This window comes from Chiloscyllium punctatum, chromosome 7 (genome assembly GCF_047496795.1).
Source record: "Chiloscyllium punctatum isolate Juve2018m chromosome 7, sChiPun1.3, whole genome shotgun sequence".
NCBI classification, from domain to species: Eukaryota; Metazoa; Chordata; class Chondrichthyes; order Orectolobiformes; family Hemiscylliidae; genus Chiloscyllium; species Chiloscyllium punctatum.
The window spans coordinates 50,690,225-50,929,708 of NC_092745.1; the positions used below are offsets into that span (position 1 = coordinate 50,690,225).

At 40.2% G+C, this 239,484-nt stretch overlaps 1 protein-coding gene across 7 annotated transcripts; it reads right to left on the reverse strand.

Moving 5' to 3' along the window:
- Positions 1-33,393: 33,393 nt before the first annotated feature.
- acbd6 (acyl-CoA binding domain containing 6) lies at positions 33,394-216,457 on the reverse strand. Of its 7 annotated transcripts, XM_072573524.1 has the most exons (10): positions 215,963-216,456; positions 209,262-209,326; positions 208,231-208,327; positions 171,303-171,382; positions 153,275-153,380; positions 152,956-153,077; positions 148,460-148,549; positions 105,274-105,296; positions 58,102-58,132; positions 33,552-33,661 (listed from the first exon to the last, which is right to left on the reverse strand). In XM_072573524.1, exons 1-9 carry the CDS (start codon positions 216,122-216,124, stop codon positions 58,125-58,127), a joined length of 753 nt encoding a protein of 250 aa, XP_072429625.1. In that variant the 5' UTR covers positions 216,125-216,456; the 3' UTR covers positions 33,552-33,661; positions 58,102-58,124. The 7 variants fall into 7 exon arrangements, with proteins under 7 accessions (XP_072429622.1, XP_072429626.1, XP_072429623.1 ...); XM_072573521.1 differs by lacking the exon at positions 105,274-105,296 and having other exon boundaries at positions 33,394-33,661; positions 215,963-216,451; XM_072573525.1 differs by lacking the exon at positions 152,956-153,077 and having other exon boundaries at positions 33,394-33,661; positions 215,963-216,448.
- Positions 216,458-239,484: the final 23,027 nt, after the last annotated feature.

The following is a 239,484-nucleotide window of genomic DNA, read 5'->3' on the forward strand; positions in this document are numbered from 1 at the left end:
TATCTAAAAGCCCCTTAAATGTCCCTATTGTATCTGCCTCCACTGTCTGTGCAAAAACTTGCCCCTCACATCTCCTTTGAACTTCCCTCCTCTTACCTTAAATGCTTGCCCTCTAGTATTAGACATTTCACCTCTAGGAAAAGATTCCTGACTCTATCTATGTCTCTCATAATTTTATAAACTTCTGTTAGATCTTCCCTCAGTTCCACCAGTTGGAAAAGCCATAAAACACTTCAACTTAGAACATAGAACACAGAAAAGTACAGCACAGAACAGGCCCTTCAGCCCGCATTGTTGTGCCGAGAATTATTCCTAAACTAAAATAAAATAACCTAACCTACACATACCTCAATTCACTGCTGTCAAAGTGCATGTCCTCTGACTCTTCAGTTCTATGAAGTTCCAAGGTCAACCCTTTGCAACCCAGAAATTGTCCAAGTACTTCCATCTCTTCCAGCTCTTTCAGCTTCTTTCATCCTGTTATTGTTATGGACTATGTGTTCCTATCAGCAGCACTCTCAGGACTGTTAAGTGAGAGCTTGTTTATTTTCTAATTGGCTGTGGTGGAGTTGGTGGTGATGGAAGGTGTTCAGGCTAATATGGTCCACATTTTTAAATTAATCAGATGTACAGAGGGATGGTAATCCTCTTTATTCATTCTAGGACGTGGTCATCACTGTGTAGACCAGTATTTACTGTCCATCTCTAAATGTTTTGCAGAAGGCAGAAACTGCCTTCTTGAACCATTGTAGTCCTTTGGGTGTAAAGGTTTCCAAAGTGCCGTCAAGGATGGAATGCAGTGAATTCCGGGAACCTTGTGACATTTGTAAAGTGTATTGTAAATTTACATTCAGCATTTAATGTTGGAAAGTTAAGCTACTGGAGCAAAGAAATCACTGTGTTTAGGAAGCAAAACTTGACCTTAGGAACTTCTAAATCAGATTTTGCATATCTGTTTTATATTTCAGAAAACAATAGTGTTAAAGGCCAGACCAAACCTCCTTAAAATATATTCAAAAGACTGCCTTAGACCCTAACTTTTCTTATTTTAAAGGCAAATGTGAGGTGTTGCATTCTGGATGCAATTCAATTGGTCAAACTACTGAACATTAAGTCAAACACACTATTCATACACTATAGTTAAATACAACAAAAGAAAGAAAAAATTGGAATAACTTAACTCCATTGGAAAACTCAACAGAATAACAGATTATTTAACTACTAAACAGTAACTGTTCCAGTATAGTAACATCCCATAAACACATTAGACAAAGCCAAATTCAAGAAAGTTGATTGTTTCATAGGCAATTCTCCATTCCAGGAGCAAAAACATCATGAGAAACTCATTGAGGGAGAGCAACAGGGAGACATGTACTACAGCTTCCCAACTCAGCAACTGCTGCTACTGCTGAAAATCTAAAACTAAACATCTTGGTCCTTTGGGAGCTTGCCCCCACCCATTCATGCTGCTTATATTGTTCCTGCTTTAAAAAAAACCCAAGGCCTCACAAGCTGTTTACTTTAAAGGCTTTCAATAAACCACACAGCACCTCTGACTTAAAACTTCTCTTCAAAATAATCAAGACAAAGTACACCTCTTAAAGTCATAGTTTTGTCACACCTCCCCCATTTAAAAAAAAAGGTGGCTTCATTTTTAAAACCTTTAGGTCTCACATTATTAGTACACTACAGTAGATATACATTACATTGACTCTAAGCATGTAACATTCACTACTACAGTCCATTTCAGTCTATTGTTTCCTGCTATTGAATGCCGCCATCTTCCTTCATCAAAGTCATGACCATGCATTAGCAATTACATTCCCTCCTGCTACAGGTATAATTTTCAAATTGAATGGCTGCAATAATAAACTTCACCTAAGCAGTCTTTTATTCTTAAACTTTTCCAAAACTTTAAGGGTATATGATCAGTACATACAAATGTCTCAGACTCATTACTGGTAATATAAATGTTGAAATGTTGAAATGTTGCAAAGTCAACACCAACCTGAAGGTACCCTTCTAGTCATAGAGTATTTCTTTTGATGATTAATTACATTTACAATTGACCTTTATTTTCAGAAGAACAATAGCTGTTCATTGGTCATTCTTTGTATTCACATGGAAATGGCTGTAGGTACGTGGTCAGGTGACCTCTAGGAGGATACAGAAGTATCAATACCTTTTCATGAGGATGGATAGAAACAAGAAATGTGGAAGTTAAATCTAGCCAGACTCTGCAGGGCTGGAACAGACAGTATTAATGCAGCCCAGCCATGGACAATCAAGTTCCTGCCTAAACCAGCCAGGACTTACAAGAATGTTGCCAGGGTTGGAGGATTTAAGCTATAGGGAGAGGCTGACCAGGCTGGGGCTGTTTTCCTTGGAACGTCGGAGGCTGAGGGGTAACCTTATAGAGGTTTACAAAATTATGAGGGGTATGGATAGGGTAAATAGGCAACGTCTTTTCCCTGGGGTCGTGGAGTCAAGAACTAGAGGGCATAGGTTTAGGGTGAGAGGGGAAAGATATAAAAGAGACCTAATGGGCAATGTTTTCACACAGAGGGCGGTACATGGATGGAATGAGCTGCCAGAGGAAGTGGTGGAGGCTGGTACAGTTGCAACATTTAAGAGGCATTTGGATGGGTATGTGAATAGGAAGGGTTTGGAGAGATATGGGCCGGGTGCTGGCAGGTGGGACTAGATTGGGTTGGAATATCTGGATGGCATGGACAGGTTGGACCGAAGGGTCTCTTTCCATGCTGTACATCTCTATGACTCTATGACTCTATGACTGGAACTGCTTGGACAGGTGCTTTTGGCCATATTGTTCCAGAACAGACCATTGTTAACATCTCCAGCGAAACGTCTTTGTTAGAAGAATGCTACCCAGACTAGATGGCACCCAGCTCAGTAGGAAGCCAGGTGTAGACAGTGTGATAAGGACAGACTTGACAGGTGAAAGTTCAGACCATGTTCTGCCACCTCCATGGATGGAAGGTATCACCTAATTGGATCTTCCTGACCCCTGCTTGGTGCTGATATTGGACATAGGCCGGAAGAATCTTTGAGAAGGGTGTGAAGAGAGGGATAAAAGGGGCGACCTGGAGTCCCAGCGGAGCTCTGCTTTTTGCACGTTCTGCAACAATGTCTCTAGTCAGCACCTTTGACTGACAACCGAGGTGCACAGCATCCCCAGCACTTTATACTTCATGGCGAGCACCATCAGACTGGCCAGACCCAGAAGACCATCACGGTGAGACGGCGCAAAGGCCTGAACCAGCTCCATACGACAGGGGAAGCCCAAATCAACCACTGCAGATCCTGAAATATTAACCAAGCCTCAAAGACCACAGAAAAGCCTGCCCCAGCCTTATTGAATGGGTATTACTATTCTTTTCAGATGAACAGTTCAAACACAGTTTTAGGAACCTGTTGATAGGGTGTAGCTAATCCTTGAAAGCATGTGTCAGAAATGGATAGCTATTGCACGTTCGAGACTGCTTGCTTAGTGATGTAAGACTGTTTCCTGAAGAGTTCTGATAAGATCTGATCAAGTTTGACAGATTCTATTTAAAATAAAAAAATAGAGTCTGGATAATGCTGTTTTTCCTCAATAAAGCATTCAATAAAGTTGTCTTGAACCATCCTCTGCATCTTGTCTTTGTTTTTCTTATTAGGTAACGTGTCTCAGTTAAAAGGGTGGCTGCAAACTGGTCAAGGCTAGACAGGGTACATTTATCACCTCTCATTTTACAACAGGTATCTCTGCTTCATCACACATGTGCCAGCATGTGCAATGTATATTACTTGTCACCCAATATCTATTCACCAAGCTTTCTTAGTGGTTTGAAGGAGCTTTGCACACCTCAATCGGATATGTATTTTTAAATTCATTCACAGGATGTGGGCTTTACTGGTCAGGCCAGAATTTGTTAACTGTCGTTATTGGCTCAGAGGGCAGTTAAATGTCAACCACATTGCTGTGGGTCTGAAGTCACATGTGGGCCCAACCAAGTAAGGACAGCAGTTTCCTTTCCAAAAGGACATTCGTGAACCAGATGGTTACTTCAACAATCGATAATGGATTCATGATCATCATTCAGCTCTTAATTTCAGACATTTATTGAATTCAAATTACTCCAGCTGCCATGGCAGGATTTGAACCCAAGTCCCCAGAACATTAGTTTTTAGATTAATAGTCAAGTGATAATACTAAGAGGCCGTCAGCTGCCTGTCTAGGGTTAGGGATAGATATCTGGGCAGAATTGTCACATGTGGAAAGCCCGCTGTCTTAGCAAATGTTTTGGACATCTCATCAACAAACTGTGGGCTGTTGTCGGAAGCACAACATCTGGAATACCATGAGTCGTGACCCTCTCCCATAGGATTCTCTTGGCCTTTTCTGTGGTCATTGATGTCAGCTTTTTAACCTCAAATCATTTTGAGCAATGATCGAACACAATGTGGTCAGCATGACCGTCATTGATACGCAGGTTCATGTCCAAATGGGTGTGGAATCTATCAGCAAACTCTAAAGGAATTGGGAGGGGCTGTTGCTCGTTATGGTGCATATATTAGAATTGAATACAAGCTGCACTGAATACAAGATCCCCAGGCACGAAACAGTCCCTTGAGCTCTTCTTCTTCACTTGGTAATGCTTTGGTGAATCCTCTGAAGAATGTTGTTCTCAATGAATGTTCCTCCTTGATTAGTGTTAATTGATTTCTTGCGGCTGGCCAAGATAACATGGTTGCCTCGAAACCCAAAAGCATGTACGTTAACCATGGATCTGGAAAACACATCAGCTGATATCTGCTACATGCCTTGAACATACTTATATCAAAATCTCATAAATCTGAGAAGGCATTTTTGCTCATGCTTTCTCACTTGGCAATGGTTTATGATTGGTCTCAATCAAGATTTTGAGGCCTGGAATGTGACACAAAATTTTCACAGGTCCACATAAGTGCCAAAGCCCCTTTCTCAATGATGGTGCATTGGGTTTTCTTATGTATTGGTGTCCTTGAAGTATAATTTTTGGTTTTCAGTATCCTTCTGGATGTTTCTGAAATGAACTGGACCAATATCTGTACCTCAGGCATCTGCAGCAATAATAATGGGATATGATGGCTTGTAATTGGCCAAGACACCAGTGGAGGTCAGCATGTCTTTAATCTTCTGAAAGGTCATGTGTTGCAGTACATACAAATCCCAAGATTATAATTTCCTTAAGAGAGTTCTCAAGACTTCTGTAACAAGCAAAAACGTAGACAATGTTTTTCCCAGACCCAGAATCACTGCAGATCATAGGAGTTCTTTGACCATCTTGGTTTCTGGGAATCAGTATATATTCCATTGTAAAGGTCATGCCTGTTTACCTCTGTGCTTTTTCATTGTGAACTGAAATGAGAAAACCAGTGATTTCAAAGATTTCTGCATTATTTTGAAAACAAGTCATTCGATACTCTTTGTGAACATTGTTTGCACAGCTATTGGTTGTAGCTAGCAGTTGCTGCTGATCTGGAGCCAAAAAGTTGTATACAAATCAAGCTTTAAATGGCAACAAATTGTAGATTGGTTTATAGATTGGTGACAAGTTACCAATGACAACGACCTTCTGCCTGTCAACAATTATCTGATTGGTTCTCATGTAGTTGAACAGTTTGGGGGCTATAAACAAGATACAGTGAAACTTTCATACCACAACCAGCTTAGGAGCTCTCTCTCTGATCCATGCAATAAGCCACTCTAAGCCTGACCTCAATGCGATCTCCTTTACACTGGGGAAACCAAATTCAGACAATTCAACAGACGTTACCAGATCTTAAAGTCCAGCTCCTTGAAGTAGATGACAACTTATCTGTTTATTCTTACCAGTCATGTTTCTCTTGATTAAATGATTTAACTTCTATAGCAGATTGTGTTAGGAAACAGTGATTTCTTTTTCAAAAAGTTCAACAATGTCAGAGTATGACCTCGATCCTCCATTTTCTCTTTCATTCACTGTTCTCACCCTGGCCCTGTCTTGTTTGAGTTTTGTTGGTTTTGCTGTCATCAGAGTGGATCCATTTTCTCCTTTTTTGCAGCTAATACTTACAACTATTTTACATCTTTGTCACTCCTCCATTTATAACCCATGAAATTTTAACATCAGTAATTGTGTAAAGGTGGGGTTTTAATTTGTAGAGTCACATGCTGATGCTTTCCTGTAGATAGAGCCTAATTCCTTGTAATAAACAGTAACAAAATTCTAAGAGGATAGTGATAAGCAGCAGTGTTTATCCTTTGCTGAAATAGCATGGTCTCAGGAATGTCAGCAAAGTAAACCCAAATGAGGCACTGGCTGTTTCAGCATGGTGGACCCAGTGTCAAGTTTGAGCCCAATTCGGTACCCAGCAGATTGCCACAGCTGCAATGCCAAGATCAGCCCAATGGGAACTCATAGAGATGTTGATATCAGTGGAGGCAAGATGGCGCTAAAAAATGGTGGCACAGTTCCAGCAGCAGAGGTGGGCTCCAGCACAAGGCTGGGCCTGGGTACCTGACAGCAGAGGCAGTGGCATTCCAGCTGCAGTGCTGTGCGGGGAATCGGGGAACTCGTGCGTTTGCAGACTAAGGGTGGACTTTGTGGCTCTTTTTTTTGGTGGCAAGGGCTCATGGTGGAGGCAGGAGAGTGATCTGGATGTTTCCTTTCAGAGTCATAGAGATGTATAGCAGGGAAACAGACCCTTCGGTCCAAACCATCTATGCCAACCAGATATCCTAACCTAATATAATCCCATTTGCCAGCTCTTGGTCCATATCCCTCTAAATGCTTCCTATTCATATACCCAGCCACATGCCTCTTAAATGCTGTAATTGTACCAACCTCCACCACTTCCTCTGGCAGCTCATTCCAAATACGCATCACTCTCTATGCGAAAAAGTTCCCCCTTAGGTCCTTTTAAATTTTTCCTCTCTCACCCTAAACCTATGTCCTCAAGTTCTGGACTCCTCCATCCCAGGGAAAAGACCTTGTCTACTTACCTATCCATGCCTCTCATTATTTTTTATAAACCTCTATGAGGTCACCCTTCAGCCTCTGACGCCCCAGAGAAAACAGCCCCAGTCTATTCAGCCTCTCCCTATAGCTCAAACCCTCCAACCCTGACAACATCCTTGAAGATATTTTCTGAACCCTTTCAAGTTTCACAACATCTTTCCGATAGGAAGGAGACCAGAATCACACTAAATCTTCCAACAGTTGCCTAACCAATGTCCTGTACAGCGACAACATAATCTCCCAACTCCTGTACTCAATGCTCTGACCAATAAAGGAAAGCATAGCAAATGCTTTCTTCACTATCCTATCTACCTGCGGCTCCACTTTCAAGGAGCTATGAACCTGCACTACAAGGTCTCTTTGTTCAGCAAAATTCCCTGGACCTTACCTTTAAGTGTATAAGTCCCGCTCTGATTTTCATTTCCAAAACACAGCACCTCACATTTATCTAAATTAAACTCCATCTGCCACTCCTCAGCCCATTGGCCCATCTGATTAATTTCTGATTGTAATCTGAGGTAACCTTCTTCGCTGTTCACTACACCTCCAATTTTGGTATCATCTGCAAACTTGCTAACTGTACTTTCTATGTTCACATCCAAATCATTTATAGAAATGACGAAAAGCAGTGGACCCTCCACCGATCTTTGTAGCACACCACTGGTCACAGGCCTCCAGACTGAAAAGCAACCCTCTATCACCACCAAAGGTCTTCTACCTTTGAGCCAGTTACGTATCCAATTTAGAACTTTAACTTTTATATCACTATTTTAAAACTACTTGAATTATGATTGCTGGTCCCAAAATGTTCCCCCACTGACACCTCAGTCACCTGCACTGCCTTATTTTCCAAGAGTTCTTTGGGCTGTTTCTTTTATTTCTGCTTCTGTTTTTAATCATTCCTGATTAAAAACTCCTGCATTCCTGTCCTCAAGTCCACATGACGATAAAATCTAAATCTTCCATCTGAAAATACACTCCTCAGATGGTAATTATCTTCATGCTGTGACCTCTTTTGCTATAATGAATGAATTGGTTGTTAAAGGTTTTATTGAATCTTTGTTGTTGTAAAATGTGAAACATTTCAAGATTCTGGTAGTTTAGATACTGTTTTCAACATAAAGTTTGATTTTCCTTTTCCCAAAATGACTTCTGAGATAATCCTTCTGCAGTGTGTCTGAAAGATTTGCCGTAGACTTGTAAGTAGAACTTTTTTGAAATAATGAATAAGATTCAATGATACTTTTGGCTTCAAAGATATCTGCCATTCAGCTTTTTTTGTGATGTTCAATGAATAAGATCAGTTAAAATGAATTTGCCCAAACTATCAAAATAATAAAACTTTACTAATTTCACTGTTAGGGCTCTGATACTTTTTTTTTTACTTATCTTAATCATTAAAATATTACAAAAAGAATTGAACAGCAGCCATCTTCGAAGCCAAAAAAAATCATTGAATCTTATTCAATACTTCGGTAAAGTTCTACTCACAAATCTATCACAAATCCAATTTGCAATAATGATTTTTTGTTTTGCCTTTTCAATTGATTTCCTTTAAATATGTACCTGAGGAATTATCTTAACTTGTTAATGTTAACTTTGTCATAGAGTAAATAGTTGAGAGATTTATAAAGTCAATGTTTGAAGTCTCAACTCTGCTCCTCAGCCAAATGTTTTAGGCGGAAAGGAAACTTGTTTTTCTCCTTTCTTTAAAGAACTAAGTTTGCATTGGGCATCCAGAAATCAGCTTCCTTTGGCTGTTGTATTCAGATATTTGCCTATTTTTGAGTGTGCTTTTTGAGTGCTGTCATGGCTTTTTTGAAGGCTTCCTTCCCCTACCATCAGTTATAGAGGCTTTTATCTAAACTGGCAACTATTCTGCTGGCTTCTCTACAGGGGACTTATCTTCAAAGATTTTTCCTTCTCAGTAGCTGTTCAGCTTTATGGTTTTCCTGGATGCTAGCTGGTCTTAAAGCTGTTAAACCATCTTGATTTGATCTGATTTCTTTTATTATTATTTCATTTACCGAAATACAGTGGAAAGTATTGTATTGCGTGCTAACCAGACAAATCATACCTTACATAAGTACATCAGGGTTATAGAACAGAATGAAAAATATAGCATTACAGCTGCAGAATAGGTGCAGAGTAAGATCAACTCTAATATATAAGGTCCATTTGTAAATCTGATAACATCGGGGAAGAAGCTGTTCTTTAATCTGTTAGTACATCTCTCAAACGTTTGTATCTTCTGCCCTCTTTTCCAGGTAATCTCAGTTCTGATCCTTGAACTTGACAACTGCACTTCTAGGTAGTCAATCCTGTAGCTGCCATCGTCTTCTCATGTGGTTTCATGCCACATTCTAACATTGCATTCAAGATAGACTGGCTGAGGAGATAAGTCAAGGATTGTTCCCAAGTGCAGCTTTCAAATTAACACTATATAATACTTTCATATTAAATATGGTTATACATGGTAATCATCAAGATAACTCACTTTGGCTAATAGTTACATTTGATAAGGATTATATTATATATTTCACTTGTTCATGTCCATGTATTTTCTATTTCTCTTCTAGAGAGTGTCACTCTCATGTATCTTTCAGAGTAATCCTTCTAGATTGTTTTAACTTCCACAAGACTGTGGTTCAGTGTTGTGCCATTCCATGAATCCATAACAAATTTCCACAAATTTGTTTCAGGGTCCAGAAGCTCTTACATGACAATTTCTACTTTCAGCTTCAATTGGAAAGCACACGTTTTGGCTTGATCATAGAAGGCAGAGAGTAGTTGCAGAGGGGTGGTTTTCTGACTGGAGATCTGTGACCAGTGGTGCCCCACAAGGATCAGTGCTGGGACCTCTGTTGTTTAAAATTACTTGGATGAAAATGTAGGTGGTCTGATTAGTAAGTTTGTAGGCGACACAAAATTTGGTGGAGTTGCAGATAGTGAGGAAGGTTATCATAGGATATGGAAGAGTTGGGCAATTGGCTGGAAAAATGGCAGATGGCATGTGAGGTGATGCATTTGGGAGGTCAAATGCAAGAGGAAAGTATACAGTAAATGGCAGAACCCTTAGAAGCATTGATGGATCTTAGGGTGCAAGTCCATAGCTCCCTAAAAGTGGCAACACAAGTGAATAAAGTGGTAAAGAAGACATACGGACTACCTGCCTTCATTGAACGGGCCATTGAGTATAAAAGTTGGCATGTCATATTGCAGCTGTATAAAACTTTAGTTAGGTCACATTTGGAGTATTGTGTACAGTTCTGGTCCCCACACTATAGGAAGGAGAGGGTCAGAGGCTGACAGGTGACTTGATTGAAGGATATGAAACTATGAGAGGCATGAATAAGGTTGATAATCAGTCTTTCTTCCCAGGGTGGAAGTGTCAAATACTCAGGGGCATAGGTTTCGAGTGAGAGGGGAAAAGTTTAAAGGATGTATATGAGACAAGTCTTTTACACAGTGGGTGTTAGGTGCATATATCATGCTGCCAGGGGAGGTGGTAGAAGCAGATATGATAGCAACATTTAAGAGACATACAGACAGACACATGAACAGGTAGAGAATAGAGGGATACAGAGATCACATGCCAGTAGGTATAATTAATGTAGAAAGGCACCATGGTTGGCACAGACATGGTGGACCAAAGGGCCTGTATATGTGCTGTACTGTACTATAGCCTCTGCTGTATTCTCAAACAGGAGACAGTGACATCTGCAGATGCTGGAGATCAGAGTTGAGAATGTGTTGCTGGAAAAGCCAAGCAGGTCAGGCAGCATCCAAGGAGCAGGAGAATCGACGTTTCAGGCTGAAGCCTTTCATCAGGAATCCTCATGCAATGGAAGTTTGTTGTTTGTGATTATACCCTGCAATGGAATTCTCATGATGAACCTCAGATGTCTTTGTTTGGAACAATTCCACAACTTCCACATGCTCTCTAAGCAAAATGGGTACCTTTCATTGACATGTAGATGCTGTGTCCCCCTGATTCCCATTATTGGCTGCCTATCTGACTCGCTGTCACTGGCTACAGATAGAAAGTTCACTGATGAAGTGTCACCACTCACCTATCTGAATATGTGAGCCACAGTTGACCCCAACATCAGGAGTTCCATTCATGTGACAAAATCCAAGTTTTAAGAATACCCAGAAACATAGAAAATAGAAACAAGAAGAGGATATTCAGCCTATCAAGCTTGCACCTCCATTCAACATGATCATGGGCTGATCCTCTATCTCAATGCTGTACTCCCATTTTCTCTCTGTATCTATGATACCTTCACCTCTAGAAATATATATATTTATTTCTTATATAAATTCCATAACTTGGCCTTCATAGCCTTCTGCAGTGGAGAATTGCACAACTCCACCACCCTCCTGAGTGAAGAAATTACTCGTCATCTCAGTCTGAAAAGGGTTAGCACACATCCTAAGACAAAGACTCCTTGTTCTGGACTACATGACTGGGTAAACATCTAGTCTGGTCAACCCTGTGAGAATTTTGATATGCTTCAATAAGATCCATCTCGTCTTCTGCACTCCAGTGAACACGTGCCCTATTGATCCACCCTCTCCTCATGTGATAAACCTACTATCCCAGGGATCAGTCTTGTGAACATCTGCTGCACTCCCTCTATGGCAAGTATATCCTTCCTGAAGTAAGGAGACCTAAACTGCACCGCATACTTTAGGTGTAGTCTCATGAAGACCCTGTGCAAATGCAGTAGGATTTCCTTCTGTACTCAAACCCTATTGCAATGTCGGTGAACATGCCATTTTCCATCCTGACTGCGCACTGCACCTGCAAACTTGCTTTGAATGACTCGGGTACAAGGATGCTCAGGTCCTTTTGTTCATCAACCTTTCCCAACTGTCATCATTTAAATAGTAATTCAGCATTCTGTTTTCCCTGGTAAAGTGGACAACTTCCTGCATATCCATTTTATACTTTATCTGCCATGTATTTGCCCCATCACTCAACTTATCTACATTGCCTTGAACCCTTTTTACATCCTCCTCATACCTCATAATCTCCATCAGTGAATTTGGAAATATTATGTTTCATTTTCTCATTCACAGTTTTGAAGTACATTGTGAATAACTGGGGCCCAAGCACTGATCCCTGTAGCATGCCATTTGTCACCAGCTTGGAAATCAAAGATGACCCGTTAATTCCTACTCTTTTGAGAGACTTTATCAAAAGCCTTCTGAAAATTCAGATACATCACATCCAGTGGTTCTCCTGCATCCATTCTACTAGTTCCATCCTCAGAAATTACAATATGTTTATCAGACATAATTGCCTTTTCATAAATCTGAACTCTTTGACACCAAAGCTGGGAAGATTTATCATAACTTAATGAGAAATCTCTGGCTGAAAGAGCTGTTCCTTTTTTGAGGTATTTTAGGTATTGGAGTTGATTTCCTCAAATTCCAGGTGCAGCAAATTACTGTTTGATATGCTGTGGTGTTGCTTTGGAACTTTGGAGAAAACAAAGTCAAAACAATGGCACTTTTAATAGGGAGAAGGACAGACAAAGGCAGCGCATGGTCAGTGAAGGAGAGAGAGAGAAAAAGAAAACTGACACAGCAGTGAATCTGCGCAGTTACTGTCTTTGCTGTTTGAATTCATGTATCTGTGAACATCAGTGTGTGTCTAGGAAATCTTACAAACAGCGACATTCACAACTGATCTTGGAAACACCTGTGTGGGAGAAGCTATTGGGAGGTTCTATTTTCTGCAAATTGGAAGGAGTAAAATTGGCCTTTAGTAAAGTGGTATGCTCATCTGGTTAGATGTGGGATTTATTGCTCCACAGTGGCTTGGTGGAACGGTGGCTCAGTGGTTAGCACTGCTGCCTCATAGTGCTAGGGACCTGGGTTCAATTCCTGCCTCGGGCAATTGTCTGAGTGGAGTTTGCACATTCTCCCCGTGTCTGCGTGGGTTTCCTCTGCGTGCTCCAGCTTCCTCCCACAGTCCAAAGACGTACTGGTTAGGTGGATTGACCATGCTAAATTGCCCATAGTGTTAGGTGCATGAGTCGGGGTAAATGTAGGGGAATGGGTCTGGGTGGGTTGCTCTTCGGAGGGTCGGTGTGGACCTGAAGGGCTAGTTTCCACACTGTAGGGAATCTAATCTTTAGAGAGAGTTTACATGTTTACATTATATCTGCAATAAATGTCTTTGGTTATGAATCCTATCACATTGAATGGATCGGTTGGAGCGACTGTTAGAGGCATTGAGAAATTTACAAGAGCAAAAGGGTGTGAGGGATGACAGTTATAGGAAGGGAGAAAATTTGCAAATACAGTCAGATTAACACTAAGAGAGGTAGGCAGGTAGTGCAGGAGTCTTCTGTGGCTATCCCCATTTCAAACAAGTTTGCTGCTTTGGAAAATGTAGGGGGTGATGGGCTCTCAAGGGAATGTATCAGGAACAGCCAAGTTTCTGTTACCAAGACAAGCTCTAATGTAATGAGGGGTACATCAGGTTCCAAGTGATTGATTCTGTTAGAGACTTTCTAGTCAGAGGCACAGACAGATGTTTCTGCAGCCAGCAATGAAAAATAAGAATGGTGTGTTGCCTTCCTGATGCCAGGATCAAGGATGTCTCTGAGAGGGTGCAGAATGTTCTCAAGGGGGAGAGGGACCAGAAGGAGCTCATTGTACACATTGGAAACAGTGATATAGGAAGGGAAAAGGATGAGATTGTGAAGAGAGAATATAGAAAGTTAGGCAGGAATTTAAAAAGGAGGACCTTGAGGTAATTAATATCTGGATTACTCCCAGTGCCACGAGTCAGTGAAGGTAGGAATAGGAAGATAGAGCAGATGAATGCATGGCTGAGGAGGTGGTGCATGGGAGAAGGATTCACATGTTTGGATCATTGCAACATCTTCTGGGGTAGGCGACCTATACAAGAAGGATGGATTGCACCTGAAATGGAAAGGGACTAATATACTGGCAGGGAAATTTGCTAGAGTTGCTCAGGAAGGTCAGGCGGTGGGACTCAGGGAGATAGTGAGGAAAGAAATCAATCTGAGACTGGTACAGTTGAGAAATGAAGTGAGTTAAACAGTCAGAGCAGGCAGGGACAAAGCAGAGAACAAGGTAGGACTGATAAATTAAACTGCATTTGTTTCAATGCAAGAGCTTAGGAACATGGGACTGGGATATCATAACAATTACAGAAATGTGGCTGAGGGATGGACAGGACTGGCAGCTTAATATTCCAGGATACAACTGCTATAGGAAGGATAGAAAGGGAGGCAAGACAGGAGGGAGAGTGGTGTTTGATCAGGGATAGTGTTACAGCTTTACTGAGGGAGGATATTCCTGGAAACACATCCACGGAAGTTATTTGGGTGGAACTGAGAAATAAGAAAGGGATAATAATTTTAATGAGATTTTATTATAGGCCCCTAATAATCAATGGGAAATTGAGAAACAAATTTGTAAGGAGATTTCAGTTATCTGCAAGAATAATAGGGTGGTTATGGTAAGGGATTTTAACTTACCAAACATAGACTGGGACTGCCATAGTGTTAAGGGTTTAGATGGAGAGGAATTTGTTAAGTGTGTACAAGAAAATTTTCGAATTCAGTATGTCAATGTACCCCCTAGAGCAGGTGCAAAACTTGACCTACTTTTGGGAAATAAGGCAGGGCAGGTGACTGAGTTGTCAGTGGGGGAGCACTTTTGGGCCAGTGACCATAATTCTATTAGTTTTAAAATAATGATGGAAAAGGATTGACCAGATCTAAAAGTTGAAGTTGGAAATTGGAGAAAGGCCAATTTTGACGGTATTAGGCAAGAACTTTCAAAAACTAATGGGGGGGTGGTGGGGGGGGGGGGGGGGGGGGGGGCACAGATGTTTGCAGGTAAAGGGATGGCTGGAAAATGGAAGCCTTCAGAAATGAGATAACAAGAGTCCAGAGAAAGTATATTCCTGTTAGGGTGAAAGGCAAGGCTGGTAGGTATAGGGTAGGTATAGACATTGAGGGTTTGGTTAAGAAAAAGAAGAAAGCACATGTCAGGTATAGACAGTAGAGATCAAGTGAATCCTTAGAAGAGCATAAAGGCAGTAGGAGTATACTTAAGAGGGAAATCAGGAGGGCAAAAAAGGAACATGAGATAGCTTTGGCAAATAGGGCTAGTGAGAATCCAAAGGGTTTTTACAAATACATTAGGGATAAAAGGGTAACTAGGGAGAGAATAGGGCTCCTCAAAGATCAGAGAGGCGACTTTTGTGTGGAGCCGAAGGAGATGGGGGAGAAACTGAATGAGTATTTTGCGTCAAGGTTTACTGTGGAAGATGTATAAAAATAGATGGTGACATCTTGAAAAATGTCTACATTGCGGAGTTGGGAGATCATGTTGTGGCTGTACAGGACATTGGTTAGTCCACTGTTGGAATATTGCGTGCAATTCTGGTCTCCTTCCTATCAGAAAGATGTTGTGCTATTGAAAGGGTTCAGAAAAGATTTACAAGGATGTTGTCAGGGTTGGAGGGTTTGAGCTATAGGGAGAAGCTGAACAGGCTGGGGCTGTTTCCCCTAGCGCATTGGAGGTTGAGGGGTGACCTTATAGAGGTTTATAAAATCATGAGTGGCATGGATAGGGTAAATGCACAACGTCTTTTCCCTGGGGTGGGGGAGTCCAGAACTAGAGGGCATAGGTTTAGGGTGAGAGGGGAAAGATATTAAAGGGATGTAAGGGGCAACGTTTTCATGCAGAGGGTGGTGCATATGTGGTACAAGCTGCCAGAGGAAGTGATGGAGGCTGGTACAATTGCAATATTTAAAAGGCATGTGGATGGGTATATGAATAGAAATGATTTAGAGGGATATGGGAAAGTACAGGCAACTGGGACTAGATTTGGTTAGGATATTTGGTTGTTATGGGTGATTTCAACTGAAGGGTCTGTTTCCGTGTTGTTCATCTCTGTGACTCTATGACTCTGTGACACTGTCATGTCCAACTGTAGTATTTGGGCCAATCGTAGACACGCGACTTTAGGAAGAATCTCAAGGTCTTGGAAACAACACTGGAGGAGATTTATTCAAACAGTAACAGAGATAAGGGACTACAGTAACGCGGAGAGTCTGAAGGAGCTGGCATTCTTTTCTGTTTGGAGGAAAGGATATTTCAGAAAGATTTGAGACAGGTATTCAAGTTCAAGAAGACTTCTTGACAGAGTAAATACAGACAAACTTAGATTAACAGTGGAAAAGTAAATACTTGCAGGGTTATGAAGAGCAGGGGAATCTGACCAGTTTGATGAACCTTTCAAAGAGCTAACTACAGTCATTTTCTATACTGCACGATGCTATTTATCTCCGAGCTATTGTCATTGCCTCATTGTGTGGATGCAATCCATGAGGTGGACAATGACTAGGAAGTTGTGTGTCCTGAGACACATTTCAACACAAGGGACAACTATGGGAGTGAGGACACATGTGGATCACAGGAAGAGAGCTATAGTGGGAGATATTCTAGCTCAGAAAAACAGCCTTTCTTGTAGTTGGAATTGTAACTACTGCATGGTGTGATTCCATCCTGGTATCAGGATGAAAGACGTCATGGAGTAGATAGAAAAGAATGGAAAACCACAATGAATAAGTCATAATTGTTGTTATAACAAATGCTTAACATAAAGTACACTTAAGAGTTTGTAGAGCAAGTTGAGGAGATGTACTCTTTGGGAAACACAATTGTTTCTTAGATTGGGTTATTCCAAATTCCAGTTGAGGAATTGCTCAATTTATTTCTGGGGATTGGTAGCAGAAGAATCGTGACACAATCATATTCTGGTGTTGGTTCATGAGCCATTTGATTTCTTACTTCCAATGACAGAAATAAGGGCATTGAATTATGTAGGTATGACAATGCAGAAATACACCATTTGTGTCAATGTTTAAATTGGGCACATTGCTTATTAGACAAACCTAGGAACAAGAATAAGCCATGAAGCCTGTTGAGCCTGCACTACCAGTGAATTAGATAATGACTGATCTGTATGTACCTGCGTTCTGATGAAGGGCTTTAGCCCGAAACGTCAATTTCCTGTTCCTCGGATGTTGCCTGATCTGCTGTGCTTTTCCACCACCACTCTAATCTTGACTCTAATCTCCAGCATCTGCAATACCCACCTCCGCCTTTATATCCTTCATGTCTAGGAAAAAGTCTAACAATCTCAATTTTGACATTTTCACTGAAATATGCTAAACAAGTTTTGGGAAGGATATGTTCCAAATTTCTAATATCTTTTGTGCAAAGTAGCGCCTCCTGAACATCACCCTTGAATAACCTAGACTGGCCTTCCTAATGCTCCAATAACACATATCTATCACAAATACAGAGGATCAGTTCCCCATGATATGAATCTGACAATTCAATATCCGATAACATAAATCCTCATGGCATTTCTGAACAAGATTGCCCAGGTAATGCTAATTAGTGATGAATTATAGTCAGTTGAGTGCTTGTAGCCTCAATGGCCAGAGGTCATCAAAAGGTCTTGTTATGGCAGGGTCAAGTAAGTCCTACCCTGCATTTAACCTGTGCTGCACTTGGCTCCAGAGGGCTTCTGCTGATACTGGAACTAAAAGTAGTTAGGGTAAGGGGGTCGGGGGGGGGTGGTAGAGGTGGTGCAAATCAATTTAGGAGAATGATTAGCCTTCATCTTGATTAATATAAAATAAAAGTGAAAATATATTATGTTTTGTGATCAAATTAAAGAGAATTGATATGTGGGAAACGAAGTGCATATTTGCCCTAGGTCACAATGTGATATAGGATTCATTTAAGAATTGCTGAGGCACTTAACTATCAAGTGATCTTCATTAAGTGACAAAACAGACGAAGAAAACTGTACAGGCAATGGCGAATGTTTGAAAAGTTACTATTCTTAAATTATGTCACAATGCAGTGTGACAAATTATAGGTTCCACCGTATTGATGACTAACATAATAAATCTAATGACTGCACAATCAAAAGACTAGCTTTAGCATTTTTTTTATTTGGCAATTATTTATTACACAGTTAATACATTGCCCTGGCAGAATTGATTGGCAAGATAGCAGGTGTAAAGTACTTTATGGCACCATTAGCAGACAGGAAATAGATTTTAAAAATGAAAAATTCCCTCATCAATCTGAAGTAAATGTACATCTTGACTCTAATTTAAAATTTGGAAACAATGCGTTTGCTGCACTTTGCAACAAACAATGCATTTTTGATCAGAACAGCATACAACATCCTGATTAACTGGGTCCAGGAAAGGTAATTTCATTCTCAGCCAAACGCAAGTTCTGGGAAATATAAATAAGCTGTTAAACTAACAGTGCGGGATTGTTTAAATGGAGTAGATGGAGACAGTATATTTCTACTAGTGAGGAAGAGCACCATTGGAGACCATCAATCTAAGATGGTTACCAAGGAATCAAATGTCTACCACAGGAAGATGTTAAGGTGAATGGCATTGCTGCATTTAAGAAGAAGCTAGATAAAGGCACAAGGGAAAAGGGAATGGAAGTTATGCTCAAGTACAGAAGGATGGGGAGAGTATCAAGGGTATCGGTTGAGCTGTTAATGATGGTGCATATTGATGCATAATGAAGACGGGATTCTATGTAATCAGGATCTACCTGATTTTTGTATCTGCTATGGTCTTCCAGAAGCCCCCCATGTATGCAGATTTATTAGTGAGATTCTATGCACCCCAGTCAGTAAAACTCTTATGTAAAAACTGTACAAATCCTATTATTACTTTGACTATTATCACCTACAATTGTCTTTAATGGTCCTATATCACTCTTAGCCATTTGCTAACTATTTAGATATTTTACTATTAACCTCTAAATTACTTTCCAGTCATAGTACTTTTTTCCAGATTATCTTTTGTAGTTCTCGGTGTATTTTGTTGTCTATTGTCTACAGCATGTGAATCTTTCTTTAAATAAGGACAACAAAAAGCTTGACACTGTACTCCAGTTGTCCCAAATCCTCACATGTGTGTGTAGCAAATCTTATTTATCTGTTTGGATGTACAGAAAAAAATGTCAAGTGTTGCATTATTGTAAGGCAAATCATGGCAGGACTTATACACATAATGGTGAGGCTCTGTGGAGTGTTGCTGAACAAAGACATCTTGGGGTGCTAGTTCAGAGTTCCTTGAAAGTGGAGTTGCACGTAGACAGGGTGGTGAAGAAGACATTTGGTATGCTTGCCTTCTTTGGTCAGTGCATTGAGTACAGAGTTGGGAAGTCATATTGCAGCTGTACAAGACATTGGTTTGGCCACTTTTGGAATACTGCATTCAATTCTGGTCTTCTTGGTATAGGAAAAATGTTGTTAAACTTGAAAGGGTTCAGAAAAGATTTACAGTAATGTTGCTGGGGTTGGAAAATTTGAGCTAGAGGGAGAAGCTGAATAGGCTGGGGCTATTTTCTCTGAAGTGTTGGAGGCTGAGGGGTGACTTTTTGAAGTTTATAAAATCATGAGGAGCACGGTTCGGATTCCAAAACTGGAGGGCATAAGCTTAAGGTGAGAGGGGAAAGATTTAAAAAGGACCTAAGGGGCAACTTTTCACGCAGAAGGTGGTGTGAGTTTGGAGTGAACTGCCAGTGGAAGTGGTGGATGCTGGTACAATTACAATATTTAAAAGACATCTAGATGGGTTTATGAATAGGAAGAGTTTAGAGGTGCATGGCCAAATACTGGCAAATGGGACTAGATTAATTTAGGATATCTAGTCAGCATGGACAAGTTGAATTGAAGGGTCTGTTTTCATGCTGTACAACTCTAAGACTACTGAAATAAAGACACATTTTGTTAAGCTTTTGACATGCATTCATCAGGGCAATTCACAATAAGAATCCCAGAGGAAAATCCAGGGCTGTTCCTGTGCTGTATTGTGTTGTATTATATCATAAGTCAACATTTGTGATGCATGAGCGTACAATACTGACTGGTAGAATCTGGTTAGTAGAAGCTTTGCCATGAAGAATGTACTCATTAATGCTGATTGACAGTTAACAGCCAGGCTTTGTTAGATTTTCAATGAGGCAGCTTGGCACTGATTGGTCAAGCTATTGCCCTGAGAAATGAACCAATGAATGGCTGAAACCTATTTTGTTGAGTTGGAACAGGTGCAGTGTATATACATGTTCTACCTTCAAAGAACAAGACATTGTGTATTAATATACAGCTTCCAGTGTATATACTTGGTTTTCAGTATAATTCCTTGCACATTCAGGATATCCTGTAACTATTGTTCAACTGCAGAATCATATGTAATGAAGGACATTGTGTTGTGAGTTTTGCAAGCAGAGACTGATTGAAAATGATTACTTACGTTGCTTGTTGTCAACAGCTGAAGGGACATACTGCTTATAAAATCTTTGGGACATGTGTTTCTTTTTTCTTTTTTCATTTATCTATTATTTGATATTATAGTTGGACTAAGGTAAGCTTAAGTCTAAAAATGGCAGGAGATCTCAGACTTGTGTTATACTCCTCTAGCTCAATGTTGAAGCTCAGGGATGTGGTGGATGTCCATGACTCCTTCACGTGCAGGAAGTGTGTCCAACTGCAGCTCTTGGTAGATTGCATGATGGCTCTGGAGCTGCGGATGGATACACTTTGGAGCATCCGCAATGCTGAGGAGGTCATGGAGAGCACGTTTAGCGAATTGGTCACACCACAGATTGGGATTGCTGAGTGAGACAGGAAATGGGTGATCAAGAGCCAGAGAAAGAGCAGGAAGGCAGTGCCAGTGTCCATTGTGGTCATCTCCCTCCAAAACCATTCTGGATTATGTTGGAGGAAATGGTTCACCAGGGGAAGGCAGCAGTAGCCAGATTCATTGCACCATGGCTGGCTCTGCTGTACAGAAGGGCAGGAAAAAGAGTGGAAGAGCGAAAGTCATAAGGGATTCAATTGTAAGGGGAATAGATAGGTGTTTCTGTGGTCAAAACTAGACTCCTGAATGGTATGTTGCTTTCGAGATCCGGCATGTCTCAGATTGTCCACAGAACATTCTGAAAAAGGAGGGTGAATAACCACTGTCATAGTGCATGTAGGCACCAATAATATAGGAAACGCACAGGATGAGGTCCGACAAGCAGAATTTAGGGAGTTAGGAGCCAAGTTAAAAAGTAGGACCTCACAGGAAGTTATTTAAAGATTGCTGCCAGTGCCACATACTAGTCAGAGTAGAAATGACAGTATAGGCAGGATGGATACATGGCTTGTGAGATGGTGCAGGAGGAAGGGGTTCAGATTTTTGGGACATTGGGACTGGTTCTAGGGCAGATAGGACTATTACAAATTAGATGGTCTACACCTGGGCTGGACTGGAACCAATGTCCTTGGGAGTGCTTTTGCTAATGCTGTTGGGGAGGGTTTAAACTAATGTGGCAGGGGGATGGGAGCCAAATGAGGAGGTTAGTGGACAGTAAGGAGGGAGTAATTAAAGCCTGTAAGGAACTAGATAATGAAGTCAGCATGACTAAGGGGAAGAGTAGGCAGGGAGCAGATGATGCATACAAAGGGATTGGTGGTCTGAGGTGCATTTGTTTTAATGTGAGAAATCTTATAGGTAAAGCAGATGAACTTAGAGCTTGGATTAGTACCTAGGAGTATGATGTTATTGCTATTACTGAGACTTGGTTGAGGAAAGGGCATGATTGGCAACTAAATACCCTGGGTGAAAGTGAGGACTGCATACACTGGAGGTTAGAGTCGAGAGTGCGGTGCTGGAAAAGCACAGCAGGTCAGGCAGCATCCGAGAAGAAGGAGAATGGATGTTTCGGGCAAAAGTCCTTCATCAGGAAGGGTTTTGCCTGAAACATCGATTCTCCTGTTCCTCAGATGCTGCCTGGCCTGCTGTGCCTTTCCAGCACCGCACTCTTAACTAAATATCCCAGGATATTGTTGCTTCAGGCAGGATAGAGGTAAATGGGGTGGAGGAGTTGCATTACTGGTCAGAGAGGACTGTGTTGAAAGGGGGCACTATGGAAGACTCGAGCAGTGAGGAAATATGGGCAAAGTTCAGAGAAAGGAATGCTGTGGTAACAATGTTGGGGCTGTACCATAGGCCTCTCAACAACGAGTGTGAGATAGAGGTACAAATATGTAAACAGATTATGGAAAGATGTAGGAGCAGCAGGGTGCTGGTGATTGGAGATTTTAATTTTCCCAACATTGACTGGGATTCACTTAGTGTTAGAGGTCTAGATGGAGCTAAATTAGTATGGGGCATCCAGGAGGGTTGTCTAGAGCAGTATGTAAATAGTCCAACTCGGGAAGTGGCCATACTGGACCTGGTGTTGGGGAATGAGCCCTGTCAGGTGATTGAAGTTTCAGTTGGGGATTACTTTGGGAATAGTGATCACAATTCCATAGGTTTTCGTCTACTCATGGACAAAGACAAGAGTGGTCCTACATGAAGAGTGCTAAATTGGGGGAAGGCCAACTATAGTAAAATTTGACAGGAGCTGCAGAATGTGGATTGGGAGCAGCTGTTTGACATGTTGGTAGACTTTTAAAGAGAATTTGATTAGTGTGCAGGACAGACATGTCCCTGTGAAAATGGGGGACAGAAATGGCAACATTAGGGAACCATGGATAACAGGTGAAATTGTGAGGCTAGCTAAGGGGAAAAGGAAGCATACATAACGTCTAGGCAACTGAAAACAGACAAAGCTTTGGAAGAATATTGGGAACATAGGACCAATCTGAAATGACAAATTAATAGGGCTAAAAGGGGTCATGAAATATCTTTAGCGAAGACGGTTAAGGAAAATCCCAAAGCCTTTTATTCATATGTAAGAAGCAAGAGGGTAACTAGAGAAAGGGTTGGCCCACTCAAGGACAAAGGAGGAATGTTATGCGTGGAGTCAGAGAAAATGGGTGGGATTCTTAATGAGTACTTTGCAACAGTATTCACTGAGGAGAGGGACATGACGGATATTAGATTCCAGCCTCGGATGACTGTCTGTGTGGAGTTTGCACATCCTCCCCGTGTCTGCATGGGTTTCCTCCGGGTGCTCCAGTTCCCTCCCACAGTCCAAAGATGTGCAGGTCAGGTGAATTGGCCGTGCTAAATTGCCCGTAGTGTTGGGTGCATCATTCAGAGGGAAATGGGACTGGATGGGTTTCTCTTCGGAGGGTCGGTGTGGACTTGTTGGGCCGAGAGGCCTGTTTCCACACTGTTGGGAATCTAATATAAAAAAAATCTTTGCAGGATCCTTGAAGGTGAGGTCCCTGAGGACTGGAGAATTGTTAATGTTGTCCTTTTGTTTAATAAGGGTAGCAAGGATAATCCAGGTAATTATAGACCAGTGAGCCTGACGTCATTGTTAGGGAAGCTGCTGGAGAAGATATTGAAGGATAGGATCTATTGCCACTTGGAAGAAAATGGGCTTATCAGTGTTGGGTTACATGGTTTTGTGCAGGGAAGGTCATGTCTTACAAATGTAATAGAATTCTTTGAGGAAGTTTTCAAGTTGATTGATGAGGGAAGGGCTGGAGATATCATATAAATGGACTTCAGTAAGGTTTTTGATAAGGTTCCCCATCGTAGTCTGATGGAGAATGTGAAGTCACGTGGGTGGTGGATGCCTGGAATGGATTGCCAGCAGAGGTGGTAGAGGCGGACACGATAGCATCATTTTAGATGTATCTAGACAGATACATGAACGGACAGGGAGCAAAGGGATTCAGATGCTTAGAAAATATGCGACATGATTAGATAGAGGACCTGGGTTGGCACATGCTTGGGGGGTTGAAGGGCCTGGTCCTGTGCTGTAATTTTCTTTGTCCTTTGTTCTATATACCTGGTGTCACACTGGCACTGAGATTCATTTAGCAAATAATGCTCACTTATGTGATAGACGGAGACTCTTTTTGACTAGATGTCAGTATCCTGTTAGTGACAGACACCACTCGTGTTGCTGCTGTTATGGTTGTGTAAAACAGTTATCTTCACCTCTTAATCATACTGTTGAGACACATTACACTTCCAGGATAATCCAAGATGGTTAGGCACTTTTTAGGATCAACAGAAACTGCCTTAGGACTTTTCATGGGTTTGCAAAATTAAAGTGAGAAATATCTGATCAGGATAGCCATTATCTTAAATGATGGCTTCTGAGGAAGGGTCACTTGACCTGAAATGTTAACTCTGATTTCTCTGTACTGATGCTGTCAGACCTTCTGAGCTTTTACAGCAATTTCTATTTTTGGCTTTCATGTGCCCTATTTCAGAATCAATTTTGTATGATGAACAAATGGTTCAGGCCCTACTTTTAAAGTTGCAGATAAGGCCAATGTTATAGCACAAGAAACAGTAGCAGTGAAAGTAGTTTTGTGGTAGACACCTTGGTCAATTTCCCATCTGGGTCTTCAAGGATCAGGAACTCATCTGACTTCCATTTCAAGCAAGAATTTGAGTGCAGGATTGAGCCTATTAAGACATGTCAGGGAATTATTTATTCTTGTACTTTATTCCCTGTAAGAAAGGCTAATACATGATTTGCTTCTCAAATTGCTTCCTGAAACTGCACCAACTTTCCATGATTCATTTGTACATCCATCTAAATTCCTTTAAATAGCAGCATTTCCCAGTTTCACATCATTTAACAAAATTTGTTTTCCATTTTTCTCGATCAAAGTTAAAATGTCACACATTTGCCATGTTCTTGCCAAACCATTTAACCTATTCTAACCTTGTGCTTTCCTCAGACTATTTTCCCATGTATCTTTGCATCATTGGCAGACTTCGATGAATTGCATTTGGTGTCTAGATCTAAATGTTACACCCAGCTCTGAAACAGTAAATGATCTCTCTCTTTTCACTTCTGACATTGGCTATACTAGAGTTTGAACTTTTAAAAGGGTGTGATTTCTCAATGTGCTATGTACCTGACCATGTGTAAAGTTTTAATCAGAAATAAGCCAGACAGATCTCGAGTTAACAAACACAGTGAGTTAGTTTTATTTAAACTTATTCAAGAAAGTATAAAACATCAAAAAGACAAAATCCATCCCAGATCCCTTCATATAGACTAGCATGCAAACCAGAAGCAGTTCTAGAGTGTGGGAGATGGAACTGGAAAAAATGATAAGTCCATAAGTAAAAGAATGATGTATTCCTTCAGTGTTCTTGAACTGCTAATGATGCTGCAGTCACTGCAATTTGTCTTTTCCATGGTACCTGAGGCTCCTTGCATTTTGAAGTTATCTCTTTGATGTAACAGAGATAAGATTTGAGCTTTAGAAAACTCTTGAGAAAGAATTATTGTTACTTTTCCATTCTGTGGGCTTTTTTCGAGTTACTCCCTTTTTTTAATAAACAGTGAGCATAGCTTTCCACAGAGGACGCTTTAGTCATGTGATGGTTGAGATTCAGATTTATGTAAAAGTGTCACTTGTACCTAGGTGTAGTGAAATATTTATAATGTCACCACATTCTGGCACCATCAAAATAAATTGTACAAATGATGAAATACTGAATAAATTAATATTAAATTGATATTTCTGAGACTGTAACAGCTTCTAAAGCTCATCTTTCCCTCTCTGTTGACTTCACACTCTCTGCTCCTCCAGTCACTGCTGTCCGATATCATCCCTGGGGTCTTGGCAATGTGTTCCATTTCTGCTGCCACTGGCACTGTCATTTCTGTGTCTGCTGCCTCTGAGCTGGAGGCGGTCACACTGTGTAGGTCCCGCACCTCCTCTGACATTGGACGTTCAACCATGAGGTCTGGCTCCGAGTCAACTGACTGGATCCTGGCTCATCTTCCGATGCAACCATCTGCGAGAGAGCGGGATGGAGATACACGAGGCCCTGGCCTCTCACAGGAGGACATCAGGAGGAGGCCCCAGGGCAACTAAAACGAAAAAGTTGAAGCCATGTGGATGTGGCTGGACCCACCAAATGAGCTCAAGAGCAGCCAAGACCCAAGCTCAGGAGTCAAATGCTGCAGTCCTTACCACCACCATCTTGTATTAATGGTTGGCTCTAGACTCACAATAGGGGTAATCCACATTGACAAATATGTTTGATCTCCCCTTGTCAATGTTATCAAGGTGCCACTGTATCAGACAGGGGAGTCCTCAGCACTTTTTGCCCGAATCGGGATCAGTGGATTTCCTGTGTAACTGGCAGTTTCCACATATGAGATAGCTGCTGCTTCTTTTCCTTATATTTCTCCCAGATGATTCAAACAATGGCAAATGTGAAATTCTACTGGGAAACCACCAGGCATGTTTCCTATTAGTCCATGTCTGAGGCATTTATAAAGTTGACCATTTGGGTAGGTCAGGTGACTTTTACATGCATTTGAAAACAGCATGTTCTGGCTCATTTAGAGAAATTTTCTTTCAAAGTAATTGCTCAGATATTAAATTAATCAATGATATTAATATTCCATGTATTACAACGTAATGGCATAATTGAGAATCAAACACTGATTCCTGCATTGTTCACACTCATTGGCAAGAAGAAAATAAGAAATAGGAGTAAGCCACTTGACCCTCAAACCTGACCCTCCATCATGGTTGATCTGATAATGGTCTTAATTCAATGTTCCTGCTTGTGCTCCAGTAACCCTTGATACCCTCGTCAATCAGAAATCTGTGTAACTCGGCCTTGAACATATTTAACGACCTAATCTCCACTGCTCACTGTGGAAGAGAATTCCAAAGTCTAGAGGACCCCCGAGAGGAAAATAAATTTTCATTACCATGAAATGGCAGACAATATTTTCAAACTGATTTCCCTTGTTCTAGGTTCCCCCTAGAAAGTAAAAGGTCTACTTGATTAAGCACCTTCAGAATCTTATTTCTTTTAATAAGATCATCAGTCATTCTTCTGAAGTGAAATTGGTATAGGCCTGATCTGCTTAATTTTTTTTCCATAAAACAACTCTTTTATCCCAGGAATTAGCCCACACAACCTTCTCTGAACTACTTCTTATGTAAGCATGTCCCCTGAGTTGGGGCATTTCCTTAGTTCAGCCAATAAAAACTGTCCTGAGATAAAGTAGCACAGATGATGGGATCTGAGCTTTTGGAAATGTATCTTAGAACGATTTCCAAAGGTGTGACTTGTCTCTTTAAAATAGTACCCTGGCTATCCAAATGAATCCACATAGTTCAGACTTGCTCCTACCAGATCTAGCCTATGCACTGTGCATTTCCAATACCCAAGTCTCCAAAATCATACAGCCGCTGACATCTGTGGGCAGTTGCCTCCACAAAAAATACAGGTATTATGTTCGGGGTAGGGCTCTGATTTTCCACCATATTGCATTTCTACCATGATGGAGCCAGTCCCTGTCATGGTCAAAGTCCAATGTTTGTGTTCTCTTTACAATCTATCCTTGTGCCACCTTTGAGAGGCGATCCTGTTAAAACATGTAAAACACTGAGGGGATTTTGATAAGGTGGATGCTGGAAGGACGTTTCCCTATTTGGGAGAGTCTAGAACTAAAGGATAGTATTTAAAGATGGAGGCGAGGGGCATTAATTTCTATCAGAATGTCTTGGGCCTGTGGAACGCTCTTGTATGGAGACTGGAGGTGGATTTATGATTATCTAAATATGCCACTATAGTCAATTCAATAATGGATTCAAGCACTTTCTCTATGATAGATGTTCGGCTCATGGGCCTAGCATTTTCACCTTTCTGTTTCATTTATTTCTTGAATAGAGGCATTATATTTACAGCTTTCCAATCCACTGGGATCTTTCCAGAATCCAGGGAATGTTGAAGATGCAACCAATTCACTACCTCCATAACCACTTCTTTTAAGACCCTGTGATGTAGGCTGTCAGGTCCAGCGATCTTGTGATTAAATATTCCTTCGATATTTCCACACATATAAAACCAGGCAGTGAGAATCATATATCTAGGTCACTCATAATTTTGTATATCCCAATTAAATCGACCCTCAACTAGCCTATCCAATCTTTCCTCAAAAGCTAAAATTATCCCAACCTGGCAGCATCCTTGCAAACCTCTGCTGTATGCTCTCTAAAGCAATCACATCCTTTGAGATATCCTCTAATGGTCTTCAATTTGACGATAACATATACTCAGGGTCGTAAGTTTCAGTCTGAGTCACAATGTGAGTGAACAGGTCAAATCTCAAGCTACTGATATTTGGGCACTTGGGGTAAGATGTCCCAGGAGGTGGTAGGATCTGGAGTGTTGGAGTTGCCTACATTACTTTCCTTCCCTGCTACCACTCTGCAGCATTAAAATGTGACTTGGAACTGCAGTTTGATAGATAAGTTGTCACCAGACTGGAATGTACTCCTCCCATTCATTAAGATTTTTTGCTTCTTGAAGAGCTTCAGATTGTCTTTGAAGCATCTTCCTTGTTTTCCCCTACAACATTGACCATTTGAGAGTTCGGAAATTGGGACCTGGTAGGGGACCCATTTGGATTCAGTGCTCAGTCAACTGAATTCAATTTTGTGGGTGTTTTGACTAGATCCTTGTAGAACTAGCTCCAAGAAACACACTAGAGTTTTGTCAACTGACCTTCCATTGAATCTGGAGTATGTGTAGAAATGTTGCTCTATGTGTCACTGATACACAATTCTAGGGTCTCACTACATTACAGTACCAGGTGATGGCAACTGCTCTATATGCTCGGACTTGTGGATTTGCATAGGCTTCAATTGTCAACCACTTGCTGCCATCGAGGTCAATTGATGCATCTGATCCTCCACAAGTCTCAGATCTCCACATTAATAGAGAAGTGTTGAGAGTGTGGTGCTAAAAAGGCACAGCAGGTCAGGCAGCATCCGAGCAGCAGGAGAATCGAGATTTTGACCATAAGCCCTTCATCAGGAATAATGAGCCTGTGCAGGATCAGTTGGTTCTGTAGGCAGGCACTGCGGAAGGAGATGTGGTTGTGGTAGCGTGACTGCTTCAGGATGTGGCTGAAGAGCTTCAGGGCAGAGATGACCTCGGGAGTGCAGTGAGAGAGAGAGACTCTCTGAGATCCTTGTAGAGAGAAGGAGAACTTCTTGAAGGTAGGCATCCTAGAAAGAGGCTTTGCAGTAGGGTTGAAATCAACTAGAAGAAAGTGAGGACTGCAGATGCTGGAGACCAGAGTCGAGGGTGTGGTGCTGGAAAAGTACAGCAGGTCTGGCAGCACCGAGGTGCAGGAGAATCAACATTTTGGGCATAAGCCTTTCATCAGGAATGACAGAGAAGTGGCTGACAAGGTACAGGCTATGCTCAACACATTCCAGAGTCTCTCCTTTCATGTAATGGGCAATATGAGTTTTGATTTGGCAACAGTAAAGAATGGGCAGAGATTCTCAACATGAGAAAGAAGTTGATCTCTGATGAGGTGAGTAGCTATTATCAAGTAGATTGTAAATAGTATGGGACTATCATTCAGCCTTGCCTGATCCCAGTCTGGATTTTGAAGATTTCTATTTCAGATCTCCCACTCAATGTTGCAGTCATGTCATCATGAAACAATTGCAGGCTTGTAGTGAAGTTTCTTGAACATCCAAATCCTTGGACGATTTCCTCAACCTCAAGAAGTAGATAATTCAGGAATTTCCCTGTGACAGACAAGAGAGACATACCATGATAGTATCCACAGCATGATTTGTTGCCCTTGTTGAAGAAAGTTGATGACTATTGAAATCCTTTGGTTGGAATTTGGAGGTGGAGGGGCGGAATTCTTTCTCCACCCAAAAACCCAGTCATGAACTTTGAACACTTTAAACATGCACGTGTGCAATGACTATTAGATCAAATCCATTTATTCTCATCTATAAATTCACCCCTTTTGTTGCAAATACTTCGCCTATTCAGATATAAGTACTTCAGTTTTAAATTTTGCTATTTTTCTCTGATGTCACATTCGTCACTAATGTCATGTCGCCTTTGCTAAGACACAGATTTAAGTAATTAGCAAATAAAAACAAAGTAGAGATGGACAGTCCTTTTCCATGTCATACTCTGCAATAGCCTCCTTCTTTGCCATTGGACTCTATTTTGGAAGTGATTACATTTCTTTAATAGGTCAGTAGTGACTGCCAATATCTAATACATATCACTGAGAAAGTATGATGCGATCCATGAGGACCTGTTGATCAGTTTGATAAAATGTGGTTCTCATTTAAATTTGACTTTCTTAAAGATGGGAACTGCAATAATAAGGCTGGTTCCATCCTCAAAGAAAGCCTATTCATCACAGTTGCAGTCATTACTTTAACAACTGGAATTCTCCTTGATAGTAGTTAACAGTTATTTCCATTTAATTTAGCACAGTAAGAACAAATTATACATTTTAATTGGTAATTTTACAAAAAAAGATTTGTTATAATTTCCCACATGCGTTTAGATTTATAGCAATTTAAATTTAATCTGAAATTGTTCATTTCAGTGCTAATTGAACACCAAATATGTCAGAAACTATTTATGCCTTACTGATAGGAGATTTCTTCAAACCTACAGATGCTAACCCTGATTGTATTAATGATTAAGCTTAACAAATTAATACTACGTGACAGTTTTGTAATTATTTCACAATCTCCATTCCAAAGTGCTCCGTCGTATAAAAGGGAATGAGAGAATTGTTGATTGATTTATTTTACATAAATGTCCTTGTCAACAGGGCAAGACAGTAGTAGCTGGCAATGCAATGTCCAGCGAACTCGTCTATCCAATCATAGCATCCAATTACATTTGAACTGATGCCAAGGTTTGCATGTCTACAACCATACTAGGATGACATGATAGTAGTTATACAGTCACTACTCCTGATGGACCAAAAGATGCATCCTTTCTGCTGGGAACAGGTTTTAAGAAAAACTAGGATTGAGAAGATAAGGATCAAAGTGTTAATCCTTATCAGATGTAGAGATTGTCCATATGCTAACTGTAATTGTGAAGGAACAAGAGGAAAACGTCAATTCTACCTCCTGTAAATCTCATGATCATTGCACTAAATGTTGTTTTATCCATTGATGGGATGTGTGCCTCGCAGGAAAGGCCAGAATGTAATGTTTGCCCCTAATTACCCTTTGCAAGGTGGTGGCTAGCTGTCTTCTTGACCTTTGTGGCCCAGCTGATGTAGATTCATCCACACTGTTGTTAGCAAACAAGTTTCAATATTTTTAACCTGTGACTTTGAAGGTGATTCAATATCAGTATGGAGTGTGGTTTAAAGGGGTACTGCAGGTGGTAGTGTTTCCATGCGTCTGCTACCTTTGTTCTTTCAGGTGGTAGAGGTCATGGGTTTGAAATGAGTTGTTGAAAGGAGAATTGCATAAGGTACACTCTGTTACCACTGTGCATTGGCAGTGAAAGGAGCAAATGTTTGAGGTGGATGGGCTACTGATCAAGCAGGCCAAGTAACACTTGAACTAGCCTTATTTGAAAAGAAATATTTGCTTAGATCAATCAGGTTATTGCACTGATTACCATGTTACCACTTCTGGGTAAAATTGCACAAAAACTTAATCTGTGCCGTTCATAAGCAACTTTATTGTTAACTTTGAGATTTGGGAATAGATTCTACTGACCATTGTTTTGTTGCAAGTATTACATGGATCACCTGTCACAGAAACTAAGTGGCTGGCTAGATTCCAAGCCGCAGGAAAGGATTCTTAAATCCGACAGCTTTTACATTTCAGCTCTGTATTTGGTTTTGTAATATCTCAGTAGTCATGAAATCGTCACCATTTTTCCTGGAAGGGGGGCAAAGAAAGTGAGAGAGAGGGAGCAATCAATGATAACCTTGCAATGTAATAAGACAATCTCAGATGATGCAGACAATATGCTTTAATTATGCTTTTTTCTCGATACCGGTACTAAATTCCAAGTGACCGTTCCCCAATGGTGCAGACAACAGGTTGAAAATGCAATTGTCTTAAGTTGCCACAAGTATGCTTACGGCTCCAAATCTGCCAAGGAGAAGCATTACTGCTTTGTAAAGATGGGCAGAATGTTAATAAAGCTGATAAACACCATGCAAGTTCCTTGCAGGTGGGTTTGAGTAGGGAGAAAGGTGAAACAATTGAAGTGAGAATAAAATACTGCAGATACTGGAGATCTGAAATAAATACAAAGTGACGGAGAAACTCAGCTAGTCTGGCAGAATTTGGAACAGAGTCTACATTTTAAGCCCAATGTGAGTCTCCTTCAGAAGTGAAGTTCCAAAGAAGAGTCAAACTGGATTCAAAACTGTTTCTCTCTCCACAATTGTTGTCAGATCAGAACTTCTCCAGCACTCTCTTTTTATTTCTGATTTACTAATATTGTTTGGATCTCATTAAACAGATAGGCCTCAAAAGGCATGGGAAATCACTGCATGCTTATAATAGCTTCACATTTTGTATAGGTAGCACAGCTGTCCATACCAAATCCTTTTTACGGTGGGAGTAACAGTAAAAAAGGATTATTACTTGAATGGTAAAAAGGTGCAGCCTGCTGCTTTGCAGAGGGATCCGGGTGTCCTTGTGCATGAATCACAGAGGGTTGGTCTGCAAGTACAACAAGTAATTAAGAAAGCAAATGGAATTTTGTCCTTCATTGCTAAAAAGATTCAGTTTAAAAGCAGGGAGGTTATATTGCAGCTGTACAGGGTGCTAGTGAGTATTATGTGCAACTTTGGTCTACTCACTTGAGAAAGGATGTACTGGCACTGGAGGGGGTGCAGAATAGGTTGGCTTATGAGGAGAGACTGAGTAGACTGGGATTATATTCATTGGAATTCAGAAGGATGAGGGTGGGATCTTATACCAACATATAAAATTATGAAGGGAATAGATAAGGTAGAAGTAGGGAGGATGTTTCCATTGGCAGGTGAAGCTAGGACAAGAGGGCATAGCCTCAAGATTAGAAGGAGCAGATTTAGGGCTGAGTTGAGTAGGAACTTCTTCACCCAGAGGGATTTAAAGCTATGGAATTCCTTGCCCAGTGAAGTAGTTGACACTATTTCAGTAAGCATTTTTAAAGCTAAGATGGATTTGTTTTGAACAATAAAGGGATTAAGGGATACAGTGAGAGCACGGGTAAGTGGAACTGAGTCCATGAAAAGGTCAGTCATGACCTTATTGAATGGCAGAGCAAGCTCGAAGGGCCAGACGGCTTACTCCTGCTCCTAGTTCTTGTTCTAATATTCACACTGTGAACTTCAAGGTGCTGATTGGAATTAAGTGTCTCATTTCTACAACACAAAATGCTCTATCTTCAAGGTGCTGTTCATTAAAGGCCACTGCTTTTAATCTTAATTTTAAGTGCACATTATTTTGGTAAAAAAAAATTCTTCACAGGAACAAAGTAGAAAACACTGCTTTGTGAATGACTGTTTAATTATTGCATGTTATAATGAAGCAATCACCATGAAATGTTACAGTACATCTTTGTTTCTGTGGTTCCCATTTGGAGTCAGGCATCAGGCCTGGGATTAGCCTTTGGATGCAGCATACTGTCGCAGCATCTGTGAGATATCATTGGAGTCAGTCACCTCTTCAGGGAGGCATCCTTCCCCATCCTGGATGGTGGGATCAGCACCAGAATTCAACAACAACTCCACGATATCAGCAAACTCACAAGCAGATGCTAGAAGTAGGAAAACAACAAGTGTCAGTGAACATTTCTGTGCCATTAGCAAACTCTATACTACATGATTAAAGCAAAGGAGCCCAAATTTGTTTTCCATTGTCTTTTTTTGAAATTATCGCATCCCTTAATAAAAAGAACAAACAGAATAGAGGATCTGTGTTCAGAACTCGCACAGGTACAAACACCACAGCAGCCATGACAAAGATATCACTAAATTTGCTAACGGTTTTTCCATCTTTGGTCATCAAGTCTTTGGCTAGCATCCCCTCATGACTGAGGTTGGGCACTCACTGAGGTCATTTATAGGTATGAACATAGCACCCATGATTTCCAGCTTATAGTGCTTTACAACTAGCTGAGCTAATCATCGTTTCCAACTCCATCAGATAGTTTTTTGACTTTATGTTACATTTTAGTAAGTGTTAGAGTAGAGTTCATGTATCAAATAAACACAAGCTGGTTTTTGATCTGTTTAATTTACAACTGTAATTGGAGAAGATCCAAAACTAAAAGCAACAACAATATTCTGCTTTACTCTGCGTAGAATCTTTCGGAGTGCACAAAGAGACTAAAAATCCACTTAGGATATCGCCAGATATCAATTACTTACTTATGATTTGATCTGAACTCTCCTGAATACATTTTCATTGACGCTTTCCAATAACAGACATTTTTATGACTATCAATCATCATTTTTCTAATATGTGCAAATTTTAAGTTGTTTCAGAAAAAAAATTTGCTTGAATTACATCTCTAAACACCACAATACAGCAGTTGAATTTAATCAAAAACATCAATGTCATTTAGCTCAGGTAGTTACAGTGTTAGAAACATAACAAGCTTTACAATGGGACAGAAGAAGGGAGGGAAAAGCAGGAGGGGGGAAAATAACTTACATCTCTGGTCATATGATGAAGTTGCATTGTTAGCAAGTCTTAAAATTCAGTCATTATTTTACTTGAATGGAACACATTAATTCAGATCCACGAGGTTTCTGGGCTCAGTAACATTTTCCCATTAGTTCTTTAGATGTCATCAATATTCACTGCTACGTCTCTAATTTCTAAATGCAGGAAATTTGGATGTCTCTCCTGGGACAAAGATACATTTATCACAGTTGAAATTCTATTTAAAGAAGAATTTACTCCATTGGGAGTCACATCAAATTTCAGTTTGGTTCAATTGAAACAATCAGATTTATATGCTCTTTACCTTATTTTGATTCAATTAAATTTACTCAGGCCTGATGAAGGTAATGGTGTTCTATATCATGTTCAACATGTCCACAGAACACTTGCTGCCATAACACTCCTGAAAATTTCTTGTATTCTACACAAGTACATGGTATATTACTGACTGTAGCAACACTCTTGATTAAAATTATGCTCATTATAACTTGTTAATGCTGAATAGAATTTTTAAAAATTCTGCAATCCATAGCTTATCAAGAATATTGATACCTGTCAGTAATGAATAGACTCCAAGGTGGCAATATTATACAAAGTAATTTCTTGTTTATCTATTAATTATAACATTGTAACCCATTTCTGAATACAATGTAGGTCTTTTCTACACTCTTCAATCTATGAACAGTAGCAGTACCAGTTGAGCTCCAATAATTTACAATCTCCACTACTCTAACATCTAGACAAACCTCTGGTAACACGCCTAAGATAACATGTAGAAAATGTTATCAATTATTTTAGCAACTGAAATGATCCTATGTGACAAGAGGATCTCTCTCATCTACAAAAATCATAAGATCATTAACTGAAATGCCAATGCTGAAAGAGTTAAAAATCACACAACACCAGGTTATAGTCCAACAGGTTTATTTGATGTGCTGCTCCTTCATCAGGCAACTAGTCACCTGAACGTTCCCAAAGTTTGTGCTTCCAAATAAACCTGTTGGACTATAACCTGGTGCTGTGTGATTTTTAACTTTGTCCACCCCAGTCCAACACCAATACCTTCACATCAAAGCTGAAAGAAGAAGCTATGATTTTTCATGTTGGGGTTAAACTATGGTAATGAGCGTCTCAGAAGGCATCATGTTTGGCATAGCCCACGGGTGGTTTTCTGGGACGAATATCCACTCTACAGCTCAGTTTGCTGTCAAGCCAAAACTGCATTATGGTATGTGAAATGGTGAATCATGTGACAATGATGGCTGGAGGCTCCTCTGAAACTGAAAATTCCCGTCGTTGATATTTAAACCAGAAGTTTCAGAACACACAGTGGTTATTTCTCCAACCCATTCTCCTCCACTATCCCTTCTCCACCCTTGAGATAGCTTTTCAACTTTATAAGGTGGGTTCGAGCTTTGAATGCTTCAGGCTGTCTGGAAGAAAGATGGTCTTCTTCCTTTCTGAAGGATGAAAGAAACCCTGCCATCACAATCAGGTGGCTTTGCTGAAGTCTCACAGGAGGTCAGTTACTAAACAAGCAGTGGGACCAAGTGCAGGAAGTGGATGAACAAAGTCCTGCACTCCACATGGGTAAGGTGTCATCATCTTCTCAATGCAAGCTCACATTCAGGACTATTACTCAGTTCTACTCTGCCACAGCACAGCCATATCTGAAATGCATAACAACCACATCAACACATGCATAATGAGCACTGCAGGGTCCACACTCATGATACACTATCAGTCTTCAAACTCGTCCCAGTCACTTACTGGGGAAGGGTCACCAGTTGGCAGGGCTCCGAATGCTCATTCAGCGCTTATTTCCATCTCATTCAACCCCCCCTCTTCCTCTCACTGTGGTACAAAATGGTGCATAAGAGAAGGGAGAGGACCCAGACCAACAGTGACCTTCCTGCTCGCAGCATCCTCACACTCCTTGAGGAATGTGCAATCCAGCTAATAGGTGAGGGACAAGACTGGTCCTGTGCTGATGGGAGGATTGGGATGGCAGAGGCCAGTGGGCAACATTTTTTGTCTGCTCACATTCCTCTACACAGGGGACTGTAAATCTTCACCAGCTACTTCTCTCTTACAGGTACAAAATGAACGAGGAAAGAGGACGGCCAGCACAAGTACTTCTGAGGATGAAGCCTCGGACATCTCAAGGAACCATCACCACCTCGGTGAGTCCTTATAGGAGATTCAGGAAAACAGTCTGGCGAGCACATCATTGACATACGGTCATAGCCAGTACAGTAAGAAACACCCAATATTTCTGACACTTTGCAGACTGCCAGAAACTGTTTGCTATGTTGAATCATAAGTGATATACTCAACCCGCAGAGAGGGGAGGGGAACATCAGACAGAGAAGTAGAAGACCTTCACTAGACTGGAAGGAAAGATAGATGAGTCCAGACATCTTCTGTCCACTGTAGTGGCTCTATCATGCAAGGGCTTGGCTGATCCCACTGAAACACTTGGACACCTCAGAGACCCAAGTCCAGCAGAACACTCATTCATTGCCACTTATGAGTTTGGGCCTACACGCTATTGCTGTAGCCATGAGTGCTCAGCACTACTGGCAAGGTATGTGGGTGTGAAGCATCTCAACCTCAGTCCAGGTGCCCCTTCCTAGGGAGACAGAGAGATACAAGCAGATACCCAAAGGGATCAGCAGCAACAGACAGGCACTCCAGGGTTTAAATTCAGCTACTCCAGAGCTGCCCAGCCACTCCTCCTCCTCTCTGCCAGTGACCCTATTGCCTGTTCCCCAGAGCCACGGGCTTTCAGGATGAAGGGAACCCACCAAGGTTTTCCCAGGGTTAGTAGGCTCCCTCCACCCCAGCTGTGGATGTCAGGCCTGTGCCTGGATGCAGTGGTAGGCAAAGGAAGAAAGAATTGTTTTGAGGGCATCATGATGGTGTTTGTTTATTTGATATATGCCAATATAACACTGGTAAATATATACATGGTCATTCACTGTTCTAGTATTTAAAGTAGCCTCATCGCCCTACTTGACAACTGATACAGATGCTTAAAATGAAAGTAGTGCAGCATCCTCCTATTACAAGAAGTTGCTTCCCTGTTCTTAGGGGAATAGTACAGAAGTGTTAACATTTGTGACCATCTCACTGAGAATGTGAAGAATTGGACAAATACAAGCCAGGGATGTGTTTTTTATCATCCTATCGACCATGACTACAGTTAAAGAAATCATACATTTATTTTCTCTTCACCACACCTTAAATTCTTTCACGAGGTTAAAAAAAGCTGTTCAGATGGATTGTCTTCATCAGTGACAGTGACACCGACAAAGGATTATAATCACCTTTTGAACTCTCTATTATAATAGATTTTGAGACAATTCCTCAGTATTGTACAATATTTTAATTTCATTTAGAGGTATGGGGGAGGGTTAATTTGCAATTTTTGTGTTGGGAAAGATTGCTAGGCCAGACACCAGTTTGTCAGTGCACTCCATCATCCAAGGTACCTAATAATGACCAATCATTTTGATATCAATCAATGTAAAATTATGCAGAAATAACTTGCAGCTGATTATTACCATGCAAGTTGAGCTCAAATATATATTATGACCCACACATCAGGAACTGTATTATTTTTTTTAACATGCACACGAACCACAATCAACTTGTTCTTTAAATGCTCTACAATGCCTCAATAAATGAGCCCAATCTAGATTACTGGTTTAAAAACCTAGGAATTAAACCTGTGATTTTCTTTTTCAATTTCAACTCAATTGGTTTCACCACAGACTTAGTGAGGTTGCAGAGCAAATCCATGTGATGTCATCCAATGCAAAAAGAAATTATGGGGAAGGCCTCAATTTACTTTTTCAAAAGGCTACACTAGGATGTGCCCTTCCTTAAGAAGCACTTCCCATAAAACGTAACTTGGCTTTACTTCCACAATAAATAGTCATGTAATTTTTTTTGCCCATCATTGAGCAATCACATAATTACCCTACCGAACTGGCATGGGTCCCCTCGTACGATCCTATTCTTCATATAGTGGAAACCGATTTACCAACGAATGGCCATCTCCAATAACAGATTATCTAACCACACCTCTTGATGTTATTCAATGGTGTTACCGTCACTATCAATCTCCTGAGGGTTACCATTGACCAGAAAATCAACTGGAATTGCCATATAAACACCGTCACTACAATTCAGGTCAGACATCAAACAAAGTTGGTTTGTTTTCACTTGAACAAAGGACAAGGGGCGACCTGGTAGAAATTTACAAAATTATGAGAAGCATGGATAGAATGGACAGTCTGAATCTTTTGCCCAGGGTGAAAATGTCAATTGGTTTAAAGTATAAGGGAGTAATTTTAAAAGACATGTAAGAGGCACGTTTTTAATACAGGTAAATGTGTGGAATGCACTGACAGAGGAGCTGGTGGAGGCAGATACAATAGCAATGTTTAAAAAGGAATTTTGCCAGATATATGAAGAGTCGGAAACATAAATCTTAGATACATGGGAACACCGCCATCTGTACATTCCCCTCCAAGCAATGCACCATCCTGAATTGGAAATATACTGCCTTTCCTTCGCTGTCGCTGGATCAAAATCCTGGAATTCCCTCCCTAAAGGATATTGGGGATCTACCTACAGCAGGTGGACTGCGGCAATTCAAGAAGGCAGCTCATCAACACCTTCTCAAAGCCAACGAGGGACAGACAACAAATACTGGCCAGCCAGTGACACCCATGCCCCATGAGTGGATAAAACAAACTAATCACTCTGTGCAACTTATGCTACAACGCAGATCTGTTGATGTAAAAACTAAACCAGAACAGAGTCAGTACAACAACAGATTGCACTTTTGTGAAGCATACATAGATCATAATTTATATGTTTCAGAATATAACTGGAGTTGAGGAATATAAATTTTATGTTCGAGGTTAAAATGTTACCCTCAGAGAAACAGGAACATTTGACTGAAAAACTGGTAAAAGGAACCTTGAAGTAAATGCAATTCAAACAAACTTGGGGTTTATTATACAGAAAAGGTTATGGTTATGCTCACTTAAAAAAGATCAGAGCTGGAGAAGAAAGATATTGTACAGTAGATAGATTTTCTTACCAAGAATTGGAGGCATAATGTTTGTAGTTTTCATGTAAAGGATAAGTTATTCATGAGACTTCGTACAATAAAGGAAAGCTTCGGAATTGAATAGTTCATTTATATTTTTTACCTGGAAACAGGCAGGTGTGACACATTCCCATGGAGATGAATGGAACTCAGTGAGATCCTTTGTTTTAAGTTATCACTTTGAATGCTGTTGGGGCATAGCCAACAAACAAAAAGAGGCTAACGCTTGGAAAAGTAGCTAAGAGACTGGGCTAGCTTCAGATCTTATTAGTTTGTAGTTCCTTGGAAGTCAAAGGATAAAGCTAGACCTACACCTGTAGTAGTGTAGATAGTAGATCTTTCGTCCATGGCCTCTTTAAAGTTGGAAAGAGGAAACAATGACTGGAAGCTAAAGGAAGAAATTTATAATAATCCTGTCAATAAAAGACAGTTAATTTGTAGTGGTTGGAGTTCTGAAAGTATCAGCTTAGTTGCAGTTTTAAACCCTACAGTGGGCTATTGATAACAAAGGATATGTTTTAATGTTTGAATCCATGGAGCATGAATTGCCTGTGTGGCAGCAGGGGAATGTCGAGTCAAGAAGTTGGGGAAGAAACTGGAGGGTCACTTTACAAAAAACAAACTAACCGAATGATCTGAATGAAATTTTGCCTCCTGGCAAATAGCTGCATTCCTATGTTGCTCCCAGGAAAAGTGAATGAACTTAAAGATTTTGTAAGTTTATAGAGCTTACTTTGCTCAGTTCTTTTTGACAGTTTATTTTTGTTTAAAAACATGAGATCTGGTGCAGTAGCTCTCTCTGTACATTTTCAGGTGTTCATTTCTTCATTAAAGGTTAATTGTCCTTAACTGGATGGTAACACTTAACTACAGGATATTTAACTTATCCTCTTAGTAACATTAAACCTGAATCAGAGTCTGAACATAAAATGCTGAGTACAAGATGCTGCACATGAAGACTCTTCTAACTCAACATTGCTGAGCATTTGAAGAGATGTGCAGCACAGCCTCTCCTTGGAAACTCTACTGGAATGGAGTAGAGTTGGGGGAAGGGAGGCCATTTTCCTTTTTATATTACGAGTTACTATTTTCTGTCTCGAGAGGTTTAGTCTTGAGTGAAACAAAGAGTAAATGGATGGATGAGTGAATGAGGTAAGTTCACTCGGTGAGTGGGGATAGTTGGGCCGAGGTGTATTTGGCTCTGATTGGCGATGGAGTTAGTTAGGTTTGGATGGAAGGTGGGGTGGCTAGGTCAGAGTATGGTCAGGTCAAGTCAAACGATTGGTAGTTGGATTGAGTCAATGAAGGTCAGGGGTGGTCAGGGGTTGAACAGGTCAGCTCTCCAGATTAGTCAGCTGGATATGCAGGGTAGTTGAGTCAAATCAGGTGGCTTAATGGGGTTGTTGGTGGTGGTAAACTATAACCTGGTTGGAAAAGCACAGCATGTCAGGCAGCATCCGAGGAGCAGGAGAATTGATTCAGACTCTGATTCAGGTTTAATGTTACTAAGAATATAAGAATATCAGGTTGAAGGAGCGGCACTCTGAAAGTTAGTGCTTCCAAACAAACCTGTTGGATTATAACCTGGTGTTGTGTGATTTTTGACTTTGCCCACCCCAGTCCAACACTGGCACCTCCAAGTCATGTCTACTGACAATGTACTGCAGAAATGAGGAAACACTGTGGGAGGCATGTATTCCATTTATTCAGTTGGAGATTAAAATAACATATTCATAAAATCAAAAATCTACTATCTCACAGCAACACTTTTAAATAACTGAAGCAAGCTAACTTTCATTATTGTTTGGGAAGATGCTAAGCATTCTAAATATCTGCTACCAAACGAATAGTCACTGTGTTTCACTGTTATTTATCATATCTGAACAACTTTCAGAAACTTCTGAATTGATTAGGCAGCAGATAAATGCAAATCTTTTTGCTCAGAACACTCACAAAGCCTGTTTTTCTGCACATCACCGTCTTGTATCTTATTCCTGGCTTGAATTGCCGTCTTGTACCTTATTCCTGGCTACCTAGCACTATGAAGTATTTTTATTTTTGGAAACATTACTATCCCAGGAAGGTGAAATTATTAGTAAAGCTCATTGATTTTGCATTACTGTGACACTTCAGCAAATGGCAGCTTCAGCATCATTGCAATTCATATTCCATGTGCAGAAAAACCTTCAGTACATGCCTGATAGACTGGAACAGCTATTCTGACAAGGAGGAAATAGCAGATGTTCCTCACGCTCATATGCAAGGCTATGTGATCTGTACTCAGTCATAAGGCAATACAAAATGCAGCTTTCCACTTACTATGATCATATAAAAAAAATGCAATGGCAATATAACACCTTAGGCTGATCGCACATATGACTTGCCCCCAAATCTCCCTCCAACAATTTCCAGAAGGTGAAGACAAACCTCCCTTTATTATACTTATTCCAATTAAGATAGAAAGTACAGTCTTGATTAACTGAGAACCCCATCAATTTTGAGAGGAACAACTGCTTAAAGCTTGTGAAAAATAATGGTCTGATTTTGCCTTAAACTAACAGTGAAGACAACAGCACTGTGATTTGTATAAACTTGCATAAGCTGCAAAGTACAGCTAATCACAACATCTGAAAACTGCTGTCAAAGAGCTCCTCCAAACGCTTTCTGAAAAAAGGCATTTTGGTGTCTGGCTGACCATTTAAATTGAATAGTGAAAATTGCTGCATTTATTCTAAAGGTACAGACTAACTTGGAAGAAAAAGTTAGGATTTGTCCATTTCAGTTCAAGTATCCTTTTAAGAGTGTGGTAAGTTATAATTATGAACAAAATATTTTAAATTAAACTTTTACAATTGTGGCATTCCATTTCTTCAGATTTTAATTATTGTTGGAGATTGCAAAAAATGTTTTTTTCTTTTTCATTTCTATTTTATCTGTCTCAATCCCCCAAATGTTATTTCTCTCTCTTATTGCTGTGCTTTATTTCTCTGTTATAACAATAATACAATCTTCCAACTTGCATTTCTTGGTTCAGACTGTGCTGTTTATTAACAATTTGCCAATCTGATCGGTTAAGGAAATGCACTTGCATTCCCAGGTTCCCTGTGCATTTCGACACTGTGCTTTCTGGATGGTTGGCTGGGTGCAAGTTGTTGTAGAAAAAGTCTACAAAACGTATATAAGCAACTAAAAATCTAGGGAATGCTTCTATAAGTCAACACAAATTCTGGCCTGTACAAAGATCAGATTCTTGCGTTCATTTCAAGTTCTTCACACTGCTCAGTATTTTGAATAAAAGATGATATCTCATGATAAAAATCAGTCCTCTTTCAACCTAGGAAATGTTACATAATCTGCACTTTTGAAGAATCAGCAAAATATAATAGAAATATTTGAAACAAACATTCTGCCAATATGTTTGCCCAAATAGATTGTAGTGATCCTTCAGTTCCAGTTATGTCAGGGTGAAAATTACATTGCTGCGGGTACATTTATCTTTCATATATGGGATTAAATCACCCCTTTTCAGTTAATAATGCTACATAGTCAGGTGTGTATTATGTGGAGAACAATGTATGGTTGTGTGCAGAAGTGATATTGACATCAGTAGAACATAGGTGCTATGGGTAACCTCTGCACCACATGAGTCAAGCAGAGGAAAGCTATCCTGCACTTTGCAAATGCATATGTGACCAACAGGATCAATGGATATCTTCCCTCCCATACAAATGTATAGTATGACTGGTTACGGTCAAATGTACAGTTTGGTCACCTAGAATTATAAAAATGCAGGGCAGCAACAGACATGGAACTGTAACCAGTATTAGGCACTGCCTCTAAAACACATCACTGACAGGTCCTGCTTTGTAGTGGAAATCTAGTTTGCTCGGCTAGTTCTGTAGTCACAGTTAACCACAGAAGATAGGCTTGCAGAAAACTGTCTCCCCTTCAGGAACCTCAGCTTAATTTTTATGATAATCAGGCAGATTTTAGTGATTCTTTCTGATGCCAGCTCACAAAACTACTAAATTAATTGAATTTGAACTTGTGACCTCTGGCATGGTTAGCCCAGTGTCATAGTCACTACCTTTCCATAGCAACAATTGGCTTATTCTGCCGTGGCACTATCCCATGTCACTTGTGCTGCCGTGCCAATCGCCCATATGTATAGAAATATAATGTGTGCATTTTGAAAAGCATGCCTACTACAAATATGCATATTTAGGAAGGATACAAAAATAATTCAGCACCAGAAGGGTTAAATAATATTGTAAAAGCTGGTGTCATGCAAAATGAAATATAGACTTTATCATTGCAAGCTGCATATAAAAATGGAAAAATGCAAGCCCGGTTATATTAGAAATCTGGATGCAGGAAATGCTCATGTAATGTTCGTGTAAAACTCAGGAGGTTAAACAGCTAAATTTATGGTGCTCCGGGACCCCTATTTGTCAAGTGACAGAACTTTGGCCTTGCAGAGAGAGAAGGGAAAATGAATGCTCATCTCTTACTAAACTTCATCAACTTGCATTATTCCAGTCATTCAGCTCCCCATGCTGATTCCTGTCCCTTGCTGTCGAGGTCTTTTCTAATGGGACTGAGGCAGCATAAAGCGGCAGATGGTGCCTCTGAAGCAAAGGGCTCCAAAGACACAGAACCCGCCTCGTCCCCCTCATGTGACCCCTCCCAACCCCCAATCTTCCTTCAAGAAGAGTCTGATTTCCTCAGGGACTGCTTGTGGGCAATAAACCCACCCCAGGAGGGCTCTTGTCTACACAATAGAATACTGCTGGTTTGAACACACACATACACACACAACATACACTATGTCTGCTGGTTCAGGGTCATCATCTCTGCAACAAAAATCTGACACACAGATTAGAGAACTGGCCCATTAAAATAATTTGGCACAAAATCATTTTAGTGATTTAGTAGATAATGTAAAGAAGCCGATTTATTAATTTGCTCGATTTATCACGCAAGGTCTGGAGATTACTGTGAAAATGTGCAGACTGGGTTGCAGTTCGGGGAAAAATAATACCACAGTAGCAAAGCATAAAGTTTATTGCGAAGGTACACTGAAACCCATGTGTTAGCACACAATGCATGCTACTGTATCAGAGGTCATTTTCCTTGAATTAAAAATGCTGCAGACTTGCTCTGAACCCAGAGACTGCCATATCCTGGAACTCTTAAGAAAATCACCTTATTGCATATATTAATAAGTACTCTTACAAAATAAAGCTTATTTAATATTGACGTATACTGTCAATACAATGCATGCCATGCAGATGATGCAACTGTCATCTGTTAACTGATTCAGTAAACAGTATCAGCTAATAAAACATTAGCTCAATGGAAGCCTAAATCGCTGAATTTCAGTTGTGGCTACACATCTCAATAAAACAGTACACCCAGAACTGGAAAGAGTTAAAAAATGAGGACCGGTTGTACAAAATGGACTAATAGTCCCTTGGGTAGAGAACATTATAGGGTGATTTAATTGAGGTGTTTAAGATGATTAAACAAATTGATTGGATTGATGAGGAGAAACCCTTTGCTTTGATGGGGAATCATGAACAAGTGGACATCACATTAAGATTAGAGATAGGCCATACAAAGGTGATGCAAGACACTTTCTTACACAAAGTGTTCAGTAAATCTGGAGCTCCCTTCCCCAGAATACTGCTGATGCTGGAACTCAACTTTCAAACTCAAATTTCAAAACAGAGACAGACATATGCTTTGCTAGGTAAGGATTTTTGCTTTGCTAGGTAGAGATGCAAAGTTTGGGTAGCCACTGTGAAACTGAATCTACTCAAAGGTTCAGTTCGGTTCCTTTTATGAGTACATTGTGGAAAATGTTGAAGAAGAAATTTCACTGTTGTTTATGACGGTATATTGAGTCGTGAATATTGCTGCATAATGCACATTTTTAAAGTTTTCACAGAGAACTTTAAGTAAAGCTTATATAGAGTTGCTAGTCGAATGCATTCTGGGAACAAATCATGAAGTGGATGCTACTGATTGCACAATTATATGAATTACTCAGTACAATAACACTCAGTACAATAACATCATAATCTCACCAATTATGGACACCAGGAAAATGACCAAGAATACTACATATTGTCTAATGTGTTCCAGTGGTCAACGTGAGCTAGAATTGAATACTGACATTCCGATTCTTAAATAAGAATGGTGTGGTAGTGTTGCAACTTTAATATGCAGCCTGCTCTATTTACACATTCACCATCAAAACCTTCAGCTTGAAACCTCAGTTCAGAATTGGGTTGTAAATTTGGAAATATTCCTCAGGTTGGAATTTTCAGATCTATTGGCATTTTTATCCTTAGAATAATAATGGCAGTGGTCAAAACATCTCATTCAACACCACTGGAGGGATATGGGCCGGGTGCTGGCAGGTGGGACTAGATTGGGTTGGGATATCTGGTCGGCATGGACGGGTTGGACTGAAGGGTCTGTTTCTGTGCTGTACATTTCTATGACTCTATGATTCAGGGGAAGCCCCAGTGTAAACACTGGGGGAAAATCGCACATTGTTCAGGCGGTTCTGTCCCAAATTCAAGATCATTATTCTTGGCTGACAGCTCAAGAAGTGTCAAAGACAGCAGTTGAATCTGTAAGGTTTGGAGGCTAAACCTATAATGTGATACCCCTATTGTTTCATACTGTGAAGATCACAGTTTTCTTTGTAGCTCTGATGCACAACAGAGGCATGATGTAACATTCTGTACTATCAAGCAAGCTCTAGATGGCAAAAAGGACCTAAAGGACCTAAGACTCCAGACTATTGAGTTTACCAATATGCTTTGTCATTTGGTATACTGAATTATTACCTCAAACTGTTTTCACAAAGACAGCAATTTCTTATATTAGATTACTTAGATTACTTACAGTGTGGAAACAGGCCCTTCGGCCCAACAAGTCCACACCACCCCGCCGAAGCGCAACCCACCCATACCCCTACATCTACCCCTTACCTAACACTACGGGCAATTTAGCATGGCCAATTCACCTGACCTGCACATCTTTGGACTGTGGGAAGAAACCGGAGCACCCGGAGGAAACCCACGCAGACACGGGGAGAATGTGCAAACTCCACACAGTCAGTCGCCTGAGGCGGGAATTGAACCCAGGTCTCTGGCGCTGTGAGACAGCAGTGCTAACCACTGTGCCACCGTGCCGCCCAATCTGGGGGCTGATCTATTTCACCTTCATTGAATCACTACAGTGTGGAAAGAGGCCATTTGGCCTACCGAGTATGCATCAATCCTCCAAAAAGCATCCCATGCAAACCCAGCTCCGCAACACTCCATCTTCCCATGGTTTCTCCATTTAGCCCACACATCCTTAGACACTAGGGGTGAATTTAGCAGGGCTAATCCATCTAACCTGTACATCTTTGGACTGAGAGAGGAAACCGGAGCACCCATAGGAAACACTTGCAGACACAGGGAGAATGTGAAAACTCCACACAGTTACCGAAGGCTGGAATCAAGCGGAGTTGCCTTGCGCTGGCAGTGCTAAGCACTTAGCCACCATGCCGTCTTTGTACTGCATATCTTTAAGTGTCCTCTCTAGATATAACCAAAGTTGGAGAGACAAAATCCATCATTGTATTGGCAAGTTTTGTTCAAGTGTACACAATACAAAAATTGCACATATCCACCCTTTCCCCTTATATCCATCTGAGCATTAAGATTGTGCATTTAAAGAAACATCTTCAGCTGAATTACAACCCTGAATTACAATTTATTTGGCGAGCTGTAGAATTGATCAAGTATAATACATGGTAAACAACATGTGCTGTGAGCTACCAAAGGAATTAATTCTACAAGTCCAGAGTTGAAGGACAGGTCTGTATTTTTCCAAGAACATTATTGCTGCTCAAGGCACAACACCAATTGTTCAGAGGAATTTCAATTTAGAAAGGAGGCAGGAGCAGCATGTAACACATGAATAAAGCTGCTATTCACCTTTACCTTATTTCAGACTTGAAGTCAGCAGCCACACACCCACCCAACAGTGTCTCTCACCTCCCCACCAGATACAACAGATAATGGCTACATTTCCTGCTAATGTGACAAGAGTTCACTTGTAATCACTGTTTTTAAGCAAAATCTATAAGTGCAATTCACTTTGTTCCATTCCTCCAACTTTCTGTCATAACTATTCAAGTATTTTCACTTCAGGTAATGCTGTAATTCCCCTTTCAAGGCCATGGTTGATTCGGCCTTCAGTATTCACAGGTTGCGCATTCAAGATTTTAACGACTTGGCAAAAATGTTTATTTTTTCCTATCTCTGCTGTCACCCTTGCGATGTACCTTAAATGATTGTCATCTGTCTCTCAATCCTTCCATCAATTGGAACAGTTTCTCCCCACACCTACTGCTCATAACCCTTATGATTTTAAGGTTGTCAGTACTAACAACAAATGCACAAACATTTTAAGAATGCATAAAGATTGAATCTTTATTTTTCTGTATTTTTGATTGTGGACGAGAATATGAAAACACTTGTTTTCAAACCAAGGACTGCTACATATTTTGAAAGGAAGTAATCTGACTGAAGTAACCAAACTCATTGTACAAAGTTAAAAATCACACAACACCAGGTTATAGTCCAACAGGTTTAGTTGGAAGCACACTAGCTTTCAGAGCGGCACTCCTTCATCAGGTGGTAGTGGAGGCCTCAATCCTAACACACAGAATTTAGAGCAAAAAATTTACAGTGTGATGTAACTGAAATTATACATTGAAAAACTGATTGTCTGTTAAGCCTTTCATCTGTTAGAATACAGTGATAGTTTCACTTCTTTCATGTGTAAATCACAAAACCTTTTTTTAACAAAAGTTGCATTCTCGGGTTAGCTGTTAACAATGGAAATAGCCAGACAATATGTTGAAGGTGTTGGCCCCCTGTGTTCTCTGTCTATGCCATGATGTTTAGATTGATTCTAATCTAAAAAGTGAGATAACAGAGTTTTACATAAATTCATGGAGTTTTTGAGCTCAGAGTTCCACATGAATGCATTCATGTAGAATTAGATTAGATTGTAGATTAGAATCATGTAGATTAAAATCTACATTCTACATGTACATTGTTTGTCCAATGTAGTATTTTTTATAGTTCTTGCATGGTATTTTGAAAATTACCTTAGTTTTGCTGGTAGTACCTAATGGGTCCTTTAGGTTAATTAGTCGCTGTTTAAGTGTTTTGGTAGGTTTGTGGGCTACCATGATGCCAAGGGGCCTGAGTAGACTGGAAGTCATTTCTGATATGTCTTTGATGTCAGGTAATATGGCTATAGTTTTTGGTTGCGTTCTGTCTGCTCGTTTGGGTTTGTTTCTGAGGAATCAGCAGATTGTGTTTATTGAGTATCCGTTTTTCTTGAAAACATTGTAGAGATTTTTGTTTCTGCTGTTTGTAGTTCTTGGGTGCTGCAGTGTGATGTAGCTCGTTGAAATAATGTCCTGATGCAGCTCCGTTTGTGGGTGTTGGGATGATTGCTTCTGAAGTTAAGCATTTGGTCTGTGTTTGTTGTTTTTCTGTAAATGCTTGTTTGAAACTCTGTTAACTCTACGTTCAACTGTCATGTTTACAAATGGTTCATAATAGTTTACCTGTGGTGAGAGTCTATTTAATTGTAATAAATAGCTATTCTTGTTAACTAGAGAAACCTGGTCTGTGTTTTCTGTCAAGCTAGGTCTGAAAGTCAGTTAAGTTGCAGAATCCTGCATAAGTCTGTAACTTTTGTGATGACTCAGGGAACTGAAGAGCCTTTTCAGTGTGTTACACCAGTGAGAGTTAGCAATTTCCTGCACATTGGACTTTTAGCAGGGATTGATGGCAAATTCTTAGAGATCACTGTTTAGAATCAATATTTACCAAGCATAATTGTAGAATCTATACAGTAAATAACAGATCACTCATTTAAGGATTTCATTTGATATCTCATACTTAGAGTCATAGAGATGTACAGCATGGGAACAGACCCTTCGGTCCAATCCGTCCATGCTGACCAGATATCCCAACCCAATCTAGTCCCACCTGCCAGCACCCGGTCCATATCCCTCCAAACCCTTCCTATTCATACACCCATCTAAATGCCTCTTAAATGTTGCAATTGTACCAGCCTCCACCACTTCCTCTGGCAGCTTATTCCATACACATACCATCAACTGTGTGAATAAGTTGCCCCTTAGTTCCTTTTTATATCTTTCCCCTCTCACCCTAAATCTATGCCCTCTAGTTCTGGACTCCCCGATCCCAAGGAAAAGACTTTGTCTATTTACCCTATTCATGCCCCTCAATTTTGTAAACCTCTATATGGTCACCCCTCAGCCTCCGACGCTCCAGGGAAAACAACCCCAGCCTGTTCAACGTCTCCCTGTAGCTCAAATCCTCCAACCGTGGCAACATGCTTATAAATCTTTTCTGAACCCTTTCAAGTTTCACAACATCTTTCTGACAGGAAGGAGACCAGAATTGCACGCAATATTCCAACAGTGGCCTAACCAATGTCCTGTACAGCTGCAACATGACCTCCCAACTCCTGTACTCAATGCTCTGACCAATAAAGGAAAGCATACCAAACGCCTTCTTCACTATCCTATCTACCTGCGACTCCACTTTCAGGGAGCTGTGAACCTGCACTCCAAGGTCTCTTTGTTCAGTAACACTCCCTAGGACCTTACCATTAAGTGTATAAGTCCTGTTAAGATTTGCTTTCCCAAAATGCAGCACCTCGCATTTATCTGAATTAAACTCCATCTGCCACCTCTCAGCCCATTGGCCCATCTGGTCAAGATCCTGTTGCAATCTGAGGTAACCCTCTTCGCTGTCCATTACATTTCCAATTGTGGTGTCATCTACAAACTTACTAACTGTACCTCTTATGCTTGCAGCCAAATCATTTATGTAAATGACAAAAAGTAGAGGGCCTAGCACCGATCTTTGTGGCACTCCACTGGTCACAGGCCTCTAGTCTGAAAAACAACCTTCCACCACCACCCTCTGTCCCTCTACCTTTGAGCCAGTTCTGTATCCAAATGGCTAGTTCTCCCTGTTATTCCGTGAGATCTAACCTGGCTAATCAGTCTCCCATGGGGAATCATATCAAATGCCTTACTGAAGTCCATATCGATCACATCTACTGCTCGGCCCTCATCAATCCTCTTTGTTACTTCTTCAAAAAACTCAATCGAGTTTGTGAGACATTATTTCCCACAGACAAAGCCATGTTGACTGTCCCTAATCAGTCCGTGTCTTTCCAAATACATGTACATCCTGTCTCTCAGGATTTCCTCCAACAACTTGCCCACTACTGACATCAGGCTCACTGGTCTGTAGTTCCCTGGCTTGTCCTTACCACCCTTCTTAAACAGTAGCATCACGTTAGCCAACCTCAAGTCTTCTGGCACCTCACCTGTGACTATGGATACAAATATCTTAGCAAGAGGCCCAGCAATCACTTCTCCAGCTTCCCACAGAGTTCTAGGGTACACCTGATCAGGTCCTGGAAACGTATCCACCTTTATGCATTCCAAAACATCCAGCACTTCCTCCTCTGTAATTTAGACATTTTGCAAGGTGTCACCATCTATTTCCCTACAGTCTATATCTTCTATATCCTTTTCCACAATAAATACTGATGTAAAATACTCATTTAGTATCTCCCGTATTTTCTGTGGCTCAACACAAAGGCTCTATTCTCTCCCTAGTTACCCTTTTGTCCTTAATGTATTTGTAAAAACCCTTTGGATTCTCCTTAATTCTATTTGCCAAAGCTATCTAATGTCTCCTTTTTGCCCTCCTGATTTCCCTCTTAAGTATATTCCTACTGCCTTTATACTCTTCTGAGGATTCACTCGATCTATCCTGTCTTTACCTTACATATGCTTCCTTCTTTTTTCTTAATCAAACCCTCAATTTCTTTAGTCATCCAGCATTCTCTGTACCTACCAGCCTTTCCTTTCACCTTAACTTTCTCTGGATACTGAATATACTTTCTCTGGATTCTTGTTATCTCATTTCTGAAGGTTTCCCATTTTCCAGCCGTCCCTTTACCTGCAAATATCTGCCTCCAATCAGCTTTCAAAAGTTCTTGCCTAATACCGTCGAAATTGGCCTTTCTCCAATTTCGAACTTCAACTTTTAGATCTGGTCTATCCTTTTCCATTACTAAAACAAATAGAATTATGGTCGCTGGCCCCAAAGTGCTCCCCCACTGACACTTCAGTCACCTGCCCTGCCTTGTTTCCCAAGAGTAGGTCAAGTTTTGCATCTTCTCTAGTAGGTACATCCACATACTGAATCAGAAAGTTTTCTTGTACACACTTAACAAATTCCTCTCCATCTAAACCCTTAACACTATGGTAGTCCTAGTTTATGTTTGGAAAGTTAAAATCCCCTACCATAACTACACTATTATTCTTACAGATAGCTGAGATCTCTTTACAAGTTTGTTTCTCAATTTCCCTTTGACGATTAGGGGGTCTATAATACAATCCCAATAAGGTGATCATCCTTTTCCATGTTTCCGTAATTGCTATGATATCCCAGTCCCATGTTCCTAACCATACTCTAAGTTAATCTGCCTTCCCAGTTAGGCCCCTTGCATTGAAATAAATGCAGTTTAATTTATTAGTCCTACCTTGTCCCTGCCTGCCCTGATTGTTTGACTCACTTCTGTTCTCAACTGTACCAGTCTCAGATTGATCTCTTTCCTCACTATCTCCCTGGATCCCATCCTCCCACCTTACTAGTTTAAATTCTCCTGAGCAGCTCCAGCAAATTTCCCTGCCAGTATAATGGTCGCCTTCCAATTTTGGTGCAATCCATCCTCCTTGTACTGGTCACTTCTCCCCCAAAAGAGATTCCAATGATCCAAAAACGTGAATCCTTCTCCCATACATCAGCTCCTCAGCCATGCATTCATCTGCTCTATCCTCCTATTCCTGCCCTCACTAGCTCGTAGCACTGGGAGTAATCCAGATATTACTACTCTCGAGGATCTCCTTTTTAAATTCCTGCCTAACTTTCTAATCTCCTTTCAGAATCTCAAACTTCTCCCTTCCTATGTCGTTGGTTCCAATGTGTACAATGACCTCTTGCTGGCCCCTCTCCCCCGTGAGAATATTCTGCACCCTCTCTGAGGCATCCTTGATCCTGGCACCAGGTGGGGCAACACACCATTCTGCTTTTTCACTGCTGGCCACAGAAACGTCAGTCTGTACCTCGGACTAGAGAATCCCCTAACACAATTGATCTCTTGGAACCTGACGTACGCCTTGTTGCATTAGAACCAGTCTCAATACCAGAAACTTGGCTGTTCATGCTACGCTCCCCTGAGAATCCATCACCCCATCATTTTCCAAAACAGCATACCTGTTTGAAATGGGGATAGCCACAAAAGACTCCTGCATTAGCTGCCTACCTCTCTTACCTTTCCTGGAGTTAACCCATCTATGTGACTGTATCTGAGGCATTCCCCCCTTCCTTTAACAGCTGTCCATCACATACTGTTGCTGTCGCAAATTCCTCATTGCTTTTGACTGTCTCTCCAACCGATCCACTCAATCTGATAAGATTCGCAACCAACAGCATTTATGGCAGATATAATCCACAGTAACCCTTAAACTCTCTTTAAACTCCCACATCTGACAAGAAGTACATATCACTCTACTAAAGGCCATTTTTGCTCTTTCACAATCTACAGACCCAGAAATTAACACCGTCTTATTCCTCTACAAACACTGCCCCAGGTTAAATTAATAGTTATGGCTTATATTTTAAGTTTAATCAAGAGACATATCTCCAATAAAATATAATCAAGAAAGAACCCACTCTACTCACTACTGCAGAATTTATGTAGTCCACTTAAAACAATCATTAACTTATCTGATTCTGTGTTGTGAACTTCGCCCAACAGTTCCTCCAAGATTAGTTGTGAATTTCACTGTTTGTTAATTTTCCCAGATGCACTCTGATGTCCAGCGATACATGAATTCAAACAGCAAAGGCAGTGTCAGTTTCTTTCTTTCTCTCTCTCTCTCCTGCACTGACCTCACCATGTGTTTCCTTTGTCTGTTTCCCTTTTTAAAACTGCTATTGTTTTGACTTTTTTTTCCAAAGTTCCAAAACAATGCAACAGTATATAAAACAGTAATTGCTGCTCCTGGAATTCGAGGAAATCACATTCAGCACCTAAAATGTATTACGATAGACATATAAAATATTACCATCTACACTGCATTATACATTTCTAGGTGCACATTTATAATTGACACTGAATATATAAATTGGTGGAGGAAAGAATTACAAGTACAATGTCCATTACAAAGTTGGAAGAGGTAATCTAAAATATGAACATAAGCACAAATTCCAGGCAACTGTCTGAAGCTGAGCCATACTATTAGTGATTGAGTGTCATAATTGGATGAGACAAGGTACTGAGCATAGATGTACACCATCATTGAGCCTGATTACCTTAACCAACTCCATGACTGGCTCAGCTCATTTGTTGCTGACACCCTCATCCATATCTTTGTTATCTCTAGCGTTGCCTAATCTTATGTTCCCCTGTTAGCCTCTCATCTTCCAATGTGCAGAAACCTGAGTTCATTAAAAACACTGCTGCCTATATCCTTACTCACACCAAGCCATGTTTACCAAATAGCCTTGGGGCTCGCTGACATCCACATTGACTCTTAGTCTGCCAATGCCTTGATTTTAAAATTCACATCCTTAATTTCAAATTGCCTAATCATTTTGCTCTTCCCCATCTCTAACCTCTGGCAACCCTGCAACCTTCTGATCTCTATATTCCTCCAATTCTGTCTATTTGTGTAATCCTGATCCATCATTGGTGGGTATGCTTCTGTTGTGGGATCGTACTGTGCACAGATTGGTAGGCATGTTTCTCATGTTTCAAAAATGACAGCATTTTATAAGTATTCAACTGGCTTTAAAACATTCAACCGATGTCCCAGATCTGTGAAAAATGCTAAATAAAGTTAACTCTTTCTTTATTGATATAATTATTCTACAAATTAATAAGTAGCAAACATTAACTTTGATATTTATGATTACAGAACCAAAAAAAAGACAAATGATCCATGGCCTTGAAATAAATTTTTATTTTCATAGAAGATAATTAAGTGTATGCTTGAACCTACATTCAGTAACATACTGAATGTCTCTCAGTAAGTAGCCTGACTTAATCTCAACCACTAACAAGTTCAGCTGCATTGCATGCCAATACAATGTGTTTGACGTCATGTGTAATAAGTCGAACTGTCAGTTTTAAAGACTGTTGTCAAACTCAGCTGTAACTCAAGCAAAGGGAGGGGAGTCAGATCCCGAGGGGACCTTCAAAGGACTGTAATATCCCAATAGAGTTCACCATGCAAAATAAAGTATAAAATTTATCATAATTTTTCACTCAAACCTTTCTCTGCCTTAAGCTTACATTTACATTAATTGGTTTCCTCTTTGAATAAGAGAAGTTTGCATGACTGCCAGTTGGTTACATCTTAGGGGTGTATAAGCACTGTGTATAAATCAATAGCAGGACGAGGAAATTCTCAAAAACACAATATATTGACAAGGAGAGTAATATGTCTAGTTGACACTTGAGTCCTATAAGCCTATACAGATGTCTTTACGTACATGATAGAAGATCACTGAAGCATACTAGTCTGACAACAAAATCTGCTATGTATAGAAGGCAGATTTGATGCCAAGCCTTCCATGCATTTGCGAACATCAAAGTGGTTGAGTACAGCAGCCTCACTCTGGGAAATCTGTAAAGTGTATCATTCTCTCGTAGATCTTTGCAAATTTTAAACATTCATAACACATCCAAGGTTCCAATGTTATAATCAGCAATCTTTAAAAATAATAAAGTATTGACAAGCACTTGTCCCTATCACAATTGTATCAATGGGCAGGAATGGCCTTTTTTTGTGCTGGGGAACAGGCAGTGTAGCAGCACTGCATCCCCTGCAATGATTCAGGTCCAATTTTTTAAGCTTTGGCAGTTAAAAAAAAACTCAAATTCAACTATCCAGATTTCAAGCCTTTTTTTTAAAAAAAGTTATTTTTAGTTAAATGACTATCCCAAGTAAATTGGGGAAAATTCTCAATTAGTAAAAGAGAAAGTCAAAGCAGCTGTTTGCCAGTGGGAGAAACAGAAAGAGAAAAACTAAACGTTTCTATGGGTGACATTCAGCTTACGTCTGAGATCATAGGTACTCTCTGAGATATAAAGGGGCAGTAAGGAAAATCCATCAATGCCATCAATTTGTTTGAAGTGAAAACAAAATCAACTTGGTAAATTGGATGGATTTGAAAAATCCCAGAACTTCCAACAAAATAAATGTTAAAGAATTGAATATTGTCAAAATAAATGTGTGTCTAAAAAGACAGTGAATTCACTACAATCTGAATTTTGAGGAAAGCAGCCAAAAAATATAAAGTCTATAATAAGCACAAGTGCAACAAAGAGAATGAAAGTTTCCTGGAACACTGGTACAACCCACTGATTCTGGAAACAGTTACTTGAAAACTTCTCTATTGTTTGGTTTAGAGATTTCTTTATTTCAGTTTCCATATTTTTAGGGTGGGGTGTTGAAGTGAATCACCACCTGTTGGTACATGTTCTTATAGTTAATTTCTACTTCTCAAGATCCTGACTGCGTTGTTTTGAAATTCTTCATCGTCTCTCAACAGTATTAATTAGTGCTACTGACACAATGCTTCCCTACTTCCAATACAACTGAAAATCAACCTCAATGGCATTTCAGATTCTCCCCTTCAATCCAATCCATCTGCTCACTTTTTTAAAAAAATGGATATAAACAGGACCCAAGCCTAACAAATGCAGGGATGTTTTGGATGAATTTCAGAATGGTTATGAATTTCAGGATGTATTGATGTAGAATATTTCCCTTTGGGTTTTAGACGATTGAAGGACAGAATTCAGGAATAAGGCACCAGAGGTCACTGTAATGAATACACAGCCTAGCTGTTTCTGATACTGTTTCAGCACAAAAACCTGATTTTGTGTGAAGCAGGACCATACAGAGTCATTGTCATTGAAGGAAGAGTTGTGGAGGAGGAGTCAGGCAAGTCCCGGTGGGTAAATTAAATCTTGAATCTATGGAAATTTAAACACTTGGAGGAAAGTGAAGATAAGCCCTAGAAGATTAGGGTTCAAATCATTTTGAAACTAAGCTGTACCATAGTACTCTTACATGGAAACAAATTTTAAGAGGTGTAAGCAAATTAATTAAGTAGGTGAAGATAATAATTCAATCTTCTCTTCCTCATCCCCCACACACTAATGCCAGAAAATAATTTGCAAATACAAGTGAGCTATGCATATAAATTTACCTTGATGATGTAACCAGACAATACAATGTAAGCAATCTCATATTCACTGTGGAGGTGCATCAAAGGAAAGTATACCTTTTAATAACTTGCACCTATGGGACCAGGAGTGTGCCAATTGATCAAATATTCCAGATAATCAAGTGGTCCACATAATCAATGTAAAAACACACACTAAGTAATGGAAACGTAAGGCAGGGGGTATACACATCTCCATTATACTTTATTTAGAGCATAAATTACTTAAATAATGATGAAACATTGCCTTAAATAAAAGTTGCTTGCAGAGAGCGTTCTCACTCGCACACTCAACTGTCTACTCTGACATTGCAGTAGCTTGCAGTATTTGAGGAGAAATTGACCAAACTTTAATCAACTATTGATATTTTGTGTTGCCATTCAATTGAAAAACATGCATATTAACATTGAGGTAAATACATTTTTTAAAACTATTATAATTAAATAGAATAATACAGTAAACTTCATGGTATTTGAAGGACATAAGTTTTGTCAATTTATCAAGTGTGCCAGTTTATAAGGTGCTGGTTAAAACAAAAGTTTGCTGTATAATTGTGCTTGATATCATTTATCATTGTAATGTAATAGAGCTGGTATATTTTCTCTCTAGTGGGTACATGGGGGAAAATGCAGAATCATCAGCTATTCCACAGAAAGAGAAAGAAACCTACTTGAACCATTTTCAGGTTGGCTATCCATTTTTTTTCATTTGCAACAAAAGGAAAAGATAAGAGGATTGCAGCAGGTAACACAAAGTGGGCTGAGGAAGGACCTGGATGTACTGATGTCACCCTTATCTCACAGTTTATTTGTCATTGTAACCATCTGTGTCCCAAAGTTATGACTTGGAGATAGTCAACAACTGAAGCTGTGGTTGAAATGATCAACACCCTATTTCAAAATCTGGTAAAATTTTTTTTTTTTTACAATGGAGCATAACTTATAAAGTCAAGCTGACAAGCTTACCATAATGCAAAGCTGTCTGTCCTTCACTGTCCTGCAATTAGAAGAGAAAATAATCATTATGGACCATTTCCATCATCAGATAAATGCGGATCATGTAATGAATGTTCATATAGGAATAATAATGAAGACATGGTATGACTTTATGATGCTTGCTAAATCTGGAGTTAATATTCAATAGGCCTGGCACGTGGCCAGTATTAATCCATTGGCTTTTAACTTCTGGGATGTGGCTTCAAATTAAGAATAGAAATCTCCCCGGTTGGCTATAAAGGGAATACATGAACTTTTAGAGCAATCCAAACCCAGATCCTAATGGTGCAGGAAAAAATTGATCATGTAAGCAATTTGTGACAACCTTTATAATTATTGGAAGTTGCATTTTCAGCCTGACTACTACACATTTGCATGAGAAAATCCTGGGAACAGTGGGAATACTACTTTCTGGGATCATTTCTCCCATTGATAGAAAATATCGATGAATCACAGGTTGAAAAATGTAACAGTAAGGAATACTGTTCCTGAGGCTGAACTTAGCAATATTTTGGGACAGTGGAAGGGAAATCTCACTACATATCCAACTGTGTTTGAGCCTGGCTTTGGAATATTCAGTGGTGACATTAAGATCCATGCGTAATAAATGTTTCGTTCTCAACTCTAAACTCGATCAGCTTGATGATCGATAAAACTAGCTAAACTAACCCGCTATCCTGAGTTAGGATGCTTATATTTACAAAACACGAACAATCTACATTTACACAGTAACTTAGTCTTAACATGTCCCAATGCACTTTGCTTGACCATTATCAAACTAAATGGATAAATGATACACAGATATCCCTCGTTTCACATTCCTGATGTGTTCCTGTAAAACAGCATGTAAAATGAAAGTTTGCTAAATGAAAAATCATGTTCCCATATGAAGAGATGTAATAAGACTGTAGTATATTCTTAAACTGGATTTAAAAAGTCTACGTGACCTTGAACTGAACTGACACAGAAATCCAAATACTATTTACTATCTGCCCATTTTCCATCCTGATCCCCTCACTAATCACTTCCCTAACCTTACCTGTTCAGTGGTTGCTTTCTTTTCATGGTCACAACCCCCTCCCATCCCCTGGCTGGTCACAACCCTCTCCCATCCCCTGGATGGTCACAACCCTCTCCCATCCCCTGGATGGTCACAACCCCCTCCCATCCCCTGGCTGGTCACAACCCTCTCCCATCCCCTGGATGGTCACAACCCTCTCCCATCCCCTGGATGGTCACAACCCTCTACCATCCCATGATGGTCACAACCCTCTCCTTACCCCCTCGTTGATCGCATCCCTCTCCCAAACTCCTCATTGGTCACATGCATCTCTCGAATCCCTACATAATTCACACCAGAATTCCTTGTTGATTTGATAAGTTCAAGTGAAACTTGCTTGCAATGGTTCCTCAGAGACAGGTAGTAGAAGAAACACCTTGCTACCTACAACAAATTCTTTTAGCATTCCTATCACTCCTAGATCCTCTATTTAACTTGCAGCAATTAGCTTTAATATGTCTAATCTTATCAAAATAGAAGCAAGTTACTTTCTTTATTTACCTTTTCTCCGTTATTAATTTAACATCCATTGATTGCTTCATATCATATTTCCTTATGATTCCCATATGACCATTTCCCCACATGTAACAGACAGTCAGATATAATTGCTTTCCATAAGAACTGCTGTTCTTCAGATGTATAAAATCTGACACTCATCTGAATAAGTCTTCAGGTTATCCAGAATATTTCAGAATACTGCCATAATTATGATTTCCTTCACATTTTAAATTATTATTTTTTCTAATTACAGTGATTGAAGGCACTGATCCCAAAGCATTTCTTTTCCTCTTGTAAATTCTACAAATGTTTGATTGCGTTTCTTACAGTCTTAAATTGTAATTGACAAGCTTCAAAACCTGCAGATTGTTTTTCTAACAAACTGGCTTACACATTCAAAGCTGTTCAAATCTTTTACAAGAGTTCAACTTCACAACAATTTTTTCAAATACAGTGATACATCTTCCAATTTCATGCTTTGTAAATTTAGGTATTAAAAGGAGCTTTCTGGTTTAATTAAGCCCTTCAATGGAAGCAGAATCCTCCTTTGAGCTATTACCTCTTTCTTTTTCCTTTACTCTAATGTTGATGCATCTGATTTATTTGGAATTCAAAGTATTTAAAATTTCCTTTCATTTTCTCCCTCATCTCGATTTTTCTTTATTCTTTTTCTCTTGCCAAATGAAGCCTCCTTAATTTCCATGTTTTTCTCCTTTTTCTTCCTTAGCATTGCTATTCTCATCTCTTTTTCTTCCAATTAAAGTTTTTTTAAAAAATTTCTAACAGTATCTTATCAGTGCTAATCCCAGCAAGGACGCATTAATTTTCAATACTAAATGCTGAATAATTAATTTAAACATCTCAACACACATGATCAAGATGTTATTTCTACTTTCAATCTATCCACTGACACTCTTAGTATAACAGTTGTCAAAGATTTTAAAATAATATTTTAACTGTTACATTTTTGTTCCCAAAGACCTCTATGTAATAGAGTCAGAGCCATTTTGAAACTCTAACCATGTAACATACTTCACAACAGCAAGTTTAAAAATGTTAACAATTTCTTAAAATGTAAAATTTATAAAATTCAAATGAATTTGAATCCAAGAACCCTAACTTTGTTATGATGTCAGCTGATGGCAATTCTGGGTACATCATTTCCCAAAATGAAACCTGGTTTGACAGACCACACATTTTACTTTGTTGCAATGTTTTTTTTAAAATGTAGGTGGTCAGTCACTGAACGTATTCATAAGAGGCTGCCAATGTACTTTTGATGAAGAACATCAAAGATTAGTACACACAAAGTAAAATTACAAATAGCAGAAATAAAAGTTCAATCATTTTACCCTCAATAACATTCTTACAATAATTCAAACCTCACTGTTTTACTTTAAATTCCCTTCTTCAGAGGGCATGGCTCTATTAACTTGCACTCAACACTATCTTCTTTAGTTAACATCTGTTCTGGAGACCCTTGAACAAACTGTTAACACAGTTCACTTACTCCTTAACATGTGTTCCTTAAACCCATGCCTTGGATGGTGTCTTCCTCTTGCGACACCTTAAAGACCTTTGTTTCTGGAGTTTTTCTTTTAATAAAACATAAGTTTAAAAGAATGATCCTTAGACTCAGGGGTTACGTTATGAGGAGAGATTGTACAGAATTTGGAAGGTTAAGGAATGATCAGATTAAATATCAACAGGAAAAGACAGGGTAGGGAAAGATAAACTATTTCCACTGGTTGGAGATTCTACAACTAGCGAACATAGTCTGAGAATTAAAGCCAGACTATTCAGGAGAGATGTCAGAGAGCACTACTGCACACAAAGGGTGGTGGATGTTTGTAACTTTTCCACAAATGGCAGTGGATGCTGGATTGGTTGTTAACTTTAAATCAATTTTTTTTTGTTAGCCAAAGGCATTAAGCAAAGGATACGGGCCAAAGGCAGGTCTATGGAGCTAAGCCTCAGATCAGCTATGATCTCACTCAATAGTGGCTGAATGGCCTACTCCAGTTTCATTGTTCCTAATGATTTTCAAGACAGCCAGAACTTCTTTTCAATGCAAACTGCCTTGAAGACTGTTACCCTAATAGCACCTTTGCTTCCATACACCATTCTCTCTTACAGAAGTCAGCATACTCCATGACCTTCTGGATGGCCCTGTTTTCCTAAAAGGAAATTTGTGTCTCTGTCTTGTTGTGTCACAGGACTCCTTACAGTCCATTTTTTCTCTGTTTCTTGTAAAAGTCTCAATTAAGTATGTAAACAAATTTCCAAATTGACCTGCACGTAAGTATAAAAGTTAAAAATGAAACTATAAAAAGTATCCTCTTCTTAATATACATAATAATCAAACTTAAAGCTGTAAATGATTATGTCAATTTTAGAATTTTCCACAAAATAAAAAGAATGTATCATGAACCTGTGATACAGGTTGGAGAGAGAAGCATTGAGTGGGAGGACTGCGAGGGGGAAGCAGTGAGTGGGAGGACTGCGAAGGGGAAGCAGTGAGTGGGAGGAAGTGGGAGGACTGCGAGGGAGAAGCAGTGAGTGGGAGGACTGTGAGGGAGAAGCAGTGAGTGGGAGGACTGCAAGGGGGAAGCAGTGAGTGGGAGGACTGCAAGGGGGAAGCAGTGAGTGGGAGGACTGCGAGGGAGAAGCAGTGAGTGGGAGGGCTGCAAGGGGGAAGCAGTGAGTGGGAGGACTGCGAGGGAGAAGCAGTGAGTGGGAGGGCTGCGAGGGAGAAGCAGTGAGTGGGAGGGCTGCGAGGGAGAAGCAGTGAGTGGGAGGGCTGCGAGGGAGAAGCAGTGAGTGGGAGGGCTGCGAGGGAGAGACAGTGAGTGGGAGGGCTATGAGAGGGAAACAGTGAGTAGGAGGTTGCAAAAGTGGTGAGGAGAAGAATTGTGAGAAGAAAGCAGCAAGTTGGTAAGTTGCAAGAGGGAAGTGGTTAGTGGAAGGTACGAAACAGTCTAGGAGAGTTAATGACCAATGTTGTATCTTTAAAATACAGACTGCATATGTAGAAACCAAGATAAATTTAAAAAGTGGAGGCAAACAGAATCAATATTGTTATTTATCGATTATACTAAATCAAAGATGCGCTACTCTAATACATTTTAAATGGGAAAAACATGAATTAAGACTTTTTTAGATTACTTACAGTGTGGAAACAGGCCCTTCGGCCCAACAAGTCCACACCGCCCCGCCGAAGCGTAACCCACCCATACCCCTACATCTACATCTACCCCTTACTTAACACTACGGGCAATTTAGCATGGCCAATTCACCTGACCTGCACATCTTTGGAGTGTGGGAGGAAACCGGAGCACCCGGAGGAAACCCACGCAGACACGGGGAGAACATGCAAACTCCACACAGTCAGTCGCCTGAGGCGGGAATTGAACCCGGGTCTCTGGCGCTGTGAGGCAGCAGTGCTAACCACTGTGCCACCGTGCTGCCCTTGTGCAAAGGCTTGTTAAAAGAGTAAGTTCTAAATTCTAAGCAGTCTCTTGACGGAGGAGTTAGGGACAGTCACATAATGGAGCATTGGGAGGTACATTCTGAAGCCAAAGGCCTAAATGGTTGATGGTGCTGTTGCCAATAATAGAACAAAGGAAGTGGACGATGCACAAGAGGCCAGAGTTGGAGGAAGAAGCAAGAGGGTAACTAAATAAAGGGTTGGTCCACTCAAGGATAAGGAAGGAAGGTTGTGTGTCAAACCTGAGAAAATGGGTGAGATTGCCAATGATTACTTTATATCAGCGTTCACTGAGAGGGACATGATGAATGTTGAAATTAGAGATAGAGGCTTGTTAACTCTGGATCACGTTCACATAAGGAGGGAGGATGTATTGGGTAGGCTAAAGGATATTAAGGTGGACAAATTGGCGGCATGGTGGCACAGTGGTTAGTACTGCTGCCTCACAGTGCCAGAGACCCGGGTTCAATTCCTGCCTCATGCAACTGTCTATGTGGAGTTTGCACATTCTCCCCGTGTCTGCATGGGTTTCCTCTGGGTGCTCCGGTTTCCTCCCGCAGGTTAGGTGAATTGGTCATGTAGTAGTGTTAGGTGAATTACCCGTAGTGTTAGGTGAAGGGGTAAATGTAGGGGAATGGGTCTGGGTGGGTTGCTCTTCAGAGGGTTGGTGTGGACTTGTTAGACCTAAGGCCCTGTTTCTACACGGTAAGTAATCTAAATCCCCAGGACCGGATGGGATCTATCCCAGGTTGCTGAGGGCGGCGAGAGAGGAAATAGCTGGGGCCCTGACAGATTTCTTTGCAGGTGAAGTGCCGGAAGACTGGAGAGTTGCTAATGTTGTCCCCTTGTACAAAAAGGGTAGTAGGGATATTCCAGGTAACTACAGACCAGTGAACCTGACATCAGTGGTGGAGAAGCTGTAAAAGAATGGGCTTATCAATGATAGGCAACATGGTTTTGTGTGGGGGAGATTGTGCCTTCCCAACTTAATAGAGCTCTTTGAGGAAGTGACAAAGTTGATAGATGGAGGAAAGGCTGTAAATGTCATATACATGGATTTCAGTAAGGCATTTGACAAGGTTCCCTATGGTAAACTAATGGAGAAAGTGAGGTCACATGGTGTGCAGGGTGTTCTAGCTAGGTGGATAGTTGGAGGGAGTTTCTGAAAAAGGAGAAAGGTGAACAGGTGGGTATTTGAAGGGAGTTTCTCAAAATGGAGAAAGGTGACCAGTGCAGTTCCACAGGGATCAGTGCTGAGGCCACTGTTGTTTGTGATATACATAAATGATCTGGAAGAGGGCATTGGTGGTCTGATCAGTAGGTTTGCAGATGACACAAAGATTTGTGGAGTAGCAGAAAGCATACAGGACTGTCAAAGAATATAGGAGAATATAGATAGAGTGGAGAGTTGGGTGGAGAAGTGGCAGATGGAGTTCAATCCGGGCAAATGTGAGGTGATGCATTTTGGAAGGTCTAATTCTAGAGGGAACTATACTGTAAATGGAAGAGCCTTGAGAAACGTTGATGAGCAGAGAGATCTGGGTGTTCAGGTCCATTGTACCCTGAAGGTGGCTGCACAGGTGGATAGAGTCATCAAGAAGGCATATGGCATGCTTGCCTTCAATGGATGGGGTATTGAGTCTAAGAGCTGGCAGGTCATGTTAAAATCGTACAAGGCTTTGGTTCGGCCGCATTTAGAATACTGTGTACAGTTCTGGTTGCCACATTACCAAAAGGATGTGGACACTTTGGAGAGGGTGCAGAGAAGGTTTATGAGGATGTTGCCTGGTTTGGAAGGTGCTAGTTATGAAGAGGGGTTGAGTAGGTTATGATTGTTTTCATTGTAAAAAAGGAGATTGAGGGGGGACCTGATTGAGGTCTACAAAACCATGAAGGGTATAGACAGGGTGGATTTGCCAGGGTGAAGGATTCAATAACAAGAGGTCACGCGTTCAAGGCGAGAGGAGAAAAGTTTAAGGGGATACAGGTGGAAAGTACTTTACACACAGAGTGTGATAGGTGCCTGGAATGCATTGCCAGCAGAGGTAGTAGAGGCAGGCATGGTAAATTCATTTAAGGTGTGTCTGGACAGATGCATAAGTAGGTGGGGAGCAGAAGGGTACAGATTCTTAGGAATTGGGCGAGAGGTTTAGACAGTGGATTTGGATCAGCACAGGCTTGGAGAGTCGAAGGGCCTGTTCCTGGGCTGTGCATTTTCTTTGCTCTTTGAATACAGTGATTCCCCAAGGCTCATGCTGCAGGATGCTACAGAGACAGGTGGATTATCAAAACATTCAGGTCTTCCGTGCTGTTTTGCACTCAATTTTACATGTGCAGAGTGTGTGAGCTACACCATCAATCTGACATGACTGAAAAAGTGCAGAAGAGATGGGTTAACTGCCTTGGAGACAGTTAAGGTAATAGCACCTTTGCTGCCATATAGACTTGTTCTTCCTGATAGAAGCCTGCACACTCTGTGACCTTCTGGATGGCTGTTTTTCTGTCTCTGTCCTGCTGCGTCATAGCACTCCTCACAGCCCATTATTTCTTCTTGTTTGCCAACACAACAAAATATTCACCTCAAGGGCTTTCTTTTAGAAGTTGCAAATAAACGCACATAAACAAACTTCCAAACTGACAAGCTCCCAAGTACAGCAACCAAGAACGAAACTAAAGCCCCATATCCCCATCTTAATATACACAATACAAATCAAACTTAAAGCTGTACATCAATTTTAAATTTCCAACTAATAAAAAGGATATGTCACAAAACTTCATATACATTCACTGCTGCTCGTTTTTTCTTTTATTGCAATGCTTCTGTAATGCATGGTGAAGGGTTACTTTCATTTGGGTCTTGTTTATTGGATTAGTCTCGGAGGTCATGGCTGAGATATTATTGGATTGGGCTACTATCAGAGATAAAAAATAATGGAAGTTCAAGTTTGCTGAGAAAGTTGCAGAGTGTGTAATTTTTTAATGATGACGCTTCAAGTACCTTACCACAGCAGCTCCCTGAAGATGCTCTGCGGTTAAGTGTCATAATGAAGGTGAATTGAAAAGTAATGTAATGTGTTTCAGTTCCCTCATCCAAGGCTTTCTAACTGTAACACTGATTAAAGGCAGTGCTGCCAAAACAAAACCGCAACATCACAGAAACACACAGTGAGTCACACTGCATCTGACACCACTCTGATTTCTAGAATGTTCTTCCAGTAAAAGGCAGGGGCAGCAAGCTCTTCTTTCTTCTCCCCCTCTTTGCTGTTCTCACTTGATTGCCATTTCAAACCTTGGATTTGGGGAGGGGATTGGAGTTGAAATATGTTTCACAAGAGATTAGGTTAACCTTTCCAAGTGACCAGTTTCAAGTGCAGGCCTAAACAATAAAAAAAAACACCTGCCTTCTGTAATGTGTCATAGAATTCTTACAGCGCAGATCAAGAGCATTTGACCCATCGAGTCTGCACCAACCCTTTGTAACTTGCCCAGATACCCTCTCGCCATACCTCCACGACCCTGCATTTACCATGATTAATCCATCTAACCTGCATGTACTGGACACTACAGGGCAATTTAGCATGTGGGAGGAAATCCATGCAGACACAAAAAGAACATGCAAACTCCATATAGACAGTCACCAAAGGCTGGAATCAAACACAGGTCCCTGGCACTGTTAGGCTGCGGTGCTAACCACTTTGCTGCCCTGGAGTGTTGTTATGTTTAACAATAAGAGCGACCATGGGATGATTTATTTTCTTGTTTACCCCCACGGTGCTACAGCCATTGGAACATCTTCTCTGTTGTTCAAATGAGATCAGCTGGCTGAACACAGATTAACTCTGGGATCTTTATTCAGTTTGGTATTGTACCCCAGCAAGTGGCAAGACAGCCACTTAGTCAGGAGCAGCATCTAAAGCCAGAAAGTTGTGTGCTCCCCTCCAGGACAACACCACAAAAATCAAGGCTGACAATCTGATGTAGAACACGTGGAATTCTGTTCTGTCAGAAGTGACTTTTAAACTGAAGCCCTATCTAACCTCACAAGTGGGCAGAGATCCCATGATATTGCTCTGAATGAAGTGGAGAAACATAGTCAATTTCTTTCCCCAAACCAACATCACAGAAACAGATTATTAAGATCTTTTTTGAAAGTTTTCTTTGCCGTTCCTGAAATGTGAGCATCATTAGCAAAGCTAGCATTTGTAACCCATTGCTGATTGTCCTTCCAGAAGTGGGGATAAACCATCTTTTCCTTCTCTGCATCCACGTGATGCAACTACACTCCAAGTGCTGTTAGGAAGACTGTACAATGTCAAAATAACCTGGTGTCAATGACAGAACAGAGGTGTAGTACCACATCGGGATGATGTGTAACTTGGAAGGAAACTTGCAGATGAGAGTAATTTAATGCATCTACTGCCCTTGACTTTCTAGGGCTGTAGAGAACACTGGTTTAGAAGGCAGTGTCAAAAGATCCTTGATAAGCTGGTGCAGTGAATCTTGTTGAATATTTACACTGCTAACTACCAATGCGTCGTGGTGCTGGACAAGTGAATGTTTAAGGTGGGGATAAAGAGACCAGTATGCGAGCTGCTTTTTCATAAATGATGTTAGGTTTCTTGAATTTTGTTTGAGTTGCACTCATTCAGGCAAGTGACAGTATCTCATTACTTTCTTGACCAACGACATAATAATTAAGACATAAGTAAGCCACTCAGCCCTTCAAGACTGCTCCCCTCTCACTTCTAACCAAAGACTGAAGAAAAGTCACTCATGTAGCAGTTTGGGCCCTGGGCAATATCCAGAAGAACCCTTTCTGGATATTGCCCAGGGCCCAAACTGCTACATGAGTGACTTTTCTTCAGTGATGCCCTGACGCTGAAATTATTGGCCTCAGGACACCTACATTCAGTTTCTTTTGTGTCTGGAATGACTCCAGCCACTGAAGAGTTTTCACCTGATTCCCAATGAGTTCAATTTTGTAAGACGTTTTGATTCCACACTCTGCCTTGATATCAAAGACAGTCTGCAACTGATTTGTCTTGGGAGGGGCTACCGGAACTGAGCACTGCTGAGCAAATATCGAGCACATGCCATACAATAGCGGCAATGACATCATCCATTTCTTTGCTGATGATTGAGATTAGATTGATGGCAGTGACTGACCAGATTGGATTTGTCCTGCTACTTGTGGTCAGGACATACCTATCCAATTTTCTATATTTTCAATTAGAGTCCTGTGTTCAGGATGTAAAAGGAACAGCTTAGCTAGAAGCATAGCTAGTTCTGGAGCATAAGTCTTCAGCACTGTAGTCAGGATGTTGTCAGAGCCCATAGCTTTTGCTGTGTACAGCTGTTTCGTCATGTCACATGGTGTGAAGTGAATTGACTGATGCCTGGCATCTGTGATGTTGAGGACCTCAGAAAGCAGCTGAGATGGATCATTCACTTAGCACTCTGACTACAACTGGTGGCAAATGTTTCAGCCTCATCTTCTGCACTAAGATGCCAGGCTCCCCCAACAATGAGGATGGGAATACTATCATGTGCTGCATCTGTTACTTAGCTTGAATGTAGTTCCGTGTTAAAGTTTCACCAGGTCGGAATCTTTCTGAGCTTTTTGATACTCAATATGTTGTTGTCTGTGAGACTTTGCTGTGTGCAAATTGAATATCACCTTTCCCATGTGACAGCTCCATTTCAGTGACTATAGTGTGCTTTAGAATCTATGATGGTCATGAATCACACTGTATAACAGCGAGTCTTTCTTTCCTGTAACTTTAACGATCAGTGCGGTCAATGCTGCAATTTTTATCCAAGATTTCTTCATGAAAGGGATTTCAGTGAGCTTAAATGAGTATGACTGACTCCAGATAAACAAGCATTTGAGAGCAACAGGAATTTCATAATGAAAGGTAGAGATAAACTATTCCTTAGAACCCTGATTCTAAAATTACGTGGTGAAGTTTTGAAGATACTGCTTACCCAAAGTGAGAGATAATGATACTGTCAAATGAAATACTACAGTTTAATGATCAACTCTCAATGCAAATCTGAACAAGGTTATAATGAAAAACAGTATAATATGAAAACACTTCAGTGCAAGTTTTTTTAACTTTTGGAATATTGCTTCCTCTACTTTGCTCCAATAATCAGTACAGGCTTCAACTTTCCTTTGTCACACATTTCCCACATGGCTTGTAACAGTCCCTAAGAGGAAGATTAACCATATACTGCCCCATATACTTGGGATAGCTGTGTAGTGGTTTTAATTGTTTCCCTAGAACTTGGCTGGACTCTCAATTTTGATCTACATTTAATCTAACCAGTCCCTACATTAAATATGATCCATACACTGCCAAATTACAGCTGGATTTATCAGGACACTTTAGAAGTCCAATCACCTTTTTTGTAAATAGGATTTTTGTTGAAACAGATAAAGGAAGAGTTGATCAGAAAAGTGAGGTTGAAATACACCACCTGGTATGATACTTAACCATATGGACAAAAGAATCTCAAAGTTTCATTCCCATGTGATGATGAATCAGTTGATAAAAGTCTAATTATATTATTTAATTCTGCTCGTCCAGAAGCCAAATGGACCTTTTCCCCTTCTCTAAACGACTGACATAAGCAATCTCCACACAGATCAGGAATCAGGTTAGGGAATTTTGATCAGTTTGTCCTCTACCAGAAGGAGTCAAATGTTCATTTTTAATGATACAGTGACACAAAGTCATTCTTGTGTATCACATTCACTAAAATATCAACAATGTTATTTAGAACAAACAGCAGGATGCTGTAGGAAACGCCTCGTGAATACAGAGAGGAGCTGTGGGCTTCTGTGCTTGATGTTATCCATTCAGGGACTGACCTCTCCCAGGTTCTGTATCTCGACATGGTGGGACAACATCCATGCCTGGTCTTTTCTTTCAACACTATTCTGGCAGCAGGATCATCTCGATTTTGGTACTAGTATCATCTCTAATAAGACCATCTGAAGCAAGCAGACAAAATCAAAAGATATTAGTCAAACCAATGGCAAGCTAGTGTTCCTTCTGATCTGGGACTGGAGTGAAGTTAACAATTTCAAATAAAAATGACTTCCATTGTACTCCTATTTCCTATATTGTAACTTACATCAAGTATCATTCATTCATGACACCCTGTACTCATTAACTACTATGGTTCTCTATTCAGTAACATCTCGATTGCAAATTTGTCTTCCTTGTTTACAACTCCCTCCATGGTTTATCCTACGATATTTTTGTAGTAACTTTCAATTCCATAACCAAGGTTTGTGTTCCTTCAATTCTCCAACAACACTGATTTTAATCATTCCACCACTGGCTGCTATGCTTTCAGCAGCATGGGGTCTAAGACCTAAATCTCCCTGTCCCTCTGCCGCTCTTTCTTCATTTAAAACCTCTTTCTTAAAATGCTTTGTCATTTGCCTTGGTATTTCACGTGTCGAATATTCTAAAATAATGATTCTATGAAGTGCTTTCACACTTTTAAAAATGATAAAGTACTTTATTCACACGGTACTTTATAAATAAAGCTGCTGCAGTATTAGAATTTTCTCCTTCTGTTTTCTATTGATGTCCAACCACTATTGTTGAGACCTCATTTATTGTAGCAGCATCATCTCAGATAGGTTTTCTTTGTAACATGCACCACCTACAGGCAAGAAAGGGCAACCAGGGACAATTTTCCTATGTTTAGGTGAGCTCCAATAAAAATGCAAATATACATCAACAATTTCACAGGAAGTGGATGTAAAGGAAACTCTTCTGCTGTTTACAAAATTGTTAACAAATAAGAGTGCGATCATATGTGTAATTCAAAATTTAGTTAGATTCAAAAAAAAAACTACAGATGCTGAAATTTAAATTAGACAGGCAGGAGGCTGGAAGAACACAGCAAGCCAGGCAGCATCAGGGGGTAGAGAAGTCAACTTTTCGGAAAGGGTTACACCCGAAACATTGGCTTCTTAATTCAAACTTTAACCACAGTGAATCACCTTAGACAAAGGTTAAGTGAGTTATTGTTATTGAAAAAGATTACGACACATAATTTAAAACTGTTTAATTATATGGAGCCTTGATTAGTTTTCAGTACAAGGTATATGAAAATAGAACTAGGTTTTTATTGGAAGGAAGGCCAACAGTCAGTATGGGTGTGCAGGCAAAACTGAATCTTTCCCAGAACCCTACCAATAAATGAAGCTGCAATTAGGAATTACACCTGACACATAGTGCAGTGCTTTTAAACAATCTTGTGGCTGATCTAATTGCAGCACAGATGGGAGGCAGGCCTTAAGCTGGTTTATCGATTGGATTAACTATCTAATTCCCAAAAGCTAAATGGAATATTATAAGTCTCTGTTAGCTCAAACCATGGTAGGAAACTTGTTGCATTGAAGTGTCATTGTTTTATGCATTTCAAAAACAAAAGGTTGAGAGGATAAAATGTTTTTAAAACATTTCAAGGGAACTTTTATCACAGGAAAATCATCTTAAAGGCACATCACTGAGAAAGTGCAACACACAAATAGGCCCAGCTGGTCCATGTCAGTGTTTATGCTCCACACGAGTCTCCATCTAATCCTATCAACGTGTCCTTCCATTTCTTTCTCCCTTGTGTTTATCCAGCTTCCCCTAAAACCCATCGAGACTATTCACCTCAACTACTCCATATGGTAACAAGTTACGGATTCTAAACACTCTCTGGGGTTTTCTCCTGAATTTCTTATTGGATTAGTCTATTCAGTCACTGCTCAGTCCTCCTTTTTCTACATTGCAGACTGGTGTTGCTGTTTACAAAACCGCTCGAGGCAACATCCAAAATATCTGTTTGACAATGCCAATCCAATTTTTGTTTCTTTCAAGCAACATATTTTCTCAATCCCATGATTTAGATTTCTTTCACGAGTAAAGCAGTAGCTCCCTACTCACTGGGAACTGATTACACTTAACCCGTCCCAGTGGTTGAATTTCACTTTGTGGAATATTTCAGTTTGCCCAAAATTAGTCTTGTGAGTTAGTAAGCTTTTTAACCCCTTAGACACCATGAAAGAAGTAAAGAAGTTAATAACAAGCAAAATATAAAGATAGAAATGTTTTTTTTGCCACAAATAGGCAGTGCAGCGCATGATTCCAGTAACGTGAGTTTGGAGGTTCTATTACTAGGGAACCATTTTGCTGATCGTGGAACAAATCCTAGCTGTGAAAGCATGATCATCTGCCAAACCAGCACATGGATTTGAATAACAACCCATGTGTTTATCACGTGTGCTGCCAGAGAAAGCCATGCAATTAAATTATCCTTTTTCCTTTCACATTTTCCAAGGCTTTCAATTTTTACTTTGTTCTGTCTCCCCTCTTTAAAAACATGCCTTTCCCTCTTCACCGCTTGGCTGCCTTTTACCAACACTTGAACTTAACCCCACCTGACCATTCTCTTGCTTAAGTAGAGAGGCAGATGGTAGCAAGCGTGAGAAATGCTAGAGCTACTTGTGCAGCCATATGTGTAATTTTAATCTTCAGGAGGAATAGCATGAAATTCTTAGTAAATTTCACGATAATATCATGCAGAAAGAATTTATAGCACAGAAGGAAATTGTAGCTTTTTGAAGAAAGTATTTAATGAGTCCGACTTCCCTACCCTTGCTCACAACTCCAGAAATATTTCCTTTTCAAGCATTTACTTACTTCCCTTCTGAAAATTACTATGGAAACGGTTCCCAAGAATGCATTTACAGATTATAATAACTCACCACCTTAAAAAACTTATCTCCCCTCTGGTTCCTTTGCTAAATATCTTAAATCTGCATCCTCTGGTTATGAATTTTTATGACAGGAGGATAAGTTTCTTGTTATCGACTTGTATTATTAAATCTTTATATTTGTAAACTCATTAATGAAATCTCCCTATAATCTTCTATGTCCTAAGAGACCAAGCTTATCCTCTCTGGTTTCCCCATATAATCAAAGTTTGTTCTGTTGGTGCAACACATTCTAATGCATCCTGCTTTCTTTTTGAACCGCTTTCTTGGACTTCTGTTTTCATGTGGGACCTGTGATGAAAAAACTGAGTAAATTCACTGAGCAATAGGTGGAGCTGTTGGTACTATAGGATGTACTGATATCTTTCTACACTGAGCAGTAATTAACAAGTTATTGCATAAATTCCAGTGCAATACTGAGGGAGTGCCACACTGTTACAGCTGCTGTCTTTTGGCAGAGACACTGAATCGTCTCTCCTTCTGCCTGTTCTGATTATCAGGATGAATGCATTTGAAGATGAGCTGGGGGATGGGGGTTCTCACAGCATGCCGTCTCAACCATAACTGCAAAGACAGAACCTAGTTATCTATTTTATTTGTCCAGTATACTAAGTGTGAAGTGACTGTTCTATTTGCTGATACAACATTGCCTCGCATCCCTTCAGGTGTAGGCAATGTAAAAAGTCCTAAAGACATAAATATTTATGGATCTATGTATTTGTATTTCTATTGCCAACAGAACAGACAACATAAACTATGTTTTGCCTGAATGAAACAAGAGAAAGTATGACCTAGGACTAATTGCCAGGTATTAACTCTGAGCTTTAGACATTGTTTATGAGGCCCAAGATCTTTACTTTTGCAAGGATTGCAGATGCTGGAGATCAGAGGCAAAACGTGTGGCACAGCAGATAAGGAACCACTCGAGGAGCAGGAGGTTAGATGATTAGATGAGGAACTTATGCTCGAAACGTCGACTCTCCTGCTCCTTGGATGCTGCCTGACTGGTTGTGCTTTTCCAGCGCCACACCTTTTAACAATTCATGGGATCATCATCAAATACTACATCCTGACAATCAATCATCAACTACATAAAGAAATACATGGAGCTCTCTTACTTGGTAGACTTTTGTAAATGTACTTTAATCTATATACAAACCACATGAAAGCCCACAATTAGATTACATCCTGTGAACCTAGCACTGCAATATTTTATAATCATACCCTAGCCCCCATTATTTGCTACATGGACTACCATCATTCCACTAATCAGCTCTGTCTCTTTTCATGATTTTTGAACATTAGGCTTATCCCTTCAGTGTGTTAAAACAAAAGGTCGATTAGATGTAGAATTGAAGGAGGCCATTCCACACATTGCGCCTGTGCTACCTCTTTTCAACTCTATTATTTTCAACTGTTTGTGAAACATACTTACAAATGGAATGGGTCTAAAAATTGTTTGTATTAAAACATAAAGAGAAGATTTAATGGAGATGATAAAAAAATGTCATTGTAGATTTACATGGCAGTGCTCCAACACTGCAACTCAGAAACATTACCCTCACACTGGTCAATAATGTATTAATAATGATTGCTACCAAGGATGCTAAGGTTTTAATAATCAGTCTAATTAAAATCATATAAACACAAACAATCCAGTATCATCACTTCATAATTGTCTTTGGCTGTTCACTGTCTGGTGCCCTAGTAGCTTTTCATAGAATCCTTAAGTGTGGAAGCAAGCCATTCAGCCCATCGACTCTATACTGACCCTCCAAAGTGCATCCACCCAGACCCACTCCATCCCTGTAACCCTGCCTTTCCTATGGTTAATCCACCAAGCCTGCACATCCCTGGACACTATGGGAAATTTAGCATGGCCAATCCACCTAACCTGCACATCTTTGGAGTGTGGGAGGAAACCGGAGCACCCAGAGGAAATTCATGCAGACACGGTGAGAATGAGCAAACTCCACACAGACAGTCACCTGAGGGTGGAATTGAACCCAGGTTCTTGGTTTAGTGAGGCAGGCACTGTACTGTGTTGACCAAGTGAAGTTTTTGAAGTCAAATTCCAAGCAGATTTCATGGGAAGTAGGTTGGAGAAATAATATCAAATATGTTGCACTTATCTATAGAATCCCTGCAGTGTGGAAACAGGCCCTCCAGCTCAACCAGTCCACACTGACCCTCCAAACAGTATCCCACCCAAACCCATTCCTCTACATTTACCCCTGACTAATGTACCTAACCTACATATCCCTGAACAATATGGGCAATTTAGCATGGCCAATTCACCCTAACCTGCACATCTTTGGATTGTGGGAGTAAACAGGAGCACCCAGAGAATCCCCGCACAGACACGAGGAGAATGTGCAAACTCCATACAATTGCCGGAGGGTGGAATTGAACCCAGCTCCCTGGCGCTGTGAGGCAGCAGTGCTAACAATTGAGCCACCGTGCCACCCCAATCTGATAATCTTCTGTGAACCAGCACGGGAATACAGCTCGCACAACTGCGGCAGGCACATTGCAAACCCAGGAGGTTGTGCTTGGATTGCTCAATTCTAACCAGATCTTCCTTCAAACTTTTTTTTAAATTATGAAGCTCACTAATACAAACAAAATTGTGATTATTCTCTCCCACCATCTCACAAATAAATGTGTATTTTCAGAAACTACTGGAAACCACATTGGGTTTTGTGAAGTGAGTTGCTGCTTAGATACAAAGCCTCACTGTGAACTCTCCGAGGTGCTGAAACAGCACCTTGATTGGCAATATTCGGTCACCATTGTATTAGTAGCTTGCACAAATGCAAAGTTACGTGTTGGGAAACTGCACCTGTTTACAGGCAGGATGTCCTGTTTCATACTTCTTTCAGGAGATATTATTTTAGGATGCGTCATACAATAAATCTGAGACATAACACAGTGTAAGTGGAACGTGATTGGGAGGAACAGATGACGCTGGATTAATGCCTCTCGAATGTTTTCCACCAATGAATGCTTTCCTCTTCCAATGTCTGAGTCTGTCATAGGCAAGTTGATTGTAATCGATTGTTATGATTCATCACCAACTCCATTACCATTGTATCATGCAAGTGGAAGAGTGGTAGAAGACAAATTAGACAGTTTTACAAAAACAGAAGTTGTTGGGAAAGCTCAGCAGGTCTGGCAGCATCTGTGCAGAGAAATCAAAGTTAATGGTTCAGGTCCAGTGAACCTTCCTCAGAATGGGTCACTGAACCCGAAATATTAACTTTGATTTCCCTTAGCAGATACTGCCAGACCTGCTGAGCTTTTCCAACAATTTCTGTTTTTGTTTCCGATTTACAGCATCCGCAGTGCTTTCACTTCTCAGACAGTTCTTCATCCTTTTTAAATGGCAATTCCTATGCTTTTATGAGATCTTTAGATTCCAAAGTCAAGAATAATACATTTATTCTTGTGCGGTGGCACAGTGGCTCAGTGGTTAGCACTGTTGCCTCACACCGCCAGAGACCCGGGTTCAATTCCAGCCTCAGGTGACTGTGTGAGGTTTGCACATTCTCCCAGTGTCTGCACGGGTTTCCTCCAGGTGCTTCGGTTTCCTCCTACAGTCCAAAGATGTGCAGGTCAGGTGAATTGGCCATGCTAAATTGCCCATTGTGTTCAGGGATGTATTAGTCTGGGGTAAGTGTAGGGGAATGGGTCTGAGTGGATTGTTCTTCGGAGGGTCGGTGTGGACTTGTTGGGCAGAAGGGCCTGTTTCCACACTGTAGGGATTCTATATCCTTTTCTTCTCAACTTCCAAGTTCAAGTTTACATTAAGTGTTACTCACCCTGACTGAAGTTTGATAGATATTTATTATTAGAGTCATAGAGATGTACAGCACGGAAACAGACCCTTCGGTCCAACTTGTCCATGCTGACAAGGTATCCTAAATTCCTGTAGATAGTCAGTGGCATCTACTTTGGGATGCCTTATAACATATATTCTCATTTACCCAAACACAAGGTAGTGAACTAGTCTTGAATTCAGAACTGATTTTTGCTGTGCTGCTATTATTTAATGTTGTTCTCACCGTGGCCATGTTAACATTACTTAGGGCTATGAAAACTGGGCATTACCAAGCACAGATCAGCTGCTGCAGTAAAGGTGGTGAGAAAGAAAAACAACAAAATTGAGGAGATGTGAAGAAAAATCCCTTTCTTTTCGGTCCCTCCTATCAGGATTCAATGAATAGCTCGGAAATTTCTATCTCTCAAGCTAAGTTAGCTGGTCTCAGGCTGGATATTATAAAATATTATAAATTACAAATATTATAAAAGGAAAGCCTCAAGGCTCCCATCAGTGATCATTTTTGGATGATTTTCTTCTGCACCGCACACTTATCAGGATACAAGCCTGAACTGTAATGCTGTTACTATTGGACACTCTGTAATCTTTTACTGTGTCAGCTTGGGAGGGATGTGTTATAGTGTGAGGCAATATACAAAGAGGGAGAGAGAGAGAGAGAGAGAGAGAGAGACTGACAGAATCTATAATGACCAATACCTAGGCTTAATAATGCATGGTGGGCACTGAAATAATTTTAACATGAACTTAAGTCATATTTAGCATGTGTCATGTCTCTGAACATATTTGCTAAAAAATGAGTTTAGCATTCAAGAGTTAGAGTTTTTGCTCCAGGTGCAACTCTAATTCTGGCACAAGGTGCTCCCAAATTGCTTTCATTTTGGATTTTTTTTTCCCTTTGTTTCACTCAAACTTATTTGAATTATGCCAAATACCGAACCTTCCATAAACCATCACAATACAAAAGCTTTATATAAAAAGCAATGTCTGCTGACACCTAGCACCAACTGCACACAAATCCAGAAAAGCGCACAGTGCAGAATTCCAGAGCTGCGCACACACAATGATTTTGCCAACAAAGAAGTATTCAACTGAAACAGAATTCAATAACAGGGGCTATGAGGGAGGATGAGGGGAAAGAGGGAGCACAGGGTGAAGAGAGAGAGAGGGTGAGAGAAGGAGGCTGGTGATGGGGGAGAGCAGAAAAGGAGATGGTGGTGAGGGAAGAGGAGACGGTGATTGGGGGTGTGAGGTGAGGATAGAGGATGCAGTGATGGGGGTGCAGAGAGGAGAGAGTGATTGAGGCGGAGAGGAGACAATGAAGGGGAGAGAGGAGAGATGAACTGGGGGGAAACAGTGATGGGAGGGGGAAGAAATCATGTTTGGGAGTGTGGGGGCTGGGGAGAGAATGAGAGAAGACAGTGATGGGGGTGAAGTGGGCAGTAATGGGGGAGGGGAAGTGGTGATGGGTGAATAGAGGAGAGGGAATGTGATGGGGAGAGCTTCCCCCTTTGTGCCCCTCCCCTCATTGAAGACACCCTCTCACCACACCCCTCCAAGTTGCAGATCCCCTCTCACCACCCCTCTCACAGACCCATTCTCATGCCCCCATCAAAGCACCGTCCTCTTTCCTATCACAGCTCAACCAATTCCCCTGCCATACACCTCTTGCATATAGCCACACCAATCCTCAGCATTGACTCCCTTGCAGTAGTTACTTATTATGCCTATTTGATGACTGGTCATTTTTCTGTTTGGAAACAAACCCCTGCTCAAAAATGCATGCCTGCCTACATGGGTAAATTTTGAAGTGGTGCATACTGCATACGAGTGAGGTGTCAATAGATATGATGTAAAAAAGAATTTGATCCATTCAAGAGTTTAGACTTTGTAGTTTGATTATTGGTGTAAGTTAACCTGTTTTAGTAGATTTTTTAAATATCAAAAACTTTAAAAATATACAAAATAATGTTTAAGCAACTAACATTACTGTCTTAAATTTAACAATCTCCTTACAACGGATGGAGAGAAGAGAGGAGGAGGAAGGGAGGAGGGCGAAAGAGAAGAAGTGACAGGGAAGAGGACGGGGAAGGAGAGAGGAGGAAGGGTGAAAAAGAGGGAGACAATGACAGGGAGATGGGGGAGAGGATGGAGGAGGAGAGAGGGTGGAAGGGTTAGGGAGAGTATGGGGGGGGAGGAACGTAGGTGGGTGGAGACGTAGGAGGTGGAGGAGAAAGGAAACAGAGATAAATATAAGGATGGGGAGTTCAAGAGAAAAACAGAAAGCACAAGGAAATTAAAGTGGAAGCTTACTTATTTGTATCACACTGTCAATAATTAATTTTATTGTGTGAAATCTCAAGTATTGTACTTATCTACTGGCTCCCCTCAATGGCAGTAATTAGTGTTTGTAGGAAGATCAGCAGAACGACATTACACAAATTATATTTCTGTAATGTATACATAAAAGTAAAATATTTTATGCATGCACAAAATTATATAACTTGTAAGAATGCACACATGAAAGCAAAAGAAAATTAAACTATTAATGTCCAAGAGTCTAAAAAGGTGCATGTTTAATAGGTATTGGTAATTTGAAGCAGAATTCTCAATTTTTAAATATTTCTACATGTAAAAATGGATAATAACCCTGAAGTTGGAAAGTTGCTTCCGAAATCAATATATTACAAAGAAAATGAACACACAAAATGTAGGACCTTGAACGCCAGAACTTTTATTCCAATATCTGGGAGCAATCTTTGAAACAGTTCCCAGTCATTGCAAGTGATACAAACAAATGAAAACATGTTTGAAACATACATCACTTCTGGACAACGTTGGGAACTTGCTTTCCCCAATTTAGGTCGATATGGGCACAAGTCCCAGGGGACAGGGACCTATAATCTACATCAATGCTTGTGTAAAAAGTATGGATATTGATTTCAAAATAATTTGCCCTACCTCTTATCCAGCAATATCAATTACTTTTAGGGCTAGGTCAGTCATAGTCCATGCTTAAAAACTGACAAATATGAATAATACGGAACGACAGATCGATTGAGCATAAAGGTTCTGCAAATTTGACCCACTCCCTCCTGAAAACCTCAAGCTTTCAACTGGAGTAGAGAACAGACACCATTAAATGCCATTGCTTGGGAAAGGGTTAAGCCACAGCGGCCGTCTAATAGTATAAGGTGCTAAAAAAACGTTTGCAATCTGAAATCTCTTGTATATTTGTTTCAAGGGGATCCTGACAGAATTGATTTTATTTTATCTTGCCAAAAATGAAATCTTAATATAGATCTGAACTTCTCAAGCAGATGAAACATTAAAAGCCTAAGAGGGGCTGACAATAGGTGCAAAATGCTGCTTTAAAACAACAAGGATCTCTAATAGCAAATATTGCCACTGACAGGAGCAATCCAAGAGGAACTTGTTGATTCAGCTTTTGATTCAGGTTAAGATTTTCAGTTATTACTTGGTATCGGATAAGTACAGAAGCTTAAATATGGCTCAGATCTGTACTGAAGAAAAAGCAAGTCGATATTTCTATTAGGGATGCTAGTGGGATTGGCTCAGAACAAATACTAAAAATTATGTGAAACTCAAAGATTCAGAGATGCACTGCTTGCAAAAGCCATACAATTAGGAGGTACGTTGGTTGGTCAAGAATTAACCGATCTATTTTCAACCAATAACAGTAGGTTTACAACTGGTCACTGTGCCTGAGTTGGCACCAATGAAAATACAACTAGGAAACTGATTTTTTTTACCATTATCAAGAGCTTTTCATGGAAAATGAATGTCTGCAGATAGGACTAAGGTTGACAGTGATTTAACTAAACTGTTAACACTCTCTATCTGATGTATTACCAAATGACAGGGAATGTCTGATGTTTCAGACAATGCTTGTGGAAAAATACTCCAGTAAGAGTCAGCACTTCCAAAAGGAGGGATAAGTAAACAAAAACATTCAAGTATAGGAAGTAAGCAGGGAAAACTTCAAAGATTGTGATTAATTTTCATTAAACTAAACAAAAATCTGTTTAATTTGGGACTTATTAGACTCAATGCTAAAGATTCCTTAAAGCATTTCTTCAATGTCCCCACTATAATGGTTTGATGTAGGTCCTCTTTGTAATGAAGTGTTAAGCATAGGCTAAGTGCACAGATATCAAAAGGATCGTTCTTTCAAGACATTTTCTCGTGCCTTTTGGCAGCTGGCTAACCCTGGTGGCAAATGACATTGTCACTGTCAGCAATTTCTCTTCTCCTGCTCTATCTCCATAGCATTCACTGTGGTCGGTTATTGTCTACTCCACAATCCAGCTACAAGGACACTGCTCTCACTTAGCTGTGTGATCAAAAGCCATCACTTGAGAAGTTAACACAAATTTTAGAAGTTTGCATTTTTTAAATTTGTACAACTGGAAGTCATTTGACATTTGGACACAATGACAATTTCACAGACTATGACGTATTGAATTCCTCCAATTCAATTTGATCTTCAAACATGTACCCTTTCCAGAGGATACAGCCTTCATTGAGTATCACAATCCTGTTTCAGACAGTCATTGTGCCACTTGCTCTATGCTCTTCGACTTGTTTGTTATCTTCTATTTGGGAGGTGCCTGCAACTTTTCTCCTTCCATTTATCATGAAGCAGCGCAGGCTACACCAAAATGTCTCTTAGACCATTTTAACAATATTTACCAATATCCCACTCCCTGCTCCAACTGCAGAACATATATCACCTGTTGGCATATCCCATAATGCGGTAATGTCATTTGCCCAGCACTTGTCCTCTTGATTCATTTTACATGTTGAAAACCTTCCTGCGTCTAATCTTGTGAGCCAATAGACTGCTCCAACACAGCCTCTGCTGATCTTGTTAGGTTCTAATAAAAATGTACGATAGCATCCTCTGCTTTTAACTCCCTAACAGAGCTGGATTTTCATGACCCAGCAATGCAAAGACATGCACAGTTGTTTTACTGCACAGAGTAAATAGCTTAGTTTTTTTTTACTTTTGACCAACTCATCAGGCAAGGGGTCAGATTGTTTTTTTTGGATCATGAGCTAATGCTCTGTCCAAGGCTTGATGGAATCAGGGAAATTGGATTCTATCCACATTTAGTGGCCCCATATAGTCATCCCATTACTACAGCAGCCACAGAAAACCTTTCAAATAACAGAAAATCTTCTGGGTACTGCAAAATAAAACAAACTGTTTAATCCCCAAGTGATACGCTAAGTAATAAAAATGACAAAAATATATTGCTTTTGCTGCAAATCTAAGCAGTACAAAACCAAAAACTCTGAACTCTAACCTTAAAATGTTCTCCCTGCATTGCATCAATTTAAAATAGATATTATTTACAAAATACAGCTATTCACCCATTCCAAGCAAATCAAGATAACTATATTTTAAGAGTAAACTACTGATGTGAAGTATGCTTACAAGAACAGTATAATTTGTATTTACTAATTTTTCACCATTTAATGTTCTCTCTTTACATTGTTTGCACAGAATGTGAGACAATGCTTTCACTCACACACCATTAGACAGCAATTGCCCCACATTGCTTCACCCAGACTGTGTGTGTGCTTGGCCCAATATTGCTCCCTCAGAGACTGTGGGGTAGTGCTCCCCTCACACTACTCCTTCCAATTCTGAGACAGTGCTTACCTGACAACATGCCCCACAGACTGACATCCACTGCTCCCCATAGATCATGACCCAGTCTTTGCTCTGTCCACAGACTATGATCAGCTTTTTGCCACACTGCCCCACGCAGACTGACAGCCAACTGCTCAACAAAAGCTAAGAGACAGTGTTTGCCCCACACTGAGCCCAAAGACTGTAAAACAGTACTTCAACTACACTACTCCCTAGAGATTATGATCCAAAGCTTGTGCCAAGCTGATCCCCACAGGCAGAGATATAATATTTGCCCCATAGACTGAGACCAACAGTTTTAATTGCTCGATCCTCCATATCCTCTTGTGAAAGAGGATCCAACCACATGTACAGGTTGACGCTCAGTTGTAAAACACTTTGTGGAGCAGAGTAATCTAAAGTCTCTGCTCCTTTGTAAACATTTAATAGTGCTTAAACGGAAGGATAAAAGGATGCTTAAGAGCAGCTCAATAAAAATACTGTCAGACATCAAAAAACACTTTCACATGTGACAGAAGTATTGCAGTCTAGATCCCAAAGAGTAAATAAGTCTCAAGATGTATGAATCATAAATCACAAAGCATTTCTTATATGACAGAAACTAATCTGCCAATTAGATGTACAGTAACGGAAGCCTATGAATACATTACAATACTGTTACGCTAACAATGAAGGTGTACATCATCTGTACTGTGTCTCATAAATGGCCTAAATTCCTTTATTGTAAAACCACAAAACCTGTTACCAAAATTAAGTTGAATCTCAAGTATAAACCCCTTTTGCTGCTGAATAAAGCTTAAATGATGCAATACATTTAATCACTAACTAATCTAAATGACCTTCCAAATGATTGATGGAAAGGAGGGCAGAGGATTAAGACTTTTTTTTTGGCATAAAACTTAATGTGGGGACCTGATGAGTCATACCACTTGTTGCTTTCACATAATTATGCTCGAAACATTGACACTTCTGCTTCATTGGATGCTGTTGGACCGGCTGTACTTTTCCAGCACCACACTCTTCAACTCTGATCTCCAGCAATTGCAGTCCTCACTTTCTTCTAGTTTTTGAGAGACACTGAGGATGTCTGATGCAGGATCAGGAAAAATCATGCTGGTGCTAAACAGAATACTTTTCTGAAGTTGCGGTTAAAGGGGTCAAAAGAGATTGCACTCCTTTAGCACCTGACTGTGTCAAAAGCAACTGGAAGAATGAAATGGAAACACTGAACCCTTGAAATGAGAACATTTTTAACAAGAACATTAAGATAGCTCCAAATAATGAGCTGAAAGGACAACAACATTTTATTAAAGTTTAAAACGCAAGTCTTGAAAGAAGAATCAGTTTCAAATTATGTAAGCCTGTCTATTTTCATTGAAAGCAGTCTTCACTCTTTCCTTCAGTTGTTTACCAATTTTATGTTGCACAGTTACTTATCAGGTCACCAAATCAACATCTTCTCATATTAAAAACACTGCATAGGATGCTGGTGCCGTGGAACATTCACGATTCAGTGTTGGTTTACCCACCGTCAGCTGGAACAAGTGTCAGAACTTTACAATTGGCCACAGTATTCCTGGGCTAGGTAGAAATGTAGTAAAAAATCACTGATTGCTTTCCTGTCATTTGTGGTTGAGTGACCTGTGAGCAGTCACAATTTGAGTTCTCACTGATAAAATGGCTCTTGGGTAAAAATGCAGATACCTGCTGGATTCTTTTTTAACTCAGCTCAATGTGGAGTCACCAAGTTCAGGGGGGAGAAAGGTGAAAAAAAAAGTAGAATCAACAAATCAAAATATTCTTCTGCTCCTTGGCTGGAGTATTAACCTAAGTCATCACCTTAGTCATAGTCTGTTTTGTTTCTAAACAGAAAACATACTCAACGTGACCCTTATAGAAGCAAGTCTGCTTTAGATAATCTCCTCACCTTAAAAAAAGGTAATACAATACAATTCAATACAGCACAGGGCCTACCAAGTCTGCACTAATTCTAATCCTTATTTATCCTGCTACTTAGGAAGTTCTCTTGTCCTTTTACTTCATTCTAATAGTATTATCCAGGGTAGACTGAAGGTGTCTAGCAGGTTGTAATGGTTGCTAAAGTAGAATGATGTTTGCAAATCTACTTGTAAATCAGTGTCATGTGTACTTGGGTCAGGCCTGGAAAGACATCGAAAAGCAGCAGGAAGTGACTTGATTATTTAATACCTTTTGCAGTATGAAATAATATAACATTTGCTTTTTAAAGCAAAATACTCATGGGATGTGGGCATCGCTAGCTGGCCAGCATTTATTGTCTATCCCTAGTTGCCCCAGAGAATGGGGTGGTGAGCTTCCTTCTTTCAGTACTGCAGTTCACATGCTGTAGGTTGACCCATAATGCCCTTAGAGAAAGAATTCCAGGATTCTGACCAAGCAGTGTAGGAACGGCGATATATTTCAAAGTCAGGATGGTGAGTTGCTTGGAGGGGAACTTGTAGCATATCTATACAATCTGCTGCCCAGTCCTTCGACATGGAAGTGGTTGTGTGTTTGGAAGATGCTGTCAAAGGATCTTTGGTGAATTTCTGTGATCTTAGATACACAATAGCTAATACAGACTATTATTGAGCATCAATGATAGAGGGAGTGGATGCTTTTGGATGTCATGCCAATCAAGCTTTGTCCAGGATGGTGTCAAGCTTGTTGAGTATTGTTGGAGCTGCACCCAAACCAGGCAAGTAGTGAGTATTCCATCATACTCTGATTTGTGTCTTTAGATGGTGGTCAGGTTTTGGGGAGTTAGGGGGTGAATTACTAGCTGCTGTATTCCTAGCCTCTGAATGCTTTTGTAGCCAGTGTATTTGTATGGTGAGTCCAGCTGAGTTTCTGGTCAATGGTAACCCTAAGAATGTTGATAATGGAGGATTCAGTAATGGTTACACCATTGAATGTCAAGAGACAGTTATTAGATTGTCTCCTTTTAGAGATGGAGATTGCCTGGCATTTGTGTAGTGTGAATGTTACTTGCCACTTGTCAACCTAAGCCTGGATATTGTCCAGATCTTGTCCATGTTCAAATGCATCTACTTCAGCTTCTGAGGAGTTGTGAATGGTGCTAAACATTGTACAACAATCAGCAAATATCTCAGTTCTGATCTTATAATGGAGAGAAGGTCATTGATGAAGCAGCTGAAGATGCTTGGGCCAAGGACACTACCTTGCAGAACTCCTGGAGCTGAGATGACTGACTTCCAACAACCACATCCATGTTCCTACATGTCAGGTATGACTGCAACCAATGGAGAATTTGCCCCCTGACACCCATTGATTCCAGCTTTGCTATGGCTCCTTATGCCACACTAAGTCAAATGTGGCCTTGATGTCAAGGGCTGTCGCCCTTACATCACCTCTGGAATTCAGCACTATTAGTCCATGTTTGAACCAAGGCTTTAATGAGATCAAGAGCTGAATGGCCCTTGGAAAACCCATTCTGGGCGTCACTAAGCAGGTTATTGCTGAGCAGGTGCTGCTTGATAGCACTGTTGATGACATCCTCCACCACATCACTTTACTGATGATTGACAGTGGACTGATGGGGTGGTAATTGACCGTGTTGGATTTGCCCTTTTTTCTTCTGTACAGGACATAGCTGGACAACTTTCTACATTGTTTGATAGTTGCCAGTGTTGTATCTATTTCCTTTGTGTCTTGAGTAGTGAATCCATTTTCTAAAGACTGGCATTGGTGATGCTGGTGACCACTGGAGGAGGCCAAGACAGATTGTCCCCTGGGCACTTCTGGCCGAAGATTGCATAGCATGCTGTTGCACTCATGGGTTGGGGTCTTACATTATGGCAGATGGGGATATTTGTCAAGCCTCCCCCTCCCTGAGTTGGTTAATTGTCTACCACCACCATCCATGGCTGCATATGGCTTCAAGTATTATTTCACTATTACTGTTGTTTCTTCTTAACATCGTATGATTTTCAGTGTCTCCCCTCCATATGGTGGCACACGATATTAACTTCGGTTTCCCAGGTTACTAAGTTTGAAGATATCTGACATTTTCTGCTTTCATAGCATTGTACATTCTTTCAGCGTCAGTAAGGTGACAAGAACCTATATGCATATGCAACTTGTGCACTGTATGTTACAGTGCACCTTGGAGTTCATTTGAAACTGATTGGTTTACTTGTTTGTTTTGAACACCATAATACAAAGCTCATGTTTTCAATCCTTAAAAGGACAAATCACTTGTTATCAATTCAAAGAATGGTCAAAGCACACTTGCAACTAAATAATAATACTAGTAGGAACAAGAACAGCAATATTAATCATAAGAATATCTGTAAAAGTTTCATGGTTCACTGTTCCTTTTAGTGTGTATCATTATACTTTAGAAACATATGCCTTCTGTAATGCTTTTTCTGTAATCTTCCATTTAACAAAAAACTGGCTTGAGCTTGTGCCCAGCCACAATTCTATAACAAATCTCCACTATTTGATTGTTCAAAGAAATCCTTGTCAGGATGTAGAATGGAACCAGATAGAGGACATTTTATTAGGAGGCCTTAGACTGGTAAAATAATAAATTTTACAATCTTTTAAAATGGAAGGATGGATGGCAGATTAATAAATTAGATGATAGATGGATCAGAAGATAAAGCGATGAATGGCTGACAGATAGCTCAACCAATTCGATCTGCTTAATTAAAATAAAAATGCATGTTTTTTTTTGAAAGCAAGGTTTCCTTTTACAACAGACTGAAAAGCGGTTTTTGATACCATGGCACAGCTCTCAGCATTATATAGAAAATAAAATAAGGTAAATTTAACACTGAACAGACTGTGTTTCCCAATGGTTTAGTTGGCAAAGGTATTATTTGTGAAAAAAGAACAAAGTTCGACAGAATTGGGGAATTTCAGATTTCTTTTTACATCAAACCTGCAGCACAGACACCGGCCATTTGGCACCTATGATGGTGTTTAGGATTCGCACAAGCTCCCTGTCATCCAGTTTTATCTAACTCTATTCAATAAGCCGTCTATTTCTTTCTCAATCAAGTATTTGGGTCCCTTCTCATTTATACCGTCACACTATTTGCCTAAATTAGTCCAGTTGGCAACAATTTCCACAATCTATGAACTTACGAGATAATATTCCTCCTGAACTCCTCATCAGATTTAGTAATTCTCTTACATTTGGGTCTCCAATTTTTGGATTATAACAAGCAGAACTATTTTCTCAATATTTGCTCTAGTTTCTGCTTTGTTAGCTGGTTTCAAGAAGCGCAGTGCTTGCATACTTTGAACTGAAGGAGCTGTTTTTACAATCCTTTTTTGTTTAACCTTCAGTAGTGGCTAAGTGCTTTCCATTTTTATCTAAAATTAACAACTAATTAAATGATCAAATAAATAAGTTATGACAACGCAAATGGTATGCTGTAGCTGTAACATGTGACCATTTATACAGAGTGCAATCACAGACTGCAGCACCTGTTTTAAGTGCCTACAATTCAGAATTATTGAGATGGAGGATGAACTACAAGGGATATGGGGAGGAGGAGAATTAGTGAGACACGTTATTCCAGGAAGCAGACACATCATTGAGGTTAAGCAGTACTTTAGAGTTGATCAATAGCCTGGACAGGAGGTTGGAACTACAAGTTGGTTCTCATTATCACTGATTCAGCTTCTTTTCTGTCCTAACGTGCCATCTTTTACCTATCCCATTCATATTTTTCTCTCTGGGTTATGTCTCTGCCTATTTGTGTGGCTCCCCCAACTCACCACCCTCAATCTCATCTTCAGCATAAATACCAGTTTTTTGTAGCTGCTATTAGTTCTGAGGAACAGTCACTGGACTAATAAAATTAACTCGGCTTTCTTCTGACAGATGCTGCTAGACCTGTTGAGGTTTGCCAGCAATTTCTGTTTATGTTTCAGATCTCCAGCATCTACAGTTTTTTTGTTTTATATTGGTACAAGTACTTGCTGCTTGTGCAGAAGAGAACCAGTATTGCACAGTGCAAAGCAAAGTGGCCATTGCATTATCATACAGTGACGAAGATGAGGGGAGTACAAAGAAACATGAAGAGATACAAGACAATGTAGTCAAGGCAACATAAACGGATCTCTGCAGCTGTAATCAGGAGTTCTGAATGGCTGTTTGCCTACTCAGACATCTCTTTGTGGTTAGACATGAATTTGAGGTGCAGAGGGTATTAATCAACTTGGTCATTGTTCATGTATGCATCAATGATATAACTAGAGCTAGGAATGATGCTCTACTGAGAGAATTTGAAGAGTTAATTTCAGTAAGGTTATTGATAAGGTTCCCAATGGCTATTGCACAAAATACAAAGGCATGGGATTGAGGGTGATTTATTGTTTTGGATCAGAAATTGGCTCGCTGAAAGAAGACAGAGGGTGGAGGTTGGTGGGAAATATTCATCCTGGATTTCAGTCACTAGTGGAGTACTGCAAGGATCTGTTTTGAGTCCACTGCTGTTTGTCATTTTTTATAAATGACCTGGATGAGGACAGAGAAGGATGGGTTCGAAAATTTGCAGATAAAACTAAGGTTGGTAGAGTTATGGATAGTGATGAAGGATGTTGTAGGTTACAGAGGGACAGACATAAGTTGCAGAGTTGGGCTGAGTAGTGGCAAATGGAGTTTAATGTGGAAAAGTGAGGTGATTCACTTTGGAAGGAGTAACAGGAATGCAGAGTACTAGGCTAATGGTAAGATTCTTGGTAGTGTAGATGAGCAGACAAATCTGTGTGTCCAGGTACATAGATCCCTCAAAGTTGCCACCAGGTTGATATGATTGTTAAGAAAGCATATGTTGTGTTAGCTTTTATTGGCAGAGGGATTAAGTTTTGGAACCATACTGCAGCTGTACAAAATTCTTGTGGGGTTGCACTTAGAGTATTGCATACAGTTCTGGTCACCACATTATAGGATGGATGTGGAAGATTTGGAAAACGCTCAGAGGGCATTTACTAGGATGTTGCCTGGTATGGAGGGAAGGTCTTACAAGGAAAGGCTGAGAGTTTTGTTGAGAGGTGACTTAAGTGAGACATGTAAAATAATCAGAGTATTAGACAGGTTGGACAGTGAGAGACCTTTTCCTTGGATGATGATGGCTAGCACGAGAGGACATAGCTTTAAATTGGGGGGTGATAGATATAGGACAGATATCAGAGGTAGTTTCTTTACTCAGAGAGTAGTAGGGGTGTGGAATGCACTGCCTGCAACAGTTGTAGACTCACCAAAATTAAGAGCATTTAAATGGTCATTGGATAGGCATATGGACGAGCATGTAATAGTATAGGTTAGATAGGCGACAGATTGGATTCACAGGTCAGTGCAACATCAAAGGCTGAAGGGCCTGTACTGTGCTGTAATGTTCTACGTTCTAGTTAGACTCCAAACTAAAGTACACAACCTTAAAGACAATAATCGCTGGGTTGTGAACTGAGCCAGTCACTAGTTGGCATTGGTTTAAGAAGATTAGAGAATTAAATGCATAGCTTAAAGAAAAGTGTGAAAAGAAGACGATGTGATTCATGGGGCATTGGCAACATGTGTTGTGAATGAGGGAGATGTTCCATTGAAATGGGCCCCATTTGAATGGGATCAGTGTCCAAGGGAATTATTTCTCTGGTCTTGGACAGGGATTTCAACTAAAAGTAGGGTCGGAAGGGGTGCAAGTGGATGATTCTGAACTTTAAAAAGGTCGAGGAATTGCACCGTCAAGCAATATGGGTAAAAGTGAAGAGAATGGGACATAGCATTTAATGGTAACAGTACTTCAGCAAGTAAGGTCCATGCAAAGAATAAAAAACAAACATACTTCATTTTATTACAAATGCTTTACACATTAAAGGTCAACAGTCAAATCGCCATAGTCTTACCAGACCATAAGGCTGCTCTCTCATTAGAAAAAGATGACTGGTGGTGATTTGACTTGAGAGCCACAATACCTCAGGTAAGGGGAAGAGGTTGAGAAGGACAGTCCTTTATGGAAACCTCAGCTGGTGTGGCAATTGAACCCACGCAGTCGGCATCACACTGCTTCGCAAAGTAACCATTCAGCCAACACAGCTAGGTCAGCAGTACAATATTATGGCAATGCAAATAGAGATATATAGCTTAGACCTAATCGTCATTACAGAGACAAAGAGACCAATGCCAAAATTTGGAAATTATCATTCCAGGCTACGACAATATTTCGAAAAGGCAAGTAAATGGGAAGCAGTAGCACTGGTAGTGAAGGATGATGTAAGGACTGTCATAAGAAAGGATTGTGGCTCAGGAAGAGATCAGGAAGTAGAATCAGTACAGATAGAGAATAGGAATAACTAAAGTCTGGAAAATACAGGGGGGAAGGATTTTATAGGCCCCTTACAGCATTAAGCAATAAATAATTGGAGCTTGAAACAAAAGTGATTCGTTTTTTGGGGGAGACATGAACCTTCATACAGACTGGCCAAATCAAATTGGCAAGGTTAACCTGGAAGATCGCTTTATGGAATGTTTTACATTATGGAACCGACTACGAATCAGACTATTTTTGACTTATTATGTGAAATGGCTGGTTTAATTTGTAATTTTATTGTAAAATATACTCTGGGAAAAAGTGATCATAACACAATTGAATTTTCTTTTTAGAATCCCTACAATGTGGAAACAGGCCACATCAACTCTCCGAACAGCATTCCACAATCCCCTACTCTATCCCTGTAACCCTGTATTTCCTGTGGCTAATCCACCTAACCTACCCATCCCTGATACTGTGGACAATTTAGCATGACCAATCATCTCCAGGCTGTGGACTCTGGACTCTGAAGAGGCAATAATGTAGTCAAGGGCTGGTCATGTGCAAATATGGGGTGCCTTGGTGAATGGATACTGGCTTCTGTGGAGTTATTTCACAAAGAGATAAAGCAAATGGGGATCATGTTGACAACTGGGGAATTTGGAGAATAATATGGGGGAAAGCATGATGTTTACATTTGGATAGTAATAATAGAGAAGCACAATTCTTTTGAAAGGCAAAAAAATCTCAAATATTCAGTTTCAGAGATACTTAGGTGTACTGTACAAAGAACCTGCAGGTTAGTGTGAAGTACAGAAGGCAGTTTGGCAACCAGCATGTTGGACTTTATTGCAAGGGAGGGTTGGAGTACAAGGATAAGGAAGTCTTGTTACAATCATAATCTGAGAACACACCTGATGCATTGTACACTATTTTGGTCTTCACTTCTGAAGAAGAATACTCATGCGCTGGAAGTGATGCATTCGAGGTTAACTAGATTGGTTCCTAGGATGAGAGGGTTGCCCTCTAATGAGAAACTGAGTAAACTATATTATCTGGAGTTTAGAAGAACATACAAGATTATGAAGGAGTACACATTTGGAGATTATTTCTCCCTGTCTGGAAATCTTCAACACGTGGGCACAGTCTTAGGATGAGAGGCTGATCATTTAAGTCTGAAAGGAGGAAAATTTCTTCACACATAGGATCACCAAATATTGGAATTTTTTTTATTCCAGAGGATGGTAGACACTCTATTATTGAATACATTCACGGCTGAGATAAACATTTGGTATCTTACAGAATTAAGAGATACAGGGAGAAGTTAGAGGAATAGAACAGAAGCAGAATAACTTAATTGCATGTTGAAGCAAATGGAGGGGCTATCTGGTCCAATCCTACAGCTATTTCTTATGTACTTAAATATTATATTTCTATGTGTTCTTAATTATTTCTTTTCCAGAAATCAAGCACCGCTGGCTTGTCTATATATGTACGTTCGATCATCTAAACCTTCCTTATTTTCTCTCCTCAATAGTAAATTTGGATAAGATAAGGATTCCATCCAGATAAAATTTATACTTTCCAGCATTATTGCATCTAATTGTTCCATTGGAGCTTTTGCAATTAATATTTCTACCAGGAGTTCTTTACTCAAAGTCATGACTCCTGTTGATGAATGAGGTGTCAGCATTTCCTGGATACCCGTCCAGGAGGCCATCCTTTGAATGCAAATTAAGGCAGTGAGTGTGGACTAACTATTAGACTAGTTTTATCCTCAGTCAGTATTCACTCCTGACAGTTATTTCCCAATGAACAGCAGTCAGGAATGAGAACACTGGTGAGCTCAACCTGCAGGAACCCCATCTCACAGCTCTTCCACTTGAGACAGACCAACAAAAGACCTTCAATTCCAAAATTATTTCCTGTTTTTAATGGGTCAATATCACATCACATGGTGCTGTCAAGATTCAACTGGGAAGCATGTGCAGATAATCATACACTACTGCTCCACATGCCATCTTAACATGTGTAACATACCAACTGGACCATAAAGATAACCTAGTAGCCTGACTGACTGCTACTCAGGATAAAAGTATTTTACACCAGATTTTAATATTAACAGAAAACAGCTCTAGTTATTGTAACACACTTAACTTTAACAAATGGCAGAGAAATGAAAGAACTTCTAATCTACTACTTTGCAACTTCGACTAAATCCATTTAAAAACCCATAAGCTCTCACACTTATTATCGATTAGGAGAGGTGGTTTGATACAAGTATTATTGGTAGGAAAAAATATGGGCAGGGAAAACAAAATGTTGAAGTTCAGAAATCAAGATCACAAAGGGCGAGTTAAGTGATCATTCTCATTTCCTTTTGATTTCAGCAACAACTCACACTGTCGTCTGCACAGCGACGGTCACTCTTTATCGACAGTTGATCAGATGGGCCTAGGTCTTCTTGCTCGAACTCTTCTTTTTAAAATTTTGTGGTTTTTCTGTATTTTCACCTACATGTGGAGAACTTTGCTAGGTCTGGAGGTCATAGAGTCATAAAGTCAGAGATGTACAGCATGAGAACAGACCCTTCGGTCCAACCTGTCCATGCCAACCAGATATCCCAACCCAATCTAGTCCCACCTGCCAGCACCCGGCCCATATCCCTCCAAACCCTTCCTATTCATATACACATCTAAATGCCTCTTAAATGTTGCAATTGTACCAGCCTTCACCACTTTCTCTAGCAGCTCATTCCATATACGTACGACCATCTGCATGAAAAAGTTTCCCCATAGGTCTCGTTTATATCTTTACCCTCTCACCCTAAACCTATGCCCTTTGGTTCTGGACTCCCTGACCCCAGGGAAAATACTTTGCCTATTTACCCTATCCATGCCCTTCATAACTTTGTAAACCTCTATAAGGTCACCCCTCAGCCTCCGATGCTCCAGAGAAAACAGCCCCAGCCTGTTCAGCCTCTCCCTATAGCTCAAACCCCCCAAACCTGGCAACATCCTTGTAAATCCTTTCTGATCCCTTTCAAAATTTCACAACATCTTTCCAATAGGAAGGAGACCAGAATTGCATACAATATTCCACCAGTGGCTGAACCAATGTACTGTACAGCTGCAACATGACCTCCCAACTCCTGTACTCAATACTTTGACCAAAGGAAAGCATACCAAACGCCTTCTTCACTATCCTATCTACCTCCAACTCCACTTTCAAGGAGCTATGAACCTGCACTCCAAGGTCTCTTTGTTCAGCAACACTCCCTAGGACTTTACCATTAAGTGTATAAGCCCTGCTAAGATTTGTTTTCCCAAAATGCAGCATCTTGCATTTATATGATTTAAACTCCATCTGCCACTTCTCAGCCCATTGGCCCATCTGGTCAAGATCCTGTTGTAATCTGAGATAACCCTCTTCGCTGTCCACTACACCTCCAATTTTGGTGTCATCTGCAAACTTACTGACTGTACCTCTTATGCTCGCATCCAAATCATTTATGTAAATGACAAAAAGTAGAGGACCCAGCACCGATCCTTGTGGCACTCCACTGGCCACAGGCCTCCAGTCTGAAAAACAACCCTCCACCACCACCCTCTGTCTTCTACCTTTGAGCCAGTTCTGTATCCAGATGGCTAGTTCTCCCTATATTCCATGAGATCTAAGCTTGCTAATCAGTCTCCCATGGGGAACCTTGTCAAACGCATTACTGAAGTCCATATAGATCACATCCACTGCTCTGCCCTCATCAATCCTCTTGTAACACATGATTTCCCACGCACAAAGCCACGTTGACTATCCCTAATCAGTCCTTGCTTTTCCAAATACGTGTACATCCTGTCTTTGGTTATCTTGCAATTTCTGCTGTCTAAGAAAACTGCAGGTCATCTCAACAACACCTGACAGTACCCTGTCTCAAAGTATCTCTCTAAGCTTCAAAAAGTGACATTGCATTGCACAGTTAAAAGTATGCACTACTTGATTTTACCACATTGTAAAATCCTCCTAGTATTTCGGTTATATAATAGCCCAACTTCAATTTCAGATTACAGTCCAAAAAAGAAAATAAATGTGGTGCAAATATCACAGTCTTGTTCCTTGGCCTACTCTTGGAAAAGAAAAATTGGTGGGCCCCATTCTGAAAGCGAGCATTCCAAAGAGAAAGGTAAGTGAATTTAATATCATTGGGACGAATGTGGTCAGCTGTTAAGTAGGACTAGCTGTTCTATTAATCAACCTGATTGACTGAACTGTGCAGGTAGTTTGCATGATTGCCTTCAGTCATCATGTGTGGCCTGCCCGAAGGAAGGTCCTTGGCTGATGGTAGTCTTTACATTCTCTCCATTTTATGCCAATCGCGTTCTTCAAATATCAAACCATCCAACGTTGATATTCTCTTTCTCACTCCCGTTTCATGTAACTTTTCTGTATTGTCTTTTACAAGCCTTCTTAAAAAATGTGTCTGACTTTCTGTTCATGCCTAATTACATTCAGGAAATTTCTGTTTTTCATTCTCCATACCTCTTCATCACTTGTTATTTCTTTTGTTCAGCAGATCCTTGCCATTCTCCTCCAAACCCATATTTAAAACTTATTTCGCAAGCTGGCAGTCCGAGTCACACATCAACACAAAGCAACAATCCAAATTAAGCTCTCTGCAAGCCGTTTCTCAAGTTTGTTTATTCAGTTCTCTCATTAGTAACTGCCTCTTCTTACAAAAATTGGATTTCCCATTGATTTCCTAGTTCCAGTTCTCTTTTCCCCATGAACATGGGGTGGCACGGTGGCTCAGTGGTAAGCACTGCTGCCTCACAGCGCCAGGGACCTGGGTTCAATTCCCGCTTTGTTTGCACATTCTCCCTGTATCTGCATGGGTTTCCTCCGGTGCTCTGGTTTCCTCCCATAGTCCAAGGATGTGCAGGTTAGGTGAATTGGCCATGCTAAATTGCCCGTAGTGTTAAATGAATTTGTCAGGGGTAAATGTAGGGGAACGGGTGTGGGTGGGTTGCTTTTTGGAGGGTCGGTGTGGACTTGTGGGGCCAAAGGGCCTGTTTCCACATTGTAGGGAATCTAATCTAATCTAAATATGAATATTTCACAGTGATTTTAAGACCTGCATCAATTTGATTTTGCCAATGTTTACTTTAATTCCAGAGTTTATGTCTGCTGACTAGTTCTTGTAATCCTTCTTGTGTTTGCTACAAGTGCTTTGCTATCTGCAAATGCAACTGATGTTATCGTTCATCCTTCATTTCAAATGCCAGATGCTTCAAGCACTTCTTTGATCCTCCATAATAGCTGATCCTCCTTTCCAAACAATACCTCAATATGATTAAAAAAAAGTCACCTTCTAGGAAGAACTGCACACAGGATTGTCTAACTTAACAAAACACCATCTTCGTTTCCTCTTTATGTGCCTACTAATTTGTGGGAGGACAAGTTTTTAATGTGTTTTAACATGCTTCAGAAATATATGTGCAGACAAAGAAGATTAACTAACTCAATACTTAAATGGATTACCAGAGATAAAATACTGGTGCAATTCAGGTGACATCGTAAACTGTGGCAGTGCAGTTCAAGCAGTTTATGAAAGCCATTTCAAACAGACCATAACACCACTGAACACACTGTTATATCTTCATTCTTTACAATCAGTGATTTATTGAAATGGAGAGGTTTTTTTTTAAAATTCCAGTTTGAACTTGAAACTTTCTATAAACAGTTCCAGCTTCATCCTCATTCCTTCATATTCTGAATATCATGAGACCCCAGTCCTTTGAGAACTCTTCTGATTCTGGACTCCTGAGTATCCCCGATTTCCTTCACTCTTATAGTGGTGGCCATTCCATCTGTTGTCCAGTCCCTGAACTCTGAAAAGCCGTCCTTACTCCTCTGTGCTCCTTTCAGACACTTCTCAAACCAACCCCTTCAATCCAGCTGCTGGCCAGGTGTCGCAAACTAATATTGCTTTCAGTAGCTAGGCATAAAATCCTACAATTAGAACAATTGTATATTGTTGCTGTCTGATTCTGAAGAACTATAACCTCAGGAGCAATCGTCAACATCTCTGAGGTTGAATTATCAAAAGCCAAGTAGGTATACCATAACCAACATCTGAGGCAGTAATAAAATACCTTGAAATAAAGCAAAAACTTAATTCAAATGAGTGACTTCCACAGTGTTAAACAGAGAAGGGTGCCAAAAGAGCTGAGTTACATGGTAGTAAAGTTAATGGACTAATTCTGCTGCTGTAAGTGACAACAGAGAAGCAAAGGCACTCAATTCAATGACTATTTTAAATTAACTGCCAGCTCTCTAAAATATAAATTTACAGTTTACTTTAAGAAGTAATAGTTAGTTTTGAATTTTTATTATTACAAGATGATGTAATATAGGTGGAAGGGTAATAAAGGTTAAAAATGGTGGTGGTTTTGCATCATATAATACCTTTACATCATAACATATTCTCCCAGGTTTTATTCAGCAAAGTGTTACTGGAAAAGGCTGTATATTTAGGGCAAGTGATTTGACACAGTGCAACATCCTGCAAAATTCTGACATAAGTGCCATTTATTGCTGAGCACTGTAATTCTGCAGAGGAAGTCTTAGTGGCAAAGAAAATAAGGGATCTCAGCAACAACAAATCACTTGATAAGTAGATAGGTAGAGATCTATAGACTTCGCAGTTGATTAGAATATCTGTGATAAAATATAACCAGTGGTATGTGATAGCTCAGTAATACTGATGGGCTTTCTGGGTTGAGGCTTATACAATGGCACTTCATTTGGCATTTTATTTTTAAAAAGCAGAAAAGGACTTAATGGAAGTGCACATCCTGAACACTGCTACTGGATAACTGAAGGAGTTAATACATTTCATACTCCACCAAGGTCACAGTCTCTCTCACACACTCACACACAGATGTGTACAGTTTCTGCTGAAGAGTGCATTCTTAATTTCAAGGTGTTTCTCCTCCATGGTCAGTTTTCATCCACAATTCAATAATGTCTGAACCCCTTCCCTGGCTCTGATATTGTCTGCACAATGTTTTCAAATTTAGCGTGAAAATTACTTGACTGTCCCAGGGCCACAGACGGTGTTAAGAGGATCAGGGAGGAGAGTGATCTAATCAAATCAGAGGAGCTCATAGAAGAAACTCCAGCCTGTTTTGTACCTCTTAACATTAACCTTGCCAATCAAGAAGCAAGCAGGAGCGTGCCTATGCACATTAACTTCTACCCTGTCCTTGAACCACTGCAGACACCAAACCAATAAGGCCTTCAATCCCAAGGCCCAGAGAGCCCTGGAGATACCTCCAATTCCATTAAAGGGACTTTTGAGAAAGAAAGACACACATCCTAAAGTGCAAGGTCCTGAAAGGAGCTAATGCCTTACACATTAATTTATTCTCTTGTGGTGGCATTAATAAAAGACAATAGGTCATACGTATTGGTCACAAGCCTTAACCCTTTCGAGCCTATGTTATCAGTGGATCAATTGCTTTCACTGGTTTGCTTAAACAAGCATCTAGGGCTTTCAAGGCTACCTAGATAATCAAATAACTAAACACCTTGGTCCTAATCACTTGGCTACATGAATCTTTTCAGTACTGAGCTAGTACCTACTCTATACAGTGTAGTCCACTATTTATCATATACTATTAGCCGCAATATATATGCTGAGACATGTCAGGGCTTGCAATGCCAAGAAAAACTCAGGAAGAGCCTGTTAACTGGCATAAGAAAGCAATTAAACTTAAATGTGCTCAAATGATAAACTGCATTTTTCACATTGCTGCAATAGCACAGTTATAACAAACCAACTGCAGACAATTTCCTTGAGGGACAAGCAGACAAAATAAAAAAGGCAACTGCTTTATTCAGCACAACTTAAAATTCAATACTTCAATTACAAATATAACAGTAAATATTCATATCGGTTTGATGGTATGAAGTGTAGAAATCCAGCCCAGGGCTTTATTTTTAAGTTTCTATAGGACGTGTTAATGTAAGTGAGAGTGACACTGATAGGGATGACAATTGTGAAAGAATACAACAGAATATAGATAGATTGGTGACTTGGGCACAGAATTGGCAAATGAATTTTAATCCAGACAAGTGCGACGTGATGCATCTTGGAGGATCAAATTTAGGTGTGAATTATACTGTAAATGGTAGAATCCTTAGGAACATTAATATAGAGACGGATCTGGACATGCAGGTTTATTGTTCCTTAAAAGTGGTAACACAGGTGACCAAGGTGATTAAGAAGGCATATGATATGCCTGCCTTCATCAGGGCATGGAGTACAAGAGTTGGCAAACCATGTTGCAGTTATATAAAACACTTATTAGACTGCATTTGGAGTATTGTGTACAGTTTTGATCGCCACACTGCCAGAAAGACATGGGAGCTTTGAAGAGAATGTAGAGAAGGTTCACCAGGATGTTACCTGGTCTTGAGGGCATTGGCTATGAGGAAAGGTTGAAGAGATTAGGATTGTTTTCACTGGAAAGACGACGACTGAGAGGAGGTCTCCAAAATTTTGAGAGGCATGGAAAAGGTGGATAGTCAGAGGCTTTTTAACAGGGTTGGAGTTTTAATTATAAAGGGGGCACAAGTTCAAGGTAAGTGGGGCAAGTTTAAGGGACATTTGCAAGGGAAGTTTTTCATGCAGTGGTAGGAGCCTGGAATGCACTACCAGAAGAGGTGGTGGAAGCAGGCATAATGGCAACATTTAAGAGGCAACTGGATGGTTACATGAACAGAGAGGGAATAGAGAGACATGGACCGACTAAGGGCAGAAGGTTTGTCTTTTAATTTATTCAGGGCATGATGATTGGCACAGGCTTGGAGGACCAAAGGGCCTGTTCCTGTGCTGTTCTTCTCTTTTGTTCTTCAGTTAAAAATCTGAAGGTTTGAATTAGGAATCAAGGATCCAGCAACATGCCAAAGTAGCTGTTCAATACATGCAAGTTTAGACTGCTGAGAGGTCATTCAGGGAGATGAGTGGGATAATATGGTAGGGCACGTCAACTGCCTTCCAGACAATGGCTGAATGGCAATCAGGAGCAGGAACTATAGTCTAAGAAGACTGTACCAATTACAACAATCCTTACTGACACTGCAATAAGGATTGGTGAACTCTGCCTGGGCAGAGGTGACACTTGGAACTTTTGTTTTGCTTGGAACCTTTTTTTGGCATTGCAATAATCCATACAAACAAGAAATTACCACTTGTTCTTTATTTTAAAATTTTTAGTCAGAACAGTCTTGTCACATTTTCCTTCTACTATTGCGTTTCCCCCACCTTGTAAACTCGAATTGAATTCAGTGAACAAACAGGACTAACTGTACTGCAAATGACTAACTGAATATAAAACAGCTATCATCAGCTGCTATAAACCTCATCCAAGTTAGCAGTTAAATTATGTCTTCTGAAACTCATTCAATATCTATTTTCTGCAGAAACAGAGCTGTTTTTGACTAATAGTTAAGAATGTAACTGTTCAAATGAATATGTGAACAGAGATGGGAATGGCTTTGTAGCTTCCCCAGGGATTCACGATTCATACCATTTTGAACAAATACATTCCTCTACCACAAACTTTTCCTGCTGTGAAGGCTGTTTAGAGCAGCCAGAACTTTGCCAAGGTCTCTCCACATTTAGTAGTTTAGTAGCACAGAGGATATTAGCTCACCTCTTAATAAAAGGGAACTTTATGATGCATGATAGGCACAATAATCTACGGCTCACTAAAACCAACTAATGCCAGGAAAATAGGCTGGCAGCCCTGAGAATGTGGACAGAACAAGTGAGATGGGGAAGGATTGGGGCTAGTTGCTACCCATGTGAAGCAGAAGTGGAGTCTATGGACTAAGTTTGCTTCTATAGTAGAACAAGGAGAGAAAATGAAGGAAGAAAGTACCAAGGATGAAATCTTCAGGAATTACAGAGTTAATGGTGGCTAAAGGGCAGTAAAAATAGAAATCTCTGCTGGAACCAAGAAAGACTAAATGTTCTGAGCTGGGAACTAAAGGAGACACTGAAACACGATGCTATAGTTGGCAGCTGTGGTGAAGTGGTAATGTCCCTATCTGAGCTAGGAAGTCTGAGTTCAAGTCCCACCTGGTGTGTAATAATATATCTAAACAGTTTGATTTGAAAATATCTACCAAGTCCTTCTGAATGCAAAACTTACCCGTCTCTTACCGTTCATTTTTCTCTTATTTTTCTTATCAAAGTGCATGTTTCAGACTTTGGCACATTATATTCTGATGTATTCTTGGGCATTTCCCTTCTCCCCAACCTGCCTACATCCACCTGCACGGCAGACTACTCCTTACCATTTACCTTCCCATTAACCTTCTAACAGCAGCAAACTTGGATGTCTCACACTCAGTCCCCTTACTTAGATTTATTAATATAAGTTGTACACAACTGAAATTCAGCCATTCATAAGTCCTTTATAAACACCGCAAACGCTTTGAGATACTCTTGAAACTGTAATGGTAAAAAAACAGCCACTTCAAAATATCTTCAAAAAATTTAAGAACTATTAAGTGTTCATATAAACCCTCCGCAATAACATCATCCCTTAATGAATTTAAAATTGTGAAAGCAAAGTTTGCAAATTCCTTGACAGCTGTATCAACAGTACCTGCTGAGGTGAAGCCATTAGCTGCAAACATATTAATCTGAAGCAGTAATTGGACATCAGCCACTCAGGTACATTCCATCACTGACAAAGGTCATGGCTGATTACTCCACATAACCTTTCATGTTCTTGCTTATTGCAAGTTGATCTACCTCTGCCTTAAAAGCATAGGAAGACTTGTCCTTCTCTGCCATTTGAAAATCAGTGTTCTGAAGATGCATGACACTCTGAAAAATACATTGTCCTCATCTCTGTCTTAAATTGGCAATTCCTCATTTTTAAACAGTGATCTTCAGTTCTAGAAACTCTCACAAAAGAAAACATCCTATCCACATACATTTCCTTAAGGTATCAGGATCCCTGAGGACATATATATTTCTATCAAATTACCACTTGTTCTTTTAAGCTCCAGTGGATACAAGCCTAGTCTGTCTAACCTTGCCTCAGAAGACAAAACGGAATACAGTTGTGCTGGAAAAGCACAGCAGTTCAGGCAGCATCTGAGAAGCAGGAAAACCGATGTTTTGGGCAAAAGCCCTTCAGGTATTCCTGATGAATGGCTTTTGCCCAAAACGTCGAATTTCCTGCTCCTCGGATGCTGCCTGAACTGCTGTGCTTTTCCAGCGCCACTCTATTTCAGAGTCTGGGTTCCAGCATCTGCAGTCATTGTTTTTACCTCAGAAGACAAAATGCCCATTCCAGTATTAGCCTAGTAAACCTTCACTGAACTGCTGCAAATATATTTCGATACTTCCTTAAATAAGGACACCAATACTGTACATAATATCACAGATTAGTCTCACCAATGTCTTGTATAATTGAAGCATAATCTCCCTCTTTTGTGTTCAATTCCCTTTACAATTTGATTCTATTAGCTTTTCTAGTTACTTGCTGAACCTGTACACTAGCCATTTGATATTGATGCACTGAGACATCCAGATCCCTCTGCATTTCCCTCTGCAATTTAGGCAACACGTTTCTTTTTTAAATTATTCATGCTAGATGTCTGCCCACTCACTTACCCTATTAATATCCATCAATATGGTTTGGAGTTTAGGAAAAGCTTAATAAGGAGACTCCGATGTGCGGTTATGTTCAGAAAAACCCAGTGCTGAACATAATTAAATGTGAGGTAGTGAAGCAGATCTGTTCCACTGCTTTAGGGCTATATTGATGTTGTACTGTTAATTAAATAAGTCAGCCATCCACTTTGCTAATTCAAAGGTTCAAATGGTAGATAAAAAAATGATAGATCAACAGATGGATTAAATCAAAGAGTCAAACTGACACTAAAATCTGATTCCGTTTCATGCAAACATGCATTTTGGAGATATGTATCTGCATGCTTTCACAGTGCTAGTCAATTTAATGGCCACTTACCTAAGAACAAAGCCCTATCATCAAACACTGCATTACAAACATATTTAAATTTTCATAAAGCATCTAATCATGACCTGTAAAGTCATTAACACCTTATAAAATTGCATCAAAAAGTTCCTGATTCCAGACAGGCTGCCTTTTTGGTTCACAGACCTACCTGACTTGATTCCTGACATAAACTCTTGAAACCTACCAGCCTTGTTGAAAATCTCAAACTCAATGAAATACAGAATTGAAGTAGTTAACAATATTAGTAGTCCCAAAATCAATCTGTGTGTGTATTAGATTGTGTATTGGTCAAACTAGTGGCCAGTGGGAATGAGGTCCCAATGTTGAATATCCACCCTCCGTCCCTCCTCTTATGTTGCTTGGGTTGTGGCAGCTTAGAAATGGCATAAGGCACTTTCAGTTGTCTACTTTCATTTGACTCAAGTTTTGTGAGTCTTACCTTGAACAATGCAAACTGGACCACAAAGCAGAATTCCCATCTCATTTCCAACAGTATTTATTCAAAGAGTAGCTATCTTTGATGAGTGCTTTATATAGTAATTTGTTTTTTCCAAGGGATTAATTATTTCCAAGTTCTGAATGGCTTAATGAGCAGGATGTATCTTTCACTAACAAGTGTGTTCGAATGAGAGCTGTATCAGATAGCTGAAAAGTTTTGTTGCATTTTCATCTCCACATTGCTCCTGAGATCTGCTCATGGTGGACACTGGACGAGCTTATGGAGGGCATAGATGGTATGAGGAGCTACAAGAGTTTGGACAGAAGATATGAGAAGATACTGACATAAGTGAGGCATGAGTTGCCATGGGTGGCTTGGAAGATATGGAGAAATAGATGAGGAGAATGGTTTGACATGCAAATTATGAGGGCCTGAGGTGGATGAGGGGCTGCTATGATTTGGCTCTGAGGGCATGAGGGTCATGGGGATGGATGGAAGTTGAGAAGGCTGAATGATGGAAGACTAGATGACACCCTAAAAAAAAGGGATGAATTCACAGAAAGCCTTCTAATCAGCGGCCTTGCCACTTGCTCTCTCCAATGATTTTCAACATTCTGGATTTAGTGAATCAGAGTCTACACAGCACTCGTCCACTGAAACATGTTACATTTTTCAGAGTACTTTTACTGAGATGGAGAAACAGAGTTGAGAAATTTCCCAACTTGAGCTACCCATCTGGGAAGGAATATTATGGCCCATTGTCTTTTTCTTTCTTCCTGTACTAATTCCTTGGTCCTCCCTTGTTAAATTCTAAAATCATCACAATCCTCAGGATTACTACTCTTTTCTGGCAACATTATAAACCTTGCCCTTTGACCTAAAATAATCTTTAACTCCTTTTGGACCACTTTTTGTCTTTAAGGAATTATTACTAATGTTATAAATTGCTTGTTACCTAATCTAACTTAGCTCGGTCACCCCACATATCTTTGCAGTTTGCTTTGTTTAGATTTCAGACCCTAGCATCAGATATAACTAAATCACTTTCAAATCGAAACAAAATTCTATCATACAATGGTTATTCTTCCCCAGAGACCCCTTTATTACAAGGTTAATTAATCTTTCTCATTGCACAATACTAGATTCAAAATAGCTTTTTTTCATTTTGGTTCATTGATATACTGAATTAGAAAACAATCTTGCATACATTCCATCAATTAGCCGCCCACATTATTACTACAAATCTGGTTCACTCAGTCTATATGAAACTTCAATCCTCCATGATACCTGTATTATTCTCACTATGTGCAGCTTTAATTTCATCACTTGTACTCAGTGCTACATTTACTGTTTGGAGGCTTATAAACAACTCACATCAATGCTTTGTGCACTTTACTGTTCCTGAGCGCCACCCGAACTCTGTTATTTCTTGAACAAAGATATTTTTCTTGACTCCATTTTTATTATCAGGGCTACTTTTCCTCCCTTTACATTTTACTTCTATCTTTGAAAAGTCAAACAATAGATACTCAATCAAACCTATTTATTTCTCTCTGCACTATTAATTTATTTAATTTACTGCAAAGGCATTGCACAAGTATAGTGCCTTCGACTTTTTTTCTAATTTTCTCTGACATCATCTTAGTCCCTAATTCCCTATGAGCTTTCTTAAACTCACACTGCTTATTTTTGCCCAAAGCACACTTTGCCCTGGAGTCTTGATATTCCCTTGCTGCTTTTGAATTTATCATTTTCTGAATACGCCCATGGGCCTTCCCCAAATTCATTAATTAAATGCCCTAGTTATTCCACTCCAACTTCAGTCAAAGGAGACGAACTCAGCAAAAATTTCGAGTGAAAGTTTATTCATTTTATTTAAAAATTTAATAAAATTAACAATTTTAACAATCATCCATATTTAACACAGTCCCTAAACCAAGCCTGCCTGACTGCCTAAAACAAACTCTGAAAAGGTTTCAAATTCCTACCTCCTTGTATCCTCCAGAGACACCTCCAAATCCATTAAGTGATTTTGCAGGGGCAAAAGAAGCACAAAATTAACGTGAGCATGCTAAGAGGTTTCAGGCTTATATTTTCAAGGAGGGTGGGGGGGGGGGGGGGAGGTGGAATAAAAATCAATCAAACTGCCTGAATTGTCACTATCTAGTACAACCCTGTCATAATTTGTAAATTAATAATGAACACCCAAACAGCCTACCAGAGAATTTTTCACAGACTATCCTGAATTATTACATAACTATACGGTAAACAGATTAGTAAATGCATTTGGGGAAGTTTTATTTTAAAAGAAATACACAATGGAGGTATAGTTACAACTGATGACATTAGACTGTCCTTACTTGAAATTTCAGATTTAAAAAACCTAGAAATTCTATTTGTATTCATGTTCTGAAAGTGTTCAAATCTTCCTACTATAGGATTATAATTAATTCTTTGTTGAAAACTCTTAACCTTTATACTGGCATTTGTCTACCTAAATTCAAATAATGATTTACATGAAAATATGATTTACATGAAAAATACACTTGCCAAGTACTGGTTCCTTTTATACATCAAATGTTGCTGGTGTCATATGATTGCTCCAACGTAAATTTAACATTTTCACATCTGTAATAGATCTCTTGAAAATACAATTGTATATGCAGCCTTTCTCCCCGGTATCCATTTGCTGTTACATTTTATAAGCAACACTGTGATAGAATTTAACTGTATACTCACTCTGAAATATATTCAGTTTAAATGGCAATTGTGCACAATATCTTGGAATATATCTTATTGGTCAATTTTACCTGCGCAAAATAAACCATATTATGCCCCACCTAAAGAACAGCATTAGTTTATGTCTTTACAACAATAATACTTGTGGTATGATGGGGCAGAGGTTAACATTAAAACATAGACAATTGTTTGCTGTAAAAAAAATCCTGCACTACTGTGCTCTGCCAACATCAGGAAATGCATTTGTGATTTTCAGTGAGACTATTGGAACATTTCAAAGAATTGATTGAGAATTATGATTTGCTTTCTGAAAGTATTCCCATTAATTGTGTGGATATAAGACAACTGCTTAGCCTAAGATCATGAGTAAGAAGAGTAGGCCATTTGGCCCAACGAGCCAGTCTGTCACCTTTCAACAAGATTGTGGCTGATTGATTATGGCCTTAACTCCACTTTCCTGTCACCCATAACTCTTAACTGTTTCATGAGAAAATTTGAAATCAGCCATGAGGATATTCAGTGGCTGTGCCTCCACTGCTCTCGGTGGATGAGAATTCCAAAGACTAATCAAAGTCTAAGAAGTGATTCCTTACCTCTATCTTAAATAGGAGACCCCTAGGCTGTGTTATTGAATTCTAGATTTCCCCATACATCCTTTTGGCATCTGCCCAGTTAAATCCCCTCAGAATCTCGTAATGAGAGGATCAACTCTCATTTATTTGATCTCCAATGAGCATAGACTCAATCTGCTTGACTTTTTCTCATAAGACAAACCTTTCATTCCAAACTGTGAACATTTGGTGAACTGCTTCCAATGCAAATACATCTCCCCTTGAAAAAAAAGGGACCAAACTGTACATTGTACCTTGGTCTCAACTGTATAGTTATAGCAAAATTTTACAACTTATGTATTCCAATTTGTTTACAACAAAGTTCAAAATACCATTTGTCTTCCTAATTCCTTACTGTATTTAAAATATAACTTGTAAAATCAGGTACAAGGATACCCATATATATATAGTTCTGTTTTGCAGCCTCCATTTAAAGAACAAACTGCTTTTCTTCTTGCCACAGTAGATAACCTCACATTTTTGCAAATTGGAGAAAAGGTAGCAGATGGAACACAATGACTGAACTTATTTACATCCTTTGCAAGCTTGCTTTCCAGCCTATGATCAGCAAATATGGCTACAATACAATTGGTAATTTCATCAAAAGGAAGATTTCCTTTAGTAAAGGATGAACTGGTATTTCCACCTTCCCTCAGTAGTTCATTTGCTCTTTTGAAGGTTTCACTTGTCACTTGTGTATAATCCATGAGTCCAATACAGTCCTCACTAATATACGTATCGTTCAGGTGAGCGCTGAGAGACAACTACTGAATATTCATATTCAATCACAGCGTGTGTAACAGCAGAGTCTGAGGCAGGAAGGGACATTGGGTACCTGGTATCAAACTTAGCAAAGAGGACTGAACCAAAAATCTTCTGGTAGGTGTGTCTTATTACCATGTCACCAAATGTAACTCATTAAACTACAGGGAATAACTAGGATTTTTTAAAAATGTAGTGCTAGTGGAATATATGAATAACCATTATTTACATTGTATTTCTCTTCAGCTACAATTTTTGTAGGCTACATTCTGACTGAACTTATAATATTCGAGATCCATGTTTTTCCATGGGATAAAAGAAATATTAAAGAAGTTGAGTTTTTTTGCTGCCAATCATTGTGTATTAATTTTGAATTATCACAACACTTTTAAAAAGACCTAATTTAGAAATTGTTGCTTCCTTACCAATTTGTATAATCCTTGTGATATATTTTACATTTAGTTTTGATAAATTTGCTGTGCTTGTGCTTATTGATTATTTGGTAAGTACATTAATCCATCAGTGATTGCAGTGATTAATTATCCAGTCAAATTTTAAGAAATATGATTAAAAGGAGATTAATGTTGGTTCAGCGAACAATAGCATTTATTTATAATAGATGGGTTCATATGTAGCAACAGCCCTCTTAAAGCCACAGAAACAGATTAAAATAAATTTAACATATTCATTTAATGCAGTTGAGGAATGACAGTGCTGAGAAATTTCACACATTACAATCAGTAAAGAAATTCATTAAAACATATTTTCTGGGAATGGATGTGGACTACCCATGAGGTGAGTTGTTGGATCAATCAAGCATCATGATTTGATCAGAAGGAAAACAAGGTTTCCTTCTAAGATCTTCCTCTCTTCTCTTCTCAACGTGCAAGTCCACAGGTACTTGATATTATTCACACCTCCTCAAATAGGCACTCTTTAATTAAATGATTAGCCAAACTATTTGGCTATGAAAGGCATCACAGCTATGCTTGGTCAGCTGCTTATGCAACACATTCACTTTTCGAGCAGGAATATCATAGACAGAAATCTGACTGACTTCCCTTCCCCAGAAATCCAGAAGCATGAAAGTCAATTCTGGCTCTTCAGTTGAGGAAAGCTAACTTGAAACGTAGCACTTTTCTGGCTTATCTTACTCAGTTTGCAACTGGATCATCAGTATAACCAGCCTTTTTACAGTTCGAAAATAATCAACAGCTTGTGGGGTATTACACATTATTTTACAGTGCTGTCAGTTCTGCTCCTGGAGCAGGTTGACAGAAGAGGTGCTCAAAGCCATGGGAGGTCCAGACAAAGTAGGTGGCAAGAAAACATTCCCGCTGATCGAAACATAGAGAACAAGGAGACACCTATTTAAGGTGACCAGAGGCAACATTAGGAAAATCTTTTCTATGTAGTGAATTAGAATCTAGAGTGTACTACCCAAGATTCTGGATTAGTGGTGCTGGAAGAGCACAGCAGTTCAGGCAGCATCCAAGAAGCAGTAAAATCAACGTTTCGGGCAAAAGGCCTTCATCAGGAATACAGCGTCGATTTTACTGCTCCTTGGATGCTGCCTGAACTGCTGTGCTCTTCCAGCACAATTAATCCAGAATCTGGTTTCCAGCAGCTGCAGTCATTGTTTTTACCTTGTACAATTCAAGAGCCTGATGGAGGAAGGTGCAATCATGGCTTTCAAATGGCAATTGGATAGGCACTAAAAAGGGAAACAATTGCAGGATTGTGAGTAAAACCTGAGGAGCAAGACTAGCTGGGCAGTTCTTCCAGAGAACTGAATGAATACAATGGGGAGTCAAATGGCTCCCCTGTGTCGTAACCATTCTATGATTCTATATATAGGAACTCCAAGTGCTTTCTGAGAAAACACAAAGGAATTAACATAGAATGAACAAAGAAAACCAGTATATCAGAGTTCTCGGTTCAAATTTGATTTTTGAAATGGTCATCCTCTATTTCAAAAAATTAAAAAATTAAAATTAAAAATTAAGCTTAAAAGCATTGCTGATGAAGGAGTATTTCTTGTCCTTCAGATTTTACTGGAAGTTAGAAATACAACACACAAGATTCGAAAGCAGATGTGACAAAGATACAGCACCTTAAGTAGTGACAAACTGTAATTACAATTTCCCTACAACAAGAGGAAAAAGAAACCCTGTGAATTCATGAAACAAAATAGCCATTTGCCCTGTCAGTCAACCAGAAAACAAGTTAACCCAGTACTCCATTTACTCAGCACTCATTCATTTAGCCTATCACTCTAAAATAACCTGACAGCTATTGTTATAAAAGAAATGGCTTAAACATGCTGATCCTACTAACGAGCTATTGGTGTGTACAATAGGATTCTTAAACTGAAACCCAAAGGCGTGTCGAACACTATGCAGGGGAGTAACGAAGTACAATGGAAATGATTGTCCTGTTGACTGACAGATTGGCAGGGATTAGAAAATTATCGAGGGCCCTTCTGCAAGATAAACGCAGATTAATGTAATTTGGATAAATACGAAATCTGACCAACTGGGAAGGTCAGTTCTTGAACAAGCAGATCTCACGACCAAGGATCAAGTGAATCACTGAAGGAAACTGTATTCTTTGGGGGTGGTGCCTTCTGAACAGCAAAATTTAAGTGTGATATTTTATACAATCTACATCTTATAGATGTAACATCCACTCCTAACAAAACATATGCTGCAAATGAAGAACTATGTTTGTACGACAACAGCACTGAACTAAAATAAATCTAAAACAACATCATTTATGTTGCCTCTGTCAAATTCACATTAACTCTGGTACTGTATTGTGATTGTAAAGTTTGCCTTAAAGATGATTGGGGTTCCCACTCACAATCGGAAAGTCATTGCACAGTGCAGCAAAGTGTTACACAAATGGACAAATGGAGAGGGTTCTGCTGTGCTGGTGGAGTTGGCGGGGAGGGCGGGAGGGTGGTGGGGGAGGCACAGTAGTGACAGTTTCAATTTAGAAAAGAAAATCAAAATAGAACTCAACCAAACTCCCCAGTCCCATTAGCTGGTTACATATAAGGGTAATTATGTGCCAGCATTGGGCCACGTTAAATTTTCATTACAAATAATTCACAATCACCTGGCAGAGTTACAAAACAGACACTCGTTTAAAGCACCAAAGAGCAAAGCATAAAGCAAGACTCAAATGCAACTTCAAAAAATTGAAGGGAGAAAGAACAGAGAAGAGAGTCCATTGTAAAGAGAATAAACAGAGTTGCCAGCATCCTAATTAAGAATCTCAAATCAACCAATCAATCAATGTCATATTTCTACAAGTAGGGTGCAGTGCTGGCTATGCCAATAAAGAATTGCAATCTCTTACTATGTCAATGTTTTTATCTTCATTTAGTTAAACTGTTGTGGATAAATTCAACCAGAATAACATGGGGACATTACCACATAAATAATTTACTATTATACATCTGGACAAAAAAATAGATTTTCCTATTAGTTGGTGCAAAGGTATTTCTCTCTTCAAATCAAATAACTGTTTTTAACTACACTTTCTATTCAGCTGGGGTCTGGATCCACATCGGTTCCAAATCCAACATGTGAATACTGTTGATGAAGAGTCATCTAGATTCGAAACAATGAGCTTGCTTTTTCCCCAGGGATGCTGTCTGACCCACTGTGATCTCCAGCATTGTTGTTTTCAAGTGAAAGCTTCTTATCAGCTGCAGTAAAATTCTGAACTGATCTGGGTTTTGGTTTCAAGTTCATAGTACAAAAGTGCTTAAAATTTGGCATAATTTGTCACAACAAAGGCACCAATGTTGCTTGTAAAAATAGATAGATCTGATTATTTGAGGATTCAGTCTTAATTAGTAGTACACATCTACTTTCTAATGTCATTTAATTTGCTTAATTTAAATTATTGGATAAGAAATACTGTAACTGAATTCAGTAGATTCATAGCCCTATAGCAATGTCCAGACTGGACATATTCATTTGCGATGAGGATGGTGAAAGAATCTGGCATTGGATGCAAAACCTGAAAACATATTCCATTCTTCAACTTCATAAGCTTAAAAGTCTCATCTTTTTGATGCATTTCTAGAGTTTTCAATTAAAATGTTGACTCTTGAACAGAAGATCTGAATTCAAAAAGTAATGCACACTTCAGTAACTCGGCTGGTCTCAACTGGCTCATTCAGGAAGGTGAAAGCACCGGTCCTCTCCTGCCCCATTTTCACAACTCTCCAGACATACTTCTTAAAGTACTCCTGAGGCAGCTTTTGAAGAGAATTGTTCCATGAGATAATTGTTTGCTGGAACAAAATTTAAACAAAGGAAATATAACGCTGAAGCCTTCACGTTCCATACATCAGGACAAAATGCAAAAATCCAAATTTAGAAAGGGAACATCAATTTGTACGGCGTGTGAAGAAGATGGTGATGAGTAAGAATATGTTGTTCTGAAGATGCAGCAAGTAATGTTAACGATCGTTCTTAGAAAGCTGATTAAATTCAAACAAGGCAGGTAGACTCTGAATGCGCAGGGGTTTGGAATAGACAATGCATCAGGATTAGGAAGTTTCCATAATTCTTTCTTCAATGAACAAAGTGCAACATAAAGAAAAATTCCTTTTGCCTGCAATGCGAAGAGTCCTTTGTGTAGCTTCCAATATGAGCAAGTAAATCATGCAAGTCCAACTGACCATTTTAAATTGGTTTCAAGAATAATTTGAGGCACAGACTGGATTATTTCATAAATGTTTTTCAATAGTGGATTCACTGCTGACGTCAGACACGGAGGTGAAATTTACAAGCACTGGTTGGTTGACCACTGTCAGAACTGCTGCCTGTTAGTCATAGAATCAGAGACGTACAGCATGGAAACAAATCTTTCGGTCCAGCTCGTCCATGCCGACGAGATATTCTAACTTAATGTAGTCCCATTTGCCAGCACTTGGCCCACCTCCCTCTAAACCCTTCCTATTCATATATCCATCCAGGTGCCTTTTAAATGTTGACATTGTACCAGCCTCCATCATTTCCTCTGGCAGCTCATTCCATAGACGCACCATCCTCTGTGTGAAAAAGTTGCCCCTTAGGTCCCTTTTAAATTCTTCCCCTCTCACCCTCGACCTATGCCCTCTTCTGGATTCCACTCCAGGGAAAAGACCTTGTCTATTTGTCCTATCCACTGCCCTCATGATTTTATAAACCTCTAGAAGGTCACTGCTCAGCCTCCAACGCTCCAGGGAAAAAAAGCCCCATCCTATTCAGACTCACCCTGTAGCTCAAATCCTCCAATCATGGCAACATCTTTGTAAATCTTTTCTGATGAAGCCACAGTAAGAGTTTCTTAACAGAATTATGCTTTTCTTACATCACCAGACTAATTAAATACCAAGACCAAGCCAAAGAATATTACAGAGACCCCTGCCCCTCACAATTCCACACAGAGCTTGATCTGTGGGAGGTGGTGGTGGTTATTGGCCAAATGCAGACTGTTAAATGTTGTGGATAGTTATAAGGAAACTTTTAATACAGTCTGACAATTGTTGCGATACATACCTGGCATTATAATGATACTGAAACTCATTTAACTCTTTTGTGTGATCCTGCTGGCTAGGAAGAAGCATTATGCTAGTGGAATGTACAACTTGTGAGATTACTGCACAATGGTATTCCAAGTTGGCTAGCTTCACATTTTGCTCAATGCTTGAGACACCTTTTGCTTCTAAGACAGACGGGATACCTGTGCATAAGCACAGCCAAAGGCTGTTTCATTTGTGTAACATATAGTGAGTGATAATTTAATCAGGATAGCCACTACCATGCGCTACGTCAGCATTGAAGCTGCATAGCGAGCGGGCAACTAGGTAAAGATAAAGTCACCATAATCCTGCTGGATATATGGCCTCTCACTCATCAGGCAGAGACAACTGGTGATGGTTTAAATTGAGGATGACCAAGCCTCAGACAAAAGTAAAAGTTGAGGAAGAGAGACCTTCATTGTAACCTCAACAGGTGTTAGATTTGAACCCACTCTGTGGGCATCACTCTACAGTGCAAACAAGCTGTCCAGCCAGCACGGCTTTACTTTCTATTCATTCATGGGATGAGCGTATCACTTGCTAGACCAGCATTATTGGTTATCCCTAACTGCCCAGGGCAGTTAAGAAACAACCACATTGCTGTGGGTCTGTGGTCATGTGTAGGCCAGACCAGGTGAGAATAGCAGTTTCCTTCCCGAAAGAACATTAGTGAACCAGATGTTTTTTTTTCTGACAAATCAAAATGGATTTGTGGTCATCAGTAGTCTTTTAATTCTAGATTTTTTTTTTATTGAGTTCAAATTCCACCTTCTGCCATGGCGGGATTCAAACTCAGGTCGTCAGAATGTTATAGAGGACCAGCGATAATACCACTTGGCCATCGTCTCCCCTGTTAACTGAAACTTGTAATCAAACAGCTCAAACCCTATTCAACAGGTTGCCAAATAAAGGTTGATCTGGTAGCACATAGGAACTGCAGGAATCCAAATTTTTTTTTATTCATTCACAGAAAGCAGCCATTGCTGGCAATGTGAGCACTTATTGCCCACCTCGAATTGCTCTGGAGAAGATGGTGTTGACCTGCTGATTTGAACCACAACAATCCATGTGGTGTAGGTATACCTATAGTGCTGTCAGAGAGGGAGGCCCAAAGTTAGTGGTAATTAAGAGCCTGAAAAGTGCCTGATAATGACTTATTCTACAAAGGAGGATCCAATGACTGCCCTCGAAGTTAAATGGCATTCCTATCATTGAATCCCCTGCTGCCAACATTCTGGTGTTGCCACTGGTCAGAAACTGGCTCAACCAATCATATAAATACTGTGGCCCTGAGAGAGCTGGCTGGGAATTCTGCTGCAAGGAATTCACTGATTGTCTCCCCAGTTCTTGTCTACAAGGCACAAGTGAGGAATGTAATGGAATACTCTCTACTTTCCTGGATGAGGGCAGTTCTAACAGCAGTCAAGAAACACAACATGATACAGGACAAAGCATCTCATATGGCTGGTATCCAATCTACTACCTTCAAACTTCATTCCCTTCACCACAAATGCCAGACGTGTGTACTATCTGTGCGTGGGTGATCATGCCTCACAAATTTATTAGAGCTCTCTGATGAAGAGACCAGGAAGGTTGACACAGTCTATAAGAATTTCAGTAAGGCCTTTGATAACGTTCCACATGGCAGGCTGGTGTGGAAGGTGAGATAGCATAGAATCATGGGGAAGCTGGCAAATTGGATACAAATTGGCTTGATAGTAGGAAGCAGAGGGTAATATTGGAAGCATGCTTGTCAGACTGGAGGCCTGTGATTACTGGAGTGTCTTAGGGGTCCCTGCTGGGTCCATTACTGTTTGTTATCTATATCAATGATTTGGATGAGAATATACAAGGCATGATTAGTAAGTTTGCAGATGACACTAAAATAGGAGGTATCGTGGACAGTGAGGAAGGTTCTCAGAAATTGCAGCAGGATCTTGATCAGCTGGGGAAGTGGGCTGAGAAATGGCTGAGAAATGAGTTTAATATAGATAGGATCAAGATGTTGCATCTTGGAAAATCAAATCAAGGTAGGAGTTTCATGTTAAATGGTAGGGCCTTAAGGAATATAGTGGAACAGAGGGATCTTGGAGTTTAGGGGCATGGTTAAATGAAAGTGGAGTCACAGATACACAGGCAATGAAGAAAGCTTTTGGTACACTGGCCTTCATCAGTCAGGGCACTGAGTATTGATGTTGGGAAGTTATATTGCAGTTGTGCAGGACATTGGTGAGGCTGCACTTTAAGTATTGCGTTCAGCTTTGGTCACGTCGCTACAGGAAGAATATTATTAAACTGTAAAGAGTGCAGATAAAATTTACAAGGATGTTGCCAGGACTCAACAGTCTGAGTTATAGGGAGAGGTTGGACAAGGAAGGACTTTTTCCTTTAGAGTGTAGGAGACTGAGGGGGGATCTTATGGAAGTGTATAACATCATGAGAGGCATGGATAGGGTGAATGCACTCAATCTTTTTCCCAGAGTTAGGGAATCAAGGACTAGAGGACATTAGTTTATGGTTAGAGGAGAAAGAATAAAAGGGAACCTGAGTAGCAACTTTTATTTAAACACAGAGGGTGGTACGTATATGAAATGAGCTGCCAGTGGAAGTGGTTGAGGCGGGTAAATTAACAACATTTAAAAGGCATTTGGACAAATGCATGGATAGAAAAGTTTTAGAAGGATATGGGCTTAGTGCAGGGAAATGGGGTTAACATGGATGGACGTTTTGGTCAGCATGGATCAATTTGGGCCAACGGGCCAGTCTCCATGCTGTAGGACTCTGTCTACAAGAAGCACTGCACTCACTCCAATAGGATTCGTTGACAGCATTTTCCAAACTTGTGACCAGTACAAACTCAAATATCATTGGCAAACGTGGTGCCACTGTTTAAGAAGGGCGCTAAAGACAAACCAGGGAACTATAGACCGGTGAGCCTGACCTCCGTCGTGGGCAAGTTGTTGGAGGGAATCCTGAGGGACAGGATGTACATGTATTTGGAAAGGCAAGGACTGATTAGGGATAGTCAACATGGCTTTGTGCATGGGAAATAATGTCTCACAAACTTGATTAAGTTTTTTGAAGAAGTAACAATGAGGATTGATGAGGGCAGAGCAGTAGATGTGATCTATATGGACTTCAGTAAGGTGTTCAACAAGGTTCCCCATGGGAGACTGATTAGCAAGGTTAGATCTCATGGAATAACAGGGAGAACTAGCCATTTGGATACAAAACTGGCTCAAAGGTAGAGGACAGAGGGTGGTGGTGGAAGGTTGTTTTTCAGACTGGAGGCCTGTGACCAGTGGAGTGCCACAAGGATCAGTGCTGGGTCCTCTACTTTTTGTCATTTACATAAATGATTTGGATGTGAGCATAAGAGGTACAGTTAGTAAGTTTGCAGATGACACCAAAATTGGAGGTGTAGTGGACAGCGAAGAGGGTTACCTCAGATTACAACAGGATCTGGACTAGATGGGCCAAGGGGCTGAGAAGTGGCAGATGGAGTTTAATTCAGATAAATGCGAAGTGCTGCATTTTGGAAAAGCAAATCTTAACAGGGCTTATACACTTAATGATAAGGTCCTAGAGAGTGTTGCTGAACAAAGAGACCTTGGAGTGCAGGTTCATAGCTCCCTGAAAGTGGAGTCGCAGGTAGATAGAATAATGAAGAAGGCGTTTGGTATGCTTTCCTTTATTGGTCAGAGTATTGAGTGCAGGAGTTGGGAGGTCAAGTTGCAGCTGTACAGGACATTGGTTAGGCCACCGTTGGAATATTGCGTGCAATTCTGGTCTCCTTCCTATCGGAAAGACATTGCGAAACTTGAAAGGGTTCAGAAAAGATTTACAAGAATCTTGCCAGGGTTGGAGGATCTGAGCTACAGGGAGAGGCTTGACAGGCTGGGGCTGTTTTCCCGGAGCATCGGAGGCCGAGGGGTGACCTTATAGAGATTTATAAAATTATGAAGGATATGGATAGGGTAAATAGGCAAAGTCTTTTCACTGGGGTCGGGGAGTCCAGAACTAGAGGGCATAGGTTTAGGGTGAGAGGGGAAAGATATAAAAGACACCTCAGGGGCAACTTTTTCACGCAGAGGGTGGTACGTGTATGGAATCAGCTGCCAGAGGATGTGGTGGAGGCTGGTACAATTGCAACATTGAAGAGGCATTTGGATGGGTATATGAATAGGAAGGGTTCAGAGGGATATGGCCGGGTGCTGGCAGGTGGGACTAGATTGGGTTGGGATATCTGGTCGGCATGGACGGGTTGGATCGAAGGGTCCGTTTCCATGTACGCCTCTATGACTCTATATGCAACAAATGCATGGCACCACCACCACCACCACCTGCAAATTCCTGTTCTAGACATTGTGACTTGGAACTATATCACTGTTTCTTCATTTTCACCAGATCAAAATCCTGAACTCCCTCTCTAACAGTACTATGACTGTGCCTCTAACCCAAGAACTGTTGTCGTTCAGAAAGGCAAATTTAGCACCATCTTCTCAAGGACAATTAGGGTTAAGCAACAGATATTTGCCTAGTTTTCAAAGCCAGATATACTTAAATTCATACTAATGTATTTGGTGTCATGACAGTCAAATTCTTGTCCCCAGATCACGAGCCCAGTGATATTACCACTACATCATCTCCTTTATTGACCATTAAGTGTAGGCTTGTGGTCAATAGTTGCAGGAATCCCACTGGAAAAGTTCTCAATTAACACATCGTAGAAACAAAACCTGTTTGATTGCTCCATTAAGAGTATACATTTGAGAGCAGGATGAAGTTTACTAAGCTGTGTAAAGAACTTCTTTAATTCAGCTGCAAAATTAGTGGCCATTCTTCCACCCCTTGAATACTTTCAATATGTAGACAATACATTTGTGAATATTGTGAACCTCCTACCAATTCAGATCTGTCATTGACATCTTTTCAGTACAGTGGTAATAATCACTCCTATTAGTAGTCAACATTTTATACTTGGCTCATAAACTATTACATCTGCTTATACAATAGTGAGACCCCACCCATGAACACATCAGTGGTACCCAAATGTGATCTGAACAAAATACATCTCTTTTACATCTGTAATAAATCAATCTTTCTGAAGGCAAACAGAGATAATCCATTGTAAAACAAAATCGAGGATTTGTTAACCTGTCTTGTTTCAGTAAGTGAACAGAGGAAGAATGATAGAGTAATTTAAGTTGCAATATGTCTTTACATTAGCACATAAAATGAAGAACACACTGCATGCTTTGCCACATCTTTTCTGCCTTAAGGAAAAGTATCTGCTATCTGCTCCTTTGGACCTTCTAGCTCTCTTAGCCTTTGTAAAGGTGTTGCAACACAATACAACATTCAGATCAAAAAGCTCCCCCAACTGGTGTGCTTATCTGTTACTTACTAACATCTTTATCCAGAACAGGGATTAAACGGTTCCACAACAAGTGTTCTGACTACTCAACCACTTGTTATGAAAACTTGTGATGACAAACAATGCACAAATGTTATTAAAATAAACTTTTCTCTCACCTCACCCAGGTCCCCTACCAGAGTCCCCAACTTTTTTTTCTGAGAAAAGTAATCAAAATACATCAAGAAGGCAGAGATTATTTTACAGATAAAATACATCCTCCTTCAATGGGAAGTCACATAGTAAAATGGCATGGCCGCACCTGGTACAATCTGGGATTTTAGACTGATTGAAGCTGCTACAAACATTCTTTGTGAACACTCATAGTTTATGGCTTTTCTACCATACAAAAATGTTTCTACATTACTGATTACTCGTTTGCAAGTAAACACCAACTCCCTGCTCCCTCTAGAAGGAAAAACTTTTGTTATTTGCTAAATTCTATCTATACATGGTAAAAGTTGTAAAATACTTAATGATTTTCATGTCAAGATCTTTTTTCCTTTTCAATAAACAAATAATGCTACCAGTTACAGTAAGCTCTTAAATCATTAGTGAAAATCACTAAGCCATTAGCTCACTTCCCCCATGAATTATGTTTTCTGTGGCAGATGCTGTAATCTGTGGCCAGGTGGAAGCTGTAAATGAGTATAAATTTTGTTTTGAAAAGGCCCATTAGTGGTTGTATTCCTGCTGCATGTCTATTGCCTCCGTTGAATAAAATAAACATTAGTCATGAGTCTTTTCCTCTCTGCCCATCTTGTTCCTCTCTTCTACAGAAAGCATTGACATTTACCTGGATTGTATTCAACAGGGGGTTCTGTATAATTTCCGAGGTCAAACCTGTCCTCACCTCAAGTCCCCTCAACGCAGCACAACATTGCATATACACATGTAAACATTTGGGGACTCAAGGCCGAGATCACACTTGTTTATACAACTATGATCCACACCATGCTGCACGTGTTTTTAAAAACTAATTCATGGGATGCAGGCATAGCTTGCTGGGCCAGCCTTTATTCCCCATCCCTAGTTGCCCTTGAGAAGGCGATGGGTGAACCTCTTTCTTGAATTACGACAGTCCATTTGATGTAGGACTCAAAATACAGTTAGGGAGGGAGTTCCAATATTTTGACACAGTGACACTGAAGGAATGGTGACAAGCTTTCAAGTCTGAATGGTGAGTGCCTTGGAAGGGCACTTGTGGGTGATAGCATTCCAATGTATTGACTTCCTTGTCATTCAAAATGGCAGTGGTTCTGGGTTTGAAAAGTACTTTCTAAGGAGCCTAAATGATTTGCTGCCGTGCACCTTGCAGATGGTATACATTGCTGACACTTCGCATCAGTGGTGGGGGGAATGAATGTTTTGCACAAGTTGTACCAATCAAGTGGGCTGCGTTGTCTTGGAACTGATAAAGAACCATCAAACTTGAAACATTAACTCTACTTTCACCCACAGATACTGCTAGACCTGCTAAGCTATGGCAGCAATTACTGTTTCTGTTTCAGATTTTCAGAATATGCAGTTCTTCACTGTTTGTTACTCTAATGAGGTCCAAGGATTCTGAGGCTCTAGCAGAATCCAAAATGAGCACCAGTAAGCAGGATATTGCTAAGTAAGTGCTGCTCGATAGCATAACTGATGACACTTTCCAAGACTTTGCTGATGGTTGGGAGTACACTGAAGGGGCAACAATTGGACAGGATTGAATTTGTCCTGCTCATTGTGTTCAGGACATACTTGGACAATCTTCCACAATGTTAAGAAGATGCTAGTGTTGTAGTTGGACTGGAACAGATTGGCTAGGGGTGTGTTAAGTCCTGGAGCAGAAATCTTCAGAACCATTGTTGGAATGGGGTCAGGGCCACTAGCCTTTGAAGTATCCAGTGCCTCCAACCATTTCTTGGTATCTTGTAGAGTGAATTGAATTAGCTGAAGACTGGCATCTGTCATGCTGCGGATCTCTGGAGGAACAACAAATGGATTTCGGCACTTCTGGCTGAAGATTGTTGCAAATGCTTCAGCCTTGCCTTTCACAATTATGTGTAGTACTGTGCACCCCCATCCCCAATTAAAGATGGGGATATTTATGGATTCTCCCCCTCCAGTGAGTTGTTTAATTGTCCACTACTATTCACAACTGGATTTGGTGAAACTGCAGAGGTTAGATCTGATTGTTCATTGTGGAATCAGACTGGTGATGATGAGGTCAAGTGTGTCTTGCATCCTCACCACCAGCTGCAGTCTCTGTGGTCATGCAGCTAGGCCAAGGACAGCCAACTTTCTGTCAAAACCAGCCAGGCCTGGAACTGCCTAGACAGGTGCTAATGGCTGCATTGTGCCTGAACAAACCGTTGCTAACATCTCCAGCGAGCCGGCTTTGTTAGAAGAATGCTACTCAAATTTGATGGCACCCAGCTCAGTAGGAAGCCAGGTGTAGACATCGTGATAAGGACAGACTTGACAGGTGAAAGTTCTGTGACCTCCATGTATGGAAAGTAGTCACTCCACTGGGTCTTCCTGACCCCTGTCTGATGCTGGTATTAGACACAGGCCAAAAGAATGTTTGTGAAGGGTGTGAAGAGAGGGATGAAAGGGGCGACCTGGTGTCCCAGCAGAGCTCTACTTTTTGCACGCTCTTCAATGATGCATGCAGACAGCATCTTCAATTGGCAGCCGAGGTGTACAGGATCCCCAGCACTTTACATTTCATGGCGAGCATCATCAGACTGGCCAGACCCTGAAGACCATCACGGTGAATCAACTCAAAGACCTGAACCAGCCCCATACGAGAGGGGAAGCACAAATTGACAACCCCAGATTTGGAAACATCAACCATCCCTCAAAGATCAAGGAACAGTCTGTCCTGGTCTTATTGAATGAGTATAACCAGTCTCTTCAGACAAAACAGTTCAAATATTGTGGTAGGAACCTGTTGATAGGGTGTAGCTAATTCTCAGAAGCATGTGTTAAAAGAAGTTAGCTAGTGCAGATTTGAGACTGTTTACTGAATAGTCCTCTGAAGGGATTGATGAGGGTTTGACAGAGTTTAATTAAAGTAGAAGGGTAGAGTCCAATAAGTATTTTTTTTCCCTTGATAGTGTTCAATAAAGTTGTGCTGGAGCTGCCCCTGACTCACGTCCTCTCTGTCTATCTTACCAAGTAATGTACCTGAGATTAAAAAAAAGTGACTGCAAACTGGTCAAGGCTAGTCAGAGTACATTTACACCCTTTCACTTTACAACAGGTGTCTCTGTGTTACCTGTGGCAGCATTTTGAACTGAACATTTGGACACTTACCCTATCATATGATTTATAGTTTGGCTGTGATGAGAAAATGTCATTTTGCTGAAAAATTCAAAAAACATTCCCATAAAGTATTATGCTTTATTCAGAAACCTTTAGTCAGGGCTAACATAAAATATTCCTGAAGAAGGGCTTATGCCCAAAACATCGATTCTCCTGCTCCTCGGATGCTGCCTGGCTTGCTGTGTTTTTCCAGCATCACAGTTTTCAACTCTGGTCTCCAGCATTTGCAGTCCTCACTTTCTCCTAACATAAAACATATATTCTAATCCATGTCACAGAAACAGGCGCATATATTTCATAGAGGTCCAGAAGACTCAATGTCGTGTGCCTGAGATTTTCATATGTTGCAGCTGTAAAGCTTCAACCATGAAAAGAAATTGCAGGGTATCTTAATGTATTTTATACTAGCACTGTGTGCACGAAATTGCTTTTTCTATGGGTATGGTAAAGAGATAAATTTTCTCCTTTTGTTCTTGACATTTTACCTTCAGTGACAAGCCAGCAGGAAGATAGCTGAAATCCTGCCATGGATATCATTAATGTGCCTCATATAGACAACAATCTGTACAGTAAAGGCTTTTTCTATATCAACAGAAAGCGCCACAGTTAAATAATGGAATTTTAAAAAAATATACCTCTTAGTGCTAATGTTTCAGGAAATTTATCACTGACAAGTAAACAAAGTAACATTACGAGCAGGACTATTAAATACATCAAGCTCAAGGCAACAAGCACAGAAACAAAGATGGCAGTCTCAGTTATTAACATGTTTAATCAACCTCTTCAGAGAGGTTTAATATACCTCCGGACAGGTGGTACTTGAACTCAGGCTTCCTGGTTCAGAGGTAGGGACAGTACCACCATGCCAAAACAAAAGGTCATCTCTTGTTGATACAAACAAAGATACAACCAATAGAAGACAGGTTTATTTACATTCCTATCACAGAGCAAGGTATAGAATGGGGACTGGAAAGAGAAAATATTTTATAAACCGATGAAAAATGTCATCTTGCCATAGTCCTTCTCAAGTAGAAATATGAGATCAAAATGCCATGTAGGCAGGGGTGGGGGGGGGGGGGTCTGTAGACAGTGCAATACTGTACTTCGCAAAATTAACAAGCAAGTTGCTGTATTTCTCCAACCTGACGAGGAAGTCCAACATTTCTTAAGTTTGAAACTTATCTGTTGAACAGCTGCCAAATCTCATTCCTTAGCATGCAATGTCTCATTCATAATGAGTTCAAGAGCGAACCAGCGTGTGTTTTATTAACTAGAAGTCATAGTTCTCTATTGACATAATATTCAAAAGGAGAAGTTCGATTAGGATCTATAACAAAACATTGTTTATTGCATATCAGTGTTAAATAGATTGAGCCCAACCTGCATATTCATGTATCTGGAACTGACATATAAGCGAGAAGTATCACTCTCACAGAGCTGTCTCAAGGACTAAGCATCAACTGATCTCAAAATCTTTGACATAGCTGGCATTACAGCTCTTCTCTGACTCAGAACAACTGACAAGTGAACAGTCTTAAGACTGTAGTGTCACAGTAATGAAGAAAATTTAAAAAAAAATGGCTAGACTCACATGGGAATATCGATTCAAGAATTTAGAATCATAAATAAATAAAAGGACAAATAGACTGGCACGACTTTGTGAATGACACACTGCTCAATGCTCTACTGCTGGTTTGAAATCATAACATTTTTGAATGAAAGATCAAGCCTGTGCCTTCCCACCCAACAAAACCCAGCAAGCAGAACAAACATAGATGTTCACAAATCTTAGGTAAAAAGATTGATGGTAAAATTCTGCAAGAGAATCCTCAATTTATCGACACTATGTGGAACATGAATAAAAGCATTCCTGTTGAGATCAATACAGACAATACTTAGGAGATTATTCCATCATGCCATTTTTGCTATTGATCAGGCTTTAAATGGTTTTTTACTTTTCAAAACAATTGATCTACTTGAACTATTATTGCAATTCAGTTGAGTTGGGGTTAAATTAGACGCAATACTGTGGTTGATGCAAATTTCACACAAGTGTCCCTGACTTGTATTAGTCAATATCTGGGTGTGTTTGCAATGATAACAATTTTAGAGTGAGTATGAGTGAGGGGTTAGAAAAGTTAAACTATTTTACCTGGCATTCTGCTTTTTATTTGACAAATAATCTCTCTGACACTGAAAGTGAACTGTTGCAAGTAGTGTTCCATTCCTTCAAATCTTAATTATTGCTGCGGAGTTATTAAAAATATATGTATTAAACATTATTTGCCCTCTCAATTCAATTTTTAATTTCCTCTTTATTTTGTTTTGTGCACACAAGTTGACATTGAAATCTATACTGTGACATGTCCTTATTCAGATCATAGCATCATAGAATCCCTACAGCATGGAAACCGGCCATTAGAGTCTGCAACATTCCTCTGAACAGCATCCAAACGAGACTCAGCACCCCACCCTATCCCCGTAACCCTGCGATTCTCATACTGTCCCTACCTCTGAACCAGGAAGCCTGAGTTCAAGTACCACATGCTGCAGAGGTACATTATACCATCAATTCATCTAAACATCCCTGGACACTATGGGCAATTCACATAATCTGCACATCTTTGGACTGCATGAAGAAACTGGAGCATCCAGAGGAAACCCATGCAGAAATGGACAGAATGTGCAAACTCCACACAGGCAGTTGCCCTGTGCAGCACAGTGCTAACCACTTAATGATTTTTAATGTTCTTAATGACTATGCAATCCGATCAGTTAAGGGGATAAAGTTTCCTATGGTGTTCACACTGGATGCATATATATATATTGAAAAGAGCACTACATTTTTTGAATATTAACTGAAAAATATAATACTGAAGATACTGGAAACCTGAAATAAAAACAAAGAAAATGCTGGAAATAGTCAGTTCAGGCAGAATCTGTGGAGAGAGAAACAAAGGAAGGTTTCAGGTTGATGACCTCACTAAGGTAGAGAAAGATGGAATGCACTTGAAATTCTAAGACAAGGAAGAGAATTCCAAAATGGTCATGTTGGGGGCAATAAGCCAACAAAACATGGGGAATTGGAGAGAGAGAGAGAGAGAGAGAGACAGAGAGAGAGAGAGACACTGCAGGCAAGGATAATGGTCATAGTCTTTTGTTGAAGTCCAAGCTTACAGACAGTTGATCAGGAAATAGAAAAGTACTAGCATTGTCAAGCCCAGAGCAGATGAAAGCTTGGACTTGAGGCTTCCAAATATAGGGAGGAAATGAGGCATATAATGATGTGCAGCAGGAAGTGGCTCAATCATAGAGAAATTGTAAAGCTCAGAATCAATAGGGATCCCAAAACTCTGCCCATCTTTGTTCAACTGTAGGTGAAAGTCAATTGGTTGCTTCAAAGTTTCTACCCAGAGCCTTAGAATACAGTCTCCCTTCAGCCTCCACTGAGTTAGTCAAACTAAAAATCCTTACACCAAATGTAATTGAGCAAAACTTCAGAATAGTCAACTAGTCACTGAATGTCATAATTTAACTCTACTGCAAGTTACATTTTCTGTCTTCTAGAAACATAACAGCCAATAATCTCAAACTATTAACGCTCCCTATATCCTTGCACTTTGGGTCAACCAACATATTTTCCCTGAATTCTGCCAAAACAGATCCTACATATAATGCCATTAGTGATTGTGCATTCAGTTCCTTTGGGCCACAAACTCTGGGAAATCCTCTTTAAAAGTTTCAGCGTGGTTTGCTGTTTTACTAGCCTCCTTTAAACACTCCTGAAAATATACAACTTTCAGCAATCTGCTTAGTAATTAAGACAGAGAAGGGGAAAAGGAACTTTGCCTCTCAGAAAGTATTCAATCTGTGGAGGCAAACATATAAATTGCTGGAAAAGCTCAGGAGGTTTGGCAGCATCTGTGGACAGAAATCAGAGTTAACGTTTCAGGTCAAATGACCTCAGTTCTTTGGAAGGGTCACTCGACCTGAAACATAACTCTGATTTCTCTCCACAGATGCTTCCAGACCTGCCGAGTTTTTCCAGCAATTTCTATTTTTGTCTAATTTATAGAATCCACAGGTCCTTTTGGTTTTTAGTTAGTGAATCTGTGCAACTCTTTTCCACAGAGTACCATCATTAAGTATATTCCAAGGCTAGGATAGACAGACTTTTACATCAGTAAGGGCATCATTACAGAGGGAAAACAGAGGAAAGTGTTAGATTAGATTAGATTACTTACAGTGTGGAAACAGGCCCTTCGGCCCAACAAGTCCACACCGCCCTGCCGAAGCGCAACCCACCCATACCCCTCTACATCTACCCCTTATCTAACACTACGGGCAATTTAGCATGGCCAATTCACCTGATCTGCACATCTTTGGATTGTGGGAGGAAACCGGAGCACCCGGAGGAAACTCACGCAGACACGGGTTGTTGATGATTATCAGATTAACCATGATCTCAATGAATGGCCAAGCAAATTTGATGGGCTGAATGGCTTAATTCTGCTTTTATGTCTTATGGTATTATTTCATTTGCTCCAGAGAAAGACGAGGACATATTTTGAAACGTTAAATCTACAGTATAATACTATTTGTTCTATAGATTTAAATACTTTGCACAAACTGCTTTTTATAGCAATTGCTGCACATATTCAGTACCATTGGCAAAACCTCTCCTTCTAATCTTCAATCTTCCTTGAAGTACATCAAATTTTAAACTGTTCTTGTGCTCACAGTCAGAATGAAACAGTTTACTTCTATGATGCATTGTAGTATTTTAAATATCAGTCATGAGATTAACTTTTTCCAATAAAAACATGTACTCTAAATCTTACCACAAAACCATTTACATTGCATAATGCTCAAAATGGATTGAAGGGTTTGACAAAATAGGAATCTGAGCAGTAAATTTTCGAAGTTTTTGTTTCAGATGGGTCTTCTTATTGATATACAGAAGGTTAGAATAATTTGTTTCCATTTTAAAGCCCTTGGAATAAATCCTAACATTTGGTTACCGTTGCTGACAGCTTCCCAACAAATACAATCTTTTACACAGAACTTACATCATAGAAACAGGGTACTCTGTGCACCTCTTCCATGAAGTTTTTGAGCTTTATATGGGCTGGCTTACATTATACTTCATTGAACCCCATCAGCACATGCTGTATTATTCGTGTCTTTATCTGGATTCCCTGTAATTTTCTTTGGTATCATTCACCTAAATTGTCTGATATTATACTGCATACCATATTCTAACCACTATTGGGAAGTAAATTTTTCCCAAATTCCTCTTTACAATAGAGATTATTATATTTGAGACCGTTGTTTCTGATTTTGCATGCATTTTCTGATTCTCACAGGGTCTTCAGTTGTTTTCCTTATGGATTTTCTTTTCTGACTTCAGCAACAGTAATTAGCTTCTAATTAAGCTCAGAAATGTGTGAATGTAGAAACAGAAATGGGATACTTAGTCCCTCAAGCACGTTCTGCCAAACAGGTCATGCTTGATCTGTATCCAAATTCCATCTATCTGAGCTGGTTGCATAACCTTTATCTACAATGAAGTTTAAGTTAGCTTGTACACTAGCTCAACCTTTGCTTTCTTAAAAGACATAGATCTTTCAAACACAACTCCAGGTAAGTGGCAGAATAAACCAGCACATGACATAGTCCGAAGGTCTTCTTTTGAGTTGATTGCCTGTTTCACACTTTATATTAATTCATGATTCTCACAAGACATTCAATCAATGAATGGCAAAGCATTGTGTTGGTGAAGCACATATTGGAGCTGTATGGCCTAGTCTATGAAATGATACTTCTCACCTACTACATGAACTTAAGACAATGGGAGTGCATGCAAATATTCCAAATAACCAACCCCACCCATTAGGTTGCTTCCTAATTCAAACAAGGACAACAGGACTGAGCTTCCAGGAGTTCCCATTCAGAGAAGCAGTATTAGTTTGATTAGTCAAATCCCATACGTGAGTCAAGCAGAGTAAAATGGATAACTATATTTCCCCCTCCAACTCTATTTTGATCTAATCCCTGCCCTCCCCTTCACTGTTTGATCACACAGCATTGCCCTTTGTGGAAGGCACTGCGCTTGTCACTGGCCCACTCGGGTGTCTTCCTATCTTCCTGGTGGTGGAAATTGAATAAAACTTCGTACACCTTGTGTCTCTCACTGTGTCTCACCAGTGCAAAAAAGAAAAGAAAAAAAACAGGGGTGTCAAACATCCTGTTAACTCTGAGAAGAAAAAAATGGATAACCATTCATAGGGAAGGGTCACTGGACATGAAACATTAACTCTACTTTCTCTCCACCGATGCTGACTTTCACCTGCTATTTTAGAATTATTTAGTAAACCTGGGTAGGGGAACTATCCAGATACCAATGGAAGACAACATGATCCTTAGTGCAATTAATTTGTCCAGACTCCTGTCACTTTTATTAAACTGATTGAATGGTGTTTCCTTCCCAGTGTGCACAGTGGCGAAAGTGGTTTCTCATTAACGGTCCTCAACCAGCTTGATGCAACAATTATTTTCCTTGCACAAAAATGGGATTTGAATTAGGTTTTTATCATTCCACTTGAAACTCAAATTGGATTTGGTCAAGGCAATGCAGTAATGTCCGATTCCTGGAGACAGTCAAATTTATCACTTCACTTTTCCAGAGGGAAGCAAAATAATCAGTTTGAACACTGGAATTACATTAGTGAGTGTGTTGCTGGAGAACACAGGAGTTCAGGCAGCATCTGAGGAGCAGGAGAATCAATGTTGCAGGCAACAACCCTTCATCAGGAGTGAGACTTGTGAGCCGAGGGGATGGAGAGATAAATGGGGGGAGGGGCTGGGAGGGAAGGAAGCTGAGTGCGATAGGTAGGCGGAGGTGGGGGTAATGGTGATAGATCAAAGAGGGTGGAGCAGATAGGTGAGAAGGAAAATGGATAGGTAGGACAGGTCATGAGGGTGGTGCTGAGTTGGAAGGCTGGAACTGGGATAAGGTGAGGTGGAAGGGAAAATGGGGAAACTGGTGAAATCCACATTGATGCCATGGGGTTGGAGGGTCCCATGGCAGAAGCTGAGGTGTTCTTCCTTCAGGCAATGGAGGAGGCCCAGGACATGCACTTCCTTGGCCAACCTCTCACCCTCGAAATGCACAGCCTCCACTCCCTCCGGTCCAACCCCAATCTCACCACCAAACTAGTCGACAAGGTGGGCATGCAGTGATAATTTGGCGCACTGACCTCTACACCTTTGAAGCCAGGTGCCAACTTGAAGACAACTCCTCCTACTGCCCCCTTGACCATGACCCCACCCCCCATCGCCAAACTATCATCTCCCAGACCTTAAAAACCTCATTCATCTCAGGGAATCTCCCACCTACAGCTTCCAATCTCCTAGTTCTGGAACCTTGCTCTGCCCGGTTCTACCTCCTACTCAAGATTCACAAGCCTGACTGCCCTGGCCAACCCATCGTCTCGGCCTGCTCCTGCCCCACCGAACTCATCTCCACATACCTGGACACTGTCCTATCCCCCCAGTTCAGGAATTCCCCACATATGTTCTGGACACCACCCACACCCTCCAACCTCCTCCAAGACTTTCATTTCCATGGCCCCCAATGCCTCATAGATAGAACATAGAACATAGAACAGTACAGCACAGAACAACGTTGTTGTGCCGACCATTGATCCTCATGTATGCACCCTTAAATTTCTGTGACCATATGCATGTCCAGCAGTCTCTTAAATGTCCCCAATGACCTCACTTCCACAACTGCTGCTGGCAACGCATTCCATGCTCTCACAACTCTCTGTGTAAAGAACCCACCTCTGACATCCCCTCTATACTTTTCTCCAACCAGCTTAAAACTATGACCCCTCATGTTAACAATTTCTGTTCTGGGAAATAGTCTCTGGCTATCGGCTCAATCTATGTCCCTCATTATCTTGTACACCTCAATTAGGTCCCCTCTCCTCCTTCTTTTAGAGTCCAAGCTCAGTCAACCACTCTTCATAAGATAAGCCCTCCAGTCCAGGCAGCATCCTGGTAAACCTCCTCTGAACCCTCTCCAAAGCATCCACATCTTTCCTAAAATAGGGCGACCAGAACTGGATGCAGTATTCCAAGTGCGGTCTAACCAAAGTTTTATCGAGCTGCAACAAGATCTCACAACTCTTAAACTCAATCCCCCTGTTAATGAAAGCCAAAACACCATATGCTTTCTTAACAACCCTGTCCACTTGGGTGGCCATTTTAAGGGATCTATATACCTGCACACCAAGATCCCTCTGTTCCTCCACACTGCCAAGAATCCTATCCTTAATCCTGTACTCAGCTTTCAAATTCGACCTTCTAAAATGCATCACCTCGCATTTATCCAGGTAGAACTCCATCTGCCACCTCTCAGCCCATCTCTGCATCCTGTCAATGTCCCGCTGCAGCCTATAACAGCCCTTTATACTGTCAAAGACACCTCCAACCTTTGTGTCGTCTGCAAACTTGCTGACCCATCCTTCAATCCCCTCATCCAAGTCATTAATAATAATTACAAAGAGTAGAGGCCCAAGGACAGATCCCTGTGGAACACCACTCACCACAGACTTCCAGGCAGCATATTTTCCTTCTACTACCACTTGCTGTCTTCTGTTGGCCAGCTAATTCTGTATCCAGACAGCTAAGTTCCCCTATATCCCATTCCTCCTGACCTTCTGAATAAGCCTACCATGGGGAACCTTATCAAATGCCTTGCTGAAGTCCATACACACCACATCCACAGCTCAACCCTCATCAACGTTTCTAGTCACATCCCCAGCATACCCACCAGTATTCCTCCACTGACACTCTCGTTCGTTTGGCTGAACTGGTCCTCACCCTCAATAATTTCTCCTTTGAATCCTCCCATTTTCTCCAGACAGGCACCTGCATGGGCCCCAGCTATGCCTTACTGGTTGCATGGACCAGTCTATCTTCTGCAATTACACCAACACCATTCCCCACCTTTTCCTCCGTTACATTGATGACTGCATCGGCGCCACCTTGTGCTCCCACAAGGAGGTTAAACAGTTCATCAACTTCATTAACACATTCCACCCAGGCCTTAAGTTCAACTGGACCATCTCAGACACCACCCTACCCTTCCCAGACCACTCCATCTCCATCAACTATGACTCACTCAACACAGACGTCTTCTACAAACCCACCGACTCCCACAGACTACACCTCCTCCCTCCCTGCCTCGTATAAAAACGTTATCCCTTATTCCCAATTCCTCTGCCTCGGCCGCATCTGCTCCCAGGAGGACCAATTCCACCACAGAACACATCAGATGGCCTCCTTCTTCAAAGGCTGCAATTTCCCCTCCCACATTATCGATGATGCCCTCCAGAGCATCTCATCCACTTCCCATACCTCCGCTTTCAAACACCACCCCTCCAACTGCAACAAGAACAGACCCTCCTGGTCCTCACCATCCACCCCACCAACCTCCGTATACATCGCATCAACCTCCACCATTTCTGCCACCTACAAATGGACCTCACCACCAGAAATATGTTTCCCCCCCTCCCCTATCCGCTTTCCGTAAATACCATTCCCCCTGCTGCTCTCTTGTCACGTCCATGCCCTCCACAACCCATGCTCCCCTCCTGGCACCTTCCCCTGCCACTGCAGGAATTGTAAAACCTGCGCCCATACCTCTCCCCGCCTCACCTCCATCCAAGCCCCAAAAGAGCCTTCCATGTCCATCAGAGTTTTACCTGCAATTTCACATGTAATTTAATGTACCCATTGCTCCCAATGCAGTCTTCTCTACATTTGGAAGATTGCAGAGCACTTCAGAGAACATCTCCGGGACACCCGCACCAACAAACCCCACTGCCCCATGGCTGAACACTTAAATTCCCCCTCCCACTCCGCCAAGGACATGCAAGTCCTAGGCCTCCTCCACAGCCACACCCTAACTACTCGACGCCTGGGGGAAGAAAGCCTGATCTTCTGCCTTGGGACCCTCCAATTACATGACATCAATGTGGATTTTACCAGTTACCCCATTTCCCCTCCCTCCATCTTATCCCAGTTCCAATATTCCAACTTGTACTGCCCTCAACCCCTGTCCTTCTCCCTCCCCAACCTATCCGCACCACCCTCCTCTCCGACCTATCACCATTGCCCCCACCTCCGTCTACCTATTGCACTCTCAGCTACCTTCCCCCCAGCCCAACCCCCTCTAATTTATCTTTCCACCCCCTCGGCTCACAAACCTCATTCGTGATGAAGGGCTCTTGCCCGAAAAGTCGATTCTCCTGCTCCTCGGATGCTGCCTGACCTGCTGTGCGTTTCCAGCACCCCACTGTCGACTCTGATCTCCAGCATCTGCAGTCCTCACTTTGTCCTACTGGAATTATATTGCTGTACTTGGGGTTGCTCCCTTTTAGGTTATCAGAGTAATGTTCAAAATGTATGGGTGCATATTCCTCATTCTATTTCATTATTCTCCAAAGTTCCATGAGAAAGCGAAAATAAATAATGTTGGAAAAGAGTAGAATGATTTATGGCAATTTCAAACTACAGTTTACAACACTTAGATCTCAAGAAAGAGATAACTTCTTTTTAAAAAGGTCATATAACTGGGACCCATGGTATGGCCATTCCCCAACAGGGAATTCAAGATAAATGGCAATTTCTCGTAGTATTACAATCAAAAAGCCAAGGCAGCTGTAACAGCATTGTACAAAGGAAAGATTCAAGGGATGGATCAAAATTCTTTCTCCAAAAGGCTGTCATGTTAGCTGTGAGGTGCTATCAAATGTCAGGTGATGATTCTGGGAAGGAGAAATGGAGCAGTCTCACATATTCAGTTTAATGCTAATCTTGACTCACTTATACCAATTAGCAATGGAACGATAGGCCGTGGGATGAGGAATCCAAATGATCCTTTTTGTGGGAAATAAAACAAGCCAGTAATTTGTTCAATATAACTAACTACAATGGTGCAGTCTTTAATGTTTTTCCCATCAATATCAGTTTTAATTATGGAATAGCTGATTGATGAATTATCATGAAAATGGCTTTTTATTTTCGGTTGATTTCATAAATAGTTTTGTCACAACAGCGTGTTGCTGCTGATATTATGGGGAATATAGTTTGCAGCAATTAATGAGCCCAACAATGCAAGCAAGTTGAATTAACGAAGAAATATTTGTTTAGCCCAGGGCAGATCTGTGATTGTGTCACATCACGCTGACTGTCAACACTCAATACCGTCTCTAGCTATAACAATACTCTGATTTAAATTTTACATCAAATATGGAGAAGCAAGAAAGGTGCTGAAGTTCATAGATGAATGACTTGATTTTTGAAGATAATTTTTGATGGACATGTTTCCTCACAAAATTAACATGAACAATCTTGCAAACTCTCTTACAATCAGGTGATTTTAAAATGTCAATGCACCTTTAATATACAAACATCAAAGTAGAGACCAGCAACTTTTAAAGGAGGCATTTGAAATCCCAGTTATTTACCAGAAGAAAATGTCACAAGAGTTCACAGTTAAAATAATTTTTTATCGTGCAAGAGTCAAATAAAGCAAACACAAAGTACCATCTTAACTAACTGTCTACATTCTAAACCTCGGAATCAACACAAGTTTATCATGAATTAACAGACAAATTTCATTAAATTATAAATTATACCTTAAATATCAGATACAACCAAGACTGATCTTGCAAATGGGCTTGACAGTGAACTCTGTCATACTATACATCTCATTAATCTGTGTCAAAATTTCCTTCAGAACTCTGTGTTCCTCATGAAGCACTTTTTTCTGGTCTTTTAGGATTTAAACTGATCCTTAGCAGATAGTAGCGTACAGCCAACCTGAGTTCTACAGTCACATGTCTGCAAATCCTCATCAGTTCTGCTTGCAAATGGGCCTGACAGTCCTCAGCTGTGTCCAAATTGTGAAGATTCACCATCATCATCTTCAAGTAACAGTAACAGAAAGGGCTGCGGAAACTATAGGGCAAAAGGTTCTCCTTTTTTGGCAAAATGTTTTACAAGGGAGATTCACAGAGTGGCCAGTCTGTCATGGCCAATGTTGTCTTTTCACATGCAATCTTCTGCATTTCCTCTCCTTAATTATGTAACCAGCAACGTCAGTACCTGCCACTGTGCTGCAAGAGTGGCTCACCACTGCCAAGACAACGCAACATTCACAACACTGGCGCCACATTTAAAACCCAGCTGTACACCAGTTCAGACACTGCATGCCAGGAACTTCCCTTCACACTTTGGTGCTTGGCTGTCATTGCTAAAGATATATATTCCAGAAAGGAATATGTGCTCCCCGCTTCATTACCAGGAACCTGAGGGTGCTGGTGGATGTTATGATGGGAAGAAGGGCTGCATTTTTACCTGATTGGCAAAGGATGCCACACCATCAAACTCAATCAACTAGGACCAAGACAGCAGCCCAGATAAAACACTCCAGGGAAAATAGCCCCAGCCTAATTAGCCTCTCCCTATAGCTCAAATCCTCTGAACCCAGCAACATCCTTTGTGGGCGGCACGGTGGTTAGCACTGCTGTCTCACAGCGCCAGAGATCCGGGTTCAATTCCTGCCTCAGGCGACTGACTGTGTGGAATTTGCACATTCTCCCCGTGTCTGCGTGGGTTTCCTCCGGGTGCTCCGGTTTCCTCCCACAGTCCAAAGATGTGCATGTCAGGTGAATTGGCCATGCTAAATTGCCCGTAGTGTTAGGTAGGGGTAGATGTAGATGTAGGGGTATGGGTGGGTTATGCTTCGGCGGGGCGGTGTGGACTTGTTGGGCCGAAGGGCCTGTTTCCACACTGTAAGTAATCTAATCTAATCTAATAAAACACAATGCAAAGCAGTACAGAAAGGAGATTAATGACCTATATTCTCCAAGGGTAAATGTCACCATCTTTATTTATATAGACAGGCCACTAATTATTGAATGCTTCCACACCATATCCTTTTCTCTAAGGCCTAAGGACTGCAAATTTCATACCTGCATTATGTCCACTCAGCAGTTTTCACGCACCTCATCCTCCCAAATGACTAAACCAATCTGCCCTTTGTACTTCCTATTTACTCACTGGGGTCACCTTATCATGCATTTTTTTGCTCATGCATTTACTGCTCTTCCATTCACTGTCATCACAGTCAGTCCCTCCCTTCGTTTCACTTTTTCCCTGAGAGAGACATCTACAGAGTACCCTAAATCATGCACCAATAATCTTCAGACTGCTTGCATTTGACCTGCAGCACTGACCATAGCCAACCTCCTGAAATGGAACTGGACAGTCCCTTGACTGTTGAAAAATGTGGCGCTGGAAAAACACAGCAGGCTAGGCAGCATCCGAGGAGCAGGAGAATCAACGTTTCGGGCATAAGCCCTTCTTCAGGAATGAGGCTGGTGCGCCAAGCGGGCTGAGATAAAAGGTAGGGGGGAGGGAATTTGGGGGAGGGGCACTGGTCTGTAAAGCACCATTGAGCATGGTCTCCTTTGACCCTACCAAAGACAAATATTCATGCTAATATGTTACCTCCAACACCATAAGTTTTTATGTTCTGCAATAACCTTTTATGTGACACCTGATCATAAGCCTTCTGAAAATGTAAGTACAGTATATATGCAGGCTCGCTTTTATCCAGAGGGCGTTATTCCTTCAAAACATTTCCAACAATTTGGTTAAACACAATTCTTCTATGACAAAGCTGACTCCTCGTGATTACCTTGAACATTATTTTTTAAAGTGCACAGCCAGAACAGCTTTTTAATGACATATTCTACACATAACCTATGATAGAGGTCAAACTAACTGGTCGAGAGTTTCCTGCTTTATGTCTCCCTCCCATCCCAAATAGAGGGGTTATATTCGCTAATTTCCTGTTTCAGGGCTATTTTTAGGCATAATGGTATGAAAAGAGAGATTAATGACATTTGAAAGCACAAAGGTTGTGCAGATATTCAATCACTATACAGAAGAAACAATTAGAAATGTTATCTCTATTTGTTCAATTGCATATTGTTCAACTTTTGTTGCTGGTTGCTGCAATGACAATGTGCATTCAAGGGCACTGCATGTCAGTTCTGGATGCTGTGGACTTAGAGATGTCCTACTGTAAGTACTGGCATCTCTGATTATTTTGATCAATATATATGCAGTCCTAACTCTTGGACAGCATTTGTGATGGTGGAGGACTTGTAATGCATCTACCAAACCAGCAGCTAGTGCTTACTCAATTAGCCCTGCGACAATGCTGTTTGAACACCATCTACAACTGCTTTGTTGGATGTCTTGCTAGTGTCTGCATGACAAAGTTCTTTGTAAAGCATTGCCCCCATTTGTAGAACATATTAGCAAGATACAAGTCTCTTAGTGCCAAATTACAGATACCCATAGCAAACAAAGCAGCATGTGCATGGACTTGTTTCTATTCCTGAATGCAGAAAATTCTGCAAAATTAATACCAGCATGTCTACTCATTAATTAGCCACTCTTAAGAACCCTAGAATGAAGTTTATCATCCACATGCACTTTATTCAGATTTTTGCTTTGCTCTGAACTGAACAGCATGTCCAATAAGATATTAATAGCATTAATGATGAGATGGCTATTGATATGTGGTACAGTTGGGAAAGGCTGGTAAAAGACAAAACAATTGTCACTTTCAGAAAAGTATAGAATACACCAATGGAAAAACACCAAGGCAAGTGGCCTTCATACCAGTCATTCTTATTTTGCTGTTAGTGCATCTCCCAGCAGAGCTACTAAAAGGGAGCAAGGATCCCACCAATCATGCTAATGAACGTCTGGCAGCTCGTTTAGATCCCAGTCCCTCGGTTTCTCAAACTCTACAGACTGTGCTAATCCCTCACAATAAACTGCTTGTAGCCAAGCCAGATATTTATTACTATTGATCAGCCATGTCCCAGTTAAGACTTTTGTTCTCTGAGCTCTGGACTCTGACCTCAATTAAGTTATGAATTTCAATCCAATAGACTGCCTCACTAACTCCCCTGCTCTCTCTGACTGTAGCAATTATAATTAGCAAACATAGGAGTCATGGAAAGAGCAGCTCATGGATCATGTTATTTTAATAATAAATAAAGCTTTGGTGGCAACAAACATAGAAAGTATCTTGAGAAATTAGACATTCATGTATTTAATTGGAAAACTTGATTTTTTTCTGCCAATATCAATTTCTAATAAATCTTAAGTTGCATAAAATCACTCCTGGGAGTAGACATAATGTTCATAATATTAAACAAGGATCGACATATCCATTAGAACACTAGCATATTTTATGTATAGAGGCAAAAGAATTAAAATATGGTGTCCTCATGGCACGCATTCAGCACAAGTTTCAAACACTACTTCTGGATACTCAGTATCTTGCCTCACAGTTAACAGTACAGTTTAAACTAAATTACACAATCATCACAGAACAGCAACATCTTGACTTATCATGCAAACAGTTCAGTTCTGGCATATTGTGCTGTGTGCAGGTTGGAGGCTTGAGGCTGAGAGATCTACTTCATATCCCTGATATCAAGGGGGAAAGTGGAGAACCCAGAGAGAGAAAATGATGACAGTGCATGTCAGGATAATTCATTCCTTTATAGCCAACATTATTAGTGGAATAATAAGCCGATTTGTTAAAGCAGTTAAAGTTATCATCGCATCCCTAAATAGGCACTTATTCACCTAATAGAGCTTTATGCTGAATAGCAGCAGATGCAAGATACAAGATAACCATAGCTGGAAAAAATAAAAGGTACATTAAACAATTTTTCAATAATGTCTAGGATATTCACGACATTAGAAATTCAGAGATCAAGAATGTAAAGTTGAGTGAGCTTTGTGCTATTGCTTTTTAATGTGTATTTTAAATTAATCCCCAATATCAATGAGCAAGTTCTGTGGAAGCTAGCTAGAAAAAGCACTGCACCCAAATTTATAATCTTTTATTTCCCAAAATTTGTATCATACCAACAAAACTGCATTTATGGCTCACTTCTACTTGCCCTGCAAAGACCTCTTACATTTCTAATGTAATGATGCTTTAATAAATATAGAGCATTCCAGGCGAGTCAGACAGCAAAAACTTGTATTTCTGTAGCAAGGTTGAATTCTATAACATATTTAACGTAGTAAAAATGCCACAAAGAGTGTAAGATATTAAGGCAGATGACCAAAAGCCTTGACAGGTGAGGGCAGAGCTACCAACAATAGAAAATTAAAATCAGGATTACTCAACAGGCCAGAAACAGAGGACTGTAGATAGTTCAAAGGCTGTAAAAAAATGCATAAATAATATGACAGGAAGCCAAAGAGGGATTCAAAATCAAAAAGAAGAATTTTAAAGTGGGAGGTGTTATTTAGCCAGAAACTAATGAGTGGTTAATATAAGGGATTTAGTACAATTTAGGACCGGGCAGCAAAGTTTGGGATGACACAAAATCAGAAATTGCTAGAAAAATTCAGCAGATCTGGCAGCATTTGTGGAAAGAAAGCAGAGTTAACGTTTCAGGTCTAGTGACCCTTTTTCAGAATGTTAACTCTACTTTGTCTCCATACTGAGATTTTTCCCGTAATTTCTGAATCTTGTTTCCGATTTCCAGCATCACAGTTTCTTTGGTTTTCAGTTTGGGATAGCCTTGTCCTTCTTAGTGGTGGAAGCTGAAAAGCTCAAAAGTTATGATTGAAGTATGCTTGATGATTTGCCACAGTGCCGCCAAGAGCAAATAAATACTGTACTCATAATGGATGTCTATCCAGATGAGTTATGAATATTCCATCAGTCTCTGTCTTCCAGATGGCAAAGCAACTTTGAGACATCAGAAGATGTCCCATTCAACAGCAAATCTAATCTATGCTCTGCTCTTTCATGTCTGTGATGATATGGTTATGCTAGTTAAACTTCAGGATGATAATAATGATGACATTGCAAATGGAAGGACCGTTGAAAGTTAGGAAAAGGTAGCTATATCTTTCTCCTAGGAAGTAATCGTTACCTGCCTCTTAACACAAGGCTGCATTTTGTCTGAGTCCTGTTACAGACTGTGATGGGCTGCTTCGTCATAAATAAAGTCAAATATCACAATCTTCAGTGAATAGCACCATATCGTATCTTTTAAGAAAGGAAAGGTTCTTAAAAGGAGCTGCTGAAAAAAGCTGAGGACATTAACCAGAGAACACAGTAACAATCCCAGAGCTGTGATGGCTTACTTCTGACTATCAAAACCATATTCTCCTTTGTGCCAGGTATGACTCCAGCCACAGGAAGATTTTATGAGTGTCTACCACCAAACTTAGTTTGTAAGTGTTTTACGGTTTGGGCACAAACCTCATTGAATCCCTAATTAATAATCATCAATACGTATGGAAATTTAAAAAAAAAGGCAAATGTTCTACCAGACTTTATACCTTACTTGCTAGAATTTACTTCCTGTATCTTGCATTAACACAAAATGCTATTTCCTTTCTTTGGTAGAAATCAAATAAGTTTATTGGTACTCCTGTCAGTTTTCTATTGCTGATCACTGTAATAAATGGTCTGTGCTCCCTACTGTTATGAAGGGGTAAGGGGTAGTGTACCTTTAAGAGAGTTGAAAGCTAGCAAGGACTTAGAGAGGAATAGAGAGTCTGGAATAAGGTAACAATGTAACACTTGGTCGGAACTGGCTGGGTTGCTATGAGACAAAAACAAATTCAAATTCAGTCAATCAGTTTAAACTATGACCCAAGATACCAAGTTTGAATTTGGCATTTTGACAATATTAAAACCAATGAAACAATCCAATGTTTTGTGGTATAAAACTGGAAAACAAAATGAGCAGTTGGGGAGAACTGCCAATAGACCAACAGGTGCAGGCCGCTAGTAAGAACTCTTTGAGAGGTACCTATCTTAGAGCGAATTTGTACAGAAAAAAAAAACATTGACACTGACCTGGAGAGCAAATCTACAGGAAGATATAAAGAGGAGATTTCACAGCTGGCTGGTTTTGAAATTTGAATTTTTCGATAAATCGTAATCGGACGTTTTATCAGACCAGTATTGCAGAGGGGGAGGTAATAATATAGTTTGGAGAAAGGAGTTGTAAATAGTTGACAGTTAATTATTCTCTGTTAGACTTTAAAAAAAGTTAATTTTTTGCTTTTAATAGTGACTTTTGGGACAGTTCTTTGCCTCTTGAATTTTTGCAAATAACAACACAGGGTACATCTTTTCTGTGTTGCTGGTTTAAATTAGCAGGGGGTGTTCAGCCAATGTCATAACACTACTTAGTAAGCTACAGCCTAAATAATTCCAGGCACAACAATAAGGGAAGAAAAATATCTTCATGTGTTGACAACAGGCTACAATAAAGCCCACATAGCTACATATAGAACATACAGAACATAGAACAGTACAGCACAGAACAGGCCTTTCAGCCCATGATGTTGTGCCAACCATTGATCCTCAGGTAAGGTAAACTTAATGCACGAACCCTCAAATTTCTGTGACCATATGCATGTCCAGCAGTCGCTTAAATATCCCCAATGACCTCACTTCCACAACTGCTGCTGGCAACGCATTCCATGCTCTCACAACTCTCTGCCTAAAGAACCTGCCTCTGACATCCCCTCTATACTTTCCGCCAAACAGCTTAAATCTATGACCCCCCATGTTAACAATTTATGCCCTGGGAAAATGTCTCTGGCTATCAACTCTATCTATGTCTCTCATTATCTTGTACACTTCAATTAGGTCCCCTCTCTTCCTTCTTTTTTCCAATGAAAAAAGTCCGAGCTCAGTCAACCTCTCTTCATAAGATAAGCCCTCCAGTCCAGGCAGCATCCTGGTAAACCTCCTCTGAACCCTCTCCAAAGCATCCACATCTTTCCTATAATAGGGCGACCAGAACTGGACACAATATTCCATGTGCGGTCTAACCAAGGTTTTATAGAGCTGCAACAAAATCTCACTGCTCTTAAACTCAATACCCCTGTTAATGAAAGCCAAAATACCATATGCTTTCTTAATAACCCTGTCCACTTGGGTGGCAATTTTGAGGGATCTATGTACCTGCATACCAAGATCCCTCTGTTCCTCCACACTGCCAAGAATCCCATCTTTAATCCTGTACTCAACTTTCAAGTTCGACCTTCCAAAATGCATCACTTCACATTTACCCAGGTTGAACTCCATCTGCCACCTCTCAGCCCATCTCTGCATCCTGTCAATGTCCCGCTGCAGCCTACAACAGTCCTCTATACTGTCAACGACACCTCCAACCTTTGTGTCGTCTGCAAACTTGCTAACCCATCCTTCAATCTCCTCATCCAAGCCATTAATAAAAATTACAAAGAGTAGGGGCCCAAGAACAGAGCCCTGTGGAACACCACTCACCACTGACTTCCAGGCAGAATACTTTCCTTCCACTACCACTCGCTGTCTTCGTTCGACCAGCCAATTCTGTATCCAGACAGCTAAATTTCCCTGTACCCCATTCCTCCTGACCTTCTGAACGAGTCTACCATATGTACTACAAATTATGAAAGAAGCTATCCAGTAGGACATCATAATTTGTTCTGATTCATGGTAAAGCATTATTTCTAAATTATTTATTATTAGCAGTACTGAACCTTCAAGACTCCATTACATAGGAACAGGAAACCTCAAATTAAACAAGCCACATGATATTCCATCCACTCGTGTTCTATATAGTGACATAAAAAATAATTATAACACATTGAGTGGAGTATTCAGGACTACATAATCTTCCAGACTAACTCACAGATTTAGCACTTGCTGGGTCAAGGTCAATCTCTATTCAGAGATGCAATAAACTAGCATTGTTGCATGCCCACCATAACACTGAAGAGAGCATCAAAAAATAAAAAGGCCACGTGGTTCTCAAAGAAGGCATTATTCTCTTATCTACAATAAGATGTTAAGACCATAGGAAATAGAAAAAGGACTGGCCGTTCAGCCCCTTGAGCCTGCTCTGCAACTCCAGAGGATCGTGGCTGATTTGACATTCCTCATGTCCACTTTCCTCAGTTTCCCCATAACCTTTGATTCCTTATTAATCAATAATTTATCTATTTTAGCCTTAAATATACTCAAGAACTTTGCCTCCACAGTTCTATGTGGCAAGGAGTTCCAAAGATTCTTAATCGTCTGACAGAAGAAATTTCTCCTCATCTGAGTTTGAGACAATGCTCAGTAGTATTGGACTCTCCCATGAGGTGAAACATCCTCTCAGCATTTGCCCTGTCAAGCCTCAAGCATCTTACATGCTTCAATGAGATCACCTCCTATTCTTCCAAAATTCAGTGAGCAGAGTCCCAACTCTTGCATAATTCACAAACCCTCTGAACTGTTTCCTATGAAATGATATGTTCCTTAAATAGTGGGACGAAAACTGCTCACAGTACTCTAGATGTAGACTCACCTGCACCTTGTACAGTTGCAGTAAGACCTCCCTATTCTCATACTCTAACCCCCATGAAATAAGGGTCAACATTTCATTAGCCTTCCTGATTTTCTGCTGCACCTGTGTGCTAGCTTTCTACATTTTGTGTACAGGTACCACCACATCCCTTTGAATGGCAGCCTTTTGCAATTTTGTCCACATAAATAATAATCTGTTCTTTTGTTCTCCCTTGTAAATGAACAACTTTGCATTTTTCCACATTATACGATTAGATTAGATTCCCTACAGTTTGGAAACAGGCCTCTCGGCCCAACAAGTCCACACCGACCCTCCGAAGAGTAACCCACCCAGACCCATTTCCCTCTGACTAATACACCTAACACTATGAGCAATTTAGCACGGCCAATCCACCTGACCTGCACATCTTTGGACTGTGGGAGGAAACCGGAGCATCTGGAGGAAACCCACACAAACACAAGGAGGATGTACAAACTCCAAACAGACAGACAATCACCTGAGGCTGGAATCGAACCCGGGACCCTGGTGCTGTGAGGCAGCAGTGCTAACCACTGAGCCACCATGCTGCCCAGCAGAGATATATTTGCCAACTTTTTGTCCACTTACTTACCTATCAATATCTCTCTGTAAAATGTTTGTATTCCTTTTACAACTAGCCTTTCCATCTATTTTTGTGTTGTGTGCAAATTTGTCTACAGTACATTCACTTCCTCCAAGTCGTTAATGTATATTGTGGCCCTGGCACTAATCCCTGTGGAACCCCACTAGTCACAGGTTGCCAACCTGAAAAAGAACCCCTATCCCCATTCATGACTTAACCTTGTGTGAGGTATCTTGTCAAATGCCTTCTGGAAGTCCCAGTACAGCACATCTACTGGTTCCACACCCCTGTCCCAACTATCCACCTTGCTTTAGACTTCCTTGAAAAACTCTAATAAATTAGTCAGACATGATTTCCACATTAGCCATGCTGACTCTGCTTAATTAGATTACGATTGTGCTATAATGTCAGTAATAATGGATTCCAATACTTTTCCACAGTAGATGTTAGGCTAATTGGACTACAGTTATCCACTTTTTGCCTACCTTCCTTCTGTCACATTGGCAGTTTTTAAATCCTCCCATACTTCTCCAGGATCAAAAGATTTTTGGAAAATTACAATCAATGCATCCACTATCTCTGCAGCTTTCTCTTTTAAAATGATCGGATGCAGGCCAAAATGGCCAGGGACTTGTATGACTGTAGTCCCATTAGTTTGTCTAATACTACTTCTCTAAAAGTGATGATGGTATTTAACTTGTTCCTGTATTCTTTAGTATTAATGGGAAGTTTGAAGTACCTTCCACCGTAAAGACGGTTGCAAAATATTTGTTTAACTCATCTGCCATTTCCTTGTTCCAGAGAACTATCTTCCCAGATTCATTTTCGAAGGAGCTTATGTTCACTTTCACCTCTCTCTTTCTTTTTAGATATTTAAAGAGGCTCTTATTGTCAGTTTTTATATTCCTCATTATTTTGCCCGTGTACTTTGTGCTCTGTCTCTTTATCACTTTAGTCTTCTTTTGCTAGATGCTGGATTTTTCCCAGTCTTCAAGGCTATAACTGACATTTTCCTTCTTCTATGATTTTTCTTTCAATTTAATACTCTCCTTTACTTCTGCTAGGCTTGGTTTATCCCTCAGAGCCTTTCCTTCTAACTGGGATATATTATTGCTATGAGACATAGATTGCCCCCTAAATGTCTGCCACTGCTTGCTTACTGTCATTTCTGCTAACCTATCCCCCCCAGCTCACGTTAGGTAACACTATCCTCATTTCATTGTAATTCCTTGTATTTAAGTTAAACATAGTTATTTTCAAGCTTTTCACTCTAAAAATGAATATTAAATTTAATCATATTATGATCACTACTTCTTGGGTACCTTTTCCCGCAAGGCCATATGTATGCTTCATTAACCATTATCACATCCAAGTCAGCCTGGTCCCTGGTTTGTTCCATGACGTATTCCTCTCAGAAACTATCCTTTATGCATGCTGTGAATTTATTGTCATAGCTATCCTTTCTAATCAACATGAAGATTAAAGTCATCCACAATTAACGTTGTATTTTTACATGCTCCTATTTTTTGCTGATTTATGGCCTTTACTACAGAGTAGCTATTGATTTAAGATCTGTCCATTACTCTTACCAACGCCTTTTTCACTTGCTTTTTTTAAAAATTACTCCTGCCCAAGTGGACCCAATATCATTGGAGTCTAGATTAGAGTGGCGCTGGAAAAGCACAGCAGGTCAGGCAGCATCCGAGGAGCAGGAAAATCCACATTTCGGGCAAAAAACCCTTCATCAGTCATTAAAACAATTAAAAAGCATTGATTAAATTAAACAGTCAGTCAGTCAGTCAGTCACTTGTGTTTTTGCCTTAAGGAATTTTCTGATGATATCATTAAAACCGAGTTATTGAACGTGGCAGTGCCAGGAAGCTAAACTAACAAACAGTGTTTAATTACAAGGCACCCCTAGGTCAAATGGTCATACTGCTAATAGGAATAGTAACAGGTTCCTTCACATTATGATATTCAGTAGCTCCTTCATCTTACTTCTTCTGAAGAGGCCATCAACATAAATCATGTAAAAAGATGAAAAGGGGCAAAAATAATCAGAAAAGCTGATCAAGGTAATTAACTGTTCTATTTTACAGGTTTACGTATGGTACTCTTCTTTATTACAATCTTATTTGATAAATGCACACGGAATAAAACAAGCAAGAAAACCATCAACAATTTAAAGAAAATATGAGCAATGAGAAAAAAAAGACAGGGTTTATTTAGATCTAAATGAATTATATAGATTGGTCCAATGCTCCATGAAGCCAGCCACTCTAAGTCTCTTGAACTAAGGTAAAATTGTTGGCCTCAGGTCATTTTCCAAAGGGAGTGCACTGATGTATAAAAAGGCCAATATATTACTGGTATCCTGTTTCAAGTTTCTGAATAGCTGCTGCTTTCACATCTGAACTTTTTGTCCTCTGTACACCTGTAGCAGATAAAGAACATCAGACAATGCCACTGCAAATCACACAGATAATTTAACAAATCATACTGGTCTGCAGTGTTTAACCCTTCCCATATTCACTTGTGAACATTACATATCCCTATACCACTGGAATACATTGGTTAATAACACAAACCAGAAATTCTTACTGCACACATATTCTGATAAATGATGTGCTTTGATTTTGAAATAAAAATTACAAAAATTACAAACTTCAAAAGATAATGCATGTTTTATACAGCACTGATTAGGTAAAATATAATGGTGTGAGTGGCACAGTGACAGTAATTCAGTGACACCTGTGCTGTCTCACAGGTCCAGGGAACTTGTGAGACTTCTAGTTACTAATGGCACCAAGGGATTTGTCGATATTATGGAATTTGCTGTTGAGGTTGACGATCAGCTACAATCTAGAATGGCAGAATAGGCTCAAAGGGCTGAATGGCCTATTCCTACTGCTATTATGTTCCTAACTGAAATGCAGTGAGCTATATTATCATTACTTCTTTTGATCTTATTTTTATTACTGTATCATGCAAGCTTTAATATTGGGGATGGTAGTTACTAAGTGCAATGGAAGTTGATTAATGAATCTTCCATTCCCTCTGAACTTTCCCATCTCAGTTTTCCAAAGAAGGTACTGTATATTCTAATTTCCCATATTCACATCCCCAAATGTCATGAATCACTCTATCATCACATAGTTCAATCCATCTAAGGACCTAAAAACTGTGCAAATTCTATTGCCCTGTTCCTGCAGAATCTATAAGCTTCTGAAACCCAATCAGTGTTTCATTTCCAATACTTCACAATTTACAGAATGTCCATTGACAATGATCTTTACAATCTTCTCCAATTTTCTTTATACGTGCACATGCGCAACATAAAGCTATTTTCAAAAAAGTTGCATTTGCTGACACCTAAGAACATTTCTAGTAGCAGAGAAATTTCTGAAATAAATTTAAGAATGATAAAAACCTAACAAACCCTGAAGCATTGACCGAAGTAGTTCGACAAACAGCAGAGATTTTATATTCTTAGGAAAGGTCATCTCTGTCTAATCAGTTTCCCTGAGCTCTCATATTAGTGTTGATAACTTAGCAACTGTCAAAAAACATATTTACCCACTGGTTGGAATTATTTTGTATTTATCACAGTAACATATTACAAAGTGTAAGGCTTAAGTCAGACAATCAGCAGATTCTTGTACCAGCATAATAAAAGCAAAGTGCAGCAGATATTATAAATCTGGAATAAGCATATTTCAGTTCCCAAATAAGTCATTTCAAACTCAGGATGTTATCTCTGTTTCTCTCTCCACAGATGTGGTCAGACTGGCTAAGTTTCAACAGGGCTTTGTTTTCATTTTTGACCATCATATTGCACCCAGCATATAATAACAAAACGGCCTCGTGAATATTGCTAAATTCAAGACAAGTTTTCTCCAATTGTGGCAACATTATTATTCCTGTTATGTCACAAAGTAAAACCTGCCTTTAGTGCCCTTTACTCCCTTCCCAGCACCAATAGTACACCCACTCCCCGAAATCCTGCAGTAACCAGCATAGTTTATAAGCAGGTCAGTTTGCAACTATGATGAGAGTTTCTGCTCAGCTATGGTCACTAATCTGGAGTTGGTACCAAATCAAGACAGACCACCTGCCAAAGGAAGTATTTTCTTTTCAGTTTGGTCTGCAAGATCTAAATTAGAAATAAACCAATTTCATAAACCATAATATCACACTCGGTTAGCTCAGGATTTCATTAAAATGTCTCCCTTAATCAAACAGTTTTCTGAAAATGACACACAAAAAACCTCAAGAGGCTAAAAATAAATTGAAATTCTTTTTTAAAGAATCATTTAAATCTTGGCACCTTGTTTTCAATGATTTTCTCATTTACAAAGAAAGATAAAGAAAAGGAATTCAGTTCCCAATTGTGATCTGGAATACTCCAATCTGTTGCTAGGATTTGCAGCAAACTACAATTTGTGAACAGGATTTAAAATGACAAAAAAAGGAGTGAAGAGACATTGTCCAACATTATCAGAGTAATTGGCAAGTGTGATAATTGTGGTTAATACCCCCTTCACAGCTCCCCCCAGCCAGCACTGGAATGCAACCTGACTCCATCTAGAGAGCTGGGTTCGCAAAGCACAAAGATTTTAACAAAATTTCATCTAGCAACTCATTTAGTAAATCAAATCAAAAGTCTCCAAAATTGGAAAATTAATCCCACGAGGCAGTCCTGCTTGAGAATGAAAAAAAATCACTTCAACCCTGGATATTTTGTGGAGTGAGAAGGTTTTTGCACAACTGAAAGCACTTCCTATTCATTAGCTCCTCCAAACTTGTCCTATTAACATGTTAAATAATCCTCAGCAACAAAAATCTTAAAACAATAGATTTACAAGGTTTGTTTCATGCACGTTAGGAGAAAAACAAACTGGGACCTGATCCACCTCCTTTGAAAGTTAACTGTTATGTCACTCTAGTGGGATCACTATTATAAGATCTGGGCCTCAGCATTAAAGTAAGCAGATTTCAACAGAAGTGGTTTCATCTCAAGGCTTCAATGTGATCCCCAAAATCAGAGGTGTGACATATTTCTACTTTACTAGCATAGCATTTTTTTAAAAAACTCATGCGATTTCTTATCTCAAGAGAATGGAAATACAAACAATGGAGGTTTCGCGCCCAGAGGGGTGTTTAATGGGTTAATTTCCCAGTTGGAGTAATTAGATATATTTACCCTAGAAGGGAAGCAAACCCAATAATTCACCATTACTCATGTCAAATGATCTACTTTCACATATCTATTTACATGCTAAATAACCATTCAAAAATATTTTTAAAAGCAATGTCTTACTGTGCTAAGAGCAAAAGAAACAGTTACAAATTCTTATAATGTATTATGAGAAAACATATTACACTATCCTTTATGTTGATGAACCACAGCAGTTGTTGTTTTATTAAACTGCTTTCAATTTCAGAACAATATTGCATGTTCATACAATAATGAGACGTTAATGCTCATCGTAATGCTGTTGCTCTTAAAACATAAAAGTAAGTTATAATAGGGAAAATAATTTGTTTTCATTTCACACTTTAAAAAACAAGAATCAGCCAAATTTGTCATACAAATCATAAAGGCCAACTATTAGAAATAACACTCAATGAAGTCTAAGACTGGTGGCTTGTCAACTCACCTGACTGTTGATTTCAGCTTTTTGTTGGAGCAACATGCCAACCAGATCTTTATGACCTCGATCACATGCCCAATGTAGTAGGGCTCTTCCCTACATGAAGAAATTTAAAGGGAGATATAAAGAATTAGTGGAAGTTTATTTACAGCCACTCAACTATCACATCAACACAAAATCATAATCCCAAAACAACAAAAACCAAAGTGTCAGCATTGATCTGAGGTTTCTTAGAATGTTGACTTTTGCAAGGATCAATACTCACAATGTTCAACACTTAATATCAGATTCATCCCACTTATAATTATTAATTTTGCTTTGGATTTCACAGACAACTTAGACAGCAAAGCTGATAGCATTCTCAGAGCTGGTAGTGTTTCTTCTCAGAGTGTGTTTTTAGACTGGCGTGGTCAACAGCACAATATTCCAAAATGTAATGCAGCATTGTGAACTAACTTGCTGAACATATTGATGGAAAATTGGATCTTGAAACTTTAAATACATCTTCCCATGTTTTTTTAAAACCTACGCATAGCCGATGGCAACATTTTTAATTTTGCGCAATGTTTTCCGGTACTTTAACATAAATCACTAGTATACTGAAGAGATAAGAGGCAGTCATCTTGACAATCCAGTCAAAAGAGGGAAGGGGAGTTAGTTGGTGAGTTTTCGCTTTCAATTCATGCTGCAAAGTGCAGTGCAGCAACTCACCCAGGCAGCTTTGATAGGACCTTCTCAACACATGATATCTACCAGTTGGAAAAAACAAGGAAAACAGATGCATGGAAATACCACCAGCTGCAAGTTCCCTCAAAGCCACACACCATCCTGACTTGGAACTATATTGCCATTCCTTCACTGTATTTAAGTCAAGCACTTTTTAAAAAAAAAAATTCTTGGCTAGGCCAGCATTTATTGCGCATCCCTCATTGTCCAGAAAATAGCTAAGAGCCAATCACATTACTGGGGTCTGCAGTCACATGCTGGCCAGACCAGGTAAGGATGGGGGATTCCTTCTCTAAAGGATAATAGTGAACCAGATGGCAATTGATAATGGATTCATGGTCATCATTAGACTCTTAATTCCAGATATTTGTTGTTATTATTGAATTCAAACTGAAATCCTTGATTTCCTTTGCTGGTGGGCTGTATACCCATAGTGTTAAGGAAATCAACCATTCAAGGAGGCAACTCACTAGGTCTTCAAGAGAAATTAGGAATGGGCAATAAATGTTGGCCTAGCCAACAACATCCACATCCCACGAAGAAGTCCATTGAAAAATGAAGATGAACTCCACTTTGGAACAGACTCAATCCTGTATTTAACTTCAGGATCAATTAGCAACAAGGTTGAAGTGGAGTATTCACAAACATACTTTATTTAACCCATTTCACCTTATTCTATTGTGTTGGAGCCACAACACAAAGTGGTATGAAACAGCCACTAAACCAAGCAAATAAATGACCTAACAACACAGTCCAACAGACCTCGGCAAGACTAAAAAGGGGCCATGAGTCTAAACCACTCAAATTAACTGATGGCATCAAGAATATTAGTGTGCTCATATAAGCAAATAGGGACAGCTATACAGCAGATAATATAAGAATAGATTACGATTAGATTAGATTACTTAGAGTGTGGAAACAGGCCCTTCAGCCCAACAAGTCCACACCGATCCTCCGAAGAGTAACCCACCCAGACCCATTCCCCACCCAGACCCATTCCCCTACATTTATCCCTTCACCTAACAGTACGGGCAATTTAGCATGGCCAATTCACCTAACCTGCACATTTTTGGACTATGGGAGGAAACCGGAGCACCTGGTGGAGCCATCAAGCAAAACTTATTCACCAATGATCAATTCAGATACTGCCATGATTATTCAGTTCTAGTACACATTATGGCCTTACTCCAAACTTAACATAGAGCTGAATTTTAGAGATGAAGTCCCTGACATCAATGCACTATTCAACTTAATATTACATTCATAATCCATCAATATATTGTAAATGTTGTTTGCACTTTTCACTTTGCCAATATATTATCTCAGAAAGTTATGTTTCCTACCTGTGCTTACATGCAAACTCCAACTATGAAGAAAATGAACTAAGCCAAGTAGGCTAGGTCCATGGATCAAGTTACATGGCAAGGGATCAGTTTTCAGTGAAAGGGACAGAAAATTGAAATGAACTACCAAATTTAACCAGGTTGTGATAAAGCCTATTACCAACCAGATACATTTTAACTGTACAGCAAAGGATGAACTTAGTCAAATCTATAGTAAGCATAAGCTGATCGATCTGGTTAGATTTAAAAGGACAAGGTGATCACATTATACAAATCAAAAGGAAAAGCAAGGCAGACTGTCAGACCAAAATTCAGATATAGCAGTCATCTCACTCAGCACATATGGGACCACAATAACTTTTGCTACAGAACAGCTAGCCTGTTTCATCCACAAAATCTGGTAGTTCCAGTCCTCACAATCCCATCAGCTAGTTCAGTCTGGATATTTCTACTCCTAAAAGCTGACAAATCTCGGTGTTGCGAAGTGGTCTTTAAATACTCATTTTGTCTGTTATTCTTACATAACGGCTTTAGAAACTAGCTAGAAGTTCTACTCAGATGTATCCAGATGCAGCTGTCACTCATTCATAAGCTGTCCCATGATTGGGAGATCTTCCTGCCTAAACAAAAGTCAAATGACCTTTGCATACCAAAACTCAGGTTAATCCAATATGGCATAAGCATAACTAACAGTTTGCAATAAGGAAGAGTTAATTGCTCTTTGGAGATCATATATTTGTCTGAGGTTAACAAGGAATTTCAATACCACAGCATGATGCAAATTCAAGCAGTTGCTGAAATTACATCATTCAAAGAGTAAGAGAGTTGTCATGGTTGAAAAGATAGATATTTGATCTGTGTTTTCAAAAGAACCCTGCTGAATTCTGAGTGTCTCAATCCATGAATGTGTAAAGACTTCAGCTATTCAAGTGTGTGGCAAAATTCATTCTTTTAACAAGGGAGAAGATGTTCATACTGGTATTAACGACTTGCATTGATTTGTTGCGATCAGATGCTGCCCTCTACTGCTCATGTCCATTGAACTCCAGCCAGAAAATAGCCTAAAATATTCTCTGCTTGTCAAATTTCAGAGTCAAATTATAAGGGACACTTACATACTCTATAAAGTAAATAATGAGCTTAAGTCATTGTTTTATAAAACTATAATGCACTGACCAATACTGACAAAAGTTTAGCCTGCTGTTACTGGCTGTGGCGGTCGTACTGTGCTCTCCATTGTTGTCAAGTGGAGAAGGCTGTGTATAACACACACTCAAAAAATCTATTTGGATTCAGCAACACTTTCTGGTAAAAAAAAGGAGTATTTGATGATGGCGCCACTTAACTCTTGAAAAAGTACAGATATTGGCATATCCACATCTTTCATGAAAAAGGAATTGCAGTTCAAAGTGCTTTTTTTCAGAGCATGGATTCAGTTGACTCAAAAATTAGACATGAAATTTGAAAACCTCATATTAAAAACATGATTGGTACTCTGCAAGAAAGCTAGATTTTGCTAGTTCAAATGCACATGCTTTCTATCACTGGTATACTCAATACAATCAACATTAAAAAAAAACTATTGGCATTATTTAGTTACAAAACCAGCAATATAATCTTAACATTGCTTTCAGCTGTTTCATTAACTACAACTCAAAAGCATTTACTTGATTAAGAAATTGACCAGAAGAGACTTAAAACAAAAACAAATTTAGATCTTGTTTGAATCGTGAAGCAAATGAACTCAGTAAAATATCTTCAACCCAAGACTGTATTTCCTTAATGCTTCACTGGGTGACTCCCTCCAGGTAGGAGAAAGTGAAGACTGCAGATGCTGGAGATCAGAGCTGAAAAATGTGTTGCTGGAAAAGCACAGCAGGTCAGGCAGCATCCAAGGAGCAGGAGAATCGACGTTTCGGGCATAAGCCCTTCTTCAGGAAGAAGGGCTTATGCCCGAAACGTCGATTCTCCTGCTCCTTGGATGCTGCCTGACCTGCTGCGCTTTTCCAGCAACACATTTTTCGACTCCCTCCAGGTAAAAATATTAGAGAAAGATCAATGTTGGTGGAGCAACTCAAACTGGTACTGTGGCCATCCATGTCAGACCACTATCGACATATGCGATACCTGTCCTGAGAACTATTGCTGGCAGCATCACAACTTTGACTCTATGTTAGCTGAATCTGCAAGTGGATTGTTAACTTCAATATCAAAGTGTAACTGCTTCTCCAGGCATACAAATAATTATTATCATAGAATCCCAATAGTGTGAAAGAAGGCCATTTGCACCAACAAGTCCACACCAACCCTTTGAAGAATACCTCACCCAGACCCATTCCCCTACCCGATTACTCTACATTTCCCCTGACTAATGCACCTAATCTACATATCCCTGAACACTATGAGCAATTTAATATGGCCAATTCACCTAACCTGCACATCTTTATACTGTGGGAGGAAACCGGAGCACCTGGAGGAAACCCACGCAGACACGGGGAATAATGTATAGCTTCAGTGCAGAAGTAGACTTCACCCTTTCTATTTGTATCTGTAACCTGTAGCAACAGAGAAAATATATTATATTATGACTAAATGTTTATAAAAAACCTTCTGCTCCACAACACATCTATAGAGAATGTGAATTTCTATCAAATGAACAAATCATTGAGAATTTAAATATTCTTGCAAAGTAAGTATGCAATGTTGAGTAGAAATCAGCAATGAATCAAAGTCAATGCTTTGGAAAACATACCTCTTCGTCCTTCAAGTTAACGTCCACATTCTCGGATAAAAGGGCTTTCAAAATATGGTCAATATTGTTCTCTCTGCAATGATCAAATATGGTTTTGTCTTCGTCCCTGTAAGAAATGAAACAAAATATTTTCATACCAGTTATAACAAAGCTCAAAAGAAATTGCAAAATGGATACTAAAAATATTGAGATGACACATGACCACCTTCTCATTTTGTTGTTTAGGCAATGAAAGCATTTAACTCCTATTTTCTCCTCCAAATTAAACTGAAAGTAAAATTTTCATCTTATTTTCAATCTCTATGCTTCATAAATGTTCCACAAAAATTGAATTAAATGAAATTAAAAGCACCCAACTTCTCCAAGCATTATTATTTTACTCCACAGTTCTTTGTTTTGTTTTAAAGAACTGAGGAGGCTGGAAGTCTGAAACACAAACAGAAATTGCCTTAGGAACTCAGCAGGTCTGGCAGAAATTGTGGAGAAAAGAAAAGGAGTTACTGTTTTGAATCCAGTGACCCTTCTTCAAAATGTTTTGAAGCTTCCAAGGGTGTGCATCATCTTGTTTCTCCTATTCTGCAGTCAAAGGTTTTACTTCCTGGCACAATAGTTAACCATAAAAATGGGAAGATGGTTGTCAAGGAACAAGTGAATTTTGTCAGTTGTCATGCAGAACCTGAAGTTTTTTTCATCCATTTACTGTTGCCTTGGATGTTGTCTAAATTAAGACATCATAGAATCCCTACAGTGGGGAAACAGGCTATATGGCTCCTCGAATTCACACCGACTCTCCAAAGAGCATCTCTCCCACACCCACCTCTGTACCCTCTCCCTGTGAACCTGCATTTCCCATAGCCAACCCACCCAGCCTGTACATCTTTGGATTGTGGGAGAAAGTCATCTGAGGCTGGAATCGAGCTCAGGTCCTTTGAACGATGTGGCAGCTGTGCTAATCAATGACCCATTGTGCTGCTAGTACATGGCACATCAAGTTGGGCATCAAGATGTGCCAAGAGTGGTGGGACACAAGACAATCATGAACTAAATTATAACCCTAATGAAATATACTGGCGTGAAGTGCACTGTATAAAGGGCAAAGATCAGAAGCAGTCACACATTTTTCTTATTTGCTTCTGGGATATTTACTGCAGCTAGTGACCCCAAGAGGACAGAGAACTAAAAAAGGTTTATGAATTAACTTGTTAGACCATGCAAAGGCCAGCAAAAATCAATCATGTAATATGGGCTGTTTGGTTTCATTTCTGAGAGTTAACAAAGGGACTGAGAGCATTGTTGCTAAGTTTGCAGGCAACACAAACGTAGGTAGGGGGATAGGTAGAGTGAGGAAGTGGGGAGGCTGCAGAAGGACTTGGACAGGGTATGAGAGTGGACTATGAGGTGACAGATGGAGAAAGTGTGAGGTTATGCACTATGGTAGAAAGGGTAGAAGTGTACACTATGTTCTAAATGGAGAAAGGCTTCAGAAATCTGAAGCACTAAGGGATTTAGGAGTCCTACTCCACAATTCTTTTAAGATTAACATGCACATTCAGTTGTTAGGGTTAGAATAAAAGAGCAAAGATGTATTGCTGATACTATATAAAGCTCTGGTCAGACCACATTGGAATATTATGAGCAGTTGTGGGCACCATATCTAAGGAAGGATGTTTTAGCCTTGGAGGGGGATGTTCACAAGAATGATCTTGAGAACGAAGGGCTTACCATATGAGAAGCATTTGTGGATTCTCGGTCTATACTCAATGGAGTTTAGAAAGATGTGGAGGTGGGGTGGGATTTAGTATACATCGACAAGATGTTTCCATGTGTAGGCGATACTAGGACCAGAGGGCACAGCCTCAGAATGAATGGACGACTCTTTCGAACAGAGAGGATGAGAAATTTCTTCAGCCAGAGGGTGGTGAATCGGTAGAACTCACTGCTGTGGAAGGTTGTGGAGGCAAAGTCATTAAGTGTGTTTAAGACCGAGATAGATTGGCTCTTGATTAGTAAAAGGATGAAACATTACTGTGAGAAGATACAAGGACGTTGTTGAGAAATGTATCAGCCATAATCAAAGAGCAGAGCAACCTTGTCAGGCCAAATCGCCTAATTCCGCTCCTGCATCTTATGGTCTTAACCACGATGTGGTGATGCCGGTGTTGGACTGGGGTGGACAAGGTTATAGTCCAACAAGTTTATATGAAATTGGTGCACTGAAGTCTTCACCTGACGAAAGAACAGCACTCTAAAAGCTTGTGATTTCAAATAAACCTGTTGGACTATTATCTGGTATTGTGTGACTTCTGGTCTTAACCACCTCCAACAATCTGGAAATTTTATTGGTCACTTTTTTCCCCTAGCATTAGCAGGAAGTTGCTAGATTTATTGAATTCAATTTAAAAACTTATCATGGTAATGGCCTGAACCTTCAAACTAAAGTACTTTTATACTGTTTACATATCTCACACAGTGGGCTACTTTCACGTAACATTTTAATGTGCTATTTTACATTTCAATTTCAGGTGCCTTCAACCAATACTATTTTATAATGTTGCCCGATGATTGTTGGAGATAGATTGGTTCGAAGAAGAGGTAGAGAGAGGTCTTCAAGGAATTGAGGAAGTTTGCCATTAACCTGTTGCTGTATTACCTACAACAGAATTAAATAAATAGAACATATTGCTTTAAGCTTTGGTATTCAATACAACTAATCCATACAGTGGTGTGAAAGATGAAATTTGACTTCACAATTAGTAGATTGCTGCAATGCAACTTTTCAAAGTGCTCTATTTCCTATTTGGGTTCTACCTTAAAGTCACATGCTTCACAATATATCACATCATCGATTTCCTGTAAAATTCTTTTTTCCAAGTTAAGTTACAGTGCGCATACATTTCTCTATTCAGTACCACAGTGTACTTATATTTTGCTGTGTTACAATGGTAATACATAAACGCTATATTGTCAAAATATCCAAATTCTGATCCTGTAACGTGGCAGGGTTGCACAGACTTTTGGAAAACTGTAACTGTTTAGAATAAGCTCCCACAATTGTATACATGCAGCATTGTATTACCAGAAAAATATTGTAGGAAAAAGATTTATCGTTGTGGTAATGAAATACTGGAGTAAACAAGAGACTCAACTTGCTACCAACACAATGCTGCTGAAAGATAACACATGAGTGGAGCACGTTCAGAAGTAAGTCCACGTGGGATTCCTGCAACAGTTATTGTTTATATTGAGATGTCCACCGGGAGAAATTTTCACTTAATCTATAATTATCTTTGCACTTTAATCACTTCCCTACTTCAGAGGGTGCGGTGCACAAGCTGCAAGAAAGCTCATTAACTCAGTACATCTCTTCTCCCCTGTCACCGCCACTGTTTAATTGCAAAGTGCGACTATTATATATTGCCACAACTGTGATATTTTTCATAATAAAAGTTGGGGGGGGGGGGGGGGGGGGGGCTAGTGGGTCTCTGAGGCATCAGCCACAGCCGATTCGCAGATTTTTAATTATTTTGTGTCCAGATGCTTCTTGCAAGTTGAATAAATTGGTAACTAAGCTTATTCCCTCTTGCACCCAGATGTCAAGTCCTGGAAAAGGGGTGGGAGGGGCAGGGGAGCACAACGGTGTTTGACATTCTGTATAATATATGAATAGCCCTTGACCCTGATGATAAATCAGGATTATCTGCCAGCAGTTCATCTGTCTGCCAGAGTGACTAATCAGCAAGACACAGTCCCATACTGATCCCAGAGCCCACGTCTGCAGGTGCCACCGGTAAAATAGCAAAATTAAGTTACACAACACTTAGCAGTCATAAGGCATGGTAGGAAGATTAAATGCTTGAAGAGTTTTAAAGTTTGGCCGCTTTTTCACATGCCAACAGCTCTATCAGGGCTCCAAGTAAATTAGTGTACAAAATTAGAGTTGAATGCTGTGGATACAAGTAATTTGTTCTTTTCTCTATATATTGGTATAGAAAGGAATATATATTTCACTCCCATAACATATACAATAAAAAGGTAGCGAATGTTTAGCTGCAAACATACATATCAGCAGTTCCTACTTTATTTATTTTTTTAAAAATGTTTTGTCAAGAGGTCGTTCAAGTAGCAGTCACCCAAAGTAGAAAATGTCACTGTAAATTGGTGCAACACAGCTTACTGAGGTAAGTCATTGGACCCAACTGATCAAAGCCAGTATTTATGCTTCAGAAAACATTCCTCTTACCCATGTCATTCAACCATATCAGCATATCATTCTATTCTTCTCTCTTTTATGTAATTAGGTCACTTTTTAAAAAAGGTATCCATGCCACTTACAGCAACTACTTAATTACATCTCATCAAACCCTTTCAGAAGTTAAAGTGATCTGTCACACCACCTCACAATACTCTCTTTCTTAAAGGGCCCTGGCCGTTAAGTCTTTTCAAATTGTTGTACCCACTCAGTTCTTACATCATCCTTGTAAATAGTTTTACACTCTCTAGTAACATCTCTAAGCAGGTTGATTACAAAAAAATCTGAAATGTGGGCATTTTACAGCTCAGCCGTTCACTGAATAACCTCAATGGAACATTAGGATAACCATGTAGGGGTTTTGCATCATGAGCTAGATGGTTACTGGTCACTCATGCCAGTAGAATAATTGCAATAAAGCAATAATAACCAAACAAAATATCATTCCATAAACTCATCTATATGGATTCTTGTAGCACCACAATCATTCCTCATATTCACTGTTTTGATCATCACACCAGGACCTTTAAAACTTTGTTTTGGTGGTGAGGCCATCTTCTAATCATTCAACTGTCCCTGGCTGACAGGATACAATTATTATCAGTTTAATAATGTCAACTTGTGCTCTGTTGGTGATAGAAAGCTGCGAGCTGGTTTCCAAAATTTAAAAAAATCTTTAAATATCCAAACTCTAGGAACATTTTATCAACTTCAGACTATGAACACTGCCATCCATTTCGATTTCTGATTACACACTATCTTCCTTCTACCCCACATCCTCATCAGTATGTTGTATGGATTTGTTCTCAGTAAAGCTAACCCTTTTTCTGCTATCAAACAGACCATTAATGCATTTAATACCAATTCTTCATCTATATTCCTTTCCTATAACACCATTAGCAGTCATTTTGCTCCTCCCCTGTTGTCTGCAGCTCTAAAATAAAATATCTTCTAGCCTTTTTCAGTTCTGAAGAAAATTGATGTTGGACTTGAAATGCTAACCCTATTTCTCTCTCAACTGATGCTGCAGACTTGTCCAGTTTCTTCAGCATTTTCTATTTACACAATGAACAATAAATCAGATCATCTTTCTCCTTTTCCCTTATAAACATAAAACGTGCCATTAGTGGTTGCTATCACTGAAATACTTCCTCAGTGTCATCCCAAAGACCTGCCCAGTTTCATTCTCCACAATTAGGTCAGCATTGCATCATCCTTTGTAAGACTACTTGTTTGTTGACATAAAAAGCTCTTCTCTATACATTTCAAGAAATCTACCTCCTCTAAACGCTTTATAAAATGATTATCCCTATTAATATAGGGGTAGTTGAAATCCCTAATGTAATTACTCTATTAATACGTCTACACATCTTAGTGAATTGACTACATAATCTGCTCCTCAATTACCTGCCACTTCACCAAGGACATGCAAGTCCTGGGCCTCCTCCACTGCCAAATCCAAGCCACCCGACCACTGGACAAAGAATGCCTCATGTTCTGCCTTGGGATCCTTCAAACAAATGCCATCAACATCATCTTTACTAGTTTCCAAATCTCTCCTATGCCAACCTCTTCCAGATCCAACCCTCCAACTCAGCACCGTCCTCTTAACTTGTCCATCTTCCTTCCCACCTATCAGTCCCAACCTCCTCACCGACTTATCACAATCACCCCCCTCACCTGTATCTACCTATTACCTTTCCAGCTACCTTCACCCCAGCCACACCCCCATCCTCGTATTTATCTCTCAGTGCCCTTCCTCCCTCAACATTCCTGATGAAAGGGCTTATGCCCCAAAACGTCATCTCTCCTACTTCTCAGGCGCTGCCTGACTTGCTGTGCTTTTCCAGTGCCATATTCTTTGACTGCTAGCCGGTTGGAGACCTGTAAGACACTTCTAATAGTGTGACTGTTCTCTTTTTATTCCTAAATTTTACCTACAAAGCCTCATTTTATGACCTTTCAAAAATATTAGCCCTCCTTATAGCAGAAACTGACTCCCTAAATAATAACATAACAGTGCCTCAATTTTTGCACCTTGTCCTGTCCCACCTAAAGATCTTATGCTTCAATGTTAAAGTTGCCAGTCTTGTCCCTCCCTCAACCACATCACTGATGGCAACAACATCATGATCCCATCTGTCAATCCAGATCTCTAACTCATCTGTCTTATCTCTAAGACCCGGGGCATTAGAGGCCACCCAGCCTTGCCTTACTCCCTTCAGACACAACATGCTCAGTTTGGATTTTCTGAGGGGAAAAGCAGCTATTTTTGTCTAGTTTGAATCTATGATAGGAAACCTCCAGTGGTTCTCATGGAACCTTGTCACAGAAAGCAGTTAGAGTTAACTTGGAAAACTGCGGAAAGGCGGCTGTGCATCTGCTGGTAACCCAAAAAAGGAATTGAGGAGAATTGTAATGAATTATTGTAGCATACCTATTGGGTTAGTCCTTAAAGATGTATATGTACCTTCCAGATTGCCATTAAGCAGAAGGGAATTCTTAGGGATAGAAGTCAAAATTATATTTGAGTTCATAGCATAAGAAATATAAACTATGGAATTAGCTTAATAGTGCTTGCTTTATTTAAATCTTATATATCAAGACCTTTGGGCTTGTTTAAAGCATGAATTCTTCTAATACAGTTCTGTTTGTTGATTGTTGGGTGTTCAAAACCGTTTTTAAACTTTACCAGTTGCTAACTGTCAACGAGGTCTACATTTCTCAATACCAAAAGTGAAATGCAACAGATACTGGGGTTCAAAAATAAAAATGGGAAGAGCTAGAGAAACTCAACAGATCTGGCAGCAACTGTGGAGCCAGAAACAGAGTTAATGTTTCGAATCTGGGATGACACTTCTTCAGTTCCTTTCTTGCACTTGCTAATAATACATTCAGTGGTGAACCAATCAGCAGCAAACATGTGAGAGAAACAGCCTATGATTGGAAGAGCAGCTCCTTATCAATTCTGCTTAGGAGGATGAGTTTTCTCCAATTGTTCACCCCCATTATTGAGTTTTCCTATGTATTTTGAGGAAAAGTCAACCACCATCCCATTGTATTTTGATCATTAGAATGGAGTCAGTTTCAAGCTTCCAGATCCAGAATAAAACCAATTAAAGATACAACACAGATAGCATCATCCCTGTCCTACTCAACCTACCTTCCTCAAATGCCTAACTACCTTTGAGTAAAAATGTCAATTTGCACTAATTCTAGACAGCTTTTTAAGATTCCTACCTCCCCTCTATTACACTAATAATGTCCAAAAACATGATGGATTACTTCACTCCCAATGGTATGGGCTGAATTAAAAGTCAGATTCCATGATGCAATTATTAAGTGTGCTAACTTACTCCTCTACCTAATTTCCCAACAGATGTCACTTCAGTGTCTGCAGTGACTCTTTATTTCTTACTTTGTCTCCCAGATGGTGCAGCAGAAATTGAATCTCGTCATGTGGGGAATCGCAAGTGCAAACATGTGCCCCACCACCATGGCATTGCACAATGGGAGCTCTACAGCACTGTTTGATCAGGTATTCATCATTAACATTTCCTCTTCAATAAACATAAACTTTTAAAAAAATATATTTTAAATTCGTAATCTTTAATTTAGAAGTCCTCACCTGAAACAACTGACGCCATTCTCTGAAAAATGTTCAGTTTAAACAGCCTTTAATTTCTTCTCAGGACAAAAGTGCAATGATAGGAAGTACAATTCTTTAAACTGTCTACATATTTCTGCTGGTAAGAAACGGAAATTCATTAATTCATTCAAAATTTATTTTCCCAATGAGAAGTCCATTTAATTATGGGTTTACTGAGCTGATCTGTATGCAGTTAGTTTCAGGTGGGTAAGAATTAATTCTAGCTGAAAATGTGTTGCTGGAAAAGCAGAGCAGGTCAGGCAGCATCCAAGGAACAGGAGAATCGACGTTTCGGGCATAAGCCCTTCTTCAGGAATCCTGAAGAAGGGCTTCTGCCCGAAATGTCGATTCGCCTGTTCCTTGGACGCTGCCTGACCTGCTGCGTTTTTCCAGCAACACATTTTCAGCTCTGCTCTCCAGCATCTGCAGTCTTCACTTTCTCCTCGAAGAATTAATTCTACTCAAGTGATAAAATTGAAAGGCTACTTTTCTCCTGCTCACAAATAGCACACAAGGAAAAATGGTGTGTACAATCGACACAATTCAACCATTAAAAACAAAACTACATTGCAAAGTAAAAGAAAAATACTAATATCTGATCATTTTCATGTTTAAATGTACACACCAACCTAGGAAATGAGCACCTCTGATCAACAGCTTCAAAAACAACCCCGATGATAGACTTTGTGATTGGAGACACCAAGCAGCAAGACAAAGTAAAGTAAGAAACATGCTGCATGTTGTTTAGATAGAGAAACTGGACAAATATATGAAACTAAAATACTTGCAGAGCTTTGGGAAAACAGCATCATAAGTAGACTAACTGGATAAGTGTTAAAGATCCAGCATAGCTTTGATGGATTGAGTGATCTCTTTCTATGCTGTACAATTCCATGATTGTACAATTCCAATTCCAGCCATCATCTTACTCAGCATGCTATCACATGAGGGGTTGGGGAAATCTGAAAGTACAGAGAAGCAGATTTGGTAGCACTAAGTTTCGTAAAGGGACATACATTCACTCAGGCTTAAAACCTAAGTTGCAGCAAACTTACAAATTTACACCCCCTCCATACCCCAACCCCTCAAGCTATCACAATACATTGATTTTTAGCACTTTGTTTGGTGAAGATTATGGCATTGTGGACTCACCTAAACTTCTGCCTTTCAAATCAAAAGTAATGTAAACCTAGAAGGACAACGCATAGTACTGTATAAACATAAAAACGAAAGTCATAAAACTAATGGTTCCATCTCTCAAAAATGCAAATCTAACTCCAAATGAGTTCATTTGTTAACTAAAATCTATAATGTCACTACTCAACATAACACGAACAGATAGCAAATTCCACATACAGGAAACTGGCTCATTATCATGGCAGAAAGTGAGGACTGCAGATTCTGAAGATCACTAACATGGCACCCTGGCTTAAGCCAAGATGCGGAATTAACTGTTTGATACTACACAAATGTAGCTATTTTCAACAAATAATTGTGACAAATAAGCAAATGGGAATGAGTCAAATTAAAATCAAAACAAACTAATTCTGTTGAAGTGTTGCACCAAATTAACTTACCATTTTTCCTTTTATATGTTATAAATATGCTTTGCATTTCAAACAATTTTTGATTATAAGAACTTAAAATAACAGAGAGCAGAAACTACTTTTGACCATAACAGAACTAACTCGTAAAAAATGTAGCTGACAGTCTGATGTTTACTTTAATACTGACATTCACCCAATTAAAATAGCCTTTAATGTCTCTTAAAATACCTACAATCAACATCCCAAACAAATCAAGCATTTATACTGTATTATTGGCAAGTCATTCTTATACTATTCTGTCACTCCAATTGTATGAAAAATGTTTAAGCTCCTGTTAGCCGTCTAGTTGACATCTTGTAGTTATTTCAGCTGCCAGTTCTCAAATTTAGTTGAAGGATTTTCTCCATTACCAAACAGGCCATTTCATACAATTCTATATTATGGTCACTATTTGCAAGATGTTCCATTGATATTAGACTGACTATTACTATATAAACTTATGTAAAAGTCATCTCATAAGATGAATACATGCATATTGACCGAAATACAAAAGACCAGGTCTTCCAGGCAGAGAAGCTGAATTGGGCATGAGCCTAAAACCCAGTTTTCCTACTGTGTGTTAAAGGTTTGCTTGTCGGTTCTCAGAAAGCTTCAGGCCGGTTGGCTTTCCCATGGTCAGGAACATCTTTTGTTTTCAGTGCACCTTGAATATTCATTAAAGTGTCAACCCCGTGGAATTACATTCAAGGATGCAAACCTGTTGGACTGTGCTTTCACAAGCTCAAATATTAATTAAGTACATACCTGATAGGGTAGATCTGTTTCTCAAAGTTTCAGCTGATAAAAGGCTCTTTACTAACTTGGTTCCTTTATACTCAAGCTGCTTCTCTAAGCAAACAGCAGAGTGAAGCCTCACCAGGTCAATACTTTTATGAGAAGTCTCAGTCATATACAATCCTGCTTGTAGTTTAACACTTAGTGTAAGGGCTGACGGTTGACGGGGCCCATTGCCTGCCCAAGTGAGGCAGCCATACAGACTGATGCCAGCAAACCTGACCAGGGTAGGCAAACAACTTAAATAGGGGTCTCCATTTACAAAGGGCTCTCAGCTGAAAATGCACTCAGTGGAAAAGTTTGACAGGAAGGTAGGCTGGATGAAAAGGAGTGGTAGGGAGTTGAACTTAAAGCGAATGGTTGTCAGGGATACTGGAATGATCCTGAGGAATGCAGAGAGCAGACTGAGACGCAAAGAGGGAATCATCTTGAGAGGTGGAAGGGGAACAAGGAAGGGTAGGGCCTGCAAATCTAGGGTGAGTAACAAAATGATGCCATTAGGACAAATGAGCAAGTGCAGGGAAGCTGTATTAATAGACTGAAAATGGGGATCTGAATAGGAATGGGAATGGGGATACAGGAGGAATATCGATGAAGATAATGAAAGGGCCAATAATGAGAGGATGTGTCTCACCAGGGAGGGTTGGCAGTAGTGTATGGTTTCACTCAACATAAGTAGAATGATAAGGGCTGAAAGGGTAAATTAACTGAAGCCAGACAGATGAGCTGCAATCAACAGAAACAATAATGGTAAAACAGCCCTGTTGACCTTGAAAGACCTCCTGACTAACATCTGGGGGCTAATGCCAAAATTGGGAGAGCTTGTGAATGGACTAGTCAAGCAACAGCCTGATACTGTCTGTAAGGTATGATTCCGTGAGTTGGACTATGCCCTATACACCACCATCCCTGAACATGCCCTGTCCTACCAGACGGAATCAGCTGAGGTGGCAGCTTAGTGATACACAGATGGGAGGAAGTTGCCCTAAGGGTCCTCAGTATTGACTCCACACCCTATGAAGTCTCATGGCTTAAGGTTAAACATAGGCAAGGAAACATCGTGCTGATTACCATGCAGAATCCTGCAGTGACGGGTGAATCAGTTCTCTTCCATGCTGAATAATTCTGGAGGAAGCACTAAGGGTGGCAAGGGCACAAAACGTACTCTGGGTGGGGGATTTTAATGTCCCCTGCCAAGAGTGGCTCGGCAGTATTCCTGATTAACTGGTGGGGTCCTAAAGGACATTACTGCCGAACTGGGTCTGCAGCAGAACTAACAAGAGGGAAAAACACACTTGACCTCATCCTTACCAAACTGCCAGCTGCAGATGCATCTGTCCATGACAATATCGGTAAGAATAACCACCACACAGTACTAGCAGAGACAAAGTCCCGCTTCACATTGATAATCCTCTCCATCATGTTGTGTGGCACCATAACGGTGCTAACTGGGACAGACTTCAAATATATCTAGCAACTCAAGACTGGGCACCCATAAGCACAGTGGGCCATGAACAGCAAAAGAATTGATTTCGAACACAATCTGCAACCCATAGCCAGGCCTATCCCTCACTCAACTATCAAGCCAGGAGATCAATTCTTGTTCAATGGCAAGTGCAGGAATGACACCCACATACCATAGGTGAATTAAAAAACTATGTCAAGGTATCAAATGGAAACAAAAATCTCATTCCAGAGATTTTTTCACAGATCAGTACTTCCACTCTAGAAGTTTGCGCAATTTACCCAGAATTTGGGAAAAGATTTGTAGCTCGGGTGCTCTTGTTGTGGTTCTGTTCGTTGAGCTGGGAATTTGTCTTGCAATCATTTCGTCCCCTGTCTAGGTGACATCCTCAGTGCTTGGGAGCCTCCTGTGAAGCGCTTCTGTGCTGTTTCCTCCGGCATTTATAGTGGCCTGTCTCTGCCACTTCCGGTTGTCAGTTCGAGCTGTCTGCTGTAGTGGCCGGTATATTGGGTTCAGGTCAATGTGTTTGTTGATAGAGTCTGTGGATGAGTGCCATGCCTCTAGGAATTCCCTGATACTGTCTGTAAGGTATGATTCCGAGAAGGCAGAATGACGGTCATCCTGGACAAAGCAGAGTACATGCAAATAGCACAACAACTACTTGCAGATACCAACACCTACCAAAAGAGGGAGTTTGACCCCACCCCACAGCTCACCAATAGGATAAACAACACAGAGGAATCTACAAAAAAACGGACAGATAACCAGGTCTGACCTACAAAGAATAAAACCTGAAAGCATCAACACCCTCAGATTCTATGGACTACCCAAAGTGCACAAACCAGACATCCCACTCAGACCCATAGTATCACTACCAGGGACACCATCACACAAACTGGCCAAAGAACAACAGCAGAAACTGAAACACCTGATCAGTGGATCCAGACAATCTATACAATCGACACAGGAATTCTTGGACATCATCAGAAATATACACATAGACAAGGAATAAACTATGGTCTCATTCGATGTAACGGCACTGTTCACCTCCATCGACAAAACCCTAGCCAAAGAAACAATAGCCAACCTGCTGGACAGACATAACAGACAATAGGACGTTGAACCTATCAACAAAGACGGCACACTCAAACTACTGGACTTGTGCCTCACAACACACTTCACATTCAACAACCAAATATACGAACAAATCAACGGAACACCCATGGGCTCACCGATCTCTGGACTCATAGCAGAAGCAGTAATGCAAAGGTTAGAACAAACAGTCTTACCACAATTTCAACCCAAACTCTGGGTCAGATACGTGGATGACACCTTGTAATAATTAAAAACACAGAAATAGAGAACACACACCAGATCATCAACGCCACACTCACAGGAATCCAATTCACTAGAGAGGAAGAAAAGGACAACCAACTCCCATTCCTAGACGTGATGGTACAGAGAACTCCGAACGGAGAATTCACCACAAAGGTTTACAGGAAAGCCACACACACAGACCAAGTCCTAAACTATGAAAGCAACCACCCCAACACACACAAACAAAGTTGCATCAAGACACTATTCAAAAGGGCCACAACACACTGCAGCACACCAGAACTACAAAAAGAGGAAGAGGAACACCTATACAAGGTATTCGCCAAAAACGGATACCCTCACAATTTCATCAACAGATGCCTAAGGGAGAGACAACGGAACGGGGACATGCTGCAACCCAAAGGACTAGCCACACTACCATACATCAGGAGCATTTCTGAACTGACAGCCAGACTACTGTGACCACTAGGACTCATAACAGCACACAAACCAACAGCCACGCTCAGACAACAACTCACCAGAACAAAGGACCCGATACCCAACATGAGCAAAACTAATGTAGTGTACAAAATCCCATGCAAGGACTGCACAAAACACTACATAGGACAAACAGGAAGACAGTTAACGATCCGTATCCATGAACACCAACTAGCCACGAAACGAAACGACCAGCGATCCTTAGTAGCCACACACACAGACGACAAGGAACATGAATTCGACTGGGACAACACTACCATTATAGGGCAAGCCAAACAGAGAACAGCCAGGGAATTCCTAGAGGCATGGCACTCATCCACAGACTCTATCAACATACACATCGACCTGGACCCAATATACCGGCCATTACAGCGGACAGCTCAAACTGACAACCGGAAGCGGCAGACAGGCCACTATAAATGCCGGACGAAACAGCACAGAAGCGCTTCACAGGAGGCTCCCAAGCACTGAGGATGTCACCTAGACAGGGGACGAAACGTTTGCAAGACAAATTCCCAGCTCGACGAACAGAACCACAACAATTTACCCAGAAGCTATGTTAGCTTCACTAAGGTTGAGATGAAAGAAGGATGAGCAGGAATAGAAGGAATGAAGGACACCGACAGAACCAGAGTCACAAAGCTCAGGGCCTGCATCTGTGGATGAAGAAGCAGTGTACAAAGAATGGGTCCAGGACTTCAGTGATGTCAAACAATGTACCAAATGTTTTGTAGCTAGTTGAAGATGAAGATGGTATCTGCTACTTCCTGCAGTCTCCACACAGCTTTGGAGGAAGTGTTATGCCTATGGTGCTGAAGATCACAGCATTTCCATTGCCTGGACCACACAGGAAACGAAGACCACACTCAGACAGAGCCTCCAGAATAGTGACTGGTTGCTGATACCAGCTAATTCAGTGATGGGGATAGGAACATTGAAGAGGGGAGATAAACTAGTCAGATGACTTGTCAATTGGGAAAGATCTATTTTACCCAGTTCCAGGCATGGCCGAGCGTATGCTTTTTCTGTATTAGACTTGGAATGAAAAGATCAAATAAACAGATTTCTCTAATAAATTCAAAACTATTCACTGACTGTAGATCAAAACCTATTCAATGAAGGCAAAGAACACTTCATTTGTAACATGAAAATAAAAATGTCTACCTCTCTAAATAATCCAAAACACACAAACACATACAACACACACAAACAGGTAAAGAGAGGAAAATGACTTCTTTCTGCAGAATAGCCACTTTTAACTAATCATGATCAGTTCTTGAAAGAAACAATAAAATATATAGGATCTTCAGATGACTGGACCTTGTTGATGGTAATCTCTGGATTACTTCCAGTGCCATGTGCTAGTGAGGGTAAGAACTAGAGGATATGGCAGATGAATGCACGGCTAAAGAATTAGTGTGGGGGCAGGGATTCAGATTTTTAGATCATTGGGATCTTTTCTGGGACAGAAGTGACCTGTTTAAGAGGGACAGGTTGCATCTGAACTGGAGGGGGACCAATTTCTTGGCGGCCTGGTTTGCTAGCGCTACAAGGGTTTAAACTAGATTGGCAGGAGGTGGGATCCTCAACAGCAGGGAGGCAAGTGCGAGGCTGGAATGAGACGGAGTAATCAGAAATAGTAAAGTCAAGAGACAGGTCAGGCTGGAACATGACAGGGAGCAAGGAATGCCTGTTGGATTAAATTGCATCTATTTTAATGCAAGAGGGCTGACAGGTAAGGCCAATGAACTCAGGGCATGTGTAGCTACATGGGACTGGGATATTATAGCCATTACAGAAGCACGGCTAATGGAGGGACAGGACTGGCAGTTTAATGTGCCAGGGTACAGGTGCTTTCAAGGGGACACAAGTGGTGGAAAGAGGGGAGGGGAGTTGCATTTTTGATTAAGGTGAGTATAATGGCAGTAATCAGAGATGAAATAACTCGGATCATCCAGCTAGGCTTTGTGGGTGGAGCTAAGAACTAAGAAGGGGATGGTGATGTTATTGGGGCTGTACTATAGGCCCCCAAATAGTCAATAGAAATTAGAGGAACAAATATGCAAAGAGACTGGGAAGACTTGCAGGAGTAATACAGTTGTCATAGTAGGGGATTTTAATTTTCCCAACAGAGACTGGGACTGCCGTAGCGTTAAGGGCTTAGATGGGGTGTTATTTGTTAACTGCGGTCAGGAAATGTTCCTCAATCAGTATGTAAAGGGTCCTAACTCAGGAAGAGGAAAAACTCAACCTACTCTTGGGAAATAGGGCAGGACAGGTGATTAGATTAAATTAGATTAGATTCCCTACAGTGTGGAAACAGGCCCTTCAGCCCAACAAGTCCACATTGGCCCTCCGAAGAGGAACCCACCCAGACCCATTTCCCTCTGACTAATGCACCTAACACTATGGGCAATTTCGCAATGCCAATTCCCCGGACCTGCACATCTTTGGACTGTGGGAGGAAACCCACGCAGACATGGAGAGAATGGGCAAACTCCACACAGACAGTCACACAAGGCTGGAATTGAACCCAGGTCCCTGGCGATGTGAGGCAGCAGTGCTAACCACTGATCCGCCGTGCAGTGGGAGAGCATTTTGGGACCAGTGACCATAGTTCTATTAATTTTAAAATAATTATGGAGAGAGACAAAACTGGCCCACGGGTTCAAGTTCTAAATTGGGGTAAGGCAAATTTTGATGGAATTAGATAGGAAGTTGCAGGGGTTGTTTGGAGTAGTCTGTTAGGAGGCAAAGGGACCTCTGGCAAGTGGGAGGCCTTTAAAAGTGAGATAGCTAGAGTTTAAGGTCTATAAGGGTGAGGGTGAAAGGCAAGGTTGACAGGAAAAGGGAATCCTGGATGACAAGAGATATTGAGGCTCTGACCAGAAAAAAAGGAGGCACAGCTCAGGTACAGGCAGCTGGGATCAAGGGAATCCATGCAGGTATAAACGGGTTACAAAAGTTTCTGAAGAAGGAAATCAGGAGGGCAAAAAGAGGGCAGGAGATCGCCTTGGCTGAGAAGATCAGAGTGAATTCAAAGAGGTTCTTTAAGTATATTGAAGGAAAATGAATAACTAGAGAGAGAATAGGACCGCGCAAGGGCCAAGGTGAACCGCAAGAGATGGGCAAGGTCCTCAATAAATATTTCTTCTCTGTATTTACTGTGGAGATAAACATGAAAACTTGGCAACTTGGGGAAGTTAGCGGTCATATCTTGGGGACAATCCACATCCCAGTAGTGGTGGAGTTGGAAGTATTATAATTTTGTACAAAACGTTGCAAAAGAACAAACATTCTAGCCAAAATTTCCATATACATAGTGGAAAAGTCAATCCAAGCATTTTGAGGAGCAAAAGATAGCAAGAAATTTAATTCTGAAAATACTACATCCAGATCATACCAAAGGGACCGTTACAAAGAAATCCCTGAAAATGCATGATTTTCCTTGTTAAACTTTACGATTAGTTTAGCACATTCTTGGTTTCATTTCAGAATGGAGTTATTCATTTTGATATTAAATTTCACTAGCGTTGATTTCTCAATATTTTCTCTCAACCAGGGAAGTTTCATGGAAAAATGTGCACAGAGGGTATCAGCCAATAGCTGAAGGATAAACGTTGCATGACCTCATTGCTTTTAATCACCTAAATTAGTCACACTTATCAAGGCATAGATGCCCAAAAGGAATGAAACATAGTTAAAAAGTCTATCTAGTTTCAAATTACATGGGCTTTAGAATTACACCAAAGTGATGTTGAGTTGACTTTATTTTTTCTTCCTGTCATTGATTTTATCTCCAACTCAACATCAAACATGATGTCACAGAAAAGCAGGTCACAAAGGTCAGAAGAATGACCAATGGAAGAAATACAACAGCCTTTAATCATTTACACTTTCATGAAACTGAGTAAGCCAGCACTACTTTCAAAATGTACTCCAAGTAATCTCTGATGGACCCACTCACATTTCCTACCTCGTGACAACTAGGAATAGTGGGGAATATTCTGTTAAGGATTTATTATTCACCACTGCGAATTTTGCAGTTACTACAGTGTAGCTTACTAATTAAATGCATGAGCCTAAATTTGGAGCACTGCACAACAGCAGCACACACTGTATTGAACACTATTATATCATTACAAAATAGAGACATTTCAAGGAATAAACAATTCATTCAAGAATTGAGCTGGTTAATATGAGAAACAAATTCAACTCAGAATATCTGCAGAAGACAATCACATAATCTAGTGAAATAAATGTATGTCAAACTAAATATTCAGCAGTACTATTATACTTCTGCAAAGCGCCTTGGGGAATATTTAATGATAAAACGTGTGACATGAGTACAAGTTTTTGTTGTTATTAATTTATCCAGTTTATGTAACTAACTACGGACAAGTCAATTACAATCCTTTCCCACAAAACAATGCATGAATATGATCAAGTGTGATACCATTTAACCACCTTACCTGATCATCTCTTCTTGATAAAGGCTGCTGACTACAGGCCCACCAAACCGTAATTTCTGATCAGACTCCTTCACTGAATCCTGAAACATAATCAGATGAATTAGTACACACTCAATAACTGTAAACGTATAGGCAATTTTACAGAAAAGTCGACATTTCCATTTACTGTACATTTCCCAGTTTCATTCAGCCAACATTCTTGTGAAGCCCGCACGATTTGCCTTTTTGAAATAGCAATGAAGGATTTATTGTAAACTTATCAACTTCTTTATTTGGCAAATTGCAAAAATCTTCAAGCTGTACGAAACTAACAATTCACAAAGAAAACATAGGAGCTCACTAGGAAAAGCTGGCGATTCTCCAATCTAGTCCTCATCAAGAAAATAGCCATTCCCTCAAAGCCATTAAAATTATTGTATGAAAATCTTTGTTGCTATTTCATTTTTAGTTGAATTTTGTGCAACTGATGCTTCATTCCTTTATCAAAAGGACAATAAGAAGGATGCAGTTTTCATTTAACAACAACGAGGTAACAAATAGAAAACTGGTTAGTAACGTATGCGAAAATTAAAACAATATTTAAGACTTACAATGAGAATAAAACTGCTTCAAATGAGCTGTAACTAAATTTATTTTCCTCGACCTTTGCTCTACCTACAATTACTAAATTGCAGCCTTTCTGGTGAGTCAACAATGTCTTACATAAGGATCACAGTGTAATAAATACTTAACACGGGCATGCAAATATTTCTCAGGTGAAAGGTTCATTTAATTATTCCCTGAAATTAATCTTTCAGCTATCTGTCTGAGTCTGTACCTTCGTTACTGACTCAGTTTCAACTTCCTAGTCTCACTGATTCCATCACATACGTTGCTACTGAGCTTTTCTTCACAGTGAAGAGTACCACTTGACTTATACCAGATTATTCCTGATGAAGGGCTTTTGCCCGAAACGTCGATTTTGCTGCTCCTCGGATGCTGCCTGAACTGCTGTGCTCTTCCAGCATCACTAATCCAAAATCTGGTTTCCAGCATCTGCAGTCATTGTTTTCACCTTATACCAGATTCAGCAGTACAACTGATACCTACTGAAAAGAAAAACTTCAATCTCTATAGTTTGCAATATGGTGAGGAAATGTGAGGAACAGACAAAAGCACAAGAGGGAAAAGAAGAAGTAGAATAGAAAAAAGGCAAGGAAATGGTAAGAAATGAATTAGATACAAATTCAAACGGACTACAACATTAAGCAATCAAAAACACAGGTAAAAAAAGACCTGTCAAAAGAAAAACAAAGGAAGCAAACAGAGATAAATAGAGGAACAGTAAGTATCTTGGTGAACCATTTGGAAAAAATCACTTTGTAATTAACTTAGCCTGCATTTATTTGTTTTGCCAAATCAGAGAACATCACACTGCCCATTTGCTTCAGGGTTGAACTATGTTCTAGAAATTATTTCTAATGTCACAGAAATACATTTAAAAAGTTTGTTTTAAAGAAAGCTTATATTTAGTCGGAGACCAAAACATATTTTGTCATTTTCAAAGATGGGTCGATTATAATTTGCAAATATGTAGTGGGGTGAAACGGAATAACATTCTCAAGCATTCTGACATATAAACAATATTTAATGCAAGTCAAGGAAGGAAGCAATAGAGGTAATCAGACGCTTACAAAGAAGCAGATTTTAAGAAGTGATTGAAATGGAGTCATCTGGAGGGGTGTATTGAGGGAATTCTGGAACCTGTGGCACTTTCATTCTCCCTGAACAATGCATGGAATCACAACCAGTAGAAGTTGGAAATGCAAGATTGCCTTAAAATCATCTTTTCTATTTGGTATTTTTTTTATTGTGGGCTTGTCCTGATAGCCTATAGTATGAAAAATAAACAACAAAAAAGTAAGCTGTCAATGTGGAATGACCTGCCAGAGGAAGTGGTGGAGGCTAGTACAATTGCAATATTTAAAAGGCATCTGGATGGGTATACGAACAGGAAGGGTTTGGAGGGATATGAGCCGGGTGCTGGCAGGTGGGACCAGATTGGTTTGGGATATATGGTTGGCATGGACGAGTTGGACTGATGGGTCTATTTCCATTCTGTACATCTCTATGACTCTATTTGTTAGAAACAAAAAGACACTTTAAAAGAATATCAAATAGTGAACTAAACCAACCCACCTCTAAAACAAAGGCAATCAGACTGCAGAGCTCGAGTGACTATCCAGACGTACAACAATAAAAAAATTCCATAATGCTGTAATAGATAATTACTAATCGCCTGTCAGAATCAGTTTGCACGGCCATGTTTTCAATAAGAACAACAGGAATCAATTATTCTCTATGGTTAACTTTTGTACATTAGTTGGATTTTTTTTCTGGTCCGACACTATGACACGTGCTCTGTAGGATGGAGTGACATTTCTAGGTTTACAAAGCTTCATCAGAGGTCACAGTTGTACAGTCCAACAAGTCAGCAACTTCAAACAATGAACACGCTGACAGCTCTGCATGATTCGTATGCATCTCCCATTGAACACCAGGCTCAAAAATACAATGAAACAAAGCTGGCAAATAAATGTGTAGACCTTACTTTCTTCAACTGAGAAATGCAGAGTACAAAAAGAACAGATTATTCCCCAGGGTACCCCAATGAAACACTCAAAATGGATGCATGAATAGGAGTTCAGACTGACAAGAAGTCAAAATCTTGTGATCAGAAGCTTACAAAGAAGCAGATTTTAAGAAGCAATTTAGAATAAGTCAACTGGAGGGCTTTATTGAGAACATTCTGGAATGTTGGTGTATAGGATGAGCTGAAGGGCTAATATTGTTGATGATATTCGACAGTTGTATGACCTTTAGAGAACCCTGTGAACATTCCTGTACATGCTACAGATGGCATAATCAAAGTTGCTTTTCTGTACTGTTTTCTGTACTGACTGTTTGTTACACTGTATGAGAGAGAGTTTTGTTCCCAGTCATCAGATTTCACCTTGGACTGGGATTGCAAACAGTGCCAGAACCAAACACAAGCCTCCAGACCAGCCATTGATTGAGGGGTCCCGATATTGCAGGAGAGTGTGAGGCTCATGGCTTTCTTTTCCTTCCTTTTTCATTTTTTTTATTACTTAGTAGATGGTCATGTTACAGTCCTTTCTCCTTCCTTTTTCATCTTTTATTATTACTAACAAATGTTGATATTTGAGCAAATTGCTGTTGTCGAGTTTTCTCTTAACTAGATTTAACCAAATCTGAAAAGAACCACTTGGATACACCGTGTGATCCAAGACAGTTGGGCACATTACTTTCCACTGAATAATGTATGGGCCCACCACCAGTGGAATCTGGAAATGCAAGGTTGCTCTAAATGTTTTCTAATTCTATTTATTAGTTAGTTCTTCCCTTATTCAAAGTTTGGTTGAGGAATAAACGAAACTGTGCCATATAGTCAGAGTCCTTCAGCACGGAGACAGGCCCTTTGGCCCAAACTGGTCCATGCCAGCCAAAATGTCCTTCCATGCTTGCCGCATTTCCCTGCACTTGGCCTACATCCCTCTAATCATTTCCTATCCATGTATTCGAATAACATTTTTCCTAAAGCAAGGTGACCAAAACTGAACACAATACTCCAAGTGCGGACTAAAGAGAAATGTCAAAGAGAAATTCTACTATTTCAAAGATCCAGAAAACACATAGAAAACTGGCAGTTCAATAACTGAAGAGGGGCAGTGTTCTGGTATGATTTTGATTTGTTCCATTGTACATACAAATTTTCATGAGCCACATGGGTTTTATGGATTGTTAAGTTTGCTTGAATTTTGGTGGTGGAGTAGGTAGTAATTTCTTTCAAGTACAAAGTGCTGCTAAGTGTTGTCATTTTCTTGAGGCTCCTTACTCAAGGGTGAAACATGATTGAATATTAATTTCTATCACTAGAGAAAGACTGAAAGCAAATCCAAATCTAGGGGTCAGAAATACAATACTAATATTAATAAAGTGAATTAGGAACAGAAGAGAAAATTCTTTAGTCACAAAATGATAAGAATGCGGAACGAAAACAGAAATTGCTGGAGAAACTCAGCAAGTCTGGCAACATCTGTAGAGAGAAAGCGGAGTTAATGTTTCAGGTCCAGTGACCCTTCTTCAGAACTGCAGAGAGAATGTGGAATTTGCTTTCACAAAGAAGTGTCTGAGGCCAATTGCATAGAAGCATTTAGAGAGAAGGTATATGGGGCCATGCGGGAGAAGTGAATAGAAGGATATGTGAAGAGATTAGATGGAACAGGATGGGAGAAGGAGGCAGTGTGGGCCCTGGTGCTTCTTCTATTTTCAGGCCCACTGATTATTATGTAATAATTCTGAATTGCCTAATTAGAAAAAAGTCTAACAATTCTTTTTGTTCTGGAATTTCAATTTATTTGTACATGATAACAATTTTATGACAAGTGAATCTACATTTTAAATAAAAATGACCGAACAATGAGTTCATCAAAACTACATTGATTTTCATACTTTGTTGAAAAGTCTTCCAGGAAATCATTTGATCAACTAAATCTTTTAATTGACTTAAAGGACGATGAATGGCAGTCATCAGTCATTTGCAAGATTTAACTTTTGTAATTTGGTCAAATATTGGCAACAAAACCTCCTTCTGATTTCTACCTACCATTTTCCTTAACAGCATCTCAGCTGATAAATCAATATTTTTCTATGTTGAATACTGATTGGGGCAGGTACTGAGGGTTGCAAGGATACAGAATGCACTCTGGATGAAGCAGCTCAACGTTCCTCACCAAGTATCACCACTACTCACTGAGTTAAAACACTCAATAGCGAGACTACATCTGGAACAAGTGATGAGGGAACACACAAGAGGGAGAAATCCTACTTGGTCTCATCCTCACTAAACAACCTGTCACAAATATATCCAAGACATTTTTGGTACGAGTGGCTACTGCATAGTCCTGTGGAAACAAAGGTCTTAGTTTTGTGTGCAGGATACACTGCATCATGTTATGTTGCAGTACCACTGTATTAAATGGACTTTGATGAGATCTAGCAGCTGAAAAATAGGTTCTGTGGGCCATCTGTAGCAGAATTGTATTCAACTACACGTTACTTGATGAATCGGCATACCCCCCACTCTAACATAGCATCAAGTCAGGGGATCAACTCCAGTTCAATGAAGGGTACAGGAAGGCATGTCAGGAAAGCACTAAGTATACCTAAAAACTAGGTGTCAACCTGGTGAAGCTATGCACAAGATTACATGCATGCCAAACAATGGAAGTAACATGCAACAGACATAGGTGAGCAATCCACAACCAACAGATGACATCTAAGCTCTGCAGGCCTCTGACATCCAGCCATTAATGGTATTGGAAAATTGAGCAACCAACAGGAGGTGATTCCACGAATATCCCTTCTTCAGTGATGATGGAACCCAGCACATCAGTGCAAATTACAAAAGTAAAGCATTTGCAATCACCGTCAGCCAGAAGTGATGAGTGGATGATCCACTTTGACCTCCTAAGAAGGTCCCCTGCTTCAAAAGATGTCAGTCTTCAGCCAATTTGATTCACAGGATGTCAGAAACAATTGAACATACTGAATGCAGCAAAGGCTAAAGGCCCTGACAACATTCCCACAAATGTTGAAGACTTGTGCTTCAGAATTAGCTATGCCCCCAGCTCGCTAAGTGTTCCACAACAACTACAATAATATGGAAAATTACCCAACTATACATTGCTTATGAAAACCAGGCAAATCCAACTCAGCCCATTACCATTCGATAAGTCTACACTCAATCATTATAGTGATGCAAGGGGTCACTGACAGTGCTATCACATGGCACCACTTCGCAATAAGTGACAATCAGTTGGGTTCTGCCAGGGCTACTCAGCTCCTGGCCTCATCATAATCTTGAACAAAACAGATGAACCCCAGAGATGAGGAAGAAGAAACTTTGTTTGACATAGACAAAGGTGTGACACAAAATAGTCCTAGATAAATTGGAGTTTTTGGGAACAGAACAAAAACTCTCTGCTGGATGAAGACACACCAGCCCAAAAGGAGATGGCTGTTGGAGGTCAATTGTTTTAATTCGAGGATGTAATTACAGAATTTCTCTAGATAGATATTTTAATCAACCTGTTCAGTTATTTTATGAAACATATCTCCAGCAGATGGGACTTTAACCCAGGCTTTCTAGCAGAGGTGGCGTGTGACAACAGCCCATAATTTCTCAGAGTACTGGCCTAAACTCAACCAGCATTTTCTAATTTTCTTACCATCTGAGCAGGTATTTGAGGCATATGTGCGACAGCAACCTTCAGAACCAGAATGTTAGAGCAGCTGTGCATGCTCATGCCAGAGCACTGGACTCAATCATAGTCAGCTGCTTCAATGACTTTCCTTCTACCATCAAAGTCAGATGTGGGACTGTTCACTGCTGATAATATGAAGTTCAAAATGATTCACAGCACTTCATATTCTGAAACAGTCCATGCAGCAAGATCTAGACAACATCCAGCATGTCAAAATACCATTTGGGCACTCAAGTGTCAGGCTATGACCATTCAATGATATTGAATGTCATTACACGGCTGAGTCTTCCACAACAGAAATCCTGGGGTTATAATTGACCAGAATTGAACTGGACTAGCCATCTAAATACTGTGCCTGCCAAAGCAGGTCAAAGTCTAGAAATTCTGCAGCAAGTAACTCAACTTCCGTCTCCCCAGTGTCTGTCTACCATCTGCAAGACACAAGTCAGGAATCAAATAGAATATTCTCCATTTGTCTAGATGAGTACAGTTCTAACAATACTGTTCAGGACTAAGTAGTTTGCTTGACTGTTATCTCATCTAACACCTTCAACATTTACTCCCTTCACCCCCTGTGTACAGTGGCAGCAGTATGTACTGGCTAAAAATACCCAAGGATCCTTCAATAGCACCTGCCAAACTTGCAACGAGTACCACCTAGAAAGACAAGGGCAGCAAATGAATGGAAACATCATCACCTACAAGTTCTCCACTAATGACAACCACATGGTGACGCATTTCAGAAGAACTAATGCAAGAGGGAAATGTGCTGTAGTACTATCAACAGATGGAGGGATCTGGGTGCACATGTCCACAGCTCCCTGAAAGTAGCAACAGAAATGCATAAACATGGTCAAGAAGGCATACAGCATTTATGTCATCATCGGTCAGAGCTTGGAGTATAAAAATTGGCAAGTCATGTTGCAGTTGTGTAGAACTGTAGTTAGGCCAGAGTTTGAATATTATGTACAGTTCTGGTTGCCACACTACCAGAACAATGTGGAGGCTTTGGAGAAGGTACAGAAAGATTTTGCCAGGAAATTCCTGTTTTGGAGGGTATTAGCTATGAAAAGAAATAGGACAAACTTGGCTTGAATGAAGGATGAGGGGTGATGTGATAGAAGTTTACAAAACAATGAAAGGCATGGATAGTCAGAATCTGTTTTTCCCGGGGTGAAAATGTTAATTACTTGGGAACATAGGTATAAAAGTAAAAGAGGGTAAATTTAAAGGAGAAGTGGGAGACACGTTTTTTTTAACAGAGGGATCCAAGTGCCTGGAATGTGCTGCCAGAGGTGGTGGTCAAGGCAGATACAATAGCAATATTTAAGAGCATCTTGACAGATATATGAATAGGCAGAGAATAGAGGGATATGGACAGCACAAAACATAGAACAGTACACCACAGTACAGGCCCTTCGGCCCTTGGTGTTGTGCCCACATTTTATCTTACTCTAAGATCAAACTAACCTACATTTTATTATCATCCATGTGCCTATCCAAGAGTTGCTTATGTCCCTAATGCATCTGACTCTACTACCACCACTGGCAGTGCATTCCATGCACCCACCACACACTGTAAAAAACCTACATCTGACATCTCCCCTAAACCTTTCTCTAAACATCTAAAAGTTATGCCCTCTCATGACAGCCATTTCTGCCCTGGGAAAAAGTCTCTGGCAGTCTACTCCATCTATGCCTCTCGTCATCTTGTCCACCTCCATCAAGCCACCTCTCATTTTTCTTCGCTCCAGTGAGAAAAATCCTAGCTCCCTCAAATGTTCTTCATAAAACATACCCTCCAGGCCAGACAGCATCCTGGTAAATCTCCTTTGCACTCTCTCTAAAGCTTCCACATCCTTCCTATAATAACCCGAACTGAACACAATATTCTAAGTGTAGTCTAACCAGGGCTTTATAGAACTGCAGCATCATCTCATGGCTCTTAAACTCAATTCCCCCTGCTAATGAAAGCCTACACACCATATGCCTTCTTAACAACCCTATCATTTTGGGTAGTAACTTTGAGGGATTTCTAGACATTCCAAGATTCCTCTGTTCCTCCACACTGCCAAGAATTCTGCCTTTAACCCTGTAATCTGCATTCAAATTTGACCTTCCAAAATGAATCACTTGACAATTTTCCAGGTTGAACTCCATCTGCCACTTCTCAGCTCAGCTCTACTTCCTGTCAATGCCCCGTTGCAACCTACAACAGCCCTCCACACTATCCACAACTCTATCAACTTTTGTGTCATCGGCAAACTTACTAACCCACCCTTCCACTTCCTCATCCAAGTTATTTATAAAAATTACAAGAGCAGAAGTCTCAGAACAGATCCTGCGGAACATCATTGCTTACCGAGCTCCAGGCTAAATACTTTTCATTGACTACTACCCTTCGTCTGCTATGGGCCAGCCAAATCTGTATCCAGACAGTCAAATTTCCCTGTATCCCATGCTTCCTTACTTTCTGAATGAGTCTAACGTGGGGAATCTTATCAAATGCCTTGTTAAAATCCATGTTCATCACATCCATTGCTCTACCTTCATCAATATGTTTTGCAACAGCCTCAAGGAATTCAGTAAGGCTTATGAGGCATGACCTGCCCTCACAAAGCCATGTTGATTATCTCTAATAAAGCTATGCTTTTCCAAATAATCATAAATCCTGTCTCTCAGAATCCTCTCCAATAAATTGCCCACCACCGATGCAAAATTGACTGGTCTATAATTTCCAGGGTTATCGCTATTCCCTTTCTTGAACAAGGGAATAACCTTTGCCACTTTCCAATCATCTGATACTACTCTAGTGGACAGTGAGGACGCAAAGGTCATTGCCAAAGGTGCAGCAATCTCTTCCCTCACTTTCTGTTGAAACCTTGGGTATATCCCAACTGGCCCAGGGGACTTATCTATCCTCATGTTTTTCAAAATTTCCAGCACTTCCTCCTTCTTAACATGAACCTGTTCAAGCATATCAGCCTGTTTCACACTGTCCTCACAAATGACAAGGTCCCTCCTCTTACTTGTGAAGACTGAAGCAAAGTATTCATTAAATTCCTCCCCTACCTCATCTGATGCTAGGCACAAGTTCCTTCCACAATCCTGATCAGCCCTATCTTCACTTTGGCCATCCTCTTGATCCTCACATAAGTCCAGAATGCCTTGGGGCTTTCCTTAATGTTACCCATCAAGAATTTCTCATGCTCTTTACAGTTCTCCTAAGTCCATTCTTCAGTTCCTTCCTGGCTACCTTGTAACCCTCTAGAACCCTCTCTGATTCTTGCTTCCTCGACTTTAAGTAAGCAGAGAGATGAAAGGTTTTCAGTTTAGAAAGGAATCATGTGTTGACAGAGTCTTGATGGGCCTAAGTGCCTGTTCCTGTGCTGTTCTTTTAAGCCACACACCATCCTACCAATACCACTGTTCCTTCACTATTGCTGGGTCAAATTCTTAAATCTCCATTCCTAACAGCACTGCAATTACACCTACTCCCATGGACTGCAAAATTGCAAGAAGGCATCACCTCTTGATAACGCAAGCCTAATGCACACGTCCCACAAATGAATATATTAAGAAAACTCAGCAGTTTTAAAGAGAGGATCTTTGGATGATTTGTCTCTGCTACAACTAATTATATTCATTCTACATTTATGCTTTTCCATGCAACTTAAAATAACATAGGACATTAATTATGCTGTGACTTGATTTGCAATTTCACATAATGGTTGTGGATGAAAACATTATTTCATGCCCCTAAAAGTTTATATTAAGTCAACAGTAATTCGCATTTTTCAAAATTGCCGATTCGGTTTAATCTAGACCTGTGTGCAGCACACTCACCCCTAACCCCCTCAATATTCCATTAAACTCAATATTTCTGATGACTTAAACGAGAAAACTTTGAAATACCAAGTGGCAGGTCTAGACATTCTATCATAGGATTCCAAAGGGTCAATTCGATTTTAGACAAATCAAAGGTGATTACATCATGCCTTTGGAAGCAATTTGTCAATAAAATCAGGACTGAAATTCCCTCTTTGCTGCAATTCTACGTGACAGTCTGTCACAACACTGCCCCCACACACTTGTCACTGACAGACAGGTTACAATTGTTATGTAAATATACAGCTACCTTTCACTGATATGATCCTGTCATTTTTATGCAACTATAGAATTATTGGTGACCATTGCAAGCTGTAGGATACGGTGTTCACACAGGTTGACAGATACCAAATGCAGTGATCTATGACCAGCTTTCCTATCATGATTAAACCTACAAACATCTGTTGTATTATTGAAAGTTAAAATGATCCAACAGGGGACAGTAAAATTGATAATCATTGAAGGAGGCTGAATTGTTCCAAGATTCCCTTGCCATTATTTAAATATGTTGTTACAACAGTGATTAAACTTCAAAGGTGCATTACTTGGTTTAAATCACTTTAAAGCATCGAGAGGCTGTGAAAGGTGCGACATAAAAGGCAAGTCTTTTCATTCTTCAAAAACCTTGACAATAGAAATAATTTCATAGCCAACCAGTCAGACAAAAGATCACAAGACTCAAAATGTTAACTCTATTTTTCTCTCCATAGATGCTACCAGAACTGCTGAGTTTCTCCAGCACTTTGTTGCTGTTTCAAATCTCCAGCAGCTGCAGTTCTTACTTTTATTTTTATGTACACGTAAATTCAAACTTTGGGCATTAAAACTCTTTGAAATGCAAGCATGCACGGGTAGTTCTCCTATAATACCGTAGTTGCGTTTCAGCAAAACTTTACTTAATAGAAATAATGGGGCCTATGGGAAAAGTGGAGTAAGGGGCAGATCAGCAAAAAAAATCATTCACGGTCACTCAAAAATCACCCAAAAGCCAAACACAAAGTATAGCACAGCCTGAACGAAGGTTTAAATCATATTTATTAATGAGACAAAAGTAAATTTAACACACTACATTGAAAAAATATTGTTAATGCAGGAACAGAGTCATCATCATCATCATCACCACCTCCAGGTGCAGTTGTGGTTGTAGAAGCGAATGGCTGTGGTTGATTGTCTTCTGACTGATTCTTGGAGATTGCTTTAAAAAAAAATCCAATTTTTGCTGCTTTGCTCTTTTTCTTCTATCTTGAAGATGATGTTCATACAGCGCCAGGTGATATCTTATTGAATGAACTGCTACCCTGCTGTGTTTTGCATTGTAATCGTTGCCCTTTAAGAGCTGCAACTGCCTCTCAATTTCCCTCAGGATAGAAGACAAAAGAGAAGTGGAAAGCTCTTGTGGTACTGCATCCTGGACTTCATCTTTTTCATCTCCAGCTACCACTTCCCCCTCAGTGACAGTTGTAGATCAGCTGTAGAGAGGTCTTCAGAGTGAAACTCAAGCAGCTCTTCAATATCCTCACTTTCCACTTCTTCAAAGCCAACCTGCTTTGCAAGAGCAACACAATGTTCTTTGATTTTTGGAGCTCCTCTGACAGTTCACATTCTTGAATATCTTGGACTATGAGAAGAAATACCAGTGCATGCTCCACATCTGCACAGGCAGATTCACCAATTAACTTAATGTTATAGTATGCAAAGTAGTTTGTAAAACCAGCAAACCATCCACTGCTAGCACTAAAGGCAGGTACATCTGCAGGATTTTGAGCATTTTTCTTCAAAAATGAATAAGGCTTTCTCTTTTATGGTGAGAAAGGTGGTCTCACATCACTTTTTTGTCTGATTTTCTATCCAAACACTTAGAAGCCTCTCCATCTCCTCAAGTTTATTTAGCTGTGACCTCACACATTTGCTGGTTCTCAGACTTGTTGCAGCAGTACAGCTTGCTTTAATATTTTCAGCATTACCTCTACTGGTGCGTAGACTCCCTTATTTTATCACATGTTTTCTCCTTATGCTCAAAACACAATTTTTGCTGCTTTGCTCTTTTTCTTCTATCTTGAAGATGATGTTCATACAGCGCCAGGTGATATCTTATTGAATGAACTGCTACCCTGCTGTGTTTTGCATTGTAATCGTTGCCCTTTAAGAGCTGCAACTGCCTCTCAATTTCCCTCAGGATAGAAGACAAAAGAGAAGTGGAAAGCTCTTGTGGTACTGCATCCTGGACTTCATCTTTTTCATCTCCAGCTACCACTTCCCCCTCAGTGACAGTTGTAGATCAGCTGTAGAGAGGTCTTCAGAGTGCACAAAAAAAGCAGCATCTATGTTCTCTGCCAGTGTTATAGCCTTTCTTTTGCATTCACTACCAGCACTTTTATCACCAGGATGCTTCTTGCTGTTGTCACTATTTTTTTTTTGCAAAACTGGAGGAGCATAATCAAGGAGTAGATTGTGTAATATGCACAAAAACAAATCAGAAAGGCAAATGGTTTGTATGAGAGTAATGCAGTCTTGCAGGAATTATACAGGGCTTGTACAGGAATTATACAAGAATATTCTTGCCTCAGAGCAGAGCAATAAACATTCATTAGTTTAATTTTTGAGATGAAGTTGCTCAATGTTTAGTACTGTACCTCTCATGTTCTGACAACAGCTGACATCAGCGCATGCACAGAACAGCACGGAGAATTCAGTGCTGACATCAGCGCATGTGCAGAACAACACAGAGATTTTGGTGCACGCGCAGAATGAAGAGTGCGAAACAATCCCCATTGGAATCGCACTATTGCGAACAGAGGCAAGTGTTCGCGAATACATTGTTCCCTAATTCTTACAGCAATGTTATAGCTAAATCGTGCTACTGAAAGATGCTTTATATGAGAACTACCTACCACACAGAACATGACAGTCTTCAGCCACCAGTCTGTGCAGAATTAGCTAGATCCCTTGGCCTTAATTGGTCCGATACATTCAACCTTAAGCAAACTGAGAGAATTTTATTTCACCGAGCTTCCTATTTACCCAATTAGACCCTGTTAAAGTTATGCATAAATCCAAATAATTTGACTGCACAAACTCATTGGTAACATGACAAAATTGGTATCTTTGATAGGAAACATATAACAGGGCATGGAAGAAAACTCAACATATTCTCAGATTTTCATATTTGTACCTGCACTACACTAATAGGATAATAGCTATCTACTATATTGTCTAAAAAAAAGGAACTCCATTTTGAACTACTCACTTACATGAAGTTTTCTCCTGTGATGCACACATAAATGAATCAGAGATGGAGCTTGTTTTAAATTCAGCATATCATTAAGTCTCACATTAACAAGGAATGGTGTAACAAATAACATCTGAGGAAAACGTCAATAAATCAGAGATGGCATTGAAATATTTATGTTCATTCTGGCACAAAATGTCATCTAAAGTTACATTAAAATCTTTGTCATGTATCTCAATTTGCTTTCATAATTAAAATATGCTGAATGGGCTAACTTGCATTCTGTGATTTAACAAGCTACAGGGAAAGGCTGAATAGGCTGGGGATATTTTCCCTGGAGTGTCAAAGGCTGAGAGGTGACCTTATAGAGGTTTATAAAATCATGAGGATCATGGATAGGGTAAATAGACAAGATCTTTTCCCTGCAGTAGGGGGGTCCAGAACTAGAGGCCATAGGTTTAGAGTGAGAGGGGAAAAATTTAAAAGGGACCTAAGGGGCAATTTTTTCCTGCAGAGAATGGTGCGTGTATGTAATGAGCTGCCAGAGGAGGTGGTGGAGGCTGGTACAACTGCAATGTTTGAAAGACACCTGGATGGGTATATGAATAGGAAAGGTTTAAAGCGATAAAGGCCAAGTACTGGCAAATGGAACTAAATTAGGTTAGGATATCTGGTCGGCATAGATGAGTTGGACCGAGGGGTCTGTTTCCATTTTGTACATCTCTATGACTCTATAATGCAAAGAGTATAGAAAGAACTATCGGTAAATAGACAATAAATAATAACCTATAAGTGATATGTTAATATATTAGCACAAGTGAAACGGAGATTCTAAATCCATTGTCCATAATTTCTGAAGTGTGAAGTCCCAAGTGAGATTTAAAGCAATAATAGTCATGTCATTATTCTTTTGCCACAACATTGTTTCACAAGAATTGGCTCTGCAGACATATGGAGAGTGCTAAAAATCATTAAAAAGTTTTTCGCACGCCAATTAAGACTGTTCTTCACATGACCATAAACCTTCACTCAATATAAAACCATTGTTGCTGTATCAGCTCAATTTCCAAGACTCATAGCTACTCAATATAACCACAAAGGTTTAGCTGACAAGGACTAATTCCAATTTGTTAGTGTAGCATTTGCAGACAGGCAATTCTATGTTTTGACTAAAAGAGAAGCTGCAAGTCCAAGCAGTTAAGGGTACAATTCCATGATGGCTCATTCAATACAGAGCTGGCTAAAGCTTGGTATTTAGATTTCCTAGGATAGGCAGTTGTTATGATATCACATTGGCTTGATGAAGTATATATAGTTGTCTGTCATTTATCAAAAAGATCACCAGTCATTAATGACCACCAGCATAATCGGTTTATGGATTTTCTCCTTCTAAATACCAATGCTGTTAGGAAGGGTTTTGTTTAATTTCAGATATTTTAAATCTACCACTGAAAGTTACAGTACAAGGAGCAATTTGAATTGATGAATGGTAAAGCTTCAAGGGCTAGCCTGTCGATGTGAGCTCCCTACTCAAGCAAAACAACTGATTCACTTTCCTTCAATAACATTTTTAAAAATGTTATCCTAATTTTTATCTGCTTTTCTTTTAAATCAAACTACACTATCTTCACTGTAAAGCTTGAAGAAAACAAATTGAAGTTTCACAATATCCCAAGCACGTGGAGTAAGAAATCACATTATTTAAGAACATATTCATCCTCAAAACCTGAGAAGGAATTGACTTTTTAAATGTACTAAAGTATCCAAGGATAGGACAATGCTGATCCCTGTGCAATGTGATATAAGCAAATATATGTGATAATAGATTCAGTGCACGGGTCATTTAGATGGATCTTTTACTATATATTGAGGTATGGAATTTGGTAAGGGGGTGGGATTTGGCTAGGTTTTGTTGACCACTTATCCCAATGTATCTTTCATTCCTACACGTGTTATTTGTAAATGTGAAATGTTACTCTAACTAGGGGCCAACTCCAAGGAAATGTACTAGATTTGCAGTGTTTGTCTACAAAAATCAGAAGATACAGTAAATGCTCAGCAGGTCAGGAAATATGCAAAGAGAAGCATTTAGACTTTGAAGCCAATGGCCTTTTTGCTCAAATCTGAATTTATTTCTCCCTCTTCACGGATACTGCTTAGTCCCCTCTTCGGTTTTCTTAAAAATAACCATGCTGTTTGTGGAATCAGAGTCCGGTCCAAGCCATATTTGAATAGCACAACTTTGAATTTGAAAGATGACAGTTGACCACAATGATTTTGTTTTAGGTGGGACTAGATTGGGTTGGAATATCTGGTCGGCATGGACGGGTTGGACCGAAGGGTCTGTTTACATCTCTATGACTTGAAGTAAGTAATCTAACTACAAAACATTACTTTCCATATTTATTGCTAGGGGCTTGGGTTAGGGCTTTTTGAATAATCCAACAAATTTGCTGGTCATTTGCATTCTGGTGTCAGCTTTATGTAATTCAATTTTTAGGTGGGAAATGTGTGTTGTTAGTCTAGGACTATATGCATTTGACAATTATATGTTATTGGTTTATTGGAAATGGAAAACAGCCTACTCATTCAAAATGTTCTGAACAAAGTTTATTTTGGTCCTTATTTTGGAAAAGAGAAACAAAGTATCTGGTCATCAAAATATCTCTCAGGTGAACATACAACAACATTATTTGTGTTTATATATCTTAGAATACCAATCCCCAGAGTGCTAACAGTACTCTGAGCACACAGTTAAGGTATCCAAATATCCGGAGGGTACATCACTTCTATTAGGTGGTAGTGCTAACATCTTGCCTAACACTTTGCCTTGGTAAACAGAAATGTTGTGTGAAACAGATACGACTTGATTTCAATTAATTCACGGTGAATTAGCAAATTCCCAAATGTCAACAGGTCCTATTTAAATTGGAATCCCTCCTGTTTTTTTTTTAAACCAAGTGTGGATACACTGCTGTAGGCCTTCAAGGAATACACTTGGCAAAATTAAAAGAAAGATAATCAGTGTTACAAGCTGCTGATGAAATTCCACACAAACAGAAGTTTAATCTGTATTTTGGCACCTGTACAACACAATGTACATCACCTAGCTAATGGCTGCACTGATTATTACGGGCCCAAACACCTCCAAATTTGCTGCCAAAAATTTAATTCAGCTCCCTTCCACGGGTTTAACCACAGAAGGTTTTCAATTGCTGAAGTCTCAAACAAAATAGATTAAATAAGAAAGGATTTTTTGACAAATTGGAGCTCAGTAAGTCAAAAGGACATTGACCCCCCCAAGATATTTCAACTCGAGATCAAGTCTTGGAGAGATAGGCCATGTTCTAGTCACTAAACCAGTCCTAAACCTCCCGAAAATATTTGCATCTTCTGCACAGCCCACATCGACTGCAAAACTGGAAATATTACATTTCATTCATACGTCCAAATCACTGATAAATATTATGAATTGCTGAGGCCCAAGCACTGATCCTTGTGGTACCCATGAGTCACAGTCTGCCAATGCAAGAATAACCCATTTATTCCTACACTGTTTGCAGTCTGTTGGTCAGTCCTTATTCCTTGCCAGTACATTACCACCTATTCCAGATGCTTCAATTTTGTTAACCAAACTTATCAAAAACCTTCTGAAAATCCAAATTTACCACATCAATCAAGCCCGCTAACATATTTGTTGGCAACATGCTCAAATGTTTCCAACAAGTTTGTCTAATCAGAAATCCATGTTGACTATACGTGTTCACTTATCATGTCCTAAGGTTAGATTCCAGCATTTTCCCGACACTGATGTAAGGATGATAGTTTGCAGTTCCTCAGTTTTTTTCCCTTGCTCCTTTCTTAAATATCAAGGTAACTTATGGAAACTTCCAATCTGCAGGAAGTTTTAACAATGCATCAGCTATCTCTATAGCCACTTCCCTCAAAAGAATTTATACAATCAGGCAGCGGGGACTTTTCAGCTTTTAACCCCATTAATTTCTCCAGTATAACTTTCTTATTAACAATCATGCATTTCAAATCCTCATTCTCCCGATACATTTGGCTCTCTAATTCTATGAGATTCCTTCTATCTCCCTCAGTAAAACAACACAAAGTAGACTTTTTGCTTCTCTGCCATTTTCCTATTCATTATAAATTCTCCTGACTCTGCTTTTAACAAACCTACGGTCATCTTAGCCAAACATTTTCATTTATGTACCTTCAGAAGCTTTCACTGTTCACTTTTATGCTTTTTGCTAGATTGCATTTGTATTCTATTCTTCCTTTCCTTATCAGTTTCTTGGTTCTCATTTACCATTTTCTAAACATTTTATTACTATTTCTGGTTACTTTACAAAGTCTTTACTTTTAACTTTATACAATTCTTAACTTCCTGTGTCAGCCACAGTTGACTGACATTTTTTGAGCTTTTGCACCTTGAAGGAAAATTCATGTGCTGTAGGCCACATAATAGTTCTTTAAAAACTATCCACTGCTGATGCATAGTCACGCCTTTTAATTTATTTTCCCAATCCAGCTCAGTCACCTTGTATCTTATGCTTTCATAATTTCCCATATTCAAATTAAATACATTGCTTCAGGCTGAACTACCTTACTTTCAAACATAATGGAAAATTCTATCACATTGTAGTCACTCATCTCCAAGAGTTCCTTTGCAACAAGATTATGAATTACCCATTTTTCATTATTTAATTACATAAAATTAGATCCAAAAAGAGCCTGTCCTCTAGTTGGTTTAACATGCTGCGCTAGAAAACCATCCCTAAAACACTTCAGAAACTCATTCTCCATAGCTTTAGTGCTGAATTGATTTACGCAATTTATATGCAGATTGAAGTCACCCATAATTACAAACTTCTCGCATCTACTGATTAACAACATGTCCCATACTCTCACTACTATTTGGTGGCCGATAAATAACTCCAATCAATGCCCTGACCATTTCTTACATCCACCCAAAAAGATTCCAAATATTTTCCTTCTGATCAGAGATCTTTTCTTACTAATCTACTGATCCCATTCTGCATTATCAGCATAACTCCCATGTCCTTTTCCTTCTTGTCTTTTGTTCCTAAGTGTTGAATATCCTTGACTATTTAATTCCCAGTCCTGATCACTATACAATCATATTTCTGAAATAGCACTTATACCATGACCATTTACCTCCTTTTGTGTCTTTAATCACCTATCTTGTGGCAAATGCTACATGCAGAGACTTTGTCTTTTTTACATCATTCCACATTCAACGAATCTTCAATGCTCAACTTTGTTTGTAGTGTCTTCTCATCTCCTTCACATCTTTTCAACTTTCCTATTAGCAGCTTAACTTCCTTCAAGTTTTCAACCTCTGACAAACAAGTTTAAACCACAGCAGTCGTAAATCACCTTACAAGGATATCAGACCCAATTCTGTTAAGATGTTATCTGTCCAACTTGTACAAGTCTCACCTGCCCCAGAACTGGTCTCAATGCCTCCAAAGTTTAATGTTATCTCTCCTACAGCAGTAATTGAGCCATGTGCTTCATCGATCAGAGCTTCTGCTCATATACTCACTAGTTTATGACACTGGATGTAATCCTAATTTCTTGGAAAGGTTGCTTTGACCCAATGTTAAATTTTAAAAAGGTTCCTAACCCTGAAAGTAAAAAGCAGGCTCCTTTGCAGAACTAAAAACCCAAAAGCCAATCAGCGCTACTTTAGAAGCCAAGTTCCCAAATAATATTGCTGGAAAAGCGCAGCAGGTCAGGCAGCATCCAAGGAGCAGGAGAATCGACGTTTCAGGCATAAGCCCTTCTTCAGGAAGGCTCATGCCCGAAACGTCGATTCTCCTGCTCGTTAGATGCTGCCTGACCTGCTATGCTTTTCCAGCAACACATTTTCAGCTCTGATCTCCAGCATCTGCAGTCCTCACTTTCTCCCAAATAATATTGACATGTATTAAATTTAGAATCACTACAGTCTCAGGGAAGATCACAGAAAGATATAGGATAGCAGGGTGGCATTTTGTCCATGACACCTGTGCCAACACTTTAAAAGTGTTACCTATTTAGCTCCATTTTACTACCTATCCTCAAAGTTCTAATAACTTATTCCTCCTTCAAATATTTATCCAAATCCCTTATCTACCTCAACCACCTCTTCATGGTGTACATACCAGATCAGAACAGTCAACGTGTGTTTTTTCCACTACTGATTCCCCCAACATCCTCAGATCTGTATCCTCCATTCACTGACCTCTGCAACCTGTGCAGTCAGCATCTCAAGTATTCACTTTGTCAAGGTCTTCCACAATTCTGAATATCTCTACCAAATCATCCTGCCTCTCTTTACAAGGAAAACAATACCAGCCTCCCCATAAATACAAACTATGAAGAAACTGGAGTAGGCAATTCATTCACTCTATTTGAAGGCTATTCCAATGGTAACCCACACTTTCTTGTCAAGCCCCTAAATCCTTTAACTACCTTGTCACTCCCTTATCTTACTCAGTCTTAAAAATATTCCATGACCTTGCTTCCATTTCTCTCTGGAAAAGAGAATTTCAGACACTAATAAATCTCAAAAAACTTGTCCTTTTTCCATCTTAAAAGAGCCCTATTTCAAATTTTGTCCCCATATTTTAATGCAAATTATCTTTCAATATCCACCTTGTCAAGTCCCCTCATGACTTTGTTTGTTTTAATAAGATCACCTCTCATTCTTATAACCTCCAATGGAAATATGCCCAATCTGTCCAACTTTGATAAAACAACCTCCTCATCCCAGGAATTGCCTATTTCTAACACAATTATATCCTCCCTTAAATAAGATGATCAAAACTGGACACAATATTCCAGGCATGGCTTTGTCAATGCTCTGTAAGTTATAGCAAATATTCATTATTGCTGTATTTCATTTCCCTTGCATTAAATGACAACATTCCATTTGCCTTTGTAATCACTTGCATTCTACCTTTTGACAGTCATATCGCTAAACTATGTCTGGTACATGTAGATGGCAAGTCCCACAATTCAGGTAAAATGTACCCTCTCCAAGTTTGTGAGATGCCTATGTGAATATCAGTGATATGCTCTATAGCTTCAAGTTGTCCTGGATTATCTTAATCTGAAGTCAATCTTTGCTCACTGCTGTTAGCTTCGAAATAGCATTTATTCAGATGGGTGTTTAGCTCTACAATCTCTTAACAAGCATATGGTTGTCATCCAAAATGATGTTATTCTTCTTGCTGAAAACAGTAGGTTCTAAAGTTAAGTTCACCACCTAAAAGTTGGGCAGCAACTAAATTATTGTAGACAGATAAAGACAGTGCTGGATAACCTATTGACAAATGGCACCTTACCTCCAGTGCATGTCAACAACTCTGTCAAGAAAGTTTTACTCACCTATCTCGCCTCTGCAAATGATACAGCTGCTTTTTGCTACAAGTATTCATCTCAGTAATTATCTACAAGTAACCAGGGGGACAATTAAGCAGAAGGAATGGTTGAAAATGCTTGGGTAAAGAGGAAGAAATTTTCAAGGAAATGCATCATTCAACTTGACAGTGACAGCTTTGTTCCTAATAGTTTGAAAATGCCATTTGGAAGTTTACAAAGAAAAATCAATCCTTTGGTTGTGAAGTTCGTCACATGTTATTTAGCCTAGTAAATTGGAATGGCTAGCACATCACATGCCACATACTAGCCAGTAGTCTTTAAACTATAAGACAATAAGTGCTACAATTTAAACCTTTATTTACATCAAGCAAGATCTGCCATATTTGTATCATTATCTAGGTGCTGAGAAGTTAAAATACAAAATGACTCAATATGCATTATTCCAGAGGCAGGTTTGGGACCTATCCATTTGTGGTCCGCAATTCTCCAGATCATTTATAAAATACTTGGTTCAGCCTCAGGTGGAGTATTGCATTTAGTTCTGGTTACCCCACATTAGGAGGAATATGACAGCATGACAGAGGGTATAGAAGAAGTTGGGAGTGCTCTCCTCAGAGAAGAAAAGGTTGATAGGGGACCTGACAGAGATATTCAAAATCATGAAGGGTCTGAACAGAGTAGATAGGAAGGAACTGAGGTACAAGGAACAGACCTAAGGTGATTGACAAACAACGCAGCACCAACAAAAGGGAAAAAAAAATCATGCATTGACTAGTTAGGATCTGGCATGCACTGCCTGAGGTCTAATGGAGGCAGATTCAATTAAGCTTTTCAGAAGGGAAATGAATCATAATCTGAAAAGGAAATATTGGCAGAGCTATGGAGAAGATCTGTGAAATTGTACTTGATAAATTATTCCTTCAGAGAGTCTGCACAGTCACAATGGGTCAAATGGTTGGTCTCCTTCTATCCTACAATCAGTCAACCAAAACTCCAATACACCTTCAAAAAGACACTGATGTATGAGCAAAGATTTAGACTGAAGCAACGAAAACAATCCTCTGATGTAAAGTTTTCTTGTAGCTGTGGAGTTTTTTTTCATTCTTTCATGGAATGTGGATGTTGCAGGCAACAACAGTATTTGTTACCCATCCCCAGGTGTTCTTGAACTGCATAGGTCATTTAAGACAGCAATTAAGAACCAACCACACAAAAATTAATTAATTTTAAACTCCCCAGCTGTAGTGTACCTAGAACGTTAGCCTGGAAGATTTGATCACTATCATCCAGTGATATTATAAATATGCCATTACATCCCCCCAAAGTTTGGCTGCAACAGTTTACTATAAAGAGTGCCACCGAACTTTTGCAAACTTTATTACATATATCAAACGGAAATGTTATAAGAAAACGGTCAATAGAAGACTTTTATTTTCTGCTCCTTCCAGGATAAAAGCTTCATTCTTTCTCTAACATTCCAATAATGATTTGGGGATGCTAGTGTTGGACTGGGGTGTACAAAGTTAAAAATCACAACACCAGGTTATAGTCCAACAGGTTTAATTGCAAGCAGTGGTCTGAAAGCTAGTGTGCTTCCAATTAAACCTTTTGGACTATAACCTGGTGTTGTGTGATTTTTAACTAAATCCAATAACACCCTACATAGCAGAAAACAATGGAAAAACATGCTGAATCCCAATCTTTATTTTCCCCTCCTCCCCCCCACCACCTCCCCCGGTGTAAACAGAAACCCTAGGTTCTTGGTATTCAATTTTGCTAACTGCCACCTTTCAAGCACGCAATAGTTCAGTTATAATTAGATCTATAATATAGCACCTAATCTGACTGAAGCAGCACAAGGGTGTGAATTGCAGTAAATTTAAATAAATCAAGCACTTTCTTTTCATGAGATGCTTTTTGGTCTCTGGTGTGTGAGCAATGGAGAAATGGCTGCTGCATACCCAATGGGTGATATGGAGACAGGCAGTAGTTGTAGTGCCTCTAAATTTCGGCATCTCTTTGTCTTGTGGATGGGAAACTTGGGAAGAGGCTGATTGTATTTGACAACCACAATTACCCAGAACACAGAAAATCAGGAGGCTGTTAATTGTGAGAGCAATAATTACAGATAGCTTTTTTCCTCCCTCGGGGGAAGAAAACAAGAGAGGATTAGGACATGGCAAATCCATGTGCAGGTGGCCCTGCCTTCAAGCCCTGAGATGCATCTAGGGACAGTTCACAAATACAGGAAAATCCTTTTGCAGCAATTCTGACAGAGCATGAAATCGTAAAAATACCTAACCTAATGGAACACAGCAAGATAAATCCCTTTAAAAAGGTATCACTACCTCTAGTATGACTACTGAGAAGTTGTATTTATTTTGCCCTTTGTCTTTCATTTATCTACCAATTACTTGTATATTCATTCAATTATCCCACTACTACAAATACCAAATAACTCTAAAGTAATGAAACCACATAATTGTGTTGTTACTAAACTGGATGGCGGACTGCAACCGTGAACTATGTAAAATACATGTGAAAGTCGTGGATGAAAAGAGGAGTCAGTTTCTGGGGACAGAGAAATAGAGTCGTCTTATGAATAAAAATCATAAATCATGATATGCTTGTGGGACTGGGCCACACTGGTTACACCAGGAATGACTGTCTATTTCTAACTGCCTGGGAGAAGATGGTGGTGAGTCGCCTTTTTGCACTGCTTTAGTCCTTTGAGGTGTAGGGACACAACCAGTGCTCTTAGGGAGGGAAAACTAAAACATTACAAATTTTTAAAAAATTGAATTATCAATATGTAAAACAATTGGTGTTACGTAAATATAAAATTAGTTTCTCGGGGCCAGAGGTTCTTCAGTAACAGTTATGAATTGTACCATTAAAAGTCCAATTACATTTTGTTAGCAAGGTCCAAATTTTTCTGAGACTGTTAAGCACAAGTGTAACTCGAGATATTGCTGACTTTTCAGTGATTTGATTCCATAAGAACTCGAATAGCAAGGGCCATAGTTACGTGTAGAATCATTAACACAATACTAATGTGTGTGCAGAATGTGCTGTCAGTTTCACAAGAATATTGGCACTGAAAGATAACAGTTTTCCCAGCATTAACACAGGGAAATCTGGGCTATTAACTTTAAATCAGTTCCTATCAATGACCAAACAAAGTCTGGGATATAGCTTTGAGGCAACCTGATCATAAAAGAGGTGAACACAACAGCAAGTCAGGGGACCCTGCAGTAATGGGCTAGAAGCATAATTTTAGGTGCTCCCAAGTAGGTAGTGATGTACACAACAGCTTCATATATTTTTGCAGCAGGAAAGTCTTAAAGGGCATTAAGGCATAAGACCAAATTCAGAGCTAACTTAAACAATAAGTATAACAGTAACACAAAAACTTTGCAGTATTACATGAAATAATGTTTTGTTAGTAGGCAAAAGATACTTGAATACATGAGATTTTTAACAGATAACTAAAGGACAGAGTAGCTCCTTCAGGGGTCAAAAACTTTAGGTTGTAAGTTTGTTTTCAGACGTTTCGTCACCATGCTAGGTAACATCATCAGTAAGCCTCTGGTGAAGCACTGTGTTATGTCCTGCTTTCTATTTATGTGTCTTGGTCTCTGAAGGTGGGTGACAGCATTCGCAGTTCTTTTTCTCAGAGGTTGGTAAATGGGGTCCAAATCGATGTGTTTATTGAAAGAGTGCCGGTTTGACTGCCAGGCCTCTAGGAATTCCCGTGTGTATCACTGTTTAGCCTGTCCTAGGATGGTTGTGCTGTCCCAGTCAAAATGGTGTCCTTTTCGTCTGTATGTAAGGATACTAGTGATAGTAGAACATAGAACAGTACAGCACAAAACAAGCCCTTCAGCCCACAATGTTGTGCCGACCATTGATCCTCATGTAAGGTAAACCTACTGTATGAACCCTTAAATTTCTGTGACCATATGCATGTCCAGCAGTCTCTTAAATATCCCCAATGACCTTGCTTCCACAACTGCTGCTGACAATGCATTCCATGCTCTCACAACTCTCTGTGTAGAAAACCCGCCTCTGACATCCCCTCTATACTTTCCGCCAAACAGCTTAACAATTTCTGTACTGGGAAAAAGTCTCTGGCTATCAACTCTATCTATGCCTCTCATTATCTTGTACACCTCAATTAGGTTCCTTGTTTTTTCCAATGAAGAAAGTCCGAGCTCAGTCAACCTCTCTTCGTAAGATAAGCCCTCCATTCCAGGCAGCATCCTGGTAAACCTCCTCTGAACCCTCTCCAAAGCATCCACATCTTTCCTATAATAGGGCGACCAGAACTGGACACAGTATTCCAAGTGCAGTCTAATCAAAGTTTTATAGAGCTGCAACAAGATCTCATGGCTCTTAAACTCAATCCCCCTGTTAACGAAAGCCAAAACACCATATGCTTTCTTAACAACCCTGTCCACTTGGGTGGCAAGTTTAAGGGATCTATGTACCTGCACACCAAGATCCCGCTATTCCTCCACACTGCCAAGAATCCGGTCTTTAATCCTGTACTTAACTTTCAAGTTCGACCTTCCAAAATGCATCACTTCACATTTATCCAGGTTGAACTCCATCTGCCACCTCTCAGCCCATCTCTGCATCCTGTCAATGTCCCGCTGCAGCCTACAACAGCCCTCTATACGGTCAACGACACCTCCAATCTTTGTGTCGTCTGCAAACTTGCTAATCCATCCTTCAATCTCCTCATCCAAGTCATTAATAAAAATTACAAAGAGTAGGGGCCCAAGAACAGAGCCCTGTGGAACACCACTCACCACTGACTTCCAGGCAGAATACTTTCCTTCCACTACCACTCGCTGTCTTCTGTCGACCAGCCAATTCTGTATCCAGATAGCTAAATTTCCCTGTACCCAATTTCTCCTGACCTTCTGAACGAGCCTACCATGGGGAACCTTATCAAATGCCTTGCTGAAGTCCATATATACCACATCCACCGCTCGACCCTCATTCACTACAAGGTCCTTTTCGTTAGTGAAGACAGAAGTAAAAAACTCATTTAGGGCTTCCCCTACCTCCTCAGACTCTATACACAAGTTCCCTATGCTATCTCTGATTGGCCCTACTCTTTCTTTGATCATTCTCTTATTGCTCACATATGTGTAAAATGCCTTTGGATTCACCCTAATCCTTCCTGCCAAGTTTTTTTTGTGCCCCCTCCTGGCTCTCCTCAGACCATTTTTGAGCTCCTTCCTCCCCTGCCTGTAATCCTCTAGAGCTGAGCAAAACCCTTGCTTCCTCCACCTTACATAGGCTGCCTTCTTTCTTTTGACAAGAAGCTCCTCCACTCTCGTCATCCAAGGTTCCTTTATCTTACCCCTTCTTGCCTGTCTCAGAGGAACACATTTTTGCATCACTTGCAATAACTGTTCCTTAAACAGTCTCCACATGTCTATACTGCCCTTTCCATGGAACAATTGCTCCCAGTCCTTGCTTCCCAATTCACGTCTGATAGCATCATAGTTTCCTTTTCCCCAATTACATATCCTCCCATTATGCCTGCTTCTCTCCTTCTCCATAGCTATGGAGAATGTGAGGTAGCTGTTGTCACTATCACCAAAATGCTCTCCCACCGCAAGATCTGACACCTGCCACAGCTCATTACCGAGCACCAAATCCAAAATGGCCTCTCCCCTCATTGGCCTGTCAACATACGGAGTTAGTGGGTCATGTCTTTTGATGGCTAGTGATGTTTGTGTATCCTGGTGGCCAGTTTTCTGCCTGTCTGTCCGATGTGGTGTTTGTTACAGTCATTGCATGGTATTTTGTAAATGACATTCATTTTGCTGGTTGTTTGTAGAGGCTCCTTTAGGTTAATCAGCTGTTGTTTAAGTGTATCAGTAGGTTTGTGGGCTACTATGATGCCAAGGGGTTGGAGTAGTCTGGTAGTCATTGCAAAGATCTCTTTGATGTATGGTAATGTGCCTTGAGTTTCTAGGCACATTGTGTCTGCTTGTTTGGGTTTGGTGTTAAGGAATCGGCAGACTGTGTTTAATGGGTACCTGTTCTTTTCGAATATGCTATATAGGTACTTTCATTCTACTGTTCGTAGTTCCTGGGTGCTGCAGTGTGTTGCGGTCCATTTAAATAATGTCCTGATGCAGCTCCATTTGTGGGTGGTTGGGATGATAGCTTCTGTAGTCAAAATATTTCTTTCTTTTCTGACAGCTCCTCTCGAAGTTTTCTCAAGGTGTTCTATTTGATTTTCAGAGAATAAATTTTCATTCTGACTCATTTATTAGGAGATGGTATCACACGGTAACAACACTTTGACATTTGGGATATTTAGACATAAACAGAAAAAAAAAGTAGAATAGTTCATCAATATTGTCAATAATTATCAAGTTGCCATTAAACATAAGGCTACACCACACAAAGAAAGCATTTATTCCATAGACACAACTGTATTTAAATTATTTGAAGATAACAAGCATAACTTAGCAGAAGTTTATTTTCAAAATAACTGACACATTCTTCTACACAAAAAGTCATTATAAACACACCATTCAGAAACCAGCAAAGAAGGTTCATGAGGATAATCCCTGGCTTGGAGCAACTGTCTAACGAACAAAGGCTAAACAGTTTGGGAAGCTACTCAGTCATAGAGACGTACAGCATGGAAACAGACCATTCATTCCAACTCATCCATGCCAACCAGATAATCAGGTTTCTGATGAAGGGCTTTTGCCCGAAACGTCAATTTTCCTGGTCCTCGGATGCTGCCTGACCTGCTGCGCTTTCCCAGCACCACTCTGATCTAAACTCTGGTTTCCAGCGTCATGCAGCCCTCACTTTTGCCATGCCAACCAGATATTCTAACCTAAGCTAGTCCTATTTGCCTAACCTAAGCTTGTCCCATATCCCGCTAAAACCTTCCTATTAATATACCCATTCAAATGTCATTTAAATGTTGTAATTGTACCAGTCTCCAGTACTTCCTCTGGCAGCTCATTCCACACACATACCACCATCTGCTTGAAAACATTGCCCTTTAGATCCCTTTTATATCTTTCCCCCTCACCCTAAACCTATGCCTTCTCACTCTGGACTTCCACAACCCAGGGCATTGGGTTGTCTATTTACCCTATCTACGCCCCTCATGATTCTATTAACCTCTATAAGGTCACCCCTCAGCCTCCAACGCTCCAGGGAAAACAGCCCCAGCCTGTTCAGTCTCTCCCTGTAGTTTAAACCCTCCAACCCTGTCAACATCCTTGTAAATCCTTTCATAACCTTTTCAAGTTTCACAACATCCTTCCGATAGAACAAAACCAGAATTGGACACAATATTCCAAAAATGGCCAAATCAATGTCCTGTACAGCTGCAACATCACCTCACAACTCCTATACTTGATGCTCTGTCCAATAAAGGAAAGCATACCAAATGCTTTTTTCACTATCCTGTCTCCCTGCGACTCCACTTTCAAGGAACTATGAACCTGCACTCCAAGGTCTCTTTGCTCAGCAAAACTCTCCAGGACCTTATCATTAAATGTGTACGTTCTGTCCTGATTTGCCTTTCCAAAATGCAGCTCCTCATATTTATCTAAATTAAACTCCATCTGCCACACCTCAGCCCAATGGCCCATCTGATCAAGGTCCTCTTGTACTCTGAGGTAAACTTCTTCACTGTCCAGTCCACCTCCAATTTTAGTGTCATCTGCAAACTTACTAACTATACCTCCTATGTTTACATCCAAGTCATTTATATAAAATGACAAAAAACAGTGGACCTAGCACCAATCCTTGTGGCACACCACTGGTCACAGGCCTCCAAACTGAAAAGCAACTCTCCAGTACCACTCCCTGTCTTCTACCTTTGAGCCAGTTCTGTATCCAGATGGCTAGTTCTCCCTGTATTCCATGTGATCTAACCTTGTTAACCAGTCTACCATGAGGAACCTTGTCAAAAGCCTTACTGAAATCCATATAAATCATCTCCACCACTCTGCCCTCATCAATCCTCTTCATTGCTTACTCAAAAACTCAATCAAGTTAATGCAACAAGATTTCCCATGCACAAAGCCATGTTAACTGCCCCAATCAGTCCTTGTCTTTCCAAATACATGTAAATCAGGATTCCCTCCAACAACAAGCTCATCATCGATGTCAGATTCACCTATCTGTAGTTCCTGACTTTTCTTTACCACACTTCTTAAATAGTGACACCATGTTAGCCAACCTCCAGTCTTCTGGGACCTCACCTGTGACTACCTGACCAATAAAGGAAAGCATACCATATGATTTCTTCACTGCCCTAACTCCCTTCGACTCCATGTTCAAGGAACTATGAACTTGCATTCCAAGGTCACAACAAGGGGCCCAACAATCACTTCCATAGCTTCCCAGAGTTCTAGGGTGCACCTGATCATGTCCTGGGCATTTATTCCCCCTTCTGCATTTTAAAACATCCAGCACCTCCTCCTCTGTAACACAGACATTTTCAAGATGTCGCCATCTATTTTCCTACAGTCTATATCTTCAATGTCCTTTTCCAAAGTAAATACTGACGCAAAATACTCATTTTGTATCTCCACCATCTCTTGCTGTTCCATATATAGGCTACCTTGCTCAATTCAACATTTTGATGATCACATTATTACTGTAGTATACCAATAAACCACAAGCTTGGGGCCTTTCAATTATCTGTTAGTTTATAGGAGCCTCTCTAAATAGCAGCTGAGAAAACTTTTAATCGATTCACAAAGATGGTATGTGTTAAGAGGCATGCCAGAAGTGCATACATGTAACACAGACAGTATTTCAGTACCAAATTTGCACCTAGGGTCACTCAAATGGAGCAATGCACCATCCCCATTTTTCTTTTGACTTAACTATTTCTTACCACAAAATTGTAAGAAGATCTAAGGCCTTGATTAACTTTTTAATCAATCAGCTGCTCTCAACCATACTAACATAAGAAGTAACTCAAAAGTATTTATCAATAGCAAATGCAGAACTACTTTATTGTCCTAGAAAGGCAACATATGTTGTGTGACATTTAACAGTAATTCCTAGATAAGGAGACTACACAATGTAAACCTCCTACATTACAATGACTTTGCTAAGGACCAACACAGCCTTGCCCTTTTATCTGTTCTTGTAGATGACACTGGACTCCTGGAGATGAATAACCTGTTTGGTTGACAAATTGATTTATATTTGAGAAACATAAATTGTATGCATCATGCACTGGTCGTTATTATAAAGCTATCTTCTTTGCAGAGTACATTAAGAAAGAGTCCATGAGGTTTATGACTCTATTAAAATGATATCCACAATGCTTCTGAAACAGCAACTAGAAAATCCAGTCTCATTATGCAAGCTGGAATTTAATACCTCCAGGAAACCTGAGAATTAAGTAACTGTATCTTGTAATCAATTGCTCATAAATCTAGCCCTTTGTCAGGATTCATGCACCTGTTAACAACAAGCAATCAATGATATCAACCATCGTTACAGAGGATCAGACCTACCCAGTCAAAAATAGACCTGGCCTGACAGAATTCAATAGACTGCCTGAAACCAAAGTTCTTTTCTTAGGAAGGACATTTAAAAAATTGAAACCTTCCACTTGTATTAAAAAGCTTTATAGCTGCAATTACTAGTGTAATTATGGCATTGGTAAGTATCAATCCTGTATGAATGTAACGCATTATGCCCACTATGTGCTGTTTCCTTACAAGATTCACAAACCTGCAATTATCAAATTGAAGTGGTTTAATAAGCCCAGAACAACTCCTTTGTCCAAAAATGAATGGGATAAATTTCCAGGTAAATTGCAGAGAGAACAATTTTCAAGTCAATACATCAGGATTAAAGTGATTCCCTGGAAATCTGAAATATCCTGCTAAAGTCAAAGAATTCAATACTACTTAGTACAGGTGCACTTTCATGAATCAGGGTGCTCTCAATTTCAACATCTAGATTCCCTCATCTAGTTTCTGACAAGTCAAAACATAGTAAAAATACATTCCTTTCAATGAATTGGAAAATCTATCATTCTGGATGTATACCCACTCCCAGAACAAGAATTTAGTAGCAGAGATCATATTATACCTGATAACTGTGTAAACTTTAGCAGATACAAAACCCATGAATTCAAAATAACTTTGCCTGTTCCTTGATAAACTAATTAATCAAAATCTTCAGAAATTGGCAAACATCACAGAAAAGAGCTTCCATTCAAACACAGAAAAATCAAGTGATTACTCTTGGTGTCAATAGGGCACATCTGTTTTTTTATTTATTCAAGGAATGCTGGTGTGGCTGGCCAGGCCAGCATTTATTGCCCATCCCTAATTGTCCAGTTGGAAATGAAGAGTCAATTATATTGCTGTGGGCCTGGAATTGCATGTAGGCCAGACAAGGTAAGGACTGCAGATTCCTTCCCAAAGGACATCAACTGATTGCAGGTCTCTTCCCTAAAGGACTTTAGTGAACCAGTTGTTTTTTTTCCGACAACTAGCAATGGCTTCTAGGTCGTCATGAGACTTTACATTCCCGATTGTTAATGAATTCAAATTTCACCAGTTGACGTGGCAGGATATCGAACCTGGGTTCTCAGAACATTACCCAGGTCACTGGATTGTCAAGCATTAGGCCATCACCTAACCAACTGCTCTGCTTGTAACTACTCCTACCAGGAAATCTGCTGAAATCAATATGGTATGCCATACATTCTGTCTAGTGCCTTACTTACACATCTTCTGTAGCTCATCTGCAGCCACTCTGAAATCCATCAATTATTGTTCTTCCTTTCTGCGGCCTTCCACTTTGCCCTCAACAAGTGATTTCTAGTTTTTCAACTCTGATCAAAGGCTGAAATACTGAGATTTTTTTCTGGATGAAAACGAATTTAAAAGAAAAAGCTCAAAAATAAAAACGCAGTCATAAATAGAGCGTTTCCTGGACTTGAATCCAATCCAACTGATGGGATGAAATGTCTCTCTCACGTTAAAAGTCTTTGCAAAGGTTCTTCATAGGCAGATAATTTTGGCAGATGAACATATAGAATATAAGTAAGCCATTCGAGCCCTAGAGCCAGCTCTATCATTCAATAAGATCATAGTTGACCTGTTGTGTTGAGTTCCACATTCCCATCTATCCTAGATAAACACTGATTTGTCTTACAAAAATCTATCCAACTCTGTCTTAAAAATAATCAATGCCACTGCTTCCGCCTCTAGAGAGAGAATTTCAAAGTTGCACATCTCCCTGGGTGGAAAAATTTCACCTCACCTGTGTCTTGAAAGGATGACACCTTATGGTAAAAGTTAACCCCCCCCCCCCCCCACCCCAGACCTACAAGAGAACACTTCTTTTACGTGTCCAGCTTGTCAAGGTCATTCGGGATCAGACGAGGAGTCAAAAGTCATAAATTACAATGGCAGTCAGTGTAAGTAACAACTGATATCTAGGGTGACATGTAGATCATCAGAAAGTATGAAACAGACAATGTATAGTTTTCATGTCCTTGTTTAAGTATCCTGTCAAACAAGAATATGCCAAAATACAGGATTTATAAAAAAGTTCAATTTTAGGACTCAGCAGTGAGGCTAAGTTCTGAACAACAACAGAAAAATAGGATGGCTACATCTTGACTGTGGAAACCAAAATTCTGAAATTAAGAGCCCATCAATCAATGAATAGGCATCCCATAAGATGTGTGTTTCAGTAGTTTGGACAAAGGGAAACTCAACACTGACCGCATAGATGTTGGATAATGCATGCTGTATTGCATCAATCCAATAAATGGGCTTCACTCAGCACTTTAGATTAGATTAGATTAGATTACGTACAGTGTGGAAACAGGCCCTTTGACTCAACAAGTCCACACTGACCTGCCAAAGCGCAACCCACCCAGACCCATTCCCCTACATTTTACCCCTTCACCTAACACTACGGGCAATTTAGCATGGCCAATTCACCTAACCTGCGCACTTTTGGAGTGTGGGAGGAAACTGGAGCATCCGGAGAAAACCCACGCAGACAGGGGGAGAATGTGCAAACTCCACACAGTCAGTAGCCTGAGGCAGGAATTGAACCCGGGTCTCTGGCGCTGTGAGGCAACAGTGCTAACCACTGTGCTGCCCACTTCCTCAGGTTAATGCTAATGGGGCAAATGACAAACTTAGCCAATGGAGTTAAATATTTACTGTGGCTGCTTCCCACCCCCAGGCCATTTTATACGAATATTATGAAACGTATCAAGGTAACAAATGGGAAGAGTACATGCCAAGTTTTGGATACCAGCTGCCAGTATCAAGGCCTCATAATGAATCCTTTTTTATCTCTAACATCAAACGTCTTTGTAGCCTCAGTAATATTACCAAATTAGCACTAGAGAATCAGCTCCGAGCAGTAAATGGATTTAGATTGCTATCAACTCAATTAATAAAGAATAGAAAATTAAAAGTGCCAAAAAGAGGGGAAAACAGAGTGAGAGCTTGAGCAAGTGAGAGAAAATATTGATGTCAATCCATTTGTTTGGATTAGTTTCATACCCAGACACTATAGTGAGGGTTCTCTATCAACATGCTGCATTTATTACTCATGGCCATGAATTCATTTAATCCCTCAACAAGAACTTATCAGTAAAATTGATTCAGGCAAACAGGCTAATACTATGGCACAGTGGGTAGCACTGCTGCATCACAGCACTAGGAACCCAGGTTCCGTTCCAACCTCACGCAACAGCTGGTGTGGAATCTGTACATTCTTCCCGTGTCTGCGTGGGTTTCCAATGGGTGCTCTGATGTTCTCCAACAGTCCAAAGTTGTGTACGTTAGGTCGATTGGCCATGTTACATTATGTATAGTGTTCAGGGATGTGTATGTTAGGTGCGTTAGCCATGGGAAATGCAGAGATAAAGTAGGGGATGGATCTAGGTGGGATGTTCTTCACAGTGTTGGTGTGGACTTGTTGGGCTGAATGGCCTGTTTCCACACCGTGGGGATTCTATTTTTTTTAATTCCAATGATTCTGAAATATGCAGAATAGAAAAGGTGTTGAAGTAGCTGTAAGTCAAGACCCTAAAGTTATTCAGTAAAATGTTTTTGTTCACAAATGTTAATAACAATCACATTTGGCAGTTTTAAACTGTTATTTACCAACAATCCTTTCCACTGCTTTAGTAAATGCAAATTTATTATGTTGTATCTGAAACATTGTATTTGAATATGTTAGAAAATTTAAATAACTCAAGGTAAATTAATTCCAATTCTTATCTTTAGCTTTGTGTATTAGACATAACCAACAGAGAAAAGGGGTTTTAAAAAAAGTAAAAGGCAAACTAGCTGGAAAGCAACTTCCATATTCCATGACTATAATCCAACACTGCCACCTTGTGTTCAGAACAGCAAAATTCAGTTAGCTACATGTACAATCTGGAGGAATACTAGATTCACACAAACAAAAAAGTTTCTAATCAAGCTCTTACAGTAGATGTAAAAGGGCAGCTCAAATAAAAATAAATTCATTTAAAACTTAAACTCAGTTTATAAATTAATTCTGAGAGTGAATTTTCCATCAGTCAACAGGCTTCAATGTCATTTATAGACAGCCAGATAGATGAAATAGATAAATCATTACACTTAGGCAGAAAGAAATGCCACAATTTGAAACTAATGTTACTGAGCACCCAATTGATTATTAGACTCATCTTGCTTCATTCAATCAACTGAATAGCCCAGAAATAACATCACAGCTTGCATTTCCCCACATTCCACTCATGCTCTTCTGTGTATTAGAGGTCACATGATCCATAAATATTGGCAAGATGCTGCAGTGTACCTATGGATGATAAATACTGCTGCCACACTGTGCCCATGGTGAAGGAAGTAAGTAGTGATTGGAATGCCAATTCAGTAGGCTGCTTAATTGTTGTTGAAGCTGCAATCATCCCGGCAAATGAAGATTCCGGTCATGAATGCTGCTGGATAATTAAATGATTAACAAGAGAAGTCTTCACAAATATGCCCATACTCATTGGCCCACAATGTCCAGCAAATCAGTACTGAAGCATTTATTTCCATCTTTAATCATGAGTTGAGTGGATGCTCAATCCTGACATCTTCCTGAGGCCTCAGCCTCACAGGTGCTAGTCTTTATGCAGTTCAATTCACTCTATGCGATGTCAAGAAACAGTTGAAGTCACTAAATACTGTCTACCGGTCTATTCAATGATGATAGCTAATCGAAGGGGTCATTAACAGTGCTATGAAGCAGCACTTAGGCAAAAATAACCTGCTCACTGACATTTAATTTGAGTTGCACCAGGACCACATTACTCCTGATCTCATTACATCCCGAGTCCAAAAACAGTCCAAAAATAGAGATCTGAACTCTAGAGGTGAGATGAGATCAACTCCCATAATGACTGGTATCCAAGTCATCAAGAAACCCTGGAAAAACTGGATTTAATGTGAATCAGGGGTAACATTCCCCACTGGTTGAAGTCATACCAAGCCAAAACAAAGATAGTTGTGGTTGTTGGAGGACAATCATCTCAGCCTTAGGACATCATTGCAAAAGATGCTCCATCACAATGTCAAGAAGGAGAATATTCAATGACGAATGTGCATTGTTCAGTGTCATTTGTGTCTCCCCAGACAGTGAAGCAATTCATTTCCAAAGACAGTAAGATCTATTTGGCTTGGACGGATAAATGACAAATATTGTTTGTACCACATAAATGTCTCATAATGACGATCAAGAGAAAATCTCACTACCTTACAATGAAGTGCAAATATCTTACACCTATAGCATGTGACATCAGCCTATGTGGAACACACACTGCATATGCTTCAATCAAATGGCCATGTCTCAAAACCTAAGGAGAGTAGTCCTCAGTCAAGTCAAAGGAGCTTGTCAGTCAAGGCTTCCCAGTACAATTAGTCAAGGGCATTATCCCATCTCAGTCCAAGGACTCTGGTGTGGGTCAGTCGCCCTGTTGGGATGGACACAGTCAGGAATGGGCCATGATCAGTTCTGCAGGTATATCATGGTATGTTTGTCAACAAGCTGCATACTGATCAGTTAGGGTGTCTGGTCAGTCAGTCATCGGCTAGGGCTGTCTGTCAAAGTTTAGTCATGGGAATGGGTCGTGATCAGACCTGATGTCAGCTGAAAGTTGGAACCTAAGTGCTGGGGATTGGAGACAGTAATTTGCTATAGTGATGAGGTTCAAGGAGACATTGGAGACTGGGTGGGATCTGTCAGTCCTTGAGCCAGAAATACACCAAGGTTATTATCAATACAATTTGTGACAGATCACACCTCTTCATCGGACCTTGATGCGATGAAGATGAAGATCACAAACTTTTTCACAACTATATCACTGCTAAATCCTACGCAGCAGCTTTTGCCATTTTGGCTGACTTCCCCCCAGCTGCAGGGCATGACAGATGTACACTAGTCAGTGGAGAAGGCTATATTATAACATAACTGAATTCACCAATACAATGGTTTCATTCCATCAATAGGTTAGATCATCAATATTACATCTTGGAAGTCTGCATCAGGTACCTGGAACCTGCAATGATATTTGTATCCATAAGGACTCTTGTGTTTTTGTTGAATTCAAGGGCTGAATGGCTTGCAATGGTGGTTACAGGAGGAGACATTGACCTGGATACTATACTGGATGCTCATGTGTAATATACAGGTATGAAACCCCTAATTTTGAGGCAGAGTCTTTAACAAGTTCCTTTAAACCTATTGAGTTCCCACAAATTAATATACAGTGCATATTTTTGTTTTTAATCCTAACTTTTTAAATATAAATGACAATTCTATGAACATCTCACATTGTCAAGCAGATATTTGAATTTTTCAACTATAGAAAGAAGCTTAAGTGAAAAAATGTGAGAGATCCAAGTAAACAGTGACAAAATATTGCACAGGATTGAAGGAAGTGAGAAAGTAGTGAAGAAATGATCGAGAAAGAAGAAAGCATTAAATCATGAAAAATATGGTCATATCCAATCAAACAACTTGGAAATTTAGATGTTTTCATTAACACTACCTGAGGGTTCCACTCTGGGTCCAATTTCTTTACAGCTGCAATATATTCTTGCATAGCCTGCTGTGCAGTCATATCACCCACTGCCTTCCATGCTTCCCTGTGAGTAAACATGAAACTATTTAAGTTGAAGATATATAAAGGAATGTAATCTGTCCAAATTTGGCTTGCCTCATCAAATGTACTGCGTGGCACAACTTCTGTTCCTCTCTAAAGTTCAACCCCCACCCCCACCCCCACCAGGGTGTGCAGTCACTTGGGGTAGGATGCAAATTTACAGATGGCAACCCCCACCCCACTCCTTCAATGAATGAACAGTTACAAGTCAGGTGACCAGTGTTTGATGGTTCAGCAGTGGATAAGCACAATAACAAACATCCAAATAATAGGGAAAAAAAATTAACATTTTCACATCTTCGCATATAAGAGAAAATATGTGCCTTAAAAGTCAAACTTAAATCAAGTTAGAATGAAAGGCAGTTCTGAACCTTGAGGCTTATCATTCCACTAGAACCTTGCTTTTATGGTTCTATCCAAATCTCTGACTGGATTCCAACACATCATTTTATATAAATAAAAGCAAAATACCATGATTATGGAAATGCGAAATAAAACTAAATTGCTGGAAAAGCTCCACAATACTTCAATCTGCAGAGAGGGAAACAAGTTACGGATCCAAGTTGATGATGACTCTTTAGAACTGGTAGAGGAATAAATTGTGCAAAAGGAAATATATTTTTTATTCCTCCAGTTGAATAATTATAAGCTCCACAGGGACAAAGGAATATTTGTGCTACATTGGATGTATTAATTAAATACTCAAGGCTAGTAATAAACCAAGTATGAGAGAATGCTCACACATAAAGACGAGTCATAATCGACTCAAAATGTTAACTCTGTTCCTCTCTCCTTCTTGAGTGTTTGTCACCTTGTTTTAATTTTAGCTCATCTATATTTCTTACCCTCTCAAAAAATATAGTATATATATCATATTTAATACTTATTTTAAATATCATTCTTTTTAAGCCACTTACCATTTCTGTTTGCCTTCAAAGTCAAAGAATCCTGGCTTTGGGACATTGCATTTCCCAAATTTGGCCTAAAAAGACAAAGTATAGGAATAATAGCTGAAACAACCATTAGGTGCAGCAAAAACAAGTCAATTAGCACAAACTTCACTGAGGTTTTAATCCATTTGGACCATTCACAGTAAGAAATGGAAGAGAATTCCATCTGATTCCAAATAATTGGGCTCAAATGTAGACTTTGAAATCAATTGATGGTAGATTTCACAAACCTAGTTTGAGGTGAAGACTACATCTATGAATAAAACAAATTAATGGTTTCGAAAGCACATCTTTAAATCCTTGGCTTTGAAGAGCCCAGAATCAACAGAGCACTTATGATTGGTTCATCACTTCAGTCTTTCTCTGAATGTAATAAATGTATGCAATATATCACAAATATTGTCTGATCACTGTGGAGCTTAAAATCATTCAACTGCAGGGAGCAGGACTACTCTTCCGACGACAAAATTTATACCACTCAAGGGAGAACTTTAAATCAACAAAATTACAAAGCAGTTCTTTAACGTCCTCACTGTAGCTCCTTTGTCACATTCTTCTGAGTGATAGCATTCAACATCACATGATCACACAGTAACCCAGGTTATCACCAATGTGGGTAAGCATATAAAACAATAACATTGCCTAATTTAAAACTGTCATGTCTTCACAAGGGTTACATTCCTAGGCAAAATCACATGTTCTTTTCGAACTCAGCCACTTTCTCTTAGCCACCTGCTTCCTTACTTGCATGCAATTTTGGTGATGGGACAGTACAAGGCTATTACTCAGGTGTGAACCGCTAGCAGTCTATTGAGCAGAGAGAGTCTCATAGCGGAGCCTGGACATGTATATTTCCAACATGAGGGACTGGACTATGCTCAGGTGAGCAAATAGCCAATTTTCACTGCTTCAAGCCAAGAGAACCAAACGTAATCACACAGATCAGCTAACTCAGCAAAGAATTAACAGCCTGTTTGCCACAGTGAGACTAATTGAATAACTCTTTCAAAGGACCAGCAAAAAAGGTGAAATGGCTTCTTCTTGTCCTGCAAAATTCATCGATTACCTCAAAAATCCAAGTGTAGCGTAAAGTTTACAAATGATCAACATTCCATCTTAAATTGCATGCAAGGTTCCAGGCAAAGCAATCAGCTTCAGCACCAATCACAGCATTGACTTCCAGTTGGAGAAGTCACTGCTGTAGACAGACTCGGAGACCCATGCAGTCAGAAAGAAAGTTAGAGGGAAAGCTGGGTGTGAGGTTTTCAGTGACGTTAGCTAGCTAATATGGAAACTACCTTTTCTGCCATTTTATAGTGGGCAACTACTAAGCAACGTTTAGTTGTTACTGATCATAGTTTGTACTTTTTACATTAGAAAGCTAAAAACACTAAGTAGCGCTGATTTTTCCCATTAGTTGTTAGAAAATTAATATCTAAAAGGTTATCTGTCTCTACAGAGATTGTAATTTCAGCCCTAACTTTAATACCATAAATTATTATAATCACATTTATATTTATTATTTCACCTGCAGTACGACTCTCCATATAGTCACAGATTTATTTCCACCACTTTGACCTTCCACACTGTGTTGTCATATACAGAGAGAATCAAATTGGTTAATACCCAGTATTGCATACAATTCTCAAGAAATGATGCTGACACCTACAGTTTTAAGCCATGTTGGAAATAGGTCCCTAATGACTTTATGAGATCTGAAGAAATTAATGATTTTAAAAACAGAACTCTTTCTCATACTCTCCCTTAATAAGAAAGACTCTATTAGCAGCCAAAGTTGACACAAAGAAAGGACAGCATAGCTCATATGACTCTTGATTAAACTTAAAAATATATTAATTTAACCTGGAGCAGTGTTTTGTAGAGGAATAAGACAGCTATTTTCTGGGTCTGGGGATTGAAAGAAGCAAAAATGGCCTTCAGTAGAGTGATATGCTCTTCTTGTTAGATGTGGGAGTTTAGGGAGAGTTTATGTGTTACTGAGGATTATATCTACAATAAATGCCATTGGTTGTGAATTTATCAGATTGAATGGATCGTATGGACAGACAGTTAGAGGCAATGAGGAATTTACAATACCAAGGGGATGTGATGAATGGCAGGTATAGGAAGAGAGAAAAGTCGCAGGTATAGTCACATAGACGGGTTTATTCTAGGAAAGGTATGAGACGTAGGCAGGTAGTGTAGGATTCTTCTGTGGCTATCCCCATTTCAAATAAGTATGCTGTTTTGGAAAATGTAGGGGGTGATAGATTCTCAGGGGAACATAGCACAAACAGTCAAGTTTCTGGTATTGAGAGTGGCTCTAATGCTATGAGGGCTACGTCAAGTTCCAAGAGATCGATTGTGTAAGAAGACTAGGCATCTATTCCTGATGAAGGGCTTTTGCCCGAAACGTCGATTTTCCTGCTCCTCAGATGCTGCCTGACCTGCTGTGCTTTTCCAGCACGGCTCTGATCTAAACCAAAGTTTGGGAAAAGATTTGTAGCTCGGGTGCTCATTGTTGTGCTTCTGTTTGCCGAGCTGGGAATTTGTCTTGCAAACGTTTCGTCCCCTGTCTAGGTGACATCCTCAGTGCTTGGGAGCCTCTTGTGAAGTGCTTCTGTGCTGTTTCCTCCGGCATTTATAGTGGCCTGTCTCTGCCGCTTCCGGTTGTCAGTTCGAGCTGTCCGCTGTAGTGGCCGGTATATTGGGTCCAGGTCGATGTGTTTGTTGATAGAGTCTGTGGATGAGTGCCATGCCTCTAGGAATTCCCTGGCTGTTCTCTGTTTGGCTTGCCCTATAATGGTAGTGTTGTCCCAGTCGAATTCATGTTGCTTGTCGTCTGTGTGTGTGGCTACTAAGGATAGCTGGTCGTGTCGTTTCGTGGCTAGTTGGTGTTCGTGTATACGGATCGTTAACTGTCTCCCTGTTTGTCCTATGTAGTGTTTTGTGCAGTCCTTGCATGGGAGTTTGTACACTACATTAGTTTTGCTCATGTTGGGTATCGGGTCCTTCGTTCTGGTGAGTTGTTGTCTGAGCGTGGCTGTTGGTTTGTGTGCTGTTATGAGTCCTAGTGGTCGCAGTAGTCTGGCTGTCAGTTCAGAAATGCTCCTGATGTATGGTAGTGTGGCTAGTCCTTTGGGTTGCGGCATGTCCTTGTTCCGTTGTCTCTCCCTTTGGCATCTGTTGATGAAATTACGAGGGTATCCGTTTTTGGCGAATACTTTGTATAGGTGTTCCTCTTCCTCTTTTTGTAGTTCTGGTGTGCTGCAGTGTGTTGTGGCCCTTTTGAATAGTGTCCTGATGCAACTTCATTTGTGTGTGTTGGGGTGGTTGCTTTCATAGTTTAGGACTTGGTCTGTGTGTGTGGCTTTCCTGTAAACCTTTGTGGTGAATTCTCCGTTCGGTGTTCTCTGTACCATCACGTCTAGGAATGGGAGTTGGTTGTCCTTTTCTTCCTCTCTAGTGAATCGGATTCCTGTGAGTGTAGCATTGATGATCTGGTGTGTGTTCTCTATTTCTGTGTTTTTAATTATTACAAGGTGTCATCCACGTATCTGACCCAGAGTTTGGGTTGAAGTTGTGGTAAGACTGTTTGTTCTAACCTTTGCATTACTGCTTCTGCTATGAGTCCAGAGATCGGTGAGCCCATGGGTGTTCCGTTGATTTGTTCGTATATTTGGTTATTGAATGTGAAGTGTGTTGTGAGGCACAAGTCCAGTAGTTTAAGTATGCCGTCTTTGTTGATAGGTTCAACGTCCTGTTGTCTGTTATGTTATCTGATGTCTGTTATCTGATCTAAACCCTATGTTAGGGGACTCTCTAGTCTGAGGTACAGATAGATGTTTCTGTGGCCAGCAGTGGAAAATCAGAATGGTGTGTTGCTTACCGGATGTCAGCATCAAGGAAGTCTCAGAGAGGGTGCAGAATGTTCTCAAGGGGGAGAGGGACCAGCTGGCTGGGGCTGTTTTCCCTGGAGCTTCGGAGGCTGAGGGCATGAATAGGATACATATACAAAGTCTCTTCCCTGGGGTGGCTAAGTCCAGAACAGGTTTAGGGTGAGAGGGGAAAGATATAAAAGAGACCTAAGGGGCAACCTTTTCACGCAGCGGGTAGTACGTGTATGGAATGAGCTGCTAGAGGAATTGGTGGAGGCTAGTACAATTGCAACATTTAAATGGCATTTGGATGGGTATATGAAGAGGAAGGGTTTGGAGGTATATGGACCGGGTGCTGGCAGGTGGGATAGATTGGGTTGTGATATCTGGTCGGCATGGATGAGTTGGACCGAAGGGTCTATTTCCATGCTGTACATCTCGATGACTCTACGACCTAATTCTTGATAAAGGCTTTGTATAGGACATTTCAGAGCTAATAAAGTAATATGCCAATATCTGAACAAATCATGCATGAGATTTACAAGATGACTTGGAAAGAAAGACAAGCAAAAGAGTTGCCTCTTGGGTAGGGGCTGGAATTGAAGTGTCAAGAGACTTAGTTTTATTTGCTCACAAGGTAAGAGCACCAACAGCAAAGCCCATATCGCTGACCATTCCTCATAAAACTGGGTGGTTTGCTCGGCCATTTCAGAGAACAGTCAAGAGACAACTGATTGTTTTAAGTCAGGAGTCAGATAAAGGCAGGGTAAGAATTAGATTTGCTTCTCTGAGGAACATTCGTGAAACAGGTAGGTTTTTACAACAAACTGGTAGGTTTGTGGACATTAATCCAGATTTATTAATTCATTGAATTTAAATTCCACCAGTAGTGGAAGAGGAGGGATTTGAACTAGTTTCCTAATGTTAGTCCAGGCCTCTGGATTGCTGATTTAGCAACGTTACCAAATGCCACAATTCTCTTATCTTTGATACTTGCGCTTCGGAAACTAGACAATCATGTGGGAAGATGAAATTGACTGATTAATGTTTGTGGATGGGTGGCCATCAAGTCAAAGTGTGCAAACAAGCAGTCTCTAAGAAAAACGCATAAAAGATAAAAGAATGGAAGCAATTATTGCCAGTTACAAAAGAAATCAGGCCACCATCGAATTCCGAATCAATCAAACTTCTTATCTGTCACTAGTAGTACAATCTGCACCTTCAAACCCAATTAAATGCTGTATTTAAACTGTAACTTCTAAGTAAGTTAAAAACCACACAGCACCAGGTTATCGTCCAACAGTTTGTTTGGAGGTATAAGCTTTTGGTACAACTTTGTCCACCCCAGTCCAACACCGGCACCTCCACATCACTTTTCAGTCAATTAGTTTAAAGTAACTACTTGTGAATCCACAAACCATCTGAGTTGTGTTAAACCAAATCTTTCACCAAGTATCACATTAGTACAGATGAGTTTCTACTGATGTTCATCAACAAATATGGGATTGACATTTATACTCAATCCTGGGTTTACATCTAGGCCTGGAACTTAAATTCTTCTATTATATTTCTGTGGTCTGTTTATAATCATCCTGATGTGGAGGTGTTGGTGTTGGACTGGGGTGGACAAAGTTAAAAATCACACAACACCAGGTTATAGTCCAACAGGTTTATTTGGAAGCACTAGCTTTCGGAGTGCTGCTCCTTCATCAGGTGGTTGTGAAGGAGCAGTGCTCCGAAAGCTTGTGCTTCCAAATAAACCTGTTGGACTATAACCTGATGTTGTGTGATTTTTAACTCATAACCATCTTGGCATTTACCCATTATGGGTTTTCCCTTTTTATTGTATTGCTGGGTTTACTTAATTTTACCTGTCCCTGGTGTCATTATCACTCTCTATCATAAAACCAGGGACACCCTCAAACCATGAATGAATAAAACAAAAAATTTGGTGTGACTCCGGCCAGGGGCACATTATAACCTCGTTCCGCCAGGCACAGACAAAAACACTGCCTGAAGAAGAAATTTAAAAATCACACAACACCAGGTTATAGTCCAACAGGTTTAATTGGAAGCACTAGCTTTCGGAGCGCTGCTCCTTCATCAGGTGGTTGTGACCAAATAAACCTGTTGGACTATAACGTGGTATTCTGTAATTTTTAACTTTGTACACCCCAGTCCAATACCGGCACTTCCAAATCAAACTCTGGAGTTGGGTTCAAACCAACAATCGGCTAACTTAGTAGTCAAAGTAATACCACCGAGTCAAGGCTCACACCAATTGACATAATAAGCTGTAACCACCGATCCAGTTGTCCAATGTTTATCAATAGTATTCCACAGCATTACTTCTTCACACAATCATCTGTATAATTTGGGATGGCATTTATCCATAACTGTAGCACTTATTCAACTTACCGCAAAACGTGTCTGATGAACAACCAATCATTCAGCTAACCAGTATTTACCTAATGAACTAACTTGTCTGATTAACATTTATCCATTTAATTATTCATAACATTTAAACTAGTAACAGGAATTATTTGGGTGGATAAGTTGCAGTATTTATCCTTGAATGGTGGCTGTGGAGACGAAGGAGCAGCGCTCTGAAAGCCAGTGCCTCCAATAAACCTGTTGGAGTATAACCTGGCGTTGTGTGATTTGTAACTTTGTCCACTCCACTGGCACCTCCACATCTTGAAAGAGAAATGTGAAGTGAAAGTGAAGTTGTTGTTGTTGTTGTTGTCGGTGTGCGCATGCCCGCTCGCGCGGCCCCATTCCCGCCCTCACCTGTTTGAATCGGCTGTACAGGTAGAGGAGCGTCTCGCGGCCCGCCGCATGCGCGAGCGTCTGCACGCGCGCCGCTGCGCGCTCGAACTCGGCCTCCAGCGCGCGCCCGGCGCCCTCAGCCTGGTCCTCGCTGTCGCTCGCCGGGCCCGACACCGCCGCCATGTGGGGAGGCCCGTGCTCCACAATATACGCACATACACTACACCCCGCCCCCTCCGCGGGTGGTCTCTTCCCGCTGCTGTGATAGTAAACTCGCCGCCGACGGATGGAGAGGGGAGGCCGGAGCGGGCGTGTGAGGTCCGACTGCTTGACCGCTGGTTACCTTCTCCCCACCACCACCACCACCACCTCCACCTCCTCGGACCAGCACTTCCAGCCGGTCCTCGAGCCGTCAACGCTCCGGGTGGAATCCACCGGCCGCCGTGCGAAGGTTCCGCGGCGAAAAGTGAACCTTCTTCGTTTTCCCGACGCGCGTTTAACGAAAGGAAAGGAGGCGCACGCTTTCTGCACGTATTTACGTTTGTTTTCCCGAACCACGTCTCCCTCACTGATTTAATGTTGCCCGCAGCACTGCAAGTCATTTTGATGAGCAATAATACAATAAAGCAGCTTGACAAAACAGCGCACTGCGTGGTTTTGTGCAAGACTGCCGTAGAAGTTTCAAAGGTAGCAATCACACAACACCAGGTTATAGTCCAACAGGTTTATGTGGAAGCACTAGCTTTCGGAGCGCTGCTCCTTCATCAGGTGGTTGTATCCTGATGAAGGAGCAGTGCTCTGAAAGCTAGTGCTTCCAAATAAACCTGTTGGACTATAACCTGGTGTTGTGTGATTTCTAACTTTGTCCTCCACAGTCCAACACTGGCTGGCATCTCCAAATCAGTAGAAGTTTCATGTACGGGTTCTAAGAATATGCCAGTTCACTTCTCAGTATAGGTTGCTGCTCATGATGATGAAGGTTTGCTGTTTGAAACCATACGGCCTGCTTTGGTTTAGGTAGGTGAAAAAAAGTATTTTGTGGCTAACAAAATACCTTGGGTCAGATTCTCTGTGGATTGGCAATTTTTCACAGATTGCCACTTTTTTTCCTCTTTTCTATCAGGGCTTCTTCATAAATATAACACTACTTGGTTCCAACAGTATGCTTCTGGGGCAGAAGACAAACCACTTTCTTTATTCATAGCAGTAAGCTATGGTATTCTGAAATTTGAAGGTCTGGAATCAGACAGCCATGTTGACTGCTGACTAGTAATGGATTAGTGGTGCTGGAAGAGCACAGCAGACCAGAATCTGGTTTCCAGCACCTGCAGTCATTGTTTTTATCTTGCTGACTAGTAATGTGTAATAATATTAATAAGTGACCTTTTAGTTCAGGATTGTTGCAGAGGTAGCAATCACAAATTCAGTTTGAAGGAAAGCAACTTGTGTCTTAAACTATTATCTTTGAAGGGCAATTACAGAGCTATGAAGAACATTATCGGAAGTATATATTGGGGAAAATAAGGTAATGGAAATGTCACTGGATGAAATAACAGTCGAAGAAACTTAAGCAAATATTTCATAATGCTCAGCAAAAATGTATTCTTAAATTTACCTGGACCATCTCTGACACCTCCCTCCCCTTCCTGGACCTCTCCATCTCCATTAATGACGACCGACTTGACACTGACATTTTTTAAAAACCCATCGACTCCCACAGTTACCTGGATTACACCTCTTCCCACCCTACCTCTTGCAAAAATGCCATCCCGTATTTCCAATTCCTCCGCCTTCGCCGGATCTGCTCCCAGGAGGACCAGTTCCACCACAGAACACACCAGATGGCCACCTTTAGAGACCACAATTTCCCTTCCCACGTGGTTAAAGATGCCCTCCAACGCATCTCGTCTACATCCCGCACCTCCGCCCTCAGACCCCACCCCTCCAACCGTAACAAGGACAGAACACCCCTGGTGTTCACCTTCCACCCTACCAACCTTCGCATAAACCAAATCATCCGCCGACATTTCCGCCAACTCCAAACAGACCCCACTACCAGGGATATATATTCCCTCCCCACCCCTTTCCGCCTTCCGCAAAGATCGTTCCCTCTGCGACTACCTGGTCAGGTCCACGCCCCCAAACAACCCACCCTCCAATCCTGGCACTTTCCCCTGCCACAGCAGGAACTGTAAAACCTGCGCCCACACCTCCTCCCTCACCTCTATCCAAGGCCCTAAAGGAGCCTTCCACATCCATCAAAGTTTTACTTGCACATCCACTAATATCATTTATTGTATCTGTTGCTCCCGATGCAGTCTCCTCTACACTGGGGAGACTGGGCGCCTCCTAGCAGAGCGCTTTAGGGAACATCTCTGGGACACCCGCACCAATCAACCACACTGCCCTGTGGCCCAACAGTTCAACTCCCCCTCCCACTCTGCCGAGGACATGGAGGTCCTGGGCCTCCTTCATCACCGCTCCCTCACCACCAGACGCCTGGAGGAAGAACGCCTCATCTCCCGCCTCGGAACACTTCAACCCCAGGGCATCAATGTGGACTTCAACAGTTTCCTCATTTCCCCTTGCCCCACCTCACCCTAGTTCTAAACTTCCAGCTCAGTAACTGTCCCCATAACGTGTCCGGACTTGTCCTACCTGCCTATCTTCTTTTCCACCTATCCACTCCTCCCTCTCCTCCTTGACCTATCACCTTCATCCCCTCCCCCACTCACCCATTGTACTCTATGCTACTTTCTCCCCACCCCCACCCTCCTCTAGCTTATCTCTCCACACTTCAGGCTCACTGCCTTTATTCCTGATGAAGGGCTTTTGCCCGAAACGTCGATTTCGAAGCTACTTGGATGCTGCCTGAACTGCTGTGCTCTTCCAGCACCACTAATCCAGAAAAATGTGTTCTAGTCAAACAGGACTCACCGACTCAAGTGGAAAGGGACGATTACTGAAGCCCTGGCTATTATCACTTTGTATTGAGTCTGCATCAAACTTAGCATTTCTCTCAAAGTATTGGCTGGACCGAGACACTTCAGCAGGCAGTATCCGCTACTCGTGTGTTCTTTTCCCCCCACCCGCCTCAAACTGATCAACTAGATTGAGTACATTGTGCTGGCATTCTGGTGGCACCAGGCAGCATCTGTGTTTGTTCTGCTGTCTCTCTCCATATTGTGGTCCAGTGGCATCTTGTGTGTTAACTTGCCAACTTATGGCTCAATGGCCATCTTGTGTGTCTGTGTGCCTAGTGTCACCCTGCCCCATGCCATCTCCCACTTCACAGTTAAAGCAAGTAATCTGGAAAGCTAACAGAATGTTATCATCTATTGCAAAGGGAATTGAATACAAAAAAAGAAGGTATACTACATGTGGAACCACATTTGGTGTACTGCGCACTGTACCTGGTCTCCTTATTTAAGGAAGGATGTAAACATATTGGAAGAAGTTCACGTAATGTTTATTAAGTTAAGCCCAAAAATGGGCAAATTGAGTCATGAACAAAGGTTGGACTCACCAGGCTTTTATCTGTTGGTATTTGGAAGAGCATGAGGTAACTTTATTGAAACATATAAGATCTTGAGGGATCATAACAGGTTAGATGTGGAAAGGACATTTCCTGTTCTGGGAGAATCTAGAATTAGATGTTATTGTTTAAAAATCAGAGACCACTTATTTAAAACAGAGATGTCATAAGTTTTTGTTTCCTCACAGAAGGTCCTTAGTCTTTGGAGCTCTCTTCCTGAAAAGACAGTGGAAGCAAAATCTTGGAATCTTTTAAGGCATAGATGGGTAGCTTCTTGATAAGCAAGGGAGTGAAATGTTATCGGGGGTAAACAGGGAATGTAGATTAGTGGTTACAATCAGGTTATCCATTGTCTTATTAAATAGCAAACCTGACTTGATGAGCTGAATGGCCTACTCCTGTTCTTTATTCCTAAGTTTATAAGTCCAGTGGCCCTGATCAATTTAAGACTGCTCCTTGAAAATTTGTAGGCAGTAATAGCAGCTTCTACTTGTAGGTGACTTTCACACCAAAAAAGGAGTGATGACGTCAGAGGTTTTTATTTTCATGCCAGTTTGGAAAAAGAAAATGAGGATCCCACTGAGGTATGGACACAAGTAAGCCTTCTTAATGCAGAAAAAGACAGCCTGAAGCCCTTTGGAGTAGTGCTTTAAGCACCATTAACTTTATTAAAAGAATTGGATCCATATTCCTTTCTGTTTTAAAGATAGAGAGGGAGACGTAGTGTACACATTACATTACTTACCTGTATTGAAGTATAGTTTTGTACATACTTCCAAGTACAGCCTTGTTATTTTGCAATAAGACCACCTGAGACATTTAGTTCGTCTTGAAAGAACTGAAAAGTAATTATATCTGTCTTTTTACTGGGAAATGCTCTAACTAAAAATCTGTATGGCCATTTGTACTCTCAGACATTGATGCTGATGATAGTCTGAATTCTCTGATGTCCAAAGCCGCACTCCAGTTGGTCTTCAATTACTTTTCCAACTATTTGTCACTATTGGAGTCTTCTTTATAAATGGCCATGGCCATGGGTACTAAGCATAATGTGAGTTTTGCATCCAGTAGGATATCTTACCTAATAAAAATCAAAAGAACTGCAGATGCTGTAAATCAGAAACAAAAACAGAAATTGCTGGAAAAGCTCAGCAGTCTGGCAGTTGTTGTGGTTCTGTTCGCCGAGCTGGGAATTTGTCTTGCAAACGTTTCGTCCCCTGTCTAGGTGACATCCTCAGTGCTTGGGAGCCTCCTGTGAAGCGCTTCTGTGCTGTTTCCTCCGGCATTTATAGTGGCCTGTCTCTATAAATGCCGGAGGAAACAGCACAGAAGCGCTTCACAGGAGGCTCCCAAGCACTGAGGATGTCACCTAGACAGGGGACGAAACGTTTGCAAGACAAATTCCCAGCTCGGCGAACAGAACCCAACAACGAGCACCCGAGCTACAAATCTTCTCCCAAACTTTGAGGTCTGGCAGTACCTGTGAAAAGAACTCAGAATTAACATTTTGGGTCGAGACACATTTCCTCAGAACCGTATATCTTAACATAAACACTGTTCTTTCAGGTATCTCCCATAATATAAGAAAGTTGGTATGGATGTTGTGATATTAAAGAATCTAACAAACATTATATACAAGTATCATATTCATAGAAACAAGTGTGTGATTCAAATTTAAAAATGAAGTTACAAAGAACAGTGTGTTTCAGTAGCATGCTATACTTTATATGATCACTTCAGATGGAATAAGTGACCTTTCTCTCCTCATTTCACGTACGATGCTAATGCTATGTTAGGGTGATGATTTCATGAGTGTCTCTCTTAAAAGGCATATTGACTGTGACACAACGGTACTCCACGGCATGAATCCTTTCAGTCCTATACACAGCAGAATACAATTGTTTTGTATGTTATGTTAACCTACCTATCTCTCAATTGCTATTCCTGGTTCTGAGTACACAATCTACTAATATTGAATTATGAAGTATTACATTTTGGTGGAAGGAGTAAGGAGAGGCAGAATAATGGATACAATCCTGAAGAGTTTGACTTGTAAAGATTCAAGAATCTTTGGATGTACAATAAGTTTATACCCAGATGATAATAGAGAGACAGGACTGAAAACTTCCTCCTAGGGCAACTGGAAATAATCTGAGCTTCTGTTTCCCATGGTCACTGTTTGGGATTTACATGGGGGTGATCCCCTTTATTGAAATGAATAAGGCCAACAGGGAGACCCAAGAAGCTTGAAGACTTTGCAACTTGAGAGGAAAATAAGGGGCAATAGAGGATAGCATACTATTGTATATTTTTATATATGGAGCCCTGTTGTCACTAACATCTTTAAAACATTAAATGAAGGAAAACCGAGAAAGCTGCCAGTCCATCGCTATGCAGGGTGGGAGGTAGAATCCCTTGACAGCAGCTTTTGGTAGTACCTGTATCCATGCCAACAGGGAGGGTCTTAAGCTTCCCTGTATCTCTGGCCTCCCTATCTACCATTAAGTGGCATAATCTTCCAATCCTCATTATATGCAAAGGTGGAGCCTGAAAGCGTTCATAATGTATCAGGATAAATTCCCCCACCCATGGTCATTCAGTTTAACCTCTGTGCTGGGAACATTTTTCGAAACAATCATCGCAGACAAAATTATCAGTGACTTGGACAAGTGTGACTGCATTAAGGAGAATTAGCATATAATTGTTCAAGCCAGATTGTTGACAGGGCAGAACAGTGACAGCAGTGTCCCTGATCGGCCTAATGAATAAGGGGGTGGAACAGTTTTATATTGCAGTCTACCGTGATGAGTCTTTCTTTCTTTGTATCTCAGGCTATCAAAGGGGTTAAAGCATCACCTCATATGCTCAAATTTCCTTCTCAAACCAATTTGATGGAGTTTTCAGATGAGGTAACAAAAGAGGATTGTTGAAGCTAATGTGTGAGACGTGGCATAAGGTAAAGTCACCATAGACCCAGAGAGCTGCTCTCTTATTAAAGAGGAATACCTGCGGTGGGTTTAACCTGAGGATCACCATGCCTCGGGCGAAGGACGAGGTTGGGAAGGCAGGTCATCTTCATGGTGACATCAGCAGGAATTGAACTTCCATTGTCTACTCTGTGGCATTAATCAGTCATTCAGTCACCACTTTTGGCATTGGGGTGGCACACTAGCTCAGTGGTCAGCACTGGTGCCTCACAGCACCAGGGTCCTAGGTTCGTTTCCAGCCTCAGACGACTGTGTGGAGTTTGCACGTTTTTCCCGTGTCTGCGTGGGTTTCCTCCAGGTGCTCTGGTTTCCTCCCACAGTCACAAAGATGTGCAGGTCAGGTGAATTGCCATTCTAAATTACCCATAGTGATAGGTGCATTAATCAGAGGGAAGTGGGTTTGGATGGGTTACTCTTCAGAGGGTTGGTGTGGACTGGTTGGGCCGAAGGGCCTGTTTCCACACTGTAGGGAATCTAATCTAATCAGCTGAGCTAACTAACCCCCATGATGTACGTGGGCTTGCAAACAACTTTTGATATGCATGCCTCATAATAGTCTTAATAACACAGTTGAAGTGCATGTTACAAAAGAGATAGTGGCAGCATGAATTAAATTGACTGACAGGAAACAGTATGTGGAATACAGATAGCTTTTGTCTGGGGAAAGTTATAGAATGGTGTTTTCCAGGGATTGGTGCTAGGACCATTACCTTCTTTGATACAGGTATGGAACCGGTGGGGCTGAAGCCATGCCAGATTTTGGAATTTCCTTAGATTTTGGGTTAAGCCAGGTCAGATCTAGTCAAGAGTTACTTGCAAGGTGGATAAAGCAGTATGCAAAGCTGATAAAACATCGGCCGCCAAATCAGTTCAATGCAGTGTCTATCTGGATTGCGCACACAAGTTTTTAAAAAATTTACTGAATTAAAAGTGTTGCAAAAAGTATCGAGTTTTTAAATAGCTCTTGGTTTTGTGTGGTAATCAGCCTGTAGATACCAGTGACTCACCTTGGAGGGTATGGCATAAGTTCAAAACTTGCAGATGATAGGAAACTTTAAAGGACAGTGAACTGTGAGAAAATGATGAACTTGAAAAGGACAAGACAGACTGGTGGACAGGTGACAGATGATGTTTAACAAAGAAGTGCAAGATTTGATCAGGAGTGTTGAGGTACAAATAGTTTATTGAGAAATAAATGTTCAAACTCAGAATAAGTAGTCATACAATCAGCAGTACAGAGCAATGTTCCTGATCAGACTAATGAATGAGGGTGCAGTACATTGATTTTTGCAGTCTACCATGATGATTCTTTTTGTTCTGTTGTCTCTCAAGCTGACCGAGTAATTGAAGCATCACCTCGTGTGCTCAGATTCCCTTCTTCAGCATTTGTTTATTTACTTTATTTTGGGGACGAGTGGATATCTCTCATACCTCATTCATTTAGTTACCATTATCCCACTGAACTGATGCTTCAGTTGTACAAAACTTTGGTCAGATTCCTCCTGGAGATCTGCATTCCATTTCAAGTGTGCACAGTACAATGTCTGGCCCACTCAGTTCCTACAAACAAGTGCACAGTGTGACTATTTACTGTGCTATGCAACACAAATAATAAGTTCTAAGAGGATTGAGCAAAGTTGAGAACATGTCAATCATCAATTCTTTTTTGTGCACTTTTCACCACTGATCATTCTATTATTTACAATGATCAACATGTTCAGAGGTGTTATTACACACTCCTGCCCAGGCCTCTTATCTCAGAGGTAGAGTCACTACCACTGCACCACAAAACCCCTTAACTATTCCAATATCTAGTTACACATTCCACGTACTCTCAGGTAATGGACTATATTAATAGCCAATGAAATATTAATAGGAGGCTTAATTCACACAGTTGGAAGGACGATGGATATGTAGATTGGACAGCTGCAACTTTGGCTTTGCCCTGTCAGGCAGGTTCAGATTCCAAATGATTCTATTGATGTTGGATGATGTGATGGACCTTTTTCCAGTACATAGGACACATACATGTCTGAGTGCCAATAGCTGACAGAAAGAACAGTTGCCATTAATAAGCCTGTGCATCCAACCAATGAGCAAAGATTACTCTTTCCCAATTGGACCCACTTTAAGTAAAATGCCACACTATGAAGGAACTAAAACACTTTCCTCTTGAGTCGACAGATTCTTGATTCAAATCCTACTCCACGGTTATGAGTGCAACATGCAGGCTGACATTAGCATTCAATATAGACAGAGCACTGTTGCAAATGCCACCACTGAGGTGAGACATTAAGCCAAACCTAAGTGAATACCTATTTCAAAGAAGAGCCAATATTTATTCTTCAAACAACAGATTGCCTGGTTACTATCAGTGTTTGTGGGGCTTTACTCTACAAATTTGGCTGCCAAATTTCCGATTCTGTAAGAGTGACTCGACTTCGAAAGCTGTGCAGAAGTGTTCAAAAGCTATTCTTTAGCTGTAAAGCGTTTTAAGGAGAACATGGGGTCATAAAAAGTTCAGTGCAAAAACTTTATGTCCAGAGGTCATGAAAGGCAGAGTATAAATACAAGCCTTTATTTTGGTGAATATTAGTATTGTGTTTTATTAATGTTGACCTGTTAACATAAGGGCATTGCTACCTTTGGAAATCCTTTGATGTGTGACCTACCTTGCTGTGTAAATTTGCTGACTGATTAGTTAATTTAATTTTCAGAGACTAATATCACTGAAACTGTCAATGTTATGGGGGAAAATAAAATTGTACATGGACTACATTTCAGTTTTAAAAAGGGAACTTAATAAATGTTGTTTCTTTTGGAACGCTGTGCTTCTTTGAACAGCAGTTAAAAGCACAGTGTAGCAACTGATGTGGTTTCAGATTTTTACCACCCTTTTTCAAGCTTGGGGCAATTTATTTTTAATAATGCAAATCAATTCAATTTGAAGTGAATGTATATTTTCTAAATGGGATTGTTAAATTCAGATGGGCTGAAGGAAATGTATTGTTTGAGCTTCCTGATCTTAAGATTGCACATCCACCAACACACACACACACTCACTCAGTGTAACTGTGGAAAATGGGAGTCAGCTTAGTCAATCTTAAATGAAGACAGAGTCCACTAAACCTGGATAAGCTATAAACTACAAACAGCAACCTCTCCAGAGTAACCTTGCCTCCATTGCTCCTAACTTTGCCCTATATCACATTTCCCTGGCTCTTTATTGTTAACCTTGTTTCACATTTCCCTCTCACTTTGCATCATGAAAGCTCAATGGTTAGCGCTGCTGCCTAACAGTGCCAGGGACCCAGGTTCGATTCCAGCCTCGGATGACTGCATGGGTTTCCTCCAGGTACTCCAGCTTCCTCTCTCAGTCCAAAGATGTGCAGGCTATGTGGATTGGTCATGGGAAATGCAAGATTAAAAGGCGTTGGGTCTGAGTGGAATGTTCTTCAGAGGGTTGGTGCGAAGTCAATGGGCCAAATGGCCGCCTTCCACACTGCAAGCATTCTTAACCTTTAGCATTACCAATACTCTCCTCCTTGTCCTTGGTCTTGTCTTCAGCCCCTTGACATCCTCCTCCTCACCTTGGGCCTTGTCTATGCTTTGCCCTCACGGAGCCTTACATCAATTTGTCTTTGTCTAGCTATGAGTCTGTGTCTTTATATAGTTGAGGTGGAAGATTGTGGGGACACTGCAAATGCAAAATAGCAACTAATATCACGTGAAGTTGTCTAATATGTGTAAATCAATGTGGTAATAAAACAGGTCAACAATGTTTATATAGTTGAAGTGGAAGATTTTGGGGGCTCTGCAAATGAGAAATAGCAACTAATGTCACGTGAACCCGTCTAATATACATAAATGAATGTGGCAGTAAAATGTGTCAACAAAGTTCATGTTAAATAAATTATTACAAATTTCAAATAAGTTGGGTGCAAACTATACAAGAACAGCTTTAAATGGATTTCAGTGGGACAAAATGAGAACCTTTTGTGATCTTCAGTTGGAGAGGCAATGTAACAGGCGCAAAGCAAGTTCATGTAGACAAGAACTATTAATATTGAATTTGTTGTCGATCCCTTATTGCCCTTGAACTGAATAATGTACTCCCGCATTTCATAGAGCAATTGAGTCAATCACATTACTATGGATCTGGAGTCACAGTTAGACCAGACCAAGTCAGGACACCTTTTCCTAAAGGATGTTAGTGAACCAAATGGGCTTTTATTTGTGACCACCATTACTGAGACTATCTTTATAGTCCAAGTTTTTACTAATTAAATCTGAATTTCATCAGCTGCCGTGGTTGGATTTGAACCCATGTCTCCATGTCATTAAACTGGACTTCTGCATTCTAGTCCAGTCATATTGCCACTGCAACACCATCTCCGCAGCACAGGTGAGATGCATAAAATGGAGAAATCATCCCACATCTCTCCCTTGTACGTAACAATGCTTACAGACCAGTACAGAACAGAACCTTTACTGAGTTATTCTAACCTCTATCTCTATTGTCAATTAGGGTGCATTAGCTTAATTTGTTTTACCTTCCCCTTAAAGTGATATAACTAGTTTGCACTTAAATTACCTCTTCCTGAATGCCATCATTGCTCAGTTATGTCTTTACCCTGCACATAGGTCCAATGTACCCACGGTAGGACCATTCTTAAATGATCAAAATCATTTCTTTCCCAGGTAAGCATTTTACATTTTATATTTTCTGGTCTCTTTCCACAAGTACTTTAATCTGAATTTTATTTTGGTCACTGGTAGTTAAATGATGTCTGTTATATGCTCCATTTAATCTCATTTCGCAGGGAGTTTAAACTGCTTTCTTCCTTTTTGAACTAGAGGTATGTTAATTGAGAAAATTCTCCCTTTCATACATTAAAATTCCTTTTCTTTCATAACCAAGACTTTGTTTTTTCCCAATCTATACTAGGATAGTTAATGTCTTCTCATGTCACAACTCTGTTTTTGTTACATGCCTTTTAAATGTTCCAGCATATTTGCTCAACTATTTGCTTCCCACAGTTTGGAACTCTTTTAAGCAAGTTTCAATGTTCAAGTCAAATAGATTCAGTCTTAGAACTGTCAGGCTAATCTTTTCCATTTAGAACCATTATAACATCCTTAATACTGCCACAGAATCGCCCTTCAGTCCATCCTCTGTACCACCAAAACTACACTAATTCAATGTCATCCACAGCCTTTAGTGTTGTGACATTTAAAAGTGCTTATTAAAATAACTTTTTAAAGTTCTGAAGTTTCCTGCCTCTACTACCCTCCCAGATAGTGCATTCCAGATTCCCGCCACCCTCTGAATGAAAATTGTTTTTTCAACTTCTCTCTAAACCCCCTGCCTTTCACTTTCAAGGTTTAACTCATGGCTGGTTTGTGCTTTTCCTTCTCATTCATTCTTTTATATTTGCTAACCAGGAATTTTAAGACTTGAGCCTTGTTTGAGCCATGGCTCTGTTAATGCAACATCCCCATAATGCTATGTAGCAATCTGTTACTGGAGCCTGCCAATTTTGTTTGTCACATTAAAGATTTTGGCATGCAATCTGGTCCGTGCCATTCTTACTAATTTTATTGTTGCTCACACCTCTGTTCTTAGACCCTCCTTATCTAGACAATTTTCTTCAGCTCCTGCCCAATAATACTAGTTAATCCCACAGTTGGCAATAATTTCCTGACTCATTAAAACTTGTGCAGTGCTCTTTCTGCTAAAAATTACTCAATATCCCAAGAATCAGAAGCCTTTCCTCCTGCAACACTTCTCCAGCCACGACTCTATTATCCTGTAATTATCCTCGCTCGAGCATGACAGTAAGAGTAGTCTTATTTATTTTCCTTTGAAGTTATTTTATTAAAATTTAGTTGTTATAATAATTGCATAATTTGAACTTTTTCTAAAAAAAGACATGCACATGACTTTAGTTGTTTTGCTTTCCTTTATTTTTAAGATATTGGAAGCAATTTTTAAAGGTAGAATATTTTTTAGCTAATGTTTATAATCATGGTGGAAATATCTCATAAGTTAATACAAGATCCAACATTTATAGAATGTTTCCCAAAAGTAATGAACATCAATGAAAATAGTGTTCAACTTTTTATGTCTTGTTTGTTTAGTTTTATATCTCCGTTCCATTGCTAAGCATTTCCAGATTTGTTATGTTCCTATTAATATCGCACGTGGCTAATACTCTGTGTATGATCTGTACAATATGAGGTTATAATCCAACAGGTTATTTGAAAGCATTAGCTTTCTGATTGTTGCTCCTTCAGGATGAAGCAGCAGCGCTCCAAAAGCTAGTGCTTCCAAATAAACCTGTTGGACTATAACCTGGTGTTATTATTTTTAACTTTGTCTACCCCAGTCTAACGCTAGCTCCTCCACATCATGACTGTACAATATGGACAGATGTACAGAGGTAGAGCTTTTACTGTACTACAAATGATAATGATGAATAATTAATTATTGCTGGATCCAATAATGGTATACTGCTGATTAATAGTTTGCTATGATGTCTAACCACCAGATGGCAGAATCCTCATACTGCTTAAATTCCCAAGATATGCTGACTGTTTTCAATGATGGCAAGATATGAAAAATGCCCTGCTGCATAGAATTTACAGCAGAACAGGCCACTCACCCCAATTCTTCGGTGCCAGTCATTTTTCCTCCTATAGGAAGGATGTTGTGAAACTTGAAAAGGTTCAGGAAAGATTTACAAGGATTTTGCCAGGTTTGGAGGGTTTGAGCTATAGGGAGAGGCTGAATAAGATAGAGCTGTTTTCCCTGGAGCTTCGGAGGCCGAGGGGTGACCTTATAGAGCTTTATAAAATCATGAGTGGCATGGATTTGGTAAATAGACAAGGTCTTTTCCCTGGGGCAGGGAAGCCCAGAACTAGATGGCATAGGTTTAGGGTGAGAGGAGAAAGATTTAAAAGGGACCTAAGGGGCAACTTTTCAGGCAGAGGGCGGTGCGTCTATGGAATGAGCTGTCAGAAGTGATGGAGACTGGTACACTAGAACATTTAAAAGGCATCTGGATGGGTATATGAATAGGAAGGGTTTAGAGTGATATGGGCCAGGTGCTAGCACATAGAACTCAATTAATTTAAGATATCTAGTTGGCATGGACAAGTTAGACTGAAGTGCTGTACATCTCTATGACTCTATTTCATTGCATCTATCATCACACTCTTCTATTCCGTTTTCTCATGTTTATCTAGCTTCCAATTAAATGCATCTACATTATTTGACAAATTTAATATTTTGTGTTGTATTTGCAGCAATGTGAAATTTAAAGCAAATCCTTTTTAAAAATTCATTTTTTTTTACACCTGTTGCTGATACAAAGAAGCCTGCTGAACAATTTTACACACACACCCCGTTTGGGACTCTGCAATGAATTAAATAGTTCAGTGGCTCCAATTTAAGTATGCCTTTGATGTATGTCATTATAATGCCTTAAAGGCAGAAGCAACTAATTGATTAATGTGTTTGGATGCCTCACTTGAGCTTTTTTTTCCATTGGAAGCATCTCTAGATGCAGTCCTGATAGTTCTACAGAAAGTTCTGCCTCATTAAATCACAAGCATAGTTGGTAAATGAGCTGCCCACTTTGCTACCGAGTCACGTAGAGCAGCTTCCATCTGCTGTTGTATTGGTTGAGCTCAGCTGGAACTCTACACTTAGCCTCGGTGTCACTAGACCAGGGAATGGAAAAATTGACCAGGCTCTCAGTCCATCCATATTTCCAAAGCTGCACATACAGGACATTGTGAGAACAAGTCCTGGCTGAAAAGATTACTATCCCAGGAATGATCAGTTGTGAATATTTTCACTGTTCTTAATTGAATGTTATATATCATGTGCAATTAACTCATACCCGTGATTGATGTTTTGTTCCATAATTTCATAATCTGGAGCAGATGCAAATAGCATGTTGTTCCAAGCTGAAAAGGAAATAGTGCATTTATATCATGTTGTTCACAACTTCAAGATGTTCCAAAGCACTTTACAGCCAATGATGTGCTTTTGAAATGTAGCCAGTGACCAAGTGTAAGAAATACAGCAGACAGATTGTGCACAGCAACATCCCACGATCAGCCATTGTAATAATTGTTTTGGTGAAGTTGATTGTGGGATAAATATTGTCCAGGGCACTGAGCCCTGTTCTGAACATCTGACACTTTGTTGACCTGAATAAAATGATTATCATCCTGGAAAATACATTGCAAAAGGAATATTGTCTTTTTTAAAAAAATCTATTTCTACTCAGTCCAGTTTTGAAATGGTGAGTGTAACTGAGACCATCAGTTTTCTGTTTAATCTTTAATTTTGGTAGATAAGAGAGGAAATCTAATTTTTTTTTGGAAGAAGTGACTAAACACACGACTTGGCACTTCCTGCCACTCAACTGTCTGATCTTAACACAGAACAATATGAACATGTGTTCTTGTCCATAGTCATAGGGGATTCTATTGTAAGGGAGTAGATAGGTGACTCTGTGGCCAAAAACGGGACTCCCAGATGGTATGTTGCTTCCCAGGTGTTCGGGTCAGGGATGTCACCAATCGGCTACAGAGCATTCTAAAAGGGGAGGATGAACAGCCAGTTGTCGTGGTGCATATAGGCACCAATGATATAAGTTTTAAAAAAAACGAGATGAGGTCCTGAAAGCAGAATTCAGGGAACTAGGAGAGAAGTTAAAAAGGAGGACCTCACAGGTAGTGATCTCGGAATTACTACCAGTGTCACATGCTAGCCAGTGTAGAAATGAAAAAATAGGCAGGATGAACACGTGGCTTGAGGGATGGTGTAGGAGGGAGAGGCTCAGATTTGTTGAACATTGGGACTGGTTCTGGGGAAGGTGGGAGTATTACAAAATGGACAGTCTACATCTGAACCAGACTGGAACTAATGTCCTTTGGGGGAGCTTTTTGGGGAGGTTTTAAACTAATGTGGCAGGGGGCAGGGAACCAGAAGAGAAGACAAGTAGACAGTGAGGTGGAAACTGGAGACTGTAAGAATCATGAAGATAGTATTAATAAGGGGAAGAGTAGGCAGACAGCTGATGAACACAAAATAACTGGTGGCCTGAAGTGCATCTACTTTAATGCATAGAGTATAGTGGGTAAGGCAGATGAACTTAGGGCTTAGATTGGTGCCTGGGAGTATGATGTTATTGCAATCACAAAGATTTGGTTGAAGGAAGGGCATGATTGGCAACTAAATGTTCCAGGATATAGATGCTTCAGACAGGACAGGGAGGGAAGTAAAAGGGGGAATGGATTTGCATTGCTAGTCAGGGATGATATCACAGCTGTGCTAAAGGAGATCACTTTGGAGAGCTTGAGCATTATGGGTGGAGCTGAGAAATAAGGGTGCATTGTTGGGGCTATATGACAGGCCTCCCAACAGTGGGCATGGGGTAGAAGAACAAATAGGTAAGCAGATTATGGAAAGATGTAGAGGCAATAGGGTAGTGGTCATGGAAGATTTTAATTTTCCCAACATTGAATGGGATACACAGAGTGTCAGAGGTCTGGATGGGGTAGAATTTGTAAGAAGCATCCAGGAGAGTTTTCTAGAGCAGTCCAACAAGGGAAGGGGCCATTTTGGACTGGTGTTGGAGGATGAGCTAGGCCAGGTGGTAGAAGTTGCAGTGGGGGATTTCTTTGGAAACAACGACCACAAATCTGTAAGATTTACAAAATTCGTAGACAAAGACTAGAGTAGTCCTGAGGGAAGAGTACTAAATTGGGCCAAGGCCAATTATATCAAAATTAGGATGGAGCTGGGAAATGTGGATTGGACAAAGCTATTTGAAGGGAAGTCCACATTTGATATGTGGGAGGCTTTCAAAGATAGGTTAAAGTTGGTGCAGGATAGACATGCCCCATTGAAGGCAAAGGATAGGAAAGGCAAGATTTGTGAACCGTGGATGACAGGAGAAATAGTACAACTAGCCAAGAGGAAAAGGGAAGCATACATAAGGTCCAGGCAGCTCAGAACAGAACGGGCCCTGGAGGAATATCAGAAGAGTAGGACCAGACTTAAACAAGGAATCAAGTGGGCTAAAAGGGGTCATGAAATAACTTTAGCGAGCAGAATTAAGGAGAATCCGAAAGCCTTTTATTATTATTATATAAGAAATAAGTGGGTAAGTAGAGTAAGGATTGGTCCACGAAAGGATAATGAAGGAAGGCTGTGTGATGAATCTGAGAGAATGGGTGAGATTCTGAATGATTACTTTGCATCAGCGTTCACTGAGGAGAGGGACATGATGAATGTTGAGATAGAATTTGTACCCAGAATGTTGCTGCACAGGTGGATAGAGTAGTCAAGAAGGCCTATGGTATGCTTGCCTTCATTGGACGGGGTACTGAGGGTAAGAACTGGCAGGTCATGCTAAAATTGTACACACATTGGTTCAGCCGCATTTAGAATACTGTGCACAGTTCTGGTTGCCACATTACCAAAAAGATGTGGACGCTTTGGAGAGGGTGCAAAGATTTACACGGATATTGCCTAGTATGGAAGTTGCTAGCTATGAAGAGAGGTTGAATAGGTTAGGTTTGTTTTCATTTGAAAAAAGGAGACTGGGGGGACCTGATTGAATCTACAAAATCATGAAGGGTATAGACAGGATAGATAGAGATAAGCTTTTTCCCAGGGTGAAGAATTCAATAATGAAAGGTCACGCTTTCAAGGTGAGAAGTGAAATGTTTAAGGGGGATACACATGGCACGTACTTTACACCTAGGGTGCTGGGTGTCTGGAACACGTTGCCAGCAGAGGTAGTAGAGGCAGGAACGGTAGATTCATTTAAGATGCGTCTGGACAGATGCATGAGTTGGTGGAGAGCAGAGGGATACAGATGCTTAGGAATTGGGCAACAGATTTAGACAGTAGGTTTGGATCGGCTCTGGATTGGAGGGCCGAAGGGCCTGTTCCTGAGCTGTAAACTTTCTTTGTTCTTTGTATTTCTTAACATCACAATTCAAATGTACATCCATCACCCTGATGTGACATGCAAATAGGCTGAGCAATTATTCAGCCCCTTAATGTGACCATCCCTTAATTGTAGCAAGAAAGCTTGTAGGGATTTGGGATCGATATAAAACCCTCCAATGCATATGAGCCCACCTGGACTTTAAAATCTTTTATCTGAACATGAACCACTTGTCCTGTGGTGTATTTATTTTGAGTACAGTAATCAGTGCTATCTTTTGACATTTCCCTTCTCTGTGTGGTGTACAAAACCAACACTTCTGGAATGAAAGCTTAATGCAGTGCGTGGAGATAAGTGTCACTTTTACAAAAAATGTGCAAAACAGAACAATCAACATGTAAAACTAATTTAACACACTAGCATTTAATCACAAATATAAATGGATGCACGCAATTGATGTAAGGATTCTTAACCAAAAATTATGTTCTGCATTGGTCCCTTCCTTTGGAAACGAGTATGATTTAACTTATTTATGTGTGTGAATGGTTGTGATGCCACCAAGAATGGATCTCTCTTGAAGCTCAGTGGATGGGTAATGATGGGACCTGGAAGCCACAATTGTACACTTCTGGCCCATCCTCAGAGTTGAGTATTGTCCAGATTTTCCATGGAAGGGTTAAACTTTGGATTTTAACTGTTAGGGTCAGTTATCTGGTTGCAGTTGGTTACGTCTGCAATCAGCTACAAGATGCTCCATTGAGGCATACTCCATTGAGAGGTGGAGTAGTCATCACGTTGTGGGATGTGAAGTGTGTTTCAGTAGGGACAATGAGATTTCAGCCAATTGTGTGCAGTTTCATCAGTCCTGTGTCAATGAGAGTGCATCACTTGCTGTCAGCCAGTGATGTTCTTTGAGGACAATATTTCCCCATGAACATTGACAGATTCAGTCCTTGCAACACAGGAAGCCATTCAAGCTGTCAACATCAAGAAATAATCATTATTTCTTTCCCAGAATACCTACCGTGTTTGATTCATTCTCATCTTGATCTCAGTTCCAGTTTCCGGGAAGTGTTCCTGGTGGGTTAATGCATGGCCCAAGAGTGGTGACAAAGGTACTTTGTTGTTGGGCTTTGGGTGAGTGGTCAGCCACAAACTGGGCACAGAGTTCTTTCCAGGCAGTGATTGGACAAAGTCTCCACTTTCTAAAGTAGGCTTCCGGAGAACATAACCCTCTGTGAGCATTTTTCCTGAACTACTTCAGCCTGGAGGTTTGGGACATTGAGAGGTGTGGGTTACTGGGAGTGAATAGACTATATTTCGGAGAGCTGGTGCGAGGACTGATCCCTATGGAGGCCCTTTGCCATTTCTGTTCAGGCAACTGGTTCTATTTCCAAGGTGCACACAAAACTCTTGGTTGGTGATCAGGTAGTCGAGTTGTTTCATACTATTTTCCTTCTGTCCTAATAGTGTGATTTCTAATTATACAAATGTCTCTTAGTTCTGGGCTCACTGTCAAGAGGATGAGCTAACCAACAAGTGGCAAAAGCAGCCTAGAATCTACCGCCTCGTCAGTGAGGTTTATGCATGAAACAGACATGGAACATGCGAAGAATTGCAGAGACATTGGGCTGATTGATCGTCTTCTGGACGGCAACATGTCTGTGAATTTACACAATAGCTAGTGAAGTGCAGCATGACTCTGCAAATCACATATACACCTCAGAAAAAACAGGCAGCTGTGAAACAAACTGAAGGATAACATCTCTTGAATTTTGCCTGTATAGTCATAGAGATGTACAGCATGGAAATAGACCATTTGGTCCAACTCATCCATGCTGACCAGATATCCTAAATTAATCTAGCTCCATTTGCCAGCACTTGGCCCATATCCCTCTAAATCATTCCTGTTCATATACCTATCCAAATGCCTTTTAAATGTTGTAATTGTACCAGCCTCCTCCACTTCCTCTGGCAGCTCATTCCATACACGGCACCACCGTCTGCCTGAAAAAGTTGTTCCTTAGGTTCCTTTTAAATTTCTGTCCTCTCACCAGCACAGTGAGGGCGGCATGATGACTCAGTGGTTAGCATTACTGCTTCATGGCGCCAGGGACCTGGGTTCGATTCCAGCCTTGGGCAACTGTCTGTGGAGTTTGCACATTCTTACCATGTCTGCGTGGGTTTCCTCCAGGTGCTCTGGTTTCCTCCCATAGTCCAAAGATGGTTAAGTGAATTGGCCATCCTAAATTGTCCATAGTGTTCAGGGATGGATGAGTCATGGGTAAATGTAAGGGAATGGGTCTGAGTGGGATACTCTTCCAAGGATCGGTGTGGACTTGGGCTGGAGGGCCTGTTTCCACACAGTAGGGATTCTAATTGTAATTCACCCTAAACCTATGCCATCTAGTTCTGGACTCCTCCAATCCAGGGAAAAGACCTTGTCTATTTACCATATCAATTCCCCTCATGATTTTATAAACCTCTATAAGGTCACCTCTCAGCCTCCGATGCTCCAGGGAAAATAGTCCCAGCCTATTCAGCCTCTCCCTATAGCTTAAACCCTTCAACCCTGGCAATATCCTTGTATATCTTTTCTGAACCCTTTCGAGTTTCACAACATCCTTCTTATAGGACTGAGATCAGAATTACACACAATATTCCAAAAGTGGCCTAACCAATACCCTATACAACTGCTACATGACCTCCCAACTCCTAAATACTAAACATCTTCTTCACTATCTTATATACCCGAGAAACCCCTTCAAGGAACTATGCGTTATCCTGTTGCCTCCCCCCCCCCCCAGTTTTACCTCCTTCATCTTTATTCCGAGAAAGAACAATCATCCATGTGCACAGAGACATGAGTTTACAGTCTTCTCTGGAAGAGCAGTTTCTCAATGAAATATGTAGTAACTTTACAGGAAGGGACATTCAGATAAGGCAACAGACATATTGATTGGGTGGCTGTTACAATCAGTGAGTGTCAATAATAAAGATGAAGCCATCTGCTGTTACACGATGAATAACTGGCTTCACATAACAAATACTTTTCACTTTGTTAACTGACCTTACATGCTGGATGCTACCTCATCTTGTTAAGTGGCTCTACATTTAACATAATGAATGCTTTTCCACCTTGTCAACCCATTACCCTTGCTTCCAGCACTCCATCATTAACTGTAAGTTCCTATCTGATTTGAGTCATGCTGAGCTGAACCTCTTGTTTCATGAAACTTAGAACTTAACTCTTTCCCTGACTGCTTATTACCCTATACACATCCTCATTCCCTCCTTTTATCACTTCGTGATAACCAATGATATTACCAGCTTTTTAAGCAAGTTATTGACACACAGTAGATAATGATTTTTACAACAAAAATTACTAGTCTGTTACAGTAATTAGAGTTTGAAGAATCCCCCCATGTGGAAAACAAATTCACCAGTAAAGTTCTTAAATCCACAGTCCTTAATGACCACTGCAACCCCTCCAAGTCGAGTGGAAATGAGCCAGTTCTCCAAAATCTCCTTCAGTAAAGTCCAACCTGAAAACAAAATTCAGTCTGTCCTTGTGCATCACTCTTTGGAGAAATCTGAATTCTTAGATAAGGGCAGTTAAATGCTTCACAAAACCAACGAGACTTCCATCCATGCAGAGATGGTTCAGATGGAGGATACCAGCGCATCTGAGTTTGCAGTGCAGCAGCTGCAGCAGCAGGCTAGGTGAATGCAGCATTCTTTCCTGCACTGCTGTTAAATGTAACAAAGCCAACTGGCTGTTGTGATGTTAGCTTGATCAGTGAACCTTCATATCCCCGATCGAAAGACAAGGTAAGTGATTTCCGCAGGAAGGCCTCTGACAAAAGCACACAGACCTCCTCTTCACTGTTGTTAGCTTCTTCACTTTTTGTGTTCATGACTGGGGAGCTGATTGAATCCGTTGGTCACACATTTAACAACACTAAAATGTGTCTGCCTATTTCAACATTCTCAGTCCTCTTGAAGTCTCTTACTCTGTTCACTATTTATGACGTTATCAATTTTTATACATTCGATAAATTTCTAAATTATACTGCCTAAGCAACTCAGTCACTGAGAAACAACAATCAATGGTCCTAAAATCAAACCCTTGGGTACCTCATTCAGGTTATTCAGAAATTATCTTCCTTTAACAAATTGATACCACGCTTCAGGCTCCCTGCCTTTATTCCTGATGAAGGGCTTTTGCCCGAAAGTCGATTTTGAAGCTCCTTGGATGCTGCCTGAACTGCTGTGCTCTTCCAGCACCACTAATCCAGAAGATACTTTAGTTGCCAGTTCAGCAATATGTTGATTTTAAAATTCCTCTACAAATTTGCAACTTTACCTATTCCTGATTTGGAGATGCCGGTATTGGACTGGGGTGTACAAAGTTAAAAATCACACAACACCAGGTTATAGTCCAACAGGTTTAATTGGAAGCACACTAGCTTTTGGAGCGACGCTACCTATTCCTATCTTTCCTCCAACCCACCTCCTCAACATATCAACATTCTCCATTTATGTCAGTAAGCCTGCTTTTAGTTACCTGGACAGGAAGCTCTGGAATTCCTGCCTTAAATCTTTCTGCCCCTCCCCTTTAAGACTTTAGTGATTGGAATGAGAACAGGCAGGTGGACCTCATAGAATATGAGTTTCCTGACTGGGGCTGTTAACCTGGTTCAATCAGGTGGCCCTGACTGATGGATATAAACAGGAGTGTCAGCGGTTCTGCTCACCCTAGGAGCCGGCTCTGAGCTACCTGGGTCAGTGTCATGTACTATGCATGTGTAAATAAAGAATGACTTGGTGACAGGATACTAGCTTTCATGGAGGTATTTCACAAATGCATAGTAAAACCAAGCTTTTTCACTCAACCTTTGGTCCTAATGTGCTCTGATATAGCTTGATCAAGTGATCAAGCTCTTTAGGATGTATTTATCACATTACCAAAGCCATAAAAATGCAAGCTGTTGTTGCTGAAGTTTAAAATAAATAGAAGCAGTAGAAATGCCCTAATGCCAAAAGAAAGCACGTCACATCACAGGTATTAATTAGCTGTCCTCCTCTTCCGTGATCCCCTGATGCTTCAGCCATTACAGATAATCAACTTGTCTCCTTCCTCTGCTGGCAGTAAAGTTTCACAGAAATAGTGGCCTGTCAAAGAAACAAAGGAAGATCTTTTTTGTTTCAGCTGCACGGACTCTGCCTGAATACATGTTCACTACTTTGCTCTGTTTTTCACACACTCCCATTCATCTAATATTTCAGCCGTGATGCTGATGTTTACCGACTAGCTATTCATCCACATGGATTGTCTCCATGAGTCATGACATTTCGACACATAACAGGCATCTTGTTCTGTACAAAAATGAGCTGAAGTGCCCACAAACCGTCTCTGTAGAAAATATTCCAACTAGGCAATTGTGATTCCTTTTTGTCATGAAGGAGAAGGTGACTGAACTGCAGGCCGTTCAAAAGACAGTTAGATCTTGAGGCTTGTTTGAAAAAAAATACAGGTTTTAAATGGATGGTCATCTCAATCAAGTCACTTGTATTGCAGTCAGATTGTAGTCAATCTGAATAAAACACCATTGATTTTCACCCATTTGGTTGCATAATAATACCAAAATAAATTTGTGATTGGCAAACTTATTTCCCAATCATTAACTCGTTCAGTGATAGTACTAAAGCTCTGATGAAGAGTCATCTAGACTCAAAATACTAGCTTGCTCTCCCTCTGTAGATGCTGCCTGACCCGCTCTGGTTTCCAGCTAAAATGTTTTCAATACAAAAGCTAGCTGCCTTTTACTGTCAACCCTCCAATCTTAGGTGAAATATAAGTTCTGGTCATATTTGTGACAATGGAGCACTGGACTGATGGGAAAAGGGAAACCTTGACTTGTCTCTGATGTCAAGTGATAGGCACAGTGACTTCAACAGCACGTGTTTCAGAGGAGCGTCACATTCCATTTCAGCTGAGTACTGTTCTGGAGAAGGTTCTATGTAAAGCAGATGGGAAACATA

Excerpts from the sequence above, each read along its gene's own strand:
- acbd6 (XM_072573521.1), bottom strand. The coding sequence starts at position 216,124 with ATGGCGGCGGTGTCGGGCCCGGCGAGCGACAGCGAGGACCAGGCTGAG. Across the intron at positions 209,327-215,962 it reads TGTACAGCCGATTCAAACAG|GCCAAATTTGGGAAATGCAA; the intron begins GTGAGGGCGGGA and ends TTGTCTTTTTAG. Across the intron at positions 208,328-209,261 it reads TTTGAAGGCAAACAGAAATG|GGAAGCATGGAAGGCAGTGG; the intron begins GTAAGTGGCTTA and ends GTTTACTCACAG.